General features: G+C 43.8%; 2 protein-coding genes across 2 annotated transcripts; one reads left to right on the top strand and one right to left on the bottom strand.

Annotated features, from left to right (window-relative positions):
- Positions 1-2,283: 2,283 nt before the first annotated feature.
- On the bottom strand, positions 2,284-121,538 carry CASTOR2 (cytosolic arginine sensor for mTORC1 subunit 2). Its single transcript, XM_063402382.1, has 9 exons — positions 121,050-121,538; positions 56,759-56,829; positions 13,328-13,521; positions 12,454-12,586; positions 11,032-11,155; positions 10,286-10,396; positions 8,872-8,954; positions 6,712-6,806; positions 2,284-2,533 (listed from the first exon to the last, which is right to left on the bottom strand). Exons 1-9 carry the CDS (start codon positions 121,160-121,162, stop codon positions 2,468-2,470), a joined length of 990 nt encoding a protein of 329 aa, XP_063258452.1. The 5' UTR covers positions 121,163-121,538; the 3' UTR covers positions 2,284-2,467.
- A 23,590-nt stretch (positions 121,539-145,128) lies between these two features.
- Positions 145,129-146,661, top strand: LOC134554391 (serine/threonine-protein kinase pim-1-like). The gene is made up of 3 exons (XM_063404934.1): positions 145,129-145,570; positions 145,970-146,146; positions 146,449-146,661. The coding sequence occupies exons 1-3, from the start codon at positions 145,225-145,227 to the stop codon at positions 146,550-146,552; spliced, it is 627 nt and encodes a 208-aa protein (XP_063261004.1). The 5' UTR covers positions 145,129-145,224; the 3' UTR covers positions 146,553-146,661.
- Positions 146,662-229,791: the final 83,130 nt, after the last annotated feature.

Below are 229,791 nucleotides of genomic sequence, written 5' to 3'. Positions count from 1 at the left end.
CCAAACTGGCATTTCCCAAAGGCTGGCAAAACCCCAGAGCAAAAAGACCCTGTCCTGATGACTCTGTCCTGGTGGCACCAGCCACACTCACAGTGAGAACCTGGGCTCAACCCAGCTGAGCAGAAACCTTGGCTGGCAACTCAGGAGCTGCACAGAGACTCAACACCCCCTGCCCCAGCCACGCTGCCCCTCTGCCACCCCAAGGAGGAACCCTCTGACAACACAGGGGCTGCACAGCCACCACCGGCCTTGCTGCCCACTGCAGCCCAGCTCAGTGCCCACAGCACTGGGCAGCCACAGCAAACAGCTCTGAATGCTTTCAACGCTGCCCTGTGCACCCTGTGCCTGCGTCCTTGCAGCAGGAGACCAGAGCATCTCTCCAAACAAACATCCACAGATGCACAGGGCCACAGCTAGAATGAACCTTTAGTCCAGAAATCTGGAGTGACTATAAACACACCATGGGACAACTCTGAAGAGCCAGAACAGGAACAGCAGAACATCCTGTCTGGTACAGCACTGAACATGTGCCTCAGTGCTCTTCAGCAGGGATGCTTTAGCTCCAGTAGGGCCAACCAAGGAAAGTCATCCCTGCTTTTCCCCATGGATGCCCTGACTCCTCGTGCAGATGCCACATAACATCCTGCTGGTGAGAAATCAGACTTGAAACTCCGTTTGAATCCAGCAGCACGAGAAACCATCACTGCTCAGCCCTCCCATACTGTGAATGCAGAACCAATCAATCGAGCTGTGTCTGTGTGTTTGCATGTCCCACACACCAGTACAAACCATGCCCATGGCACGGTCCCAGGCTTGCTAACTGCCTCCAAACCACTGCAAACCCTGGCTCACAGCTGTGTATGGCACAGCCTCAGGAAAGCCCTGCCAGAGGCTGTCTCTGAAGCACGGCTGGAAAACCCTCGGGAAAACACAAGACCTGCAATTTCTTTATGTCAAGACTGAAGTGGAAGAAGTTAAGAAATGCAAGATATGCTGGGCTGGTAAGCACAAAAGCAAGGTGCTCTGCAGACCTCTACAGCTTCTCCTTTCAGCACCCCTTGTTGCATGGTCACACGTGGGGCAGACTGCTGGCACCCACATTCTGGGTAAGGCTCCTCTGCCAGCACGGGTCTCTGCTGCTCTCCACAGTGCTGGCAGCGCCCACGGGCACAGCCTGGACACAGGTGCCACTGTGGGCCTTGTGCCTGGCTGCTGCTGGCCCCAGTTGTGGTACAAGCCAGAAGAAAACACTACTGCTGCCCTGTGGGAAAAGCCCCACCATCTTCCTGTGACAGGTCCAGATGCCAGCAGGTTTTAGGCATTTTCAGCACTATTCCACTTTTTCCAGTCAGCAGCAATTTCCACCTGTGTGATGAAGGAGCTGATGAAAAACCACAGGAAGGTCCCCACAAGACTCAGGCACCCTCTTGGCCCTGGCAAGGGCAACCTGCTGTGGCTCCTGGCCAAGGTGGCCTGGGATGTGGAAGAGCAGCTACCCAGGGACTCTGGGCAATCCTTTATTTCCCCATGTGTGCACACTGGATGGGAAAAAGCCTGAGGGGACAAGAGAAAAGAGGCCTTCCTCCTCTTGCTGGCCCTGGGGAACAAGGGCTGGAGGAAGGCTCTGATGTGGGATAAGGGGACAACAGCTGTCCTGGAGCAGGAGATATGGCAAGAAAATACTGGGAGCAGTGAGAAAGTGACTGGAAAAAACCTGACCAAACCCAGCCAAGTTTCAGTGCAGACACAATTCTGGGTGACACCACCTGCCAGGAGCTGGCCAGAGCTGAGCTCCCCTGCCCAGGCTCTCTCAGAGCAGCCAGGCTTTGACTGCAGGGAGAAAGAAAAAGGGGAAATGTCAAACAACTGGGTATTTTCCCCCTTTCCAACACCAAACTGTTCTGGCAGGGGAAACAGAACCCTTTGCATCCTATCTCAACACAGGCCATGATGGACAGTCCTCAGGAAGTCTGATGCGAGGGGACAAGCCAGCACTATGGGATGTCTCTTGTGATTAATTCTGCATTCCATTTTGTTTCTGCTTTCTCTGAGCCAGCAGCCTGTCCATCTGCTCTGCCCATCCCCTGCCCTGGCAGCGTGCCCACGGCCATCCCTGCTGCCAACGGGGCCCCAGGCAGCTCCTTCCACACTGAAACACAGCCAGGGCACACCTCACCTCGGAGCTCAACATCAGGAAACCATAGGAACTCCCTTTCCTCCTGCCCCTCATTCATAAATTTAATAAAATAACAATAATAATAATAATAACAATAACAATAATAATAATAATTAAAACAAAGGCTTATTGGAGCTGTTTCTGCTCAACTTTCCACAGTCTCTTTTCATGTCACTCTCTGTAATCAGGTTTTTCAAGAAATACTGTGAGAAAAAAAGAATAATAATAATAATAATAGTAATTATTATTATTCGAATAATAAAAAGCATCTGGAACCAGCTCAGAAGATTTCTAATGCTTTTCAGCTTGACTGACTTGGAGTGCATTGACCACACCATTTATATTTTCTTCAGGTACCTGCAAGAAAACAAAAAGAAAGGTCATGTTCCAGCAAAAGGGATGACAAGGAAAAGAGAGGCAGGAGACAAAGGCCGAGCAGTCCCAAGGAGGCAGACACTGCTGGTTGTTGCTTACACCTGAAGTTCACTGAGAAAGGGCTCCAAGTACCAGGACACCCCTGTTCACCCCTGGTACCCCCAGAGCAAACACTGCAGTGAGATGAAGATGGCTTGCTGGTGTATGCTGGGTGCTGGTAAGGAGCCAACTATTTTGGCGTTTTTCCTTCTTCCTTTCCTTTCCTTCTTCCTTTTCCTTTCCTTCTTCCTTTCCTTTCCTTCTTCCTTTCCTTTCCTTCCTTTCCTTTCCTTTCCTTTCCTTTCCTTTCCTTTCCTTTCCTTTCCTTTCCTTTCCTTTCCTTTCCTTTCCTTTCCTTTCCTTTCCTTTCCTTTCCTTTCCTTTCCTTTCCTTTCCTTTCCTTTCCTTTCCTTTCCTTTCCTTTCCTTTCCTTTCCTTTCCTTTCCTTTCCTTTCCTTTCCTTTCCTTTCCTTTCCTTTCCTTTCCTTTCCTTCCTTTCCTTTCCTTTCCTTTCCTAAGCACACGCATGCCAGGAGCTCACTCCTGCAAGGTGCCTGTCCTGATGGGTTTATGTGGCTGCCCAAGGGCTCCATGAGGTCCCAGGGGTACCCTACAGATTTTGGCACCTTCCCTGGATGGCAAGACCAGGGTGGGTGACAGGAGAACACGTCCACCAAAAGAGGAAGAGAGCCACCAGTCTGCTTGTGGTGCATCTGTGCTTTCTTCTCCAGTCTTGTGAGGAGACTTAACCACAGAAGTCTGTATTATTTGGGGATGCCTTTTCACACTTACTGCAAGAAAAACCTCTTGTAACAGAAGTAGTTACAAAAAATCTCAGAGTGACTGTCACTGGCAGGAAAGAACATCAAAAGTAAAGTTACGTCTGGCAGAAGAAATGAGTCTGACCTCTACATAAACCCCAAGACACTGGCAGCTCTTGAAAAGTGGAAAGAGGACTGAGGGAAAAAGGAATTATCTGTAAGTTGCTGCAAGAAGCCAAAACAATTCATGTCAAGTAAACTGAAGAAGGAACTGTTTCCTCTACAAGGTATGTATTTAAGGCCAAGTGTACAATGCCTGAACTCACTGGACACTCAAAAGCTCAGACAGTGGAAACTACAACTGGCTGTGTCTTTCTGCAAGGCTTTTAACAAAACTGAGGAAAAAACCCATGAGAAATAACAAGAAAAATGTTCTTCCAATAGGAAGATGGAATACCAGCAGTCAACTCTGATGATGTGGTGAACAAGAGTCCTTTGGAAAGGGAGAAAATGATCTTAAAACAAGCATACAGCAAACTCTTCTGTAGAAGGAAAACCCCCAGGACACCTCCACCATAGGAAAAGTCCTTTTGAGAAAGGACTCTCCACTGCCTCCCCTTCATCCTTCTTCCCAGTACACTGAACACTGCAGTGGAAGAAGCTGTTTGACTCTTTTCCTCTACGTAAGATAATGAGAAAAGGCATAGGAGTCAATTTTTCAGCCACACTCCTGCAGCCAGCCCTGGTGATGCTCCTCTCTGTATCACCAGCACGGAGCACAAGCAGGAGGAGGCAGCACTGGCCAGCCCTGGCCGCTGCCTTTGACCTGCACAGACCCATGAAACATCCCTTCATTCCCTGCAAAATGCCTCACCCCCTGAACAGCACAGAAATGGTACCAATCACTCCACAAATGTTTTGGAGGGTTTTCTCCAGGATAGGTGTGCAAACAGTTTTGATTTGTAGGACCCATCCTGGTTTGCCACCAGTGGAGGAGTTGTCCCTCCCTTGGGAATGTCCCTGTCACTGTGTTCACTTGTCAGGCCGTGTGCAGAACAAAGCACTGACCATGAAAGAAGAAGCAAAGCTCCAAATTATATCCCAGACACAGCTCCAGCCTCTGCAGAAGCAAGAAAGAGAGCAAGACAGCTGTGAACATGAGGCAGCAAGAGCAGAGTACCTGGAAAGGCAACTCCTCCTTGCTCTCTCTAGAGGGAGCTGGTACCCAGGACTCTCCAGCCTGACCCTACAGCACCCAGGGGACAGGCCAGAGACCTGGAGGTTCCCATCTCAACATTGTCTCCCAAAGGGATTTCATCCCAAGCACAAGTCCCGATTACCAGGGCAAACATCTACAGCTACAGCACGGCAGGAGACCTGAGTATTACACCCAGGTCAAATAAAAAATAAGCAACAAAAACCACCTTAAGATGCACAGGAGAAAAAAGAGCAGATCAAAGAGAACAAGATATTTTTATGCAGTATTTAAATTGTTGACAACAGGTACTGAACTACCTTAATTAAAGAAAGGGAGAATTCAGAGAAAGGGTTTAAGATACACTTAGTCCTTGTGAAATGCCACTAGAAGTCAAGGTATCTGGGTGGCAAAGTTAGGGAAAACATGACAAAATCTAGGTCAGGGTCTTGGCCAACAATACCACCCTGGAGCCAACAAGCATCCAGCTCAGCCAGCACACCCAGAGCAAAGTCAGGCAAAAAAATGCACTTTCCAAAGGATGGAGAGTTTGACAACTAGAACAGCACTGTCCAGGTGAAAAGGCTTTTAAAACCATACATAAAGAAAAACACTGTAATGCTGCAGACCTGCATGGCCCCCTCACACCCTGCCGGCTGCTCGGAGGAGGAGCTGTGCAGGCAGCAGGATGAGGCACTCTCTGAGCGTGGAGCTGCCTGCAGAGCCATTGCAGTTGGATGGTTTAAGTTTGTAGCCACATATCTGTTTTAACTGATAGGGCTGAGCTCTCCAGATATGGCCTGACATGTAGAAGCACTCTGCACCTTGTGCTCTGCACAAAAAGCACACACCTGGGGCCACACAATGGGCAGAAATGTGAGGCAAAGCTAACAGTATTGATTTTTAAATGGTGTTTTATTAGCTTATCTTATCAGCACAGTTAATATTAAAAAATAAGACAAACATATATAACACTTTGACCTTTGCTATCTGAAATAATATTTACTTTTACTCTTTACACACATGACCTATCAGCTGCAAATGGTTCACACCAACTGTGAAAAACTAACTAGTTAAAAAAACCCAAACCTGCTTTGATCTCACAAGAGCTTTTACAGGTCAGAGGTAGGACCTGGATAGTGAAATTGCAAGTGATGGAAAGAGAAGTATAATGCAATAAAGGGCACATTTCAGAAAAAAAAATGAATAGCATAAAGCAGCTGATTCCCTCCTTCAGCACCAGAGAAATGGGTTGCAAGACAAATGTGATCCATTTGTAGCTACAGGCACAGCATTTTCCCTTTCTAGAGGAATTCCTCATTTTCCCTTTCTAGGGGAATTCCTCATTTTTGAGACTGTCTCCTTCACAAAGGAAGAGCAGAGGTAGGCCCAGAAAGTAAAATACCCATCAGTATAAAAACCAAAGGGAACTGCCCAAGGATGGCAAGACTCTCATGTTGATGACTGTGCTGCAACTGCTTATGGACACTCATGAGAACAAACATGGACCAACCTAATCTGCTTCAAAACTGCCTTCTCTTGCTGTGCTGGCAGTTATTGCTTGTTTATCAAAAACCAGGAAGATACAGGGACAGCAGAGCTGATGGATGGGGCTCAGAAAGCAAAGGTTAGGACAATGCAGGCACCAAAAGATGAAGGCAGGGGTCTGCTGCTAGTAGAATGTCCAGAAAGTTCCCAACAGACAAAGGCACCTGTGATGACCCACACTTAAGGGGAAGAAAGCACCTAAGGAAGCCCCTTCCCCTTGAGGGTGGGTTGTCACAGCACTGCCCTGAGAGTCTGGACCCTGCAAGTATTTTTGGAAGCAAATGGAAGGGTTTGTGGCTGTTTCTAATAAAAGACACAGATGCAGTGGAAGAAGCTGCTCAGGGAGGTTGTGAAGTCTCCATCACTGGAGGTCTTTAAGGTCTTTAAAGGCTGAGACCAGCCTTTTTTGAGAACAACACTCCCTAACCAGCTCTGCTCTGGGTAGGGCCGGGTTCAGGAGCCTCCTCCCAGGGCAGTGACAGCCAGGAGGGAGGAGACAGGAGTGTGCTGGGCTACACCGGAGCAAAGGCACTCCAATGAGAAGTGACATTCTCACAGTGAGTTTTCTCCTAATGAAAAGATCTCCCCTGCTCCAAAGAAGCTGTATTCATACTCACCAAGGCGTGATCAAACTTAAAAGTACTGATGTAGTAGGCTGGGATGTCAGCTGCAGCCAAAGGCTCAGAAATCTGAGCAACAATTCCACATTCATCTGTGGGGAAATAAAAAAATAAAAAAATTGTCTGGAGGGGCTTGCAAAAGTCCCAGAGCTCACCAGCTCCATGCCTACATATGGAGAACTTTGTCTTCACAAACCCCAATCAGAAGGAATCTCTGTAGTAAAACGTATTCCTTCTCACAGAATCAAGTTTTTGGGTCACAACAACACATTGCACATTTAGTTTTATTACCTTCTTTTTGCTACAGAGAAATGCACATTCTCCAAAGGCACAAACCCATTAGAACTGGAACGATTTAGAGGTCCAAAGAAAGGCACTGATGTTCAGGAAGAAAGCACAAAGCCCAGCCCCATATATCCCTAACATCCATTTTTCTCTGTTATTCAATGCTTGGCCCTGCAACTCTGGAAGAGGAGATGCTGACCCACCAGTCAGTCCAGACACATGGGTCCTAGGCTGCAGCCCACCACGGCCCCTCAAACAGGATTTCACCCCAATTCCACCACGGGATCATCCTAGACTGTTAAGGGGGTGGAAAGGACCTTAAAGGTCCTCTAATCCCAACCCCCCATGCCATGGGAGGGACACCTCCCACTAGAGCAGGCTGCTCAAAGCCTTATCCAGCCTGGTTTTGAACACTGCCAGGGCTGGGACATCCACAGCCTCCCTGGGCAACCTGTGCCGGAGTCTCACCATCCTCACAGGGAAGAATTTCTCCCTAACATGTGACCTAAATTTCCTCTCTTTCCATTTGTACCCATTCCCCCTTGTCCTGTCCCTCCAGTTCCTGATGCAAAGTCCCTCTCTGCCTTCCCTGCAGCAGTTCAGACCCTGGGAGGTGCTGGGAGCTCCCCACACACCCTTCTCTTCTCCAGGCTGAACTGCCCCAGCTCTCTCAGCCTGGCCACAGGGGAGGTGCTCCAGTCCCCTCATCAACCTCATGGCCCCTCTGGACTTGCTCCAACAGTTCCATGTCCTGCTTATGCTGGGGACACCAGAACTGTTTGCAGGACTCCAGCTGAGCTCTCACAAGAGCAGAGTAGAAAAGCAGAATCACCTCCTTCAACCTGCTGGCCATGCTCCTTTGGATGCAGCCAGGGATTCAATTTGCCATCTGGGCTATTTGCTTGGCTTTCTGGGCTTTAAATGAAATTTAAATAGTTCATCTGTCTTGTTTTCTCCTAAGTAAATTTCTTGAAATTTCAAATTAAGGAAGTTTGAACTTGATTTTAAATCAACATATTGAAACATAAAACATTTAGGGGCCTGGTCAATGTCCTGATGTACCATCAATAATATATCATGCCATTTCTATGTATTTGCCTCAAAGATGCATAAAGAGAAGGTACATGAAAATTTCCTTCTTGCTACTTTTTGGAGGTCTGGTGTAGAAGTTGGAATTAAATACAAAAATTGGCCCAATGTTTTCCAGAAAAGTTCCTGAAGCTTGTACTTTGTAACTGGTTCAGAGCCACAGGAAGGAGCCACTGCATTTCCTGGAGTTCAGGCCTTTGCTGCAGTATTGAGATCAGAGCCTTAAAACTGCAGCGCACACAGGAATAACAAGAACACTCCTGCAGACATGAAGCATTTGCTCTGTGCCACTTAGGACCAATATTCTTTTGAGTCAAGAAAATACAAGCAGGACTTGATGTGCAACACATCTGTGAACAAGACTTCTACTTGGACTCTTATACAGCTATAAAAATCTCCTAGAATCCCAAAATTACCCAAGCACTGCACTGGAGTATGACAGTGCTTTCTGACCACCAACTTCAGTAATCTACAATGGATTTCCACATCACCTTTTAGTCCAGTTTTTCTCTTCAACCACAGCCCCAGCTGTAGCCACCTCCAAAATCCAGCAGACCATTGCAATGGAGGTGGAACTGCTGAGCATGCAGCACTTTCAGGAGTATTCAGAAGTCAAACTTAATAGGAGTCAGACTTCTGTTTGAAACTCTCAGCTCACAAAGTCATGTTAAGCTGCTGGCTCTTAAAAAGCATCAGGCTCAGATGGATTTTTCCATGCCCCTTGAAGGCCCTGAGGTGAGACAGACTGCCTGCACACCAACTGACCCTCCAAATGTTACTTACCAAAGCCAAGGGGCTGCCCACCAATCCGCACCATCTTCCAGAGCTCACCAGATGCACTTGTAAACAACAAATTATTAGGAAATCTGGAAAAAAAAAAGGAACACCAAACACAGCAATTAAAACACAGCAGTGTGTCAGATTCTGCCTGTGGGGGATCTGCTCCTCCTGCATGCTTGAGATGTTTGAAGCCAACAACAATGGGGCAATAGCTCTGGCAAAGTGGGAAAACTCAAGGTGGGGCAGATGCACCTGCCTGCCCCTCCAGGTACCCTATGGCAAATCAGCATCTGCTGCTGGGCGTGGGCACAGGTACCCAAAGAGGCATGGAGAAAAAATTCTAAGCTAAAGCTGTGTCCCAGCTTTACGAATATTGAGACTCTGAAGGTTTGATTCCAGCTGCATTTGGAAATTTCCATCCCTGCTCTCAGGAATGTGAATGGTAACCACTGGGTTTGTGTCTGAGCACCATCAGAGCTTTTTTCCACACCATCCTGGGAGGTCCCTGGGACACTGCAGAGGTTTCTGTTTCTTAGCAGTGGAAAGGAGACCAGGGGCTAAGAGAGCTGCCCAAGGTCCAGCAGGCAGCCTGTGAGATGGAAGAATTGCACCCCGAGATTTCCCACACCCCGGGCTGAAGCTCCAGCCCTCTGGCTCCTCTTAAGACAGACAAAGGTTTATTCCAGTAAGGTCAACGAAACTTTCAAGAGGACAATTTATTAATTTGAAAAACAAGTCCCTGGAGCAGGGGACTTGCCCCCAGGAACCAAACCCAACCTGCAGTGTATGTCAAAAGCAAATCCAAGCACTGCTGAGTGAGCATCCCTCCGGCCTCCAGACCTCAGAGCCTCCCGTGCTGCACAGCTGCAGAAGCACAGACACACACAGGGGCTGACTGACACCAGCTGACTCCTTCCCTGCTACACAAACAATCCGTGGGCTCCTGCTGCACAGTGATCACTCAGGACATTATCATCCTATCATCCTCTGAACCAAGCCCATCCATGTGTAAAAGCAAAGCAGGAGGAGCACATCACTGACATCCCCATCCTGATTCTGGCCTTTAGCAGGAAAACTTCAAACACCTACACCAGGTTTTCCTTCTGGGTTTTGCTCTTAGAACAACAGAATAAAAATGCCCAAATCACTTTGCTCCAGTACTCCTCTTTTGAAAGTGAGGTAACCCTGCATCACATTGATTTGTGATTTCACTGAGGGCTTGGACAGACCAGTCCAAAATTTAGACACTGGAACCAAAATGCCACATTTTACTCAGACAAGTGACAGGGTATACAGACCCATGACACCCATACAAAGACAGTCCAAATAATTAACACAAAGGAGTCTGATCTGCTTCCTGCTCCTTTGAGAATATCCCTTTTTTTTAAGGTCCAGGTTACTTTAAGACCAAGCTCACCTCTGCTGTGTCTGGACATCCATGACCAGGGAGATGTAACCCTCAATGAGAGAAAAGGAGAAAAAGCGAATATGTCCCGAGTCTTCATTGCCCACCACCGAGTCTTTTACTCTGAAGAAACAGAAGAGAACAACATTAACTGCAGCTAGAAGAGAAAAAAAAAAAAAAAAAAAAAAAAAGAAAAAAAAAAAAAAAAAAAAAAAAAGAAAAAAAAAAAAAAAAAAAAAAAAGGCTTTTAAAGCAGATATAGCCAGTGAAACCAGAAATGTTCTTACACTGACTTAGGAAGTGACACTGAGTCCTGTTGTATTATACTGATTTGATTTTTTTTTTATTTTGCAGGTGGAACACTATCCAGTCCCCTTGATTGACAAAACTCTCCATCCCTGTCTCAAGGTCCCTCACAAGAGGCTGTGGGCCAGGAGCCAGGGGCACCAAGGGGCAGCAATCCAGCCCTGGCCCTGTGTGGATGTGCAGCACACTGGCCACGTGGCTACTCTGACCTTCACTCTGGAAATGCTCTGCTTTCCAAAGCCAGCAGATGTCTTTGGGCACCCTCAATTTGGCTTCCACCTGTCAGGACAACCCCCCTGAGCCTGTGACACCTCCCTCCCTCAGTGCAGCGCACTGGAGCAGCACAAGGCACAGCAGACCCCTGGGCACCCCAGAGCACAGGGGCAGTGGGAATCTGTGCCTGCAGACACTGGCACACCTCTCCTGGAAGCCCATGTCCCTGCAGGACCTACCCATTGGAGTAAAACATGACATCCATGAGGAGTGTAGCAACAGTGGGAAGGGTATCTGGATCCAGGCTGGTGACGCAGAACATATTACTTGGACTGGAAAGAGGATGAATGACAGGCCTCTGAACTGAAAGAGACACACAGAACTGTGAAGCCACATCTGCAGCAGGCTCCTGTCCCATCAGCCGTGTTATCCATGCACTGGCAACAGTCACAGAGAAAGCTGACAGCATTTGTAAGGCAGTGCCTCACTGCTGAAGCCCTGCTGGCTCTCACACAGGGAATGAGGGACCTGTGGATAATCTGCTCCTGTGCTGGTCTCCCTAAGGTACAGGGTGGAATACCCTGCCCAGCTCTCTGCTCTGAGGGGCTTTCAGGCCATTGGGTGCATCCACAGGGGATGAGGGGCAAGCTAAAGGAGGTGCCAAGAGAAAATGAAGAGTGGAAAAAAATGCAGGATTCCACCATTAAAGGGCAGGGCTATGGAAAGCATTTCTCCAGATGTGGTTGTTGGCAGTCCATCCTGTTTTCCCTCACTTCTGGGGACCTATTTTGCCATAGTATCTTGAAAAATTAAAAGCCAGCTGCCACGCAGCATTTGTCTAACAGATTGCAGCCAGTGGCTGAGAGGCAGCCAGCATTTAGGCATGCAGCCTAACAGAGCAACACAGCACTTATGCATGCAACCAGTAGAGCCCCACAGCAAACTGCATACCAGTGCATTATCATCACTGTGCCCTTTCTTGATGCTTCTTTTCTTTAAGACTCATTCTCTTGAACAAGGTGATGGTTAGCTCTTAAGTGATGAAACTGAGTGGCACTTCATAATAACTGATCCCTTCTTTGTTGGTTATGGGTAAAAAAATTACACACAGGTCTGTAGGTAAACATATGTATGTAAGTTGTTCCTTTTCCTGATTGGGCCCTTTGGCTTGATACTTGTTCCTCTAGTCTGCAAACATCTTAATGTTCTGTACAGCTCTGGGCTCACTGTGGCCTTGATCCTCACTGGCACTGAAGTGTGAAAGTTGAAAAACAATCTTCTCTGTGCATCACTGAAATACTTAAACAAGCTTTTAGAGAAGCCATTTTCCTTTGGAACATTGAAGCATGGAAATATGGGTTAGAGACATTATTTTTGCAACTGCAATGCACTATACTTTCACCTTCTGTCCTACAAAATGCATGTCTTCTCTAGAAAAACTAGCATTAAGAGGCCAAAATTCAGCCAACCTTATTAGCCCTGCTCAGAAAGTTAAGAACCTACTCAAATCCTTGGTTGTACTGGGATAGGCTTGTAAGATTACAATCTTACAACAGGATAAATATTCACCCTAATGTTCAAGGAAGCCAGGAGGCAGGAGTTCCACCCCGTGTGTCAGGGAGACCAAATCCCTGGCAAGCTGAGCCCGTGCTGGTCCTTACCTAGTTTTGGTTTGACAAATCCGTTTGTTACCCCGAAGTCGTCGGCAGCCACCGTCTCGCCGTTCACCACTCTGAGGATGGTGAACTCGGCAGCCAGTGTGTGCATCACGAAGGGCAGGTCTCGCTCGCGCACCTGACGGGGACAACAGCAAGATCTGGTGATGTGGGCACCACAAATGACACTGCAGAGCAGGGAACGTACTTCTAGTGCACAGCAAAGCAGACACAACTCGTGCCTGAGGCACTGGAGAGTCACCATTTAGGTGGATCTTAAGAGAAGCATACTTGGTGATATCACTGTGAGTAGCAGTAGCATTAAGCACCAGAGCACTTTATGACTGTAAAAAGAATGTGGAGATTTGTAAGCAGAAGATGCTTCACCTCTTTTCCAGCATTCCTTCAACAACTCAGCACTGCCTGTTCTTCAGTCTTGTTTCCTCAGGAAGTAAGGCTACACCTTGTGTGCATGCACACCCACATGTGTGTGACAGAAAGACAGTCTGTCTGTCCATACCCAAAACAACTTTGGAGCCTCTTGGCCATCACCAGCCAACCTGACAGCAGACACTGTGTTCCTCTAACTTTCAGAAAACCGGTGTCTGAGTGAGGGTGGGAAGCGCTACCAGTATCTCCATTTCAGGAGAGACTGTAATGTGGGCTCTCTAATTAGGCACCAGACAACCCACGAAAACAAATGCTTCATCCCATGGCAAAAGCTCCTGAGATGTCAGAGAGCCTAACTACAAGGAACAGAACTCTGGGGAAAGCAGACTTTGGTACTTCTGCCACTCTCAGACAACTTGTTCCCAGAACTGCCCAACTGAACTTCCATCTGACGGCAGTAACTCTGTGTGGTCCCCTCATGTCCTCTTACCAGGATGAAGTCCGTCTGATAGGTGGAGAGCATAAACACTGAGATGTTTTGGTCAGCTAGAGGTGCTATGACTGACTTGGCAATTTTGGTCACTCCGATGGGCTGGGAGCTGGAGAAGCCACCTCCACCAGACACCACGTTGAGGGCAAGCCATGTTGCATCGGCCACGCTCAAGTGCTCCGAGGAAGGAAGCTCTGCAGAGACACAAGGGGAGGACACAGGTTTGTTTTGGAGGCAGAGACAGCCAGGTCCACCATGTGCCAGTTTGTGCTTAGCACAGCTCTCAGTGCAAGGGATGAGATGAGCCCCCCATCCCAACCCCCTGGGCTCCCCATGCTGCTCCACAGGCAGGTACTGTGACACCCTTCATGTACAGATTGCATCAATTTCCATGGCAGGATTCACACAGATTGTCAAGCACAACAATGGGAACTTCAGAAGACTCAGAAAATCATTTGGATGCCAGTGACCAGTCCAGTTGACCTGCCCAAGAGGAAGCAGCCTGTGGTGGTTGTCCTGGCTACAAAAGGAGAGTGCCAATGTGGCTATAAACAAACTGTGTATTCTACTCCCCTCTACATCATTCCTGATAAACTGTTCATTACAGGTCGTGTGCAGGAGCTGCCCATCCCACACCTGAGACCCCAGGCTACAAGCTGGGTGTTAAATTAGATAAGGGAGAAGAGGCAAACCCTTCGAGGGTAGTGTTTCTTCTTCACACCAATGACTCAGCTGTGATAACTCCCCTCTGGGGAAGCACCAGCACAGTCATATCCATCCTGAAGGGGCTACTCTCTGCTAATGGGCCATAATCAGCACCATGAGAACAGGAGCTGTAACTTCGACCATCAAGAACTCCCCAAACCATCCCGACTCACACTATTACATCATCCCATTGTGAAACTCTCCACCCTGGGGGAGCTACTGAGCATTCCTGCCTAAACCTCAGTGTGTTTAATCTGGACACTACCACCACCACTGGGTGGATCCAGAGGAGGACCAGAACTTCCACAGGACCAGACTTTAGACTGCAACCATCATGTGACAGGGCTGCCATCAGCACCCTGACCAACAGGGTGCCAGGCTGTACTCTGACGTTGTGCCACTCTTCTGTGTATCGTTGCATTTATTGCAATCTTTCTATTATATTGTAACTCCAGCCTGAAATCTTTCTCCAGGTATTTCTATGGGGATTTTACTGCTGGTTTACTTTCAAAGCAGCACAGTGGTCTTGGATTTAAATCTATCATACAATATCTCTAAACATTTTACTCACACTGTGCTGGCCTCTTTTGTTTCTGTTTTCCCATGCCGATCTACACCCAAATTTTGTTTTCCTGGAGATGGAGGTTGACAGAGCAGCCTGGGCACTATCCTTGCCTTTGAAGATGCAGAGCAGGCACCCTGTGCATCCGTGGGCTCCTGCCTCTAAAGTGTAAGAGCCACACAGCTCTGCAAGGGAGGCGTGGTGTAACACATATACTAGGGATTGCACACATACTGAGATAATGCAAATTACTTTGGAAATGGAAAATACCAAGAATAAATCCATTCCACTTGCTTCTAACCTGTTGTGGTTAAGTAGTTAAAAATCTGCAGCTAAACCATTTAATACAAATGATTAACTGTTTTAAAAAACCCTTAATGTATTAACAGCCCAGAAAATCAGATGCAGACTCTGGAATGAAGGCATACACTGCTCTAGGATTCTCTGGATTTTTGAATTTTGTTTGGCAAATTATAGAAACAAACAGTTCAGATCCAGACCAACAAATGAATAATCCCAGCTAAATCCACTTGGTGTAAGGAACCTGATCTCAGATGCAGATCCATCCAGCAAGGACAGAGCAGGCTTGCCAGGGGAGGCCTGCACGCTCAGCTCAGAGGTGAGATGCAGCCCAGAGGTCCAAAAGCACAAACCCCAGCACTGCTGCTCCTGCAGTCAGCACTTTGGCACTCCAGCCAAGGCTTCCACGTCTCCATGTCCACACACTCCTGGCTCCTCCATGCAGCATCCCTTCCTTCTCCTTCAATGAGACCTTTGGGAGTTGTTTCTGTACAGCCCCAGACACCCTGTAATAAATTCCTAACCTCACCCTCTCCGAATCCTCAGGCACCACTTCCCCGAGACACTGACACCACTGAAAACCCAAAATGATCTGAATAACAAACACATTTTGCTCTCTTCAATAACCTCAGTTGTGTGTAGCATGAAAACAACCCTGAGCATACACACTGCAAACAGTGGGGACACTGAGGGTTCTGCTTCTGCATTTTGATGTTTAGCTTCATAAGCTGATGTTTCTTTTTCAATAATCAGAGCTTACATGGAATGAAAACTAGACACTAGGGAGAGGGGGTAAGGTTGTGCATTAATCAACAGCAGGTTATGTCAGAGAGACCTGTGCAAGTTGATTGAAGCAAATTATTGCAGCAAAATCCCATTTTCTCATCTGCCCTTTGCATCAGAAAAGCACCTTCAAACCCAAGCCTCCCACATCACCTGGCATGGAGAAGCCAGAGCTCAAAACAACTGAGCTACACATTTCAGGGCCCTGTTCTCACCAACTGATCCCACCTGCAGCAGGCACATCCCAGCTGTGCCCAAGCCCACTAATGACTCACCACTGGCAGTTAGATCACAGCTAATCTCCTGCTCTACGAACAGAGTAGGTGATATTCCTGCTTTGTACAGGTGATAAGGTGATAATTAATTTATTCAATAGCAGTTTAAACACAATTTTGGGCCAGGGATGTGATGGAAGATGCAGTATTTCGTGGTGGACAGAGGCATTGTCCCATTTCACTCCAGCAGGAGCTGCACTGGATGAGCTGCCCCAGGAAGACCTCATCAAGCTCCTCCTCAGGGGGAAGGAAGGCTGATTTGCTCACTGCACTTGTAATTACTCGGAAGTGTTAGTAATTTCTGGGTTTATGTGTTTAACAGGCCCTATGAAGTGTGACAAAGGCCATTGCATTTGCTTAAGTAACCTGCTTCTCATGATTCAATTAACTTGGAAAAATATATAGGAAGTGATTGAAATACCGATTTTGGACGCTGTTTCCACCAGGCAGCCAGATAGAAAAGTACAGCCCAAATTTTAATGAAACAAACCTAGGCTGAAGGCTCACCAAATTCATCTAAACAGCATAAAATAAGCCACCTGGGATGGTGCTTTGCCCAGGAAGCTGTTGAATGCTGTAAACTCAGAGCCAAAACCACCAGTTGTAACGTTAGTGCAGACTCAGTTAGGCAGAATAAGGTGATAAATAAAGAGCAAAATGAGGAATTGCAAACATTCCAGTACCAACTCACCACCACCACCTCCTTCTCCATAGGAGAACAGGGCTCCAGGCCCCCACAGCTTCAGCACTGCCACATCCCTTGTCCTTCCACTGGGCAGAAATTTCTCTGCTGGGCTCTCAAGATCCTCTTGTAACTGGTGTATCAGAGTGCAGTCACTCCCACTTCTGATCACAGGGGACATCTCAACTCTGGCTGAGAAAGACCTCTAAAAGGTCAGAGATTTGGGCTTTGTTTATTATAATCAGGGTTTTCATTCTGACCTTTCACCTGGGATGAAGGCTTAAGATTTTTCTGGTTTTGCTGTGTAAGGCTTTGCAGAGCTGCTAGCAGAAGGCACCAGGAGCAGCTCAGCTGCCTGCAGGATCCATAACCATCATTTGCTGCCCAAGGTGACCACTACCACAGCCTGCAAGAGCAGGCTTCCAGACTCGAGCTGTCACTCCATCCATGGTCTGTGGCATGGAACACCACCAGCCTCAGTAAGATGTGATCATTGTGATGATCCAGGATGATTTTCCCTGGCAGTCCAACGCTGGGTACCAAGTGCTGGTGGGCTCCAAAAGCCTGTGGGGCTGCTCTCCACTGTCACAGGTATCAAACTAACGCCAGTCCCTGTGCAAACCAAACCCAGCCAACATGTCAAATGACATTTAGGGTGTGAGTGACTGCTTATTCACAGCATAGGAGATTTACAAGGCTCTGCCCAGAGCCTCACTGGCCCAGCTGGCAGCCCCAGTGAAGCAGAGCAGCCTCCCCAGCACGTGTCATCCTGGGATGTGAGGCTGTGAGTATCAATCAGCCACAATTGGCTCCTGAGCTCCAAATGATCAATACCATTTCCAAGGAGGACAACAAACATTGGCTGAAACCCAAATACAATAGAATCGCTGCTGCTGGAGCACTGTGCAATGATGTAAGTACTGTGGGCTGCTGCTCCATGTGACACTCCTCAAATATCCTTGGGAGGATGCAGGGATGATGAGATTCCAGCTCATGGTCTTTGTCAGCAGCCAAGGAAGTCACAGAAAGCAGGGAAGGAAGATCTAGTTCACAACCCTGACCAAAGATTGACAGTGTCAGTCTGCACAACATTAGAAAAACAACATTCTTTCTGCCTATATTTTCTGCCCTGAAGACCCCTCCATTTCAAACACCCTTCATAGCAGAGGCACAGCACTGGAGAGAGCCCTACCTCTCCAAAAGAACACTGGAAAATGGGCAAAACACTCTGAGAAAGGGCAACACCACCAGAACTTTACTTCCTTTTCTGTACCTGGTTTAAATGGGTTCCCATTTTTTATGAAAAGTTATAGCTAAGGGGGAAATAACTGGAAAATGCACAGTTCCACAGAACTGCATTTCACCTACCCACACTGATAGCTGGGTGAGTCCTGTACAAATACACTGCTAACTCCCTTCCCCCCACAAAAACACTCCGTGAGCTGTTTTCTGTGGACTCTTCCAACCTCACTGCAATCAGACACCTTTCAGCTTTCCAAGTGAAACTGCAGATAAATTACTGATTTGTCATAGTGCTTGGAGAGAAATGAAGACCCTCAGCTGGTTTCCTCCTTTGGTGTGGTATGTTGGATCATCTCCTAAGCACTCATCTTCACTCAGTACACAAATTTTTACATTACAGCAGAGTGCTCTCAGTGATGTGCTACTCCCTGGTTTCTTCTGGTACTCTGAATGAACCAATTGCTCATTTGCCTCATCATTATGATGTGTTTGCAGCCACAGTTAACTCCAAATATTGATAAATCATGAAATTTAAAAATCTTGTGTTCTTTCTCACCAGCGTTCTGGCTTTAGAAATCTTACACTGTACTTATTTCACCTTTTAGAGTTTCCCTTTCCAAAAATGGCAGGTAGACTCTGGTTTGCATTAAAAAGACAGAAAAAAAGGCTCTTGCAATAACAGGATGCCAATTTTAAGTCATTAAAAATATAAGTGCTGCCAACTGCAAAAGTCATGATAAACTGGGAGAGCTGTCACCCAATGCCACCAAGTGGCAACACCGTTTATGTGTACATATATATTTAATAGGATCTTCATGTTTATTAAAGGGTTCTCTTCCCACTCCCCACATTGCTCTGCAGTTTTAAAATCCCGCCTCAAAATGAAGTGAGGGATCATCTGAGGCTGTAAAGCCCGACCCAAAGCCTGGGCATCTTCTCTGTCAGCAGCACCACCCTGGAGGAGCTGGAGAGGCCACAAGGGTGCAGCAGGTGGGTGCTGCTGGTGTGTCTCCCCTGATATCTGCATAAAAACGTGTATTTGACCTGGATATCTCTGCTCAGGGAACATTTCAGGAGAGTTTTATGCCTGCAGGCACTGTGGAAACTGGCCATATGAGCTCAAAATCCTGAGGGGAGAGTGGGTGGAAGATAACACCTGAATCCCATTTCTTTTGAGAAATCAGGCAAAGTGAATATTCCTTTAATGTTGTGAAATCCAGTACTCTGTTTCTCACTTCTAGAAAGCTGTGTGAAAGAGTTAAAGTAGGATAAAGATTTTTATAGTGTGCTAAAATCCAGAAAGAGCTCTAAAGGTGGCCCAATGGCTAGCTTAGTGTTTTCTGGTCCTTACGACCCTGAAAGTACAGAAACTTTTCCTGCAAGGATGCTTTGTTCTGCTGTATGGAGAAGCAGTGATCCCACACTGTGCTTCCTCCACAGGAGCCAGGACAGGGCAGCAAGAACATCCTGGGATGTTACACTGCAAATCACGACTTTTCAGAGGATGCAAACAGCCTCTCTTCTGGCCTCAAAACACAGGCTGCCAGCTTTACACTTAATAACTGTGAGCAAACATTTCTGCTGCCACATAAACTCTAAGCCAGATCCCACGGGCAGTTTGCAGCAGAGAGAGGTGGCTGCCAGGCACAAAGTACCTGTTGTGACCTTGATCTGAGTGCCACAGAGCACTCCTACACCAAGGGACTTATCCAAGCACAAGAACCAAGCAAGTTGAAAGCTTGTCACTTAGCTTTGAGCTGGAGAACATGATTACTAGGTCCAAAATGTTATTGATTATAACTTATAACAGGAGGAGGAAGAAAATCCCACAGCTCCGATCCAGCTGAACTCATCTCCCATCCAACAAGCTTGAGATCATCCTGGGGAGAAGTCAGCACACCCATGACCAAACAGCTTTTGCTATTTTTGCCATTTATGCTAACAGTTTGGTCAGCTGCCACCTTCCTCAGAGCACAATACTGGAGGTGATCAGAGAATCAGAGAATGGTTTGGGTGGGAAGGGACTTCTAGAATCCATCAAGTGCAACCTTCCTGCGATGGGTAGGGATGTCTTCAACCAGAGCTGTTTTCTCCAAGCCCCAACCAAACCCTGAGTGTGTCCAGGGATCGGGCATCCCCCACCTCTCAGGGCAACCAGAGAGGCTGTGCCAGAGGCAGCAAGAGAAGCCAGCCCTGCAAACATGACCTGAGGAGTGCAGTGCCTCCAGCACCACGCCTCTGCCTGCAGCACGCTCGGGCACAGCTCAGGCTCACACACATGAGCCAGCAGCCAGACATCCAGTGCACAGCAGGGATCTGAAAGCTCCACATGTTCCTTAGATAACAACTGCTACCAGCAAATGTGACTGCAGGTTTCTCCAGGATCACAGGACAGGGACAGAAGACAAGGGAGTCCGCTAAGCCCTTTACTGGAGGGAAAGACAAACACAATCCTTATTTTATAAAAATCAGTAGACTCAAATTTTAACCTCTGTGTCTTTTATTGCTCTTTGTGCATCTCAGATTTGTCCTCGATGCACCTGGGCATCTGCCTGGGCTTCTCTGCAGGACTGGATCCATAGCCAGGGAACCTTGCCACCTCTGACTGTATGCTTCTGTGTTTTTGACACTTTCTCCTAACAGAGCATGCAAAACTGAGAGGTTTTTTTCATTCCAAAACCCCTCAAACAGGGAAGCTGTGAAACCTGTCATCTCATCTTCCTATTTAGGTATTATCCCACTCACACAGCTGTCAAAAGAACATTGTTAAGTTCATAAACTCACACACTCTGCAGTGAAGAAGTAACAGCTTGACATTTTATATATCTGACCTCAATGTTTCTGTGCCTCAGTTTCCTACCCATAAAGTGGGTACAAACTCCTTATTTCTTCTAAACCTTGCTCTCAAGAACCAGCTGACCTGTTCAGTGGAGGTTTATATACATCTCACAACTGAAGCATTTCACAGCTAACACAAAGCAGCATGGAAAATTCCTGCACAAAGATCTGAATGTCTAAAAACAGGTTAGTATGGGAGGGAGTGGGAAGTTTTGTTCTGACCTCTCTGAGCATCTTTGTCTCTGAGGGAGGAAGCTGCTCAGGCTAGTGCTGTTCCAGGGATAATCAGGTAGGTTTGAAAAGCAAAGGTCTCTTGATTTCCACTATCAAGACCATAAAAAGACAGAGTAAAAGAAAGAAGTAAGGAAACAAGAATGCACTCTAGGGAAAAGCAAGCACCCTGAGCCTCTCCAAGTCCCACTCTGTGAGCTCTGAGCAGCTGTCTCAGAGCACCCAGCACAGACCAGCCCTCCCCAAGCCCATGACTCCTAGGAGTGTTCCCAAAGCAATTTCAAGCAGTGCATCTTCCCTCACTTCTTGCATGACATTTATCTTGTACTAGTCCTTGCCTGCTGTTACAGATTTTCTTTCAATTTATGGAGTAATTAACTCTAAAAGCTATTTATGGATTTACGCTAGAAAAGAGTGAACATACCCAGTGCAATTTTCTCATGTTGTCCTGACAATTCAATACAAGCTCTACCCAGTACAATAACCAGTTTGAATTTTCAACTATTCATGTGAATAGGACAAATTATACACACAGGGAATTGCACATGTGACTCTGGGTCCTATGTCCATTGAATGGAAATCACTGTTACAAGTTACACACAAGGGAGTCCTCTAAGCCCATTACTGGAGAGAAATTATAAACACATTCATGCTACCTTTATTTTATAAAAATTACTAGACTCAAAAAATCTGCTTCAAAGAGCACTGAGGTCACTCAGGGCATTTTTTCAAGCCCTGATCTCAAAGAGAGAGAAATTACTCCTAACTAGACACATTAGGAAACTCAATATTGAGTATTTACAGCCACCTCAGGAGCTACAGCAGGCACACTCTATCAGCTCAGCCATTTTCACCGAAGCTTCACTGTCCATGTAAACAATCTTCAGGGGCAAGTGAATATTCTGAAACAGATGGAAACTCTTTTATGTAAAGTACCTACTCTTCCTAAACTGTCCCATCCACTATCCCCCAGATCACAACTATTTCTGCAGCCACTATGATCCAACAGCTCCCAAGCAAGGCCTTTATAAAAAATTTAGGGAAGGGAGACACACTGCTGTAAAGCTTCTCACTGTTATCTATCTGCTCCCATATCTGCATGAGACAGGAAAGTCTGGAAGTGTTACGTTCAAAGATGGAGAAATCTGCATTTTTGCCACTAATGGGACTGTAACAAAGCTATCCCAGGCCAAGGTCTATGCCCTGGGATGATGGAGGAGGACAGCACGGCATTGCTTCTCTTTACCTGTCTGGGAACACAGGCACCACTTTCTCAGCAGCTGCTAAAGGATCCTCACCTCTGCTGGCATGGACACACAGCCTTCATGAATTTTGAGGAATGAGGTGAGGTAGATCCTGAGGTGTGGCACTGTCCTAGAAAGTTTAGTAGCTAGGCTGCTAAAAGCAGCAGAAGTGGGAATGTATTTATGCCAGTTCCAGAGCTGACGAAGGAGCATGTGCTGATTGAAATGACTTTTTCTGCTCAGCATGTCCTCAGCTATATTTGTACAGAGCAGAGATGACGCCATGTGGCTGACTGGTCTATTTACACCTCTGGAGTCCCCTGCTCATCCCCATCCCTGTGTCCCAGTTAAGGGTGCAGACAGGAATTTGGGCTAGTTCCAGCAATCCAATACGCCTGGACTGGACAAACCAGTGACTTTTATCTAATATAAGCTGTTCAGGATCTCTCTACTGCCTGAATATGGGCAAACAGAGAAAACTGAAAAGCCCATTTCTGGAGAAGGGCTAAAATACAGTGAATGTTATTGTTGGAGCCTGCTGTGAAAGCAAAAAGCAGCAATAGCCAGATTAATACTCTCTGCTGCTCTTGCTGATTCTAAGAAGCAGAGGCAAGAAATATGGTGCATTCATAAATACACCATTTCTGTGCAGCCTTTCTCTCCTTCTTCCAGACTTTTTTATATTCCTTGCCCAGCTGGCTTCTGGCTTGATGTTTAAGTAGAGCTGCAGGCTGTTTCAGAGAGAGAATGAGCAGGAATGTTGGGGTAAAGGCAACAGCTGCAAATGGATGCTGTGAGTCCGTCACAGCCCCCACAGGATATGACTTACCTGTCTTACTCTGTCCCTAGCTTGTGAGGTGATCTTGAGCATATCACATCCTCTCCCATAACTGTGTTTCCCTTTCACATTAAATATTCAGGTGTCCTTCTCTCTTGCACTAAGTAAGTATGTGAAATACTGGCATCACAGAACACGAGGGCTCCTGGGGGTTACAGCAACAGCACCAAGATAAAATTCAGGAGGTGTGATCTGGATATCCACCCTTGTGTACTTCAAGGAAGCAGCTCTGCTTTACTTGTGTGCTGTTATTTCCATTTCGTGCTGTTTTCCCAAAGCCTCCTGTGTCTGCAGCAGGGTGGCACCTCACAGTCACCCCCAGCAGTGCCTGTGACAGGTGAGGGGTGTCCCTGCCTCCCCTATCCCTCTGAAGTGGCAAAACCAGCAATGGCTGCAGAAATCCAAGCAGGTGCTTTTTCTTCATTAGGCTTCAACCTAAACCCAAAACAAGTTTCCCTTTGGTCTTCATCTGGACAGCAGCTGGATTAAAGAAAAGCCAGAATTTCCCAAGGGGAAAAGAATGTGTTTGCAACTCAAGTTTCCCTTGCAGGAGAGATATATTCAGCCATGAGAAACACAACGTATTTCCTTTAAAATCAGCATACATTCCTCCAAACCTCAGTTTCCCCACCTTCAAGCAAAGAATTAGCATCCCTGCGTTGACTTGACAGAGCTGAACTCAACAACCACCAAGTGCTGCACTGCTATGGACAGAGGCCAGAACCCCACACCTAGAGTCTCTGCCTGTCCTGCACTAGCCTCATACCCAAGCACTGGGATGTTCTACACATCTGCCACGTCTGCTGCAGCTGAAGCTGCTTCACCAGAGGCACCCTGTGCAAATCTCTGAAGAGTCACAAAAACTCATGTGCCTTCCCCTTCCCTGGCTCAAGCATTTAGTATCTGATGAGTGTGAGCATGGGGTTTTGCAGGGATTTTGCTGCTATTGTATCTTTCTCCTGGCCTTGTGGAAGCCTTCCAGACTGGTGCTTCACCTGGGACTGACATGAAGCTTGCAGCAAGCAGGAAAGTCAGGTGAAGCTGCGTCCGGGGTGGGTACACAACACTGCAGCTCATGGAAGTGCTGCTGCAGTCTTGTGTTCTGCCACAGTGAGAGTCCTGTGTACATCCCGGGTCATGTCCAGAACCACGGGCAGGGAAATGAATAGGAAATGCCATTTTTAACAGTCATTAGCTGTACATGAACACATCGTGTTTTGCTAAATGCCTGCCTACCCTTGCTGCAGTTAAAGGATGTGGAGGAGAAGACCTCCCTGCTGGAGATGTTCTGGATACACAACACCACACTGAGTCAGACCAGAGGCAGCTCCAATGGTGTCCAATGACAGACATCCATTACAGGTCCATTTCTTGGATGCAGTTTCCATCCTGCTCTGAGACTACAGAACGGACCCATAGCACCACCCAAATAATGACATCAGTTTAAAAGGGACTTTCAGAACTGTGCAGACATATTTGTGTGACTGTGGACAAATCTGAGAGAAATCTGGGAGTGCTGGCTGCCCAACCCATCACCACAAGAATTACACCTGTTGTCTTCCTGTCATCTGAGTCCAAAAACTGAGACCCTTCCCAGCTGCCAGCTGAGCTCTGATGTGTTGCTATCCCCTGACACTGCCAGGCATGCAGTGACCTGGGGTGGTGCTGGGAAAAGGATTCACAGCAGCTCAGTTTCCAATTTGTGAGATGTCTTTCTACTGCCCTCTTCCTACTCTGTCTGTGAAATTGTGGATGGACAGAGAGGATATTCAGTAGTGTTTGAACTGGGAAAATCTTTCCTTGGCTGGGAGGCGCCAAACTATTCCCAAGGTGTCATCAACCTGCCATTTCTGGAAAGCCAAGCATACAGCTGTGAGGGCTGCACACACTCAGGCAGATCCCCCTCTTCTATATTTGAGTTCCTTAAAGCAATGGCAGAGTCACTCCAGCCAGCACCCCTTCAATGGCACGGTGTGAGAGATGCTAGAGGAGTGAAACTTCCCCTCCTGCCAAAGCAACAGCTCTGCCAAGGGACAGGATCTATGAGCCAGCCTGGAAAGAGGCAAGGACTGCAAATAATGCCAATGACTCCCTCTGCCCTCCCACCCCTCTGCCTGGTTACATGCCACCCTAGAGCTGCCCTTCCCCTTTACTCGGCCTGCAGCATTTCCTCCAAAGGGGTCTGAGGCACAGGCAACTTATCTGAGAAGGGGCTGCTTTTCTGCAGGGACATAGGTGTTACATTTTTCAAAATCTGCTTATGATTCAGGGGTAGACAACTGCCACTTGTTTCTGCTTACATGCACACACCACCTGCAGACAGGACTGCCTCCAGAAATGGGATTGCAAAGCTCATCCTGCCCCTGCTCTGGAGGGGCTCATGCAGGTGCAGCCTTGCCAGCACCCGAGGGATGCTCCCTTTAGCCCCTTCCTGCTCTCTGCTAGTGCTGCAACACCAGCCTTACCCTGGGTAAGAAGAACATCCACTGATTTTATTTAAAAATACAAAAACAAGTCTTCCAGGTGAACTGAACCAGTGCATACAAGCTGGAGAGAGGAATGAATGCAGATGAGGTTTTTTTTACCTCACCTCCTCCCACCAGTGCAGGGAGTTGGCAACATTACATCATCCCACACCCCCGCCCCTCAGATCAAACCCTGCAAAGGCACAGCTTCTGCTGAGGCTGCTGGAAGCAACAGCCAGGAAAATTAACTCTCTGCTGTGCAGGATGCACTTCCCAGTGGCCAGTAGTGACCCAGTGCTGGATTTTGTTGTCAGCTATTACAGACAGAGATGTCTGAATCCTCAGAGATGTGCAACCCCAGCAACCTCTGCCTCCAAGTATTCATCTAGCCGAACAAGTATTTTTATAACTGGACAAAGAGTCTGAGTTGATTCCAGTCTGTCCCAAATGCAGGACTAAAGATGGGCAAAGAAGCCACCTGATATCTCAAGGACTAGGCTAACAGTTTTGATAGAGGGACACAATATGACTGAGCAGGATTATCACCTTCCACCCACACACTTCAATTCCACAGAATCGGGTACTGTTAGTATCAATTTCCTCAAGCCCCACGTGGCCTCAGAGCAGCCGCCGATGAGGCAGAGGCACAGGCATCTTATGGAGAGCAACACAAAAGCTGTTCTTTGCAGGAAATTAAAAAGCAAGGAAACAAACATCAGCACTTGCGCAAGCCCCAGGCTGGCTCAGACGGAAAATTACCTTGAGACTGTTTGTGTTCCAGATCGATGGATCAGCTGCAGTGCAGGGCAATTAGCACCTTGAAATTATTCAGCAAGCTGAAGGGTGGGAATTTTAAAGGAGATGGTGAGGGAAGGGTGAGAGCAAGTAGGAATAACAATAAATTTTTCTGGGTAGAGAAATCAACGCCTGGTGCTGGCTAAGCCCAAGCTGCAGTGTGAGTGCTGGCTGTTGGCAAAATGAGGGACAAGCTGAGCTGGGGAGGCTGAAACTACATCCTAGGATGGGTATATGGCCTGAATACGGAAAGCACAGCACACATTTTCTGTCTACAAGTAAAGATATCTCCCTAGTTACACTATAAGCCTATTTTCTGCTATACCTAGCACTCCAAGCAAAGCAAAAGTACTCTGTAAACAGATCCTCCCTGTGTGAGGTGGGAGGGCACAAGGTACAGACTGGCCACCCAACACTTGAGGCAGGCATCAGCTCGGCTAGGGCTGTGTGCAGGTCTGTGATCAGGCTCAGGAGCAGCTCCCTTCAGGGGAGTGAGCATCCTCACAGGGCAGGGTGGCCATCTCCTGCCATGGTCCTCAGCAGCACACACACCTTTGCCATTTGAGATGTTATGAAGATATTCCTGCCACTGATCAGAACAGGAAGATCTCACTCTTTCCTGTGTGCTGACATAGTGCTCATGTACAGGCAGCATGCCTTACTGCTGCCCTCAGAGAAGGAGCGAGGGAAGCAGGGATAGTGGTAGCTTGCTCCATGGTAACCTCTTTCACAGCCTTCTTCAACAAATCACATCTCCAAACATCCAGGAGAAATGAGACATTGCTCAGATGGGCCGTGTTACCCAACCACAGGGACAAACAGGAATCTCCTTCTCTTCATGCCCCGGGGAAGCACATGTGGCCTTTGCTACAGGACATGGGGCTTTCTCCACTGTTCCTGAACTTGAACCCATACACAGTCAGATATCAGAGACAGGGCTAGGATCAAAGCAACTACGTGAGAAAACCCTGCTCCTTCCCCACAGGTCTCCATGCTTCTATTATTAATCCAGGAAGAAAAGCATCTCTACCCAAACAGTTTTCTGTCATTCAATTTTCTATTATTATTACGTCTGCATCTAATCTGAGACCAAGGCAAGCTACTGCAAAACTCTTTGAGGCACTGATGCTCTTAACACTTTGAAATCATGCTAATCTGTTAAGGCACTGAGAGAATTATGCAAGTAAACAAAGCTGGAGCCAATAAAGGAGCACGAGAGATGAGAGTACACCAGGTATTTAGTGCTGGGAGGGGAGAAAGGCAGGAGCAATGCCCAGCACAGCTCCCCACAGCCCAGTGCCAGAGCTGTGGCACGGTCTGCAGAGCAGCTGGCATGGGGAGGGAAGGGAAGGCAGCCTGCCCCAGCCACCGAGCACTGCAGCCCCTGACAAGGAACATTCCACAGCAGGATGCCAGTGCTGCTGCTCACAGCTAGAATCTGAATATTAACATTTCATCACAGCGCTTCCTCCGCCAGGATACAGAGAGATGGAGACGGAGCACAGGCTAGAAACCACGGGTAAAAGCAACCAGGATAGAAAAGTTAGTGGCAAATGAAGGAAACAGGATGGGGACTGGGCAGCAGCAGCCCGGCTCCCAAACAGGGCCGGGAGAGGCTCCCTTGGAGGGGAAGGGGCTCGGGGATCGCGGGGTTTCCCCTGAGGCACTGGAGCAGACGGTGACAGTCCTTGGTTTGGTGAGGTGCGGTGTTAATAAGGCCCCTGTGCAATGGCTGCTCTTACGAGCAGAGCTGGATTCACGGTAGAAGAAAGGGAGGAGACAGAACCCTGCAGTGGTGGGGAACTCTCCCCACAGCGACAGCAGCCTGTCTCCCCTGTGAATGCCGAGAGAACAAGAGCAGGCTCGGAGCTGCATCCAAGCCCATTTCCCAGCCCAATTCTCGCCGTGTTTCTGCCCCTCCACAAGAAACCCCCCAGCCAAGAGCGCAGACAGCCATCCCTTCCTGGGGAAACTTTTTGTCTCTCCTAGGTACCTTGTTGTTGTTTCTTAGCAAAAAAACAAAACAAAAAAAAAACCCCAAAAAAACCCACCAAACCAAACCAAAACCACAAAAAAACCAATAAAAAAACCAAAAAAAAAAGAAAAAAAAGGAGAAAATTCTCTAAGAGAAAGAACCAAAGGAAAACTCCTAAATCCCAACACAGACCTCGAACAAGCACTTTACTGGATAGATGAAAATAACTGCGAAAGCAGTTTTGTTCAGGAGAATGGGAGTGGTGAAGAACCTGACACCTTATTTGTGGAAAATCAGAGATAAAACCAAAATGTAAGAAGGAAACCAGAATGGTTTAAGTGGGAAACCTCCTAAATGGAAGAAGCTGTTGGGTTGTGGAGGTCTATTTGCACACAAACATGTAACACAGCTGTGTGCGTCACCAGACACGCTCCTCTAGAGAACACCAGGGCACACAGCTCTGCTCTCTCCTCCTGACCAGCACCATTTTTAGGGAGTAGCTGGCTTGTAGGACAATCTGTCTTCAGGCCACACATGTGAGTTGGCATCAGAAGCATTTGTCCCCTTTTTGACCCCAGCAAACTGGTTCATTCTATTTATGCATTTTTGATCTGTAACCCACAACAGAGGTTTTTGGCACTGTTGCTGGAAGGTCAGGGAAGGATCACACAAGAGCAAGTCCCAGGCATGGAGCACGCACAGAGCATAATCCATCAGCTGCCTCCGCCAGGAATTTGCTATGCTTTGAATTCAAAGAATCTCTTTCAAAAACAAAAAAACCCACTCAGGCATTGATGCCAAGATGGCAAGCTGGCGGCCCAGAGCTGGTGGAACAGAACAGGGAGGATCCCAGGTTCAGACAGGGCAGCCAGCCTCACAGAGATGCTCACCTGCAAGAGCTGTGAGGAGCTCTTGTGAGAGAAGATGGTGAGCAGGATGGGATGGGGTGACATGGAAAAGGCAGATTCATGCATCAAGAAAAACACTCTGAGAAGGGCTTTGCTCCTGCCTGGCACTAAGCACACTGCTGGGCAGCCTGCTTACTCCTGCCTGGAGCAGGACAAAGTGCCTACAGAGCTGATGGTGAGCTAAGAACCATTCCCTGGATTTCCTTCTCCCTCCAAGGACCGTGTAAGACGCTTCAAAACTTGGACCCTCCTTCCATGAGATGCCAGTGACCTGATGATTTCTGGCACTGTTTTATTGAAAGATTCAGTAGGAGAGTCCAGGACAGTGCCAGAAGACAGGAGATTCAGCCAAGAGGACAACTTTGGTCCCAAGCCATTATGAAACAAATCAGGTGATGTTGAGGAACAAGAGACAACTACATGAGAAAGAGCCATGAATATCAACAGGGAAAAACACACCAGATGATGCTACCAAGTGCACACTGTCTGCAAGGTCTCCCAGGTAAACTCAAGTATACATGTTGGATATCCAAGAAGATGCTGTGGGAGAAGGTGGAGGAGAGCTATAGGGATGGGTTTTCAAACAATAGAAGAGCACCAAAATGGAAGAGATGGCATTTAAGAGTTTCCAGCAGTGATATTTCTAAAGATTTAATTCCCAAATGTCTGAAGAAAATGAATACAGGGGCCAGGAGCTTCCCCATGCACAAGGCAGGATATATTTAAAGAAGCAATAGCAGAGAAGAGCTGGGTTGTATATTCCCCACTGGAGACAAACCATGGCATTCTGTTTTTCAGTGCTCAGGTTTAAAAAAATCTCCCAAGCATGACACTTCATCTCACTAGGCAGTAAGTACCAGGGGATTTTATCTTTACAGTTACTTCATCACAGGATCAGCTGTCCTGCAGCTTCACACCCATGGTGAAGGACTGCCTTTCCTGGGAAGGGATAATCCCCACAGGATAAGAGCATTTTGGAGAGTAGGCACACACCTCCCAGTCTTCTCCAAGCACACTACTGAACACACACAAGTGACAATACATGAAATAAGCATGACGGTGATTTTCCCTGGATGGATAACAGCATCTCCTCCCCTCTGAGGCCCACCTCCAGGCTGTGCTGGATACAAACAACCAGGTGCTCCTCTGGCCATGGTGGGTGAAACATCACCACTCACCCACTCACATTCTGGCACGTGAATAAACCTCCCTGCAGTTTGTGTTTCTCAGTAACCCTACAGTAGTAGTCATGGAGACAAAACTGGGGTCCTTGGCAACACACCAATGATGCTGCAAATCTATGATGACTAATCCTAAAAGCTTAATTTACAGAAATAACTTAAAGACCTAAAGATATGCAGGTCACTGCAGGGGGTGATTTAATGGCTATGGTGTATTTGGTGGTGAAACAGTTGTACAGGAGGAACAGCCGGGCATCTTTCTGCCCATAAAATTACTTGGATTTTTAATGCAAGATGTAAAATAAAAACATTTAAAGGAAAGCACAATTTAAACACAGGCACAATAACAAACCCAGCTGATTTCCAGTCAAAGAGCTGGTCAGAGCTTCCAGATGAAACATTGTTTTAAATAACGATCCCACACAACAACATCACTGATACAGTACTCCTTGGTTTATTTGTGCCTTTTTAGGATGTAATGAATGCTCTCCTCACCACATCTTGCCCACAGGCATATAAAACCATGATGCAGCAGAGAAAACTGCCCAGACTGGCCCCATTAAAAGCACACTGAGGACCTGCAGTGCAATGGTTTCCAGCTTTCCAAGGACAGCCAATGGTCTGGCATCTGCTCCATGCTGGCTGCCCCTGTGCCTTTCCCACAGGGGAGCATGTGCAGGACACTGGATCTTGTTCCCTATTCCCAGCTTCTTCCTGGCACTAAAAGATTTATGGTCATGTCTTCAATTAATGTGCTGCTGTTGTCACCAAGGGAAGTGCACCAAAGTGAGTGTATTGCTCTAACTGTGCTTGGCTGGACCAGCAAGGCAGCAGTAAATCCACTGCCTCCTTTTTTCCACAGCTTTTACATTTTTCTTCTCCAACTGTCTGCCACCTGTTATCCGAAACACAAGGAAATGGAGAGTGGTTTCTGTTAACACACACCTCAGCAAAAAGCCTTTGTATAGACTCTCTTCCTGCCCTTATACAAATAAAGGAATAACCACTGTACACCCTATCTTACCCCACAGAAAGCAAATCATGCTGGCCTGAGTCTGTGGAGTCCTAAATCTGTATCCCAGAGTGCTAAACAATTATCACTCACCTAATTTGCTGTGGTTTTGAGTAAGCATCCACATCACTCAATAATTACCAGTGACAAGCATCAACACACAACCAGCTTAAAACATCTGATCACACATGATACAATTTCTACGTCCTGATCCACAGCTTTAATCCAGTACCCACTGCTCCTCTTACAGAGGCATCTTCCAGCAGTAGGGGCTCCTGTGTGTGACCAGGAGCTGGGGTGTGGAGCACACCCATGTGGCAGGAAGTTGCCTGCTTCAGTTAAAAGCGAGCAGATAAAAATACCTGTGGGATAAAATCTTAGTTCTACATACAAGGGTTTCCCTAACATAACTGCCCTTGTCACTGCAGCTGACATGTAGCCAATGCATGCACAAAGTACCACGGGTTCCCTTCATTAGTTTGTCAACATTTCTGTTCCTGCAGAAGAAATCAAGTTTAATTAGTAGTTACATGCAGTCCCACTTCATTTTGTTGCTGTAATAAAGCAATAGCAACCACAGTAAGTACTAATGACTTCTTCTGCACCTTCAAGAACAAAATGTCACTTGATGCAGATAATGCTTGTGTGGATGCAATTGCAGTATGCTTCTTGTGTAAATTCATGCAAGACAATACTCTCTAAGTCTTGAAGACAGACTAAACCTTTGCTCTTTTGAAAAACAAACCCCCTTGCTGATCCCATCTGGGGATTGAAATAGTGATTCTGGAGGGCTTGGACAGTTCTCTCCCCACCTGTAAAGCCTGCAATGGAGCCACTGGTCTCCTTGACCAGTGTTCCTTAACAAGATGCTCTACTGTAGTAACAAACCTGAATACAGACCTATGCCATTGCACAGTCTTGGTGCTTAGGTACAGAACAGTACCATGACTTCTCAACAATGCAGAACAGAAATGGCAATGCTTTACATCAATTACAGCACAAGATGGGAGTCTAAACCCCGCTTTCTGAATTCCTCCGTGTGAAGTTGCTTCAACCACAGCTTAGCTTCATCTCTGGTGATGTCTACTGCCCTCCCCCAGCACTATCACAAGGCTTTAATGAAAGCCCTCACACAATTCTGTGATAGATCATGTTATTTACAATATTGTAAGGCTCTGTGCACATGGAAATCCTGTATGAAGAAGTTTTTTGCTCATGGATTTTTCAGCCAACACTATTTAGACTTCTGTTGGCCAAATAAAGAAACCTTGCTGGGTCCCTATCAGTGGTGCAGATCCCTGCTGCTCCTCCTTGGGTCACTTTCAGCAGCCTGTCATGTTCCCTTGTGACAAGGGGACCACAGCTGTCACACCCACCCTGTGCAGGGCACCACAGCTGATGTCTCCTTCCCTCCCCAGACAGGCTGCCACTGCCCTGAAGCCCCAGGCAATTCCATCTTGGCCCTGAAGCCCCAGGCAATTCCATCTTGGCCCTCAAGGCCAAGGCACTTCCATCTTGGCCCTCAAGGCCAAGGCACTTCCATCTTGGCCCTCAAGGCCAAGGCACTTCCATCTTGGCCCTCAAGGCCAAGGCACTTCCATCGTGCAGCACTGCTCAGCCTGGGCTGCCCACTCTGCCTCAGGAAATGGCACTCCAGGTTCTGCACAGCCCCCTCGACGCTGTGCTTCAGAGAGGAAGGGCAAACCATGGTCTGCATCACCAGGGCCAGCTATGGGCATCCTGGGGTGCCCATTTCTGCAGCTGCAGCTGGACTGAGCATTTGGGCATGGTGGCAGGTCCTGTTGGCAGTTCAAGGATGGAAAAGGCAAGGTACTTTTAGCTGCACCTCAGCTATAGAAGAACAACTTCCTGTAAATCACTACCTATGAAGCTGTTAAGTGTTCAGTGTCTGCTGCAAAATCTAATCCCTGCTATGCTTTATGCTCAGCTTCTCCTGAAACCCAGTGTCTGCCATAGACACTTAAAGCTTAGCTGAACAAAGCATTAGGAGAGAGGCTCTACGGACCAATGGCACAGTCAGTGGGGTGTGCAGAGGGCTGACCTGAAGAGGGACTTACCATTCCTAAAACATCAGGTAGAAAAAAAAATAAAAAAAGAGTGGACAAGAAGAGAGAGAAAAACAGAACGGGTTGCTGTGCTACCTAGGGGACTCGTAAGCTCTTCTCTACATCTGCAGCAAGGGTTGAATTCAGAACCAGAAACCCTAGGATGATGCTAGTTAAATGCTTCAATGAATTGGAAGTTACCTTCCAGTATATTTTTAGTTGGCACCAACAGACATTACATAATGGCTATTATATAACAGCACTACAGCTACAAATGCTGTCTTTTGTGCTTTTGTCTGGTTGTTTTTCTTTCTCTCACCCTCTTTTTCTTCAAGATCTTCTCCTTAGTGGAGGATTGATCAATAAATGCACTTTCCATCAAATGAGGCAGGCAAATCCTTAAGAGAAAAAACAAATGGAGTAAAAATATTGCTACTAAGCCTGTGAGCGCTTCTCTCTTGCCCAACCTCAAACAGAATTAACTATTCCCAGAATAGAAATTCCACTAAGACTTCTCTGTAGTTTAAAGGGACAGGCTGTGATTCTGTGCAGACATTAAATTTCTCAGTACTGTTTTTTCTCTATCTCACAGTGATAGTTCAGAAGACAAAAATATGAGAGTGGGGGAGAAGCACTACATAAGAGATGCTGAGGAAAAGCTGAAGGGTTTTTTTTATCTGCTGGTAAGATCACTGCCTGCTGGTGCTCCTTTAAAATCTTCTTTGGCATATTTTTATCTTTTCTTTTTAACAGCCATACTGGCAGAGCAACAAAGACTTTTGCTTCCAGACTATGTGCTACATAAAAAAGAGAAGAAAGTTATCAGAAGCTAGAAATATTTCCTTTCCTACACTTCCTATCTCTGAACCTAAAGAGTGCCAAAGCAGACACACTGCCTCTGAATGCAGAAATAAAATCAGTTCAGTGGCACAAGCTCCATATCATATCACATCACCCTACCAGCTTAGGCTTCTGTAATCCCAGCACAGAGCTCTCCTGACAAACACAGCACTCCCAGGACTTCTGCCTTTCTCATGCTGCTCCTCTAAAACAAATGAGCTGATTCCAGGAAGAGCAAGAGACATAATCTGGCAAATAATCTCTTCTTTGCTAGCAAGCTGCTCCCTTCTGTTGTTTCTCTCTTTCACCTCCCTAAACCTGGAAGTGCCACTCATGCTCTCCTGACCTATAAATAAACCAAACCCTGGACTACCTAGATGGGAAGGCAGCACGCTGTGCCCTTCACTGGTGTCACACACAGGAACAAAAACAACCCTGGGAGAGTGCAGAAAGGAAAAACACGAATAAATGCAGCCACTTGGAGAGCACTGTGTCAGCTCAGGGAGACTTCCTGGCTTTAAAAGCCATTGCAGCACAGCCCACTACTGACAGCAGAGCTCTGAAGGTAGCGATTGCAGCCCAGTGTGGAGTTACAGCCTGCCAGGGCTGCTCCTGTGAACATGAGCAAAATCCCAAGAAAGCAGGACAAAGTGGAAGCAAAGATACAAAAACTAATTAGCTGGCATGACAGTGTTAGGTTTGGACTAAAGTAGTGCACTTAGGGGAGAAAAAATAGCATACAGACGTTACCAAGTGTACTAAGATGTATTATTACATGGGGAATACTGCCTTGTTTTGTGGACTTCTGCCACCTAGCTATTACGATCTTCAAAAATTAACCTCAGGAAGAGGAAATTTGCTGGAAAAGCTGGCTTGAGAAATTGTTTTGAGCTGTGAAGGCATGAATGCATGCGACTTCTGCAAGCAGTCCGTGCTAACCACAAAGAATACAGTCCATTTGTCATTCAGGACCGAAAATATTAAGTGTCAAAAGCAGTAGGTTTACTTGCATTTGTCATAGATTTCTCCTCAATACAAACCACTTTGGGATTTTACAATAATCGATCACTTGTAGCATTAAAAACCAGCAAACACACATTTAACTGAGGACTCCTAGTTCACTTCAAAGCTCCTCCCTGCTGAGCCTCCAGCCCCAGGTGCTTGGGATAAAGGCCTCTGATATGGCAGCAGTGGTGTTGCTGCTGAGTGCCCTTCTCAAGATCAAAGCTCTGCAGGCAAACACGGCACAACTGCTAAATCCCTTGTTAATGAACCCTTCATCAGGGCTGTGCTTAGACAGCAGCGGCTTCCTCCTGCATGTATGCAAAGCAGGGGGAAAAGGCATCCTCAGGAATCCACAGCTGAACAGATGGAGGGGCACTGTTTACCCAACACCGGCTGCAGTTGCTGCTGCAGCACTGGTGCCAGAGTCGCAGCAAACAGCCCGGAGTCCCCAGACAGCGCAGCCACAATGGGAGCGTGCCCGGGGGCTTTCCTGCCTGGGGGAAAGGAAAGGATGTTTAATTTAAAGGGAAGGGAGCAGCATACAGACTGGGTGAACTTGTAAAAATCAGGTTTCGCTCTGATATACTCAAATTTTGGCCAAGGGAAACCAGAGGGACTTTGCAAGGTCATCTCAGTGGACCCAAACATGCATTCCCATTCCCACCCAGCCTCTCTGCACATACCTTTGCGACAGCCTGCCATACCAAACCTCTCTCCTGGGAGAGCAGCAGGGTTATCCCTCATAGCCTTGAGGCATAATGCACTGAGGTTCAGTTCCATGGTGTTTCTGAGTTCTTTGGTTTCTTACTTTTAAGAGACTTCCAGGGAAGTGCATACAACGGGATTGTGGAGAATCCTACTAACCAGCTGCATGTCCAAGCACGAGCCTCTGCAAACATGCTGCTGCTGCTGTGCAAAAAAAAAAAGCCAACTCCACTGTAAAGATTGTTCCACTGGATTTAAGATGGAATTAAAACATATTTAACTCATATAAGTAGTATGTATTAAATTTAAGAATAAAGCAAAAAGTCTCAGATCAGCAAAATATGAACCATTAATCAAACAGACACTCTGAAAGACTTCACTGTGAAATCTCTAGTGATTAGCTGTGGGCCCTCAGCCAAGGAGGCCTGTGAGCTCTGTTTCACTGACATGTATTTTTAAACAGCCTCCAGCAAAGAGGAGCTCCATTTGGGGCACAGAATACCAGCTCTGGGGGCTGGGACCAGTGTCTGCCATAGATCAGCTTGCAGAGCATCTCACTGGATCCCAGTTCTCCATCTAAAAGACTGTGCCCTGCTCCTAATTCCTGCCTAGCTTTTACAACAGAATCTGCAGGGCATAACCACCTCCTTCCTACACTCACATATGCACTGCTGTCCCTGTTTGGTGATGAGAGCTGTGTACATCTGTAACATACACCATGCAGACAAAAAAACACAGCTGAAAGATCTTCAGGTAAAATACAACCAGTCTGTGGCAGTTAGCCCTACCATTCCCAATTGTATTTAATGCATTATCTGAAATCACCCAGCAATAGAGAGCCTGCAGCCTCTTTAATAGCCTATTGATTACATTTATTGCACAATCCATGATGCAAACTGCAAGATGCATCTCTCAGACTACATTAACATCACCTGCAACTCCAGGTATACCAAAATCTGCCTGAGCTAGGTAAGGAGAGCTGACATCTCGTCAACCTAGTGGCCACTGCCTACTTGTGCTGAGCACAAAATGTATCAACTTCTCTATCTGCAAATTGCCCAAAATGCTCCAGAGACAAGAGTTTACACTGGTAACAAACACAGAATTAAGCTGACAGTTTTAAAAGATAAGTAAAATGTTCTTTCCATTCAAATTAGGGGGAATAAATGATTATTTATAAGCAAAGAACTTCTCCCACAGAGTGTTTACTCTATCCTGGAATGCATCAAGAGGTATCTGCATTACTGCAAATCCTCATCAACAGAAATGCAAATGTTTAGAAAGAGGGAGAAACAGAGGAACAAGCTGATCTTTTCCTTCCAACCCAAACCATTCTATAATGGAAAATAACACCAGCAAAAAGGTTTTTCAGATTGGTCTTTATGAAAGAAAATGGGCAAGCAGTGCTCATCTAAACTCTGCCAAAGCAGTAACCATTTAAAAGGTGCAAAAGCCCTGCAGCACGGGGACCAGGACAGGGGTCCTGATGGAGTAGGCTGCCCAGTGCTGGCCCAGTGCTGGCCCAGTGCTGGCCCAGTGCTGGCCCAGTGCTGGCCCAGTGCTGGCCCAGTGCTGGCCCAGTGCTGGCCCAGTGCTGGCCCAGTGCTGGCCCAGTGCTGGCCCAGTGCTGGCCCAGTGCTGGCCCAGTGCACCAACCACTGCTTGGCTGGGAGCAGGCAGTGAACTCACTCTTCTGTCAGAGCCACCACTTCCCTCCCTGACAGGGACCATGAGGCTTCAACCCCACAGTCACTTCTGCAGCTCCTCGAGATCCTCGAGCAGAACAAGGCACAGCCCAAAGCATGGCTGGAAGGGCCAATTCTTGAGCCAGAAGCACCACTGTGGCTTGGCTTCCACCTGCCCACCCTGCAGGACATACCAGATGGAGAAAAGAAAACCCTGAAGAGGAAGGTGAAGTGCTAATTATACATATATTTAAAAAAGAGCAAGCAGAAAAGCAGCATCAAGATGTTCAGCATGCCTCACCAACTGAGAGTGGGTTGATATAACATGCAGTTTGGTTTTAAATGCTTGCATGACTTAAGTTTTTAATCTAAGTTTTTCCTGATCACTTGCACCAAATGGAGCAGAAACAGCCGTACTGCAAAGGGCCCTGCTCTTGTTTCCAAGAGGTGTTTCTTGCCCCCATGGGTTTACATTTCCATCTAATCCAGAGAGACCATGGATATAAGCAAAAATACATTCTGGCTGCTTTCAGAGCATGAGAAGCAAAGGAGAGCAAAGAAGATAAGTAGAAGCAAGAATAGTTTAAATTCATTTCTGCAGACATAATCCAAGAAGTGCAGAGTGGAACTTCACTGTACGTTGCAGGCAATCAAAAGCAAAAGTCAGTCCCATGACAGGGCTTAGCAGACACTCAGCACAAGCTCTCCAGCAAAGAAACAAAGCAGACATCTTCAGAATAAACACAAGTTCTGAAAGGACTGACTGAGACAGAGGATGTGTGTCCCAGAAAAGGAGCATTATAAAGTGATGCAAACTAATATCTTGCTCCCCAGCTCTACCTTCCCCCTCTGAGCTGGTCAGTCGATGGGCAGACAGGCATACAACTTGTCAGGGACTGAAATGGCTCATGCCTTTAATATTGTTATGAAGGACTTTTGCCCATTGGAGCAAAACCTGTATGAAGATGCTACAATCACAAAAGTCTCCTTGAAGATGCCTGAGTGGAACTTTGGACTGTAAGTAAAGCCGCCTAGATAAGATAAAGGGGACACTATTGTTCAATCATCTCAGGTCTAGAGAGATACAAACAAGGCTGAGGGAAAGGAATGCATCCACAAGAAAGCCAAAGCCAGCAGCTGCACTGAGAATCATCTCTGGCTTGGTTTGGGGTGCAGGAGGCCACAGCCCACAGCCCACAGCCTCACCCAGAAATGAGGGGGCAGAAGGAGGTTTTGGGTGCATGGTGTAACCTCTGGTCAGAGGCGCTGAACACCCATCCTCCCTTACACAAATCAGCCCAGCTGTGCAACTCCCAACCCCACAGGCCACATCCACAGGACATGCAAGTGAGAGAAGATGAGAGGGTGTCATAATCCATCAAAGACCCCCCAAAGCACTCCCAGACTCATTCCTGAGGCTTTGCACCACAGGGCTGCATGGGATGCAAAATGATGCAACAGATCCAGAGTCTGCTGCAAGAGCGTGGTCCCTGCCCTGGGGGATGTACCAGGGCATTCCCACCTGGCCTCAGTATAGACCAATCCATCAGATCCTGTGCTTTTCACGGGACCTTCACCACCAAGAGGACCAGCTGACATGGGTCAATGGAACATTGCTGGGATCCACGGAATGGTGATATTTTCTTTATTCTGGCTCTTTTTCTATTCCCCCCACCTATTTTCTACTTCTTTCTCTTCTTTTTTCTCTTTTCCTCTATCTCTCCTATTTACTATTAAATAAAACCCTTTATTTAATTTAATATTAAATAAAAATACTACTGACCTTGGCATATGGTCTGGTTTGCACCTTAATTTGGGCAGAAGCATTTCTAATAACTTTAAAACTGGATCATGACACAGCCCCAGCAGCAACCTCACACCTCAGCAGGCCTTCAGTTTAGACTCTTGCCTTCAGGATTGTCATCCACATCTCTGTTCCCAAAGTACTGCCTTGACACAGCTAACATCTAATTTGTAAGAATTAGAACTGAACCTCCAAATCTTGGGTCCTAGAAATCAAAGGATAAATAATTTTTTCAGCTCTGTTGTGCCCCACTGTTGTTGTGAAATGCCATGGGACAGGATGGTATGAAAGAAAGCATAGAGGAGAAGCATCTCACAGAACAAAGCTGTTGTGTTTGTACAGGACTCATATGACCTCTTCCTTAGAGTAAACAAATCTAGACCTCTGAACCAGACACGCAGATGACTCTCCACTCCCAGAACCCCTGACTGATGCTAAAGATGAAAGAGAGCAAGAAAACACTAAAGATGGGGTTGTTGCAGCCCAGTCTCTCCCAAGTGTGGCATAGGTGGTCCTTCAAACACGCAAAAGCAATCTGCACTTGAATTAATCGTCAATAAAATACTTATTTGTTTATTAAGCTTTAATAACTTCCATATACATGTGCTCCTGATGAAAAGGGTGATCCTTCTTCTCAGTATAGCTGGACATTACCTGTACATTTTCTCCACAGGGTCAGTTTACTGCACATCCCATGACAGCCTGGAATTTAGAAGCTATTAGCTATGCCTGGAAAGCAACACATTCATCATCAGTGGGGATTATGCTCTACAGTACTGGTCAGTCCCCAGTGGGAACAGCTCATCCTGCACTGCTGCAAACCACGTGAAGCACTAATGCATGTGCCCAGCCCCTCAGTGAAGGTTAAAGACCCATTTAGCACCTGGTGCTGAAAATGGTGGTTCCTTGTCGACAACTCACAAATCATCATCCTGCAGCCTGCTTTACTCAACCACTCTGGCACAGTAACTGAGGAATTATTTTACACATAAAAATGTTTAAAGTGGTGCAATATTGAGTGCTCTGCAGGTGGGAGGCTGCCAAACAGAGGTTGTCATAGGCAGGGACACATTCCAATTTATTATTAAACCAGTATTTCTATTCCTGCCATTTGCTTTATTTAGTCACCAGCTTCTCACAGGAGGAAGGACAGGGCCGCCTGCAGCCCCAGCCACATTCACCACTGAGCCAGGTGCCACCCCAGTGCCAGAGCTCTGGGCACTGTAACAGCTCAAAGCAGCAGCCTGTAATGATGCAACTGAATGCCTCATGAGGCACATACAAGAGAAGGTAAATTAGCACAGGCAAACGGAGTTTTTTAATAACCACAGGCACTTTCAGTAATAGTTAAACAAAATGCTCACAAACAAAACCAGTACAACTACCATCTTGGGCACTGAAAGCTGCTGAAAAACTGCAATTGAATCCGAGCTTCATGGCCTGCTGCACACGGTGCTGCTTCAGAGCCAGCCCATCCTCCTGCCACATGCATTGCAAATGTAGCTGGCCTTTTCCACTGCCCTGAGCTGAATGAAAGACACCATTTGTTGTCTGGCAGGTACTTGCTGCCTTGAGCGTCCTCGGGGGCAGTGCAAGGAACAAGCACTGGAGGTGGCCAGGGTCTGCTTACCCACAAACCCAACACCCACCAGCCTGTTCCTCCTGCTTCTCTTTCCTCCTCCCACCTCTCCACCCCAGTCACCCTCTACTACAGCTCAAACTGCATCATCTCCTCCTGTTCTCCTTGTTGCTATGTCTGTCTTTACTCTTTTTTGTCTCTTCTTGTCTTCCCCACTGATCCTGTACCCTGTCTTCCCTGACACTGGATCCACTCCCTCACCCAACCAGCCTGTCCGTATCTCCATCACTGCCACTCTCACAGATTTGTCCCCTGCAATCTGAGACTGACTATTTACACCTTTATTCTGCTTCTTCCTCTGAGGAGGTAGGGTAACACCAGGGTCAGAAACCCCCCCTGCTGCTGAACACCCCCGAGGATCTCTGCTCCCAACTGCAACCTGGGGCTCCCCCCACAGCCAGGGGTCCAGCATGAGCTGCACTACAGACTGTAAAAAAACCCCTGATGCTGTTCCTGACACTGTGCCTGAAAAACTCTAGGGTACACAAACCTCCACCTTGGCTGAATGACTTTAATGAGGTGAAGGTACCTTCTCACACAAAGACACTGCCAAGGCGTGAGAGGACTAGAGCTCTTCAAAAAATGAAATTGTCAGCATTTTGCAGTATTTCCTTCCAAGCTACTCCTGAGAACGCCTTAAACAAAATAAAAAATACTTGCAGAAAGTGATGACAGGACCTCCCCGTAGGTTACAGAGATTTAGTCAGACCATGGGCATTTTACTGGGAAATACTGGCAAAGTTACCAGAAAGTTGAACTGTCAGCCCCACCTAGAGCAAGTGTTAAACTTTTGCTGACACAGTTCATTATCTTGCAAAACAAATTGTCCCAAGGGAACGGTGACATTAATATGTGTGATTCTTCAGTTGTTCAGGCTATTAATGTGTAATATGTATTAGAAGTAATGGCAGAAAACAGCCTTTACAAAATATTTTTCAGACCATTAGTTGACAGAATATTCTACACAATTTCACTCTCACATTTCTCAGTACAAGTGCCTTCTCCTTACTCTCCTTACTCTCCTTACTCTGAGTGATCCCAACCTGCTAGGCAGGATGTGTTTTCAGTGGTTGTACTCTTATGTGCAAAGTATATCCAGTGACTCTTACTCCACTATTTCACCCAACTGGAGAATATCAGGTCAAATTAGGCTTATATTGACAAGCAGCTGCCTTGTTTCACCTCAAAGAAAAAAAGGCCAAATCAGTCTTACTCTCTAACCCACAAGTAGCCAAACTGTTAGAACTGAAGAAAGAAGTTGAGAGAAGAACAATAGATTATAGCATATCTATCCAGTGTAGAAATTGTAGAATTGTCACTATCAAGCAACTGAACTTAAGTCACAGACAGATCAGTAAAGAAGCCTTTTTCTGTATGGGAAATTGGTCACATTAAGCCTCTCTGCCTTCTGCTTATCTTGGCAATAAGGACCTTCTGCATTTTTGTTCAAACCTTTCTTACCACCTAGAACCTTTGAGCTGCAAAAGCTGCTTGGAAAAAAAGTACTTGGTAAGCACACAAGAGCCTTTCAGATTTTTGCTTCCTGGACCACATGACTATCATTCTCTGTGCTGTGGCAGAGGCTAGGAAACCTAGTCATGGACCAGAGACCAGCTGCCTGGAGGTCACCGCAGGAAAAAAAAAAGCAACAGAAAAACACAAACCCATGTAAAGCAGCAGATGAAAAGCAGTACTTAACTCTTTTCCTTTATCCAGTTCTCCACTGAGTGCCTTCAAAGCATCACCTTTCCATTTTCAAACAAGGAAGCAGACTGCATCCTAAGCCAAACTAATCAAAACTGACAACAAAAGTGTCCCAGTCCAGAAGAGTCCATCAAAACCCTACTGAACTCAAGCAGAGGAACCTCTCTAGAACAGGCTGTTTTTTCCCTTGTAATTTTCCCTCCAGAAACCTCTCAGCTGAAGAGACTTTTTAAAGCAGCAGGGTAAGGACTGAGAATTAGTGACAAATATCACGTGAAACACGGCAGTGCTCTGCAGTGAGTACCCAGCCTTGTGTCCTGGACAGAGGAGCCCTGCTCCAAACCCAGCGCTCTGCACGGCCAACAGAACATCAGCACCCTTTGCCACAGAGCCCAAGTCACACCAAGCCACCCAAGGGGACTCCTCTGTGGAGAGGACATCTGCTCATGCCCTCCTCCTCCCCGCTGTGAGGAGCCAGCCTCATCCAGCTGCTGCCTTTCCTCACTTCTGTGGGGCAGGACAGGAAGGGGTCCTCATCTTTTGGATATTTAAGCCATGTTCAGCGCAAAAGGGGCTTGCTAAAACCCAGCTCAATATGCTGAAAATTAAGCAGGCACAAATGCGTTAAAGATGCAGCCATTACTCCACAAAGAGCTATTAAACCTCCTCCTCTCAAGAGCATTTTCCTTTGAGGTTGGTGAAGTACACTCTGCAGTTCCTTTGAACTTCATGTTTACGAGATACACAAATTGCACTTTTGAAAGCAAACTGGTTTCAGTTTGTGGTTTCCTTTCATCCAAATGGGTGGTAATGTGAGACAATCTGAGCAGCTTTCATGGATTGTCCTTGATTCTTGGATACATAAATACATTTCCTTGTACAGAAAGGTACATACAAACCACTAAAACTAGGTACATTGTGGCATGTTGGGAGCATTCATCTGGGTCAAGAATTTGTTTATACAAAATCTAAAAATGAATTTTGGGGGAAAAATGATATCTACTCTGTTTAGGGCATGAAAAGCCACAGTAAACATCCATCAGAGCAGGCACTCCTGTCTGCTGCAAACAGCACAGAGCTTGTTTAAGAGTCTACTTTATTTTTGTTTGCTGGCTAAAATGCAAGAACAGGCATCCAACAGAGGTTTATCCCCATGATGGTCCACATAAATTCTCATCCCACTTCTCCAAAAGCTCAATTCTAACTTTTTAGAAAGAAACAAAATAAAACACCTAATTCATCCAACTTAAACCCTGAGGTTTCAGCAGTACAACAACAGTACTCAAGAGGTCAGGACACAACCTGTCATGTAGCTCCTGATGACTCCCTGCTCTGCTGGCCTTGCCTCACTTATAAATACCAGTGCTCACGTGTGAGCTGCTTTTTTAATTTGCCAGCTACATAAAAACTTGGTTTGGTCCTGGCTGATATAGTGAAAATCCAATATACTTTTCAGTTTTATGCCAGAGTTTAAGGACTGGTTTCTGAAAAAGAAGAGTTAAAAATGCTTTCTCATAAACCTCTTTTGTATCCCTGAATAAATACACACATATACAAATATAGGTATATACACCAACATACAGAGGCTTTATATATATATATATTTAAATTGGAAACTCCTAAGTATACAAGTTCAGCTCAAAGCCTTTCAGTAAATAAACATCTAAACCAAGCCCAGGGAAGCAGAAGTGAAAAACAACTGTGAAATAAATACCTCTCAGATACAGTTACTTTAGCAAGGCTCCAGAGATTAACAGTTACTTAGTGTTTGCAATCTGCTCAGCAATGTGAAAAACAGAAAGATAAAGAAATCAGATTTCTGGGGACCCTCCAAGGGCTTGTCAGCCACAATGCCAGTGCTGCTGACACTGCCAGTCCTTGAAAAGTCATCTCTCACATTTTATCAACCTCTTCAACTTAATGTACTCCAAAACCAACTCAAACAATAAATATAGACTGTGACTGTGGAGATACAGTTCTTTCCAACTGTAAAAATTCAATAAATGTGGAAGTAGGGAAGCTGGAACTGAAGAGGGGTTGGTAAATCTTGTAAAACAAACAATGAGCATGTTTTGGTAGAACATGGTGATGGAAATCTCAGAGAGAGCAAACCCAAAAGAAAAATGGACAAGCAAAACTGGGAACATGTTCACCATTGTGCCTCAAAGGTCTCCAGAAATCTTGGAGAAGGATTACGAAGGAGAATAAACATGAGTTTTTATGCTACTCTGAAAGAAAGCTAACTGCATCCCTGAAGAAGTACATTCCATCTTACACCTAACTTAGATTCTAGTCAGGATTTAGGATTTATATACTACATGATTCAAACCCATAAGCACATTCATAGGAAGAGGGAGGGGGAAAGAGAGAAGGAGGTATGAACCCAAACACTGTAATTATTTTGATTTGTCTCCTGGAGAGGAAGTGTTCTTATTTTAGAATTTTATTCTTTTTTATCATGAGAAAATCAACTGGATTTTTTCTGTTACGAGTACTATATCTGTAATATAGCTGTCAGAGATAGGATTTTAAGGGAAGATATAATATGAAACAGCTCATCAAAAGGCAGAATTTGTCTCAGAAAGCAAAAATCTTCCATTGGACTTTTAAGAAAAAATAACAGTAAGTAGTCAGTTCTCAATGGTGGAACATTTGCAGGATAACCTGGCACAACCTTTGTTATTTTGTATTTTTATTATGGCTCTGTTTACCCTCTTTCCCAAGAGTCTTGGAAACACTGTGGACAGATCTTTGAGAAACAACAAGCTGATGCTCCAAGATCCTTAAGAACTGTTGGGAGGAGAACTGAGTCAGACACAGACATCATTATGCTACAGTGCAAACAGACAACACCTAAAACCCAATGAAATTATCAGGATGGCAGAGGAAATTGAAATTATCAGGCTGACAGAGGATGTCATGGAGACCAAAGGAATGAAGAGGGTTCATAAGGGGTTAGACAACTCTGTGGAGGATTGGTATACTGGTAACTATTAAATCTGGCAATGCAGATTCAACCTGTAATTTAGGAATCCCTCAGTTACTAACTGGTAGGAAGCTGTAGTGAGGAAGGAGGAATAAAAACTTGCTGCTCATCTCCTGTCCTTGCTGATCTTACACAGAGGACAGCCCATGGGCACTGCTCATATGGCCACAGCTCCTTCAAAGAGACCAGCATCTCAAAAGAACTGGGTAAACCCAGATTATTATAGAGAATAATTTTTCACTGTTATTTATGCTACAATTGATGCAGCAATCTCTCTTTCATTGTATTATGGTGTCTGAGCAGGATCAGTCACCTAAAAGCAAATGGCAATAGAGAATCCATACTGAAACCTTCTGAAGAGCAGTGGGACAGGATGTGATGTAAATAGTGCTCAGCTGAAAGGCAGGGATAAACTGACTGCAGGTCAGCAAACGCCTAATTAAAGTTGCAAAACTTTTAAGCAGGCTTTTGATTTATCAGAGGTGCAATTCTGTATCATGGTTATATGAAGAGGACCTCAAACAAAGAAATTAAAAGTTCTGCAATGGTAAGAAGTGGTATAGGAATTGTCAGAACTGTAAGCTCCGGAAGAGAATTAAAATAGGGAGCAAAAGAGCAGAACAAAATTACCTATTTTCTTTTAGATTCAAGACTTAAAGACTTAAATCTTCTAAGAATTAAAGGAGGTGACAGACCTCCAAACAGTCACTTTTTGCTGTCCCAGGAGGGAATTAAGACATCATCAATTCATACAGCCAAAAGCATAAACCTTCCCCAAGCACAAATCATGTCAGGATCTCATTAAGACAACCTGATGCTAACACCCTCTCTAAACCAAATAAATGATTTGGAAGAGCAGTTGACTTGTATGTTTGTTTCTATCACTGCCTGATTTTGTACTAAGTGCGTGAACCACAAAAGCAACATCTGGGCAGCTGTGCCATGTAATGGAACACCCAAGGAGCTACAACCCTCAGCTACAGGGCAATCTCACCTGCTTTCCTCACCATGGAACGCTCTGTAGCCTCAGCTATGCAACTCATGTTAGGCCTGCTGTGCTGATAAAACATTTCTGGAAGGTGGTTCCAGCTGCAAGGCAGATTTACTGATGCCACAGCCCAAAGCAATGAGAGGTGGTGGAAGGGCAGGGCCAGAGGAGCGGGCATGCCTTCAGCATTATTCACTGGGCACCACAAGAGAGACACAGCTCTGCCAAAGGAAGCTGCAAGTCCAACTTGCTCGACTTTCTGATCTCCAAGCTGCATACAAAACATCAGTGTCATGGTCAAAATAAAACATTCTACCATTTTAGGCACATTGCCTAATTAGAAACCATTGTTATCTGAGAACACTGTTTTTGCAGCTGTCAGGAAATTAAATAACCCAAGGGTAACTTGGAATTAAATAAAGCTGTATAAACACAGAGCCCAGCTCTGAAATCCTGACTCTGACAAGCATCCCCTCTGCTTTCCAAGGGACTCAACATTTAACTAGGATGTTCAACTATCATTTTCAATCAGGCCATAGGATAACAAACACTGGTCCATCTTGAGGGGCTGATGCTGAACTTGCAAATCCATAGATCAGAAAGCTGCTTTCTCTCCATTCAAAGCAGCAGCACCTCCTGAGGAAAGAGCTGCATTTAAGTGACTAAGAGAGCAATCAAGGACTGATAAAAGGAAATGTTTCTACAGAAATCCTGCTTTCATCTCAATTACTTCTCCTCTTACAATCCTTGTAACTTGAAACTTTGTCAGCAATCTAAAAACTAAGCTGGTTATACTACTGCACTGACTTTTTAAGAATTAAACAAAGAGAAGTGCATTTCCAATGAGATTGGTGCAGTCTGTGAAATGCAAAAAAATGCCCACTTGGAAAAATCTGTTTCTGGTGGCCTCCTTTCTTAGGTTTCTACTTGTGATTTCTGTTGTGAGAAAAAAAAACCTCAGACTAATATCAAAGTCTGAATTTAGGAGAAAGACACAAAGTTCTTGCCAGGCCAGACAGCGACCCTGCAATAAAAGGTATTGCACAGGAAAGTCAAGTCTATACACAAAAGCTTTTACAATGTGTCAACACAAACTCCCACCATGGACACAGAGGGATGAGGTCTCACTGCAGACTGCCTGCAGGATCATGAGGAAACAGTTTTACAGCAGTGTCTTACAATTGATGCTGAGGTCGTTGCAATACAGTGGTAAAGTCTGATTTTGAAGTGCTGATAAACAGATGTCAGTTTGGGCTTCCAGTTAAGGCAAATTTGATTTGTCCTACAAAGTATGTATGTGACCTGAAACAAGTCATTTTGTCTCCTTTTTATCAGTTTCCTCATAGATGGAGAAAATAATTCTCACCTCACAGAGGTCTCATAAGAGAGGAAGTATGAATACACTCCAGAAACAAAGCATCATTATTATGTTTGGCTAAAAATGTGGAACATTCTAAGGTAGATTCCAAAAATAATCATTATGTCCACTCTGACTGGACAACTGGGTTGGGAAGACAAATCCAGGTTAGGCTCTGGTCAGTTTTCAGGAAATCCTGCTGCTCTCTTTCTTCCTCTTACAGGATAGCATACCACTAATAATGAGCAGACCTGGAAAATTAAAACCAGATTCAATCTCCAAAAGCTGACATTTGCTCATGAGAACGAAGAAGGGAGCCAATATTAGCTTTTTTCTTTATTGACAAGCAATGAAGATTAAGCTTGGCTGGAGATGATTTCAGAGCATGGCTGTGGGTGTGCCTGTCCTGGGCAGGAATGCTTCCTCATCAGGGACCTTGATGCCTCTATGCTATGATCAGGGCTGGGTCCTTCCCAAACTGTCAACCACGGCTCTTTGCTCCCAGCCAGGAAAGCATTGCCGTGGCCAGCCTCTCCTCACCCTGCTTCATGAGCAATCGGGATCCACAGCCCAAAGAACTGAGGATTTTGTCTCTGATAGTCCAGGGAGAGGCTGCAGAAACCAGCAGATTTCCCACTTCCTGACAAAACTTTCCCTGTGTTTCAAAAGCTCCTGGCAAAGGCTTTGCTCACAGACTCTGTAAGCTGGGGGTGGAGAGGACCCAGCCCGGACAGTCGCAGGGAACGCTGCCAGCTCTGGTTACTGCCAGCAAGGGGACACAGGCAGCACACTGCACTGAAAACCCACAGAAATAAAGGAATATCAAAACAAGAACGAATGCAGTTGGACTCACATTTATGATTCCTTCTGAATTTTCAAACAAAATAGCAAAAAAAACCACCCAACCAACTTTTCTTTTTTTTTTTTTTTTTTTTTTTAAAGACAGTATTTCAGACAAGATTTCACTAGACTGACAGAATAGGGCAAGTAATTACATTTCAAACAAGACTTGAAGCCACTAAATTCCTAACTGTAGGACTGTAACCTTGATGCTGTGAATCTTAATCCTGTGCAAGATTAAATGCTAAAATATGAGATTTTAAAAAGAGTATGTAACTTTTCCCATAAAGGGTATTTTTTCCCACCATAATCTCCAATCTGTTCCACTACAGATCTGATTTGTTCCTTAACTCTTGCTTTCAGCCAAGTGCTCCCATTGTAAAAGGGAATCCCGAGGGACAGAAACTCCCTCAATTATTATTATTTACAATAGCCATTGCCTGTTACATTATCAAAGCATTTCCACATGTTTACTAATTAATCTTTACAAGACCTGTTATGAGATGATTTAATTGGATTATCCCTGTTTCTAAGATGAGGACACTGAGACACAATGAGAGACCTGTCCAAGGTCAAGCAGAAAAGCCTGCAGCAGGCCTGTGAACTTCACCATGGTGCTCTGGTTCCCTGTGCCTTCACCTTGCAATTGCAACAGCAGAGCTGCTCACTTGAGAAAAGCTTACTTGTCCTTGAAGAAGCCCTGATACAAACCCAAGATGACTGTGACTGTCAGGCCAAAAACCTGAAGAAGATGATGGTTGCCAGTGTGTCACCAACAGCTTAATACTGCATGCAAAGAAAAAACATCCCCCCTTTGTTTTAACTGCACAAGAATTAGCTCAAAGCATCAAGCAAATTCTCCTCGAAAGAGAACTGTTAGGTGCAGTCATGCACACGCATCAGTCTGCATTTCTGGAGTCAGACAGAAGGATTTCAGCTGATCCTAGTGAAAACCAGACAACTGGACAAACTGCACCAGGATTAGGAGTTACCCTTGATCCATAATTGGTTCTGGAGCTTTTGTACCTGGAAAGCTGGAAAACACTGATCACTGGCACCAGGAGAAAATAAAGTTGATGAAGATTGTGGGCACAAAATCTGCAACCTCTGGCTGAGAGTCTCTGTCTGGGTACAGACAGGATTTAAGTTTGATTTTCCAATCTCACTTGATCAGGAGAATCTTCTAAGCCTGTCAGGAAGAGGAATTTTCTCACCTTGATGAATGACTGCTGATCCTTGGGAAACTTGAGGCATCTCCTGTACTCATGAGACCATCTGGCAAACCTGCTCAGGGACCAGCCCTAGGGAGGGCTGCACACTGGAATTTTGCAATGATTACCACAAAAGAGATGTTTTCTCTGTTTGCAGATGATGACAGATTGGTTTTCCCCATGGGTTACTGAACATTCCATTTCTAGACTGAGGCCATAGCATTTAGGAGATGCCAAGGTGCAGGAAATCCACTTCGTTGTCCAAGCTGTGAACTTGAGAAAAGTATGGCTTAAAGCAGATTCACAGCTAGCAAAGATTGGGGACTGATGGTTGAATATTTTCAGCCATGGGAAAAGGTACTCATTTTCCTGCTTGTACCACTGATTCCTCAGCTTTCCTTGTGCTTCACTCCTCAGCCTATGATGGGGCAGTAGCACTTACCCATCTCTCACAAGGTGCTCCATATAAAATTCATTTAAAAAGCAGGGAAAGATGACAAGTCACAGTCTCATCAGCACTTACAATATTCAAATTCTTCAAAAGGTCTTAGAGCATGTGTTCAGCCTTGGCCCTTCCTTACACATTTAGCACCTTGGCGTGTCTCCTCAGAGCTGGCAGACTACAGCCAGCTCCAGTACAAACAAGCCAAGCCACCCTCTCCCCTTGAGCCCACCCTTCAAAAAAACCCAGAAATGCACCAGTGGAAGAACAAGCAGATGGTCTCAAATGCTCTCTAGTGAAAATAAATAAGGAGGCCTGCTACTTTTCTGTTGGGCTGCATCCTGATCTTAGAGAGCATCCTAAAATTTCAATGAATTGTTCCATTTTTTTCAGTCAGAAATGCTTTGTAGTTTCTGCACTTATGAGAGGAGTTGATAAAAATGTGCCCTGCTATCTATCTCCTCATTTATCTTGGACTTTGGAAAGCACTAGGAAGCAGCCAAGATGTAATAAATTTAAAGGAAGAAATCATGGCCAGTCAAGTGGTTCAGGAAGAGAAGTCTTGGCTTTCTCACCACAGGCTGTGAAATAAAAATAGATATCAATACACACCCATCTGCTGGAGGAAACAGTGAAAAATATGTATTATTTATACAGTACTTCTTTAAATAGGAGTGAGCAGAGAAACTGAACCAAAAGACTTTTTGTGGCAGGTTACAAACGTAAGGAATAATATATACTGTCAAAATTTGCAAACCCACTCACATACAAGCTCTAAGAAGTGCTCCCTTCCCCATGTGCCCCATGTGATGCAAAGGAGACCTTGGAATGTTATATTTGTCATTTTCCTCCCTTCCCTCAAAAGCTTTAACCACCAAACCCTACTGCCTCCTGGGAGAGGGCAGAAATGCCACGTAATCACAGACCCCCAAAATGTTTATTGATCTATATTAGCATTGCAGGAAAAGCCTCCCCAACCAAGCACATATTTCTAATAAGGCAATAGTCGAATCCCCACATTTGAATTTGAATTTAGGTCATTGATACCACATTACTTAAAAACCTAAAAACCCCAGACAAAGCACAGTCTAGCCAATACAGAGATCAGAAGACAGTGACTGTACAAGTGTTTAGTAGAGGAAAACAGGTTCTGCCTAGCAACCACAGGCACTCCTGGCCATGGGGAGGAGGAATGTAGCACTATAAATGTCAGCAAGCAACTTATGCCACCGTGCCTCAGATACAAAGGCCTAGTCACTGGGCAACTAAAAATTAAAGAAGAAATAGTTATAGAAGGAATATTCAGAAAAACGGATGCAGCTATTAGCTTGCTTCCCTCTGTATCTTTAAATAAAGATTGCTCCTAGATGGGTTCTATGCTTGGACTTATTTATAAGCTGTTTTCTCACCCAGTTTATATACAGGAAAAGAGAGAGGACACTGAAAGCAATTTACCATTTTGATGTTATTGAAGTAGGAACTCAATGTGGTACTAAAGCATATGATGGTCCTGAATCCAAGGTCAAGACAGGACTGTCTGTAGATGATGGGTTACAAACAAAGCACTGCCAGCAAGACAGGTTTTATTTATATCCTTTCCTTATTAGAATGAAATTTTTTCTGCCACTGTAACTAGCTGAGATTTTTGAAATAGTTCCATTATTTTTAATGTATTGGACATTTGACTGTGAAGTATGAGCTGAGACTAAGAATCTCCTCCTAGAATATGTGTCAATGAATGGATTTCTGGCCTTAGAGGAATTACTAGCCATATCAGGCAGCCAAAGAAGGTTTAAGGAAGGACTGTCACACCCCTCTTGCAGATGAACCTCAGTGTGAGGAGACCAAGAGTTCTGCTCTGTGCTCACAGAGTGGATCTGCACCTCAGAAAGACGTTTCTCACTGAAATGAAATGCCTTTTCCTCTCTGGTTCTGATCCAGAAGAGATCAGCCAGGACCTAAGGTCTGCTGGCTGCAATAATCTACATGAAACAGGCTTCCCAGTTCTATGAGAAAGAACACCAGAGGACACGAATGTGATGTGTTTCCCTCACCCGAAATTTCCCTGAATCTAGAATATGCATGCTTACCAATTTGAAAATCACAGTGATTCACTCCTCCCTTGACCCTGACACTTGATTTCTTTTTCCCTTCTTCAGTATATTCAAAGGACACTGCACACACGAAAGACTGCACACAAGGAACACCAAGTGCCAAGGTTGGGAAGTCAGTAACCTCACCTTGGAAATGTTAGCAACACATTGCTTTACAATAATCCACCTTCAGGACAGCTTCACGTGGGTGACAGGCTGTCCAGGTCCCATTTGTGCAGACATCCCCAGTGCATATAAACAGGGTTTCCAAGATGATGGCTACCTCCAGGTGTGCTGGCATGTGTTTCCTTCAGTGTGTAAAAGCTAAAACCTTTGGTGAACAGAGACTACTGGGGCCAGAAGACCACAAACTGCTCTGTTCATGAAGCTGCCCAGAGACAGTGAGTCTGTCCCTGCTGCTCTCTGAAAAAGGAACAGATCACACAGAGAACACAGGGGCTATGGCGTACGTGCACATGCACAAACAGCTCCTGCTTTCAGCAAGACTTCAGGGGAAAAAGCAAACCAGCCAAACAAATATTCCTGTATTTGAGGGAGCAGCAGCCACTCCACCTTTGTGCCATGTGCTGGCTGTGCAGCAAGGGGATAATGCCAGGACCAGACATGGCTATGCAAGCACCCCACTAGCTGAGACATTTGTTTTCATGCAGGAAGGCCCATGGCCAAACTCCTCCTGCTAGTCCATCTCAGTACCAGCCAGGAAAAGAGCTTTCTGTGCACCGTTCCCTGTGTTATTTGCTGAATAAAATTCTGCCTCATTAGCAGGCCAAAGCCCAAGAAACAGCCACTGGAACAAACAAGGTTCTGTGCAAATATAATCCCCACCTCACCACCAGGGAATTAAAGCCAAGAATTAGGCTATAGCCATCCCCTTTCAGCACAATGAATGCTTAAGCAGGTTACAGCTTTGCACTGTGGACATTTTCTGGGGAGAAGAAATAATGACTCCTTTACCAGCACAACTCACTGCTCTGAGCGGAACAAGCCTAGGAATTATTTTTTGACAAAACAGTTAAGAATGATTACTTCATGTCAGTATGTTTTAAGTGCTAACCTCAAGGACTGATGACAGTGCTGGTATTTCTTTGGCCTGCTCTTTGCCCATCCAGTGGTATTGTGATGTGCAGGAGAAAGGGCCTGGCTAACATGAAGATGCCAGCTAACAGGATAACCTTCTCATTGCTGCTGCAGCAAAAATTCATACAGGTGCCTGAGAAAGAAAGGCACTTCATTTTCCACACAGAAAAACCTGTCTTTCAGAGACTTATATTGAGTTTGTTAAGCACTGCAAGGAAAAAATGTTACCTGGAGAGAAAAAGGAAGCAATTTACTGTTGGACTTGCTATCTGAACTGCTCATCAAAGGTGCAGATTTACCCTGTAATTCTTGGGCAGAATTTGGCACTTCACTACTCAGGACAAGTGGCAGCTGATGCACTCGAGGCAGACACAATTGGTGCTGTTCTGCAAGAAGGTGGGATTTAAGCTGCAACTCAGAGATTTTGATTCTGTTTAAGCCCACGTGCTGATTACAGGCTATACAATTGAAAAGTGAACTTTCTCTTGCTGAGACATTTCTAGCTAGACTGTGACTTCTCCTGGACTTCTCCAGACTATGAGAAACTTACAGCACACTGAATTGAGGAGCAGGGATGGAACTGCACCCAGGACTAACCCTGAGATGAAGCTTTGGATGTGATGGGGACAATCCAGAAAGAAGAACATGAGCTGGACACAAACCCAAAGGATCTGGGGGCTGCGGCAGGAGAGTTGCAGGATGTGCTGCATACAGCTCTCACCAGCAGATCATCACTTCCAAGGGAAGGCACAAAAAGGTGATGAAGCCAGCAGCTCTGTGACACTACTGCCCAGGCTGGCTTTTGCACCTGGCTTCCACACCATGCTCTAGCAGAGGACAGCCCTAGTCCCTCCTTCCCATGCACTGCCTGAAGTTGATCTCTCCTGCAAAACCCTGCTTGAGCATCCCAACTGCACATGATGTATTTGAAACAAACAGAGATGTTCTGTGCCCAAACCACAGCCACAGGAAGGTACATGGGCACTAAGTTCAGGTGCAGAGAGAGCCCAGGTAACACAAGATCCAAACAGAGAGGACTGCTGCTTTGAACTGCAGAGATCTCTGGTTCACAGAGGTGACCCAGGCACCAGTGGGACGGCAGCTTCTTGAGGACAGTGGTTGTTCCAACCTGGGGTTTGCTCTCAGCACAACCAATGGTGCACAGTGCAACAGTCCCTCAGCATGGATGAGCAAGACCACTGCTCAAGCTCACCTTTGTTTCAAGCTAGTGTAACCTCCAGAGATACAAACAGCAGTGTGGCTGCTGCAGACTGTACAGGGGTGGTTGCAGTTCAGTTGTCACCAGTGACCGAACTGAAAAATCTGCATCATGCCAGCTTGGTAGAGAAATGAGCGCCGTGGATGCCAGACACAGACATGGAGATGAGCATGCCCCTGGCATATCCCATCTGCAGGTTCAATGACGCAGACTCCCTCCTAAAAATGAGAACCTCTGGGTTTCTTGCTCTGCCACGTGCTGGGCCCCTTGGAAAATAACCCAGAAACTTTCTCCTCCTTTAGTGAGCCTTCAATTAAAATGAAGCTCTTAGAGGGAGGCTCTGCACCCTACTATTATGGCAAAAACAAATTAGAATTGATTTTCCTCAGTTGCCACTGATAACAAAAAAGCTGATACTACCAATAGTAATAAAATTCATGGGCATATGCCCCTTAAAAAATACAACAAGGGACACTCCGCCAGCAGAACCCTATGTCACCTCTTCTGGGATCAAAAGTACATGGCACAGATCTCAATCAAACCAAAATTTCAATCAAATCTCAAAACTCCAAATTATAAACAGATATAGCTGTAAAGATCCACTCAGTATTCTCAGCCTAGCAATTAATTTACTAAAACCTGCAGGTACCACTGTACTGGTCTAAAATGTAGCTTGTTCTAGCACATGCTTGTGAGTATTCCTGAAGCAGAAAAAGGCCAACTTCAGCAAGGCTACTGATTATAAAAATCTGTACCAAATAAAGGTGGTATAGTTTCACATTTTCTCCTTGTTGTTTGGATATCACAAAACCATTGAATATTACAGTGTCACAAAAAGGTTCTCAACAGTTAATTCCTATTCAGGAATGAAATCCTCTTTTTTCATACTTTAATGATTTTTTTCTGACCTCAAAATGAGTAGACTTAATTCCAAGCACAGAGTGACTGAACAAAAATTAGAATAGCTGCCCAACACTTCCTCATTCCCCCAGCTCAATAACACTGTTACAAACAAAACCTCCACACATGATAAAGGTTATTACAAACTCTTTCCATCTCCAAAGCCAAACCATTCTCTGCATCAGCACTTGCACAATGCCAAGAATCTGCAGCTCTCAAGCATGTGCCAACCACCTTCTGTGACACACAACCAACTCCACCTTTGACCCTTTCAGCCACCCCAGGCAAAGATGGCACACTCACTACAGGGAGAGCTGGCTGTAACAAAGGGGATAAATCACAGCTTACGGTGATGAGCCAAAGGAGCTGAACCACACAACTCCACAGCATTGTGCTGTAGGATGATACAAACCATTCATCTTCAAGTGCTCCTTTCAGAGACAGAGGTTGACAGAAGCTGGAAATGCAAGATGTGGTATACTTATGGAGGCTTGGGGACACAAGCCAGCTCATTTTAATGCAATTGTACGCAGATGGTTTCGCTTTTTCAAACCTGCTTAAACTCCTCTTTAAGATCTGTGTGTGATCCTCTCCCAGCATTCAAATATATTCATATTGCATGTCTGAAATGCCTTGTACAGCATGGCAGCAGAGACAGTGTGCTTACATGATCAAAGCACCTTTCAGAGCTGTACTACAGCCCTGACAACCAGAGCTGTTTTACAAACGTTCTGGTTTACCATCTCAGTGAGATGACACGCTTTCCTCGTCCACCCCAGGCTGGATACCAAAGTGGCACGTGCTGACACTCACCTAGGAAGCCCTCTTCATCCACAATGATGGTGTAATCCTCAGGGGTTTCTGTGAGGCTGAAGAACTTGCACCTGGCAAAGGCAAACAGCAGGACGTGATTAGCACCTGGAATGAGCAGAGCCTCATCTTCCACCTGAAATGGAAGTCCTTTCCACCCAAGCTGTACTGAAGGAAAGAGTCACGGTCTGATGTTTGTGGAGAGGCCTGAGGCATTAACAGACCTGGATTTTATTTCTGGCTAGCTCATACTGTGTGACCCATATTCCCTGCTGCCTGCCTATGCACAATGAAGCTGGTAAAACTCTTATTATTTTTATTACTTAGTTCTTAGTTACTTTTCTTAATTACCATATCCCTTAAGGCTTCCAGGACCTGCTGTGTTGCACTGACTCAGAGCAAAAACCTTTGCTCACTGACTGCTCACTCCAGCACCCTCCAAAAGCATTCCCATGGTTCACACATGCTCCTTTTTGCCCGCTGAAGTTTCCTGCCTTATCAAGCTTTGACATCTAACCTCTCAACCAAGCCCCTTCTTGCTCCTTCAGAGGCTTTTGCCACCAGCAGACAGCATCCCAATTTCCTGTACTGCTCCTCTCCCCTTCCTGGGGTGCTCCTGGTGAAAAAGAGTGGCAGCAGCCATCAGGCCAATGGCCACAAGGCTGAGCTTTCCCCCTGCCTGCTCCCCTGTAGTCTCTGTTCTGCTCCATCTTCTGACATCAGAGGTCACCTCCAGTGCAGCACTCCCAGCTTGTTCACCATTTAACACAATGTCACCTCTAGCAGGGGATACAAATCAAATGTGACATGGGATTCTTCCACTGCAGACACACAAACAAAAAAAGCTTCAGCCTTAAGGCTTAACATCACATATAGCTGAAAAGGTTTTTTTTCCCTGACACACCAACATATGTACATCAACATGTACTGAAAAAAACCCAGCTTCTATCTAGCTGGTCGCCAGCAATGGCAGGAAGGTTGGCATGACATTTTGCAAGCTCATGTTCACCTTCAGCAGAGCATCAGCACAGTGCTGATGCACAGTGCCAGAATCCTCAGCTCCCACAGGGCTCCCAGCCCTCCAGGAGAATGCCAGAGCACACGGACTGACTGTGTTTGTTACCTAAGAGCAGGAGAAATTCTTCCCTCTAAACTGGGTGCAGCAGGAAGAGCATGTGTCTCTAAGAACCAAAAAGCAGGATTTCACAGTTACACTACAATACTCTCAAATTTATCTGAGACAACCTACAGAAAATATTTTAAATACCGGAAAAAGAGAGATTGTTCTTAAGGTCCCAAAATCTCGCAGCATCCTCACAGCGTAATTTCTGCATGAAGCACAGTCCAGCAGGATTCAAGAACCAGGAACTACCAGGGTTTCTCAGCACTGCTGAGCCTCTGTGTCCAAAAGTCTTCAAGACTTCTGCAAGTCTGGAACCCCATATTGGTGGCTCAAGACATCAAAAAGTGAAAGCATTCACTTCATAAAGAATCAGGCTGGCTTCAGCATTCTTTTGACTGGCTGAAAGGAACAAACATAGCAGCAATCCTCTCCAAATGCAACTGGGAGAAAAGTGAGATGCATGCTGCCCTCCTCATCACCTCATCAGAAAACTGAGAGGAAACAACACACAGTTCCATTAGTGGTCTGCCATGTAACCAACAGGATTTCATCTACATGGAAAGTATTAGACAACCTGCCTTTAGAGACCTGTCCTGTTTTCCTGGAAGCATCCATCACAACAATCAAGCATAACACTTCCTCCTAGCACAGACATATCATTATAAAATACAGACGTGGCCCCACCACAACAGAAACCACAACTTAATTATTTTGTGTCATTGGTAATAGCTGCTGTGACAGGCACATTTACCAACTCAACTCTCTCCAGGAATAGTGCCAAAAGAAGCAGAAAATAGCAGCAGCTCAATTTTTTACTGTCACTTCTAAACTGCACGACGCTGCTACCAGTGCAAGGGGTAATACAAGCTGGGCAAAATGAACTTCTGGGATGCTGCATCAGGTGGGCTCCAGGAGGCAGAAGTATTTGTTACAGTGGATGAATTCCCCAGAGAAGTCACTGAAATAAAACTCTTCACTACTATTGCCTGATTGAGTCACATGCATGCTGACTAGGGAGAGACTAGAGGTCCTAAAGGAGAAAACATTAATATTAAAAACCTAACCTTTCCTGATCTGTGATGGCATTTATGGAAGAATTTTTTACTAGAACAGTAATATGTGTCTATGTGCATACAATGACCCCAGCAGAGGAGGAATGATTGTGACAGATGCCAGTTTCTGGGCACACATCTAAATATGGTGGTATTTAAGGGTTATGTACACATGAAATCCCACAATTGCTGCCTCAGAACTCATGTCAAAACCTCATATCTCCATATACCATCTCAAAACCCAATCCCCAACTCAGTGCAGCTCTGTAAAAGGTCAGGACCACAGAGCTATCTGAATTTAAAAACAAAGTCTTTCACCAGCACAGAGAAGAGCAGTAGTTCTTGTGGTATACATTCACTTAGTTCAAGCCGATGATGCATTCTGTTCCCAGAGGAAATCTAAACATGAAAAACTGGAATGGCAAACCTTGTGTGACAGGAAAAAGGAACTCAATGTCATCTTTCTCTCCCACATTATATTACACATGCCTCTTCCATTCAAGTTATTTCAATAATTTCTATTTCCTCTTAAACCAGACTTCGATAAGCTGAATGCCAACAGCATCTTCTATTATCACACCAAAGCCAAGAAAGGAAAAGAATTGCCCTTTAATAATTTTGAGATATCAGGCAAACAGTATTTCTCTAAGTACATGTGGAAACCCTATATGTAGGAAGACAGTATTTTTAGTTTCCTAATAGCCAAACCTTGGATGGATTATTTTGGATTTCTGCCTTCTCAATGTTTAAGCACATTTCCACTTAAGCACTGTTGCTAACTATGACTGCCTGGCAACATATGCCTTTTTCTGGCAATGCCACAAATGTAGATCAATCTATTATTAGATTAGATCTTTGAAACTGCAAAGCTTACACTGCGTATGGACGAAAATACTCGAGCTTGCACAGAGCAGGAAAATGCCTATGGGATGCAGCAACAGCATCATTTGAGTTTGCAAACAGTACTCCATCTCCAGGGGAGAAGGGAAGTGGAGGGGTTGGCTGTGCTTGCAGGTCCACATGAGAAGTGTCTCCTCCAGACGTTTGGTGTAGTTCTGCTGAGATCACAGGAGTGCTAACACCGGGATGAATGTGACTTCTGTTTGTTTGGGGTTGCCCACAGAGCACAAGTTTCTGGGAATACTGCTGTGGGTCACTTGAAAGTTCAGGACAGACAATGGTCTTTAAGGAAGAGCACAAGTCTTACCTTCTTATTTATAAAAAAACTGCTTCATTAATTGTTATCTCAGCAGGGTGAAGTGTTACAAAACTGTTTACCCTATGGAAGAGATTAATTCCAGAAGCACGTGGGCAGCTGGTCTCCCCTCATGTAGGAAACCATGGCCAAACACCACTCAAGGTAGTCAAATGCAAAGTCTGGAAGTAACACAGAAGTTTGCAAAGAAGCAGTTAAACTGAATAAAAATTTAGAAGCAGCAGCAGCAAGTTCATCTGTGTGAATATGAAAGACATAATTTGTTGGGATTTATTCCACGTTGTATTCTCATTTTAGATGAGGGATTTGTATGCTTTATTCTGTATGTCATCACAACATACTAGACTGTAGCAGGTTCCTCAGCAGGTGTGACTGTCCAGACACCTCCCTTGCGTGTGCTCTGGAGCACGGGGCTGGCTCACACACGTCACACGTGCCACAAACGCTGCCACTGGAGCATCAGGTGTGCCACAGCAGAGCCCACCCTCCTCTCTGGCACATGAGTGGCACAGTACAGTGCCAGCCTCTTCCCATCTTGGAAAACTCATTTCTATCCTCTGCATAAGTAGAGAACACAGTAAGGCAGGAGACAAGGCTGGAGGAAGGGAAAAAGGAGAAGAAATAAATACATTCAGTTAGATATTACTTACCCAAATAGTATTTGAACTTTCTAGATTCATTATGAGCAAACTATTCAGGTGTCAGAGTGCTAATGGAACTAGCTGTATTTGGGCTGAAAAGCACTAACTGTTAGAGACAGGAAAGAGAGGAGAATTACCAAGTAATTCATCTTCTGTTATTCTCACAAACTTTGAGAACTGTTGCCTGTGATGTACTAGTTTAGCTTCCTGCCATCACACAATAATTCTCAACTCAAATTTATCAGCATATGGATGAACATGGATGGAGTGCTCTGTCTTTATCCCAACTCTATGGAAAACACCATTGTGCTTGTTTGTAGGGGAATAGCCATGAAGTCAGTAACAGCTTCTTACTGGAAATTATTTTCTCTTTTTCTTGCAACATAAATTTGGCAACTTCAAGTTCTGTGAGAATAACTGTTAGCTGATTTTGCCTACCTGTCTAGAAGTCAAAATCACTAGGCTGCTCTAGTAAGGGCAGGCAAGAGACTAAGTGAAGCCACAACTACCCTTGCACCTTCAGATGTGTTGGTGCGTGGCCACCTACCACTGCAGCCATAAGCTTGGAGGGCTGGGGCACTCACTCCTCACCTCAGAACCTCCAGGTGTACGTTCAGCACTGAGGGGCACCTGGGTGATGAGCACTGGGCACCTCCTTGGGGTCAGTATGGGTTCTTACAGCAAAAGCCTTTTTACAGAGAACAGGGCAAACTGAGCACAGCTCAATATCCCTTGACATAAAAAAGCTTTAAGTGGCTTCCTGTCTGCATTGAAAAACCGACCTTGCAGAATCAGGGGAGCCGAAGTGCCCGGAGTGCCCTCCTGGCGAAGGAGCCGCACGTGGAGCAACGCCACACAGAACAAACACACCTTGTGAACCTCATGGAGTGGGACCAGCTCAGAGACCCAACTCTTCCCTGTGCTGCCCCTTCCCACCAAATGGTGCATAAATTTCTGCTGGTGAAGATGGCCATATAGAGCTCCAAACAAACACTGACAGGGTGACTGTTTGCATTGCCAGAGAAGCACTGCAGCATATTTGCAACAGAGGCAGGTCCAACATGCCAGTGCTGTCCCTGATCTAGCAGCCTGTCCTGCCAGCTCACAAGCGCTCCCAGAATCTGCTTTTTTCCCCCAACAGTTTAAACAAGGCAGGACTAACACTCAGCTTTTCCTAGAAGGAACCTCCCTCAGCTTGACTACAGTCCTGTTTGCAACTTAAGTTGTTTGACTTGCAATATAAGAGGAACGTGTGAATTTAAGTCAAGAAGTTTAGTGAGTTCTGTCTTCATGAGTTCATGTATTTATATATCTGCAGATACATAAACAAAATCAAGTTGCAGGAGTGCACCTTGCATCTAGTTGGTTTTGGGTCACTAAGGACTACATGTCCCAAAATGCAAAGTGCATCAAGAAAGCAAACTTTTGTTCTGAACAATGAAAACACAGATGAGTAAATCTTCCTCTAGCTGCCACTGCTGATTGACCCATATCATAGTAAAGAAATTCACCTTGAAAAAGATGGCTTTCAGGGAAATTTGAATTTGCAGGTAAAACAAAACAAATCAATACAACAAACACGGAAAGTTCACAGAAATATAACTAAAACCAGCTCAGGGTTTATTAGCATGGTTTGCTGAGTTAAAAAGAAACCACAGAAACATGGATTTTGTCCATGCAATTCATTGATTATAACCCTGTCAGATGTTTTGACCAGCTCTCTTCCCAACTCTTTTGACTTTCATTAAACTCAACACTAGCTTCACTCAACACACCACAGGGAAAGGGCAAAAGCAGGGGATATTTTTCTTTATAGAAATCTGCTTTTAACAATATTTGAAAGAACAGCAGTAGTGAGTCTCTGTATCACACAATACTCCAATTAGGATTGTCTTGCTCTGTGTTCAGCTTTTCATTATGGGCCTGGGCACATTTCTGCAGCTCCTGCCAGGGCAGTGCAGAGCTGCAGAACACTGTCAGGGTGCCATCCTCAAAGCCAGGAGACTGGTAAGAAAATCATCTGCTGCTCTTTATGTCAAAATGAAATACTTGGAACTTCAATAGCAGGATAAAGTGAATTTAAGGTAAGCTTAGGTGGAAGGTGAACCATAGCACAAGAGAAAATGCCAGAGGCACACATCATCTGCAGCAGGACAAAGTCTCTTCAGGAACCGAAGCAGCACAGCATTGCCAGCATCAAGTGATATCAAGAGCCTTGAACATGGCCCAGCCCTGGCCATCCTAAGCACTGCTGAGGTGCTGCCTATGCTGCACTGACCTCCTATAGAACCATTAGTGGGAACCTTAATAACTGTGAACATGCAGGAAGGACAAAGACACATCCTCTTAGCCCAGAACAGAAAACTGCTCACAAGGCCTTTCAGCACATTCTTCTCTGAGAACATAAACCCTGTGTTTAAAAGCTTTTCCATCCTTCCTCTCCTCCTGAAGAATTTTATTAGGAACAAATAAATGTGAGTGGGGGAGAAGACGCTTCAAGTGTGAACAGTGTTACAGCCCTCAGACCCAAGAGACAAGAGAGCTGCCTATAATAGAAATATCCAAAAGATAAAGTAACCTTAGATAACATGTTCCTGCAGCCATTCCAGCCAGCTGTGTGGGGACAGTTGCAGGACAGGCTGTCATCGCTGAGGCAGATCCCTGTAACTGGTTCTGTTCCCAGCCCCTGTGCCTGGTGGGATGGGAGCAGCTTTGTCCCAGTGCTGAGGTGGGCAGCAACACCTCTCAGGACAGCATCCAGTCCCCAGGCTGCAGGCACGGTGCCCTGTGCGAGCAGGGCAGGTTATGGCCACTGCCAGTCACCCAAGCCTACATGGCAGGTAGGAAAGCTCTTAGGTAAATCCATAAATTACATCAGGAATTATTGCAGTCTGCTAATACAGACTGCAATGCCTTTGAATTTACAATTGGATAGCGAGGCAAGACTCCTATCCACTTTAAAAAAACCACAGACTGCCAACGAAAACCACCTCGTTCCAAAATTGCCAGTTACATTGTTAGCTCCAGAAACTCAGATCGAATCCCTTGCTCCATTCTGGTCCTCCTGGCCAGCCTATGACTCAGCTTCCATTTGTGATACAGATCTAAACCAGCCCTGCTGAGAAGCATGGGGATAGAAAACCAAAACAAACCTCATCATATTCACATTTATTGTGCTAATGGGAATTGAATTAGCATCTCAGGCACTTTGCTCATGTTTTATTGCTGCTGTTCCTCCAGCATTCTTCTAAATAACATATGAGAAACAGCAGTGCCTTGGTGCAATATCACCAGGACAAGCAGCAGAGAAATAGCAAAACCCTCTAAATTCCTAAATTTTGTCAAAAATCATAAAAATAATTTTCAGGAAACTACATTTGATGCATTGTACAGTGCTGCTTGTACTAATTTCCTTCTCAGAGGATAACTGTACAAGTGCACATCACTTCTTAAAGTCCTTTAATCTGTTGCTCTTGGTTTGATGCCCATCCCCCCAGCATCGTTAACAATATTGTTTACAGATTTATCATTGTTAATGTCAGGAAAGCAATTTTTTCAAATCTCCACAGAGCATCAATGAGTGTTTACATCAAAATGGCATGAGCTCTTTGCTTTGGGAGAGAATGCTGTAATCAAATCTCTGAAGGGGAAGTTGGAGCAGTAAATGAAAAAGAGGTTTAGTTTGTGTTCAATGGCAGAGAGTATTCATTTATTATCTAACAATTAACTAATTGATCCAGACACACCTTTTCCTCTTCTCTCTTTGCTGTCCCTGTCTGCCAGCATTCTTGGAGGCCCCTCTATTGTGAGTCAGCTTAGTCACACATGAGATGCAAAAGCAATTCTTTCCATTTGAACAAGCCCATCATTTAAGCAGAAGGTAACTGTGCTTTAAAAACTTTGTCTGTACAGCAGTACCAATATCCCCTGATGACTGTTAGAGTTGAACTGATTTTCAGCACAAGGGAGAGGTGGAGTACAACACTGCATTTTCCTTAACCACAAAATTCTCTTTTACAACCCAAAATTTGGACTGAGAAACACGTTACAGATGTGGGTGTGGGTCCCTAAGGTTTACAGCTGAAAATAAACTATGATTTAGTGTACAACAAAGGCTTGGGAACACATCATAGCACCTGGATCCTGAAGGATTAGCATATCAGAACAAAGCAAACACTGAGAAAAAGATTAGGTCGTGTTTCCTTTTCCCTTCCAAATCAGGCATTATACTATCACTCCTTGAATGCCCTCTACTGCAGAATATTGACTTTTAAATCCTACCAACACTACAACACAATTGAGTTTTCCTCAAATGTAATGCTGCTGGTACATCCAAACTCATATTTGGGATTCATAGTAGCTGTTATTGTGATCAGCCAAGAACCAGTGATTATTTTGCGGACAGCAATGAACAACACAGACTGCTGAGCATATGCTTTTTATTTCAAAGATAGGAGCAACCCATGCTCAATGCACTGGGGGTAAGAGGTTCTTACGCTATTGCTCCAAGACACAGAAGAAGGAGGAAGAAACAAAAAATCTTGTGTGGACTAGAATGAATTTGTTTTCCTACAGGAACCACAAACACAATTTTCCCAGCATGGGACACAAGACTTCTCCCACAAATTTCTAAAATCTCTTTCCAGTGCTCAGTATAGAAAGTTAGATGCACAAGAAATGTTTGCAGCTTCAATGCAGGCAGTAATTGAGAACACGTGTGCTGGGGGGATTAAAGGAGGAGATTCAGCAAGCCATGCTCCATCAGAACGGAGAGGCAGCAGAAGCAGTTTCAGGGCTCATCATTCTCAAAGAACTTTCATCTGCAAGCAGGTCCAACACCCCTCACCAATCTGAGGAGGAATGCTGTGAGGCTGCATATCAACCTCAAAGTTAATGCACATTAACAATTTAAGAGCCTGAATAAAAGATTTTAAAAAAAGTTTCACCAACTTTCCTTTAAGTTCAGAGAGAAGCTTTAGATACTTGTACGACTAAGGACACCTTTACAGCAAAAGCAACCTCTGTCTGTTCTCCTTCTCCTAGGCTCTGCTTTTGGGTCCTGCTCAAGACAGATACTACCCAGCCCAGAATGTTTAGTATTTCTGCATATTCTCGCTTGTATTATATACAAAATAGTGTTGTCAATGTGCCTGTACCCAGCTTTCCATAAATCTAGTCAACCAAATCTACAACTCTCAGAGGCACCAAAAGGAAGCTTCATTTGTTTCCTTTGCTAATGAAGTAAAAGGAAGCTCCTCTTGTGCCAATTCTTTATTTCTGGATAAAGATCCCTATATACATACACAAAGCAGAAAATGCTTTTCAAGAATTTTAAGGTTTTTAAAGTCGGGCAATACTGACTTATCCACAAAGTTTCAGCCTTGAAAATGTCATTTTGGTATTTTTAACAATGCTCTTCCAAAACACTCTTTCTAAATTGGTCTCGTCACACAGCAAAGGAAAAGCCCATGCTAAAGGCAGAAGCATAAAACTTCTTCCCAGGCCTATCAGACCCAAGGAAAACATGAGAGATTATTGAGCAAGTCAGCATTACATGGCTCAGATGGAATTTTGCACTTTTGGAATATTGTTCCTAAAATCCAGCTGCTAAATCAACACCCAGAACAAAAGCCAGAGCTCCTGCAGAAGTATATGTGTTGTAAATGATAATGCAGAGGGAGTCACTGTTTGGGTCAAAATCAGTGTCATGGCCAGCACCAGCCCACACATTTCTTGTTGCTCTGAAGGACCACACCAGGCACTCAGCAGGACTGAGCTTTGCTGGGTCTGGCTCAGGTCCCTCAGGACCACCAGTGTGAGAAATGTCACATGAACTCAAAAGCAGCTCAAATCAGGGCCTCAAATCAATGCTCCAGAAGTCTCCAGAAGTTAAAGGAGAAGTTAACTCCTTCAGAAGTTTCCCATTCCCTTGCCATGTTCTGACATTTGGGATATGTTTGCAGGTATGGCTGATGTAAGAGGCTGCAGTGCCTTCATATTTGGCTTTTGATCCTTTCAGAGTTTCAGCACAAGAACTCTCAAACTGTCTGTGCAGCACCCAGCACAATGAAGTGCAGACATTTCTAGAGAGATAATGACAGAAGTGTGCTGCTTTAGGAACATGCTTTGTAAGGCTGTTCAGTTTGCTCAGTGATGAGAAAACAGCTGTTTAGAACCAGGGATTCATAAACTCAATTTCCACCGAACAGCCGGGTGACTGAATAATAAGATGGCAGGTGAAATACAAAGTCACTAAATGGAAATTAATGCATACAGGGGGAAAATAATTTAAGTTCTGAATGAAGACTGACAGGCTCTAAATGGGCTATTACCAGTCAGGAATAAGATGCTGGCATCTTCATGGCTGTTCTCCAAAAGGGTCAAGGCTTTCAAAGACGCTGAGAGAACTGGGATAAAATCAGGCAGGGAGGTGAGACCAACTCATTACTCCAAAGCAAAATATTCAGCACGTCCCCAGCTGCCAAATACTGCATGATCAACGACCTCAAGCTACCAAACAGGCTGGAATTCACTTGGAAGAAACAGAGAAGGTGTCGGTGGTAATCCAAGGGTAAATTCCATGAGAACTGTCCAACTGTGGGATTATGGGAGAAATTATGGCCGTGGTTAAAGAATAATTCACTGTTTCACAATGTGAGAAAGTGAGGCATACAATTAGTTGATCTGATAACACAAAGTTTTCCATTTAAAAACCAGCACGACTGTGTACCTGCATGAGAGGGATGGCCAGATAATAACACAAAAGCCAATATGCACAGCGAAGAGATGGGTTCAAGGAAGAATCAGAAGATCTTAAAGATCCTTTCCAACTCAAACCATTGTAGGATTCTAAGATGTGTTCACAAGTGAACACAGTGCCTCTGATGGTATCTTCCCTTTAGGACATCTCTTGCTCCAGGGTATGAACACTGGCCTGGTTTTACATCCCCTCAGAGCCCAGCCACTGCTATGGGAGATGTGGTGCTGGAAAAGATGGCTCTGGGGTTTGACCAACCTTGTATTCCAAAGGACAGCACAGCTCAAAGCACAGGTAAAACAGAAGATACAGCATGAAATAAAAACCTGCGGGTCTCAAGCCTTTTTTTTTTTTCTCCTTAGATGTTTTATTACTGTAGGGAGAACTTGTGCAATCTGACAACCTCTGACACCTACTGTTCAGGTAACTGGCCTCAGGGGCAAACAGCCCCGAACACATGCAGCCACAGAGCAAAGCCCTCCCAATTGTCATTTCACCCTCTTGGGCTTTCTAGGCATGGATCCTACAGAGACTCTTCATACTGAGCTGCCACTTCGGGAAGCATGTGTCAGCCCCTTCCTAGGGTGAGGAAGAGAGAATTAGCAGCACTAGTTTGAGCTGATTGTCTGGCTAAGAGGCGGCTACCTCAGACAAAACCACAGAGAATTCCATGCTTCAAATCCTGATTCTCATATTCATAACCTCCGAGCCCATATATCAAGGATGGGTAAAGGATGAGTGAGATCTTAAAGCTAGGTAAAGCCTGTTATCATCACACATTCTCTTCTGGCATAGCTATCCGAATTACTAAAGTTGTGAAGTTTTTTTCAAACAAGATGCTGGAGTTTAGGAGTTCTCCTTTTGTTTGTTTCTCTTAGGGAATGTTCTGGTTTTTGTTGCTAAGAGACAGTAACAACCGGGTAGTTACAAGAGATAAAAGAAGTTGCCAAACTCAACTGGGGAAGAGGGCACCTGGCTGCACTCTTACCTGGGGGTTTCTGCCCTTCAGAGATGCTGGGAGAATTGGGCTGGGAAAAAAGGGGCTGGGACAGCTGCTGGCTCTTGTTCTCTCGGCATTCACAGGGGAGACAGGCTGCGGTCCCTGTGAGGGGAGTTCCCACCACTGCAGGGTTCTGTCTCCTCCCTTTCTTCTACCGTGAATCCAGCTCTGCTCGTAAGAGCAGCCATTGCACAGGGGCCTTATTAACACCGCACCTCACCAAACAAAGGACTGTCACAGTCTGCTCCAGTGCCTCAGGGGAAACCCCGCGATCCCCGAGCCCTTTCCCCTCCAAGGGAGCCTCTCCCGGCCCTGTTTGGGAGCCGGGCTGCTGCTGCCCCGTCCCCGCTGTGGGTTTTGCAGCACTGCAGCCCGCACCCGCTGCCTGCCGAGCCAGCGCGCAGTTCCACCGCAGCTGCCGAGTTGGTGCCGCCTCTCGCTCGCTGCCCCGGGCGAGCCCGCGCTGCCGCCCCGGGGCCGCTCCGAGGCTCCGCTGCCGCCGCTCCGCGCCCTCAGCGCGGCCGCCATGAGCGCCACAGCGCCCCCTGCAGGGCGGGGAATGCCCGCCCCGGCCCGCCCCGCGGAGCCGCCGCGCCCCTGCCGGCCGTGCCCGGAACTGCAGCGGGAAAGGCCTGAAGGGCGGGGAGAGACCGCAGTGGGATTTCTGATTTTGCTTTGGTTTGTTTTGTTGTTGTTGTAGGGTTTTGGTTTTGTTGTTGGTTTGTTTTGCTTTTGGTGGTTTTTTTTTTTTTTTTTTTTTTTTGTTTTTTTTTTTGTTGCTGCCATTTGTTTGCCGTGTTATACACATACATACTAGTAAAGAACTGTTATTCATTTTCATATATATATAATATATATTAAAAATATAACATATATATATAATATAAATATATATATGAAAGCCCCTTACATTCAAAATTATGATAATTCGGAGGGAAGAGGTTCATATTCTCCATTCCAAGGGCAGTTCCTGTCTTTCAAACCAAGACACAAGATGAATTGTGCTGGTGAAGAGGGGCATGACAGAACTGTATCAGGAAAAAGTCAGTATTCCAGTAACAGTTTATGGTTCCAACTACCAGAAATCAGTACTAGCTGACATCTTAGTCAAATGAAAAAGCACCTAAATGGCAGTGGTCAGCTTGTGTTTTAAAAAGGCATTTCAAGTCTATGGGAACCAGTCCAATGCATTTATAACTCTCGGACAACCTTTCCACAAGCACAGGTAGCATGAAACTAAGATAGTTCGAAGTGAGACCCTGAGGGAAAATAGACAACATCTATTTCCACTTGTCTTTGACTGGATAGGTATTTTGGAAGTTAAAGAAAATGCCATGCCTCTGGCAGATTTTAATACTTTAACTAGCAGTTTTTCCCTTGCCTTATGCTCTTTTCTTTAAAGCACTGAAGAATCAAGGGCAGCTCCATTTAAAATACCACTTCTCATGCAATTCTAATCCCCATTTAATTTTATGTCTTACTGAATTACCAGAGAGAAGGGGAGAATGAGAAAAGGGAGGAAGAGATGCTTCAGTAACCACCAGAGTCCCTAAACACATTTTCTGGAAACAGCCAAAGACTGCAAAATGACCAGGCCTTACAGCAGGCTGTAATCATGTCCTTACTTATGTCCTGTCCTCACCAAGTGCTGTGCAGGCTAAGTATTAAAATAGATTGAGAAAATTAAAGCAACAAAAGAACAGCTGTCAAAGAGTCACAGAAAACTAAAATTGCAAAATCAATAGCTAAGATTAAAAAACTACAACAAAACTTCCTCTTGTAAAGGTTTGGGCAAGAACAAACACTCTCAGAACAATGTAAGGCTGTATCATCAAAAGGCACCTCCTAAGTACAAGAACTTAATGAGTAATGGTCTTGGATCTTCCTCTGTGTGCAGCTATGTTGAGGCCCATGAAAACCAAATAAAGGGAATGCTGGGCAAAGCCAACACCGCATCCCTCCATGCCTGGAAATGCTCTGACTCCATTTTTCCTTCCAATCAGCAAGGGGGCAAGTAGACACAACAGAAAATATGCTGTCAGATGTCACTTTTAATTTTCATCAATAAAGAAGTTGAAACTGTCTAAATGACTAAACGAGATGACTCAAAAAAGGGAAGATAAGATACTTCCAGACATGTCCAGCACTGTGACACCTGCATGCTCATGCCACACTGCCTGGGCTGGAAAGCTCCAAAGGGGATGTTCCCCTGCTGTGGAAAAATGCAGCTGGCTCAGGCATCCAAGAACTCAAGCATTCAACATCAACAGTGTCCAGCTCTGAAAGAAAACAAGCCAAAGTTTCTGTAAGCTGAGCCTGTAATGTAAAAGGTTTTTCTGTCACCTCAGTTCTGCACTTTTTAACTGAATTACTTGTGCAGTATAGGATTCCAGGATAACAGACCTGTGTAAAATGTAAGAATCTATAGATCTAAGGGAAAACACTGCCCTGTGAACTGAAGGATATGGTTGAAGTATGTCAACAATCTGTTTTGAGTGAAGTCAGCATTTGAAACACTTTTTACAGCTAGAGACCAGGGTTCTCATTCATTGCCTGTATGAGTTCTTTCTGTCATTATTTCAAAACCTATCAAAGCATGATCACAGGAAAAAAAGAGCTTATTTATTGATTCATTTCAGTGAATACCCTAAATTTTGTTTAATGCTTCATAAAGGCTCCAGGGAAATTTTTTTTTTTTACCGACAAACCACAAATGACAAAACTTCAGGTGAGATGCAGTCCTGGGTATTTTGGATAGTGTAAAGCACAATGCAAAGTGCAAACTCATAGCCTGACTCACCTAATACAATTCTCCCATCTCCAAAGCCAGCAAATACCAGTGACTAGGAGCACAGAAGGACAGACTGGTTTGGCTTGGGAGAGACCTTCAAACCTCTCCTCTTTTAGTTTAAAACCAGTCCCTCTTGTCCTATCCCTATCTGCCCATGTAGAAAAATATCTCTTTTTTTCATAGGCACTGGAGGGGCCTCTGAGCTCTCCCTGGAGCCTTCTCTTCTCCAGGTGAACACCCCCAGCTCTGCCAGCCTGGCTCCAGAGCATCTCCATGGCCTCCTCTGGACTCAGTCCAACAACTCCCCAGACCTGGACACTGCTCCAGGTATTCACATAAGAAGGGGAGAATCCTTGACCTGCTGGCCACTTCTTTCTTGATTCAGCCTCAGATATGCTTGGCTTTCTGGGCTGTATCTGCATGTTGTTGGCTCATGCCCAGCTTTTCATCCACCCCAAGTCCACAGGGCTTCTCTCAGTTAGTTCTCCCTGTCTCACCATCAAAAAGCTCTGTCTTAAAAACAAATTTAGTCACAGAAAACACTTGGATACCCTAGAAAAACATACAAAACTAAATAAAATGTTGAACTAAGACAGTAACAGATGGAATAAGAACTAAAGAACACAAATTCTATAGCTAGGCTGTGAGTGGACCTGACAGGGAGGTGAAAAGACTCTCAGGTACAATTCCACATGGATTCTGTTTGCTGCTTTTCACAAAACCTCAAAGTACTTTCTAAAGAAAGTCAGTATCAATATCAGGTTTTATTGCATCTCATCTTTACAGGACACAGCATAAAAGCAGATATTCACTCTGGCCTCATACAGCCCAGACAGGTCTTAACATTTACTGCTCTTCTGGTAAGTTTTCTGGTAGAATAAACAGTTTGTAACAGTTAAAGAGTATTTTTAAACTATGCTGAGGATGAAGGGAGCACAGCCTTCAGCAATATATGAGACTTTGCTTTCAAGCAAACATTTAGCTTTTTTCACAGCACAAAACAACAGCAACAAACCCACCAGGTATTGCCTGCACACTCAGTGCAGTGAGAGCAGTGAGGAGAGAAAAGCACAGGCCCACAGGACAGCAGGATCACAGTACCCTGCCAGCTTCATCCACAGATCAATCCAAGCAATAGCAGAAAAGCTGGTAAAGGAAATAATGACCTGAATAAGATTCAGTCCTGTACAGAGGAGGAATATGAGTAAGACTTTTGTAGCACAACTAGGAATCTAATTTGGTCTGACATAGTGCACAGGTCTCCAGCAGGATCTCAATTCCAGAGTCTCCAGCAGCAGTTCCAGGAGGTTTCTGCAAACAACTGCTGCCTGAGCCTCTGTCCCAGAGAGCGCTTGGAGGATTTGTAAGAACACTGTCTGAACCCCCTTGACTGTCAGGGGGAACAGAGAACGCAGGACAGCCTGGGAAAGATAGCAACTCTCGTTTCAATACAGACAACTTCTGTTTTGCTGAGTCCAGGGCTTTACTGTCAAGCCTTATGCTTGGAGATACAGCCTGCAGGCTTTGTTCTGGCAGAAATAATTCGCTAAGTCACCATTTTTCCCCCGCTGACATATATCAGTAAATAAATAATACGGGGGGTTTTGAACAAGGAGTGAGGTGGTGAAAGCTGCTCAAAGAACAGAAAACAATGATAAATGACCCTCTGATATTCAAAGATCAAGAGGGGGGGCAACAGACAAGGCATCAGGAAATCCAGTGGTTATTGCACAAGGCCTCCTTCACTCAGTGCCAAGATTCAAAGCTCACTGGAAGGTTAGGAGCTCAAAAGCCTTCTCCACTGCCTGTGACAGTGTGCCCAGTTCCTAAGTTGAGACTCTCCTTTGTTATTCCAGTGCATTATCACAGACAAAACCTTGGACTCCAGTATTGTTCATCTTAGTCCAAATCTCAAGTGTTTGCTATGATTCTTGATGCAGAATTTCTCAACACACAACCCTGGTCTGTTTGGCCCCACTCTGATGCACCTTCTCCCACTGCCTAAGCCCTGCTAACAGCCCTTCCCTCCTCACCACATTCCCTGTGGGGATGGGAAGTTGCACAGAGGATGGACACTGCTAAAGGTGAGCCAGCACAGTTCAGATGCAACGTCCTTGGGGCATGCACTATCTGTAAACCTCAGCAGGATCCTGTTCCATAATTAAACACATCTGATCTTGTGACAGCAAGAGAGATATCAAATTGGGACATAACAATACAATGATTAAAATTCAGATGTGGTACAAGTCACAGTAGTATAGCGGTGATGAATGTCACACCAGGGGTGTTTTGGAGGGATGAAGTAACTTTATTTTCACATATCCGTACAATTAAAATTTCCTTAAGTAGTAACACAAAAATCATAATTAAGTGCTTCTGTGTTAAACCACATCCTATTTTTCCCCTCTTAGTTGTTTCTAAAACCACTTACACAGAGCTTCAAAAAGACCTGCTGAAGACATCAGCCAAGCTTCCTAATGCAGAATGACTGATTTCTCTAGCCAACAAAAATACGTTTATACCTCAAAGAACTGAATAAATTCAAGAGAGGGAAGTTACCAGTCATTTGTTTGCCAGCAAGTTCTTTGCCTTTTTGCTCCACTGCTAGAAGAAGTAGTTCCATGAATTGCAGAATGATCCTCTGACATACAAAACAGTCAAATCCTGTCACATGAAACTACCCAAAGAGCATTTTGCACCATAAAACGCAATTTCACCCACGGATTTAGGTGCTGTTCCCTACAAGTGTGGGGTCAAGAGTCTGGTCCATGATGGAGCAGAAACAAGAGTGATAGGAACGTCTATGCACTGCTGTCTCCTGCTGATCTGGTACAAGGATGTGAATGTTTTGGGAATGTGAATTTTTAATTTCTGTCTTCCCTGTAACTATATTCTCCTGGTTAACCTAACAGAGGGTTCGGATGCCCAGGAGGCTTTTGAAGAAACTGTCAGTGTACTGTAACAGCTGAAGCACGATCCAGGGTCACACACCAAGGTGTTCCTCCAGTGATGTGGCAATTGCCAAGAGTGGTGAACTGGCTCTGAGCCAGGGAGCTGCTTGCAGGCAGGTGGGCTGAGCCATGAGTCACTGAAGCTGCCTGGAAGGGAAGAGGAACAGTGACCTACTGAAGAAACTAAGATATTGTTAAGACAAGATGACTACGTGTGTTTTTTGCTGTTCAATTCTCAGCAACAAGCAAAGCAGGGAAGATATGAACACTCTCTTGCAAAGACGGGGCAAGGAAGATTTGAGAAAGAAGTGCTAACAGATCTCCTATTTTGGGCCTAGTTTTAAAGTGGAAGGCAATTTTAATGCAAACACACTATGCCTCTTGTTCCTTCTGTGTTTCTGACCTATTGCCTAATTTCTGTTAAATGTCAGAGTTGGAGATTTCAAAGGTACTAAATTCAAACAACATTCACTAAAATGGATGCTAGATAGAAGAGGAAAGTGTCTGCTAAAGCCATGGGGAAAAGGCCATAATGTGAGCACAAACCTTATTAGATATCAAAGAATCACAGAACGAACTAGGTTGGAAAAGATCTTTGAGATCATCAAGTCCTAACCATGACCTAACATCTCCTCATCAACCAAACCATGGCACTGAGTGCCACATCCAGTCCTCTTTTAAACTTGTCCAGGGATGGTGACTCCACCACCTCTCTGGGCAGACTCCAGCACCAATCACTCTTTCAGTGAAGAAGTTTTTCCTGATGTCTAACCTCAACTTCCCCTGGCACAGCTTAAGACTCTGTCCTCTCATTTTGTCAGTGGTTGCCTGGGAGAAGAGACCAACCCTACCTGACCACAGCCACCTTTCAGGAGGTTGTACAGAATGATAGGATCACCTCTGAGTCTCCTCCAGGCTAAACACCCCCAGCTCCCTCAGCCCTTCCTCACAGGGTTTGTGTTCCCAGCCCCTCTCCAGCCTCGCTGCCTCCTCTGGACACACTCAAGTGTCTGAAAGTCCTTCCTAAACTGAGGGGACACAGCTGGACACAGCACTCAATGTCCTTCCTGAACTGAGGGGACACAGCTGGACACAGCACTCAATGTCCTTCCTAAACTGAGGGGACACAGCTGGACACAGCACTCAATGTCCCTCCTAAACTGAAGGGACAGAGCTGGACACAGCACTCAATGTCCCTCCTAAACTGAGGGGACACAGCTGGACACAGCACTCGAGGTGTGCCCTCACCAGTGCCCAGGACAGGGGCAGAATGACCTCCCTGCTCCTGCTGCCCACACCATTCCTGATCCAGGCCAGGAGCCCTTGGCCTTCTTGGCCACCTGGGCACACTGCTGGCTCATGTCCAGCTGCTGTCACCAGAACCCCCAGGTCCCTTTCTGCCTGACACTCTGTCCCCAGCCTATTTATTGGGGGTTGCTGTGGCCAAAGTGCAGGACTTGGCACTTGGACTGGTTAAACTTCATATTGTTGGACTTGGCCCATCTATCCAACCTGTCAATCCACAAGAGGCATGTCCCAACCACAGGAAGCCACATAGCTCACACTGTGCTAGGCTCCAGAGAATCTCACTGCAAGAGAAAGCAAGAGCAAACCAGCTTTACTAGTTTGGCTGCTCATTTTCAACAGAGAGGTACAGCCTGGGCAGGCTTTGTGAGCCACAATCCTGCCTGGTTTAGAAATCCCACATAAAGCTGTGGTGTTTCTTTATATCAATTGTCTGAAGAGGCTGCAAAGCCCAACAGCAAGTGTCACCAGCCAAGGGAAGAGCACATGGATGGCCGTAGTGGTGGGAGAGAGCTGTTACAGAGCACGAGCTGGTGACCACCCCAAAGGGAATCAGACCTGCCACAAACACAGCAGCCCCTACACAGGAGCCCAGATGTCCTCGTGAGAAAGAGACTGGCATGACTGAGGGGCATCTCTGGCAAAGGACATGGCTCAGCCCCCTCTCCCACCCTGCCAGGTCACAGCAGGCCTTGCTGTACTCCCAGAGCTCCTCGTTCATTCTGGAAAAAACTTTCCTCTGCTAAGAAGCAGGGGCACTCAAAGCCAGCTCTGTGATTTTGGAGGAAAGAAAGCAAGCCTGAGTATGAGTTTTTGAAGGTTGAGGACTGCCAAACTTTCATTAAAGCAGTCCTAAAGTTTTCAGTTACTTCAACATCTGCCTGTATAAATAGAACATTTTTCTCAAAGTCAACAGTGGTCTGTTTTTATCTTCACTACCCTTTGATGTCTTTGCCCAGGGGGCTGGAAATGCTACTTTGCAGCATCACAACAAAAGCATAGCAGGATCTTCTGCATCAATAGCTGATGACTCAGGAATCTGATATAATTCAGCCTTCACTTTTGGCTGTTTTCTGTTAACCTGGATTTTCACCACACTGCAAAACCTGTACAGAATGCTACAGAATCTTCTCCTAGGAAATGGCCATCTGTTAGCCCTGACACAGCTGAACTAATTTCATGTTTCAGCACTGTGTATTAGCTGTAAGGCACCAAGCAAACAAGGCTTGAGGAGAACCTCCCAGAAATCAGCCTGGGGGATGGTACATCTTAGTCACTGATGTAAGGGAAAATCAGCCTAGAGCTGCTGCTTCTGCCTCACCGATGCCAGGACTTTTCCACCATTACTTGCCAGCCAGACAACTTCCGTGATGAAATTCAGCAGCCTGACTTTCAAAGGTAGGCAGGGTTGATTACTGTGAGGTTTCCAAAGCATCCTCTGCTTCAAGAGAAGTGGAAAAGGAGTCAGGCACTCCAGTACCTCTCAAAACCCATATGGGTGACCCAGATGAACCGAGCTCCTTTGTACCTGGGTGCCAAATCTCACCCTGTAAGCACAGGGAACTTCTGCTTTCCATCCAAGGTGCTGCTGTACCATGGGATCTCTTCTCAGTAAGGTAAGAGGGGATTTCACTGGAACTCCTGTAGTTTCTAGACCCAGTGAATCACTGAGCAGAGGCAGGAGGTGAGGGAAACTTCATCTAAGCAATCCTTGCCTTCGTGAAGGTTAAATACATTCGATAAACTCTGAGTAAAACACAGATCATTCATGTTGAGTTAATCTCATTAAAGCACAGCTCCAGCTCTTTTCTAAGCTGGTAGGAGGCAGAAGACACAAGAAGTGAGATCAAAATGAGCTCATGGTGCCAAATGCTCTCATGTTACACATGGAGTAATGTCACCCTGCACCAATTTCTGCTATGGTTTCTTATTCCTCTGCATCATTTTCTGATATATTCAAGATGGACTAAATGGACATGCTAAATATAAGTTACAAAGATGACTAATAGTTTTGTTTTTTAATTTATTTAAAGACATGACTGAATCTAGTACTGTTAGTTTTCCCTCAGCACTCATGTTCATCATGAGCAATTCCACTCCAGAATAGGTAAGGAAAAATTCACTCATCTTCCTAAGAAAAGAATTTACTTCTGTCTTAGATAAACACCATTTACAACCTTCTGTGTAAATTCACTTCTGCACCACTACACAGATCACTCAAACTAATGCAAGATTTAGAATTTTCCTGCTTTTACTGGTCTTGTAACCCTTGTATCCAATCAGCCATTTAGTAAAACCCAGATTCCCTAGAAAGGGCACTCTCTGCACCACTTACAGGCAGTATTGCAAAGTCAAGCCTTTAGGAATTACATGTACAATTGATCATGAGGAATCAGCCAAATCTGCCTCACTGGTTTATCCTGTTCTTCTGCTGGCTTTAGAGAGGACAGAACTTACACAGCTAGCAGCATACAGTGACTTTGTTCTAAGGTATTTGTATAGAAAAGCCCCACAATAAAAGGAGACAAGGAACCTCAAGGTAGAGAAAACATTTTTGCTTAGTAAGGGACATGCTTCACCCCTTGGATCACACAGGTGCTGTAAGACCAATCTGTTCTGTCAACAGAGGCCAGCATTCTCTTTTACTGCCCGATGCAACAATGCACATTTATTTCAGGTTTCACTTAGAGTGGATTTATCTTTTAAGCTCTGTACCTCAGAGAAAATTCAGTCTCACAGCAGCTTCACCAACAGTAGTCCCCCAAAGATGGGTTTTGAGGGCTAAAAAGAGATATTGTTCTGACTGATCTCTGTCCTACACACCCTCAGATTTTGAAATCAGGTCCAAAACCTACATATAAAGCAGAACCTCAAGTGTGGGAAAGCAACTGCACATACAGGTGCTGAGTTCTCTGGAACAAAGTCCTGTGGATTTAGTGAGGAAAAAAAAGGTCAAGAAAGGTATTCTTCCATTTTAATATGCTTTAGCGTGTGAGAGAGCTCTTGTTCTCAAGAAGCAAATGTGAAGGGCAGTCTTGCTCCCTTGGGAAAAGGTCACCTCCTCTACTCTGAGAAAACACCCCACAAAATAAGAATGCAGAGCTTGCTCCTGCATTTCTCCACAGCTTTATGTCTATGGCTGGAAAGGCTTTTGTCTCTCAAGCACAGCAACAGGCAAATTACCACGTTCCATTTCTGTCTAGATAAAAACAACATGGCCAAGAAAGCTGGAGTGAAAACTGAAACAGCCACAGGAACAGAAGTGTGTGTGTAAGTGTTCATGGTCACTCAAACTACCAGGACAAGCCTGGGTCTTTACCTGCAAGTCATGGAAGAAATCTAATGGAAATGACAACACTGGGACTTGGGACTCCTACATGCAACTTATGGCTTCAACATGGATTCAGTGCAGTATTTTGGGCTGTCTGCTGTCTGTCACCCATTTTTTCCAGTGAAAAATCCAAGTAGAAAAAAACCACATCAACATCTCAGGTCCCTCCGAGTTTACCAGCTGTGGGAAAGTACTGGAAATTCACTGGCAAGTCTTTCACCCAGCATCAGTAAGGGAGCCAATTTATTTTATTTTCCAGATGATAATTGATGATCTCACCAATAGAACTGGCAAAGCACTAAAATCATGGAGAAAAGCCAGAAAACATAAAATATATGCAATTTGCAGTAACACATTATTGGTTCTGCTGCTACTACTACAACTCTGGTAGTAGTTTCTGACAACCGGTCTATTCAAGACTTTAATTTAGTTCTCATGAATTTTGCAATCATCCTTAAAGTTCAATAAAATGAAGTGCACTGAAGGCAAGACATGGGGAAAGTGATAAGGAGAAAAGTGTTCAATAGTGGGCATGTCAGAGCTCATGTACATGCTCTAAGTGTTCACATACCTGTCCCTCATAACTTCTTTATGTTCTATCTGCCGTTTAACTGGAAGCTGCAGAATACTTCATTTCAAACACAAGCAGTTGCAAGTGCATATTAATGAATATTAGCACAGCATGGTACAATACTGTCAAAAAGGGTAGCTGTACAACTTGCTGATTTCCATGATTTTGGAGCAGAGAGGTAGGTGGGTTTGTGCACACATTATTCAGCTGTCCAAGAAGAAAGAACAAACAACCCATTATATCCATCTGAGAAAGAAAAAACCAATCTGCTGTGGCAAAGACAAATCAGTTTTTAGTGATGCTGCAGGGACAGTGGTGATTACAAATGCTGGATTCTGGCTTCAGTTTGTGAGGTGGGAAGATTAAACGTGCTCTGCCATTTAATAAACTTTACACTAAGCTCTGCTTTTCTCTGCCTCACTCTTTTATCAAAAGCATGAAGTCACTTATCAGATATTTCCAGGCACACTTCAAATATTATTACCAACTGAAATAATATCAATTGCCTCAGCTGCTAGAAAAAGAAATAAAAGGTGAAGCATAGGTCAGAAGCCCACAGTTTGGACTAAATACTGTTACTAAATACACAGTTTGGACTAAACGCTGTCACTAAGTTAACTCCTGTTACAAACACAAAGGCAAGATTACACATACAGGATCATATTTTAGGCATCAGACAATTTCAACACACAGAGAAGAAGCAAAAGAAGTACAGCCTTGGTGTATTATTAAACAAGAACCAAGCACAAAGATATCCAGTTAACCACAGAGACTGCTGGCATTTTATTCACATTCCCTTGTCTGTTCAGACAGCTTCCATCCTGTCCCAACAACTTAGAAATTGCTGGCACAGAAGTGAGGAAGCAGCAGTGAAAGCAACGCTCCCCACTCTGCTTCCACCAAAGAGCAGCAATTTGCTGTTGTGCCATGCGATCAGATTTGTATGGTTTTCTGATTATCAAATGACTGCCTTGATGCTGATGTCTCTAAAAACAGATGAAGTTCTCATGTAATCACATGCCATTTAAAAAAAGAAAAAAAGCCCTTTTTAAATGAGGCAGCTCAGCTAGACTTCACAGGTGTGGAGAAGGGTTCTGAAGCATTGCTCCACAACTCAGAACCAGGATGCCAATTTCTGTGTGTATGTGGAGAAAATTGCTTCTTGTTTGTATTCAGCTAGAACTAAGTCTAGTTCTACAGCCCTAATTCTTATCTCACACCAAAAAAGAAAAATTTACTGAAAGAGCAAGGAGGGGAGAGAGCAAATGCTAATATGTCCCTGTGGAACAATTAACCCATTCCTGTGCTTGAACACCCATGAGCATTTCCACATTCACAGCTCTGCTTTTATCTTTTACCAAATAATTCCTAGAGGGAGTATTCAATTAGCAGTGAAGATCCTGGAAAAGTGTTTGAAGATATTTTTTCTTTCTTTTAAATGACCTGAAGGTTTATGAAGAGGATGGCTCTCTTGATGGAAGGATCAGATCTACATGAGCTGAAGTATTTCCCTAGGTGAGAGAAGATTGATGTGCAGGCCAACTCAAAGCTGTATGTGCTAAAAAAGAGCCTGCAGAGAGAACATCCCTGCATGCAAAAAGCAGAGCAATGGGAAAAAAAAAACAAACAAGAAGAGGAGAAGAGATAATGGCAGTAGATGCAGTAAGCATTTACAAGTATATTCAGTAATGGCTTTTAAATTTAACGACTGCATTTTTAAATAGCAATTATAATGCTCTATTGTACTTCAGTGTAGTGCCAGACTTAGCCTCCACACTGAGAATCATTGTCTTGTCCTCCCAACACATCCAATTGTCCACCACTCAGCTTTGAAAAGAAGAGGAAAATAAGGCATATATTGTGGCATTTCTAAAGGTACTGCTGCTTCAGAACAACACCTATTATATTATCAAGTGCTCACCTATACACTTTCTCCCTCAGAGATGCCAGGAGCAGCAGTGCTCTCCAAAACTCCAGGTTTCCTGCTAGCCCCATCTTGCTCATACCTGACACTGTGCTGGCACACCAGACAGTCCCAGCAGGGCAGGATCAAAGCAGTCTCCAGGTAAAAAAACCCATTATTTTTACAGGGAGAAAGGTTCACTGCCCTGCAATATCAGAACTGCCTCGCTCCCAGATAACAACATGTTTTCAGCAGATCTGTGCTCCGGGTGAATTCAACAGGGAAAGTCCTGTCTGACACAAGGGACCAAAAGTTGGGAGTCTCTGCCTGTTCCCTACTGCAAACTCAATCAGAACAGTTCTTGCAGAATAACATGAAGGTAAGAAAGGATACATTCTTAGTAACTTTATTATGCATACGAAGAACAAGAATTTTGTCACAAATGAGAAGAGGATCGGGCCATTGAGGAGGTGGGGTGCTGTATTTTAGGAACAGTATTCCCAATGCAACACTCCAAACCATGCACTGCTTGCTCACACCTCCCCCCCCAAACCTGCAGGGGACTGGAGAGAAGCATTGGAGGCAGAAAAAGTAAAGATCAGGGCCTAAGATAAGAAAAATTTACAGAAAACAGTAGTGAAGTATAGAAATGAACAGTAACACCAACAATATCAGTAACAGGGTACAAGGGAGATGAACACTTCACCTGCAATGTGGTCACAGAGCCCAGCAATACCTGACTGCTGCCAGAGCCCCAGAGGGCCCTTCCACCTCCCCAGCAGTGCTGAGGAACATTACAACAACCTCCAGGTGCTGACCATGTCCTCTCCTCCCTACTGCACAAATCAACCCCATCCTGGCCAGAACTGGGATACAGGGGTAAACCAGAGGCAAAAGCTTGGGATTCACTGAGCTGGAACAATCCCATCAAATAAGATCAACACCAAGCCACCAGCCAGCTGCACTCAAGTCCCAAGCATCAAATCACTGAGTGATTTAACACCACAGTGAGCTTACACTGGCTCACTTGCTACTCTAAGAACAGCTATGAGGAAAGAGTTAATTCCTCATAACATTTATGGCTATCACAAACTTCTTCCTCTCTCCATCCTGCCTAATTTGTACTATTTATTTATATTCCTTTGCCATGGAAATTTAGGCCAGTATTTTCAACTTCACTGCCGAGAGGCAGTCATCTACATCTGCTTTCAAGTCCTTCAGCAGCTTCCAAACTGCTGAGCCACTGCTAATTCCTGCTGCAAGCAGCTGGAGCAGCAATGGCTCAGCACCTCTGAACAACCCACTCAGTGTTTCAGTGCTAACTCAGTGGTAATCTGAACATTTGCACGTTAGAATTTTATTCCCGATTTCAAACATTCCAGCAGATAAAGCCACACAGCACAGAGCCACTGCAACCCAGCCACTGGTGGCCAGGGACACCCCTGGTTATCAGTGTTCCCAAATAACCCCGAGCATAGACTGGAAGAGAGGAGCAGCTTCACTGTGCTCATGTCCCTGGCCTCCCAGGGCTCATCATAAACATGATTTAACTGTAGCATTATTCTAAATGGTGCAACAGATTTTCTTATTTTACAGAGGAAAAGGCTGCTTGACAAGCCCTTCCCTTCACCCTCAATCACCTCAGAGTATTTAATTCATTTTTTGCCCTACATCTCAGATGTGGAAATCAAGCCTCAGTTACTAAGTAAGCACAAAACTTCAAGCTATTGCACAGTCCCCTCAAAATTTCTGCTCTGCACAGACTCGGAACACAGTTTTGCTAGTGTGCTTAATGCAGTAGCTTCAAACAGAACACATTCCTAAAATCCACCTTACTCTGTGGTTGCAGCTACAGCAGACACACAACAGCTGGATCTTTTGAGGTGACAGGAATCTGGGGAGTCTGTAGCATCCCCAAGCCTGAAATACACTGGGGTTATATGGTCACCAAAACTGAAATACCTTATACTCTGAACTGCCCCTGATGCACTTACCCTTACAACACTCAAGGAAGAGACTTCCCCCACCATGCTTTACAGATCAAAACTGAGACTTCAAAGCTGCCTGCAGTATTATTCTAGATTTTCTTGTGTGATCTTAGGCCATTCTCTGCTCTGTGAGCTCCCTTTCACATCTGCCTCAGAAAAAAAAAAGTTTGAGTAGGACTGGCATTATGACACTGCCAAAAAGCACAGAAGCTCTGGTGCACATTGAACAGGCTGAGCCTTGTCAAGGATGGGTTCAACAACGTGGAGCACAATCATTAGAAAACAATCAGAAGATGCTGAAGTTTAATGAAAAGAAAAGGCAGAGAGAAACATGTATGTCGTGCTGGGCTCAGCCCATGCCTGTCAGCCTGTTTTTTTCATGTGAGGAATTGCAGAGATGCCAGACAACGAGGAAAACAGTGAGGACCAATTCAGTCAAACCAGACAATAATTCCTATAATCACTCAAAAGTCCAACTTATGCAAAAAAATCCTCACACGGTAACACAGTAATCCTTCCCCCAAGCCTGCAGCTCAGACTGTGGAGCAGAACTGAACCACTGACAGCGATCATCCTTCTGCCCTCCCCACGTGCAACGGGCCAGACGGAAAACTGAGCACCTGAAGCCCATCAGTGAAAGAATTCAAGCAGGAGCCCAGATCTCTGCAAGCAGGTCCTTCCCCACATGCTCACCTTCCACAGCTAAAGTCACTGGTTTAAGGAACAAGCCTGCCAAAAGCATGAAAATCCAGGTTAGGCGCTAGCATGCACAGAGTGGCTGCGTTTCCATGGGGACAGCGGCGAGCCCCGCCGAGGGCGGCAGGGCAGGCACGGGGCGCACACAGGTCCTGGACAGCCGGAGCCACCGCGAATCCCGAACACCCGGGACACACCGTGACCGACGGCAGATCCCCCTCCAGGGCTGAGCCGGTGTTCTCCGCAGAGCAGCAGCTGCTGGAGAAGGTTCCTGCTAGTTCATGTCTCCAGATCAGACAAGCAGCGCTGTAACTCCTCCCCGGATTTGCTGGTTATAGAAATCCCGGCGGAGGAGGCCTGCCACAGCTCAGAAATACAAGAGCCCTGACTCCTCCCTCCCGGTTCCCGAGTGCCTGAAAGGAGCACTGGGCCTCGCATGCTGGGAAGGAGGGTAAATCACAGGGCTGGCAGGGGGACCTGTGCAGGGTCTTGTGGCACACACGGAGAAGAGCCCAGGGCTGTGCAGGAAATTGAGATGCAGCGCTGCTTGCAGAGGACTCTGCCTTGCAAAGCACCGGGTTTTGGCTAAGCCCTCCACACTAAGCCGGGGGCAGACCCCAGATCAGGCTGGCACATACACAACCAGCTGGCAAGGCTACAGAGCTGAGAAGTCCTGAGGCGAGAAAAAGTGAGTTTCTTGCTGACCATAAAGCCTGACAGGGCTGCAAGGCAGCAGCCATCCCCCAGCAGTGGCAAGAGTGTGTCAGCGTGGCAGGAGCACCCCCAGAGCAGTCATTAAAATCTGTACTATATTAGACCTCAGATGCCTGTTTATGCTCAAAAGTAGAATAAAGGACTGCAATAAAATTAATAAAAATATAAAAATATTCTACCACCTGGAATGCTTAGAGGCCACTTCTGCACATATCCTGTCAATAAACTTGAGCAGTGTGGGGCAGGGATTGGGGCTGGCTCCTTACACAGCTGCACAGTTGTGTTAATTCCTTTACGAACGTGAACGAGCCGTTTACAGGCAACCCAAATGCACACAGACACAGCAAAAGCATGAAGCTATAGAGGGCTTGATGAAATTAAACTCCCCAATGAATTTCAATTATATTCCTTCAACAATTTAATAAATGGCAAGCTTAAACTACTGGAAAAAACAAAGTCATTTGACTGGTCATTGAAGTACATTTCTATGGCTTATGTAATTATAACCCCATGGCAAAGCTGCACCATTTGAAGTACTGTTTAAAAAAAGGAAAGGAATTAAAAACCGACCAATTACTGCATGCCAGCCCAAAGATTTCAGTACAAAGCTCTATCTGGCAAATACCCTGCAATCATCAGAGCAGGGAATAATTTGTGTCTGTTGTTGCCAGGGGAAAATGGGGCTCCAAATGCAGACACCTTGCCCTTCTGCCCCTTCTCCAACAAGAGTGCAGCATCCTGCACCAGGCCTTCCACCAGCCTGCTTCCCATCACTGCCTGCACTCAGACATTCAGGACATGCACTGGCTGCAAACAGATTTTGCAAATACATCTTCACATCCAAAACAGGAAGCAAACAGGAGCAAATTGTCCTTAACTTCATCACTTTCATCTTCCCACATGAAAACAGGTGTAAAACCTACTTCCAGAGACCAGATCAGAGTCAGCTTTAACATTATTCTAGATGCCACATCTGAGCTCAACTCAGACACCCCACCCCTTCACTCCTGCATCTGTTCCACAGAGTACAATGTTCCCAATCGTGATGCTGCACTCCTGCCACTGGAAATTAAAATGGGAGGCAGCCATCAAGTAAATTCAAGAGTTCCTGAATTGAGACAGTGACCCATGGAAATAGAATCACGAGACTTTATTTTTTGTTCATTTAAAAAACAAAGCAGGTTTTACTGCAGAAAAGGAAGAGTGATAAATTGTTAAAAGCATTCTGAAATTTATAGCCTAAGGTCCAAAAGACCATTTCATCACTTAGTCCAGGTCTCTTTTAGTGCCATATCACACTGGAGTCGAGTCTCAGGAGATGGAGGATGAAGGACGCTCGACAAGAAAATTTCTCAAGACCATTTTCTGATGTTCTCACACACCGGGCACCGAGCAGGTTCCTGTGAAACCAGCACACCCAGAATTCCTCAGAAACAGATGTGGGAAAACTGTGAAACACATATTGACACAAAACAGGCAATTTAGGACCAGGAATCAGGACAGTATCACCTACCCAGAACTGCCCAAGCATTCATTTTGGGGTGGCTTTTCACTACAGCAGATCCCAATCCTCAGGGAAGCCCTCCTCACAAATTCTTGGTAATTTACCAGGTAGTTCCTGCTACATAAATCAGGTAACCACTTTTTTTCTTTTTCTTTGTGCACTTTCAAGGTGTTATCTAGGGGGTAACTCCAAACAACCTACAGCCTTGTGGTCAGCTGAAGGCAAAGGTCACACAGCTCTGCCCCAGCTGGCCACAGGCTTTGCTGACACATAGCCAAGGCACCAGGCTGGTGGCAGCTGCAGAGCCACTCTCACCACTCTCCTTCTCAGACTACAGCTGCTGAGCAGTAAATATCAGCATAATTAGAAAGAAGAGGAGAACACACAAATAAATATAACCGACCAGGGACGTCAGCAGCACTGCAAGAAGCCTGTCCTGAAGGCAGCTGCCTTCTTGGCTTGCTGTTGATGCTCTAAGGCTGGAGGATTACAACCTGGCAAACTGGGAGAAGAGACCCACGTGTATACAAAGCCAACACTGTACCACCAGCAACCTTCTTATCTAGACAGACTCAGCAGAAACAGTGAAGATAAAAGCACATTTATCCTGCTTTGTGGATAGCAAAAGGAGCCAGAGAAATTAAGGCAAAAAATACCATTACTTGGCTTCAGGAAGATTTTCACTGCCTGAAGAAGGGCTGTTGCTCTTGAAATCTGTGAAGCAGCTGTGGCAGTACTGAAACTAAACTGCAGAAACCAAGCCTCAGCTGAAGACTAACCCAAGCCCCCCCTTTACAACCTGCTTGGAAGTCCCTGTTTATAGCTCAAAGACAAAGCCCAGCTGTTGCCACCACCATTTCTCCATTCAGCCCAGACAAGTTCCTTGTGCCAAGGCAGCTGCGCCCTCCAGGAAGGCTACAGAGACACCTCCAATCTCTCACATGTTTGTTTCCATTAAGTACCTCTGCTGTTGTGGAAACAAAAATTTAAAAAGAGAGAAAACAGGAGTACAAGTTCCCATCCCAGCTCACTTTTTGCTGGTGGACAGAGAGCAGCAGCAGAGTAAATTGTAACCATCCATTGGCACCATACCCCAGGCTGCTGCTGGGACCAGAGGGGATGCTACGCCCCAGACTACGCCAGGGACTCTGCCTCCTGTGCTGAAAGAAATCGCAGGCATGAAGAAGCCACAGGCATCTCAGTGCTGCCTTCCCACCTCCAAATCAGTATTTAAAGCTACAGTGGGAGAAAATGGCTACTTTTTGGTACAAAATTATTTAGCTATGACAATAAATCCCAGCTGAGCCACAGAGAAGACACATAAAGAGAGCAATTTTCCCTACCTGTGTAGTGACTGAACCATGTAATTCTCACTCCCCCCCATAGGTATGTTGTTACATATTAAATCAATGTTGCTACAGTCAGTGATTATGTCTCAAATACAGTATTTGTTTTTACTGAGGCACTTCCAGAAGCTGCATTCTAATACACTCTGATAGGAACACCACAAACTGCTCTTTTATTCGATGCACACAGCCCGTGTTCCCCTTGCACAGTCTGCAGGCCCTGCGGTGCAGCAGATCAGAAGGCTGCACACAGTTTTGAAGGATTGTGCATTCAGCAGAACTGCTGTAGACTGCTTGGTCTGGGAAACAGAGAATGCAACACCATAGCAAAGGGAAGGGATCACTTCTTAATATTATCTAGATGCCACTCAGTCAGTGAGTTCCAGCCGTCATCTGCGATGCATCTGTCTGCTTACATGTCACATCACTGTCCCCAGTAATGAATACAACAGCACAGTAACTCAAGTTTTCTTGCAATTTGATCTATAAAAAAGAAGCTGGATTCCTTTCCCTCTCCCAAAATTATCCTAGGTTTCCTGATACTCTTGGAAATGTTACACAGTTTTTATCAAGCAAGTTGGCACTAGGTAGCTAAACACCAGTTCTAACCATACCTCTCAAAATATTCATGTCAACATCTCTCACCTATCCTTCAGCCTGCCCTGCAAAACAAATCATGAACAAGCTTTCTTGAGCTTCTTTGGGGTTTGGGGGAGCTACTAACCATAAATTTAAGACATTTCCTAGTTATATACTCTGCCTAAATGCCTTTGGCTCTCATGGAGGGAGAGGGATCATATTGAGTAGCCCCTGAATGCAGCGCCATCAAATAAACATAAGATTTCCCACTTGCAAGCAAAATAGGAGCAGGCAAACGTGGAAAATTCTTGATCACAAACAGATCCTCATCCCCTTCTTCTCCTTCCCTGAAATGGTGCTTGTAAACCAGGTAATTGAAGGCATCCCTTTTGGAAACCTCATCCTGTATTTCAGCAGTTCTCCCTCAGTATCTCGAGATGCGTGGGATGCAAGAACAGTGGTCACATCTCAGCCCTACCCCTTACTGCCAATCAGACTGGAGACAGGTTCCAGTAGGGAAGCAGGACAGAAGAAAAGGAAAATCCTGCAGCAAGCAAAGATGAGGGGTAGGATTAACCTAAAGCCAACTCTGATTTTTGGAAAAAATGAAGAAGAAATAGATTTCAGTAGCAAAGTGCCTGGCTATGGCTCAGCTCTGACCCAGACCTTCATGCTCTCTGCAAATCTTAACGCTTACTCTGAGGGGGAAGGAAATCCCATTACAACTGCAAGATTAAGTGAACATTCTCATTTTCCCAGATTTTGTCACATTTTCATCTATTGCTGTGTAGCATCCTTTTTCCAGCACCTTCAAATCTCCTTGGATTAAGCTTCTCCTCAGACATTTTGTCCCGGCTCTGGCCAGGATAGGGTCAATTTTTGCAGTAGCCATGAGGAGGCATGGCCAAGACTCCAGGTTATTCTAGAGGTTATTCTATGTCATCCCATGTCATTGCCAGGGGCTGAGGGGAAGGGAGTCTTGTGGCAGAACAATCTGTTGTAGGGGGTTTTCCATATGAATAATTTGCCTGTTGTACCCTCTGTCACTAGTATTGTTGCTGTTACTGTTCGTTTTCTTATCTCATTGCTTTTTCCAGTAAATTGTTCTTCTCTCAACCTGTGCTCTTTACCTTTCATGCCTCCAATTCTCCTCTCCATTACATCAAAGGGAAGAAGGGGATGGGTGATCCAGTGGGAGAATGGCTTGAAGAGTCTCAGTGGGAGCAGTAAATTGGGAAATACCATTCCTAAACCATGACAGTTTTACCCCATCTTCTACACTAACACCAAGCCAACTAGAAGACACAAGTCTTCTAAAAGCTTCAACTCTCCTAAAAGCTGCACCATGCTAAGAAAACCTAGGTTTCCTCACCCCACTCTGGGTCACATGAATTCTGGCACAGAAAGGACAAAGCACTGTTCTCTGTTCTGACTCTCTTACACTGGAACGTGCCCCTTGAAGGGAGCTCAGCCACTGATGGCCCCTGCCCACCTTCTGGGCCATGTCCCACTGCACAGGCCTGGCAGGAAGAGTCAGCTACAGGTTGTTCTGCAGTAGCTTTGACCTCCCTTAAGTTCATCCATTGCCTTGGTTTAAAAAGTAGAGAACTTCTTGTGTTGTTCTGATGAAGAAATAGTTTATTATTTATGGCATGTTTTTCCAGGGAAATGTATATTTAGGCTTCGGTATAACCTTAAAAGCGGGCTGAGAGTACATCAGGGAGTAAGAACGAGCCGAACTGATGACTTGCTGTGTTAGGTGTGGCTGAGATGGAGTTTATTTCCCCACAGCTCACTCACAGAGCTTTGCAGGGGGAGGTGGACAGGTGTTGATGACACACCAGTGTTGTGGCTGCTGCTCAGCAGCACTGGCACTGAGCTGTCCCCTCAACAAGGGGCTGTGGCTGGGCAAGATCCTGGGGCTGACACAACCAGGCCAGCTGTCCCAAAGTAACCAAAGGGATATTCCAGAACACATGATGTTAGCTCAGATATAAGAGCTTAGAAACGGAGGAGGAAAGCAGGGGGCATTCATTATTTAAGATGTTTGTCTTTCCGAGCTACCACCACGTGTGCTGACGCCTTGCTGTCCCAGAAGGGGCCAGAAAGCGCTTGCTGATGCAAAGGAGGGAATAAAACTGATTTTACTCTTTGCTTGTGCACATGCAAATTTTCACTTCAGTAAACTGCCTTATCTCAACCTATGAGTTGCTTTCCACCTTATTTTCTCTCCCCTGCCCAGCTGGAAAGTGAGCAATAGAGCAGCTCGATGGGTACTTTGTGTCAGGCAAGGTCAGCCCACCACACTCGCTCAGATTCAGCCTCTGCTTTCTGCACTGTTACTGTGGGAATAAGCTGCTCCTACAGCACAAGTGAGGATCAGAGCATTTAACCTGTACACATCATCTGCCCCCTGCACTTTGTGTACAAGTATTCTGGGATTTGCACATGACTGAATTAAAAGAGAAGTCATCAATAACCTCTCCCTCCCTGATCCTCAAGGAATATTTACCCAACTCTCAGATGAAAGAGGCAAGACAGCATTGTCTTGTTCCCAGAACCAGCCCCTCCCTATCAAGTGTTAGACATATCTGCTAAAAAACCAATTAGAGCATGTTAAAACACTTCATTTAATTAAAAATAATCCTCACAGTATCACAAAGGTAAAAGTAATTCAATGTTTTGGTTAAACCCTGAAAATCGAATTGAAGCTTGTGAGGTTAAGTCTGTGCATACCACATAGTGCTTTATTTTCAAAAGATACTAATGGAGACTTGAATTGGCTTTTTGATTACACAATTTAGCCTGTAAATGACTTATCTGAACACAGCTAAAGGTCAGTATAGAAAGCTTATTTTCATTGTTAAAAACTAGTAGGATGTATTATCAATATTTTTAATTTCCATGAGAATGACAAAAGCAGAAAAATTCAAATTTCTTCCATTCTCCAGGGCCTGTCTCATCTCCAGCTTTACAAATAATACCTGTAGTAAATACCTGGCTCCTTGCATGACCATGACAGAACAAATCCACTGCCTTTTACAAAATGTGGATGAGCTATTGATAGGATCCAGAGCTCCCCCAAACTCTCCCCCAACACAAAGATGGGGGCCACGTTCTCCCTCCAGACAGCAGGAGCAGTGTTCAGTGTCCCACTGAAGCCTGACTGCAGACTGTCACTGAGCTCTGGGGTTCTCCAGCAGGTCGTTCATACAGATCTGTTGGGCACATCAACTGCTGGCTAGGAGAAGCTGAATGGAAAAGTGGAAAACCCCAACAAAATGAAAGAACAGAAGAAAAATATGGAAGGAAATTTATAGTAAGCCTTCTTCATTTAAAATTAAGTGTGGTAGAATAAGCCATCACCATGACTTTTTTTAACTTAACTGCTTTTTTCTTTTGGTCTCCTTCATGAAGCTTTCAGAGAGAAAGCAACATACAGCTTAACTTCCCAAGACTAAGCTTCAGCTCCAACTCTCTCAGGAAGACACATAAGAAGTTATTCATAGGAACAAAACAGAAAAACCAAAACCAAACCAAATTACTCACTTCTTGGCATTCAGATAATAGAAATGCTCTAGGGAGATAAAAAAAGTTCATTTTTTCACCAGTGTGCCTCTGTGTAAGAAGGTAAAGTCCACTGCTCTGGACTTTACCTCTGAACCGCTTATTCATTTAATTTTCACTCTTACAGTTTGATGCCAAAATACATTTTTCTCAAAGAAATATGCACTTGGATCACTAAAGCCAACAATTTTTACTACTGAATTCAACAAAAGCAAGATTTAGGCCATGGTGTGGAGCATATCTATGTCCAGTTATTTTGAGAACATAAATTAACACTGAAGCATCCATCTGGCACAGCAGATTGTTTGGTGTACTTCATCCCCTGCTAATTAATGATTAGCTCTACTAGGGAACAAGAGAGTTTCCCACCAGTTTTCCAGTTTCAGAGGACAGGCTGCCTGACTGCAGAGCTGACCAGTCACACTGATCTCAGTCCTTTCAAAATCCCACCAATGAAACTGGATTCACTGTAGTAGGCAGCAAATTCCTTGTCAAGAAATATTTTGGAACGGAGAGTTGGTTTGATTTATAGGTTAAAAACTTTTTGTGAAAGACTTGAAGGTGTCAAAACTCTTCTGATTTGAAAATGTGGAGAACAGTAAAAGAACCAACAAATTCCACAAATGCCCAGAAACAAGCCCACAAAACAGCACAGGCACCACAGTAAAGGCTGAACACAAAAATTTCCAGACTCAGATCAGCTGGCAGCAGGCAACTGAGCCACCCCAGGCAGTGATGGCAGCCAGGCACCTTCCCCCAGCCCTCTTCTGCTGCAGCAATGCTTGAGGAACCTTCTCAGAGCCTTCTGCTTGTCAAGCTCACCCTCATCCCCAAATGGGACCTCACAAGAGTAACTCCTGGGATGGAGCCACGCTGCAGGTGCAGAGTGATCACACCACAGGGGCACAGGATGGGCAGGGACATCCCAGTGTCAGCCTCACTTCTTATCCCAGCTACCAAGAAAACCTGCTGAAAGCAGAGGTCCGTGACTCTGAAAATGCAGAAAGCTCGAGATTTGTTTGATACACCTTTGTATGCAACATACCCTGGGAAGCATCTCAACAGGAAACAGAAAAGAAATTAATCTGCTGAAGCTCACATGCCAGTTTTGCTGGATTTAACCACTGCTGGGTGTTCATCTGCAGCTTTTCCCAACTGCAAACTTGTGCTGCTGCAGGATCAAACACAGCCCTGGGGAAGCTGCAGAAGATCAGAGCAGAATTTCCCTGCCCCAGTCACTGGGTGCCTGTCTCTGCCTGCACTCACAGGCTGCCTGGGCCCAAAGGGGAGCTTTTCCAACAAACCCAGAAGTCAAAAGTGCTTGTGTCAGGAACTGGGGCCTTCACTTACTCGAGACACTAACAATAAGGAAATTATCGCACAAGAAAAGGCTCTTGAAGCTTTCTTTTGGTATCTCAGTTCAGCAAGGTAAAGAGACGTGATGATTTTATTCCTCTGTCTGAACTGGCCTGTTTGCATAAGCTAACAAGTAAAAATTCCAAATAAGCTTGAGGATTAATAATTTTTCATCAAAATCCACCCATGTTTCATGGTTTAATCCTGGACAGCAACTCAGCCCCACACAACTGCTTGCTTCCTCCCCCTACAGAGGGATGGGGAAGGGAACTGAAGGGTAAAAGACAAAACTCATGGGCTGAGATAAAAACAGTTTAATAGTGAAAGCAAAAGCCACATGGACAAGAAAAGCAAACCACCCCGAGGAATTCATTCCCACTTCCCACCGCAGCCAAATGTTTGGGCATCCCCAGGAGAGCAGGGTTCCACCCTGTGTAAAGGTGACATGGAAAAAACAATGGCATCACTCTGAATGTGCATCTCTCCCTTCTTCCCCCTGCTCTGTATGCTGACCATGACACCACACTGTCTGGGATGGCCCTGGGGTCAGCTGTTCCAGCTGTGTCCTCCCCAACTCCTTGTGCACCCCCAGCCTCCTCACTGGTGAGGTGAAAAGCAGAAAAGGCCTTGGCTCTGTACAAACACTGCTCAGAGGTAATGAAAACATCCCTGAGTTATCATCACTGTTTCCAGCAGAAATCCAAAACATGGTTCTATACTGGCTGCTGTGAAGGAAATCTGTCATATCCCAGTCAAGACCAGCACACCACATCATAAAAACATTCCAAATACACTTTTTAGGAAATACAATGTTCATGCAAGCTAACTTTCCAAATTACATTTATCTCCTCATCAAAACTGCATGCTAAGACAGGTCTTAGTGATCTGCACAAGCACTTTAGGGCTGGGACCATCTCTCCCAAATCAGGCCCTAAGTTCTTTATCCCACTTCAGTGTGCTATAACAACAAACAAAAACCAAAATGAGAAAAACACATAAACCCCTCATCAAATAAAACACAAACAAATAAACAAAAAACCCCCTAACTACCCCCCAAATCCCACAAGTTCAAGTGATTGGGAAAGATCTCTTACAAGCCAATGAGATACTCCTCAAAACAGGAAGTTGATTATATACTGCAGTAATTAAATAAGAGCCCAGTTCTTTGTCATAGGGCTCCCAGTTCATTGCATAGGATCTGACTGCTGAGAGGGCATGTAAACAACTGTTCATTTTTGAGAAAAGGGAGCTGCTCTCTGTACCTACTTGTTAAATATCTGGTGTCAAAAAACAAGGACTTTTAGTCCCTGGGATCACCACCAAGCTGCCTCAGGCCAACAAGAAGTCTGTATAGTGCAGGATGTGGGAAAGAAGTGCTATTTGGCTTATATGTTCACAAATAACAGACAAATGAATTTAAAATCTCTCTTACAGAGTGTGAAATCATGGCAGGAAGCCATTCTGATATGTGAACTGTGGCCAGCCTGGCCTCTCACAAGGAAAACAAGGCACCTAAACTCATACTGAGTCACAGCCTTGAGCTTCCCACCTGTAACAGGAACCAAAGCCTGAAGCACAAGGGAGAGGATTCATATCATATGTGCTGGCCAGACACCGAATCAGGGATGTGGTGCAGAAGCTGCCAGAGGGATTGAGTGTAACTTTAAAATAAAAGCCTGTCACAAGGAAAACAGCTGCAAAACAAGATGCCTTCATCACCCAGCCCTGTGCTCAGGTATGCTGAACCTCAGCTGAGCACAGGGCTCCAGTCGATCCCTGGCCATGAATTGAAGCCCCATGAATACCAAACACTGCTAGCACACAACACTGGCCACTAATGTGCCCCCACCCCTGAGTATAAAGATAGAAAATGAGGCTAATGTGGCCTCAGCACCACCCTAACTCCTGGGCTCTCTTTTCCCCCCTGCTCACCCTCCCCCAGCAAACACCAGGCAACACAAGCTCTGCAGGGCTGTAACACAGCAGCACCACAGCTCAGAGGGGCATGGCATGAGGAAAAGATCAGTCACACTCTGCTACAAAGGGATGCAAACTATGGCTGGCCTTATGCTGAGGCAGGACACACCTCCTGTGACTGTCAGACAAAACCTCCTGGAAGACTGAAACGCAAAGATCAAGGTCAGGAAAAAGAAATTAAGCGTTGCAGAAGAGAGGTGTCTCCCCCAAGCAGCTCCAAAGCTATAAATAAAATAAAATCTGCACATGTATCACACATGCATGTGTCTGCTGGCTGGAGAAGATCCTGGTGCTGGTCAAGAGACCACAGAAGCCAGCCCAGGACATGGCACTTACAGAAGGTGACCACTGGGCAACCCTGTCCACCACCATGCTGAAAGGGCTCAACCTGGGAGCTCTTCAAACAGGGATTTCATGGACATTACTTGCTGATGGCACTGTAGATATTTCGTAATACAAAGGTGTGCAGCCATTTATCCATTTAAGCACCAGCCCAAATCATAAGAGCAGTTACAGTCCTATTGCACTGGCTCAAAATTTACAAGAATGGCTATTTCAAAAGCAGAAAAGGAGGTTCCTTTCTCCATCATTTATTTACTTGCTGTTTCAGTTTCTTCTGCTCATTAACCAGAGTCTGCCATTGTTCTTCCTAGAACAGTTTCCAACAGATGCCCTTTGTTATTGAATCAAAATATTGCTCAACACGTTGATTCCCTACCACACAGCTACATACCTCCAGTGTCCCATGCAGGAAACTCCAGACTTTGTCAAAAATTGGCTTAAGACAAGAAATAAAAGCTCATGATATTCAGATGTCACATAAGTCTTGTGACCACTATTTATACAGCCATGAATATTTAGTTTAAATCTCTATTGTATGAGAACTTTGATTATTCCTATTTCCAAGTCAATCACACAATGCTTCTCTGGTATCCAAAGCCCCCATACCAGTTTTCTTCAAAACCACATTCACATCTAGAGTGTAAATCAGAATCTTTTGGGCAGTGGAGAAATCAATGGGAAGCAGCTTGAGAAAAGGAAGAACTTTTTTCTGCAAAGGCATGGAATTGCATTCAGATGAGTGATTTCCATAAAGCTAGAGAGGTCAGGAACTCTAAGGTACTGGAGCTTTGGGGCAAACCTCTCCCCTCATTTAGCCTTCTGCATAATCCTGAACTACCATTCATTGCAACATGGTTAACAAAGCAATTATTTTTTCTCCAAATCTCTACCTCAAAAAACATGATTACACAAGACAAAACAAATCAAATAAATAAATAAATAGGCTCAGGCTTGTTTGCAGACAAATCTAAACTGAAAGCCTGAATACAAAGCACAGAAAGAAACTTGCTTTTTAAAGCCAGTCTTCCTGTTTCTTAGGGCCCAGCCTCATGGGGATTTTGGCTATTTGGGTATGTTGGTGCTGAAAATGGAATGTCCAACCAACACTTACCTCATGCAGGTGCTTCACAGCTTAACCACTCTTCATGAAATACTGCTGTTCCTTTGACAACAGTTTCTATTCAGAGGTTGTGGTAACACCAATTCTAAACCAGCTGGCCAGCTAGGAGAGGTGTCAGAGCAGGGTTTTCTCTGCCTGTGCCTGGCTGTTGTGCAGCACTGACCTTCCACTCTTGGCCAAGTCCCTCCAGCCAGCCCACCACACCACATTCTTTCCATCTGGCCCCTGGCAAATCCCTGGCTGTTGAGCAGATGCCATCAGCACTGGTCCATGTTGTGCTGTGCTGTTTTTGCTTATCACGTCTTTCTTCTTAAAAGTACAAAGCAGCTTTTACAACCTGAATGGCCAAATATGGAAAAACTTCAAACCAGAACAGCTTCCCGTGCAGATCCCTTAGCACAAGCCTCCATTTCGGTGTTGTCCCCAACACAAGTGGCACTGTCCCCAACACAAGTTACACCTGTGAAGTCAGAGGCAGCTATTCCAATGGGGCAATGCTGAACACAGTGGCCCCTTCAGGGGGGAGATCTGCTCTTCAGAAGTGCAACCAAAACCCAAAACCTTGGCTCAGAGTCATCTGAGAAGCCCTAAACACGCTCAATCATTAAACAAGATCTCATCCTATTGTTTAGCTGAAGATACAGTTAGACATTCATCAAGTTTTAAAACCCAGTAATTTCTATATCTTCACTTTAAGTTTCCAACTTATGATTGTCAAGGTATTTATGACACTGTTTGTAATTCCACTTACAATAAAATTCAGGACTGATGATTTGTTTTACAGTCACTGATCCTGTGATATGAGCCTTTCTTAAAGCTTATTGAAATAATGATATGAAGCCCAAGAATATGCATGTTAGGCACTTGAACAGAAAAAGCAAAATAAACAATGCCTGTGTAACTGAAGGAGCTTGCATTGAAACATAAAAAAGAAGAGTAGCTCTATTTTTTTTTCTACTGTCTATATCAAGATTTCAAAATTAACTGCATTTTTTGGACAATGTATGTATACTTGATCTGAGTGCAAAAAGCTTATTTTGTATTTTTTTAATGCATGAAAAATAGGTGTGTATAGACTGTAAAATCTCCCTTGGTACAAAGCTTGTAGACACACAGAATTATTGTTTTTTAATATATTCTTCATGTATCTTGTCGAAAAAGTCTTGAGAAATATCATAAGCACTTTCAAAAAGTTAAGATCTCTGTAAAACATTTATGGAATTGTAATCCCTCTATTTCAAGTGTTTAAAATGATTCAGACAGCAACGAGTTCACACTGTGTAGCAGAGATTTAAAATTCATTTGAATTCCTGTTATGTTATTTGTGAGCATATAAGCCAAATAGTACTTCATTCCCACATCCTGCACTATACCAAATTCTTGTTGGCCTAAGGCAGCTTTGTGGTGATCCCAGGGACAAAAAGCTATTTTTTGTGATGCTCTACTGAGCTTGGTTGCTTATAAAGTAAGTTTGCTGGGTTACTGCCCTTGAATCCCACACGACCACTTTCAAAAGAATCACCTGAGTTTTCTTCTGCCAAAGGGTCATGGCCAGATGAGAGGCTTGGGGAGCATTTCCCCAGTCCCAACTGACAACTTGCATTCCCAATTTATCAAGTTACTTAACCATATATCTAGCCAATAACATTTAAATTGAGTGAGTAACATGCTTGAAGTTTTGCACAGCCTAAGGGAGCCTGATGAACTGGTGACCCTTGAGCAAAACCAACCATCTAACAAAACCAAGCTTTTACAAAAGCGTATTTCCCTATCAAGACTGTTGGTTCCAGAGAGACATGCCCAATTTACCTGGGATTCCACTGCATTGTGGAATACTTTATTTTCTAATGCAGGGCTCCAATCCTTACTGCCTAGACCATGTAGAAATTTTATATAAAAGTTTAACAACTGCTTTAATCAGAAGTGAAATATGATTCCTTTCAGCTTTGTCACTCTTCTGTTACATGACTGAAGCCAAGACCTGATGTTCCTTTGGTTGTATTAAAGTGGCATTTGATGAGGAGCAATAAACATTTTCTTCCCATACTGCACAGTAGCCTGCCTTTAGGGTGGAATCTCTGTGAAACACTATCCCACACTTTTCCACTGAAAAAAATCTACTAGTGCTCTGAAGTTTCCTGATGTAGTTTTTCCCTCTTATCAAATTAAGGCAAAAGAAAATATGAAGAAAGAGAATATGAAGAAAATATACAGTTTAATTATCTAGAAGATAATGGATAATCAAAGTCACAAGGCTGAAACAAGACAAATACACACTTTTATATAAACAATAAATATCCATACCATACCCCTAATTACTGAACATCCCGAGGCACAAGTTAAAATTTAACTGTAAAATTATATCCAGTGAGGACAAACAACCAAATAGAAAATTGTGTCCACACAGACAGAGCTATGGAGTTTAGAGCTTAGCTCCTAATGTTTTGTTTTTATTACACTATGAAGAATAAATTAAAATCTAGGGACTTACCAAACACTTTAAAAATTTTTCCTTGCTTTTATCTTTTTGAAAGATTAAGTCCCATGCTTTCTTACTGAGAGGATGCCAGAAGGAAGTAATTAGCCTTCATATCATGGCTGAAAACAAAGCCTTAAATCACACAGTGCTCTAGTGTCAACAGAAGGAGATTAACACAAAATGACCAAAAAAGTGCTTTACGGCTGGAACCTTCGTAAAACTAATGGAAAAAAAACAGCAGTGTAAAAAGGAGTCAAAGAGCCTCCATTAGTTTATGGGCTAGCTTTAATAAAAATACTAGAGTCAGCCAGTGCACAACTTAGTCAACACAGGGCTACATTTAAGCTCATCTAGAGATGCTAGTCCAGTGCAGTCCTCGGAGAAGCAGAGCAGGAGTTTTTCCTGGCCCCTTTCCTGATGCCAGTTTTCTTGGGGATGAGCCTCGCTGTGTTTTAGTGATGAGAAGCATTCAGGGCTGCCACCTTCTCTACCAAGGAGGTGGGAAGAAAACTGAAAGCTCACAATTAGTTCCAAGTTCTCCTAAGACAAGCAAACCAGCCAACTTAACCCAAAAGTCAAAACTTATCCCATGCCTTGTCCTCAGGGGGACTGGTGCCCTCAGAGCTGCAGCAAACAAGTTCCTTCAGCCAGCCTTCCCCTGCAAGGAAGAGGGCTCCAGCAACTGAGAGGGAGAGAGCAGGCAGGAAAGCAAGAGACTCCTACACCTTCAGGAAAAGAAAATACATTTGGATAAGCATTAGAACAATGTGAAGAGAATCTCTTTAAAGTACAGGAGACTGCTGAACAAGGGCTCCAAACCACAACCATGCAGTGACTGCCAAGATCAGTATGATAGATGGTATTGTTGTTATCATTATCATCATTTGTGGGGGACAGACCCAGCCCTAGTGCATCAATCTCAGGTACTCAGCACTGGGGTGGGACAGGGGCACTTGCAGGTTCATGCCTTGGTGCACTGAGGGCAGCTCCAGTCCACTGCCTCAAATGCAGACAGAGACAAGAGAAAAACTGTAAAACAGGAGAGACACCAACAAATTGATATGCATATTTAAAGGTACTGGCAGGTAGCTCCCAACAAACTAGAAACTTCTGACTATGGGCTACCCGTGCTCTTTGCACCATTGCCCCTCCAGCTTCCAGAACTGACTTGCTGTAGAAGACAGGATATTTGAATTCACTGAGGAAAGAGGAAGGGACAATGTTGTCCCAGTCCGAGTGGCACAGAGGGTAATAGTTCTGCTCTTCTGTCTCTTATTTTAACTAAATAATTTATTCAGCAAGGCATGCCTACTTTTAAGCCCTATTTGTCAAATATCTGTGAGCTCTGGGACAGCCCTGTCCTTTCACAGGCAAGAGCACTACACTAAAACATTAGCTACCTAAAAAATCCCCTACCAGGCTCTGTGTTTTCAGAACGAAGTTTACAAAGAGACCCAACTTTCTGTAATATTATCAAAAATTCAACTGACACAAAAATCAAGTTGTGTTTTCCTCGAGCTGATCTCCCCTCAAAAGCCTACTAACGGATTTCTGCCGACAGCTCTATAGATTAATCCACCTCTGTCCCTGCAGCAGGCAAATAAAGCCCTACACAAATCAGCAGAGCAAGATGCTGCACTCAGCAGATACCAGAGCTGCACATGCTACAAAATACAGCACAGCCAAATGTAAAGGCAAGGAGGTTGCAGATTAAAGTACCTTTTTGTTATGCCCTTTTGTCTTACAAGGTACTCCTGGAATTAACTCCTAGCCCAGAATGTTTTTTATACCATTTCATTTTCAGATGCAGCTCAGATTATTTTGAAGCAAAAGTACCACAGAAAAATGAGCACTGCTATTCACCTTTGCAAAAGGGTGGGAAATTAATTTAAGGTCAATAAAAGCAGAGGTCTCTGTAGGTATTAATTTTCATCTCGCAGAATTTATCAACAGTCCTAGAATTCCTCAATTTCTAGCAATGCCAGTAGCATAAAGAGAGAAAAGCAGCAGCACTTATCCTAGCACACAAAGCAATTGAGCAAGGTCCATGCTACATTGACCCTGCCATCTGGACAGTGCAGAGGCATTTCCAGCATTATCCTGTATAATCATGTAAAATTGTATTCTGATGAGAGAGGCCAAAAATCCTGTGCTCCAGAGATCCAGCTGATAACAGCAATCAATCAATCAATCTTCCTTTATGGATGCAAGATCACTTCACAGAGTGATGCCCACGTCACTGCTTCATAAACATGAACAATTTATCACACTTTCTTGCATATTTTTCAATTCACCAGTCCTCCGCAGTGCGAGAAAAGGAGAAGTTAAGAAGCTGATCCTCTGCCCCCAGTGAAAAACAGAAAGGACTTTGTTGGGGGCTGCTGTATGTGCGGGATTAGGCCTGAATGATTTGCCAAAGGCTTTGCAACAAATTGGTTGCCGAGCTAAGAATAGAAGCTGGGAATCCTGGTTCCTGGTGCCGTAGTCCCTACACAAGCCCTGCCTTCTCCCAGAGAGGGCACTCGGGCACACAGCTGGACCTGGATGCAGCAAGAGGACACAGTGCCCTTGAGGGGTTCACTCAGGAATCTTCCCCCAGCTAAAATGCAAGAGCCCTGTGCTGGAAAATATTAAACAGCTGTAGCTTCAGCTCCTGCTTCAGCATTACACACCAGTGTTATCAGCTTCCTTCCTTATGCCAGGAATGCTGCAGGAATTTGCCTTTTGCAGACTAAAGTGAAAGAAGAATGAAAATGATGATTGTGTGTCTGTGTGTGTGTGAAAGAACAGGAGGGAGAAAGAAGGAGAGAAGATTAAAGGCTTTGTCATTATATAGTTTAACATTCTGAAAACAGATTTAGTAATCCCGTATCAAGACTGTGACTTTGGTGTGAGTTTTATCATGGCATTGATCTTGCCCACAGTCCTGCCACCTGCAGTGCAAGTTCCCAGCCTGCATTCCAGCTCCTTCTCTTGGCACAGTCTCTGCCCCAAGAAGTCTGCTCAGCTACATCTGACAACCTCAGTGCTCCAGCAGCAAAGGCTTTAGCCAGCTGAGCACTTCCCCAAAACACCACATTTTGGGACGAACCAAACACTTCAGAGGCCTGAGATATAAAAGATTAAGGACTCAAAATGGGATTCCTTCAACAACAAAAATGTATACAACCATCTCCCTCACACCCTGACATAACAAGGCTCTACAGGGCTTGAGGGAGTCAGTAGAACAGTTCTGATATGTTGAATCAGGTACAAGACAAGGAATGAGTGGCAACAGATTGAGGAACCATCAGTACAGAATCTGTAGACTCCTTCAAAAGTCAGTGAGCTACAGACAAACAGTCAATGAAGGAACAAAAACTGTAATCTGAAAATGAGTAAACACAATCCCCCAAGCCCCAAGCACTTAGTTTATTTAAGGACCAACTACCCAGACCAGGAAAATCTGGTTAATTTTGAAAGAAAATGACCCAGGGACATTATGGGTTTCTGAGAAAGCCAGCAATGAACCAGTTAACTGGAATGTCAGATAATTCCACTGAAGCCAGTCTCCCACAAACACCCCTCCCAAGTTTGGATGCAGGCATTACATCCACTAGTTTGGTGCCATGTAACTATATGATACTGATTTTCTATAATGCATCAGGAAGGAAACATGCTCCCAGCCAGTAATCTGCAGATTGAGGAGGCTAGAAGTATTTCAGGAGGAGGCTCCATGTGGTAAAAATACCAAAAGTAACCTTACAGAGCTTGTTGCTTCAAATCTGTCAGTATGCAAGCCTGGACTGAAGTTTACTACTGGTTTAATAGCAATGTTAGGCATAGTGAAGGTATGAAGGCCAAGGTGAAACAGTTTTGACAGATTTCCTGGGAAGCTCCAGTGCCAGGGCTCTCTGTGGGGAAAAGTGTTGCCTTCATGGGAATCAACTCACTCAATGTCAAAGTAATAATTCTGTGCTGAGGTGAATAAATGGCAGCGGAAGGAGGGGAAGGGAATCTTTTAGATTAAATCATAGGCAAGCTTTCACCACAACAGAAATTCAACAGCATGCCAAGGTTTCCAAGCAAATCACTGCTGACCTGTCCAAAGAAAAGCTGAAGAGTAATTTACTGGATTTCTGTAAAATAAGCTTCATTTTTTACTGAGGCTGCAAAAAAGCAAAGCTACAATTGCTGTGGAGTTTCAGTTGGTGTGTGAGGCTTCATTCTAGAGCTGTGTGAACAGTGGGCAGCATCTTCTACTTGAAGAACTGAACAGAAGTGCACTGGAAAAAGCAAGTAACACATGAATCTATGAGCAGATAGGTACAAAGTCTGTCATTTCCAAATACATTAATGTCAATGTGACCACTGGTTGTCACTGACTAAAGCTTTGTCCTGTTATATGGGCTTAGCTTGCTCACTGTCTATAAAAACTCATCTAGTATTGGGCCATGCTCCTGTGAAGTTCTTCCTCAGCTGAGAGCATTGCCTGAATTCCAATGAGCCTGTATCGCTGCCAGCTGGAGTACAACTATACAGGTACCTGAAAAAAGCACAAAATGAGGCTCCAAAATGAGGTGAGATCCAATCACTTAATCTTTATCAAATCCCTGCCTCCAAAATGAGGCAAACATTTGGTGAAGATGAAGTCACTGGATGATTTTACCACAATCATTTGAGCAGTAGCAAAGTTCAGATTTTCCTGCTCTAAACAACAGCAGTAGAAAGAGGTCAACCCCACTGTCTGTCAGCCTGTACCAAAGGAATCGATCTCTTCACCTGGGCTTAAACAGAGAAAATGTTTCCTTCAATTAAAAAAAAAAAAAAAAAAAAAAAAAAAAAAAAAAAAAAGAGGAAGACTCAGCTCAACCCCAAAACTTGTATGCAGATTTTCTTAGACCCCTGCACCCTTTCTGTCCTGCATCCTCACCCTCCCAGCATGGCAGTCCACTATTGCTGAGCAGTCTGAGAGCTGTTCTGAGGCATCACAGCTTCCTCCTGAGCAGCACAGACAGCTGTAAACAAAATATCAGTGACAAAGCCTACTGAGGGTGCAGATCCATGGCTTAAAGGGAGTAAAAATTTCTCTCTGGCCAGACTCCCAGGGCAGAGGATGTCCTGTGCCAGTTACACTCTTAACCAGCATTTTCATGCCCAAGGAGCAAAATAATTTCTTATTAAACCTCTCCATCAAGAGCCTGGTGAATAGCTGTTCTTTGAAATGATAGCACAGAGCCATCATTTGGATTTTTTTCTTCAACAAGCCACCGTTGAACAGAATCTCACAGCCACAGAGGCAGCAATGAAAGAAGAAGAGGTAACAGAGCAAGGCTTAGGCAGTCATCAAACCAAGTACCAGCATCTTCACACTCACACTTCACAACAAACAATGGCTTCAAACCATGGTGGAACTCCCCTGCAAAAAGATGGGAGCACTGTAAGGATCAGTTAGCCAGGAGAACAAAGGAATGGGAGAGCCTTGGTAAAATAAAAGTTAAAGTAGCAGAAATCATACATATGAGTCTGGAACTTGATGCTGGGGAAAGAACCATCAGTAATCCTGTCACTTGCTGCTTTTCCCAGGCTGAGAAACCAACAACAAAATGCCACGTTGCTTCCAGTCTGCTCATCTAGATCCAAATGGGATGTTTTGTCCTCTTAGTACAGGACTTTCAGTATTTACACATTTTGCTGCAGATAATCAAGACCTGGCATTAATATAACGTGAATTAGCCAAGGATCCCAATGCATGGTACACCAAGCAAAAAAGAGTATTTTTCCAGAAACCTCAAGGTACTGATGTCCAATTTGCATGAACAGGGTTTTACACAAACATTCGCTCTAATGTGAATATTTCTGCCTGGGCTCCAATTCCAAACATCAACACAGAAACTTGTTGACTTTGCTATGCAGGGAACTGGGTTATCAGGGCATCCCAAGCAGATTTGTAACTGCCTTGAATATTGACATTTCCACTCTTGTATCTGTAGACAGGGCAAAGAAAGAAATACTTCTTGTAAGAGAAAGCTCTGGTCAAACATAACTACCAAGTCAGACACATTTCAAAACACACAGTAACGTAAATCATTGCACAGCCATTGTGTTGTATTAAAGAACAGGTTGGCATTGTTTAATAGGAGGTTTTAGGTCTTCCAATTCAATTCTATTCAACTCTATTTTTTCATCTGGCAATGCTTTTCAACTTTGTACAGTGCAAAATACAGTGAACTGGCACAACCTTGGAGTTTGGGCTGAATGCCATTTGTTGGCCCTACAGCAAATGAAGCCAATAAAACAGGACTGACTTGCAACCTGAACAATTGTTTTCAAAGAAAGACAGTAAACTCCTGGAGAAGAGGGAAATATTCCCATGGAAAAGAGAAAGCCACACCTGTAAGCTTCAAGTATTTCCTTATTACAGAACTTACCTTGGGGACATGACATACCTACTCAGCATTTTTTACACTTCTTGCTGCCAAAAGTAGGTGATGTATTTGAAGTATATGCAAAGGTTAGTCTCTGTCGAGATCACCATTTTGTAACAACTTGATCTTTTCATTAACAAAGGCTGGATCTACATTTTTGGATACAATATACCTATATAATTTGAGCCAGACTATTACTATAATTGACAAGAATGTTTTCTCATACGGTTCAGAGATATCACAGTTAGACAGAATCTTCTTAAAACATGCAAGATAACACTTCATCAGACATAGATGTGCCAGGCAATAAATCTTGGAGGAGAAGGGTCCTTATTTTAATTCTAGTCACCACTGATCAAGAGATACAATTGTCTTTCCAAGACAGACACAGGAGAGATGAAAACAAGTAAAACAATTAAAGAAAACCACAAAAATGCTCAGGGTTTCATTTAAATTCTGGTGTACTTGTTCTGGTCTAATAAAAACTGCCAACCCCACAGTCTGCACAATTCCTGAGATCAGGAGATACCATGCCACAGCTGCCTGCACTATTCAGAACAGCAAGGACGCCTGTTCCAGCCGGGCACACACATCTGCTTTTCCCTCCCCTTTGAACAGAGTCACCATTTCAGTCCTAGGCATGGAATAGGTTGGAGATCTGCTCACGTGATTTGCATGTGTGGGCACTCCTGATCACAAAAAGGTGTCCCAACAGGGTTTGGTACTTTGCACCATTCTAGGATCTTTCATATCAATGTCTGCAAATGAAGCTGTGGCCACTCTTCCTTCAGAAGAAATACTCCAAGGCTCTTTCAGTGCTGGCAGCTCAGAACTCACAAACAGTAAGAAGGCAGAACACATAGAAGGCCTGCTGGGATCAGGACTCAAACCAGCTTCCTTCTCCTTCTTCTTCTACAGCTCCCTGCACGGCTCTGGGTAAATCACGCTATCCTCCTGTGCCTACATTCTACATTTGTATAAGAGGGGTAATTACTCTTCACTACTGAAGAGGGGCATTCTCAGGCTACACTTACTAGTGATTGACAGGAACCCAGGTACTACAGACAAGCACCATAAAAAGAATCACCCCTCTGCCACAAATGCTTTATGAAAAACAAACGTTCCTTAAAAAGCAGGTTTCAGATTCAGTTCCCTAGTAGTTATCACAAAAACCCCACAATTTAACATAAACTCTATCTATCTAAAAATATCCCAATACAATTTGACAATGTCCTTTCAACCAGACATTTTAAAAAAACTACAGGCACAATTACATATGACAAAGATAATGACAAAACAAGAGAAGAAAAAAGGTAGGTAATATTGTTCCCTCTAGCTTAAAAAAAAAAAAATTATAGCGCACTCAGTTTGCTGGTTTAATAGGTGATGTGATGGGTCCTTAGTGCATCTTGGGATAATTTAAGAACAGAATGATTAGCAGTGTGTGATGACAGTGATCACTGGCTGGTTCCTGGAGAGCTGATAAGTTATTAAGCTAAACAATGGCTTGCTATTATGAGCAAGTCAGTGCACTAACTGTAATTTCCTTGAAAGCTGAGTGGTGCATGATTATACTTGTCCACTCCGACTGCCTGCTGGCAGCTCCACATTCTGCTATTGTTCTGAACTGTAGAGTCTTCCCAGCACCCAAGATACAGCCACAGAAAAATGTATTCTTCACATTCAGGCTTCATTGTGGCAGCTGTCGTCTGAAGAATAGTGGAAGAGAAACATTCTCTGTCCTGAAGCATAACTATTAGGGCTCCTAAAAACATGTGGTTTTATTTGTCAGCAGGATCTACCTCTACTTTCTTGCTGAGGCAATTTCCATTTCAAGAGAACTCTGACTTTGGAATTACACACGTGTACAGCTACAAACATATTGTACTCATGTACATATATGTGTGTTTATGTGTATTTGAAAGCCACACACACATGTGAGTACATTCCTGGTGGTTTTCTTTGTGACTTTCAGGAAGACTGCTGTTACTAATGGAAGCTCATCCGGACATCTCCCAACTCACGTTGCCCTCTCAAGGTACAAGGCAAGACGAGAGAACACATCCATTAATGAGCCTACCAAAACTAGGAAGAAAAAAACCACAAAAGAAAGCAGCAGCTGGATGACAAAGACTTCAAAGTGGCTAATACACACAGGGACTGAAAACATGGCCTTCATCTGTCCTACTGAAAAGTGGTATCCTAGTGGTGAAGACTGTGCAGGATCTGGAAAACCAGAGCGAGGTCCTACTGCAGACCTGCTACTCTGAGCAGCAGACAAAATTTTTAAAGCCCTCAAGTGTCTCCTCCTCGAACAGCAAAAGCCATTTTGGAGTCCAATCCCTGCTGGCTTCCAGTGAGCCTTGGGGTACCCAAGTGTTTGTTTTTTTTTAATGGGGCATAGGTGATTCTGAAAGTATTATCATGTACCTCACATTGATTTCATATAAAGTGAACATTAAGTGGGAAGAAATCTGGACAACGAGAAGATTTGAGAAGTGCTTAAAAGGTAGGTCCTAATTAATTTTAAACTTCGTTTTGTGTAAGGCTCATTTAATGAAATTCTTCCATTGTCTTTTTTTGCTGTGTTGATCTCGCAAGGAATATATAACCAGGAGTATGTTTTAACAGGCCAAGGAAAAAGTATGAGTACCAATCTATCCTGAATCCAGGAACTGTTCCTGTCACTGAATTTTTTCAAACCCAAGTGAAAGAGAAAAATGATTACTGTAAAAGCACAATGTGCAAAAATGTAATATTCAGAATGGGATACTAGTTACACATATAGAAAACGTATACCTATATAAAGAAATAGTTTTTCTCCCTACAACAAGATCTAATCATCTGACCATTCATTCTCTGAGTAAAGAAAAGTTAACAAGTCAATCATTTCCACTCCAACTCTGAATTAACCAGCCCATAGCCACACTACTCCAGCTGCGAGTCTGTACTATAAACAAACTGAGGTGGCTTCAAAGTGTAGGGGTGTCAAGTGTCCTCATCATCCACCTGCTGCTTTCTTTTGTGAGTTGTTTGTTGTTTTTTTTTTTTTCTTCCTACTTTAGGTAGGCTCATTAATGTCTGATGTTTGGTTTTTTAATCTCCTGAACTTGGAACACACAAAACAAGCTAACAACAACTTCCAAAACACTTGAGATGGAAACTGTTGAATCAGGGACAGGAATTTCATCAACTGCTTTGCTGTGATGCTCCAAGTACACTCTAAGTTATCCAGCCAATGAAGACTGCATCTAAAGACAGATCCATTAACTGTTCCATGTAGTGTGGCCATCCACACATCTCTAAGAAAAGCACATGGTTAGAACAGCAGGAAATCTCAAAAAGAGATGAAGAGCAATAACCTGCCATGGAAGGCTATCAAAAATGGTTTAACAGCCAATTATGCACCAGTTTAAAGCCTCAATACTATAAACAGAAGAAAATTCATTTCAAACATATGTACATCTCACAAGGACACAAATCTTACATGAAGCATATAACTTATACATGCACATATTATTTAGCATTTCTGACTTTGTTCCTCTTTTTTTCCCTCCATGAATATCGTTAGGTCGTTATCACCTTTATAATGACATATCCATTCAAAATACACTGCTTTACAAGATCATTAAAAGCCAATAGGCAACTATATTGTTTTAGGACTATTTCATATTTAAATCATTGCCTAAGATTACAATTCAACCACCATCTGACTGAACAAAGCTATTCAAATGGGTACAGAACACATTAATTTACATTTACATTAATCATTCCGGCCTGACTTCACACTCCTGTGCAAACAAGAAGTATTTCTGGCCTGTCACAGCATAAGAGCTACCAGGGCTCAGCAGTTCCAGGAAAATCCTTGCCTTATAAACTTACCCTTCCTCAGACATGAGGCTTTCCCTACATACGACACAGAGCACTTGTCCAGGGATCAAACCTCAGCAACCCCTGGAATACAGCACTGGGATGGGAAATGTGATAAGGCATAAAGCCAACAGCACGACTGTGTGTACAGGAATTGTAAGAACCACTCAGAAACGCCTGGAGTAACTTGATACCAATAGGAAGAGTACAGAGAAAACTTCCCTACAGTGAGGCTCCATCACATGACCGCTCTTACAGTGGAATTTCAGAAACTGCACAATAACCAAAGCACATCATTTACTGCAGGGCATGCACCACACAATACTGCACATTTAAGTCAAACTAAGTCACATTTCGACTTCATGTCCTTCTAATAATTTCCCTTACTTAGGTCAAGGACACAAATGAAACTTCTATGTAGAGGGCTTGGGTAGAAGTAGCTTCGTTAGTTTTGTGCATCTATCGAACATCATTACAAATTGTAATTAAGTTGTCTGCACCAGCACAGAAGTGCGTACATGCCATTTCCCAAGGCAAGCTTTGCTCTTACCAAGCTATGGAACTTTTTGGCATCCAGTTTGTTACAGGTAGTTTTTCAGAGTTTAAAGGCATTAAGCAGTTTCACCTGAAGTGCTCACAAAGCAGCAAAAAGCCCCAGTGAACTACTGCAGTAAACAGTCCCTCATTCATACCAACAGTCCTCTCCATAACCAAGAGGTTGCCCAGTTTCACTTCAAAGTTTAAAAAACACTTTGTCATGCTGAGATGAGACACTAAATCACACATTATAATGTTATGTGGAAATGGAGCAAAGCATTACAAAGCCAACGAGGTCAACAACGAGGTTAACACAGCAGAGAGCAAAGCTCCATGCATGGCCTTAAGCACCAGATCCCAATGGACCAAATCCCGAGCAAGCCGCTTGAGTAGCCTTGAGCTGGGGGTTGGGCTACCTGATCTTCAGAGATCCTTCTTGACCTCATCCATTCTGTGAAGATTTGCTCTTTTCTAAGTTTGTGACAACGTACCAGGCTTGGACTGAAAACTGCACAAGACCTTGAGGCTCCACTGTTGCACTGATCTTAGTCCCATGCACGTGAGGCTCCCAGGCAGTCAGGAGCCATCCATGCCCATTCACAAGGCCAGCTCTGGCCTTTATCACTTCCTTTCATCTTTCTCCACATTAAACCATAAAACCTGCTCTGGTCAAGCCAAATTCTTGCTTACTTTTCTGTGTTTAGCCAACATCACACTGGTGTAGCAAAGTAGTTTCTGGCAGTCATCAACATATTGTTCCACCGTATGCCAGGAATACTGACAAGAAAACAATCATTGAAAAACAAAATCTGTTTAAAATGATGCTCTGTTCCTCAGGAATCCAGTCATCCTGCACATCTGTACCTACCATTACCTTGTCTGCAATGCAGGTAGCTACATCCATTTTATTTTCCATAATGAAGTATTGATTTTGTTTGCAAAAAAATTGCTATAACCACTCTACATTGCTGGCATTTTACCTGAAGAAAAATCTCTTAACAAACACAATCTATGTCTATTTGTGACCACTTAATTTGTGAGGTGGAACCACTGCAAAGCACAGTCCCACCACTCACAGCAGAAAACCACTGACTAACCAGCCTTACCTGTAGTAAGCTCAGGGGAGACTGAGCCACAAGTGTGTGGTTTCACACCTCACTGGCTCGGCAGATGCAAACAAACCACACACAATAAAACTCTGCTTAGTTTACAAAAATGCCAAATGGGTAATAACATGCAACTCACAACACATCATTTCAGTATTTCATAAATTGCCTGAAATCTATCCCCACAGCAGTGAAAGACCAAGTCTAACACCACCCTTCTGCAACCAAATACTTTGAATATGAAAACAATTAAGAGCACGATTTTATTTTAACATTAGCTCATTTGATATAAAGATACTTGAAATCCAAAATTTTTTGCAGTGACAATATTATCTTGGGTATAAGTGAGATAATTTAAACAACATTTATCAAAACATGTTTGCTGCTCCAAACTCCAAAGCAAATTAAGTCAGCTGAGGAGAAATCACTGACAAAGCCACTGTAACCAGTCCACTTATGCAAATACACCAGATTTTGACAGCACATTATCTTCCACAAGATGGGTGAATATTTTTCTCATTTCAAATTACTCAGTTCAGTTCAAAATGATCATTAGTTAATTCCAGGTTGGGAAACAAATTAGGAACTGAAAAGGCAAGTAAACTTGGTTTTCTTCTTCCAGTCTGCAAATAAGAAGTAGACGTGGAAGGCTGACACCTCCCAGCTCCAATGTCCTGCCAAGCACAGTCTCAAGTCACCACTGGCTTCATTTGTTTAGTACAGGTCATGTTACACTGCTTAGTTATAAACACAAAATAAGCTGAGATTTTTTTCCATAAATACTTAGCACATTTAATACTGTGTAGTACTTTAAAAAGAGCAGATGAAAATGTTTGCAAACATTTTCAACTCCAATTTCTACCCAAAAGCAGCTTGAAAAAGATCACAACTGAAAGACTAATCACCTGATAAGTCATCCATCATTTTCAAAAAATAAAGACTAAGAATATCTATGTAAATGCATACAGTTGCTTAGATGCATGCAGAGTATATCCTTCTCAATATTAAGAGGTACCTTTTTTTCTTCCTGCCAAGACTACATTTATTTACAAGTGAGTGCCTTAAAGGTTATCAAGGGAAAAGAGTCAATCTTTCTTTAGGAAAAGAAATAAAGCTACAAATGTTAAGCAAGATTAACATGGGCCATTTCAGTCAAGCTCTCAGACTTATCAACTTCCACCAACTCACCTATAAAAACATGCACGGCATAAGAAAGGGCTGAATACTGATCTTTTAACCACAGAACTAGGATAAATATTCAGATATTGCTAAAACCAGTGCATATCATTACCCAGATTCTCTTCATGTAACATTCTTAAAAAGTCTGAACAGAAAAAGACAGGGGGAGTCACACACACGTTTTTAACTGTTCCACCCATGTCAAAACTTGTATATATTCCCCTCTCAGGTTTAGAAATTCCCCCAGTATCAACTTTTGAAATTCATTTATTTGAATATTTTGCGTAAGTCTTACAGGTTGCATTTTACTCCTAAATAGGCACACCTTACGCCATCTCTAATATCCTCTGTAATAAGAACACTAAAACTTCACATTAAAAGAAGATGAACTTCTACTTTACAGTTACATCTCAGTCAAACATACATTCACATTCCTGAGAGGGTTTGGTTCCTACTTTATAAACAATTTGTGTTGAAAAAAATTGGGTCAAGGACAGCTTACCATCCATAACAGCCTACATCTCTCCACAATTACTGGCCAATAAGTAGCACAAGTATCTTAAAAACATTTATCCTGTCACATTACCAAACATTAACTGCACCACAAAATTTCAAAAAAATCACTTTGCCTACCGAGACATCCTCACAAAAGGATACCTCAGAGGTCCCCAAAGGATTAGAGAATGGTTTTCTGCCACCAAGCAAACTTGTTACATCACTCTCCTATGAGCCAACTCTGTGCTAAACACCAGTTCTGCTGTCTGCTGGGAGATCTGGTATCTCTGCTATCACTGCTGGGAGCTTCCTAAAGCAGGCTGCTGATCAGAAGGAGGCCTTTTATTTTAATCTCTAGTAAGCCATATTTAACAGACCAAAGTAAGGTTGTTATGGTTGATGAAAAAGTTTAGGTGTTCACTGGATTTCTTTGGATGTTAAAATAAAATATTAATGACCAGTACATAGTGTTTATCATATATTAGACCACAAAAATGAGAGCAAATTTTTTGTTTCAATGGTCAGCACAGTAAAACTTTGTGCAGTATGCCTGGACCTAACAAGGGCTTGCATAGCCATGAAACTGGCTTAATCAATCTTCATTTCTTTTGTGCTATAATAGAACATTTTTGCCTGTTGTTTTGTTTCATAACAAATATATTTTATCTACACAAAACTAAGCTGAGCTGAGAGTGCGGAGAAGAGATCTTTTTACTTTGAAATGATAACAGCAGCTTAGAGGCTTTGCTCTGCTGATTTTGAACTATAATGAATGGAGATATTTCCTCACATTCTTGTTGGATAATTCCTCCTTTACCAGCCTCCAGTTACCAGCAGATCAGAGCTGGAGTTTACTCTTGAGTTGGCAGTAAACAAAAGAACAAATCTGTACTGTTTCTGCTGAAAAAAAAATTATAGCCGTTGTTCAAATATATTAAAACTCTAACATGCAGGATGACTAAGAAGTTGTGTATTGGATATATGAGGTGGTGTACTAAACAATTAAAAAAATCAGCAGAAAGACTTACACGTTTATAGAGAATGACCAAGGCATTGTCAAAGAATTCAGCCATCAAAGAGAGCCTAATTTAAGTTACAGTTTAGTGGAAGGGTAGACTTTGGATTCAAACTACTGTGTGAATGAACAATTTGGCTGTTACTTCTAGATGATGAATGCACAGTATTCATACTTTCCCTTAACAGACCTGCACTGGCTCTACTGCTGAAGCATACCAGTACTAGCTTGCAGGAAGAACCATCTAACTGATAAAAGCCACATTTTTAATTTAAATAGTGACTTCCACCTCGCAGTAATAAAAATATATTCATCTGAGGGGATCTTTAATGAGTTACATGGCAAAAGATGAATATTTTCCCTCTTTTCTGTTCCTCAGCTCAACATGAACGGGCACCATTGATGTTTCTTTTACATAACTGATATTTTACCTTATCCACAGGTGATGCATCTCATCTATGTGACAGCTTTCCCAATGAACTAAGGCATGGGAAATCAGGATAAACACCTATCCTGCTACAAACTACAAGCAAATATTTCCTTATTTTAAAAGCACAATATCTAAATCAATATTTCTCCAGCACACAGTGCTGCCCAGCATTACACTCTGGGTTTGATCTAGTACTTCCATTCAACCTTTTGAATCTCATTTAGTTTCTAAGCACTCCTGTCAGTTTTTGACTTGGCATCAGCCTCAGCCTGATGGGACCACATGGGAGGTTGAGACCTGACTGCATGACAGAACTGCCAGGCAAAGAAAGGGAAAATTGGGCAGTGCCCCACTTGGTAAGCCATGTGCCAGAAGCAGAAAATAAAGGGGAAAAAAACATTAGTACATAAGCAGTAAGAGACCATTGGGAAAGAAACCTTTTCCTTCCAAGGTTTAACATGTTAAAACACTGCAGAATGTTCTCATAGCCCAGCAGCAGCTGAAACACCCAGCAGCCTTGAATGCAAACTGATGACATCCACAATTAAAGAGCTTACATGCTTCCTTAGCCCAAACAAGTAAATTCTGTTCTCTCCACCTACTCAGTTAGCTGATTCTCACTAGTTCTATTCATCCTGAACATCCACCAGCAAGCTCAGCACCATAAATGCCCATGGTGACACAAACAGGGCAGCAGGATGCCCTGAGGAAGAGCAGGCAGCTTTAGCCATGAGGTTTCCCATCACTCCAGCCTCCTGTGGAGTCTGGACAGCAGCACTCAGTCCTCCTGTAACAGATGGTCACCAAATCAGACTGAAAAAGAAGTCTTCAAACCTCAGATATCACACACAGACACACACCCAAAACCAAAATAAAATATTCAAGGCATTTGGGAGTCTTTGCCGCAACAAAAGAAAACATGAGCAACATGTTTTAGATGAGTAGAGATGATCTCACAACTGGCAAAAGCTTTTACTCAGTGGTCTTCCTAGGATGCACAGGAGGGCAGAAGCCATGAGAGACCAAAAAATAAAAAGGTTTTAATGATAGGAGTAACTTGCCTTTGCCAGATAATCATCGAGAGTTGCAGGCTGTTTCTCTTATAAGGGCATAAACAACATGTGTTTGTCTGAGTTCATACCAAAGGAAACAGACTGCTGATCTCAATGTCCTCAAATGATGCATGGATACATTTTAAGCACTTGTTTGTCCTATTATACTCTGAAGTCCAAAATAGACCTTTTATTACAGTATCTCCAATTTCAGGACACATATACAGTAAACAAGTGATCAGGGAATGAGAAACACTTATATTAATAGCAACAGCACACTGTTCATAAGTAGAGGTGTCAATTATTACTAAGCAAAATGGACAGATTACCAAAAATACCACCACAAACTTAAAGACAACAAACCTAGCTTCATTTTTTTGCTCCAAACCCAAAGAAAAGCCAACTTTTTCTGTACATTTTATCACCACTCACTTCTTGCCACATTTTTATCGGAATGGATATTTTTAAGGACCTCTCCACATGAAGAATACCTTCTGCCTGCCAGTATCCCATTGTCGTGGCTGTGTGACAGGCAGAATCAAACCCAAAGCAGAGCCCAGCATGGCTACCCCATCCCATCAGGCTTTTCTGGGAAGCATCCCATTCACATGGACTGCTGTCTGTACGGAGTGCCAAACCTGTAAGCTTGCACAGTGTCTGTAATTCTGTCTCAAGTCACCAATACACAGAGACTGGTGCATCTTGAAAAAGAACCAAGAGTGACAGATGCTTTTGGAATGGCTGCCTTAAACATTTCAGGTGACCAAGGTCTCATCCTCTACACATGCACAACTTATTCCTTCTCTTCAGCATTCGGAAATAACGTCAATCTCAAACCAACAAGTATCGAAAAACCCTCAGAGGTTTTAAGATTTGTGATGCTAGACACATGACCTACAATTATTTTAACCACCCAGCCCTGTGAGCAAACTAACTGCTCAACTTTATTGTAGTTATAATTTAATAGCTTTACAATTTAAATAATACCTTTCTCCCTCAACTACTTCACTTCACTGCTTACCACCAAATCTTTATATTAGGTACTGGAATTTTAGGAATTAAAAGATTATTTGTTCGCATTGACTCCAGATGTTCAGGGATCTACTAAAGCATTACGTGGAAATCAGGCTAACTGCATTACATAGACCCAGTGCTTGGAAGAATCCTGACGCCACTTTATTCTCCTGGACACTATATATTTATATATATATATATAAAATACATATTATATATATAAACACACATATATTATATATATTTATTTATAGTAATATATATAATATGTATTCTTATATTTATATATATATATCATATATTATTTTATATTTTATATTATTATATTTTTCATATACTCTCAAAAGACAAGGGTAGGCTTCCTACTGTCTTTTGCATGCACTGGTGCTCAATGCATGCATTATCCCAAACTGTCCTCCATTCACATTTAACCCCTATGCACCAAAAGGGATCACAGAACATGCTGAGTTGGAAAGGATCCACAGGGGTCACTGAGTCCAATTTCTGGCCCAGCACAGCACCATTCCTAGGAGTCACACCATGTGCCCCAGGATTGGCCAAATGCTTCTCAAACTCTGTCAAAGTGCTGCAACCACTGCCCTGGGGAGCCTGTTCAGTGCCCAGGCACTCCCTGGGGCAAGAACCTCTTTCTAACATCCAACCTTAACCTGCCCTGGCACAGCTTCAGGCCATTCCCAGGGTGCTGTCCCTGCTCACACAGAGCACAGATCAGTGTCAGACTGCAGTGAGCCTCCCCTCAGTCTCCCCTTCTCCAGCTCACCACACCAAGTGCCCTCAGCAGCTCCTCACACGGCCTCCCCTCAGGGCCCTTCGCTGTCCTCACGGCCTCCTCTGGACACTCTCCAATGGTTTCATCCCTTTCTTACCCTGTGGTGCCCAAATCTGCACAGAGCCCCAGAGCAGAGCAGGACAATCCCCTCCCTGGTGTCCCAGGACAGGGATGTCCCTGCTGGCTCAGATCCCTCTGGCCATCAACAGCACCCCCGGGTCCCTTTGTGTGGTGCTGCTTTCCAGCATCTCCTTCCCCAGCCTGTGTGCACACCCAGGGTTGCCCCAACCCAGGTTGCAGAATCCAGAACTTTTCCGTGTTGGATGCAGTTTTAAAATATTTTGCAATTAGAAAAAAAAAAATCAAGACAGGAATGTAGCAAAACAGTATTTGTATCAAGGCCTCAAGCAGGTTACTTGTGGCACCTCTCCCAGTAGCATGAGACAGTTTAACCAAGGAAGCAGAGACACTTGGTTTTGGTGAGGGAAGCTGCTCATTTTGCAGCACACAGGGAGATGAAGCCTGGAGTTTTCAGATGAGCACACTTCTCTGCCCCAGAGAATTAGCATTTACAGAGGCATGTACAAAAGAAAAATAATGCAATGGTGAAGCCACTCACCAGTTGTTATATTTACACACTTCACTTGTTGCATAAACACACTTCACAGGTTCTGAATAGGTGAGAATCCTTGGCACCAAGGAACATTCAAGGCAGACACAGAGACACAACATGCTGAGCTGGAGGGGACTCACAAGGATTACTGAGTCCAACTCCTGGGTGAATGGCTAGTACCAGGACTGAATCCCCAGTTCTGGTGCTATTAGAATATGCCCTAACCAATACAATCAATAAAACACCAGAACGGTGATGACAGCAACAGCAAAAACATCAGACACATGCAAATCTTCAGCATGCAGCTAAAATGACATGGATCACTCCTCCACTGGGGTGCCTGGCAGAGCCTGCTGAAATCAGTAGGCCTGCACTGACAAAAGCAGAACATAAGGAGAATAGTCCCCAGTGTAACTGCTTAGCAGTTCCACTATTATTTATTCCTAGATGACCTCTCTTAATGCAACTTTGCATAAAACACCTCATGCATAACTTAAAGTTATGATTAATAGTATTTTTCTTTCAGCTCAGTTCAGCCCACTATTTTATTCAATACTTGTCTCACCTCTTCACCATGTTAGCTGCTGTCTTGCTTTTAGCCATCAAAATAGTTTAAAAACTGGTGTTCTCTGTACAAGAAAATATTGCTGTTGTAACAGAAGCTAAATTAAAACACTTGTGTCATGAACAAGGGCAAGAGTGTGAGAGAGTGGCAAAAAGCCAAATAAAAAGGGAGATTTGTTACTTTTCTTTCCCAAGAGGATTAAGAAAAATGTGCAAAATTTTAAAAAAACCTGTTCCAGCCCTTTTCTCTGATGTATGACCACATGAAAGAGACCCTCCAAATCACTTCTCACAGGAGGCTATGTAAAAACCCTAATTTCTTGCAGGACTAATGTAAGAATACTGATGATGTCATTGTCACCCCTTTGGATCACATCTGTCCTACAAATCATTATTTCTTACTGGCAGCCTTGCAGCACCAGTAAAACTCTGCCTAAGGTCTCAGCGGGAAAAATGTAGGTGATGTAGTAACTGGTATCTTTGCTATCTCATCAGAAAAGATTAGCAGGGATGTGGACCACCTCCCTCTTTCATTCCCCTGAGGGGTTCTTTGCAGATAGGGTGTGTGGGAGAGATTTGTCTTGCACCCCTGTAAAAAGTTGTTGACTTTTGGGCATATTCACTTTTTAAAGGAGGAGGGAAGAGAAACAGTGGGGTGATAAATTTATAGAGCTACATCTCCCAGAGACCCTCATCTTTCTTATACACATGATGTTCATCAGAGAAGATCTGTGGGCCAGGGACCTTGTTTGCCCCAGGGCATGCAAAAGCACACAGGAGAAAGCGTTTCAGTGCTGTCAGCTGTCTCAAGAATGACACAAACAAGCTTCCCCTGCATCTCTGCTGTCTGCAAAAATAACAAAGTGAACAAAATGGAAATAAAGAGAAGTTTCCCATGCCAACAAATCATTCTACAAATATCTGTTGTTCCTGATCAGTGAGATTCCATGGAAGGTAAGGAAAGATTGATACTCAGGGTGTAGATGTTAAAAGAAAACACAGCAACCAGAGACAATACGAAACTGTCAGGTGCTGCACCCAAATCCCTGACAAGATATCAAACCCCAAAGGGGTTCTCTTACTGCCCTGACCCTTTCACAGCTCTCTAATATTGAAAATATGAAATGCAATGTGAAACAAAAAGACAACAAGACCATCTCTGAAGTTTAAAAAATAAAAACTAAAAATAATCCTAAACAAACAGAAAAAGCCCCATGAAACTCCAGTCTATGCATTAAGAGTGACAGATTAAAGACTTAATTGTTGATAGCAAGAGTGACATTTTAAGCATGGGAGAGGAGGCAACAGGACCTTCAAAAAATCAGCAGCAACTTTCAATTACAATGAAACAACACATAAAAATAGAAGCTTAAGACTGAGGACCCTTTAATGTCCTGTGGAGTATTCAGGGACAGCAGTAAACAAGATGCTGATATACTTTACACTGCAAACAATGTCAGTGGCAAGCCAAATGGGACGAGCCCCAAATCAGAGTGAAATTTCAAGGCATGAAGTTTAAGATAAAGGGCTGTAATCAAATTACACCACAAATGGGTCCATTCATCTGTAAGCATTTCAACAGAGAGCATTGAATTACAGTTTGAAATAAAACAAATTAATTTGCTTTCTATTTTTTTAAATATCTATTCATTATTTTCCTGCTGCCAAAGAAAATTTCCCACCTTAACACAAGAATAAATGTGGGGAGAAAACTGAAATACTAATTATCAGGCAGGAAAAACATGAAGAGTTTGAATTGTGTTATTTACATTCTCATTCCTCTTTCCGAATAGCGTGAAGTCAACAAACTAAGTGAAGAGAGAAGAATCTGCAATTGCAATTCAAGTTGTTTTCTGCAAAAGGCCTAGCACCTTACATACATCCAATAAACTGGCCACAGTATTTTCTTTTCTCTCCCTAAATAAACAAAACAAAAATAGTAATTCTCACAGTGCCTTCAGTGCCTTCCACTATGTTTTTCTTTTTCCCGAAAACTATCACAGTCCAAATTACTTAATACCACAATTTTTAAGTGCAAGGCACGCATACCCCCACGTCCTCCCCCAATTTGGCAGCACTGGAAAAGCACCTTTTAAACAAACCCGCCTGTGGAGGACCCGCTCTTTTTGTAAGCGCTGCAAGAACAACAATCCAGGGGGAAAAAACCCCAACAAAACCAAAAAAAGAAAAAACCCCAAACCCAACAAAAACCAGAGAGAGAGAGGGGAATAAACCCACCACTCCTCCTCCTGCTGCTCGGGCTGCTGTTGTTGCCTTTGTTGTCCGGCGGGCGCCCCGAGCCTGCGGCCGGCCCGGCCGGGCCCCCCGGCCCCCACCTGTTCTCATTCATCCGGCGGGCGCAGCGCCGGCCCGGGCGGGCAGCGGGGAGCGGGAGGCGCTCCGGGGGCTGCCCTCAAGCCGGACGGGGACACCCTGAACTCCGAGGCGCTGATCCTCATCACCATCTCCCAGTCCTGGGATGGTGGGGTGCGTAGGGAAGAGGCAGGTGCTCCCCTCGCCCCCCAAAACACCCTGCCCTCTGAGGAGGGGCGGCCCCCCTCAGCCAGCAGCCTGACTCCTCGCAAGGAGGGTGCCATCACCCACCCCAGCACCCTGCCCCTGTGCAGGAAGGAGGGTGACCCCCACCCCAGCCTTGCAAGGAGGGGTGTCCTCCATCCCAGGACCCTGCTTTATTTTTTTTTTCCTCTCCCAAGGAGGAGAGCACCCATCAACCCACCCCCTTCCCAAGGAGGCTGCCCTGCTCACTTGCAAGGCAATGCCCCCACCCCAGCCCCTCTGAGAGAAGGAGGGTGCCCTGCCAGCACCCAGTCCCCTTGGAGCAAGGAGGGGACTCTGTCCCCTCGCACGGAGCTCGGTCCCCCGCCCCCGCGCTGCCCCATCCCCAGCACCTACCTCGTCTTAGAGGACAGGAAAGCAAGTTTGATTAATCCATAGGTAAACAACTGGATGCTCTCCTTGGCTATGCTGGCCACTCTGAGCCTGTGCTCTAGGATGTGCAGTTCCATCTTTTCCTCTTTCTCATTTGTAGTTCATCTATCCCTGGGGTTTATGTTGTGTTTTTGAATGGGGAGGGGGAGGGGGGGCTGTTATTGTCGGTGCCTTTTTTTTTTCCTTTTTTTTTTTTTTTCCTCCTTTCCCTCCCCTCCCGGTTCCGTCTGTCCCTTCCCGCCTCCGGGGCTGGGAGCAGGGGATGAGGCAGCGAGAGGGTGCAAAAGTTGGAGCGGCGGGGGAGGCCGGCGGGGCGCGGAGCGGAGCAGCGGAGCCCGGAGTGCCGAGCAGCTGGTGCTCGCTGGAACAAACAACTTGCCACTCAAGCCCGGGCCGGCGCGCCTGCGCCGCGCCCCGCCGCATGCCGGGCCTTGGAGTCCGCACCGCCCCTGAGGGCTCCGCGCCCGCCCGGCCCCGCGCCCGCCCGCCCGCCCGCCCGCAGGGGCCCTTCCCACCAGTCACTCAACAAAAAGCATTAAAACGGCGATCGAGGCTGCTAAGCGCCCAGCTTTTGGGGTGTTTGTGTCATTTTCTTTGCACCTATCGGGTTGCTTGGAAAATTTTTCACTGCCCCCCCCCCCCCCCAAAAAAAAAAAAAACCGGGAGGAAGGAGGAGAAGTTTGGAAGTTTTCATTAAGAGCGGGGAAATACTCAAGTCTTGCCTTGTTCGTTCCTTCGTGTGGCGGATGGAAATCCTCGTCCGTTTGTACGTGCAGCAAAAAAGATGTGGGGAAAAAGCCGTTCTCTTTGCATGTACGTGGTAAAAATCACAGCTGTCAAGAACATAAACCTGGCCCTGTGTGTGTTGTAATGCTGGAAGGTGAATGGCTGGAAGGGTGAGTGAGTTTGTCCCCGATCTTGCCCGAGTCCTCAGCACAAGGAGGCTGAACGGAGGTGGGAAGGGATGGGCCTGCAAACAGCTCTGGCAGTGCCCTGGGCAGTGCCCGGACACCGACTGTGTGAGCACCGCCTGCTCTGCACTGCTCCCCTGGCACCGTGCTGACCAGCACAGGAGCTACATTCGGTCTGGTGGTATTCATAAAACAGGACTTAGGCAATAAAACTGATTCAGGTTCTGTACGGGGATCCTTCTGACTTCAGAGCACACCGATTCTGCCATGAGTGCACCACCAGCATCTAGTCACTATGGCCCTTTTCACCAAAAGATTTCAAGTAAGCTTTATAAAGACTATTGAGAGACACCTTTCTGTTCTACACAGGGAAACTGAGTCATGGGATGTGTCCAAGGGCTCAAGATGAGAACTCAGCCAGCCAAGCCCCACTCCAAGGGACTCCTCTCCCCTACAGAGCAAGAGGAGCTTCTGCAGTTGTAAGTTAAGGTTTTTAGGGTCTGTCTTGCTGCAGAAATTTGTCTGGAGACAAGCTTCCAAAACTAGGATTTCCAAGCTCTTTCTGTTCTATTAATTCTCATAGCATGGTTGTATTTTTCCCCTGGACATGTCAGTTCTTCCTCTGTCTGTGGCCATACTCCTGAAAGGCTGTCCTAATTTTGTTACATCCAAAAAGGAAAAACTTGAAATTAGAGGCATTCATATTGATAGTTTGTCAAAATCATTTAGAGGAAGTGCAACCAACATAAAGTATAAAATCTCTACTTTGTTTTTAAAAAGCCTTTAAAAAACTCGTTTTCCTTCATGGCCTCACAGTTCAGATGATTCTAGGCATTGCATTTTAGGCAACAGAAGAGGATTTATAATCTGCTTCCACTGCCAGCTGAAGGTCTTGGACTTCAAAGCTGTGAATGTGTCTATGCCCAGCTACAAAAAATGGCTGCACCTGCATCTGCAAATGACAGAGATACCTGTGTTCCTCTGGGACAGTGCAGACCACAGAGTCCAGGAGGAAGCAGCCAGGGACAAAAATATCCACACACCATCTTGGTTGCTGGGGTCTTCCAGAGGAAATCAGACAAATGTAGCCTGAATCATTTCTAGGAAATGCTGCAAAACTTTCCTCTGTTGAGAGATTTTTTCCATCATAATCAGGACACCATTGACAACCTCAACTCTTCCCCTTCCCACGTTGAGAAAAACATGTTGCCCCCCAGCAGAGCTTTCTCAACCCAGGGAGTCCAGCCACTCCAGGAAGGCCACCAGGGATTATGCTATTACAGACTAATTACCACAGAAAATGCTTACATGAAACAATGAGAAAGTTAGAACAGACCCAAAGGTAAAATCAGTGGGAACCTTGTGAACAAGCAGCTCATCAGAGGCTTTGTTCTGCCTGCAGGGAAGGAGAAAAGGAGGCCCTGAGTTAGTCATCTGTATTTACAAAAAAAAATAAAAAACAAATCAAGAATCAAGCCAACAACAAAAAATCCCACCCCCCCAGCCCACAAAACACAAAAATACTTCTTCATTTTGTGAGTTTACATCTGGTGCTCTCTGAAATTGCAATGTCTTTTCTGGGCCTGTTCAGCTGCTACAGTTTTCCGAGTCTTCCAAAGAAGGCCTAAAGGCCTTTGAGCTACAAACACTGACCTCGTGGCCACTGTGAACCTTCACACAGTTGACTGTAGGAAGCATTAGGAAAATATAAAGCCCTACCAACACTCAATAAAATTTTCTACACGTGAAAAATATGTCTAGCTCAGCACAGGCAAATTTTTCAAGAGCAGGCAACCTGGCAATTAGCCAAAATACTAATAAGGGCCCCCTCCTCCAGCTGACATTAGTATTCAAATCTCTCTCTCCCTTGTTGCCAGGTACATCTGGGAGATTCTATGCAGGGAGCAGCCTAGAATATGTTGTTAGTATACATAACATACTATAATATTTTTTTGCTCACTGTAATTTCAAGTTTTCCATATTTTTGCATCTTGGGAGGACTCAGCTGGTCCAGCCCAGCCACAGAGCAAGGACCTGTTGTGCAAGGTGGTGTAACTGCCCATTTTTACTAAAACCAAGACTCATTCCCTGCCCACACAGCTTGCAGTGTCAGTTACCACAGCACATGCTGGGCAGGCAGAACACAGGAATGGGGAGCTCAGACAAGAGCACAGGCAGAGGAGAGAGCAGCAAAACAAATCTCACCAGGCTCCCTGAGTCACCTCCTGCCTGGATGGCGAGCAGAGCGCTTATGAGCCGTCATACCTAGATGAGATCTCTAAGTGCTCTGGGTCAGATACCAGCCATAACACTGAGCATTTAACACTAGGAATTTGGGGGTTGAAGCCTTTAAGGTAGAGGTGGTGGGGTTTCTCCAGTAAAAAAAAAATAAAGACTGTAATTGGACCAACAGGGACTTCTCAGGTATCTTGCCTTCTGTTCGTGATCATAAGGACCTCGTAACTGAGGAGCAGTGCAAGAGCCATCTCCTGCTTGCCCTGGAGCACCCTTTATCTGGAAGTGAGGTCCTCAGAAGGAGTGGATTATTTTACGAAAGCCTTGAGTTCAAGGAGATGGTCTGCATTTTTACCTTGACCATTTCTCTCAGCGGCAACCAAGGGAGAGTTCACCAACACTTCTCTGGGAGACTCTGCTCTTCTGAGTGTGAATTTTGTCTTAGAGCAAAACTTCTCATAACATACACTGAAGTTCACCACCCAGGTGTCTGCATGCAGTCTGCATCGAAACCCCACTGAAACACTCAACAACAATCAGCTTCAGCAAATAGAAATTGAAAATATGTAGAAATAGTTTAGGTGAAAGGAATGTAATTACGCACTGTGACAAACAGTTCATGAAGATCAGCACTGCACACAGAGGAGAAATAAAGGAGAATTTCTAATCACGCGAGTCATCATGTTTTATGCAGTTACTACAAACTACAGCAGATATTTCAGTATTATTTTATTTAGATGGTGGAAATTTGTTCTTAAATCACTTGTAGTGTTTTCTGATATAATGAAAAAGCCCAAAATTACCTTTAGTTCTCAAAGATGAAGGTATGGTAGCCTTTTCCAGATGGAATTTAACATGCAGTACCTAACTTTTTGGCAATTAAACCTCATTTTTAAAAATAAATATATAGATTAAATTATCTTTCATAATTTGTATGTTACTGCTGCAAATCTAACGTTGTTGGTAGAATTATGCTCTTCTTTTAAAAAGATCTGAAGTTCAACAGGATCTTGACCTCTGACTAGAGTTTGTAACAGCTGCTAAGACCTAAAATAGTAGATAATAAAAGCCTAATGTGAATGACGTAATGGTAAGACCCTGGATAAATATGCCCAAGGCAAGATGAATCCAGTGTCACAGTTGTTTGTACCAGCATTTGCTCTTCTTCAGTAGATGGAACCTATTAAGTTCTTAGCACATCTGTAGCTCTGGTGGGAAACCAGGGTCAGTGTGCATTTCTGGGCTCCCTTTTAGACCCTGTACATCAGGGATAAAGGAATTTGTACTCCTAAGCTGTACTTTTGAGTGCAGACTCTGGTTAAAGGTTTGGGAACTGGAGGTGCCTTCAGGTCAGTTGCTGATTTTGACCAAAAGGGAAGCCACAACATTTCTTAGCAGTCTCAACCAGTTTGCTCTGAGATGGAAGTTACTAAGTAACTATAATTATCTGGGAACTCCTTGCTGGAGTTAAACAGGCCTTTTTGACCCAGGGACGGTAATGCTTCTTTAGACAAACAGGCAAACAAAGGCACAGAAAGGCAGGCAATGATCCGAGGTCACACCATTAGTTATTATCATTTTGGAAGTACAATTCATAGGCCACTGCTTGATCATGAGACCACTGCAAGGCTGTCTGAGGCAGACAGACAGGATGGGTTTACAGGACGTTTATACCTCAGTGACAGTTAATCTCTTAAGGCAAAAAAATCAGTTCTTTAAGAACAATCATGTGTAATATATTAAAATGAAAATAAAATTTTAAAAAAAGGTGGGGGGAAAGCTTCCCAAATGATTGTTTCTGAGCTTGCTTGTGGAAAACTACTTGTTTATTTAATTGAAAAGAGCAATTTATCAGACTAATTTCCTTCTAGCAACCAGAGACCTTTCAAAACTTGATTGCAGTTAATATGCGAGTGTTTCAAAGCATTTTATTCAACTATCAAATAAGATAATGAGACTTTAATTTACTGTTGAGGTACGAAGTGGGCTGAGCAGGTCAGACCCTTCATGCTCCCAGGGCAGCAGGGGTGTGGATGAGACTGTGCTGTGCATCAGCTCCTCAGAGAGGCCAAGTCCTGCAGGAGAGCTGAGAGGGGCCACGGCAGTCAGAGAATGTGCAGAGCCTGTGCACAAAGCCACATTACCCCTAACCTGAACAGCAGCAGAGAGCTCCATTAAATGTCCAACTAAACAGCTTGGTCAGGGAGGAGAAAATGTCACAGCTCCCCCACCTGTGCTCTGTGCTTTGGTGATACCTCACAGCTACTCCCTAGAAGAACAGAAAATAATGGGACTCTCAGTACGGGCCTGGGGAAAGGAAGCTTTGGCACTTGTAATCAATGTCAAGTAGCCTCTGGACAGATGGGATGAAATTGCATGTACAGCCATGAGTAGCTGGACATAGCAACGCCCAGATGCAGGACTCAGCACCTGCAAAGTACCTTGCCAAAACTCATATACCAAAAAGTGGCAAGTTTGTACTGTCCTCCTCTAAGGTAAGCAATATTTACTCAACTTTAGCCTGTGAGAAGCCAAGCATAAATATTTGTTCTTGGTATTTTTATTCAATTCCTCCTTCTCTTAACTAATGTCTGGCAAAATTAGTCCCCATCCTTGCAGATTACTTGGATACAGCCACTCCTATGAAGTTCTCATTTTCATTTAACACCTAGATGCATTCAGAACTTGAACCTTGACTTTGCTGGAAACATTCAAAATCTAGAAGGTAAATTGATTCATAACAGAAAGATGAAAGGTAGTGTGTGTGTTGCTGAACTAAAACATCACATGAGACAGAAGGGGGTAGTTTCCTGGCCAAGATGCTGATCCCATTGGTTTGTTGATCAGGTGAGCCACTTACACCTGTCTGCTGCAATAAGCATTATTGAAACAGACCCAGTCCAGCTCATTATCTCTGCACAACTCCAGATGAAATTACTAAGGTCATATCCACCTTATGAATGCTGACAATCACTGCTGACACAAAACTGAGAAAGCATGGCTCAGGATGTGGGAAAGACATCTTCACAGCTACTAGGAGGTGTTAAAGATGACCTCACCTTCTTATTTACTTCTGATACTGAAATAAGCAGTTGAAGAAAATACTCCCTCCCCCCTCCCAGCCCCAGATCACCAGCCTCCTGAAGATCAACACATCTGCAAACACATTCTGCAAACCTCAGGGAAGAAAGCCAGATTGCAGCCTGCCTTATCTCTTCTGACTGGCTGAATGTATTTCAGGCCTCAAGCATCACATGACTGTACATAACATGTGAATACAATAACTAACATGGCTTTTATAACAGATCAGCAGGGATCAGCAGTGTTGAACAAACACCCTTATTTGCAAAAGCACCTTCCCAGCCCATGAAGCAGGTGACCTTGCCTCCCAAGGGTTACAGTGCGGAGTTAATGATCCACAAATTAAGGATTTGAAATTTATCCACAGCTCCCCTCTTAACTGCACCATTTTGCACCAAGTCAAATAAACACTGTCACTGCTCTATAGAAACCCAGTGCTGTAAGAGAGGCCAGAGTTCAGGAGGCAGTGGACAGTGCATTTTCTGCAAGAAGCCATCTGCTGGTAGGGACAAGATTTCATGAGAAAGCATAGATCAGTATCTTGCTCAATGTCCTTGTTGTACCTCCCACTGAGGAACACAGTGCATATCTCACCCTCTGCTGTGTGACCAGGCCTGGGGACTCCTAAAGACCAAACCAATCTATAAACCATTAGTATTTTCCAGAAACAGGCTTATACACACTGGAAAGATCTGATTGTGCAGGACAGAATCCTTTATACTCTGCTTGATCATGGGATTCACAAGATTTATTTCTGCATGAAATGCCATATGGAAAATCCCCTGTATATGGAAAAATCCCCTTGTCCTGGCATTCTCAATAAACTACATCCCCTATCTCCATGGTAGGAAGACCTTATTTGTCCATTTGCACAGAAGGCAGTATACTTCTGACATGATTACATTTCTTTTACAACTGGTGTAGGTAAGTTGAGCTCACAGGGTCTTGTCATTGCCACTTGAAGACCCCCTGAATCTGTCAGTCAATATAACCTCTGGATAAATCCTGTGGACTTTAGACCTTGTGGGCCTGGAATACCATGCTCTTTCCTTGCTAGGGAGTTTTTGGCTGTGGCAGTGCATTTACTGCTGTTGAAGCTGGCTTTAGAAGTTGCAGCCTGCCCTAAGAGACTAATCCTACACCTCTGCTGGCTAGTCAAGGCTTATTTCTGGCCAAAGGACTGACAGCTCCTGTGGTAGAAGTCCAGCAAAGAGGAGGAAATGGAATATTTTAAATTCACTCAGCCTGCCCTCTTAAAGAGAAGCTGAGGCAAGCAGGCAGGCATCACAGGCAAGGTGCCTTTGCTCGGACAAAGTAGGGGCTGTTGGTCATTTGTCTGTAAAAGACAGCAAGCCTGAGCCAGCATGTCCAGGTCTCTCTTGGCAGAAGTTCTAACAGGGAAGCAGCCTAGTCTGTCTAACCACCTCCATTTCCTCCAGCACTTTATCAATATCCTTTCCCTCCCATTTGTCTTCTTCCTCAGGGTCTTTTTTAGATGATTGCTTTGATACAAATGAGGCCTCCTGCAGTGATTTAGAAGCTAAAGCCCAGTTGTTCTCATCGTTCCTAACATGGGGTCTTTCTTTAAATATCTCAACCCTTTTGGTTCAAGACAGCAAATTCCAGCAAATACTTGAAAATACTCTCTCCCTCTTGCCTCTCATACCAGCATTAAGTTTGTAACCCATTGTTATCACTTGAAAATAGGCTACAGCAGCGTGCACAAAAGTTCTCATGCACTTCATGAAGTTTAATAGTAGAAACAGACCAAGACCAAATTGAAGGGTATACTAAAGAGACATTGAAACAACTGAAAAATTAGGAATTTTACACATATTTGCCTACACAAGACCTGCTTCTGTAACATTTGGGAATTGTGTTCGTTTGAGGTTCCAATTTGCAAATGCAAGAATCCTAGAGATGTCATCTCTATCAACAGGATACCTCTGCAGAGAACTAGAAATGTGTTTTCACATCTTCAGATTGTGTGTTCCACCACGGTGACATAGGAATACGTTATACTTGGATAATACACCATATTTGTAGGTTCATAGATGCTGCAAGGGAGGAATTGCTGAAACAAATTCAGTGATGAAGATAATGAGCTGTAGAACTTGACCATCTTGCCTTGAATCCTGTTTCACACAGTAACTCATGGCAGAATGTAAGAATAGAACATTTTTGTAGCCCCTCCTGCTGCACTCACTCTGGAGTCTAACACATAGAAAAGCTCACATTCTTCTAAACCACTCAGTCTTCATTTTAAGAGCAAAATTTTAATAGTAATAATCTGAGTTACCTGAAGAACTGAAGCTGAATTAAAGAACAAAGTCTGTTAGAAAGGGGGAAAAATTTAATATTTTTAAATGGAACATTACAAACACTGAAAACAGTCAAAGAAACGGGACAGCAAGACACACAGAAGCAAGTAGAAGGAGGCAAAGTCAACTACATTTATCTGTGTAGAAAGTTTGCTTTATAAGAAATAGTTCACTGCTAGGTTAAATCATGGCTTTCCTCTGCCACTGACCACAATAAAAAACAACAGCAACAACATGAAGAATCCCAGCTTTAGGGATCAAAGAAGAAATTCAGGCACACTGTTGTATAATATGGTCACACATATCCCCTTTACAACTGTTTTCTCTCCCCCTGTTATAACTACCCATGTCTTTGTCTTGAGAGCTGAGAGGTTTGACTAGTGCTTATAAAGCTGGCTGTTTTCAAGGTCCCACTGCTGCCTGTATCAGCCAGCATGTAACACACTTCTTTACACTCAGAGTCACTTTTCAGATCTCAGCTTTGATTACTTCAAGGCTGTGTTTCATGCTATGCTGTTATTTATTTTAATGAACTCTGCCTACTCTATCATTTGCTTCAAACTAGGAGATCTCTGGAGCTGTTATGCTACACAAAAATACGGGATGATACAGCAAAGTAACCTAAATGGAATGAGGCCAAACAACATGTAATCATGTCTAACAAGGAGGGAGGGGAGAAAGAGTACAGGGGGATGGGTAAATAAATACTGTGTGAAGAAAACCCATGTTTCTCACTATACATGAGGCCTGGCAAATAAACAGGAGGGCAGCTCTGCCTGAAAAGGAAAAGGAGAGTCTGGCAATCAGTGGTTGGAAGTAAAAGCCATTTACTGCATTGGCAACTGATTTTTTTTTTCTAGTGGCCTGTTTTCACAGGGGGCAAACATAATTCCAGCGAAAAACCTCTGCAAGAAATTGTTCTTAATTTTTTTTTTTTGCGTTGCTGTTCATGACTTGCAGAAAGCAGAAAAGGAAAGAAAATATAGAGTAACATCAAGAAGGGTCTCCAGACAGCTACCTGCTTCCTAATTTTCTTGTTACCTGAAGACTAAGCCTTCTCAGTTCTTTGCATTAGCTAGAGCCTTCTTTACCTCTCTTCCCATAAAGCTCATATTAATTTCCTAGTCTTTAAGTGGCGAGAGTAGGCAGTGATTTTATGATGTGCTTCCTGGGCAGAGCTAGAAATGGGATAAACTCCTGAGGCAGAAATAACACAAAATTTGTTTCCATGTTTGCAGAACAAATAGATGAATTGAAGGGAAGGCAATATAGTCACAAGAATATTTCACTGCCTAGGCTAAATAACAGAAAGGTGTCTGCATTGGAGTAATTTGTCCCAAGGGGAAAAGATAATGGAATAAATACCACAGTATTTGTTTAACTCAGGAAAGGGCAAAGAGCAAGAAGAGCAGGAGATGATGAAGCCTAAGGGAGAGCTGAAGTCCAAGTGGTTTTTACCCCTTCCTCATAACCAATCACAGTCATGGAAGCACTTTATCTTGTTCTCCGAATTCTTGGACATGAACCTCTAACTAAGCATACCAGAACTCCCCCTACTGAGGAGCCATCACAACCACAACTGAATACTTGGGGAATTTCTCTGGCAAAAAGACTTCTTCTCTTGGAAAGCACTGATTTGTTGAAAACAAAGCTTTCTGTGGAAAACTGTAATCTTCAAGAAAATATTAGCTGGAAGATGATATTCCTCTGCTCACAGTGCAATTGCTTGGCAAGATCAGGCAGATCCAGCAGCCCTTCTGGGGTCCTTCTGCACCAGCCACACTGTATGGACAGACAGACAGACAGGCAGACAAGCACAACCCAGAAAGGGCAGCCCCTTTAGTGCAGAAGGCCAGATTTAGAAGAAGTGTTTGATCCTGGCCTTTCCCACTGGATTGTTATTACACAGGAAGTGAATTGGTTCCTATTGTAGTCTCTCTCTCCAAAAGGTAGGCTTAGTCACTTAGTTCTTTTTCAAGAAGAGAACAAACAAAAAGACAAAATCATCAAACTTTTCATAAAATAGCACTGTTTCCACTCTCTAGTTTAACACAAATGATATCACTGCACTCACACTAGGGGTTGATAATTATTTTGGCTAGAGAAAACTAAACAAGGACAAAACCTTGTAAGCCTTGTGATAGCACTACATTTAGAAAGATTAAGCATAAGACTTAAAATCAAAGAAACCCTCCATTGCTCTCTGCCCCTCAGCCTGAGTCTAGATCTCCTTGCATGCAACACTTCGTAGTCAGCACTGTTTCAACAAATCAGTGGAACAAGGTGCAGGCTGGGCTTCCTGACTAGGGAAACTGTTTTCTGATGATGTTTAAGAGCCCTAAAAGTCTGTCTAAAAGTGTCAGATACTCCTTTTAAATGATGTGGCTATGGTAAATTTTGTTTCCAATAATATAACTGCAGCATTTTTTTTTTCTTTTAAGCTCAGAGGAAAGACAGAAAGGCTCTTTCTGGTTCTTTAATCTTTCTGTGCTATCTCAAGCAACTGCATTGTTTAAATCCTTTCCCAAGGATCTCAGACCCTGTATATGCCAAGGACTTTTAAAACACAGCTCAGCTGCTTGGCAGATCCTTAGTGAGCTCAGCCTGGGTGTGTGCTGGTCCATGCTCAGGGCTGCATGGGAGCTGCTGGGGCCCAGGGCTGAGCCTCTGCTCAATGCAGGTAATGCATGTTTCTCTGTAGTTGTCCTGAGTCCAAAAAGAACTGTGCCTCCCCCTGATTCTGTACTTCCAAGGCAGCATCCTAATCTAGCTTCAAGTCCCTATCAAACTTAGACACAAAACCAATGAAAGAATTAACTTTTGAATGTATATAAATATATATGTTACCAAAGAACACACAATTTAAAAATATTTTTGGTTGATTTTTTTGGAAACCACTAGCCATAGAAACAGGATATAGACAAAGTCTTACAGACATCACTTGCTGGAACACAGCTGAGTGTAAATTAATTGAGATTCTGAGCAACAAGGAAGGCCTGTCCACAAACTAACTGTGAGCTCACAGCCACCTTGACCCAAGTCTGCAGTTAGGATGAAGAGCTGAACCACAACCCTTTCAAACACCATGACATTATCTCACCTTAAGTCCTTTTTCTGGTCCAAAATAAGGTTTATTTGTGGTTTAGTTGTAGATTGGTGCTTTGTGGCTGACATTTTTATGTGCCTCATTTTCTGTTGTGGCAATGACTGTTGTGGCAACAAGTGATAATGCCTTGTACTTCAGAGTTTGCTGATGTATAAGGCACTCCAGAGGCAATTGCCCAGGGAGAAAGCAGCAATGAGCCATGCATTAGTCATATAGAGAGCATTGAGAAGAGTTAGAGCATGCTGCTGTGCCACCAATCTTATCAGCAATTAGAAAAAGAAAGGTTAGCACAGACATTTGGTCCCTGGTGGTGTTTCCCATCAGGTTTTTGAGCTGTGGAACTCAAGGGCTAGAAGAGGCAAACAAATTTCAAGAGCCACTTGGTGAGAGGAAGGGGCTCTTTGCCAAAGCATGGGTCAGTGGAAATCTGCTGTGACCACAAGAGTAAGTGTCGCTGTTTGCCACGCTGAAATGGCCACATGGACTCTTAGAACTTTAGAGAAATCTAGAGCAGAGGCAAAAGCCCTGATTTGTTTATTTTTTTTTATTATATACTTTTAGAAAAGTGACTGTGGATTGGAGGGTGAAATTCTCACCTCTCAACCACATTAGTCAACAGACTGTCAATCAACACTTTCTTCTCATCAAGAAAATGCAAAAACAATAACAGTATTTACAAAAAAAATCTCTTCTTTACATGAACAGAGCATGAAAAGTGAAAACTTCTACTTCATTATGAATGCTCAGAAAACTAAGAAAACTCATAATAACAAATAAGTACTACAGAGATTGCTCCCACATCACAGTGTCTATTAGCATAGTGACTTCCAGCATCCACAGGACCTCTCCTGACTGACAAGGTGACCACGATTCCATCAGCAATGTGTACACACCATTGGTACTGTCACAGATGTAAAAAGGTGTATGTGAAAAGGGAATAGCAAATCTCTCACCCCAAATGGCATAAAGAGATTGTTTGCCTAAAATGTAGATGCTGAATGTCAGCTTGATGCCAATCACTGATTTTTAATTTTTTTTTAATTGCTTCACAAGACTTTTTCATACAACTGCTAAGTGTTCCAATTGCTTAGATAATCTAGTCTAAATATGTATAGACTTTGTAGGAAGTTATGGCTTGGTTATAGCTTTTGACTAATGGTAGGAGAAAGATCCATAATATAATCTTGTAAGACTTGACTTAGTCAGACTTCCGAATCAGATTTTGGCACACTTGTCATCTCTGTATTTAGACTCTTTGACACAGATTTACAGCCTTTTAAATCTGTATCTTCCCGACTTTCAGTCTAAACATTTCCTTAGATACACAGAAATATCCACGACAAATTAAAATACATGCATCGACTAGCTGATCACAGAGGAGTTCATCTGGTAGGCAAGAAGAATATTCCTGTTACACTGGTGTTGACAAATGCAGAAGGAAAGATTCTTTATGAGAAAGAGATGTCACTAACAGTGTGGGCTTGCCAGAAACTCAAATTCTGTGAATATAAATGGCTTGATAGTGAGGAGAAATAACAGTTTAGGCTACTATTGGAAAGCTAGAGTGTTGGGGTTTTTCCTTTTAATCACTCAAAAATGAAAAAAGGAATTTCTAGTCAAGTGTCTTTGCTGTAAGTTATAAGAAATTACAAGGAATTTTTTGTTAGTTTGGTTTTGGTTTGTTTGGTTTTATTTGTTGGTTGGTTTTTGGTTGGTTGATTGGTTGTTTTTTTTTTTTTTTTTTGGTTTCTCCTTTATATGGAATCTATCTGGAGAGAACAGCATTGATAAAATGTTGAAAAAACAGAATGCAGGCTGCCTCCCATAGTGTGTGTATTACATCTGCTTTTATCTGCTCCAGCAGCAAGAGGAAGAAATTCAGGCAGCCAGGATAATATCACTGTCACTTCCATGGTACGGTCACTTTTGTGCAAGTCTCTCTTTGAAAGCAGGTACATATGAAATAGTACAACTCCACCAGACTTCACTGAAGCACTAGTTTACACCAGCTCTGATTTTCAGGCTTGTTCTCTACCTGCCAGTCTGCTGTGTGGAAACAATGATAAGAGATTTAAGAAAAGACCAATGATTTCTGCAGTCATTTCAGGTTTTCTTGTACTGTGCTTTTCCAGTTTACAAATGACTTGGTTATTAAACCCGTTTGCCCTTATGGTATCACAAATAACTGAGGTGCTGTTTCCTGCTCTGCTGATCTACCACTGTGTGCAAAAGCTGCAGCTGCAGTTGGATGACAAAAACAGATTTACTGCAGAGCAGCAGCAAGCAATCCTGAGTATTTACCCTGCAATCTTTACCAAGTTGGAATTCCCATGGAATTGTGATTGAGGTGTGCAGAATTGTTTAAAGTTCATGTATGAACTTTAAAGTCCATACATGAACAGAAACATAGTGAGGACAAACATGAGTAGGGACTCTTATAGTCCTGAGAAAGTAAAATGTAACATCATATGCTAATGCAAGGATATTAGGAATTAAGGTCCCTCTACAAAGAGCAGAAATTAACTAATATTTTGTTCTTTTCATTTATTTTCAACTAGGTATTTCCCCATCCCTTAATTTTTTAAAAATATAACGAGAAACACTCTTCCAAGCCTGTATGAATGTGGTATTTCAATAATATTTCCCCCATGTAAATTAGAACAAAGATATCAACTTCATTGTTTCATTGCAACTATTCACTTTGTCTTTTTTTTTAATTTAACCTCCCATTTAGGTGTTTCAAATACCACAAATTATAAAAGAATTGTTCAAAGCAGATGTTTCAATGTCAAAACCTTTCCTGTAAAAATGATTGTAAAAGAAAAAAAAAAGTGATAGGATCGGCTCAGAACAAATCTTCTCCTGAAAGAAAGGTTAGATTTGAATGAATTATCATTTTACAACACAGACATTTCAATAAGAAGTTTGTGGTTAATTCCTTTCAATAACCTCTCAAGAAGGAACACCCTGTTACTATCTGTAAGCCTGGCATTACTATGCAAGTGTGCTGAAGAGTGCTAGAGACAGGAGAGACAGGTATGTACTCAAAGCCACCTGGGAGCTTCTCCTTCATGACTCACTCTGGAAACTCCAAAGGAAGCACAGAGAGAGTTTTCCTCTCCACATGACAATAGAACTCTGCAATCCCCATGCCCTTGACAAATCAGGTCAGAACAAAGTAGGCTGCTTCATTTTCACTTGTCATTCCAACGTCTTTTGCATGCTCTTCACCAAGGAAGACAAGAAGTGTGCATGAAGTGGCTTTCCCCATTCCACATTATCCTGTTCTGCATCTGTATTGATGATACAGGATGATGAGTTAAATTCTTTCCTTAGAGCATGCCTGTATATGAAGTTGTGTTCTCTTCTCCAAGAATATGAGCAGGAAGCACGTTCTGAATCTTGAGATTCTACTCATCAATGGAGTGTGCCACCACTGTAGCATTAAGCTGCCACCCAAAGAATAGCTTCATTACATTTTCATGATGAGAAATTTCCACTAAAACTGATTCAGTAATGCATTATACTATTTTCCATGCTTATGCCAATGATCTAGAAAATTGTTACATTATAAACTTTTGTGTAAGAGAATAAGCCAGGCCTAATTGCAATGTCCAAGTGCCAGCCCTGCATTTTATTTTCTTCCCTCCTTATCTCTGCAAATTTAAAATCCACAACCAGCACCCAAATGTAAGACTTGTTATTCCCTCCTGCACTTACATGTTCATTCTCCAAGCAGGTGGATAAAAGTCTCTCTATGTGGCTTAAGCCCTGTCTCACTATAGGCTTGTGGACTTATAGAATTTCTCATACAGCAGCAAATGATGTTGAAAAGGCTTTGCAGAGTACAGATGCCATTAATAAAAGAGAAGAGAAGGACAAAAACCCCATACTGGTAACAACTATGATGATGAAATTCCAAAACTTTGCTGGATGAACAATGATACAGTCTCCAAAGGGTCACTTTTACAGTTCATTCTTGAACAGAGCTGTCCTGGTTTGAAAGACAGCTGTCTGTCAAGGAAGGGAGGAGCCTCCCTTAGAATGGAGAATATGACCCCCTTCCCTCAGAATTATTGTAATTTTGAAATTAAGGGGCTTTCAGGCAAAGATATGGGAAAAGGAATGACATTTCCTTACTCGTATGTACAACAAGGCTGCAGGCACTTTCCCCTTTGATGCAGTTATGGTCACAACTGGCAGGGACAACCTGTCTCTCTTAAGAATCAGTTGTTATTGTCTTATAGCAAATTATTATTGTCTTTTTAACAAATGGGAGAAAATTCCCTGAGAGAAAGAAACAAAAGGAGAAACCCTAACCCCCAGCAAGAGTTTTGTATGATCAGATGAAAATAAGATGAACATATTTAAAAGGTTCATCTCTATAATTAAGTCAAAAAGTAACATCCTGGTTACGTTTCAGACCTTATGTTTATCACTTCCCTTCATCTGTGAAGAGATAACTTTCTCTCTTACACAGCTAGCACACCTTGTAAACAAGGTTCCTTTGAGCTCTACAGCTCAGAACTGTCAAGGGCTATATATTATACTCTGCTGTTCCTTAAAAATAGGAGGGAAGAAAAGCGTGCATGACTCCATGGAATGAGCAGATCAGACACACAAGGCCACAGACAACAGCAGGAATGCAGTTGCTTCCATGATCTGCGTGTTTTCCCTTAGAAAGCACGTTAGGAATACCTATAAGGAATTGCTATTGCCCACTCCTAATGAATGTGCAAGTTTTGCATTTCTTAGGGACAGGCCTTAAAGACTATAATTTCTATAAAGGAGCAATGTAAAACCAGTTATTTAATTTCTTCAACCACAATAAAATAAAATCCTTTTTCTAACATCACTCAAATTGGAGCAGGTCAGATTCTCCCCTTTATTTTATTGGGCAAAAAAACAACCCCAAAAAACTAAACAAAAACCAGCTTCTGGTGACTTCTGCAACAAACAAACAAGATATTGCTAAAGTTAAAAGCATATTTTTTCCTGCATAACAATGCAGTTTTTTCTACTAATGCTAATGCAAATGACTGTTGTAGGTCAAACATACCCTTCCATGAAGTGTGTTTGTTTTGGAAAGGTGTGAGTGGAACTGTGGATGGATCAGCAGAGGAGCTGTGCAAGGTAAACACTCAGCCTTGTTCTAACAGCAACAGAGGAAGGCATCAGTGAGACCAAGAACCACAGGTTTGGTGTCCTTTTGGAATTAATGTTTATGTTCAAACACCTTTCTTTCAAGACAGATGTCAGCATTTGCCTGCAGAGGGTCACAGTGGATTTTCTCCCAGCCCAGCCAGATCTGCTGGATACTCACAAGTAGTCAACAAAAAGATAAGGCAGGACTGGAGCCCAATAAATCCAAGATCATTTACCAACCACTCATTCCATTGCTTCCAATCTTGCCTCTCCTCCCATTTGCCTGGGGGCTCAGGCTCATTTCATCAAATACTGAAGGGCAATAATCTAGATCAACAAAAAGGGAATGAATTCTACTGCTGCAAAGACCACATGAGTAAAAACATCATGCACAAAGAAACACAGCTAATTGGAAAGCTGAAGAACAAACACCCTTCCTTTCCCTTCCTGCAGAAAGCAAATATCCCACACATCCTATCAACAAAATCCAACATTGACCAAAGCCAGTGTTCCCAGGGAAATGCTCTGCTCCAGACACAACCAGCCAGGTTACATCCCTCTCTCTGCAGTTGATTTCACCTGATTGCAAAGGGTAATCTTATCTTTGTAAGTGACAGATACAAGATCTGTGCAAATGCAATATCTGGTTTTAAAAACCTCTCTGTTGAGATTATATTATCTACAGATGAAAAAACAAAATACATGACCCACCAACCTCATGAAAGCCATGTTTAGAAGGAAATACAGAACTCTGGCATTGTATTCGTGATGCTGGCTAAATCTCCTGGGCACTCTCAAGGCCAGGCTGTAATCCTGGGACCAGTATTTAGCATACTGCAGCCAGGCCACATTGCTGCAAGCTCACACAGCCAACAGCAAAGGAGGAAATGCAGTGGCAGTACTGCCAGTACTTTGCACAAGAAGGTCAGTGTTCCACAGATATACATATAGACATGTATGTGTGCTCTTGCAAGGAGCTTGTTCCCTCCCCTGGTGTGCTGCATGTTGTTTTATACATACACAGCCCTCTGTTTCCTGATGGCAAGCCTGAAGGAAGTGCCTTTGGAATAAGCTCCCTCAACATGCCTGAAATTGTTTGACTTGTCCATATTCTACTTTTTCAAGCTTTGACACACAAGTTTCACTTCCAGAAGAAAAGCAAAGGGGGCTAAGACATAGGAACTGTTTTGGGCCCCTGTTTTAGTTGTCAGCACACTGTTAATACCTATATCTAAGGCTGCAAAGACTTGTTTCTGTCACTTTCTACAAGAAAAACAATAGCTAAGTTGGCATGAGATTCCCTATGTCATTGACAATTTTATAGTACTGGAATCAGGTGGACTTTTGCTGTTGCCTCTCTGTTCAGTTGTTTGCTTTGTAATCAGTCTATTTTTAAAATCAGAATCATCTCTCATGGATATTTGGCTGTGTAGTAGTGCTTGCTTGCAACCACTAACTGCAAATCTGTCGATATTTGCAGCTGTGGTAGCATTTCAGGAGAACAAAGCTCTGCTTGTCTGGAGAAAACATAACCTGAAATAATTATTCTAGGAAAAGTTCTCCACTCGAGAATTCTCCCACTGGAAGTTCAGTGCTTTCTTCTGTACTCTCAGTCCTTTGCCAGAGTCAGGGACTTGGATGACTGCTCCAAGGAAAAGTTACTGTAGAAAACTGCTGTAGTTTAAATTAATGCTTTGCCCTATGCACATTATTAAGGTGTATACATTTAATATAATTTCCTAAATTAAGCCACAAGAATGTGAAAGAAAACTGGTTTCTGTGGGGTCTGTATGAGAAGTCTAAGGGAAATGCTTTCAATAAAATATCCATTTATTAAAATCATCTCTATAGTTTCATTTTACACATCGTTATAGACAAGGACACCTTCCCAGGGCAGGGCAGCATCCAAAGGAGGTGTGCAGGGATGTGCAGATGGCAGAAGGGATTTTAGGACAGTTGCACACACTCCAATGGGCTCAGCCTCCCGTAGTGGGAGGGAAAGAGGGGCAGGGAAAGAGCTTGAGGAGGCCCTTGCTGGAGAGGGAGGAGCGTCAGGGACGAGGGAATGAAGTGACCACAGCAAATGTTGGGAAGGAGGGGACAGAGGGATATTGGTGGGGAAAAGAGAGAGACAAGAGCACTTGGAGGCTTGAAACAGTTAATGGTGGCTGGGGAAAACACCAGGGAGCAGGGACCTTCCTGGGACAGATCCAGGAGAATATCCAGGTCTGTCCTTGCCTGGGTCCGGTGCCAATGAGATCCAGGAGGGATCAATGTCCAGTTCTGTGTTGGACACCTGCGCTGTGTTCCCCACGGGCCCGATGTTCAGGAAGGAGCCACAGGAGCCTCCTGGCCTGTGATGGATTTTTCTTCCAGGGAGTTGCTGTGGAGCTTGTCTCTTCTTTCCCCTCTTTCTCAGCTCCTGTAAACATGGCATGGAGCTGGAAGGGGCAGGGTGGGGTGGTCTTGAGGAGTTCTGTGTCTTTGGCACCCTGCTTTCCTCCTCTCCCTCTCACGTCGCTGTGGGCTGGCATGGAGCATCTTTGCCAGGGGCTCACGGTGCCCTGAGTCCCTGGCCTGAACAGAAGGGCAACACTGGGCATCTGTGGCCTGCCCCACGCAGGCAGGATGTCCCACAGAGCTCCCCCAAACCCCTGCTCTTGGCGGCCAGGGGTTAATTAGTGAGGTATTAAGGAGGGAGGAACGAAGGGCGTTAATTGAGGACGGGAGGGCGCGGAGCCGCTCCAGCCGAGGGGCGCGGCCTGAGCGGGGGGCGGGGCCAGCGCTGAGGGGAAAAGGGCGGGAAAAGGCTCGGCACTGCTGAGGAGAAACTTGGAGAAGGAGGGGACAGAGGGATATTGGTGGGGAAAAGGGAGACACAAGAGCTCTTGGGGGCCTGAAACAGCAAACGGTGGCTGGCAAAAGCTGAACACGCTTTCCACTGCAGAACCGAGCCTCTTCCACAGGGGAAGCTCTGGCTAAAATCCAGCAAGAGCAGTGCTGTGGATCCAAGGAATGAGAAGCAGGATCCGTGGGGAGAGCGTCCCTCACGGCAGGGACCTAAATCGAACTGAGCGAGGCTGTGGCAGGAGGGTCAGAGCGAGCAGACAAGGGGGACCCTGTGTCCATGCCAAGGCCCAGGGCAGCCCCATGGCGGGAAGTGCACAGGGAGCAACACATTCTTGCTCCATGGAGGCTCCCAGCATCCTTCAGTGTTGTCAGTAGGAGCTGAAGATGGGCCTGGATGTGCTTCCCAGCTGGTGCTTTCTAGGTGCCCCAGCCACCCTAGGCCACCCACCTTCACTGAGGGCATCCCCAGCACTGCGGCACAGTCCATATGTCCCATCATCCATGCCGGAGGCCATCTCGTGGATGCAGGACCATCATGGGGCCCCAGGATGTCCAGAAATTGTCGGGGAGAGCGAGTGGGCTCCGGGCAAAGCAGCATGGAGCCACCTGGGACCCTCACTGAGGTGGAGTAGTGGAAGTATTTTCCCTGGACTGTGTTGGCAGAAGAGGAGGGCAAGAATGTGCAGAGCCATCTGTCCTGAGGTCGTGGCTGTGGGGACAAGAGGAAAGCCAGGGCACAAGGTGGGATGGCACCTGGCACTACCTTGCCCATCCAGGGCACCTTGAGAGCCAGTAGTGCCAAGCCTGCAGTGCCTGGTCCTCTGGGACCGAGCGCCTTCCCTCCCGTTCCCTCCCCTGCCTCCTCATCTCCTCCCTTCCCTGCCTTGCTGGGCTCTCCTCACTGCCTCCTCTTTGACCTCCTGGAGCAGCCATTGCTGGATGGACCCTTGGTGGCCATAATCTCCAGACAGGTTCATGGCCAGCTGGACGCTGCAGTTTGGCACCTTGTTGAGATGGAGGGATCTGTGCAGGCACTGCAGCAACTGGGAGACCAGTTGTTGTGTGGCCACTGGAAGGAGAGCCGTGGGCACCTCGTTGGCACTTGGGGCAGGAGGTCACTGGGATCCTGTGTCCTGCCCACAGTCCTTCTCCAGCTCTCCGTGGGTGTCTGACACTCAGCTCAGCCCTCCGTGGCTGTGCAGCCCACCAGGACCAGCAGGACCCCAGTGCCCAAAGCCATGGCCAGCATCCTCTCAGGACAGGCCGACCCACTCAGGGTGGCAGAATCCTGTGGGAATTTAGCTCTCTGAGCATCCTCTCTGCTTTTAGCTGCTGCCAGCGTCCTTGTCCCACTGACCCTGGCTCTGCCCAGTACCACTGGCTCCCCTGGGTGCCAAAGGGTGTCCAACACTGGGGGCGCAGTGGTGTGAGGAACAGTGATCTTCCATTTGGGATGGCTGGGGACAACTTGGAGCAGAAGAATATCCATGAGATGTGGCCTTCGTTTGGGTTCATCCCACTATGACCCACCAGGGATGCCCTAAATCATCTACCCAAGGTCCTGAAAGCCCAAGGAGGTCCGTGCTGGCTCAGTGTTCTCCATCTGTATCTGACTTGACAGGAAAGGGCTTGGAACTTTCCACGAAATTCCAGCCCTGTTCATGTAATCTTGAAAGTAGGAAAAATGGTGGAGAAAGTCATGCTTGGCACTACGGGGAAGTGTTGGAAGGACAGGCCAGCGTCATCCATGGGCAGCGTGAGATAACAAGAGGGAAATTCCTGTCTGTCTGATGGATTGTCCCGCTGCCATGTGGACACCTGGCTCATGGGTGATGGGAAGGCAATGCAGGTTCTATTTCAGGATTTTAAGAGGAGTTTTGACTCTGTCTCTCAGAGAATCCTTCTGGAGCAGAAGTCCAGGTGTGAGATGAATGGGGACAGGGTGTGCTGTGTGAAGAACTGGCTGCTGTACTGGTTTTCAGTGGGATAGGATCCATTTTCTTCCCAGTAAGAGGCACAAAAGAGCTGTGTTTGGATTGAGGATGGCAATGTAATGGATAGCACAGAGATGGTTTGGATGTTTCTGAGCAGGGCTTGCCCTGTTCAAGGATTTTGCAGTGCCCCATTGGACAATTCATGTCCCATGCTCTGTCAGCAAGGAGGTGACACCATCACCATTCCCGTCCTCATCTCTGTGTCCAACTTAGACAAGGATCTTCCATCCACTCTGCCCCAGAGGGCTCCCGAGTGCCCCCAGGGAGCCCCTTTCTCCCTCCTGCGCACTGGTGAGCGCTGCGGAGAGGCGGGGCTGTGACGGCACAAAGGGGCCGAGCGCTGGTGTGAGGCAGGGCTGTGATGTCACACGGTGTCCTGGCCACAGCACTGTGACATCACCCGTGCCTATATAAGCCGGGCCAGCCCCCCCAGCTGCCAGTGCAGTTGTGAGAGGACGTTCCGTAGCCATGTGTGACGGAGGCGTCCTGATGATTGCACTTGTCCTGCTGCTGGCCGCTGTGGCTGTCTGCTGGGCCCTTGGCCACTGGCAACCATGGAGGCGGCAGACAGGAACACCAAAGAGACGCAAGCGCCCCGGGGTCCGGCCCAGAGACTCACGGAGGAACCGAGGAGCCCCCACGGCTCCCACGTCCTCCAGGCCTCAGGCAACCCCTCGCAAGCGGCCAGGTGCTCCCGCCAGCCCCCTGGACACCTCCTGCAGCTGCGGCCCCTGCGTGGCAGTGGCCCAAGAGCTGCAGGAACTGATGGTCCTGCTCTGGCTCGGCAATGGGACATCTGTGCCGCTCTACGCTGGGATGTGGCAGGCACTCTGGAAAGAACTGGAGGAGCTGGGGAAGCAGGTCCACCTGCCCTGCTGTGGCTCCTCCAGCTCACCCAGAAGCCTCCATCCCTTCGAGAGGCTGCTCCCAGACACAATCTCCATCCCTGGGAGAGCCTCAACCCCTGCAAGGATGGCACACCACCAGACACCAGCCATCCATGCAGGGACCTCAGGCTGTCAGAGAACGTCCATCCTGCCAGGAGCCTCGGCTATCTCTGACAGCCTCCATCCCTCAGAGAGGCTCAGTGAGACCTGTCAGCCTGCAGAAGGTGCAGAGCCCGTGGACAGGTCTCCCAGCTCCCTTGGACCCACGGATACCAACCGCACGGGCGCAACCCTGACCATTGAGGTGGCCAGGGAAAGCCCACAGGTCCAAGTGGGAGCCCAGCCCGAGCCAGGGGAGCCGTCTCAGGAGCAGGTGGCGGAGCAGCAAGTGTCCTGGAGGCAGCAGTGCCCGGCCCACAGCTCCCAGGACACTGTGCCGGGTGTGCCAGCTGGCAAGAGCCCGTGCCTGGAGGTGGAGGGGATCCTTGAGACACCAAGGAGCTTCCTCCATCTCCAGGAAGCTGCTCCTAGCCAGCCACCAGCTACCAGCCAGGAGCTTCTAGTAGCAGGTGAGATATTCAGAGGAGCTGTCTGAGGCTCCCCTGGGGCTCTTGAGGGGCATTCGCAGGCCAGGTCAGGGCCTCTGAGAGAAGCCCAGTCCCTGGCCATTTTCAGTGCCTCTGGTGCCAGGGCTTCAGAAAACCCCTCTCTGGTTTGCAGGTGCTCCTGAGACCCCCCTGTGCAAAGCCTCGGGCTGCAGCCCCGGCTGTCCAGACCACCAGAGTCCAGCCCAGGACGCCGGGGCCAGCGACGGTGCCGCCCTGCCCCGCTGCCCTGCGGCTCGTGCAGCCGCCTGTGCGCCCTGCGCTGGCCCAGCTGTGCCGCTCGCCAGCCCCACGGCTGCAGGGCGGCGGGCGCTGCCCGGCGCGCAGCGGGAAGCAGGTCAGAGCAACGGGGCCCGCGCTGGCTCGGCCCGCTTCACTCGAGGGCACTTGGGGGTTGGTGGGCGCAAGGCTGATGGCTCGGTCTCGGCCGCAGGGCAAAAGAAGACGCTGCTGGAGCTGTACCAGCTGGGCCCGCAGCTGGGCAGCGGTGGCTTCGGCACCGTTTTCTCGGGGACCCGCGTGTCGGACGGGAGTCCGGTAAGTGGCCGCCACGGGCGGGCACAGGAGAAGGGTCAGGGGCGGGGCGGGCAGGGCTTGAGCTCAGGCCCCTGTCTCCGTGGCTTGCAGGTGGCCATCAAGCGCGTGGCCCGGGACGGCGTCCTGCAGTGGGTCGAGCTGGTGAGTGAGCGGGGCCAGCGGCACAGGACGGGCCGTGGCGGGCAGGGATAAGCCCGGGCCCGAGGGCGGCAGGCGGGGGATGGCGAGGGGAGCGGGTATGAGCTCAGCGTGCGAGGCCGAGCGTGGCGGGCCCGGGGATGCCAAACACCGGTGGGCGGTCCAGGCCGAGGAGCACCTCCCAAGCACCCCCTGGGCGGGAGGAGTCCCAAGCACCAGGGAGGCTGCCCAAAGGGCATCCCAGGCAGGGGCCAGCGCAGCCAGAGGGCAGCATCAGGCGTGCTGGAGGCCTTGTCTTCTCCTGACAGCCCGACGGCACCCGTGTTCCCATGGAGGTTGTGCTGATGCAGACGGTGGGCTCTGGCTGCCAGTACATCATCCAGCTCCTCGACTGCTTTGAGCTGCCTGACAGCTTCGTACTGGTCATGGAGCGTCCGGAGAACTCGCAGGATCTCTTGCACCTCCTGCTGGAGCAGGAGTTCTTGTCCGAGGAGGCGGCGCGCTGGCTTTTCTGGCAGGTGCTGTATGCCGTGCAGCACTGCACGGCCTGCGGCGTCCTGCACCGGGACATCAAGCCACAGAACCTCCTCGTGAACCCGGAGACTGGCGAGCTGAAGCTCATCGACTTTGGTTGCGGCACCTTCCTCCAGGAGCGGGCCTTCACAACATTTGCGGGTGAGCCCCAGGCCGGGCCCTGCCGCCAGTGCCAGGCACTGCACGGCCCCATTCCCTCCTGGGCTCTGGGGTGCAGCGCTCAGCCGGCTGCCGCTTGCCCTGTGTCACGGGGCAGATGCTGTGCCCCAGGAGCCGGCTGCCAGCCCTGCCCACAGAGGGGGGCTGCAAAAGCCAGGCCCCGGCCCCTGAGCTTGGCAGGCCCACAAGGGCTTAGGCTGCTGCTGGCCTTCTCTGCCTTGCAGAATGGGTTCTCGGCTTGGGCCAATTGTCTGGGGGATGCGGGGTGGCCTTGGGGGGAAGTTGTGGCCTCTGGTGCAGCCCCTGCCTCTGCCAGGGCGCTGGCGCCAGGCTCTGGAGGGCAGCAGCCTGCGCCTGGACAGCGCCGCCTGTGTCCCCTAGGAACACGCGCGTACTGCCCACCCGAGTGGATCGGCCTTGGCTGCTACCACGGCCACACGGCGACCATCTGGTCCCTGGGTGTGCTGCTGTATGTCATGGTCTGCGGGGACCTGCCCTTCTGGGAGGACCGTGACATCGTGTGGGGGCAGCTCTTCTTCAGGCAGCAGGTCTCTCCAGGTGGGTAGGGGGCCTCAAGAAGGCAGGCTTTGGCAGGCGGCTCGGCACAGCCCAGCACGGCCCTGAGGCAGCTCCGCGGGAGGGACGTCAATGTGCCCTCAAGGGCCGGCTGCAGGAGGTGGCCCGTGACGGGCTCGGTGTGGCACGCTTGGCTGAAGGAGGTGGCTCTTGTCCAGCCGTGCCGCTGTCCCGCAAAGGGCGGCTCTGGGCACACGCAGCGTGGCCCGGGCTCTGCAGGCGCCGGCAGCAGCCGGGCAGGAGCCTTCTGCAAGTGACCGGTGCTTTCTGCCTTCTCTCCCCAGAGTGCCAGCATCTCATCCGCTGGTGTTTGTCCAAGCACCCCGCGGACCGGCCACTGCTGGAGCAGATCCTGCAGCACCCTTGGGTGTGGGGCGGGCGTCTTTGATGCCTTGCCCGAGCCTCTGCAGCACCCACTTACCGAGTCCCACGCAGGACTGAGGGCCTGAAAAATAAAACAACCACCAACCCATTCCAGGCTGTCAAGTCTGGTCCTTGTTAGCAACTTCAGCTCAAGGAATGTCTTGGGAAAAGGGGCAATCAGAGTGTTCCCTTCAGCTGTTTTTGAGCTTTTGATGCCTTTCCTCCACATAGGTAGATTTGTCTGCCAGAGTGCAGACAGAGGAAGGCCTTAGGGCAGAACTGCCTGCTCCCTCAGAGTCATGGGTGTCAGCAGGACCTGCTCAGCACTGGGGGTGCAAATGGGCAGGAAAAGCCTGGAAGCAGAGATGTGAACCCAGCCCACAGCAGTTCAGATATGCCAGAAGAATGAGGAAATTCCACACTGCATTCAATGGAAGCTTTGTAAAAAGAGTGGGGCTGTGTCTTGAGGAGTAGGATTTTCTACTTCAACAAACTTGCTTGAAATGCTTTTACATATATTAGCTGTTTAGAGTGATTTTTCTTCTTCCACTACAGGAAGAAAATGAAACTGGAAATGTTTCCTTTGTAAAAATATCCACTCTGGTTCACATTTGAGGACACTCCCATCTGCTTCAACACTTTGCACACTCAGAACACGTACTTACGGTGTAGCCTTGACAATATCACAGGTGCTGAGGTCTTCACAATGAGCTCTGGGCCTGGGCGACCTTGATGTCCATGGGCAGCGTGGCTGCTGTGCAGATGAGGTCAATGAGGCCCATGGCAATGGCTTTTACATTGTTGGTTAACGAAACAGTTGTAAACTGTTGTTATTTATTGGCTGCACATCACAAACAGCTCCGTCTTTAGCAGAAGCACTCAGTGTGCTGCATGTCAGGTTCTGTAAATACAAAGCAAGATGTTAAGTCAAAGCACAGTCTCTCTCATCCTGGAGAAAAGGAGGCTCAGAGGGGACATTCCATCTCTCCACAATTCCCTGCAAGGACTAGTGCCACCTCCTTGCTGGCACGGTTCCCACAGGAGTTCAAGGCCATTGGGGACCATTTCCACCCCCAGCGGAGCCTCAATGTCCCGTCCTAATGACTGCCAGGGTGAGGGAGGAGCTGCCATTTTAGGGCAAACGGTGAGGGGCAAATGGTCACCCCCCGAAGAAATGGGGATAACCTGGGGAAACACCCCCACGTGTAAACTCTCACAAGAGTGACACCAGCTCCTCTGGCCTCAGGAGAAACCATGGCTGACTGGAGAGTGCCAGCTCTCAATGGCTCTGGGCCAGGGCAGAGCGGGATGGGGCCTGTGGTCAGCGGCATCCCGGCGCTGTGGGGACACGGGGACCTCCTGCTCCTGGAGGAAATGTGTCATAGCCCTTAGAGAATTGGCAGTCACCGCCCCCAGGTCATCAGAAAAGGGGTAATTATCACCCCTAGTTTAGCCTCCAGACCAGGGCTGACACACAGAGCTCTCACCATCCCCTCACGGTGGGGTCCTGGCTGGAAGGATCATAGCTCAGGTCAGGCCTTCACGTAGAGGCTTGGAGAGCCACTCAGGCTACAAGAGGGTTGGCAGCCCTCATAAAAGGGAGGAAAAACGAAAGAGCAGGTACATTTAAGAAAAAAACGTCTTTTTCCTAAATCCTGTTTCGGTAGGTCAGGGAAGTAGATGGAGGGTGGCAGAGGTTTGTAGCTGGCACCATGCCAAAGGGCCAGGGCAGGCACTTGAGTGCTTTCCTATGACTACACCGGTCACTGCACTTTCCATCTGCATCAGTTGTTTTTAAGGCAGAGGAAGATATTTTGGGGGAGTACAATGAGCCCAGCACCATGGGAGTGACTCCTGCATCCCAACATCTCCCATGGACTCCATGCCCATGACTTGAGACGCTGTGGTCCCAGCTGGTCAAAGGCCCAGCCCTGCCTCCCATTTCAGAGGAAGAAAAAGGAAGAGTTTTGCCAGGGCTCAACCTAAAATGGCATTTTGCTGCTTCTGATTATTCTTACAGTTTTGGACAGGAGCGATGTCTCTGTTCCTGCCACCCACTTGCCCTTGGAACACACATAGGGGCCCGTGTGTCACTTCAGTACTTTGAATTAACCTTCAAATATGCAAATGTAACAGCCTGCAATGATTGCAGTCATCTTTCATTACTGATCCGTTTACACAAATAGGTTTTTTTTCCATGTAGGATAAACTTCCTCAAAATTAGCAAAACAATACTAAAGGTATCAAAGGAAGGAGGCACTAGAGGCAGAAACCAAGAAGCAAGGTGAGCCTTATCTCTCAGTTCAGGGACAATGTGCCTATCCTCACTGTCCTCCCTTGAACTCTGCCAGGCGTATCATCTCTGTGCTGGCCCCAGAGCAGATGCACATCACCTCTTAGCAGCACCTCAGCTTGAGCTGGCATTACAGACTGCTCAGTTTCCAGCTATGGCTCAGAACTCTGCACACAAGTGGTCCTCCTGCCATTCCAAAGGATTAGCAGAAGCATCTGGCTGAGAAGTTGAGAAGTGATACATACAACCAAGAGATTTAGATTTCTTCTGTGTTTGTGTAGACCAGATTCTCAACTGCATTACACTGCTCATACACAGTTTGCTGCAGTGAGGTCAGGGCAGTTAAAACAACTGAATTCCAAGTAAGAGAAAGAAAATTTAGAAATTTAGACCCACTGTCTTCAAAATTTTGAACAGTCATCTCACCTCTTATCTACAACTTGTGTCCCTACAATTACTGAACTGAGGAGAAAGATTTTTGGTGCATTAGGTACTCATCAGTTAATAAAGCATGGCACTATTGTCTTCCTCTCTACGCAGCTTCAGAAAGATGGTGAAAGGGAGAAAATCAGCAAAGGGAGAAAAGTGCTGCTGCAACAAGTGATAGGTAAATGAAAAAGCTCTGAATCTTCCCATGTGTGTTTATTACTTTGAAATTAGCTAACTATGTATTTTAAACTACTTCATGAGCTTAATGAGCCTGGTATTTGAGGAATGAGTCTGTTCAGCATAAGGAAATTACAGTGGAGACATTAGTTACAAAACACTTGTAAATGGATGACATTTTACAAAAACAAAACAAGAATCAGAAAGCAAATATTGCAGACTTACTGGAATATTCCCCAAAAGAAATAAAAATATGATTTGTTAAATTTGAGATCCCTATGAAATTCTAAAGAAAGCTACAGTTAGAGAATTAATGATTCAACATCCATATTAGCAGCTGTCATGTTCAGTGTAGTAATTAAGCAAATCAAACTCACTGTTAGAAAGGTGTAAATGAAAATACCAATTTTACAGGCAGAAAAGGAGTAAAAAAGTTAATAATTGTCATCATCTAAATATAAATTCAATTATATGACACCAAGTTTTATTCTCATTCCTTTGGATCCTGCTTACTAGATCAGTTTCATTAAATCTTTTACATTCAGGACACACACAGAAGATCAGTGAGCCTGCAAGCAACCTGACTGTACAGCTACTGCACAATGCACCCTGTGGGTACCAAAGGAAATAAATAGGAATTCTATCAAAATACAATATGAAAACACGTAAGCAAGTAGAATACATTTACCAAAATATTGTTGAATTCAATAGCTACTACATTTTCTGCACCTAGCTGAAAGCACTCTCATTGAACTAGAAGAAGTCCATCACATTTTCACCTGACCTCTTGGCCTGTCAGGTGAGATGGAAGCTGTGAATTCATACATGAAGAGCAAAATGTAACAAAAGCTTATTGATAATAAATATACTAAAATGATTAAGGAAGTACACAGAAATCAGCCACAGTATGGTAAAAAGTAGATGTGCAACTTTAATTGTAGCTCCTGAAATATGTGCTAGATACCTTTCCTTCTTTGTCTTGGAGAAGCATCCATAAAAAGAAAAACAATCTAAATTATCATAAAAAATAAAATTAGCATTAATGATGACACATATTAAATATGTAATTAATTAAAAATTGAGTACCAGAACTATCCATACCTATCTGAGCCATCTAAAGGTGGAAAAAGGGATTTTACAAATGCAAGAGCTATTGACCTGTGACATTTTTTGTTTAAAGTATGGTTTATGCTGCTGCTCCATCATATGCATAAGAAAGTCTAAAAATGGATAGCATCACTCCTAAAACCAAGAACAGAGACTAGAAAACCTTCCAAAAAAACCCTTGTCTACAAAAGATATCAAGTTCCAGACTCTGGTTCTGTTCTTGCTGCAACACTACGCAATCCTGCCATTCAACACTGGGAAAGAGCATGAAGGTGGTCAAAAGGTTATCATTATCATTCTTCTTTACAGAGACATTTGTACACATACTCACATGTATAGCAACTGTTCTATCCAAGAAACCAAATGTTTTAAGAAAAAAACCTAATTTAAATAAAGCAAGGGACTTGGTAAGCCTTCTTTCAATAGTTGTGTATTCTGGTCAAGAAACACTGATATTACAGGTCTAGACATAGACCAAGTGGTTATAATTAGCCTCCTAAATCCAAATGTGTCACTAAAATTAAATTAAATCTACAGGCACATACAGAAGACCAAGTTCTTTCCAAATTTAGTCACTGATAAAAGAGTTACATTTACCAATCCGTGGCACATCTGGAGGAGTTACAGCCACGACCCAGATGAGGAGTAAACCAGGACAGAATTAGACCTCTGGAGTGCACAGCTGTATGGCAGCCAGATGTGCTCTCTGTCAACAAGCATAATCCCTTTTGAATCACCGACTCCATCACCAGCAGGAGCATCGTTAGCCAGCGTTGTGCCTGCAGCTTCGCCCAGACACTCCCTTGGTCTCAGGGATAAACACGTGCACAGCCCTGCAAGGCACAACTCCCACACACCGACAGAGGTAGTGACTGCTCAGACCACCCAAGCTGAAGGTCAAACAGTGCAACTCGTGAAATGTCCAGGCTGCAGTGCCTGTACTGACACTGGTAACAATCTCCTCGTTTCTCGTTCACTGAGCCAGCCTGCAGGTGACTGCCTGCCAGAGGATGCACAGCTTTGCCCTAGAACAGCACAAGATACTTTTACCTTAAGAAACACAAAGTGATCGCCATAGTATATTTGACAGTAAACTGAGGCAAAACAGACAGAATTCTTGACTAGAAATGCCACAAACATCTCAGGAGATTTGTCTCTGATAGCTACCCACCTGCAGATGATATTTGCAGAGCCTGGACCATGTTCCACGTTTCTGATTAAAAGAGCAATGACTCTTCTCAGAAGATGATGACAGAGCAGATGACCCAGCAAACTCTTTCCTAGTCTGTATATGGCTTGATATATGCTATTTTTCAATTTTCCACGACTTCATACTGCATGGAAAGGAGGACTAAAGTTTTACTGCTTCATATGGATGAAGAATAGAGCAATGAATTCCCAAGGTCAAATTCCCATACTGATAACCCTGGTAGTCAACATTTCACTTATGTCATTGGTGTCACCAGCATTATTCACAGAGAAGCCCTGGTCTTCCTAAGGATGACAAAACATAACTCACGGCAACTTAATACAAGTATCACTTGCACTCTGAAAACAAAATAATGTCATGCAAAACTCTTTTAATAAAGGAGTGCAACTTTAAAGCTTCTTGACTGTCACTCTACATCTGTGGAGGTAAGGACCTAGAATGACTTGCTAATTAATAAAGAAAATAAAAAGAAAGCATCAAAGCAGTGATGTAAATTAATGTTCTCTGGAAATGACATTGAGGAGGGGCTTAGAAATATTTTTAAAGGTGTATTATGCTAAAGTGACTAACAAATATTTTATACTGAGACAGAAAAAGATATATAACTTTCAATTGTCTGGCTTTAGGGATAGGAGTTTCAGTCTAAAATTAAAACAGTGATATCTGTTCTGATACACATGAAGATTACCTAGGCAGCATCAGAGATATAAAATGTCTTTGTTTATGAAAGGTCACCACAGCAGTTCATACCATATCCACAGGAAAAAGGTGAATTATTCCTAAGTAGGTGAATTATGCTGACAATTTTATTTGGCAGAATTTATTGGAAGAGATAAATAGTTTTCTCAACTGATGTAGAAGAACAAGCTTTACCATTAAAAGCTGTACACATCCTATATTTCCTTAGGCATTAAATTTTTCTAGGTTTAATTCTAAACTAAAATACCTTTACCATGTTTCTTAACAGGAGAATTATTCTGTGTTGAACAGTGTGTTGCACTAATAAGTACTATGAAACTTCTTTAATAAAGTATGCCTGAAAATGGGGTGAAACACCCCATTCCTGGGTCAAGCAAATAAGGGCTTTCCTAAGAACCTTATGAAACTGCTGCACAGTTTAAGTGGTTTAAAGACAGCTATTGAGGGAGACAAACACGGGGCACTGGCCTCCTCCTGATATAGGATCTTCTCCCAGCTTGAAAAATACCTGAGCTTCACCAGGACAGTCAAGGATTAGTGCTTGGTTGAGGACAAATTAGGACAAGTTGCCAAAAAATGCAGCAGCACTGATTTATGTTGCTTCCCTCCTGAAATTTATTAGTATAGTATAATATAGTATAGTATAGTACAGTATAGTATAGTACAGTATAGTATAGTATAGTATATTAGTTATAGTTAATATTATATTACGGTTATTTTATTATGAAATCCCCACACCACCTTTTGAATTCTGCACTTTAAATACACGTGTTCCATGTGCAGAAAATAAAAATTAACCCTGCTTTATATCTTTGCTGGGCAAAGTCTAGAACATTTTACACTGTACAAATGACAATATCACTCTGCCATACATAGAGGAAACGCAAAGGAATTATTAGTCAGAAAAATCTTTAGCAACCTAATGTGTTGCAGCTGTTTCCAGAATGGAAGTGATCATTACTCAGATGTGCCAGAATCTCTAAATGGGTGGAAAATCATTCACAGTTCAACATTTTCTGCCTAAAGACTATGGGAGTCATGGTAGGCATGGAAAAATCCTGCACATTGGAGAGGCCACTTAGGAGTAGAATTCCAAACTGAAGACAGAGGTGATTTGCACAGCACCTACTTCCCTATTATGTAAGTGTTCCTAAGTTAACTGAAATACTACAGATTTTTTTGGTGGTGTCTACAAGTATAAACCAACTATTTATTTTAACTTTAATTTTGCATTTTATAGCAGAAAAATAAGTTTATTGCCTGGTGATATGACAATAACTAAGGGGCAAAGAAAAAAAATTTCCAGAGCTGTGGAAATAGCAATAAAGGTTACAGAAATAGATAGTAATGTTTTCCCTGTAGAATTATTTCAGATATTGACACAAGAAGATCAAAAAATTACACATAAAAAGTCACACTGGAGATCTGGAGTAACTTTGTGTGCCATGCTGTTTTGCTCTCCCTGATACTTTACCATGGAAAAACCCCAGAAAAATAAAATTCAGGAGTACTTCTGTGCACAACTGATGCACTACTGGCCACCATGAAAGGAACAAATCACATTCAGCTCTCAGCCTCAGGAAAACCAGCCTGGTTTCTCTGCTAGCTTTAGACCAGAGATGAACTCTTGCTGTACAACTTATGAACTGTACCAGCAGGCCAATGAGGAAAAAAATGTGTTGCACTAGAAATAACTGCATCAGGTGTCATCTACCAAGTGTCATCTACTGCCTTATAATACTTAAAAAAAAAACAAACCCACAAAAAACCCCCTCAAAGCCAACTCAATCTGAGAATTTTATACACAACTGGATTTCAAGTAACAAAGCTAGAGAGGAAAACCAGTAATAGTATGAGCCCCAGCTAATGTCCTCCTTATTTGCATCTAAGCAGTATCAATTGAGATTTTAATTTCAGAAAATGCCTGAGCTATTTCACTGAACAATATTACTAGAAGAAACCACAAGTCCTCTGGGCTGAATGAATTTTGCCCGAAACTACCAGAAATTGGCCTTTATCCATGCACCCTTTGGTTCAGGACCAGAACACTCGTGCCACAAGCAGCGAGCTCAGCACTGTCCCTCCACAGCTCCTGACCCCCTGGCAGTCCAGGGAATTTGTTTGCCTCAGGATCCTTAGGAGAGAGAGGCTTTGATCTCTGAATGTTTGCAAACTCCTGACTAACAGCCCTATACCTTTTCCTTCCCTAACAGACATTATTGGTGTGATTGAGGCATCATTATTTAATGGTTTATAAACAAAAAGTCAACCACAGCACTTGAAAAAAATAATCAATATACTTATCTATATAGCTAGCATCCTCTTGAACTAAGAATGATTTCTGAGCTTGGGATTCCCCTTTCCTCATTGGTACTGAGAGGAAAAATGTGTGTTAATGTCTTTACAAGTAATTTGATGGGTGAGGATATGTGTGTTAACATCTTTGATTTAATGTCTCTACTGACTTTGGGCAGCAGATTTGTTGCAGAACCCCACACAGTCTGGCTCCTGAGATACACAAGGCTCTGCACAAGGCTGAACTTCTGAACTTTGGGGTAAAATGACAGGTTCAAGAGGGGAATATGGAGAAGGCGGTTCAGGAAGGCTGTACCTTCCTAGTACCTCAGCAATGGGGAAAGGAAGAGGGCAACATGTGGCGGGGAGTTTAGGATAAAAGGGAGGCTGCGCCCTCTGAAACCCAGAGGGAGAAAGCTCTGTGGATATGTGCCCCAGTGGCCTCTCTCCCTTTATTTGAATAAAGTTGAAGGACTCCTCTGTGTCCTTTTCGGACATAAACCTCTGGTGTTTGTGGATTTTCCTGACAGTACTAACAGCTGACTCAGCTGCTGAAGCAAAGAAGTTCTGCCATTCCAGCTGCTGTACCCCCCTACTACACACAGACAACACAACCCACCTCATTCACCGGCTTCCTGACAGTGCCAAGCACACGATTGCAGGATTCAGTGCCTGATGTGGCTGTAGAGGAGGAGGCAGAGGTCAGGCCTGCCCCAGGCATGAGCCTGGCTGGGCCAAGGAATGAGGCTGAGGGCTCCAGCCCAGTGTCCTGTGCCACCATTCCTCATTCCCAGCCCGGCCCCACACTGCCTGAGCAGGGCTTGCAGTGCCCATGTGCCCTGCTGAGGTGGTTACTGTGACAGAGAACACGTGCTTGCTGTGGTTTCTCACTGAATTACTCACAAATGTAGGTGCTGGGAGTTCACATCACTGGGTGGTGAGAAGTGTGCTCATTTATCCTTCCTGGGGCTTCAGGGTCAGTCTGATCCCAGCTGCCGTGGGTATTCCTGGATAGAGGGTACCGCTAAGTGCCTCCTGTCCAAGTACCTCAGGCAAAGCTCCCAGGCACAGGCAATACTTAGCAAGCTCAGCTCTAAGTGATTTCAGCTCTTAGCAGGTTCAGCTCTTAGTGATTTCAGCTCATTAGCTTGCTAAGTGCCTTTGGCAGATGCAGGGAGAGAGAGGAGAAGCGCTGGATGAAGTTCCACAGATGAGTCTTTATTGGCATCCTCTGCGAAGGGTTTCAGGGACAGCTCTTCTACTGAACTGAGCAAAATTAAAGTTTATATAAAGTATCAAGGTTTTGAGAAATGGTCCAATGGTATGAGTCGGAGTAAAAGTGACCTATTGTCTTAGAGGGAGATAAGAAAGGGTCCGAGGGCAGGAGAGGAGTTACTTGGTCCCGTCATCATGACTGGGCATTTCTTTATCTTAGGCAACTGACCACCAAAGAGGCCTCTCAGGCCTCATGGCTGCAATATACTCAGGCCTCTTACTAAAATGGCTCATGAGAGAGACCAGACTCCAGGGTGTTGTGTGCCTGGGGGCTGAATGTTCTTGTCTCCATCGTATTTTATGTGAAAAACAAGGTTCACTTTCTTGGTAAAATTTTAAAAGTGTCATAAAAAGACAATAGGGAACAGAAATAAAACAAAGGAATAAAAAATTACGGCTGGGTGCTTGGCATTCAGCCAAAGGCAGCATTACTATCTTGAAAACACTCTTTAGATACTTTTTCTATTGCATTAGCCTGTTGCATATTCATAGACCATTATGCATTATGCAAACATTCTTTCAAATTTAGATGTTCTTTTGTTTAGTTTTAACTTTTGATTTGTCTTCATGCTATCCTGTTGAGTAAATCAATATATTTTATTTCTCCTTGTGGTTCTATCCTGTTGTTCTTACATTCCCTGATAACATCGACTCAATTCCTTTGGGGTTCTGGTTTCTGGCACTGTTATCTTCATCCAGATAGGATAATCCACAAATGTGAAGAATCACCTAATTACCTTCACTATTTTCTGAGTTAGTTACATTAATAAAAGCATTTTAACACTACGTAGTCTCAAAGTTTGACGTGAGGAAGTAGATTTGCTATAAAAGCATCGTGTATTTCAATGCACTTCTCATAGAAATACTGGGTTCAGTTCTTTGTTTCTGACAGGAAGGTTTCCAGTGCCTAGGGCTAAGCCACATCCTCACACTAAATGGCCTTCCTGAAGGCCTGAGAGTGGCTTTAACTCCTCATTGCTGGCTGAAACTCAAGGAACCCAGCCTGACAGGTGCTGGTGTGACCACCCTGTAATCTTGGTGTCAACTGGTATTACATAAGTCATTACAATTTATTCATCTTACTGTCCGTATGCTTTAGGATGAACAATTTCCCACCATTTCTCTGTGACAGAAATGGTTGGAGTGGTACATTAAAGTTACAGGGATCACAGAGTGACCCATGTCTTTTGGGAATAATTCATACAAAGGACAGCTCTGCAGACTTGAGCACTTTTCCCCAGTTGTACCAAGTAAAACAAACTGATAAAATGTTTGTTCCTGTATTTCAAGGTACTACTCAATAGGAGTTCAGGATTGTATTCAAGTAGCTGTTCATGAATTTATGACAATAACTGAAATGGGAGAGCTAGAAGTTGCCTTTCTTGCAATGAAAATCTGTAATATGTCTGTTTGAGCTCACTGGTTTGTATTGAGAATTTAATTTCTTTTCTACAGAAGCAAATCAATTTTACGCAGTAAGGTATTTTGATGTGTTCGTGTATCTCTGATTTATTTGTATAAACATGAAAAATTTAAATTCTAAACACCTTCAACCCTGTCGCGGTGCCAAATTCGAAGCCCCTTGGCTTCACCCCGAGCCAGCCCATGCACCGGAGCAAGCGTAGTTCTGAGCTGCCCCTCAGCAATGTATGAGGAGTCAGCCTTTGCGGGTCCTTTGCCCTGAGAGAAGGCTGAACGGCAACAAGATGTCCCAAGTGACAGCGCAGAGAGCAGGAAAGGAGGATCCAGTCAGCCAGACAGTTGAACCATAACTTTAATCTTAACCAACACTGTCGGGGCCAGATCGGACTGGACCCTGAACAAAGGGATTCGGGATCTTATAAACCTTCGGTAGAGGGGAGGGGAAATGGGAGTTCCTCTTTGTGGCCTCCAATCGTAACTTATCACCAGGGAGACAAGGGGAGGGGTTGCGATCCTTGGGCCAATGAGGGAACAGAAGAGGGGAAACACTGTGGCGGGAAAAGGAGATTGACACATAACTGAAGTGAACTAAAATTAGGAGCCTGTAGGGAAGATGTATCAACTTACGCATATCAATTAGGGGAAGGGGTACATAGAACATATGCATACAGTATTAGACCCACCAACATTCTAACTTTTTCAATTATTTCATGCCTAAATCCAATCCACCCGGTAACCCACCCATATTTCCTTCAACTCTTCCCTATCTCCAAAACTCTTTCTTTAATATCCTTCTTTCAGCTCCCTCTCTCTCTTCCTTGAGTCTCTTATCAAGTCTTCTCTCCCGTCTGTCCTTCTTCTCCTTGACACATTCCTTCAAAACACCTGCCTCCTCATGCTTAAAATGTCAATCTCTCTCCGGAGGGCCCAGCCAGGGTTTAACACACTAAACAGGGGAAAATTCAACCATCCACACCACCACACAACCCTTCATCCCTCTGATGGTAATTAATTCATAGTGTGTTCCAGTACTACTCAGTGCAGGCTTAATCAGATCATCAGTAGTGGATGTTAACCACAACATCTGTGACATTTGCATCAAACCAGGAGGAGCCTGGTGCTGTATGAAGCCACTCTCATGGCACAGCTCATTTTGAGATTGTAAGTAGCCATGCTGCTTAGAAAACAAGATTAGATGAAGCACATTTAATCCATAACTAGAATAATGTGCATTACTCCTATCCCGTTGTAGGAGACAAATGTCTTATTTAAGCTCAGGATGCCCTATCTGAACAGGACCTATGTAGTTACATTATAAAACTGAAGTCTGTAATGCAAAAGATAAGCTGGATCTTGTAACACAGCAGAATTGTGTACCAGCTATGACACTGCTGTGTCAGAGGTGCCATCACTTAGTCAGCATTGCTCCTCTGCAGGTGGCAAGGATAAAATTATAATTTTTCCTTTAAATATTGCACTATGGTCTGTATTGGAGAGATCCAACCACTATGCCTTCCCTGGATATATCTGAGCAAAGCATTAACTTTTCAGACCATTGACTGTCTGCTGGTATTTCCACAATGCCTGTGTTGCAGCCACGGGTTTGGCTCACGCTGCAGGGCTGAACTGGAGGGCTCCAGACTGAAACAATGAGCGCCGACAGCTCCAGAGAAAGAGCCAAGCTCCTGTCGTGAGAGGCTGTCAGAACACATATGCTCTGCGTGTGCACTGGAGGATGCACTGCAACAGTAATGCTGTGTTTTTCTCCAGACACCCAGGCTGTCTGCAGGCCCTGTCAGAACTGCTTCTTCTGGACTGGAAACAGCTGCAGGATCTTTGTCAGTGAGCATGAAGTGTCATGCTGGTGACTGCCTTTAGCTGAAGTGAGGGGTAAAATAGCTGCCTGCCTCTACACAGAGCTGCAGCCCTGCACTGAGGACAGACAGCTCTTCGTGCACTTACCTTGTGCAACTGGCTTGCCCTGACTCCAACCCCTTCCTAGTGCTACACCCCATTTGGAATAACAAAGAGGAATTAAATTTGTTAACAAAGTATTGAAAGTTTTCTGTGTCTGGAAATATTTTAACAGATCTCATGTACTTTGGTGGTTTGAGACAGTCTTGCTGGAGCAAAATGAAGCTCTACATTTTTCATTCTGCCTTGGAGAAGTGAAAATGGGTTTGCACTGGGATGAGGTATGCACATTTCTGTCTCTTAGGGGGTAGCCACAGCATGACAGACTGGGGTGTGGGATGCTTCATGTTTGCTTTCTCACTGATTCAGAGCAGAGTTTTTTCATCCTGCATAATTTCAAATGATGAAGTAGGGACTAAAATGAGAATTGCTGAGGTCAGTACACCCTGATTCATTTTGCCCAACTTCACTTGTCTGAATGCTGTTCAGATGACACTGAGGATAGCAGAGTGGGAGAGGGTGGGTGGTCGGTAAGAATAGAAAAAATTATGGTGAATTACCAGACCAAGTAAAAACATAGAAGCAACAAAGCCAAAGTAAACTAACTACTGGTTGATACAGACTTTTTAAATATACATAAACTCTTGCTGAATGACAGTGTCTAGCACAGAACAGGGAAGAGGAGAGGAGGTAAACAGGGAAGAGGAGAGGAGGTAAACATCAAACAATTCTGTAACAGCTTCTAGGTTTAGGGTTGTTTGGTGTTTTTTGTAGTTCTAAGAAAACAAAAGCAGCAGAGCAGCCCAGAATCTTCTTTGAACAAGCAACATACCTGACTATAGCCAATCTTTTGGTCAGAAAAGACAAATCAAATTGTACATAAGGGGATGGCCAATTCTGTGAAGCCTGCTGTGACAATGAGTGGAGGAACCTTCAGGTTTTCTTTACTGATAGTGAAAGATTTTTTGAGGCAAGAACCATAGTGGGCAGCCAGAAAGTTAGGTTTTTAAATATGCTTTCCAATGTCTGTTTGGAGTCAAGAAAATCTGGACACTTTCTCGTTGCCAGCCTTTAGAGTGTTTAAGAAATGAAGGTCTCTGTCTCTCTGAGAAAGTTCCCTTTATTTTCTGCTTCACCAGTTGCATTCATTTCTATTTCTGGGATAGCACTTTTTGAAGATTTCAAATATGTGAAAACATGTTTGCATTTTTGGAACAAAGGTATAATTTTTATGTTAGTACTCACTGCTGTGAGAGAACAATCACTCATATATTTTTAAATTTAGTTTTTAGTCAAAATTTATCTTCCTGTAAACATCTTTTTCATAAACCAGTGTTGCAAAGATCTCTCCATGAGAATATGACTTTATTCAAAAAGTGCTTGAGCATGGAAATAAGCACAAACCTTGCCAGACTAGCAGTTCTTGTGATGTAAGCCATGGTGTGTAGTGGGTTAAATAAGTTTCAGCCAGAATCAAACCCTCTGATTGCTGTCAATAAAAAGTGGTTGTGTGGGCTCTTGCCTCAGACCTTACCACTGACTAGTGATGATCAAGGGAGGTACCAAATCATTGGTGCCTTTTGGTTAAGGGCAACTGTGGAGACCTGGCCCTGTGGATGCTGTGTCTTGTGAAAAACGAGGTTCACTCTACTGGTAAAATTTAGAAGTTTAATAAAGTACAATAGGAGACAAAGATAATAAAGCAGTTTTTAATGGCTGGGTGTTTGGCATTCAGCCAAGAGCGCACCTGCTATTTTGGAGACACCCTTTATAAACTTTTTTAACTGCATCAGCCTGTTGGATATTCATAAACAATTATGCATATTTGAACTTTTCCCCAAACTAGTTTACATGTCCCAAGAACTGTTGAGCATGGCTCCTCCTCAGGTTCTCCTTTTTAGAGCACGTGCATTTCTTGGCTGTGGTTTTAGCCTGTCCTTATTGTCACCTCCAGCTTGGGATTTGGTCCCTACTTCCTACAGACAGGACGTGCTGATAGTTGGCAGATCAGTAGCAGGGGTGTTCATCACACATTCACTGGATGTTATCCTAACCAAGCAGGCAGTTCAATTACAAGCATAACTATATCAGCTATTTCACTACTGTGTCTAAGCTTAGTTAATAGCAGAAATAAAAACTATCTTTATAGCAAAGTTACTTTTACATTATACATATAGCATCCACTTTAATATTTGCAAATATCCATTATTATAATATGTATTAATAACAGTCTGCAGCAGTACTTGGCTGGGGGCCCCTGGGAGCCCTGGGCTCTGGCTGTGCCCCAGGCCTTGGCAGGGAGCAGGGCCAGCAATTGGGCTGGGCCAGCTTGCTTTGGGCTGGGCACTCCAGTGAAAGGAATGCCAGCCCTTTGCTGGGGACACAGGGGCTTTGCTCACCCCCTCTCCTGAATGTGTCAATACAAGTTCTGGTTTTGTGGCTTAAAAAAGTAAGACTAGAATCCCCTTGATTGCAGACATCTCTTGTAGCACAAGGTGGCAGCAATGCTCTATTATTTTGCATTCACCCTCCTGCTGCTGAACAGATAAAGTTAGAGCAGCAGAATGCAAAGCTGAGGTTTTTTTCCTAGGATGTTACTTTATCTCCTCCTTTTCCTCCAACTCCTGTTTTTCCCTGATGTCTGGGAGTGGATGAGGTAGAACAGAATGGGAAATGTTTGTGCACTGAGTCCTGCCTCAAAACCATAAAGAATGGAATCAATTAGAGATGTTACCAATTAGAGGTGCTGTAGGAAAATGGCAGGGATTGAGTTAAATTGTGCTCACTTACCCTACTACCTCTGCAAAGCCTGTCCTAACTGCAGGGCCCACAGAGGCACCCAGGGGTAGCACTGCAGAGCTAGTAGAGGTTGAGACCTAAGGATAAGGAATACTCAGTCACACTACAATATAGAACTAATTCTCTGTTAGTGCACAAAATGATGTTTTTCTTTCCTGAACTTTCTAGAAATCGTCAGAAGTGATGTGAATATTGAAATTCTTGTCATCTTTTGTCAAGACTGGCACCATGTTGAACGCAAACACTTCATTTTCAGCTAATGAAAGTTCCAGCAGTTTTTATTTTGCTTATGGCTATATTCTCTGTTTCACTTCTAGGGTGGTACCACTGTCCCTGAAAGTCCTATAGGACAGGTGTGGGAAGGATTGCAGTGAATGCCTTTGACCTTTCAATCTCTGCTTTTTGTCTCCTTCACTGCTCTGGACTCAGTTGTCCTTTATTCCTTACTCCAACATTAGCTGCTCCTTTTTGCTGCACAGTTTTGATGTGGTGTTCCATTGCTGTGTTGTGTGATGTGGTGTAGTTTGTCTAGAAGTCTCTTGAGCGTGTGGATTCCTCTCAGGTGTAGGTACTGGGATGTGAGTGTGTACATGAGGAGCTAAAGCCATCAGTGCAGTCAGGGCTCTCCTGACCAGGCTCTCCTGAGTTCCCAGAGGTGAGGCCAGCCTGGATCCCTGCAGGTGTCACTCTTGGCTCACAGGAGAAGCCGTGTGTGAGCATGCCTCACTGCCACAGAGCTGCTTTTCCCTGCTGTGCTGCTCTGACCCTGCCTTACTGTGCCTGTCCTGGGTTCTGGTTTTGCGTCAGCTGCATGTGTTATGGGAGTGAGACAGGATGGTGTTCCCATGTCTGAGTGTGCAACACGTATCTGCCCAAAATTCCTGCCCTGGGGAACACTAATTCAGTACAGACTATGGATACAGCTGTTTAGGATGCAAACCCACACTTAAAAACCATCTGTGATTTCCCTGTACTTGTACTTTTAGAGTAAGCAATTACATCTCTGCAGTTGTTTTGATGCACTGGCAACAACCTGATGCATTTCAGTATGTAGCACCTTCCAAACGTGCAAATGATGTCACCCTCATCCTTCTGGGTGGCACATATTGAGGATTAGAACTTGGACTTCTTGTGTTGGGTGTTATCACTCAGCATTTGCCAAACCTGCCTAGTCAGTGACAGTTTTTTGACTGGAACACAGATGAAAAATTGCCCCTTGTCCTGCTCCTGATTTGTGTTCCACAAATCTACAGCTGTAGGAGTGTGAGGGACATCTGGGTTATGGGGTGATGTTGCAGCCATACTATGGAAGGACCAGAGGCTCATTGGACTCTGATTGATTGTGGAAGAATATCTTTCTCCTAACTGATTTTTTTTGGGAGGGGAGGCTTGTGTTTGGTTTTTTTAGGATTTTTGTAGGTTCTGAGGAACTGGGACACTTTTTACCAGCTTACCTCTACGTTGTTTAGTACAGCCTAAAGTACAGTCTGACCAAGGATGATATGTGTTATTGATTAATATCAAAGCCTGCATGGGTGTTTTTGACATACATAAATGCATCCATGTGTGTTTTTCTATACAGTAGAAAAGCCATATCATTGCTCAAAAAAGCACGCTGTAGCTATTAAACATATGCTAAAGCTCAGAGTTTCCATTAATTTAATATACCATGAGTAGCTGGAGAATAGACTGTACAAACAGGAGATGCCTGCTATAAGTGAAATAAGGATTTGGGATCTCATCTGTTTTGTATCATTTCCTTGTCTTGACTCCAGCTTAAAAGTATTGATGTTCTTTTTGATGAAGTCCCCCAAGTAGCTTTTTTGCTTTCCCTCCAAATACTTTCACAAATTATTAGTTTCAAAATTGACAGCATGGTCCTCCTAGTGCCAAGTGAAACTGAAAAATGAGATACTGGCGCTCCAAGCTGCTGGAGTAGTTTGTGCTACCTGTTCATGGAGTTCTTTGGTGTGCAGGTTCCTGAAAAGAAGATCCTCCTCAGAGCTTTGTTTTTTGGCAGGACCTGTGTGGGCGGTTTGGAGCTGCAAACCAGAGAACCCTTCATTGGTATGAACTGAATTTGGCATGAGCTAAGGCTGTCCTGATACCACAGAGCAGGCTGGATCACTTTCCCTGGAGCAAAGGCCTCACAGCTAGGTCTGTCTTCAAATGAGAGTCAGACTGCAGTGTGCTCTGCTGTAGTGGTGTGTAATTTTGTGCTTTAATACCCCATGGTTTGTTCCTTTTCCCCCCTCAGGGTGGTGGCTTAGCCTGGGTTGTGTCCACCCATTGTGTTGTCAGTTTTCCCTGATCCCTACCCCTTATTCCCGAATGTTCTCTGTCAATTCTCCCTGGTATCAGCCCCTGCCTGGACTGCCCCTTGGGGAATCCCCAGTTCTTCCAGGCTCCATTGGTCTGTTCATGTAAATCTCCTCACATCAGCCTCCCCATTGGTTTGTGTTTTGTAAGCCCCACCTTGTGTCCCTCTGGTCTTCTCCTTATCGGCCCCTTTACCCTGAACCCCCCCTGATTCTGTCCCCTAAAACACAAGGTCATGCCTCTGTGCCCTGTCTTCACCTCTGCACTGCATTTGAGTTATGTGACATTAATAAAGGAACCTCAGGCTGCAGGTGAAGCCCACTTTGCTCCTTTTTACCCTGACCCAGCAGTGACTGCTTGGGGCTCTCAGGACTCTGGGGGTTGTGTCACTCCCCAACAAGAGCCATGTCATGAGAGGACACTCTGCAGTGGGCAGAACATGCCCTCTAACCAGAAAATGGGGGGAGGACAAGGAGGAAGGCACTTCTGATTGTTTTAGGGCATGTGTAGCCATGGTAGTGGGCTTGTTATTTTCTTGTCTTTTGCTTTATTGTTTTCTAACCCGACTAGTCAGATTACATGAGTTTCCACAGTAGATGAACCATATGCTAAGAGATAAACCTGCTTGAGGTTGTCACCACACCTTTGTTTCTTTGTGGGAACATATCCTGGGAAGTCACTGGTCCAGGAATCTTCAGGGATGTGTGTGATTCTTTGTACCTAGCACTGTCATTAAATTGAGCCTTTTTGGTCTGAAAAATATCACAGTAACCCTGTTTCTTTGCTGTGCATTTGACAGGAGGGACATTTTCTCCCATCCCTGCCGTGACTTGTGACTGTTGCCTCCTAAAATGCTTGCCCCATTTATTGAGGATATAATTACTGAGCATGTTGTTTTAGATAGACACCTTTAGCACGTGCATTGTCAGGACAAGGCAAACTGTGTTTGTTCATGCATGCAGACCTAAGCATCCCTTCCACCAAAACAAACTCCACAAGTATATCACAACTGTGGCATCAGTCAGCAGTGTCAAAATCTGCTCACATAGCAGTGAGCAAACTGTTCTTTTCTTTTGTGACTTGCACATGTGTTCTCTCTCCATTTCCCTTTTTCTTGGTGGAGACTCAGAGCTGGCTACTTGTCAAATGCTGTAATGTGAAGCTAATCATGTGACTTGGGGAGAATGACACATTGACACTTTTCATAATAATCGCTTCCTACACTGGAAACCTCCAGCTGTTTTGATGGAAATAACGTGATTTGACTGTGACAATACACTCTCAAAGCCTGCAGACTGAAAATATAGTCCAATTTTTGTTGAAAATTACGTTTTTTAATTGTTATGACACCAATCATCAATGACTACTTATAGGAATTAAAGGAATCCCCAGAAATTTCTTCTAGTTGTTTGCAAATATATGTAGGTGTTTGTTGAATGGCTTTATGGATAAGGATTATTTTTATGTCTTTGCAGCAATAAGTGTTAGAAATGCCCTTTGAAGAGGAATAGATTTTTGTTCTGGAGAGTTCAAATAGCAAAATCTGTACTGCAAGATCACTCTTTTCAGTTTTGATGCTATGCTAGTGTGGGCAACAAAGGAATCTTGGAGCCTTTTTCCCTTGGAAGAGAATGTGTGACCAGTCCAAGTGGAATGGAAAGTCATGTAAAGGTTAATCTGTAGTGAGAGAACTCTGGAGTAGCTTTTCATCCCATAAGCAAAACTACTGATGTAAATAACAGTCATTAAAGTTAGAGCTGGATGGGGAAGGTTTATTGTTAATATTTTTTGCCCACATGAAATGTTACAGATTGGACGGTAAGTATACTTTCAGTGAGACACATAACTACTCTCTGAAAGGATGAATATGGCCTACTATATTTAATTTTCTATTTCTTTGGAATTACTGCTTCTGTATTTCCTTCTCCCCCCCTTGACAATACTAGGCTAAACTTACATTTGCATTTCAGATGCTGCAATCTTGGAACATCCTGCTGATTGAAGCTGAAGGTTCTGATTATTATTATACTTTTTTACTCCCCCTCATTCAACTCCAGGGTGCAACAGATAAAACTGCTATGATACTACAGGAGATCTCACTGCTGAGATCTTAGCACCAAGAGAATACAGGTTCTGCTTAATTGTGTTCTAAAGGGAATATGCAATTTGGCATCTTTCTTTTTGCTGACAGTTATACTAAGAAATAATTTAAAAAGGCACTTCTTGAAGACTGTGGAAAGGCAGGTAGGCAGTAGTGCAGTAGAAGTCATTGTCCCTTGTGTTTAAAAGGTGATCCCAGAAATCTCATCATGTAACTTTATCAAGAGATGTATTTTAAATCCCTTAAGTTCCTTGTGTTTTGTCAGTGGTGACAGATCCATTGATGGAGCAACTGCTGGAAAAGACAACTCACGGGACTGAAATACGTTACTAAATCACACTCTGCTTTTAGAAAATATAAAGTACAGGGACTTGCGTGTAATTTGGGTTGTGTGAACATGGCCCACGGAGGGACCCCTGCATAGAATAAGTTACTTTTTTACCCTGTATCATGCTGAGGTTAGTTATGCCCAATGTCACTAAAAAGTACCAAATCCAGGGATAGCTTTACAGTTACCTAGTCTGGATTGAATTCTCTATGTCTGTCTGAAGAAGACCTGGAAGGTAATTCACTACTACAATTGATTTATTTTGACTTATGCCAGTCACTGGGGTAAATACTCTGATTTCAGTTTTCAGTAGTAGATATTGCACAGTTTGCTTTCTTTTAGTCACCTTTGTGTGACTTAAAAGGATGCTTTCCCTTGAGGAAGGAAAACAGGACTGCAAGCCATTTGCAAAACTGCAGTTATTTACATCTGGAGGTCTTATATTCCTGTAGGAATACCCATAGATACTGTGGTTGATTATTTTTTTTCTCACAAAGTAGCAGTTTTTATCTCTCTGAGCAGATTTTTTCTTTTCAGATTCTGCCTCACCTTTCCTGTGAGCCTTTCCATGTTATTACATTATGTTATGCTGTGTTACACTATATATAAAAGAGATTTTGTTATTTTAGACTCATTAATGTTGAAAAAGACCACTAAGATCATCAAGTTCAACTGTTATTTCTGCTCTTTCATGTTTCAATGAGTGCAAAGACATTGAAGACTGAAACTGGTACATATCCAAAATAAAAACTCTGCTCTTATTGATGGGTGGAACTAGATACCAGATAAGTAGATATCAGATTTCAGAATTTGCTAGCTGTAGTTCAAAGAATGCAATAACTATAATATATAATGCTATATCCCCTATTTTCCAGCTTAAAAAGTTAGACTGAAATGAGTACTTTCCTACTACACAGGATTTGTTTTTATGGTATGGTGCTTCAAAACTCTGTTTAGACACAGCATTTTAAAGTGCAATGCCAGCTTTTCTGCAATCCCTTTCATCTTGAGGAAAGATACCTGTTATTTACTGCTCAGCTGTCACTGTCACTTCCAGTTATCACGGATTGCTGTTCACTGAATTACTGCAGGAGGACTACAGGTAAACTACTCAAGCACCTCCCTCACTGTAGTGGATCCAGGTGGGTGCTGAGCTTGCCAGGGAGGTTTGTGGTACTCATGCCCTTGTGTGTATGCTGATTCTTAACCTGCAGCCTTGATTTTGCTGCCAGTGGCAGGAAAATGGTTTGTCTGTTGGATTCTGGCAAGGATAGATTAGATATCCTTAGGTATGTCTGCTTTTCATCCTTTGAGAAACCGAGACTTTCTGTGTGATGGCTCATCAGTCCTGTGGTGGATAGAGAACCCACGCTGATGTCTTTGTTGCTCAGGGCTATGAAGTGATTTGAATGGCAGGGAATTTGGCTGCTGTAAAGTTCCACTTTATTTGTTTTGTTTGACGCATGTGTTGGTGGCACAGATACACAGGTTGAAAGTGGCCATCTGCCATGGGGCATAGAGGGAAGCGTTCAGCAGAAATGCCCACAGTCATGAAAGGTGTCTGCATTTGCTCACTGTAACCTAAAATCTGGTGATTCTTTTGTGGACTGAGGTGCTGATAGTACTTCAGCATATCTCTTCCTCTTTCCAAAGTTTTGTTCTTGTCTGTAAAGTGACAGTTTCTGCAAGATGTAAACTGTGTTTGTAATCTATACAATATCTGTCTTGCAACTCCCACCGGATTTTTACAGTGCAGTTCCCTTGCAATTGCAGTTTTCTGTTGTGTGTCTTAATGTGTGGCTATTGTGTGTCTTAATGTCACCTGCAGCTGAATATCTGTCCAGTTCAGCATGCAGCTTTGTGGCTCCTTGTGCTCAGTGTGAGTCCTGTTCATGTACAAGCATGATGGTGGTGGTCAGGACTTATCTTGTGTATGATGCCAGATGCTAACACAGAGATGAGGAACTAGAGGTGATTTTGAGGGTGTTCTGAAGGAGAATAGTTGGCACTCTATGAAGACAGAGGTTTATTGAGGTGTCTGACTATTGACATGAGAGGATCTGATAGTCCCTGGATGGGTATCACTCTATGTTTTTCATCCCCATTAAAAGATGAAAGAAAATAAACATGCTTTCTCACACTGTAGATCTTTACTCTTAATAATGTGAATGTGGACTTGCTTTGTCAAAGAACTCACTTTTTTTTTTCTTCATACAAGACTAAAGGAAAAAGTGTTTTAAAAGAATAAATAAACAGTGGCCAATGAACTCTTAGTGTAGTTCTGGTTAACATAGTCTGCCAGTTTTTCTCAAATGTATCATCACTTCCTCATTTTAAAAAACTCTTCACATCTGAACAGCAATGCAGATGAAACAGAGACCATTTAGTACACGAATCTGATAGTTTTCATAAATTTTACTGCTTGCAGAATTTAAAAAATATGGTCAACAAGACCATACGACTCATCTATTTTTCATGGTTTTTTGTATCTCTGTTTCTGTAATAACCTGGTTTTGATATACTATATTCCACAGTTCAGTACTTAAGACAGTCACTTTATTATTATTACTGAGCAACTGTATTCTAGAGAGTTTCTCTGATATAGTACATCCTGCTCAGTCTGTTAAAGCAAGACCTTCAGAATGCCTGACCACAGTAATCACATCATTTTTTCATCCTACTTCCAATCTTTAGTTGGTGACTCCTACCATACATCATCACCATATATCCTCATTTGAACAATCCAATTTACATATTGTTGCGATCACAGTGGAAGTTCTAATAAATTTCCCTCGGTGCCAGAGATCCATGAGAATAATGGCCGTGCCTAAAACTGCCATCTTAATACCTTTGAACGTGCCATCTTCCTGGAGCTTATTACTCAGATTTTACTAGTGCCCTGTAACTGATGCCCTGCTTGAGTGAGAGCCTTTGAAAACTCTGTGAACTTTCCATTGCCTGTGGTGACACTGCAAGTGCTTGCAGTCCTTTTGGTCTTACGTAAGCAAACTGAAAATGAGTACAAGAGTGATGTACAAGGTGCTGGTCACCTTCTTCCATGCCTTCATGAGTCTTTCCACAGAAGAGAGCTTTTGATTTTTTCATGGATTTTATTACAAAGACTATCTTGGAGCACCGTATCATTTACAAATCATTTATAAATGGGGTGACATCAGTTGGTGACTGGTCACCAGTCGGGTTTCGCAGCGCTCTGTCTTAGGTCCAGAGCTCTTCAGCATCTTCATAAATCGCTTGGATGCAGGACTTGAAGTGACACAAAGTTCACAGATGATACAAAACTGGGAGGAGCTGTTGACTCTCTCAAAGGCAGAGAGGCCCTGCAAAGAAACCTCGACAAAGTAGGGGGCTGGGCAATCACCAACCACATGAAGTTCAACCATGGAAAGTTCTGGATTCTGAACCTGGGATGAGGCAACCCTGGGTGTGCACACAGGCTGGGGAAGGAGATGCTGGAAAGCAGCACCACACAAAGGGACCCGGGGGTGCTGTTGATGGCCAGAGGGATCTGAGCCAGCAGGGACATCCCTGTCCTGGGGACACCAGGGAGGGGATTGTCCTGCTCTGCTCTGCGGCTCTGTGCAGATTTGGGCACCACAGGGTAAGAAAAGGATGAAACCATTGGAGAGTGTCCAGAGGAGGCCGTGAGGACAGTGAAGGGCCCTGAGGGGAGGCCGTGTGAGGAGCTGCTGAGGGCACTTGGTGTGGTGAGCTGGAGAAGGGGAGACTGAGGGGAGGCTCACTGCAGTCTGACACTGATCTGTGCTCTGTGTGAGCAGGGACAGCACCCTGGGAATGGCCTGAAGCTGTGCCAGGGCAGGTTAAGGTTGGATGTTAGAAAGAGGTTCTTGCCCCAGGGAGTGCCTGGGCACTGAACAGGCTCCCCAGGGCAGTGGTCACAGCACCAAGTGTTCCAGAGCTCAAGGAGCATTTGGACAATGCTCTCAGACACATGATGGGATTCTTAGGGTGTTCTGTGCTGGGCCAGGAGTTAAACTTGGATGATCCTTCTGGGCCCTTTTCAACTTGGGATAATCTGTAATGATGTGTGATCCCAGCACTTGTCAGAGAGGTTATATTCTGGCCTATTTCTTTTCTTTAACCAACTTTTCCAATTCAATAGTTAGCAATATATTTTGTATAAAAGATATTGGAAATACTGATGTTGGGGGAAGAACTGAGGTGCTACTTAGGTTAAGGTTTGCTTTAGCTAGGCAGGGGGAGATGCTGGGAGATTGTGAGTCAGGACTGAAAGTTGCTGACACTGTATTGGAAAACAACATTTATGGGAATGTGTATGTGACTGGCAGTTGTTTCAGGCACCCTCTTTTAGTCAAATGCACTGTAGGTGCAATTACTGAACAAGAAGTAAATAGCTGTTTGTTCTTTATTTTTCTGGTAAATATGCAATTCATCTTAGCCTCCTTTGCTATGTGGCCTTTATTTGCTTTTACTTGCCATATTTGGATGTGCTTTGCACCCTCTGACTTGACTGATTAGAAGAAGTGTAGAGAAAATGAATGTTGGGACAATCCATTGCACTAGGACTTTTTTATGAAGACAAATCACTTGCATATAATAGATGGCTTGAAGTTTTTCCTGTTAGTGTCCTAGATGAACTAGCTACTCTATAGCCAGAAAAAAAGGTGATTTTCTTCTGTAGAAGGAACACAGTCTTTGAACGGATCAATAGACAGAAGCATAGTGAAAATGGATGTGACAAAGGACAGTGAACTGCTACAGGGCTGATAAGATCGCTCATGTGGCAGTGCCATAGTTGGAGGAGTGTGGTGCATATCTGTTGCATGTGGATTGTAACAATTACTAGAATGTGATGGTGATTTTAAAGCTAAGCAGTCTCTAGGATCAGGAGAGATTGGGGAAGGAAAGCTTTAGAGACGATTTGGTTTGGTTTTGGGTTTATTTATCTGTTGGTAGTTTATCCCTATTGAAAAATGTCCAACCTATGGCCATAGCTGCTAGGCCAGTGGTCTTGCTCAAATGCTTGGGAAAGCTGGTTCAAGACCCTATTTTAGATGGGTGAAAGCAGCAAGTGAAATTGGATTTCCTATCTTCCAGGCTTGTATCTTACACAGGAGCATTTAGAGACAGGCTTCTTCTCTGCCTTTTCTTGTATTTTTAACTTTTTCTCTGATGCAGTAGGAAAGCAAATATTCTTTCCTGCAGAATGGCTCAGATTTTTTCTAAGTGGTATGGGTTAGGATCTAATGATGTTAAGCAGTAGGGATATGGCCCTTTCACTGAAGGCCACTTTAGGTATTAAGGAACTGACCCAATTTCTGGTGAAATTGCTGTGCATTTGGCCTAGGTAGCCAGTAGGAATAAATACACAACATGCTGGGAAAATGTGTCTTGTTGGAGACTGGGAAATTGAGTTCAGCTCCTGCTTTCTCTCTTTTCTGTCCCCAAGCAGAAAATGAATGACTGCACGATAAAAATACTCAATATGCTTTAAAAAATAGGTTTTAAGATTCCTCTTATTATGAAACAGTTGCTCAGGCTGCCACTTTAGGTCTTTGCAAAACTGTGGAATTGAAGCCAGAGCTCAGCTGGTGTTCAGGTGCACAAATCCTCTTCATTTCTTAGGAATTTGTTGATTTCAGTGGAAGTGAGGTGGTTCCAGCAGTTCTGACTCTTACTCCAAATGAGAAGGTGGTCTCACTAATGTTTCAGTAATGCCTTGATGAACACACTATGCAAGCTTCCTTTCAGGACAGACAGCGATTTATGGGGCTTTTTTACTGTGCTGAGGGAGGGCCTGACTTCTTTCTTACCCTCCCCCAGGTATGATGAAAATAAGGCTTTTTTAATACTCCTCAAATTGAGCAGTTCCGTATTATGTATTAATATGGAAAATTGTATTTAGTTTCACAGTTTATTATTTATTAAATATGGATGTAGACTCTCTTACAGATGATACATTCGTAGTGCTCACAGACTGAAAACTAGTCTAGAAAACACCGAGGCCATTGCCTGTTCATCTCCCCTGCCACTAGGTATTGTTTTTTGAGTTGTATGTAGAATTTTATATCCTAGATGTAAATAGGTTTTGGATTGAAACCAGACTGGTTTGAAAGACAGGTGTCTGCTGAGGAAAGCAGGAACCTCCCTTGGAATGGAAAATATGACCCACTTCCCTCCAAGTTGTTATAATTTTGAAATCAAGGGGTTTTCAGGGAAAGATAAAGGAAAAGGAATAACAGTTTCTTACTAGGATGTATGTTATAAATGTGGAATGGTTAATTCATGTTCTTATGATAAATTAGAAATTTATAAAATTGTATAAAATGATATCAGGTAAAAGTTTATGTTTAACAGATTTTGCAGCAGATGGTGAAACTGACCACCCTGAGACAGCCGGCACCCCATTCAGAAAAGAACAAAGGGGTTTTCCGGGAAAGCTCACAGCTGTCCCCAAGCACCGGGAGGGGACCCCGGAGATAAGCTGGCACCAGCAACTCACACCTTGGGTGCCACCTCCATGGACCATCAAGCCACATCTTCGATATCCCGACCACTCATCAACTATAAGGACCTATTGAAGTTGGACATTAACATTTGAATTAAGAAAAGAACTCTTTTCTGCTTGGTCGGGGAGACTCCTGAATTTGTATAGTTGGTGGGGAAACAATGGGAAATATGGGAAAATATTGCCGGGGGCGGAATAAAGTGTATAAAAACCAAGCCCCGAACCGGGCTGATTTGTGAACCGTTGGGGGAGATAGCAGGCTGCCAGACCCTGTATCTCACGGTTCACCCTTGACATTTTCCAGGAAAACTCTGTCAAGTTTCTCTGCTGTTGGTGGGTTATTGAAATTCTGTGATTTGATTTGTTATTAATAAACCAAATTATTATTTAAAATTGGAATATCTGATTGGCATTTATAACAATGTATAACAAGGCAAACCAACCCCAGCAGCCCCCGGGAGCCGCAGCAGCGCAGCGCGGCCTCCTCGGGCCCAGAGCGCGGGGCCCTTTCCCGCTGCAGTTCCGGGCACGGCCGGCAGGGGCGCGGCGGCTCCGCGGGGCGGGCCGGGGCGGGCATTCCCCGCCCTGCAGGGGGCGCTGTGGCGCTCATGGCGGCCGCGCTGAGGGCGCGGAGCGGCGGCAGCGGAGCCTCGGAGCGGCCCCGGGGCGGCAGCGCGGGCTCGCCCGGGGCAGCGAGCGAGAGGCGGCACCAACTCGGCAGCTGCGGTGGAACTGCGCGCTGGCTCGGCAGGCAGGGGTGCTGCAAAAACTCAGAGTAGTGGAAGAAAAGCAGCGGGGCCTGGCCTAGGCAGCAGCAGCCTGGCTTGGAGCAGGGCAGGGAAGCTCCTGAAGTTTCCCCTGAGGCACTGGAGCAGACGGTGACAGTCCTTTGTTTGGTGAGCTGGGGTGTTCATAAGGTCCCCGTGCAATGGCTGCTCTTACCAGCAGAGCTGCTCGGGACAAAACAACAAAACAGGGAAAAATCCCTAAGAGAAAGAAAAACAAAAGGAAAAACCCTAATCTGCAACAGCAGACTACCTCCCTGTAAGATATTTATAGAAGTTTGTTACCCTGTGCATCATTGCAGTACCACGGTTGTACAAGCACATGCTGAGTTATTGAAACACAGTTTGACAGGTGGCTGCAGTGTCTAGTTACAAAAGGGTAGCGCAGGTTTATGTTGTACATGTGTGTAAACATCAAATGGGCAGGAGAGAATGAAAAGATCCTCTTTGTCCAAGTCATGCTGCAAAACAGGAGAAAGAGCTAGGCTTTAATGACTTGGCTGAACATTCACACTAACTTTGCAGGGTGTCTTCTTGGAAGCTCTAGCACATTTGTCAGTCCAGCTTCTTCCATCAGATGTGAAAAAAGTCAGACTTGTCTGCTGTGACCTACATCAGGAGGTGGACAGGGGTGGGAAGTAACCTTTTCTCTCTCACATGTCTCTTCAGCTAGTGCTGATGAAGATCAGTTCATTTTGGTTACCTTTCTAGGTTTACCTGTTGGAAAAGGGCAGTGGCAGGTATTAGCTGTGTTACTGCTGCATACATGGAAGGAGAGGTTACAGTCATCCATGTTTTGAACTATGTCTCAGTTGGGTTTAACTGAATTCATAGCACATGCCTGCTTTGGGGCAGGGGATATCAGTGAATCTGCTGCAACCTCTTCATGCTTGATTTTTATTCTAAAAAAAAATAGAGCTATTTTTTTTTAGGTGTCAGCTAACTGTGTAGGAAAGACAGTCTCTGGGCTACTAACTGCTATGTGAAATCTGTGGTTTGGTAAACTGTTCCCAGATTAAACTCTAATTTGTTGTTTGTGTGACAGTGGTAATTTGAGACTCCAGTGGAACTAGGGCATTTGCTGCTGTGGGCACTGCACAGCACAGACCCAGAGCAACCTCTCTGCCACTAAGGAGCTGCACTCTGATGTCCGAGACAAGCAAAGGACTGGAGTCTGCAGCTGGTCAGATGTCCAGCTCATATAGTCCAACACCTCATGGAGTGGATTGTGTTACCTTCTAACTGAAGCAGCTGGGTGCAGCCAGTGATGTGATACCAAAAGAGTCAGTAGCAGATAGCTTGCCAGTGTCTGATGCTGCATATTTGCTCGACATGAAGGGAAGGTCTGCTGTAAACAACTGGTGTTCTTGTGTAAATACAAAGCCAGCTGGCATTTCCACTCTCGCTTTGCTCCAAACTTTATGCAAGGCAAACCTGACTCTGCCTGCCCAATAAAGAGGGAAAGAGGAGGAGGTAGAAGGAATGTCTATTGTATTATTGTGTTATTTGGTTTGGGCTGGTACATTGGAGGATAGTATGAATGGAAGTGCCATCTTTTCTTGGGCTGCTGGTAAAAATGATGGCATCTGTTAAAATACATGGCTTCTGAGATGTCTGAGAACCGTTTTACTTCAGGTTGAAATCTGGCATTGGAAGTGCTAATGAATATTTTTCTTCTGGTTTTCATCTGTGACTAACTGGTGAATAAATTATTATATCATTAGCATGAAACTGTTATTTATGTTTATGGGGTTTTTGGTAAAGATGTGAGTCAGGAACAAATGCTGATAATAAATTTTGGTTGGTGTAAAGTCAATAACTGACTGAAGTACTGGGGCTAGATGTTTTTATAATGTGCCAAACTAACAGGAGTGTGTGTGTTTTTAGGCAGGAAATTACTTTTTAAAAGTACCTGATAAATTTCAATGCCTCATTGAACCTTTTTGACCCAAGAACTTGAAGAGAAATACTTCCTGTTTTCAGGAAATCTGCTTACATTCACAAAGATTGTGAAAATACCATGGAGAAACCCACTTCTTATTTTTTCTTATCCAGACCTTCAAATGACAAGGTGTCTCTTTGATTTCCAATATCCTTCCCCATTTGTTATTAAAAGGAGATAGCTAAAATACATGCAAGTATTGATATGTATTGATAGGCACTTCCAAAGGTAAAGATTTTTTTTTCATTAAAGCCATTTCACCACAAATATTTGAAAAAAAAAAAAATTAAAGCTGTATCTGTGTTATATTTCAGAAGGATACCAAGTACCAAAAAACATTGTCCTTTACAGAGGGAGTCCAAGTGGAGAGGAAATACAGAACTGTGTCCCTGAGCTGCACTTACACTTGTCACAGGTGCACTGGGAGACCTTGAGGAAGCCCTGGTGGAGGTTTCTGTCAGCTTCTTAGCTCTAATTTTGCTGATATCTGTTTAGGTGGTAAATATTCGAGAAATGTTCTGTCTAGAGATATATGCACCGGTCTGAGTCTTGCTCTCAGGGCACTTTGGCAATATGAATAACAATCTGTAGCCTGGGAAACAAGGCACAGTTTCCCTTTGCAGCCTGATGGCACTTGAAATTCCTCTGCTGTCCTAGGTTGGATGTGTGCAGACTCAGCAGCATGAGGAGATGCTGCAGAAATGTCTTTACGTATGCGGCGGGTTTGTGACTGCTTCTACAGCCATGTAAATCAGAAGTAACTTCTGAAATCAGCTTTATGTACTAGTATAGAGCTGTGGGAGAGAGAAGAAGATTTATTTTGAAAAACTGGAATGGCAGCTTGCTTAACGTTTCTTTCCTTGCCTTAAAAACCAAAATGTGTTGATGATGTTCTTCTAATGGGCTCTAAAGATTCAGCCCTTAAAATTAGCAGGTTCATCAATAAAAAAATTGTTCCTAGCAAGGAAGAAGTGCCAAATAATATGCTTAATTTATGGCACAAAGAAAGAAATACTGTTGTAATAAACAAATTAGTTTTTCCATTCAATTATGCAGCTAGTGTTATGGGTACTATAACCTCAAAGTTGTTTCTAGTTTATATTTTGTTTCCTTCCTTTTGGATCATATAAATGCTGCAAAATATTTTCAGTTTAAAATGGGTGAGTACTGTGAGAGTAGAAGTTCCTGTCAGTCTTTCTCCTTTTACCTTGCACGGTGCCATGTGAATGCAGCTGCCTGTCAAACACGTCAGCTGCCAGCATACTGACCTCCCATCCTGGCTGTCTGTTCTCATTAGGTGATGTGGATAATATCCATGAGGGAGAAAGCTGCATCGTGTTGACAAGTACCCTTGTAACATATTTGTCTAAGATACTACCTTCTAATTATGAAACAAGAACATTCATCTGGGTTCTGTTTTTCCCATCTAGTAACTTCTTTCTTCTGTAAGGTAAAGAACATGTAGTTTTCATATTTTGGCAATGGAAAAAAAAAAAAAGTATTTAAGGGCTCAGAGTTGCTTCAGACTTTGTAGTATGGACTGCTATGGACCTGGGCAGTCAACATCAGTTCTTGGGTGCCACTGCCCAGAGCAAATGCTGGAGTCCGTTCTCATTTTGAAAATTAGAAAACAGACAAGTTGGACCAACAGATTTTATGATTGATATAAAGCTATAACTGAGAAAACAAGATGCCAAGCTGGTGGTTACTCTCTTTTGTTTTATTTTAGATTGAAGTGCAGTAATTATTTACCAATGCTTTGATGAAGTGTCATCTACTGTGAGGTGTTGATTACCCCTTTGTACTTATGTAATCTTATTATTATGTAGTTCTCAAAGCAAGATATAACAGAGTTAAATTTATCTCCATTTGTCATCTGGAGAAATGGTCTGAGAAAGGGGAATTGATGGCACTCCTGAGTTTTAAAACAGTGTTCTGAGACAGAATTAGGAAAGACTAAGTTTGCAGGCAGTGCTTTACCCACAGGATGTCATTCCTAATTCAGTTGCTTGAACCCCAGTTGAATTCTCATGCCTGATATTATTGTCCAAAGTTCATTGTATTCTTACTGAACAGCAAATAATAGCTGGTCATCTAAAACTCACTGGTGCCAAAAGCTGCAACCTTTTTTCTCTCGGGAAGTAATATGAGTGCAGATTTGTAGAAGTTGTAGTTTTGCCAAGTAGAATAGGAATGAGGTTGGGACTTGGAAGAGTGGGTTTTGCTTTCTTAGATCTATCAAGAATTGCTTGAGAAGCAGTCCCCCAAATCTTTAAGATCTTGATTCTGGGATGTAGGCAGAACTTGGGTGTCTAAGTCTAGAAGCACAGTCCTTAAAACCCACTGTGTCAGTCTGCAGGCATCTGTGGTTGTCAGGGTGTTTCCACAAGGTTCTACCTGAGCTTGTGCTCTGGACTGCCTTGAGAACAGTACATTGCTTCTTGTCTCTGCCTCATGGGTCTTCCACTAAGTTGTTTGCAGCCTTTCTCTTTCCAAGTGACTTCTTGGGGGATATATTTTGAGCACAGCTATGCATACTGAAAGACCAGTCAAAACTCTCAGTTGAGATCTGAAAAAAATGAGGGGTGAAATGATCGTGAAATTCTTACATGGTTTAGCTTTCAGGGCAATCGCCTGCATATGGAAAACTGAGAATTTATTTCCCCCACCCACCTGTCTCCCACTTCAGTTTGCAGTGTTCTCTGCCCAGGACTGACTGTGAGTTCCCAGGCTCCAAGGTTTCCTGGTTGGTAGAGTAGTAAAAGGTGCTAGTTTGACCCTCCTTCAAGCAGAAGAGGAAACTGAAATCAGACTTCCTTCATCTTGGACACATCTGTGATCACTGGGGCATTGGGTAAGAGAGGAATGTCACTTCATTTTATGTCAGCTATGTTTCAGACAGAAGAATGATAGCTGACTGCTTGTCAGTAGAAAGATTTTCAAGTGGACGTCTCACAAAGATGTCAGGTGCGTGAACTCTGAAAGAGGAAAATGCACTCCTGCAGCAAAAGTAAGATGCACCTTCTTCTGAAAAAGGTAATTTAGATGACATTTACCTTAGTGTGAGCATGGTGTCGGCACCACTGGTACATGCTGACTTCCTCTGTTAGGCATTCTATAAGCTTAAAATCCTCATTCACTGTGATGAATGACACTGGTGAGAATGGCTTAGGGATCGTTGGTGCTCTTCAGTGCAAGAAACAACTCTTTTTGTAGGGCTGATCCTTTGTTTTTCTGCCATTCAATTTCACATTTATGAAGACAGTAATCAGGGCAGCTAAACTGGAGTGTTCTGCATACCCAAGATGAAATAGGTAGAGAATTTTGAATCAAACAGACCTAGACGGTTCCCTACGCTGCGTAAATGTCAAGATCTGTTGTTGGATTTATTTGTAAGGGTATGTCTGGAAGATGTGACGAGTGTATTTATCTGAAGCTGTGGAATGGGAAGCTAAGGCCTTATATTAGGTCTTAAAATCCATTTTATGTGATCAGTTTGCTGGAATTTCACACGTGTGTCTTAAGGGTTATTTTAAAGTAGAAAAAATGCAGACAACATTTGTTTTTTTCCGAAATAACATTTCTTCAATTAATTCCCCTGCAATTCCCCTGTAACCCTGACTATTACAAGCTTCTGTGCATAACATGAGGAATAATTTGTAGCAGCGTCCCTGCTCCTTTTAGTCCTCAGGTCTTTGCCTTTCATTTTGCTGGTTTATCTTCTGACTTCCTTTATTTGTAAAAGGAGGTTGAATGGATGAGTTAAGGGCTTATATTTGCAAAAAGAGTGCTATTAGAGTCCTAGGGAAATGAGGCTTTATAGTTCATTCAAATGCAGCAATTATTGAATTTCCTAACAAATTGGGATATGATTAGTCTTTTGAGAGTGTCTGTATAGTCCATTACTGTCTGAGTCCTGTGTTGGTTTGAGAAACAGGTGTCTGCTGAGGAAAGCAGGAACCTCCCTTGGAATGGAAAATGTAACTCCCTTTCCTCTGAATTGTTATAATTTTGAAATGAGAGGCTTTCAGGCAAAGATAAGGGGAAAGGAGTAACAGTTCCAAGGCAAACAACATCAACAGCAGCAGCAACAGCAGCAGAACCCCAGTGCGGCCTTCTCGGGCTCAGAGAGCAGGGCCCTTTCCCCGCTGCAGTTCCGGGCACGGCCGGCAGGGGCGCTGCGGCTCCGCGGGGCGGGGCGGTGACTTTCCTTCACAAACCTCCTGGGGCAGCCGCCCTCAGTGCCCCTCTGGGTTGTGAAATGTGTGTAGCAGGAACCTCGGAGCAGCAAGCTGGAACAGCAGAGGCCAGCACACTCAGGGTGGCAAAAAGAAAGTGTAGCAAAAGCTCCAAAGCTGTGCCGGGAGCTGTGGGGCTTCAGGCGGATGTGGGATGTCAGGTTAAAGTGTAGCAGAAAAGCCCTGAAGCTGCGACAGAAATCAGCAGAGCTGGGTGGTGGCAAATGAGCTGCCGCAGGCAACCGGGAGATGCTCCTTCCACGGAGGTAAGAGGGTCAGGGACCCCTGCCCAGTGAGGTCAGGTGTTGAAAATATCAACTACCAGTTGAACTACTCAGTTCAACTGGATTGAACTACCCAGTTCAACTTCACCTCTTGTGAGCAGAGGCTCACCCACGGTAAGGAGGAGCAGTGCAGGACAAAGACTTGGCAGTGGCAGCGAATCCTCTGGGCAGCAACAGTCCAGCACCAAAGCACCACCTGTCCCCACTCCGATCCCGAGAGCCAGAGGGCGACTCAGGGCCAAGGCCAGCCCTTCACCCCCAGCTGAATGCCCTGGTATCTCTGCACTTCCCCAGAGAAAGCCCCCCAACTCAGAGATGGTAGCAAACTGAACCCTTCCCCTTCCTCCTCCTCCCAGCCACATCTTTTGTCTCTTAATTTTGCCTAAGGAGCTCTGAATTCAGAAGGTTTTTATCTGCTTTCTGCAAAGGAAGTGTCTTTTATGGCTGTTGTTTTCCTCTTCTGAAGAAAATTTAAAGCCATTACCTGGTAGTGTGAAGAGGCAAGTGGGTAGTGCATTCCTTGTATTGTCTGTGCTTGTGGTAAATATTCTTGAGGACAATGCCATGAATAGAAAGTCTGAGCTTTAATTGACAGACTCAGATATGAAAAGAGACGTGTTTGGTGCATTTCTCAGTACTGGGGAAACAGAAGGTCAAGCTAATTAGTTCTCTTGATAACTTGCTTACTCCACTGTGGGAAAACTAAAATGTGTGAACAAAACTGGTTTGCAGTGCAACAGAGAATTACCTTCCAAAATCATTAAAGAAGCATAGAGGAAATCACAAGTGTAATGCACCTGACCAGATTACAAGGTTTTGTTAAACCAGTGCATATTTAATATTAGGTCTGATTTCTGTGTTCATTTAATGCACCTTCATCTCTTTAATTCACTCTTGGGAATTTTAACAAAGGGGGAGCCAAAAGTGTCCCAAGACAGCACTGGTTTTGCACAAAATATTCAAAAAATTGTTCTCTGGCCAGATTTAATGGCTGACAGTTTTTCATCTAGCTGTTTTCCAAACAGTGTGTACCCTGCCCTGAGGCCAGTTTTGTCTCTCAGGTTTGTCAATGTATATCTCATAACTGTGTAAGGTTAACATCATCCTAGTAAGGAGAAATCACTCAAATTAATGTATTGCAGACTAAAGAACATTTACAGAAACCTTATGTCTTGAGTCATCATGGAAATTTGATTTGACATACTCCACTAGATCAGTGAATATATATTTATTGTCTGGGATAGTAACTCTAATGATTAAAAAATTTGTAGGCTTTTTGTTAAAGGTCAGCACTTTGATTCCCTGTTCCATATCTTACAAACTTAGAAGGCTCTGCAGTGTGATCTGTGTAGCTATGGTATGCTATTTCTCACCAGCCCAAGCTCTCTGGTTTTGCATCCTGATCTAAACAGTGGTGATGTAAACCCAGTTGTGTGTCAAATAGTTTTCTTTTAAGTGGTAGGGTTTTAAAACATGTTGTTATTAGCATGTGTCAGTGGGAATCATACAAGATCAGGATCCTGGAGTGCTGCACATATGTCATTTTAAAGTCTACATACACAGAAAGAAATCCAAATCAGCAGGTACAAAGGAGAAGAAAAGAAACAGATTTGTTATCTATGGGAAGTTAAGTCCAGGGGAGATCGAGTCATTTACTGTAGCTCCCTTGGGAGAGCAAGTCTAGGGAAAATAAGAGGTTGCAATTCAGATTTCCTAAATGCAGTCTGATTCCCCAGCAGCAGACCTGCTTTGCACATTGATGCATCTGGTCCAAAAACCTGAAGGTTTCAGCACTGTGGGTTTAACTGCTTTGTGCAGTGAAATAATAAGCCTCTGGGAAAGTGCTCTAATGCTTTCTGGCCACAGTTTTAGCAGTATGTAGTCTTTTAAAACAAGTTGCTTGTTTCCTTAATGCTGTTCTGTAGTTTGAACCCTAAATGGATACAGATTTGGAAAGTAAGAGTAATGTGCAGGTAAACTCATGTTAAAAAATGGGAAGTATTTAAGTGTACTTTTGTTAGCTTTTTCTTGCTAAAAGGGGCCATGTTGTAGCATAGTATAGCAAAATCTGTTCTAAACTCAGTAATTAGGATTTTTTTTTTTAATTTTCAGATTTTGAGGGAGGATTTTATATATGAATATTGTAGGAAGGTGTGTCTAATTTTAAGTTTCTCTTCAGTGTGTTTAAAACCTAAATACCAGCTCTTTTCTAATCAGGATCATTCCTGTTTACAGTGCAATTTTATGTTCAACTTCCTGTGTTGCTTTGAGAGACAGGTGTCTACTGAGGAAGGCAGGAACCTCCCTTGGGATGGAAAATGTAACTCCCTTCTCTCTGAGTTGTTATAATTTTGAAATGAGAGGCTTTCAGGCAAAGATAAGGGGAAATGAGTAACAGTTCCAAGGCAAACAACATCAACAGCAGCAGCAACAGCAGCAGAACCCCAGTGCGGCCTTAGGCTGCAGAGAGCAGGGCCCTTTCCCCCGCTGCAGTTCCGGGCACGGCCGGCAGGGGCGCTGCGGCTCCGTGGGGCGGGGGCGGTGATTCCCCGCCCTGCAGGGGGCGCTATGGCGCGGGCTCGGGCATCTCCCTCACGTTAACAATGGCAGGGGCAGTCAGCAGAAGGGATGGAAAAGGGGCCTCCTCTACAAACCTGCTGGCACAGCCCATCCCAGTGCCCCCGCAGGATCGTTGGGAATGGCAGGAATGAGCAAAAATCTGTTGGTAGATGAGATGTGTCAAACTCCGCAGCTGTAGTGGGAACCATGGGAGGTCTTGGCAGGCAGGGGGTGCCAGGCTAAGGCAGTACTGATGAAGTGGCAAGGGTGGCCTGGCTCTGAACAGGGCAGGGAAAGGATCCCAGGGTTCCCCTAAGGAACCTGAGCAGATGGTGAAAAGTCCTTTTTTTAGTGAATAGTGTTAATGGGGTCCCAGTGCAATGGCCGTTCTTATGAGCAGAGCTCCACTCATGGTAGAAGGAAGGCAGCTGGAGATGGAACCCCGCAATGGTGATGAATTCTGCCCACAGTGACTGCAGCTTCTCTCCCCTCTGAATGCCGAGAGAACATGAGATAGGGGCTGCACTGAACCCCATTTTCCCAGTCCAAGAATCTCGTGGTATCTCTGCTATCCACGAGAAACCCCAGGTAAAGAGCTTGGCAGCTACACCCCTCCCCTGAACTGTGACAATATCTTTTGTCTCTCCTAAGTATCCAGACATTATTGTCTCCTAATAACACATATGAGGGAAAATTCCTTAAGAGAAAAAAACCCCACCAAACAAAAGGAGAACTCCTAAACCCCCAATGCGTCTGTCTTGAAAGAGCAGGGGAAAATTGTTTTTATTGGTGTCTGTGTAGCTAATCCTTCTCTTCTTACACTTTTCCATGGTGTATTTCCTGCTGGCTCCTTCTGTTTTGCCTTGACATTTAGACTTGAGTCATGCATAAACAACACCTGATGGTGTCAGTGGGACCACTGCATACATGAGTGTCCTCGCAGTAGTGCCCTGCCAGCAGCGATGACATTCCAGCCCTGAGTTTGACATTGATACCTGTTCCAAAAGCAGCGAGGAATGTTACTGCATGCTTGTGGTTAAAACCACATGTATGTGATGTTAAAGTGTTTTCTTTTTTACTTAGTATGTGTGCAAGTCAGCCTACCCTACCCCACACCATTGGTTTAATTCCTGACTATAAAACCATGTATATATATATATATAATTGTGTGTACATATAAGAATAAAAGTATACTTTTTATATTTAATATCTGCATCTGTGTGTTGTTAAACTAACCTTTGAACTTCTGTTTGGATGCATATGCTATTTTGATGTATCTATATTATTTTGTTGTCTTTTCAGACAAATCTAAACAAATCATTTTACAGACTTTTTTTCCTTGAGACCTAAGACAATTTTTTTAGCTGTTGTCAAGATAAATGAAAGTTTCCAGGAGATGTCCAGTGAAAAGATCTTTCTTTTGGGTCCGTGTGAAAAAAATTGACCATTTGCATAAGTGAAGTCAGCTTAAACTGTATTACTGTATTTTGCTGAAGTTCTGTTACAAGGGAAATCCTTATGGAAACTGTTGTAGGGCACCAGTTTAACAATTTTGTTGAGGATGTGAGGTCAAGAGGATGGGAGTAGGGGTCAGAGTAACTCAGTTGGTCTGTGTAGTTTATTTGCAGCAGAATCTGGAGTGTTAGGGAGGGAGTGGTGTGTGCTGGCTATCTTTGTGTACATATGGATAGCTCATTTCTTTGTTGGTTGTTCCCATAAGGAGGTAGCCTAGCAGAATTTCTGCCCATTATGAGGCTGCACTTTGGGGAAAATGTATGTCCTGTGTCATAAAATGAATGAAATTTGACAATTGGCACATTCCCCTGTAGGGGGAATAACTTCACAATCTCATTCAAGTGGGGCATGTCTCCTTTCCTTCTCTCTCTCCTGGAAGAGGCTGCTAATGAATAATAGGCAGTTTTGCTGTTAACTGTAGTCATAATGTTTTGCTGAAGTTTTATAAACTTTAAATTTGAAATTAATTTCTTAATATAATGCCCCCCTTGGAGTGTTGAGGATACTCCTGGTTCTAGCTTTTCTCCCCCTGGGAAGATGAATACCTACTGGCTGCTCAGAAAGGGGAATTGTAAGGTAAATGTGTTTGACTTAAAGCTGCTGCACTTGAGTAAGATGCTGCTAATGCATTTTTGGACTTTGTTACTACTCAATATCAAGTGTTAAGTTTTTAATAAACTATATAATAATTTAAAACAGGAAAATGAATTTCTGATGCAACCCTGCCCACTTCAAAACTGGCTAAGTTTTGGATGTTATTGTTTGTTGGGCTACAATTACTGAGTAATGAAATGGTTGGTTTGGGTTCTATTTTAATACTTTCCTCATGTTAGAAATATCTTCTTTTTCAAAAGAGCAAAATTATTCCTTACCACGTAAGCCCATGGGAAGAGCACTCACAAATCAGATGAGCATCATGATAAAATCATGAGTCTGGCTGCAATGTGTTTTTGTAAGTCATCCCTGACTGGATTGTTCTGTAATACTAGTGAGGACTTTGAAGTCTTTTTGAAGTAGGCTGGTTTTAAATTAGTACATTTAGCAATGACCTGCTGTCTGCTTTACTTTAGATCAAAGCAACAGGCTGTAGAAGTTGCAGTGGGTGAGGAGTGGGAGACCCTGTGTGACTCCTTCCAGGTCTCTGGCATGCTCTGGGCAGCTGGAAATGCAAAGGTCGATGAGGAGCCCTGAGCTCTAACCTCCACCAGTGCTGTCTATCCTGGGCTGCCATTTGCCAACAGCTGAAGTGCCAGGTTGGCAGCTGACACTAATTACACACCAGTATTAAACAGAAATGAAGCACGTGTTCACGTAAGAGCAGCAAGATGTGGGGCTGTGTGAACAGAACTAAAGGAAGCAGGGATGGTAGCTCATCTGGAGCAGAATTCCAAATACTGAGTCTTACACTGGATCTAGGAGCAGAGAGAACAAGCCATTAAGTTGCAATCCTTGCCTCCCTTTGCCTCTGAACCATAGAAACAGTATGCACATTTTCATAATGCTGTGGTATGAGTAAGGGCATCACTGTGCACAATTCTTTTGCTGACTCTAGTAATAAAGCATTCTGCCCTTTATTTATAGGACTGCCTCAAGGATCTGACAGGAGGAATTGAGTGTGCTGCCAAGATATTAAATGAAATTCCCCAGAAAGACATTCAGTGCACTAAAAGAGCCTCAAAGGCAAAAAGGGAAGGAAATGGGCAAGGTAGGTCATACATAATGATCTCGGTTGGCGTCCATTGATCTCATCCAGGATCCTTTGAGAGTGGAATATCCATAAAAGTCTTTTAAAAGTCACTTGGATATTCTGGCTAGTGTTTGCGCTCACGGAGATGCATTGTGCAGCAGTAAGGTTAACTTTGACAAGCCTTTTCCTTTGGACCCAACTAATTAAAATATAAAAAATAATACTGTTGCCCCAGTCCATTGCTGTTAGTCTGAAAAATCAGCCAAGTAATACATATTTTATCTTTAATAACTGTAGCTCTCTGCTAAAGATTTCCCTGGAGGAGAACCATTGAACATGGGACTGTACTAGAAGTGATGAAAAGTCCCTTGAGCTTGTGCTCCAGGACAGGACAGTGAGGGACACCTGGGGTGAGTACAGGACTGTGAGAAGCACATAGTGATGTGTGATGCAATGAGCCAGGATACAGATCAAACCCAAGAATTATCATGAATCAAACCCCACCTGAATATTTTTTGGTAGCTCGTGGTTCTCATAACCAACATTACGGTTGTGCATTACATTTTGAGTACTTCCTGTTCTCTCTTCCAGCAGAAACAGAAATGAAATATAGGTTTTATCATGTTCTTGAAAAACAGTACTACTGCATTATGATGTTGATGAAGTACTTGGAGCTGTGCAAAAAGTACAAGAAATATTGCTGTTATGTGTCTGAAATGCAGCAGTCTGGCTTTGCTCCAGTCATTGTTTTGGGTAATTAGCAGAAGAGTGCATCTCTTAATATCCAACCCTTTAATTCTCTTCTCCAGTTTATATGAGGTAGTGTTATTGTAAGCACTGTATTCACAGGCACAGATAGCATTAGGCAGGCAGACATAAGCCTTATGTGTAGAGACTCATATTTTCACTTTTGTCTTTGTTTGAGGTTGCTCTTGTGTACAGTAGCAAATGGAACTTTGTCATTTTAACAGTCTTGTCCTGTTCAGCAGGAATCTTACCTGCTTGGTGCAGGTTTAGTGATTAATGTTATTGCTGAAAAAAAGAAATTTACCCGTCCCTCTCATTTCATTTTTGAATAAAGAATTAAATCTACAACTTTGAGGGATACTACCTTCCTCGCTGAAACTAAGGATTGTAATAGTCTACATTCACACTTCCTTGGGCCAAAATTATACTAATATCACATGAATTAGGCTTTTATGTAAATGCCATTCAGATTTTTCCCAATTGGAAAACAATGTAGTAATGTCGTGTAAGATGCTTTGCACACAAATCTGTGTAGAGTGGTTTAAAAGAGCCTAAAGGTGGTAATAAGGCTTAATGTAGGGTGTTAGACTTTGTTCATCATTGAAGTGATACTAGTTGCTAAACAGGAAATAAAACAGGCCTCTTGTACCAAAAATTAGACTATTTTGGGGATCTTTATTCTTAAAACTGAAACAATCCTGTCTGTTTTGAAAAAGCACAAGCTATGGCCTGATTGGTATTTGGCCTGGCTGGGGCTTTGGCTGAAACACTTGTTTTAGACTAAATTAAAAAATTTCTCCAAGTTTTGATGACCAAAACATGTCAGTGCTTTAAAAACAAAATAAAAAAATCACTTTGAACCTGAACAAATACTTCACCCTATTCCATGACTTTTAAAATACACTTTTTAGTGATTGCAGAGAGAGCGTTCAATACTGGCTTTTCTAGAGTTGGACCTCTTCACTAAACAGCTGCACCTAAATCTTAGCAGATGTTTCTCTATTTTAGGCTTTTCGAAACCTCTAAGTATTTTTCCCACTTAAGTGCATTAGGACCAAATGGTGAATTACTGAAAGTAAAAAAACTTTGCTTTTATCATAAAAGTGCTTTCTAATAAAAGAAAAGGTGATATTAAGGCCTTTATTGTAGTCTTCTGGATCAAACTGCTACAAATTAGCCCATTTTTAGTCCAGTAAAAGAGTTCTGATTACTTCATATTGAATATAAACTGTAACGAAGTGGCAGCTGAATGAGCTGATGAATTAAGAATGAGAATCTTTTACAGCTGGGAAGAGCTTTGATGTGTCACTTATTATTTCCATGCTGCACCATGTGCTAGTGGTGAGTGTGGCTCATTGATGGTCTGCCTGTATTTGTGTGTGTGTAGTCAGGCTACCTCTGTTTTGATCCTGATAGCAAGATTATGGGAACCAACACTTCCAGTGAGTGCATCTGTTAGAAACTGGGCTTCAGAAACACGACTTTTATTCCAATGAGCAAACAAATAACTGAGCACGGATGGCAGCTCATGCAGTAAGGTCAGAGAAGTTTTGATTGCTGTTTTCATATTTCTTGTTAAAGAAATATATCAAGCAAGCTCATGCTTTTGATTGTTTGAGTAAAAATGCATGGAGTAAGTTTTCAAAACCTTCTGGGGTTTTTTTAGGGTTGTCTTTTCCTTCTTTTTCCCCCCTCTTGCTGCTGTCTATAGAGGTGGTAGAGGTGGTATTGGTTCCCCCCTCCTCAGCTGTTGCAGGCAAGCCGTACACTACCCCAGACAAGTTCAACCTCTTGGGTTGTCCCATCCTGTGTTCTTTTTACAATCTGTTTGTTGACTACCCAGGATTTGTAACCAAAATGCAGGAGCCTGCTTTTAAGCTGCAGGTAAGACACTCTGCTGAATTGCAGTGTGTCCACACTTTGGAGACCAGCTGGCCTTCCCTGGCACTGACATCCATGCTGGTATTCCCTTCCTGAGGAAACCACTTACCTTAGTGGCACTGTAGGTCCAAAAAAGCATCTTAAATTTAGCAACCTTTGTGTGTCTTTCAGGTACCTTTTTCTGAAAATTAAACTCCATGTGAAAGAAAAAAGGTGCCAAGAAGATTTGTTAATAGAAATGAAAACCCTGTTAAACTAGAACAGCGTTCATTTCTATCCAGTCTGCAGGAGACTATGAAAATGTTCCAAGCTCCTTCTTTGAAGTGTGGAATGGCCTTTCCTGGCTCTGCAGCCAATAGTCTGGAGCTGTGCTTTCCTAAAACTTGCAATTTGATCTTGCTTCATAAGTTGAGGTAGAGGAGTTCAAATTTAAAGGAGAGGGCATAGAGTTGGAACCTGTGTCCAGTTCATGCTCCCTTCGACAGCAGCTCTGTGTTTTAGGTTTGGTTTTACTGGAGTGGCTGAGAAGAAATTTGCCATGCGGGAGGATCCCCTGTTACAATGCATTTGTGCAGTGTTCCATCAGTGAGCCATGGGCTGTGCTCACACTGGCACTGAGCTGGCAATCCAGGCACAAAGGACAAGGGCTCTCAGATTGTCCTCAGTGCCAGGTTAACAGTTCCACGCTTTCCAGCTAGCTTGGAGCATGGCCAGAGCACACTTGGGGCCAGCTCACAAGCATGTGCGGCTACCCTTGTCACAGAAAGTGTAAAATACATTTTGTCCCAGTAATCACTTACAGCTAGGGTCTGATTTTAAGTCCTTGAAGAATGACTTTGCTCTCTTGATCCATGTTTAGATTTTGATTTTTCTATGAGAAATGCTGTATATGAAGAGTCTGTGGGGATGGTGGAGTCTGTTGTTATTCAGCTGGATTAAAAGCCTTTATTGTTTTACTTCATCTACATCTTTGCAACTTCTGCAGCCTCAGCAGATGCCCTGAAAACTTGGTAGAAGATCTTTGCTGTAGTCTTTGATTTATAACTAAAAGACATTAAAGCCATTTATGTGGTGGCTGGCACCCCAGTATGGGTTAGGCTGAATGAAGTTTGACTTTTCTTCATCTGTGCAGAATTAAGGAATCTGTTTAGGTATGTGGGTATGAAATACTCACTGTGCCTCAAAAGAGCTAAACCATGTTCTTCCTGGAGGAACGTTGCATCCTTGAAGGAGGAGAATCTAAGATGCAGAACTGAGGAAGATAAGGAATGGAGCTCTGTGTGCAGAAGAGATGATGACTATGTGGGACCAGTGTCTGACAATTCCCTGAGCGTTTCCTGGGATGAGACAGACTTTGCTTCCCCAGACCAGTGATGTGGCCCCTGGGAAGCCACAGAGCTGCTAGCTTTTGGGGCCATTCCTGCTAACATCCCAGATATCTACCTGTCCTGGGTTGAAAAATGGAACCAAAAATGTGTGTTCTATTTTCATCTGTTGAAGCTGATTGGGAGATATTGTTATTTATCTCTTGTAACTCTAGGGGTGGAAAGAGGGCAGATGCCTTCTGTTAATGGGACACCTGATAACACCAGATAAGGCAGGGCCTCCTTATCTCTTCCTCCACCCATCCTCCTCCGAGGGACATCCCCTGTGACTGGGCCATTGAAGGCTCTCACATCACTGATAACATCACCTCATCCCATTGGGAGATGCTCCACACAGTGAGGAGCCAAAGCCTTTCCACTGGGATAAAACCAGCAATCCCAAACACCAAGGGAGCTGTTCCCACTGGATTCCCAGAGGATGACTGGGCCCTTTCCTGAGGATCATCTCTGCTCCAATGGAGCCACATCTGTCACTCACTGCAGGCTGCTTCCAACAGGGTGTCAGGTTTGCATTCTGAGTCTGTCAGCGGTCCTTTATACTATTGCCTTTGTCTTATTTTATTTTATTTTTATCTTTCTTGTTGTTTCTTCTCTCTCTATTAAATTGTATTTCTGACTTGGAATGTCACTGGTTTTGCTTTCAAACCAGCACACTACCATATCCCTTATGGGTGTCTCCTATTTTCTGAGCTGACAATGACTTTGTTTAGATGCTTTAGAGTAGGAAATACTAATGATTTATTCTGTTTTGATTGCTCCAAGGTTCCCTGAGTAGTTAAGATAAATGAGACAGTCATTGAAAGTGGCTTCTGTTGTTCAATGGCAGCATATATTAAGTTTACATGGTGTTGAAAGATAATCAACTCAAAAAACCAGCTTTTGACTGGTTAAAACAAGAAACTAAAGGGATGGGCAGCTGGGGAGAGGCCACAGCAGAAACAGTAAGGGATTTTGTTTATTTAAAACACTCAGCTGGTAATTTCTATTTGGCTACGTGTTTCTACTTCTGTCATAAAAATTAGAAAATTTCCTCTGAATTTAGGAGTCAGTGTGTGTGATAAACTGGTGTCTTGTCTCACAGAATAAACAAATGCATTTTCATCAGTAATCCTGCACACTAGTTCCAAATTCTTAATGAATTTTTGGCCATCATTTTGGAACAAAGCCCTGTTAGAGGAATGTATTTTAAATGGAGGTAACATTATGAAGAATATTTATGAAACTAAGAAAATATACCAGAGGTAGAATGAAGACTATTTACTTTCCAAAATAGTATAATTTCAGACCAAAGGCTGTTAAAATTTGTGCCACTTTCTTTAACTTGTTTCAGCTGAAAGAATAGGAGAGTTCAAGCTTTTTACCATCTTGAATGTCATGCTGTTTTAGATTAGGTATGTTTAAAAATGAAAGCTAGCACCTGAAATTTATTTTTCACCTCTACATTATGGGGTTTTTAAAGATATTTTATTTCTATACTGTTTTTTTTCAGCCATATAAATTTGTTTTAACAATGTTGCTTGTGATTATAGTCACTAAATTTCTGCTTTCTTGTTCAACTGTTGGGTCAAGCTGCACACTGTTTAAACTCTGGGGAATTTGATTTGGTTTTTAAGCCATTTTAAATGCACCAGTGACCTGTACTGTTCCTATAATAAGGAGAAATACAAGCTTAATTTTTATTTTTTAAAAGGCCATTTGTATAGTAATGTGACCATTTCTTATAGGAGCTTTATGCTAACAAATGTACAATTACTTATGTCAGCACAGTATTACTTTAGTAATACCAGTTTTTCTCATAATAATGGTTTTATGATTACTGAAATTATATATTCCCAAGTCTAAATGTATCCAGTGAGGTTGGATGTATTTAGTTAAAGTTTTCAGATTCTCTACAGGAAAGAAGTAGGTGTGTAAATGAAAATAGTCCTTGGAGATAATACTTTGAAGGAGCATTTTCTGTGTATTATACATGAATTTTAATTTTGGCTAGGTCTCTGCTCTTCATATTAGGAATTTCCTTGGAGAAAAAGCTGCAAAATCCAAATCATCATAGAAAGACATGAACAGAATTAAAGGCAGGAGCTGTAGCAGGTTACTGTGCTTAGTAATGGCACTTGGGTTGTTTCCATTAATACAAGGTGGAACACTTAGATTTCATTTCTATTACATTTTTATATTGTCAGTAACATCCAGGAAGGTGCAAATCATCGTCTCCAATTTCTAATGAGCACAAGAAAGAACAAAGGTGTTTAAAAGCACAGAGTACAGAAGTCACACCCTTGATTGTAAAGATCATGTTGTTAGCATGAGTTTGCTGCAGTCTGGAGCTGCAGGGATTCCAGGGATAATGTGGGAGCTGCTGCTCTCTGTGGCACAGTGTGCCACCACAGTGCCAGGCTTGGAGCCCTGTCTGCTCTCTTAAAACACAGATCTGCAGCAAATGCCTCAGGCCATGCTGCCCTTTGACAGTCCTGTTTGCAGCACTGATGCAACCTGCTCTGAACAGCAGCAGAGCAGTTTAGTCTTACAGGCTTTATTTATTTTTTTTTTTGAGAAAGAGTAGAAATGCACATTTCTGGTCCTACTAGGTACCTGTTATTCCATTGTTAGTTGGGTGTCATTTTTGGAGCCCTGTCTAGACCCAATAAAAGCTGCTGCACACAGCATCTGCTTTTGCACAGCCTCTAACTATTGCTTGTGTTGAATTACTGGTGGCTCTCTGGCCTTCTTACTACATGGTGGTTTCAGTTCATGCTTCAATAATTACTTTAACAAACTTTTTGAACAGAGAGGCTTTATACATTCTTTTGAGTGACTTTTCCCCCCTTATCCTTCTGTTGTCAATGGGTACCTTGGATTAGTGTCTGATTGGGAATAGTGTAGTGGCAACTTCTGCACTCTGTAACGTTGCCTGCTGTCATCCCAGGCTGTGACATGCAGCTCTCTGTAACTTATCCCTGCCTAATTTGCAGCACCAATGTGCCTTTGTTCCAGCAGCTCTGCTTGTTAAAGTTGCTTGGGATTTTTTTTTGTATGCATAGTACTAACCCTTCTGAAGAATAGCACTTGATAGAAAGAGACTGATTTTCATACAAGAAAATGTGTCTAGAAATGACACAGAATTCTGGCATTTGTACTTGGTGGGCTTTTTTTATTGATGTCCATTTAAACTTCTAGTTTGGATAGTGTGACTAGTTGCTTTTTCAAGGGTTTATGCTACTGTGAATTGAGACTGAATTGAGATGTTTTTCCATTCCTATGTGCATGCACACAATTTCCTTTTCAGAGGGAACCTTGCCAAGCTGCTCTCTCTTTTTTTTTTTAAAATTTTTTAGCTTTGTGTCAGGGTATGGCTGCATGAAGGGAGGATGCTTGGCAGGGTTTCTGAAACTTTTATTTAAAAGTAAGATGGTCAGCTAAAGATCAGTGTGCCCTGGGTGATGGGGAAAGGCATCTCCCTTCTGTGGAAGGAAGACTGTGAATTGTTCAGCAAGCAGAAAAGTGGAATTATCACTCAGGAGCATGTATAGCTCAGTCCCTGCATACCCTGGGACTGTGACATTAACTGCCAGAGTAGGGGTGTTTCCTTCTCATATGGGTATAAAAGAAGGGAGATGTGAATTAATTTTTTTTTGTTTGGTTTGGTGAGGGGCAGGGAGAGGAATTTTTCAGGAAATTTAGAAGCTGTCAGAGGAAAATGGTGGGATGTTGTCTCTTTTGGACTTGAGAAACTTAATTGAGCAGGGTACCAATAGAGAGCAGCACTGGAGACTCCTGTGCTTGCAGGGAAATGTGTCAGCTGAGATTACAGAATGCTCTGAGTTGGAAGGGACCTGCAAGGGTCATCGAGTCCAGCTCTGAAGTGAATGGCCCATACAGGGATCAACCCCTCAGCCTTGGCATTACTAACCCCATGCTGACCAGCTGAGCTAATGGCAGTGATCCTCCAACAAGCCTTATTTCATTTGTCTCCACTATAATTATCTGTGTTGGAGGCTCAGAGTACCAAGGCAGGATGACTACAGATGTTATCTGCTACGTGATGGAAAAACAAGCCCTTTAAAAGCCAGACAAACATGATGGTGATAGTAACCCTCTTTCCCCACAATAGTTTGCAATCATGCAAACCAGCAAATTCTACAGAATTCTGAGCAAGTGTAATCTGCTCCCATTCAAATAGAGTGGATTGTTGCTTTTCACAACTTTAGCTTATAAAAACTGTAATATAATTATAGTGTAGAAATAGCAAGAATGGAAGGAATTTATCTTAATGTGCACTAAGTTTTCTAATGAGAAATAAACACAGATATTGGCAGAAAAGCTACATAAATAGATAAACACATACACTGAATGAAACAAATATTCTTATCCAGAGAGAATGCTGACAACTTTCTGAGCAGGCAGCATGGGAAGAATGCATTGGAGTTTGGCCACCTCTTCATTAAAAGCCAGTGAAGCTCCCATGACTGACTTCTTGCTAGAGGCGGGGTGAGGGAAGCTCTGTTTGTCCCATCAGAGGACCTGGAGCAGAGCTGAGAGGAAGGCTATGGGGCAAAAGCCATGCTTTGCTTTCATTATCCTCAAGAGTCCCATGTAGAACTGGCTGCACATTAGGTGAACCTCACCTGCTCATGGCCCAGGTTAGCTGTTGAACTACCTGGGAAAGTCTCGGGGTCTTTCCTCTGTTGGCTGCTAATGCATTGGTCAAAAGCAGGTGAAGAGAGCTCCTGCTGTGCCAGGGCCTTGCCTTGCTCTGTTAAAGAACAAATAAGTTGCTCGGTAAGGGCACGAGCACGTCCCTTTTGTGCCAGGATTCTGCACCTGACTGCGTGAAAGGCAGAGCCTCGGGGATGCTGTGGGAGCTCCAGCATGGGAAACGTGCCTGGTGTTAGTATACTTGGCCTCATGCCCAAAACTGTGAATTATTGTGGCAAGACTCATTTTTAAATTTTTTTTTTTTTGACTAGGGCTACAACTACAAATACCATTTTTCACAGTTCTTGTAGCTGTCACAAATAAATTATCATAGAAAGTCTCTTTCTATTGAAACATTTGAGCAGTGCTTGTTAGTGATGCTCAGTTCTATGTACCCAAGAGCTGAGGTGCATTCTTAAATAATGGCAAATGCTGTGGGGCACAAAGATATTTTTGTCTTGTCCATGTAGTCTGCTTATACACCTAATAATGCAAATGCCAGATAGATTGTGATTTGACATGAAATGCTCTAATTTGAAGTGTTGTCCCTCTTGTCAGAAGAAGGGGGCCAGCTCAGCTGTTGGAATGCAGCGTTGTTCTGTTCTTGTGGCAAATCTTGGAGTTTCGTGGAGTTCAGGGAACTTACGCTCACTTAAAAATTTTATGGGGTTTTAAAGTCTGGGCTCAGGTCAGTGTTTTTCTGGTGCACAGACATGGGAGCTTGCTGTGGCTGACTTGACAAATATAGGTGACTGTATTTAGTGACTGGTCTTCAGTTACCTGAAAGCTGTACGGGTGATGCCTTGGGAGGCTGCCTGGAACAGAGGCTAGACAGTCCTAAAGGAATAAAGTAGGTATTTATTAAAAAGGCCTTCAAAGGATACACCTTGGGCAGTACAAGAGCCCAGCTGTGGCTACACCCAAGATGGACACCTGGTCACAAGTTTTCACACTTTTATAAGTTTTGGGCTATTTACATATTGGGTTAATTGTCCAGTTACAGCTTTAGGTTATGAAGTCTCATCCTCCCAGTTTGCTCTCCTCAAATCCCCATTGTTTGCACTTTTTGGGCCTGAAGCTGCAATGGTGTCCTTGGTTCTGGAGCTGGAAAAGGATTGTTTGGTTGAACTATACTGTGAAGAGAACTCGCTAGCACTTTGTATGAAGTTCAGAGTTATACATGAATGCAGTACAGAATCTGGAAAATATGAAATCTAAAACTTAAGGCATCACAGGAGAGTGGGGTGGGAAGAGCAGAGGAGAAATCTGGAGAGAGACAAAGAAGTCATAAGGGAAAGTGGAGAGAGGGTAAGTGATTTCTGCGGTCTGAGCAGAATATGAATGAGATGTTTTGAGTTTTTGTAGTGTTTTAGTATTTTTTTCAAATAGGCTCTGTCCAAATATGCTAAAAAACCTAGTTCAGGACTGAAAAGCAGTTGTGTTATACTCAGTGTTTAAATGTGTTTCAAAATCGGCACCTTTGTGTGCCATATAACTGGGGAAATCAAATGTATTTATAAAAATCTTTTCTCTGCCAAAAAAAGGTCAGTCATATTTATATGTGCTGGCTGGATCTCACCTCCTCAGAGGAACCCTATGTGTGTATTGGAACTCCATCAACTTTGCTTTTTAATGCCGTGTCATTTGATCTGTCCTGTGTTGTTGCCATTAGCCTCGAGGCTGATTTTTAATCCATGCTCTGCCTGTGCCAGCAGTACAGAGCCTGGCACTCAGCTGGCTTGGAAGCCAGATGGGCACACACTGGGTATATGCTCTACCTGGGAACTTGCTGCTTCAGCAGTGGCATGAAACCTGGCACCAGGGCAAGTCCTTCCATCCCTGGACTCTGCAGACTCTTCCTCACTGCTCTTTCCCTCACCAACTCCTTAAACATGAGTGGAAAGTTGTAAACAGTCCTTCCTGATCTCATGGAAGCCCACCTACCTTCTTACCTAAGGGAACTGGCATGGGCTGGAGGAGTTGTGGGAGTATGTTTTGTCCTCACCATAGGCTGTGTGACCTCCCCAGTAAATAGGTTGCCTACCCATGGCAAACAGTCTGGTAGACAGGGACAGGCATGAATATTAAGTATTAGCATTCATTCTTCAGGATTTTAACTTTCACAGGAATTAAGGTACAAAAGAATCAGTTGTATTTACGTCACTTTTAATCATATTCAGGCAATAAATTCAGTTTAAAGCTTGTCTCCATTGTGGAGATACGAAAACACAGAAAAAAGTAGTTTCATATTAATTTTGATTGTGTGTTAAATACAGGTTCTTGTTAAGGCTGGAATGGCTTTAATTTGCTTTACATGTTGAGGCATTTTCAGTTCTAGATGGCAGGATTCACTCCAGGGTTTATAGCACTTTCTACAGATTAGCCCATATGTGTGTTTACAGCTGACATGTTTCCATGCTTTTGATGAGCAGGTTATTTCATAGTTGTTCAACTCTTGATGCTCTTGTTTCACTTCAAGGCACGTGTTAATGACCTGTGTCTGGAATCAGAGAAAACTCTGGATGGACTTCTTGTCTCTTGTATGGCTGTTCTTGCCTTCCTGGAGATGGTGGTCAAAGGGCATTAAGATGGCTGTGAATTCATGTGCTGGCTGTGCATTTAGGACCACCTATTCTTGGCATCTCTGCCCTAGTAAAACTGGCACATCACCTAGCCCACAGGCAGTGTGCCATGCAGACAGATGGCCGTGGCAGCAGGCAGCCAGGAGGCAATACATGAGCATCAAATGCATTTGTTGAGGGCAGGATATCAAGCCAGGAATGTCAAAGTGGTTTTCAACCCAGAGCTGCTGAACTTGTATGCAAGGGAAACATCACTGATACTTCAGGTCAGAGCTGGATCAGCTGGGTAAAGGTAAAGCTGGAATTGCCAGATCATAGTCAATTAATTTCTGGAAAGCCTTAGACTGAATTTTGTCTGTCACAGGGCATAAAAAGAAGAAGGCTATAGCACTGACCCATGTCTCTATAGGAGTGGCAGTAGTAAATTCTGATATAGTTTTAATTAGAAAAAGCTGCTGGGCACCTCCTGGGTGTCCTCTGGTGCCTGCTGACATGGCTCTTGGCAGGGGACTGACACAACCCCCAGGGTCCTGAGAGCCCCAAGCAGTCACTGCTGGGTCAGGGTAAAAAGGAGCAAAGTGGGCTTCACCTGCAGCCTGAGGTTCCTTTATTAATGTCACATAACTCAAATGCAGTGCAGAGGTGAAGGCCAAGGCACAGGGGCATGACCTTGGGTTTTAGGGGACAGAATCAGGGGGGGTTCAGGGTAAAGGAGCCAATAGGGAGAAGACCAGGTGGGACACAAGGTGGGGCTTACAAAACACAAACCAATGGGGAGGCTGATGTGAGGAGATTTATATGAACAGACCAATGGAGCCTGGAAGAACTGGGGATTCCCCAAGGGGCAGTCCAGGCAGGGGCTGGCACCAGGGAGAATTGACAGAGAACATTCGGGAATAAGGGGTAGGGAAGAGCAGAGGAGAAATCTGGAGAGAGACAAAGAAGTCATAAGGGAAAGTGGAGAGAGGGTAAGTGATTTCTGTCAGCCCAATGGGTGGACACAACCCAGGCTAAGCCACCACCCTGAGGGGGGGGGAGGGAACAAACCATGGGGTATTAAAGCACAAAATTACACACCACTACACCTGGGTAAATTTTTTTAGACCTGAATGATATTGCTATGATTAGAATCCTTTGGCAGCCCCACACAGTAATGCTGAGATATTAAATGACAATGATAATGGTCCATGTTTAATAGTCAAGTAAATTGCTGATCAGCTTTGTCAGGGCAATAGAGTGGGATTTCCATATCCAGCCCTTTGCTGATGGAGCACCACAATGCATGGAATGGTTTTGCTTCTTTAAAATTGTTAGCTTTTAATGGAATGTTCTCATTGGAAGGCAATTGGTAGGAATCTTTTTCCAGTTCTATTTATATAATTGAATTTGAAAGAATAATTTGAAACCAATGAGTTTTTTGAGAAAGGATTTTACATAAAACTCCAATTTAACAAATCTGAAACACAGCTGACACCTAGAAAAGTATTGTCTGGTATGATCTGTGGATCCACAGCATGCACTTTTAAACTGTGTAATTACACTGATTAGCTTTATTCAGACAATAATCAGATCAATGTCTGCTAAAATAAGGGGATATTATTTTGTGACATAAGAAGATTATTTTCATTTAGTAGGTTTCAGAGTTTGTTCATGCCAATACGCTAAAAAAATAAAATTGCCTATAGTCATGTGGGCAGTTGGAACACAGTGAGTAAATCTGTGTTCAGGCAGGAACAGATCCCACAGGGAACGCTTTAGCATGGATTGCTATGCTTTGCAAAGGAAATAATGATCTTTAAAGCTGTCAGTTTCTCTCTTAAATATTTCTTTATATTGCTCTGATACCCAGAGGCACCTCCCAACAGGGAAGGGATTGCATGGAAGCAGAGCTGGTGGCACAGGGAGTGATGACTGCACACCTGGGCTGAGCTCAGCTCCTGCCTGCTACAGCAGGATGCTGGGGATCAGGATTTCCCTCCACTGCATTTCCTCCCTATGCTAATCTGGTTTTCTGCACACTGCAGTCGAAGAAACCTAATCTTTATTTTCTGTACCATGATCTATCATTTCCCATTTTATATTATTGAAAAATGAAGTCTGGAAAAGAACCTTGGAACTTGTTGCAGCACCTTGAACTTTCTGTTTAGACAGCAGTTCTGATTCTCTGCTCCCTTCTCCATTTCACCTGGGAAAACAAGATCTATAGTTTACATAAAGAACTTGGAAGATGCAACAGCCTCAGTGATATCAAACCAGAATTAAATCTACCTTTCTTCTGTTTATCTTATTTTAAATAAAATAAAAGTTAATTGATACTCTAATAAAAATAGAGTAGTTTGGTGTCAAACACTATTTTAGCCTTATTAATAATTCAGCCAAGGTTCTAGTGTTGACCTGCTTTTTTAAATTTTATTGCATATTGTTAGGTTTCCATAGTATTGTGACTGAGGACTGCTATTGTGGGTCTTCCAAAATTCAAATAACTCCATAAATCCCCCTCAATCCAGTAATATGTTCATTAAAAAATTGTATTGTTCATGCCTTTTGAACACAGGCATTCATTATTTTGCTTGATGAAGTGACCTTAGCAAGAATCTGCTCATGTCCAAAGGGGTAAGCTTGTAACCTCAGTAACATGTTTAATTTTAATTAGTCAAAGACATGCTCAGGCTCTCTGTAGGTTTGAAACATTTGAATTCAGTTTTGATGACATTATTCTCAGGGAGCATGAAGCAGATGCACGTAATTCTTGTTAGCATATTACTTGAAGTTGACTTCAAACATGTTCATTGTAAGTTGTTAGACAGCCTTCATCTACTGGGAATCCAATCTGCCTATTTGCCCTTTTTTTTTCTTTAATTACTTCTACAATTATTGTTTGTAACTCCCACTTGGGAGCCTGTGCATGTGGTAGGTGGGCCCTTTTTATAGTGAAGTCTATATGGAAGAAATCTCTTTTGCAGCAGTTTATAGTTTGAGTCTTGGAAATTCTTTCTTGGTTTTGTCTTACATAAAACTAACTTCTCTAGAGGAGGTATTTTATGTTTATGGCAAAATAGTTTCTAAAAAATAAAACTTCTAATTTTTTGGTAGTGGTGACAGCCATCTGAGTATATTCTCACAAATTATAATGGGAGTACTAAGGTCACCTGCTGTGCACAGCTGTCAGCTTTGAGGTCCAGTCTTGTGTGACAGTTTGCTTGAATGAAGAAGCTCAAGTTTTGGCTCTTTGCAGTAGAAAGAGAATCTCTCACATAAGGCAATGTGTTTCTTTTTCTGTGCTTATGTTGTGTAATGCCATATTCGTTGCATTTATAGCGCAGCATTAGGTAATACTGTGTATATTCAGGTTCATACAAAGCCAAAAGGATTCATTGGTAACTCTGGTTATTTTTTTAAAGTCACTATTGAAGATCTAGAAGTAAAAGTTGAAGAAGAGTTAGAGAGCCTGTAGATACCTTGTAATCTATTATAAGTCTCCTCACTGGTTCTCTGCCTCACTTTGAATTTGTGAGCTTTATTGTTTACCAAAGTAATCCCAGCAAACATGACTCTGGCCTTTTTTTGTGTATTACTTCCCATGCTCTAAAGACAAGAAATGCTGTAAATAATCTTATGACACATGAGCATGCTTCCTTATGCAGAGCACCACTGCTCAGCAGAGTTCCATGGGTTTGTCTTCAGTCACTGTTATGGTATCCCAGCTGTAGACTAAGACCTTGTTTTTTGGATAGAAGCAGCCTATTTGTAGAATAAGAAACGTGTTTGCTGAGTGTGTAAGATGTGAGGTTTTTTCCCCGATAAAATATTGTTTGTTTGTTTGATTTATTCTGGTAGAACAGTAGCTCATTAAATCTCCTGTGTAGTCACTGGTTGGTATATTTTTGAAGGTTTTTTTTAAGAAACAGAGAAGTTTAAGTTCTCATGGTGTTTTGTGTCATACCATAGTAAGGCATTTTCTTGCTAAGCTGGGATGAAAGGATGACAGAGGTTTGAGTTGGTTATATTCTCAATAACGTAGAAATTGGATGCAAAATGCTGTAAGATGTGACAGTAGTAGTAAATAAATTTGAAGAATAAAGATGCCAGCTGAGTTTGTGTTGTGTCTAGTGGCAGAGAACTTGATGTTCAGGGAAGTCTTTGGATCTGGATTTGCTACAGTTCCCCCTCCCCTAGCATGCAAATACCTTTCATTTCCTCCTGTCCCTAGAGGTTCTTGAAGTGCAATCCATTGCAATCCATTGCAATCCATGGTCCAACCAACCTCAGTTGGAAGTTTTGATCAGGTCATCACACAATTTTAAAGTCCTTTGGAGAATTTGCATTCCTTAAAGGCTTGCACTTGTACTTAAGACTGAGAAAGAACTCTTTATGATCTGTTGGTCACTTGACAGTGTCTTAAGACCATGTGCACTCTTTACCCAGCAGAAGTGACCTGACAGGGGCTTCTTTAGCTGTGATTTCTCTGTGTCTTGGCAAATTTCATTAAATTTGATTACCATGTCTCAGTGGCAGCTATACTTCACAAATGATGAATAGATAAAATACTTCAGTCTTTTGTTGTAAGAGAAGATGGTGCTTGTTGTGAGGGTCCAGAGTGACTCAGGGTCCCCAGGCAGGTGCAAAGGAGAGCCACTTTATGGCAAAACCAGGCCTTTCTAAGCAGTTGGGCCTGTTATCAGGTACATTCCATTTAAGCACAACAAATGTAATTCAACCAACCACCATAAACCACAACGTGAGCATGTCCTGGTTATAAAACATGTTTTTCTACTTCCAATTCAGCTGGCCCCTTTCCCATAGTCCTTTTCTGCTTAGCTGAAGTAACAGGCCTGAGCCATGATTTTACAAGGCCTTCCTTTTGTGAAGCTTTATCTATATGTAACAGCTTGTTTCTCTGAAAGTATATAATTAAAGAAGAAAGATAGGCATATATTTGTTGTAAAATTGGGGAAATTGAGGCAGGATGTGCAAAGACAATGGCAGAGATGAGGATGTATCTCATCCAATCTGTTGCCAAATCCAGAGCTTACAGGGCCTCATGTGATAAAATGGGCATGTGAAGGCTCACTTACCTTGGGGTTTTTTCTCTGTGCTTATCCTGACTGCAAGGACATCAGTGTAAGCCACATTGTTCAACACCCTATGAGAGGAAAGATTTGTCTCCTGCAATGTTTTTTCCTCAAGGCAGAAACCTACATATTTTTGTCTACAAAGGTGTCCACGACGCCTCTTAACCTTAACAACTGACTGTTGGTTTGTCTGGTTCACTGCTGTTAGATTTTAATCTGGCCTGAGGGTTATGGGAGGAAGCACTCTACTTCTGACCACTTTGTGTTATGTTCCTGTGAGCCAGAGGACAAAGCGTGTTGCACCATCAGTTTCCCCTTCTCTCCCCTCCTGGTTTATCTGATCAAGATGATCAATTCTCCATCAGCTCTCTGATCCCCTTCCTGGGTGATTTCAAGACCTTCCAACTTGGTCTAAGAGGATGGAGTGGCCAAGGGAGACCAGAAACACAGATAGCAAGGACAGAATTGTTCCTTCTGGGATCAGGACCATGGGATAATGTCCTGAGGGACCTGCAGCTCTGGCATCCCTGTTCTGTGCTGAATTACAGGGAATGGTGTAGTGTCGCTGTTTGCCATGCTCAATTGACCACACACAGAGACTGGAAAGTTGTGAGAGAGCAGCAGGGCAGAAAAACCTGCCCTTTGTTTATTACATCCTATTATATACTTTGAGAAAGGTGACCATGGGTTGGAGAGTGGAATCCCCACCTCTCAACCACATTGGTCAAAAGGACTGCCATTCAACTTCCCCTTCTCTTGGAGAAGGCATTCAAAACAATGGCAGTATTTACAAAACCCAATCTCCTGTTTACATGAGCAAAGCATGAGAAAGTGAGAGTTTCTACTTCAATATGAATGCTCAGAAAACTAGGAAATCTCATGGTGACAGTGCAAATGCTGCTGAGGACAAACAGCAAACCCCACAAAACAGCAGCACTGTTAGGGATAGAGGGAGGATACTGTCCAACACATCTCCCCATGTTAACTTCATGCATAAACACAGAACACCTGACCTCTTAGGTAGAAAGAAAATATAAGACAGCAGAGAATGCCTGGGCCCTCCTGAGGCTCAGGTCAGCCTGAGATGACATTGCCCTGCTCTGTTCACTGTGCTCTCAGTCATGAACATGGCTAGGGAGTGTGTTGTGTGATCTGCCAAATGACAAAATAGGTGTGCAGCAGTAGCAAGTGGGGATCTCTGTTTAACCATTCCACAGCTAGAAGGCAGCTCAGTGACTCACTTGGCTGTTGCACAAGAGAACTATTAAAGACATTACTTGCTTTATTTATTTTATTTATATAAGCAGACTTCTGGGGGCATATGAGACTTCAAAAGACCTTTCTGCCTCTTTCTCCCCTGAAAAAGCAAAAAGTTTCCCTCATGCATATTGCTTTAGGCCCCTATTTCAAAATGACACATTGGTACCACAGATTGTAGAGCTGCACACATGGCTCGTGATGCATTGCTCCCTATCCACAGCATTCCTTCACTTTATGATCAAAATAAAACACTTGAAATGTTCTAGTCTGCTGGGTGGGAGAGACAACAAAATGCTGGGGGGGAACTTTTAAGTAGTATCTCTCTGGACTTATAAATAAGATTGCACTATTTTCCCTACAACCCATTCCATTTCTCCTCCTCTTTTCTGTCAAAAATTCTGACTGGTGCTGACAGAAACGATTATAGCTTATGAGTGATAATATAATCCAGTTTTCTTCAAGGAGAGATGCTATCAGAGAACATTTTTTTTAAATATACTGGTAGAAAAGAGCCATCTTTCTTCGTAGACTAACAGTTATTAATCTCTTACTAGTACATTTTCATATCATTTTGAACATTTATTTCCATGCTGTGATATTATAAAACCAGGCATTTGTGTCAGTTTTGATGCAGTGCAACATGCTGGAACATGAAAAGCTGTAATTACCACCATGGTCATTTGAATTGCTAACCAGATCCTGACATTTTCAAATCGGACCAATCTCTTAGTGATCCAGAAGTAAGCCTGGGTGCAACATGAGCTGCATTTCAATCAGGTAACTCACCATTTTAAAAGAAAAGGCAGGGCACTCACATCCCCAAAGCATTGCTAAATGAAGTCATTTGATGGTTTTCTATTGCCTCCTCTAGACTGTTTTGTTTGTGAGGATTTATTGATAAAATTTTCGTCTCTGTTAATTTTGATGCATTTGAAATGTTTAAGAACATCTCTTTAAGAAACTTTTTCTGCAGCCTTCAACTTTTTCTAGTGGATACACTTACAGCAGCCTGGTCTGAGGTTTGTGTGTGGATATTCTGTGTACCCCTACAGGTGTGAGCTCTCAGTTCTACTGAGGGCTTGGGTCATGGCTTTGTTCTCTGTTCATTTGGGTTGCAGATCAAGCTTAATAAATGAGTTTCCATGGTGTCTGGAGAGCTTAATTTTACCTAGTGGATGCACTTGTCCATGCTGCTGCTTGCTGCTGGTGCTCTGCTGGCTGGTGTTGCCTGGGGGGATTATTTTGTTAGAGCCCATGCTGGGAGAAGGGAACATGACAGAACAGAGCCACAGCAAGTGGAGTATTCAAATGGTCAACAAGCCTTCAAATGAAGGGTATGACAGCATAAGCTTTACCTTTCAAAGAGTCATTCAGAGGCTCTCAGCATCCCAAACCAGTAGAGTAAAATGCATTTATTTTTAAATAAAATAAATGTGTTTTATTAAAAAAAAAATAAATTTATATTTTTAAAAAAGAGGACTAATGTGCCTTTACCCTGTTGGACCTGGGTGATGTAGCATAAATAGTAAAAAGTACCTTTTAGACTTGAGGTTGGATAAAACCATACAGCAATTATCTTATAAGTGTGAGGAGGAAGAATGAGAAGAATGAATGTTTACTTCTATTGTACAGAGCAGGAGTGGAAGCCATGAAAATATTTTCCACTTCAGTTCTGTAGCTATGGAAAATACTGGACTAGATGAGGAAAAAAAGCAGGAAACAAAATGTTTGAATTACAAAAAATACTTCTATATGATTACCTCTTATTTTCTTTTTATTTACTTGCAGAATGTTGTACCTGGAAACCTGAAGAGTCTGATTTTTATTTCTGCCCTTCTCCTTTTTTTTTTCTTTGAGAAGTGCCAGAGTCTTTTCCCACAGAGAAATGGTGAGTTCTTGGCTCAGTCTGGGGAGGTCTGTTGTTCTTTTTCTCCTGTGGACGAAATGATAATTTTCGTTAAGCTGTGGGTCTGCTTATTGAAACAAGGAGACAAAGAAAGATGACAGAAACCAGCTGCAGGCTTCTTTTAAAGATCAGACTTCAGCCTTTCATATATAGGGATTTCACCTTCCCTGCATGAAAATACCAGATTTGCATATATGTCATAATGTTTTTGTGTATTGAACTATGAAACTGTAGCTTTAGACAAATGAAGCTAAAACCTGCCTTAAAATAACAGTTGTTTTCTCTATCACTGTTTTTGCTACTCAGAGGTTTGAGAGAAGTGCTTTAATCTATTTCTGTGGAAGCATTTGGAATACATAATTTATATATTCCTAGCATGCAGTGTAGTTGTTGTTGGAATATTGCTGTCAAAGCTACCATTCCCAGTTTAAGTCCACCTCTCCTCAAAGTGGATTTTTAGATGTGTTTGCAATGTCATGTGAGTTTTGGAGTGACTAAAGCAGTGGTGATGATGTTGAGGGGTGTTGTTTAATGTAGTCTTTTAGGAGGTAAAGTTATCTTGAGAACACAGATAATTTGGACATATTTTGCTTTGCTCTCAAGTTGGCAGTGGATAATTTTCATACAACAGATGTGTATGATTATGGCAACCTGGGGAATTAAATGACTTCTGATGCTAAGACTAGTGGATTAAATACTGTGCTGTGCTGTTATTCCTACTGCAGAGATGTCTAGACACCTCAGCCAGGGAGCCAGGCTCCCAGGTACTGAGCACTGTGTACCTGGGTAATGAAAAGCTTCTTCTAGACTCTAACAGCTTTAAAAATGCACTTGAAAAGCATTTTGGTCATTCCAAAAAGGGGGGAAAAAAAACAAAAACAAAAAAACAAAAACAAAACACACACACACACACAAAATAAACAAACCAAAAAAACACAAAACAAAACAAACAAAACAAAACAAAAAAAAACCCAAACCAAAACCAAAAAACAAAAAACAAAAAACAAAACAAAACAAAAAACCACCAAAAAACAAAAACAAAAACCAAAACAAAAAAAACAAAACAAAACAAACCAAACCAAAAAAAACCCACCAAAAAAACAAACAAAAAAAAAAAAAACCAAAAAAAAAAAAACCAAAAAACCCCCAACCCTGTTCTGATTGTGAAACTCTTATGTGACAAAGGATAAGTAAAATTACTTCTGTTTGACTTGTTCACTGCCTGAGTTTGCTCCTTCTGGCACATCTCCAGCCCAGTGTGGATCCCTGGAGCCACCCACGAGCCTGTTCCATTGCTGACTGCGTGTGTAGGGCACTGAAATGTGTACATGATGCAGAGTTCAGAGGCCTGCATTTTATCATGGGCTGTCCCTGGCCTACTTGCTTGACCTTTCACCAGCATGATGTCACAGTGGACACGGAAAGAATCACACGAGGACACGCTGGTGAGCGAAGCAGGAAAAAAGGGCGAGTTTATTTACAAAACCTAGTTTTATACATTTCCTATGGTGCTCGTGGATTGGAGGATGGAATTCCACCTCTCAATCCACGTTGGTCGAGCTAACTGTCAATCACATTTCTCTTCTTACTTAGAAATATGTAAACAATAAAAGACAGTTAGCAAAACATGGCCAGTGTTTATAGTAGAAAATGTGATAAGGTGAAATTTCTGACTCTAATATGAAGAATATAACAGAAGGTTTAAAAAGGTCTTCAAAACTAGGGTGACAGCATTCTCTGTGTGGCATGGGATTTGTTTGTTTTTAAGAAAAAACATATGCAAATTAGTAGCTAATAGTGCCTATGTTTGGATCTATGAAGTCTGCAGTCCAGGAAATGAAGTAATTAATAAAGTTGTTGTCATCAGTCCTTGTGGCTACTAGCATTTTATCTGAGCCAAGTCAGCTGCTTCTGCAAATTCTTTCCTAGGCATGGCCCGCTCCCACGTGAGCTGCTGCTGCTCTCCTGAATCAGCACTGAGCTCTTCTGACTGGAGCACAAACAGCAATCTTCCTTGGGGCATTGCTGCAGATGGGGATCTCCCTGCCAAGAAAAACAGACTGTGTGTTTGTGTATGTCTGCAGTGTATTGTTAAATGGGAGTCCCATTTCTGTGGCACTTCTGTAATATCCTAGAGAATATCACCGTGGATTTTTGTTTAAGTTAAATGTGGTAGAAAACGGGATGATTCTAACCAAACCTGGAGAAGAGGCAAATGCTCGTGGCCTGAGCAATGGTCACTGCCATCCATCACTTCCTCCCTGCTCTGTCTGACAAGTGACAAGGTGAACCTGTCCTCATCCCTTCAGGGCCACCCCACCCCTTGTCACCTCTCCATCAGGCAGCAGTGTCACCTGCAGTGACAGCACTGACATGAGTAAGTGGCTTGCAGGGGTACAAGGAGGCATCACAGTGAACAAAATGTGTCAGCTTTAATTAGCAGCGTTGAATGAAGTCTTGAAAGCCTGTACATATAAACAGACAAATAAGCTGGTAGAATTAAAAACAGATGTTAGAATTAAACTCCCTTAATAACAAAATCCCCCATGTCCTTCCCATTAAAAAAAAAAAATCGAATTGTCTGTTAATTCCCAATTCCATTTATACATTTCTCGTTAACATGAAGATTGAGCGTAATATATTCAGAAAGATAACATGCTTTTTGTTTGAATGGAGGTGGTTGTTGGTATTTGTAATTTTTTTTTTGCTGTTCCTAACCTCTTGTCCAGACAGAAGGGACTTGACTTAAAAACTGGCCAGGCCATATCTCAAATTCCATAAATTCTTGATCCTTCAAAAGAATGTAAAAAAATTTCTCTACTAAAATCCTAGAAAAATGTATTCCAGAGTACTAGAATACACTGAAAACTCTTCATGTGAAACTTGTTCAATGTAATAGAGAGGTGTTTTAAAATGAGAAGCCCCTTCCAGACATGCTGTTTCTGTTTTCAGAGTCCCTGTGCTTACCAAGCTGGTAATCATGACCATGTGTAACTGGAACCTGGAGCAGGTCCAGTACTCATCTGAACAGCAGGACTGCACAGCCTCTGACCATGGCTGTGGCACGGGATGCAGCAGCACAGGCTGTGCCAGCTGTATGCCAGCTTGTTTAAAAAGGGAGAGGAACTGGGAAGAAGAAACATCATGGCACCCCTAGCCCTCAGGTGACTAATACCCACTTTGATTTCTTTTGGATTTTTTTTTTTATTGGCAAATGCCCCTTGAAATGCAACATGAAAGTGCTCAAGGCCAGGCTGGACAGGGCTTGGAGAAACCTGTTCTAGTGGAAGATGTCCCTAGCCATAACAGAGGGGTGGAGGTAAAACATCTTTGTGGTCTGTTCCAACCCAAACCCTTCTGGGGTTCTGTGAATGCTTTGTGTTGCTCTAAGACTACAGAGCATGAGCAGATTTAGGCTTTAATTTGTCTCCAGAGTCTGGATTTGGGCTGGAGGTGCACTATGGGAGGAGGATCATGGAGATGAACACAGTCCTAGAGCAAAAGGCTTATTCAGTAAACCCAATCTGGAGACATGCAGTGCTTCCTGGTTGAGGAGATGCTTGTGTTTTCTAGTGTGTTAATCCAAGCAAAGACTGAATGGCATTTGGCTGGACTGCCCTGTTGTGACAGGGAAGTAGCTGAGAGAAACAGGGTCTTCTTCATCAGGGCTCCTCTTGAGTTGCAAAAGTGGCCAGAGTGGGATTCTCATCTTGCACAGAAACTTTCCTGTGCATCCCCTGGCTCCACTGTTTTTCTCTATGCCTAACACTGAAATTTGAAACACCGAATAGAGTCTGGCACATGGCTTCTGAAGCAGAATAAGCATGTCCCAGGAACAGAATTCTGAGCACAGCTTTCCTCACCAGCCCTCTTAAGGGGTTCATATTTTGGGAACTTTTAAAAAGATGAGTCTACCTACTGGTACATAGTGGGAGAGAGAATCAGTCTCTGATCTAACTGCTATTGCCACTTAAAAGCAGTATATTTTTCTGGATGACATATTTGATGTCAGACTTCCTTATTGGAGCTTACTGGCACCCGAGAACCACGGAGTGAGCATGGATGTACTTCTCAATGACTAATTGGAATGCTGTCTTTCAACCATTAGTCATTGTTTTTCCTGCAGGCTAGACCTGTACATATGTCATGAGTGGCAAATGCTCCAATAAATTATGAATAGGCCTGCAAATGTTTAAACCTGTGTGTTTGAATGAGAGGCAGTACTGGAAAAAAAAGAGAGAAATTCTTGATCTACTCTGACTTTCACAATATGACAGACTGTCAAGGTTAAAAGGACCTTCACAGATTTTTATTTGCTTTTATATTATTTGCTTGATGTAAAATGTAGGTGGCAAAACAGAATAGAATCATGGCAAGATATCAAGTTATTATGACTTAATTGGTTCTAGAGAATACACAAGTGAACTTGTACAGCACTCTGATGTAAAAATAAAGTACATTTAAAAAGATTGCTAAATATGCTGTGTAGGGACTTATCTTCCATTTTTATGTTTTTGGCTTTTTGATGCTCATGGCTTGGTAAGACATGATTAGTCTCTGAAACATTAATATGATACTGCTATAAAACATTGCTCCTGTTTCTAATCACTTTACTGAAATCTATCCTGCTGTAAACAGAAGAATGGGCAGTTGTAACTGAAATCAATAGTGTTTTTTTTTATGTTTCAAAGCACTGATATGTTAAAAATAAACATCTTCAGTATAGATTTTCTCTTAGAGTTATGAAAGAAGTTGTTGGTTGTGGAAGATGTCTATTTATGAAAGAGTCCCACCTTTGTATGAAAATTACCTTTTGACCCTTCCTCTCAGGTTCAAGTGCATGTAAGTGAGAATGAGTCTTGCAAAAGGAGAAAGACTTTTTGGGGACCTGAGAGAGGTGGTAAACCAAGGTGTGCATCACCTGGGTTTGAGCAGGGCTACGGGAGCAGCACAACCCCACCTCTGCAGGGGGTTGTGTTCTTCCCTCAGAGGCGTTGCTCTGAGCTCGACCAGTTTGGTAACTGCCCGTGGAAGATGATTGTCATGGCTGAAGATTTTTCTGCTTTAAAAAATAACAACCACCATCAGAAACCAAAACACTCCCAAAAATCCCCCAGGAAATACAGGTACTGGTAATAACCAATCTGGCCATGGTTCTGCCCCTAAAATGGCTTCTGCTGTCACCTTGTTATAATTGTCCTGTGTTATCAATGCCATGGAATCTGAAACCTGTGGTATTGAAACTATAAATCTGGTATGAAATTTTATCACCAAAATTGTTAACCCTTAGAGTGACATCCCTCTGGAAAAGGGAGATCCGTCATTGAGGAGTTTAAATTATTTAATTTCTAAAAGAAATAGTCATGTTGAACCAGAAGTGGTGTTCCTGTTGCAGGAATACTGAAGCTATGTCATGCTGCAAGGAATAAGACTTTATGGTTCTCCCATGTTGTTAAATGTGTATTTGTTTGGTTGGTTGGTTTTTAAAATTCTGTTTTAATTTTTATTTTTATTTTTTAAGGATTGGAGGGTGGAATCTCTGCTTTTCTTTCCTTGGAGGCATTTCACCTTCACCTGCCTATAGCAGACTCATTCTCTCCAGATAAGGCAGTGAGGTGGCTGCAACTTACCTTTACTGTTATGAGCACTTTCTGTTAAACAATTGTATTTTTCATTGAAAAGATTCTGACAGCTTAACATTTCCCCCTGATATTATTTAGAACTTGGATAAAGATTGGTCATGATAGCACTTACTGTCTGTTTTCTTGGTAGGACTTTAACTGAAATGTTATGAGCTGTTATTTGGGAAAGAGGAATTCACACTGGTACTGGGGAAAAGGACTAGAGGAGTGACATGAGGAATGAAAAACTTGTAATAGGAGACAGAATGTACCAGCTCAGGTGTCTCCTCTGTGGCATTTCCTTGTGCTCTGCAAGCTTACTTTTAGATAAATTGGTTTCTCTCTTGCCAGCCTAGTCTCTCAGCAGAGTCTATATTTCTCAAAAAATAAATATTTGTGTTTAAATGTGTGAAGTATGTCCTGGAGTGATAAATACACTGCTACCTCTGGGGAAGCAGGAAAGGCCAGAAAAGTCTGTCTGAATCAGGTTTTCCACACTGGTGTCTCCTCCATACCACACTTCCTGGCCATACTGGTGAAAAATTATTCTTGTGAAATGCAAAGCATTAGAAATAATCCTTACTGGATTGTTTATGGCTGATCATGCTGAAAGCTTTATTCTATTTCCCTGCAGTTGGTACAATTTTGCTGCTAGCTTGCTCTTTGTGTTTGTGTGTTTCCTGTTCATTTTGAAGGATTTTAATACCATGGAAAGCAAAGAGCAGGGTTGGGACATCAGATTCAAAGAAAATAGTCATGAGAGAGGAAAAAAAGACTGTATTCACTAGAATCTAAACTACTGAGAACTTTTTTTCCTAGTTTTGGTTTTTAATAGTAGGTGAATTCCTTTGTCTATTCCTGTGACATTGTCTAGGGTTTCTTGTTTACTTTATTTAATATCAATAGTTTCAAAATCAACAAGAAATGAGGAAAAAAAAAAAGAATCCCCAAGCTTGTGCCTCCTTGTCAGAGCAAGCTCTGCTGCACATGTGCTTGCTGAAACTTGAGCAGGCTCTGTGTTCATTCCCTGAGCTGGAACCTGATCCGTGTCCATTTATGTGAAAGAGCCTTGCTGTGAGTTCTCTGGGCTTTACTTCATGCTCTCTTTCTGTAGCAGAGGTTTATCAGTGAGTTTGAACCCCTGTGGGATTTCTTTTAAAGACTTCAGCTGGCTCATCTGTTTGCTTTGTGTTTAGAAATCCAGCTCTGTCAATTCCTTAAACCTTCAGTCCATATTTTGGCAAATACACACATCTCTGCAGTTAACATCAGAGGGACACAGCTACTCTGCTCTGTAACTAAGCTGGCCAGAAGGTCTGCACTATCAGTGAGAGAGAAAATATTGGTTAACAGAGGGAAATTAGAATCTCCCTGAGATTTTTTTGCCTCAGTCTTGGAAAAATTTCACTTGTTCATGTGGCTTTTAAGACTTGCAGCAAATTTAACACTAGTAATGATGGAAGACAAAGTGTGTTTGAATTTTAGTTCTTGTTCAGAGGATTTCTGCTCCATGGGCAGAAGAACAGGCTTACATCTTCAAGTATTGCAAACCACCTGCTGCTTTGTAGTCTGATTCTTTGTCTCCCTTTGTATTCTCCTTTGGAAAAACGAGACAGAATACCATCCAGTCTGGTACTTCCAGTAGAAATGCCCAGAAGACCTTCTCCTAAACACAAGTCTGTATAGATTGTTAAAAACTACTAAATAAAAATATCTGTTTCCTGCAAGAATGTGTGCTGTTTGCATCAAGGAGGGCGAGATGATTACTTTCTCTGGGCTGTGGGAGAACAGGAACATATGCCATCCTTACATCCACTTAGACTGATGAATACCAGATGGAAGTCATGCAGAATGTTTTCTGTAGTATGCATAAGTATTGCTGGCAGCTCTTCAGTTTTTGATATAGCAAAAGACAGTTGTATTTGCTTTACTGAGTTGAGATAAATGCCTGCAGACTCTAAAATCTGTCTAGGAGAACCACTGGAACTCTGAAAGTTTTCAGTGATCCTTCATTTATTGTTGAGGTATCGAGATTCTGGCTATCACTGTACACAAGTGCTTGGTACAGAAAATCTCTTAGCAGCCTTTAGTGCAGTCAAGTTTCTTATGAAAGCTTCTTCTCAAAACAATCTTGGTAAAACAACTATCCTTTCCCAGGTGGTGTTTGCCTTTCTGGTTCTCAGAGAAAAACATTTTGGCTGTTTCTCTAGTTTGACCAATGGGACTGGGGAGGTGTCAGTCCTGTTCACCAATAGTGTTAAGTCTGTATCAGAACACGTTATAAAATTAGACAATTAAAGTTTTTTATGCCTTTTGCCTTCTAAAATATTTGTAGTCTTTCATCTTTGTGTCCTACAGTGATAGACATGAACTAGGATGATCTGATACTTCAAATCTGTCTCAGCAGATATCAAAAGCCAGCTGCATGGTTTGGGTTTGTTTTGTTGCAAGCAGCTTTTGGTTGCTTATGGCCTGTTGGGCAGCTGGAAGGTCAGACTGATTCTAACCTGTCTTGTGTATTAAAATTGCTTCCCCTCACATTGTCTCCAACTTTGTAGCAGCAGTAGCATGCAAAACTCAGGTGTTGGCAAACTTAAGTTTTCTTAAGGGGAGTAGTGGGGTGGTAACAAGTCACAAGTCTAGATGACACATAATTTGGTTCATGTGCTTTATTTAGAGAATGGAGGCATCCCAGTGGATTTGTAATCTCTTAGATCTCGTGGGGAAGTGGCTGATATCCAGTAGTTATGTGAGCTGTGCCTGCTGCACTGGGCTGCTGGTCAGGGTGAGCTCTCTGATGCCAGCATAAAATACAGTGAACAGGGTGTGGATGCATGGTATGCTAAAGCTGAGGCTGGGAGAGTGGAGTGTAGCAGTTCCTCTGTGTTCTGTTAGTGCAGGAAGAGAAATTCCCTATGTTGTCTGTCTGTCTCATGATACAGATGTCCACAGTGTGTGCTTGAATGGGGAAGAGGAGAGGGAGCACTGAGGAACAGGGGTGGCAGATCAAGCAGTAGAAGTTGTAAGAAAAAAGCTGTTTCATGCCATTCAGGGCAGCAGGACTGCAGGGGCTTTATAATTTGATTTCCCAGCTTCTCGCTAGCCATGTCTGTTTTCAGTGTTCTTTTTGGGGAGGCCTCTGTTCTGCTGTTCTGCACTGGCAGGGTTTATGGGGTGCCTCAGAGAATGAGGGAGTAGATGGAGTTATCACATCCTACTTGACTTCAAGGGAGGCAGAGATAAACCTTCACCAGCAGGAATATCTCTCTAACTTAACAGTTAAGAAATATCTTAACTTAATAGTACCAGTAATGTGCAGTAAAGCAGTCATCAATCTTCCTTTTCAATGGACTTTTTAGCTTGTAAAAAGACTGAATTTGAGTTATAGCTGGATTTATGCTTATCTTTCCTACTGTACTAGCAAAGCAGGTTAGGGATTTATTTGTATTTTTCGGGATGAGGGATTTTCCCAGAACTCACTTGAAGATCTAGTGCTTTTGAAAATCCCTCTCTGTGAGATTTAGGGAAAAGGGAGAATTAATGGAACTGATACTAGAAAGATGGGGAAAATAGTGGTAAAAAGGTAAATTAATTCTGAGAATTTTTTTTTTTTTTTTAATTCTAAACATAACTACAGGAGGTGTGAGATGAGGCCGAGGCTGTGCTGCTGCCGGGGGCCCAGGGCTGTGCTGGGTGGGTGGTTGCAGGAAGGGCAGCGCATCCCCGGCGGATGGCGCGTCCCCGGCGGATGGCGCGTCCCCGGCGGATGGCGCGTCCCCGGCGGATGGCGCGTCCCCGGCGGATGGCGCGTCCCCGGCGGATGGCGCATCCCCGGCGGATGGAGCTCCGGCTCCACCGCGCTGCTCCGGGGCACCGATCGCCCTCCCGACCTGGCCGCTCCATCCTGTGCCTTCCCTGGAGCGAGATCCATCAGCAGGGCAGTGATCTGGCACTCGGGACTCCGGGCCAAGACCTGCAGTGTTGCCCTGGTTTTTCTGAGTTTTTTTAAAGCCTTCTACTTGTTCATAAGATGGAGTCAGTTCTTTGGTTTCTGTACAATATTAAGGGTCAGTTTTTCACTTCCTCACACTTTGGAACATAAACGACCTTTCTTGGTTTTGTTTACTGTCCTTTGTTTACATATTTCCAGCCTGAAAATAATGTTGGTTGACAGCTGGTCTGGCCAGTGGGGTGAAGGGGTAGCAACCCCAGAAGCCAATCCACAACCAGATCCACAAATGTATTAAAATGGAAGAAATAAACAGGCTTGTGTTCTTTTTGGGGAGCAGCCTTTCACTGCAGACCTCCTGCCTCCGTGGTGTTGTTTTGGGTGCCATTTTCACACTGCAGTGATGGGCAAAGCAAGCTGCTTCCTGCTGCACAGGGTGATGCTCGCAGTGAAGAATGGCATCTTCACTGGCACTGCAGCATCAGGTCTTAGGGGGAATTTGGAATGCTCTTGACCTTTTCAGTGCTCTGTACTGCTGTGCTGTACACATCCAATCTGCTCCAGCGTATGGAGAGGGAAAATTTCCTGTAAAATGGCTTGTTACTCTTCCTTTTGCCTCTGCATGCCTCAGTGTGTTGTATCCAAGTCACACATTGAATGCCACAGAGGCAGATAACTGTCAGGAGAAGGTCATGGCACAGTGATGGGATGTAGCACATGCTGTCAAAGACATGAGTAAAAGCATTAAAAATATACATGGTACCTTTTCTTTGGAGCATCACAGTGCACTGCAGTTCCTACTGAGGCTTGATAATCAAAAACATCCCAAACAATTAGGAACACCAACCTCCTGGTCTTGGTTCAGCAGGACCTCTTAGCATTTATTCCTAAGATCCTGAGTGAACATGTTAGGGCAGCTTAGCAAGCAATCCCTCAGCCAGACTTCAACAGCTGACCATCTGTGTGATCTGGTTGGTAAATATGAATGGTTTAGCTACCAGCATATGTCATGACATTATAAGAGAAAGTGTTTTCTTCAGCAGCTTATGAGTCATGCAATGGCATTCAGTAATTGTCATCATATTGCTTTGAGCAGAGCAATGTGAAGAGCTGCATAAGCAGAGCAAAGTCTTAAATGATTGGTTTCACTTGATAAATACGGGAAGGAGAGGTGATGTGTTTTTTAATCATGTTCCTCTTTTTGGGTGTGATTCTTAAGGACAGAGCAATGACGAGGGATGTAGGTAATTAAGGATATTGCAGACTCTGGGTACTTGGGTAACTCAGTGGTAACTTAAATTTTCCAGCTCAGCTCTTTGCATCCCTGCTGAATTCCTTTAACTGTGTTTAGGGGTTAATCTGTCAGCACTTGTTTAAAGTATCTCAAGCACAGTTGAGTGTGAAGGCTCAAGTAGTACTCAGGTTTTAAGAAGGCTGTAGTTTAACTGTTGCAGAATGAGTTTTTTCCCTTATTTGAGATGTAGTGGCACTGTAACATCAGCTAAGCATGTAATCAGGTCATCTTGTCCAGATGGGTTCTCTTTGCTGGGGGAAAGGCTGACAAGGGCTGGTGTTGGAATGCTTAGCTGCTTGGTTTACCAAGTTCAGGGGTACCCTTGCTGTCAGGAGTGCACGTGTTACCAGTGGTGGTGAGTTCAGAGCTTGGACAAAAGGTGTTCCCTTCAGGTAGGTTTGCTTTAGTTACAGCTGTGTGAAATTTTGGGTGCACTATGGTAACAAAGAAGCATCATACTCAGTTTGCTCTGGTTTTCTTTCCAGCTGGTGAAGCCTGTCATTCTTTTGCTTTCTTCCACGTTGATTTAGGACTTTCACTGTTTTGGTTGTTTGGCTTATTGAAAATGTACAGCTAGGATGGCACTGAGAGGGCACACATCTGTCAGCTGATAGTTACAGGCAATGAGACATGTTGGGGACAGATCCAGGAAAATCTGAAGGAACTTCACACTGGGGTGGGAAAAGAGAGGGTGAAAGTGGAGTTCTGCCTTGACCTTGTGTACTGAGGTCACAGGTACATTTAGTGATGCAGCTGCCTGCAAGTGGTTTACAAATTATTGCTTCTGTGCCTGACATCATACACATTTTCAGACAAATGAAACGCTAAAGACACTTTAATGCAGTGACGCCCTGTCCCCAGGGTCAGAGCTGAGCAGAGCAGTGACCCCTGTGCCAGGTGTCAGTGCCCATCTGTGGGTGAATGTGAGCAGCTCTGCTCCTGCCTGGCAGCCATCCATGCTCTTGGAAATGCAGGCACAGGTTTGAAGAGGGACCTTGCAGGCTCACCTGCTCATCTTGCTGGCCTCCACACTGCCACAGCCATGCTCTTCTGACAGCTGGAAAACCTTTGCTGCTGGTTTGGGGGTGTTTTTTCCCCTTCCCCTTCCCCTTCCCCTTCCCCTTCCCCTTCCCCTTCCCCTTCCCCTTCCCCTTCCCCTTCCCCTTCCCCTTCCCCTTCCCCTTCCCCTTCCCCTTCCCCTTCCCCTTCCCCTTCCCCTTCCCCTTCCCCTTCCCCTTCCCCTTCCCCTTCCCCTTCCCCCTGGTTGTTACCATGCCTATTGGTCCACAAGAAATGACTTTATTCTTCTGCAGGTTGGGTTAATACACAAAATGTGGTGTGGGCTGCCTCTGTAAAGAAGTTTGGGTGCTGAAGGGCAGCTGGTGCTGCAGCTTTGTGCCTGGTTGTTCTTGGCCCAAGTCTAACAGGCAGGACTTTTCTGTGAGGATTTGAATCACAGGGAGCAAGCGGAGAAGTTGCTGCTTCACGACGACTTGTGACTTCTACATAAAACATTTTCTCAGAACTAATTAAAACTTTGAGAACTTAAATGAATCAGGGCTGTGTAACTGACAGCTTATGTTAAAGGCCTTGAACAAATATCCACAATGCATCAGTAAACATGCAAATTACTTTTTCCTGTTGGGATGTGTCTCACTGCAATGCTGTGCATTGATAAAAGCTTTCTCTGTGACTGTACTTTCCATACTTTGAAGTTTATTGGTTTTTCTAACCTCTGTTTCAGACCTTTTAAGATACGGTGAAACAGTCTTTAAAATTACTTACTAAGCAAAATTCACTGTGCTGCAGCAATAACTAGCACTTAGCAAAGTGTCTAAATTAAGGACTGAAACAAAATGGAGACTGGTTATTGTTCAATCACTCCTGTTCACTTTAGTAATCTCCTTTAAAGAGCATTATTGCAGTGATGAAGTATTTGCCATGGTTATGAAGACACTTGTAGAGAAGATTCATGACTTGCAGGATTTTCTTAGGTATAGTTCACTCCTGGATTCTTTAAATGGTGCTGTAAGTTAAACCTCGGAGGGGTGTAGATCGAATCCAGTAATAAAGATAATTAGAAGCATTGGACTCTTTTTCAGTTAGTTTTTTGTAAGCAATAACCCCCTCTTGCTTGAGCTAATTTCAACACTCTGATGCTTTTTGGATCACTTCTTATCTTCTCTGTGTGCATGGTACAACCTGTGAAGTAATACAGTTCTGCCTTTGACTTGTGGCAAGATGGTTAAAGCTCTGCAACTGCTGCCTGACAGATGCTGTTGGCAGAGAACTTTTCATTCTCTATGGACTTCTGCAGCTTTTCTAGAATCCATTTGAATTTCTCACCACTTACCAATCCTTTAATCTTGGTGCTTTTGGGCAGCTGTGTGTGTAAGAGCACAGGTCAAGAACGACACGTCTGCTACTGCAAAATCTCCAGCTTGAGCTGGCCGCTTCTCCTCAGTGACGTAACTCTGCACATCTTTCTGTGATGGCTGAAATCTTTGTTGGGATTTTCCAACTCAGACTGTCAAAACAATTGTGAGCCACCAGAAAACCTACATGTCCTAACCTGTGAGTATCACCCCGGTAATGGGTTTGGGTGGGCTTTAGTCTTGGCTCTTTCCAGCCCAGTATACTCAGCTTTTGGAAGGTGGTGGCTTGTACAGTGCTGTTTAAGAACAAGCTGATCATATTAGATTAATTTGTTAGGCCCATATGCCAGCCCAGAACAAACCAGGACATCATTAAAGCAATGGTACATTATGGACACTGATCCTTGAGTTGTGTTTTGTGCAGATCAAATCACTTTCCAGGTCAGCATTTCCTGCTTTCACAGGTGGTGAAATGGAGTTTATGGAGTGCTTCCTGTACTGGAAGCAAATAAAAGAATACCAATACTGTTACAGGGATAATGAATGATATTCCAGATGATTTCAGTGATGAACATTTATCACAGCATGCTGTTATATTGGTAAAACTGAAGGAAAGAGCAGAAAACTGCAGCATTTTAATGAGGGCAAGAATGGAGAGGTAGAGTGGAGCAGGAACTGCTCATGGTGGCCTTGCCACAAAGGAATACACATTGTGCAACTATGCTCTACAAATTAAATGTTCTGCTTTCATGCCCTTCTTATTCTGCAGGTCTTAATTAAAACCCCATTTCCTTTGATTCATGGACTCAAAACTGGGTAATGATGTTAAACAAACAAACATCTGACTACCAGATTAATTTTGTAATAGTTTAGTGAATTATGGCATATCTTTAAGGGTGGATAGTGTAATTAAAAGCAAGCAAGATGTTGTCAATGGAAAAGGCCATCTTTCTGGGTTATTGTGGATTTCAGCTTGCTTTTCAAGAAAAAGGAAAGAAGGTGCATTTTTCATCACAAATTATTTAAATTTTGCAATTATCCCACCACAAAATGTGCATTAATTTCCCAACTACTCAAAAAACAAATGTGGAATGACCATATTTCTGAATAGTGAGACAGACGAGCTGAAAAATATTCAAATACTCCAAAAGTTGTTTATGAATGAGTTCTTTGTTGAGGCCTGCTTTCGAGAATATAAACAGTATCATACTTGGGATAAAAAGATCAGTGGCTGACATAAACTAAATTCTGCTAATTAACCCAAGATGATAGCATTTAACTTCTCAGCTGTTTTCTGATAGCTTGTTGGCTCTCCATTTGCCTGACTAGTGCCAGATATTGTTGCAGTGTCTTGGGTTACAAAATGTAACCAAAAATATGTATTCTGTTTTCATCTGTGGAAACCCACTGGGAGATGTTCTCTCCTGCTCCATTCATCCTACTCTAGCACCCATCCTCTTCCGAGGGTATCACCTGTGAATGGGCCATTTAAGGCCTCTTACATGTCTGGTAACATCACCTCAGTCCATTGTGAGATGCTCCACCCAGTGGGAGGAGCCAAAGCCTTTCCACTGGGATAAAACCAGCAATCCCAAACACTAATTCAGCCAGTTTTCCACTGAATTCTTGGAGGAAGACTGGACCCATCTTGCCAGCACTGGACCCTTTTTTCTACAGAATCATCTCTACTTCACAGAACAACATCTGTTACTCCAGGAGGATTTATTTGGACTGCTTCCACACCCTGATAACAGGGTGTCAGGTCGTATCTCTGGTTCTCTTGGACTTTTGTTTGTTTGCTTATTTGTTTGTGGTTTTTTTGTACTACTACATTTGTTGTTTTTTTTAATATTCTTAGTAAAGAACTGTTATTCCTATTCCCATATTTTTGCCTGAAAGCTCCTAATTGCAAAATTGTAATAATTTGGAGAGAAGGGGTTTTTACGTTCTCTATTCCAAGGGAAACTCCAGTTTCCCCCTGATGGATACCTGTCTTTCCAAACCAAGACATGCAGCCAGTATTAAAGCAGTACTGTCAGGGCATGCACAGTCCCTTTGTAGGTTAGTGTGGTGCACAGGGGTCATGCTGATGGTGTTGGCTTTTTTGCTTCATGGTCCCTCCTTTTTAGTTCTTGTGAAGAGGAATCCTCAGTGTTAGTCTCATAATATTTTTTGTTATGTGAAGAAACCACACCTTCTCCCAAACAGGCCAGAGGATGGGGAAGCAAACTTTGTGGCACTTAAGCAGAACACTTTGTACTAACCTACATTTGACACATGCAGCTCTGGGGTCCCAGCACAGGAAGGACACTGACCTGGTGCAGCAAGTCCAGAGGAGGCCACCAAGCTGCAGCAGCTCTCCTGTAAGGAAAGGTAGAGATTGTTCAGCCAAGGCTTCAGGATGACCTAACTGCAGCCTTCCAGCTACCTGAAGGTTTAGATTAAGATATCAGGAAGAAATTCTTATCTGTGAGGGTGGTGAGGCCCTGGTCCAGGGTTCCCAGAGCAGCTGTGGCTGCTCCATCCCTGGAAGTGTCCAAGGCCAGGCTTGGAGAAACCTGGGACAGTGGAAAGTGTCCCTGCCCATGGCAGAGACTTGGGACTATTTAATCTCTAATGTCTCAAATAATTCTGGGATTTTGTATTTTGGAAGTTCTTATTTTAGGTTAGGACTTTTGCATTCAAATAAGCAACATGCTGTGCTGGACACTGCATGAGTTGATCATATTTCTGCATCCATCCATATTAAGTAGTTGAAAGTGAGCTTGTGTATAGAAATGGCTTTGGCTTCCTTCTGGGTGTGTGGGAGCTCAATGAGTTGGCTTTTGTACAAGAAGTGGAAATAGAAAATGTTCTTTGTTTCACAGAGAATTGTCTTAATTGCCTCTTTTTTTTTTTTTTTTTAACGGATTTTGCACTTCATTTTAATGAATTTAGCTGGTGAGTCCAGGTAAAATGAAGCATAATAAAGCATCTACACAGAAAAACATTGCTCAAAAGGTGATTGCACGCTGTGAGAATAACATTGTGTTAGACTTTTCACTTCCTTTTAACTTTTAGAATAAAAACATTGGCTCTTCCCATAGCTTAAAAATCTACTTGATAACAAAAACTGACTTAATCACTTGATTCCAACAACTGAGTCCTGACACAAGTGTTGCAGAGAGCCAAACTTATGAATGAGCTTGCCAGTGCTGATATTGGTGCTCTGGTTTCTGCAGTGCTTTGATCATGATTATGAAGGAGTCTCCCAGAAGGAAAGTCTGAAAGACTTCCAGCGTGAGATTGAGCAAAAGATTCTCCCTCTGTCCTGCCAGGAGTCGTTACACAAAAAAGATTACTGGTCTCAATTTCCAGGCCCAAACCCAAGCTCCATATATCCTCCTCGTGAACAGGATGCAGCACACCTTTGGTTACCCTTTGATATTTTGCTAGGTCAGGCTGCTCACATCTGTCATGTACCCTATGCAAAGTGCTATTGCAGAAACAGAATTTGTGTGCTTCAATAAGTGAGCAGGCTGTTCAGCTTGTCATGATTGTCAGCTCCCAGCTCCCTTCCCTTGCATTACACCGGCCAACTGGAACTCTGCTAAAGGAGTTATGTACAGTGATGACAAGAATTGATTTCCAATTTCCTGTAGAATGACTCTATCATTGCTTGTGACTCAGGCAATTTAGTTTATATTACAGTGCTGTCTGGGGGCTATAGATCACCCTGACAGTCGTCTAGTCACAGAGCATGCTGATTTTGACAAGATATTGAAGGGGATTTTACAAGATTTTCCTTTGTGATACAACTCAAAGTGCCATTTTCAGTTGCTGGATCATGTGTAAAAAGATTTTGTATGAGGGAGAATAAAAGTATTAGGCCCAGTTAGTCTAATTTTCACTTAATCTTTGTGTTTGAGAGCCTATGAAAAACTGAGTGGTTTTCTTGTCTTGGATCTGCTTTAGGACTTGTAGAGTCTGTGTTAGGTCACAGAGAAGTCTCAGGGTCTTTTCTGGAGGGGATGTAGCAGATGCTTGGGGCAAGAGTGTAAGAAAGAGACAGGTAGGACTGGTCCATTCCTGGCTGTGTCCTGGGAGATGCTGATCAGTGGTCTGGAACCTGGCTGGGTTGGGTGAGCAATGCTGTACAGAAATAGAGGCAGTCGCTACCCCCATCCAAGTTTGCTTTTGCTAACTGATGATTTGGTTTGCTCTGTCAGTGCTGGGAGCTGTAGCACTCTGTACTTCAGTGACCTCAGCATCTTTTGGCACTGCTGGCCTGTACCTGTTGGTGGAGTTGGTGGGAGCCAGGTCTGCTGCTGCTGCTGCAAACACTGCCCTTGCCCACTGCTAACCTGAGCACAAGGGCCTGCTGAGGAGAGCATGGAGGGGCAGGGAGTTGTTGGAACCCTGGAGGCTGAAAATGTCAGGCTTTCTGTGCTAAAGGGTACTGTGACCCTCAAGCAAGCATCACATTTGACCTGAGGCCTTGGAACAGGCTCCTGAAATTGAGTGATGGCACTGGGACTGTGGGTGTGTAGTTTGAATAGAAGTGTGTGATATCACAGGGTCAAAAACTTAGATTTAACATTTTAGTATCTAGTAATATATATGGGGCAATGTGGAGGACTTTGAGGGTTGTCCAGGTCCTTCTTCTTCACCTCTTCTTGGTTTTGGGTGGTTTTATCTAATTGGGTGAAAAGGTCCACATTATGAAGCTTGGGTGGTCAATTATTGGGTCAAAAGTATAAATCATACAGGTGTCATCTCCTTATTGGATAATTAGTACTTAAAAGTCCTTGGAAAGAGTTAGAGGCACCTCTATTTTCTAATTTGCTAGTTAAAAGCTCACCACTTGTGAGGCTGCACTATAGATAAGAATTAATAAACACTGAGTCTGGCCATGAAACTGCGACTCCCATGTATTAATCCTGGCTCTTAACATGAAGAAAAGAAGATAAAAACCTCACAGTGAGTGATTTGGGCTTCTCTGACATTCAGTTATAAAAGGCTGGGAATGGATTTGTGCTGGGAAGGTCTTCCAGGTTTCCAGGCATGGCTGAAGTACAGGGTGTGAGGGCAGCAAGCCGTGTGCTGTTCAGTGGGAATGGAGCTGAGTGCAGCCTGTGCCCAGCGCCTCTCAAAGCCTCTGGCTCTCGCCCCGAGCTGGCCCAGGCGCTGGGGCAAGGCGCAGTCCAGGGTCAGTCTGAGCTGCGCAGGCAGAGCTGACTCCTACGGGTTCTATGATCCCGAAGGAGCTTGTGAGGAAATGTTGAAGCAGCAAGGCAGAGGAAGGAAAGGAGGATCCAGCAGCAGTGCAGCAGAGAGTTTATTAGCTCAACTCCAAGCCCGGTTCTGGACCCAGATTCTGGTCTTACACAGGGTTTTAAGGGGAGCAAAAAGGGGAGGAGAAGGGGGTGGGGTTGGCCGCCTCCAGCCAATGGTTCACAGTCTCTGGGGGGAAAAGGGTGGGGGGAAAGGTGCTTCGGACCAATTAAAGAGAACTGGGAGGGGAAAACTAAAGGTGGGAAAGATAACTGACAATTAACTGATGAACACAGGTACAGACTAAAAACTACCCCTCGTGAGGGAGAAGGAGAGGAACAAAGGAATATTAATTAGGGGGGGGTAGGAGTACACAGAACTGAACTTTTACAGATAACCAAACCTTACATAAAACAGCAAATTCAAAAACATGCACCACCACAAGCCTGGGCTCTGCGTGTGCTCCCACAAGACTCACAGAGGTGGAAGCACCAGTATTTTAATCATTGTCCATTTGAGATCCAGAAGGATATTTTGGGGCAATTTGTGCCTGTTCACAGGAAGCAGCCCATTTTGCAGAAGGTGCTCTGCTGAGCAAATGCACTTTCATGAGGTCTTGGGCATTCGTGTTCTTCATCACTAATATCTAATTGCTTTGCCCTTTTTTCCTCACAGATGCATCTCTAATGGGTGATGCTTATATCCTCATGTTGTTGGCAATTGGAAAATAGAGGGCAAGAACTGTAAAGGTAGGTAGTCATCAGAAGATGCAGAGAATTTTTCAGAAGCTGAAAAGCCTCTCTCCTTATTTCTTTTTGCATCTTTATTTAGATATCTCAAAGTGAAATGAAAGGCTTCCCATTTCAGTCAAGCCTTAAGTATTTTTAAGAACTGGTCCATGGGTTTTCTTTAACTTTCTGAAGGACCTGGTGAGTCAGGGAGTTAAAGAAGGAGTTCCTAATACCCTAATTTGCCTCCTTGGTTTAAATGGAGCAGATGTAGCCATTGCTTGTCAGTTTTATCAAATTTTTTTCTTACAAAAGGAACAAAAGGGTAAAATTAGAATTCAGGCCTGAGCAACCCTATACAAAATAGGGCATTGGAATGTTTAGCACATAAAAGCCTTAAAAGTATGTGTCAGACACTACTGTGCTCCTCTAAAATGCCTTCCTTAAATGACTAATTCTCTTTCTGCCTATAAATGAAAGTTCAGGTTTAATTTGCTTCAGATTGTCAGGCAGGATGAAAACTGATGAGATCAAGCAGAAAGTATTGGATATTTAATTGGATTTTCAAATTCAGCATTTATAGTAAAATGACAGTTACAAAAGTAAACCATACTCTCCCTCACGTAAAGCTTGGAAACAATTTTTTTTCCAAGTATTCTTGAGGGCAAAGATGAAGACTAGGTGGAAGAGGGGTACTGAGTATTGCTGGTTCTGTGTATTTATAAAGTATCCATCACCATGGGGATCAGACTCTGACAACAAGCAAAGCATTAATTGCATTTTAGTTTTAGAGCTTCCAGATTGTTGAGAAGTCTGCAGTGAGGAGCTCTGGGTGAAAATTCCTTTTGCTATTTTCAGCATCACAGTTTAATTCCATTATAGAAACTATAGAAGTGCTGCCTGGATTTAGATGAGCTCTGTGGGAACCTGAAAGATTGAGTTCTGCAATAAGCTTCAAATTTTTTTGTCTCAGTTATGTCCTGTACCTTATAACAGTTGTAACAGACTTATCCAAGGAAGATGAGTCTGAGAAGATTTAATAGCAGTTTCCCAAGGAAATCTAACTCCTAACAAGAGGTGGATTGAGCTAATCAATTGAGCAAAGATGAAAAAGAAAACTTAGAAAAGTGGTGAGAAGTGTTTGGAGGAGTTATGAGTGCCCAAGTATTAGAAGTATGTTTAATAATGATGGAGAAAAATAGAAGTTGTTCTCTTTAGGCTGTTTCCGTTCAAATGGATAATTTTTTTTTGTCTGAAACAATCAGTGTTTCATGAAGTTTTCAAGTGGAAGTCCTTCTGATCAGGCAAGTAAATTTCCTTTTTCTGTTACACTGTTAGTACACTGTCCGTTTGATGAAAAGTGGTAGTATGGCCTTTAGTATTTCTAATTATTTCTAGGATTCTCAGTATTTATAAATTTCAAAGCATTTGTTTGGATAGTTGGAAAAAATATTTAAGTACAGGTTTCTGCTTTTGGAAGTAGTGATTATACAGTGCAAATTGTGTCCTTAATTTGTGGAATGGCCTGTTGAAGTAGCAAGAGCTATGTGTTGTCTCATTGTTTTGGAAACCTGGGGAATTTTTTTTGGCTATGATGGGATCTGGGAAATTTAGAATGTAGATTTCTGGAACTCTGTATTTGTCCAAGTCTACATAAAAACAAATTTGACTTTTAGTTCACTTCCTCTTGAAGAACAATCCATATTTGGCAACTTGGGCTGGAAGTAAGTGGGCCAAAAAAAAAAAATTAAAAAAAATCTCTACAGCAGAGAATAAAGCAAACCCCCATGTACCCCTTGGTTATATGTATGGGAGGGCTCAAGGAACAGTGGTACTTACATAATAATTAGTGTATCACAACATACTTATTTTTTTATACAAATGCAGTGACATTTCCCCCCTGCCTTAGTAATTAATTAATGTTTGGAAAATATTTAAGAAATGTAAAGCTCCCAGTAAGAGGTAAATGCTATTAATTGTAATTACCAAGTAGATTATTTTTTAGCTTTCATGTGGTTCTGTTCCCTCTGGTTAGACACTGAGGGATGTTTCTCTTCAGGGTAGCTCCATAACTCCTGCTCTCATTGCATAGCTGAGATAATACAGTTTGTGCTTGTTTGGTCAGCAGGAGGGGGAACCAACTACAGGGCCAGAAGTTTTCCAGGGATTGCTCAGGTGTCTTTTAATTATGGTGAGGTAAAAATACCTTGTCTGCACAACAGTCCAGATTGCTGGGATTATATCCCAGCTGGGTCTCTAACCTGAGTGATCACTTCACCTGCATTTCTGCAGATTGCTGTCTGGACCTGTGCAGAGAGTTTCAGCTCAGCTATCCCCAAAATGATTTTTCACCTTCGTTTTCCTGTGCTTCATCCCCTGTACGTGACTGAGCCCTGACACTGTGGCTCGTGTTGTGCTGCATTAATGGCTTCAGGGGATGAATGTGACAATATAATGGCTCTGTTCATACCTGCCAGGTACGAGCTGCACTACACAGTGCATGTGAGGCATTTTTAGCCAGTGATCAAAGGGATTGGGGAAGATATACCCCAGGGATCTCATTTAATTGCTGTTTAAAGGATTTTAACAGACAAATGAAGAATTGTTGAGAGGACAGCATGGTGGGGGAGGTGCTCTCACCTGTGGATATTGTGTCTGTTGCCTCATTGCCTCTCAGAGAGGAGCTAAGATATTCACTCCACTGGGCTACTGCAGTGGATGTGTGCTGGTTTGAAAGCAAAACCAGTGAGAATCCAAGTCAGAAATACAATTTAATAGAGAGAGAACAAACAACAAGAAAGATAAAAATAAAATAAAATAAGACAAATGCAATAGTACAAAGGAGCACTGACAGAGCCAGAATGCAAACCTGACACCCTGTTGGTCAGGGTGTTGGAAGCAGCCCGCAGTGAGTCCTCCCAGAGTGACAGATGTGGCTCTGTTGGAGCAGAGATGATCCTCAAGAAAGGGTCCAGTCATCCTCTGGGAATCCAGTGCACACAGGCTCCCTTGGAGTTTGGGATTGCTGGTTTTATCCCGGTGGAAAGGCTTTGGCTCCTCCCGCTGGGTGGAGCATCTCCCAATGGGATGAGGTGATGTTCTCAGTCATGTGAGAGCCTTCAATGGCCCATTCACAGGGGATGTCCCTGGGAGGAGGATGGGTGGAGGAAGAGATAAGAAGGCCCTGCCTTATCTGGTGTTATCAGGTGTCCCATTAACAGAAGGCATCTGCCCTCTTCCCCCCCTAGAGATACAAGAGATAAAGAACAATATCTCCCAACCGACTTCAACAGATGAAAATAGAATACACATTTTTGGTTACATTTTTCAATCCAGGACAGGATGATACAAACCTTTCAGGAAGGTCCTGCTCTCCCTTTGTGTGGGAGAGCAGCAGGAATGCCTGGAGCTCTGCCTTGAGGTGGATGATGAGCCAGGGGACAGTTTCAGGTCAAGATTTACCAGGAGGACCTGTGTTACCAGCGTTGTGGTGGGTGTCTGCCATGGACACCCTGATCAGAAGAAGAAGAAACAGGTCAGGTGTGCCAGATCAGTCAGGATCTCACAAACGGGATGGGACTCTGTCTATTTGCAGATTTAGGATTTATTATCTGTCTGTATCATACAAGCAATACGCAAGAGACACAGGAAAACAACAAAATCCATGCAAAGCTAGATCAGAGACAAGGCCGCAGCTGATGCAGAGCCTTTTCTAGGTATTTTCTCAACCAACAGTTTACAAGAGAAAGTTTGGAGTCATATATTCTATCAAATCAGAAAAAGATCCACTTGGGTTTGTAAACCTAACAAACAATACACAATAATTCATTATTTAAGATTGAAACATTTTCTATCTTTGCAAAGCACATATCTAACACCTTTTATATCCTGAACCAGCAATCAGTATCCTTGTTCTTGTTCTTTATGATAAATATAAATGTATTCACTTGGTTCCTAATTTCTTAGCTTCCCATGGGAAAGTTTTGTGATTCCCAGCCTTTCTCAGCTTTTTGTCTACTTTCTGGGGCTGTTATTGGAGAGCTCTGGGAATCAGGCGTACAGACCCAAAGCTGACATGGATTTGAGATGGACATGTTTTTATACCCTTTTCATTATGTAACTACATACTAATTATTAAACTTACATTGTTCTATTGTATACATTGATCTTACCCAAACATGAATTTCCAAGCCCCCCAAACATAGTCTCATGATTGTTATTGTGATTAAACAATAATCATATTCAATTACCAAATAATAATCACATCTAACAATCACATCATTTATCATTTACTGATTACATAGGTGCAGTTTCACATGATCTAGTAAAGACAGTTCATTCCTAGGTGTCATCCTGGTTTTGAAGACTTTTCTAAGCCTTCTGTAATGTTCTTCATATTGGAGTCAGAATTTTTACTTTCTCACAGTTTGTACTATAAACAATGGCCATGTTTTGCTGTCTTTCATTGTTTACATATTTTTTGGTGGGAGGAGAAAGTTGATTGACAGTTGGCTTGACCAATGTGGTTTGAAAGGTGGAATTTCATCCTCAAATCCACAGGCCACAGAGGAAATGTATAAAATTGAGTTTTGTAAATAAACTTGTCCCTTTTTCCTGCTTTGCCCACCAG

This window comes from Prinia subflava, chromosome 8 (assembly GCF_021018805.1).
Source record: "Prinia subflava isolate CZ2003 ecotype Zambia chromosome 8, Cam_Psub_1.2, whole genome shotgun sequence".
NCBI classification, from domain to species: Eukaryota; Metazoa; Chordata; class Aves; order Passeriformes; family Cisticolidae; genus Prinia; species Prinia subflava.
The sequence above is the reverse complement of the archived record's forward strand: the minus strand, read 5'-3'. Positions and strand labels throughout refer to the sequence as shown.

Excerpts from the sequence above, each read along its gene's own strand:
- CASTOR2 (XM_063402382.1), bottom strand. The coding sequence starts at position 121,162 with ATGGAACTGCACATCCTAGAGCACAGGCTCAGAGTGGCCAGCATAGCC. Across the intron at positions 13,522-56,758 it reads GGATGAAGAGGGCTTCCTAG|AGCTTCCTTCCTCGGAGCAC; the intron begins GTGAGTGTCAGC and ends GTGTCTCTGCAG. Across the intron at positions 8,955-10,285 it reads GATGTCCAGACACAGCAGAG|ATTTCCTAATAATTTGTTGT; the intron begins GTGAGCTTGGTC and ends TTTTTTTTCCAG.
- LOC134554391 (XM_063404934.1), top strand. The coding sequence starts at position 145,225 with ATGGAGGTTGTGCTGATGCAGACGGTGGGCTCTGGCTGCCAGTACATC. Across the intron at positions 145,571-145,969 it reads GGCCTTCACAACATTTGCGG|GAACACGCGCGTACTGCCCA; the intron begins GTGAGCCCCAGG and ends TGTGTCCCCTAG. Across the intron at positions 146,147-146,448 it reads CAGGCAGCAGGTCTCTCCAG|AGTGCCAGCATCTCATCCGC; the intron begins GTGGGTAGGGGG and ends TTCTCTCCCCAG.